The sequence below is a fragment of the Halichoeres trimaculatus genome, unplaced genomic scaffold (assembly GCF_033239565.1).
Source record: "Halichoeres trimaculatus isolate MK-OKI-2021-1 unplaced genomic scaffold, fHalTri1.1 fHalTri1_scaffold_7, whole genome shotgun sequence".
Taxonomy (NCBI): Eukaryota; Metazoa; Chordata; class Actinopteri; order Labriformes; family Labridae; genus Halichoeres; species Halichoeres trimaculatus.
The window spans coordinates 6,813,553-7,053,043 of NW_027437185.1; the positions used below are offsets into that span (position 1 = coordinate 6,813,553).

Below are 239,491 nucleotides of genomic sequence, written 5' to 3' on the forward strand. Positions count from 1 at the left end.
TCTTTGTCATCTCCGTATCAGTCTGCTCCATCTTTGTCTGCTCCATCTTTGTCTGCTCCATCTTTGTCTTCTGCATATCAGTCTGCTCCATCTTTGTCTTCTACATATTAGTCTGCTCCATCTTTGTCTTCTACATCTTTGTCTGCTCCATCTTTGTCTGCTCCATCTTTGTCTTCTACGTCTTTGTCTGCTTCATCTTTGTCTGCTCCATCTTTATGTGCTCTGTCTGTGTCTGCTTTATCTTTGTCTTCTCCATCTTTTTCTACTCCATATTAGTCTGCTTCATCCTTGTCTGCTCCATCTTTATCTGCTCTGTCATTGTGTGCACCATCTATGTCTAATCAATATGAGTCTGCACCGTCTTTGTCAGCTCCATTTTTGTCTCCTCAATAAGATTCTGCTCCATCTTTATCTGCTCCATATTAGTCAGCTCCAGCTTTGTCTGCTCCATCTTTGTCTGCTTCATCTATGTCTGCTCCATATAAGTCTGCTCCATCTTTGTCTGCTTCATCTATGTCTGCTCCATATAAGTCTGCTCCATCTTTGTCTGCTTCATCTATGTCTGCTCCATATAAGTCTGCTCCATCTTTGTCTGCTTCATCTATGTCTGCTCCATATAAGTCTGCTCCATCTTTGTTTCCTTAATCTTTGTCTGCTCCATCTTTGTCTTCTACATCTTTGTCTTCTACATCTTTGTCTGCTCCATATAAGTCTGCTTCACTTAAGTCTGCTCCATCTTTGTCCTTTACATCTTTGTTTTTTACATCTTTGTCTGCTTCATCTTTTTCTACTCCATATTAGTCTACTCCATCTTTATCTGCTCCATATTAGTCTGCTCCATGTAAGTCTGCTCCATATTTGTGTTCTACATCTTTGTCGGCTTCATCTTTGTCTGCTCCATCTTTATGTGCACTGTCTGTGTCTGCTTTATCTTTATCTTCTCCATCTTTTTCTACTCCATATTAGTCTGCTTCATCCTTGTCTGCTCCATCTTTATCTGCTCTGTCATTGTGTGCACCATCTATGTCTAATCAATATGAGTCTGCACCGTCTTTGTCAGCTCCATTTTTGTCTCCTCAATAAGATTCTGCTCCATCTTTATCTGCTCCATATTAGTCAGCTCCAGCTTTGTCTGCTCCATCTTTGTCTGCTCCATCATTGTCTGCCCCATCATTGTCTGCCCCATCTTTGTCTGCTCCATATTAGTCCTTTACATCATCCAGACATCTATGTCTACTCCATCTTTTTCTGCTCCATCTTTGTCATCTCTATCACAGTCTTCTCCATATTAGTCTGGTCTATCAGTGTCTGCACCATATTTTTCTGCTCCATCTTTATCTGTTCTATCAGTGTCTGCTCCATATTAGTCTGCTCCATCTTTGCCTGCTCCATCTTTATCTGCTCCATATAAGTCTGCTCCATCTTTGTCTGCTTCATCTTTGTCTGCTTCATCTTTGTCTGCTCTATCTTTGTCTGCTCCATCTTTGTCTGCTCCATCTTTGTCTGCTTCATCTTTTTCTGCTCCATATTTGTCTACTCCATATTTGGTTGCTTCATCTGGATTTAAGGATGTATAGATGAACAATAGGGAGTTTTTTGCATGTATATACTATTTGACATACAGGTGCATAAATGGATAATTGGATGGATGGGTTCATGGATAGTTGACTGCATGAACTGCTGCAAAGATGCTTGGCTGCATGAAAGTATTGAAGCACGACAAGATGATTGTGTTGATGAGTGCATGGATACGTGGAAAGAACAAATTTGTTGGTTTATGTAAATATGAGTTAAGGATTAGTGTGTGCATGATAAGATGAATTTAATTTCTCTCTGCATTGAAACATATTGTGACAGTGCATGGATGCATGCATAGATGATCAAATAGATAGTTACACTGATTGATTTAATTGATGCATGGATTGTTGATAAGATGAATATAAACTGACTGCATGCATATATTGGCCATACAGATTATAAATGGATTGATGGGTGGATGGATGGATGGATGGATGGATGGATGGATGGATGGATGGATGGATGGATGGATGGATGGATGGATGGATGGATGGATGGATGGATAAATAGATTGAACCGACTATAAGATTGCTGTGCATATGGATGGATAATAAGATTGATGAATCCAAGGATGTGTTGATGCTTAAGTGCATGGATGGGTAAAAGTATTAGTGCAATCCTTGTTTAAGTGATCATCAAGAATTTGAGTTGACTGCATCCATAGATGGGCCATACAGATGATGGATAGATGGTTGGATGTTTGGATGGATGGATGGATGGATGGATGGATGGATGGATGGATGGATGGATGGATGGATGGATGGATGGATGGATGGATGGATGGATGGATGGACAGATGGATGGATGGATGAATTGATGTATGAACAGTCTATAAGATAGCTGTGAACATAAAAAAATGATTTGATAGATGAGTTCAAGGATGCGTTTATTCATATGTGCATGCAAGGCTAAAAGTGTGGATGCAATCCTTGGTATATTGATCCTTTAGAATTTAATGGTTGACTGCATGCACCAATTGGCAATTTTAGATTATGAATGGATGGATGGATTGATAAATGGATAGATGGATTGGTGGATGGATGGATGGATGGATAGATGGATGGATGGATAGATGCTTGTATGAACAGACATTAAGATTGCATTTTGCATGGATGGATGATTTGATTGATGAGAATACTGGTTTGTTCATGCACAAGTGCATGGATGGGAAATAAAGTGGATGCAATCCTTGTTAGATTGATATTGCCATTTAATGGTTGACTGCATGCATATATTGGCCACACATATTTTGGAAAGATTGATAGATGGATGGATGGATGGATGGATGAATGGATAAATACACAGTCTAAGATTGCTGTGTGCATGGATGGATGATTTAATAGAGGAGTTCAAGGATGTGTTAATGCATAACAGCATGGATGTGAAATAGCTTTTTTGCAATCACTTATTTTTTTTGACCTTTGAGATTTAAGGTTTGACTGCATGGATAAATTGGCCATACAGATTATGGATGGATGGATGGATGGATGGATGGATGGATGGATGGATGGATGGATGGATGGATGGATGGATGGATGGATGGATGGATGGAAGGATGAATGGATAGATGATTTGATGGATGGATGGATGAACCTCAAAAAGATTGCTGTGTGCATGGATTGATGATTTGATGGATGAGTTCACGAATGCATTGATGCATAACTGCATGGATGGGTCATAGCGTGGATGCAATCTTTTTTTAATTGATCGTTGCTTAATTAATGACATTACCTCCATGTTTGTTTTTTCCCCACTGTTCTTCCATGTATACTCTCCCTTTTCTAGTCTTATTTTTTCACTAACTCCTGTTTTTCCTTCAGAAACCTCTCCCCTCATTCGTGTTTCTTCTCCTTTAATTTTTGTCTTAGATCTCTTTGTCTTTCACATTTTACATCTGTCACTGTTTAGAGAAGTTTTTGTGTTTTTCCTTCAATGTCCTCTCCAGATTTGTCTGAAATGCCTTCTCTTCTCTATTAAATCATCTCTTTCTTTCAGAGGTTCATTTTCCTCTCTATCCCTCAACTTATTTCCTCAGTCTTTCCCATCTCCCTCCTTTCTTTTTCCTTCACATCTTCTTTTAAAATGATGTCATTGCACCTCTTCTCTCACCCAGTTACCTGCTTTTCTCACATGATTATCATCTTTGACGTATTTCCTGATTTTCTCTATTTTTCTTTCCTTCGATCTTCATTTCCCAATTTTCTTCCCCGGCCTTTCGACCCTATTTCTTTTGCCTGTCTTTCTCTTTCAGCACATTATTCTGCCCATGCACCGTCACTCCTCCATTGTCCTTATTCTGTTTATTTTCTTTTCATTATCCTCCCTTTACCACTTCCAGTTCTTATTTCCCCTGCTCTGCCTTTACAGCTACCCCAAGCTCTTTTTAAATTATCTCCCTCATCCCCCTTTCTCTCCACATTTTATTATTCTTTGCACATTTTTTTGTCGTTAATGACAAGAGGGAGGCCTCCTTCCATCAAACTTCCTCTCTCGGTCTCTCCTTACTATCCTTCCTTTGTTCATGCTATACAGTTCACATCATCATCCTCCTGCCTTTATCCTCCAAACTCTTACTTTTTTGTCTCACTGTTTTCCTCTTTCAATAATCTATTTTGTCACCCCCTCTGTCTTTTTGATTTCATGATCTTTCCCCATAAAGTCCCAAACCTTTCTTTCTTAAAATTTTAGCTTCACTTCTACACTGCTTTATTTCCTTAACTTAAGCTCATCTTCAGATCTGTTTAACCCCACACATCTTCACCTCTATCTGTATTTCTATACTTCCTTCCAGAATATATCCATAACATCTATATATTCATCAATCCCTCCATCTGCTCGTATCATTCATCAAAACATCCACAATTCACTCCATCTGCTTCAACCATCTTTTTTCTTCGTGGATCCTCTGCGCCCTACCTTCGCTCTCTGTCAGCTCCACTTTCTCTTTGTCTGTAGTGTTTCTTTTCCTTTCATTAGCTCCTTGTTCCCTTTTCTCCTACCCTTTTTTTGTCACTTCTTCCTGTTCTTGATTTTCTTTCCTCTCCACATATTTTCCCTGTGATCCAACTCTTCCCCCTCACCCGCTTGCCCTAAACTTCTCTACTTTTCCTTGGCTCTCTGTGTAACCTCTTTATCTTTGCCCTGCAATCTGTCACTTCCTTATCGCTTCTCCTCTCTCTAATTTAATTTCTGTCCCCTCTATCATTCTTTTTTCCTTACCACCTTTACTCCTTGGCTGCCTTCCTCACCTCATTTTTCTCCTCTTCTTCTCTGTCTTCTCCATTTATCATCAAAACCTTTATGTTCTCATCTCCCCTCCTCCTCCTTTTCACCCTGTTTTTTTTTTTTTTTTTTTTTTTTTTTCTTTTTTGTACCTCACTTTCTCACAAATCTACCAAACTTCTTGTCCTTTATTTTGGCTTCTCAGACATTTTTTTCCCACTTTTGCTCACCTCTAATTTCTCTCTTTCTGTAAATCTGTAACTCTACAGATTTCTATTACTTACTCTTTCTCTTGTTAACACATCCCTCCTGTCCCTGTCTGTCTTTCTCACTTTCTCTGTTCTTTTCTTTACACCTTTTTGTCTATTTCAAAGACATAGAGGGAAGCCTCACACCTCTCAGACCTACTCTCCTTCCCTTCTGTCCACCCTTCCTCTCTTTCATATTAAAGTCTCCTTCTTTAACCTTTTTTTCCACCCTTCTTTACCTATTACCTCTCATCTCGAACTTTTTCTTACTTGTCTTTACCTGCTCATGTACCTCTCTACCCTCATCTTTCCCTCCATTCCTAATACATCCTTTCTGTTAGATATGTGAAGCCTTCTCTCATCCATCTTTATTCTCTTTCCAATATTCCTTTCCACTATTTTCCACAATTCCACCTGCGGCTGTATTCATCCATGTGCCTTTACCTTACTTTATTTCTGTCATTTTCTATGGTGCAGTTTTTCCTCTACCTTACAAAATCCTATTCTCTTTTCTTCTCCTCTGCCCTTTATTTATTTATTCATTTATTTTCATTCCCTTGTATCAACCTTCACACCGTCCTTTTTTGTTCGTACCTTCTGTCCTCTGTTTGTCTTCTGTCATTGTTTGCTATATTCCTAAACGCTCTCTTTTTAATTTATCCCTTCCTTTGCATCACCTTCTTTTCTTTAATTCTTCCTTCCTGTATTTGTTTCTCGTCTTCAGTGGTTTGTTACTCTCTTCCTTCTTTTTTTTCTTTTGTTACTTCCCTCTGTCCTGAAAAGTTTCTTCCTTCCTTTGTTTCATTCTGCCTCCATTCCTTTAATCATTGCTTCCTTTTCTATTTCCTATGTTGTTCTACCCTTTCTTCTTTTTACATTCCTTCATTTCTGTCCTTCCTCTTAAATTCCTTTTTTTCTATTTGTGTTCATCCCTTTGTATCTTACTCCATGACTTCTTTTCTTGTTGATTACTTCCTATATTACTTCCTTTACAACAGTGTTCTTATCCTTTTTTTCTTCTCGCTGTCTTTTCTTCTTTTCTTTTTCTGTTCTTTTTTCTTTCCTTCTGTTTGTTTGTGTTTCCTGCTTTTTCCTTGTTCCCTCCTCACTTCCTTTTTTCTTTCTTCTGTCACCGTCCCTTTCATTGGTTCCTCCTCACTTCCTTTCTCTGTTTCTATCCCTAAACTGTGTACCTCATGTCCTCTTTTGTTTGTTCCTTCCTCCACGGTTCCTCCCTTCCTTTGTAACTTCTTCTTTATTACTGTATACCTTCTTTTCTTCTGACTTCATTTATGTCTCTGTCCTTTCCTTTTTACTTTCTATGTTTTATTACTTCCTTTTTTTTCATATTTTTCTTCTTGCCTTTACTTTTTTTATTCATTTCTTCCTTGAATGTTCCCTTTCTTCCTGCCCTTTGTTTTACCCTTGTCCTCCTGCTCTCTAACATCCTTTCTCCACTACCACGTTAATCTTCTGTCTTTGACCTGCTCATTCCTCCTTGCCAACCATTTTCTTCTGTCACACTCTCCATTCCTCCTTACCTTTTATCATACTCAATCTTCAAACTTTTATTACTTCCAGTCTTAGTCCTGTATTTCATCCACTTTCATATTCACCATCCCAACTTTGTTTTTCATTTTAAAGTATTTCCTGTGCTTCCCTCCTTTTTGCTTTTTCTTCTTTCATCTCATTTTTTTTCACGGAGTTTAAAAAAAGTAGAGTGAGAAATTATTTTGACATGATGTAGCCTTCACCCCTCATCAACTTTATGTCTTTTCCTCATTTTACTTTTATATCTTCACACTTCTCCTCCACCTTCCCTCTTACTCTTATCTCTTAAACTTCTTTCTGAACTCTTGTCCTCTAATTGACTCCTCATCTCCATGTTCCTGCTTTTCCGATCCTTATCTCCTCTTTCATCTTATCACCCCCACCATCACCTATCCACCTATGCCTCATTTTACCTATCATTGAGTCTTCTGCCTCAGAAAAGTACCCCCTTGTCCTCCTTTACATAATTCCAAATCTTTTATCATTCATTTCTTTATACTTTTTTTCTCTTCCACTTTCCCTTTCTTCACTGCTCTTACCCACCTGCCTCAGCAATTCACTCCTTCTCCACCGTTGAATTCTGGCACGTCCCTCTCTTTATCTAACTTTTCACCTATTGTTCATGTTCATCGGCTCATTTTAGCCTTCCTCTTCACCAATGTGTTGACTTTCTTTCTTTTAGATCCCTCTCAGTCCTCCATTTATTGTCCTCATCCTCTTTTACATTTTTTCAATTGTTTACACACAAATACTGGTTCTTGAGACATTATGAGGGTGATATTAAAGGGTGATAGATGGGCTTTTCTGTTTAGGAGCAACGGAAGCCAACATTGGAAACAGAGCCAAAGCCAGAGGAGTGAGAGTAAGAGGAGAGGACGGGGAGGATGAGGATGAGGATGAGGATGAGGATGAGGACAAGGAAACCAAAGGACCATTGTCTCTGCTGAAATCAGGGCAACTTTGGTGGACCGCATGGGGATGTGATGATGTGGATGAGGTGCTGTGGCCAAACAGAAACAGAAGAGAGGAGGCAGCATAGTTTCACTGCAACTGTATACATTAAATAATTCTGTTGTGTTCAGTTTAGACAACTGAGTGTCCAACTTTGTGTTGGTTGGGATGTGCACTGTGTACATTATTTTTGTGGGGAATAATAAAATATTTGTTACCATCTATTTGTGTGTTCTGAGAAGAAAAACAATGTTCCAAATATTTTACTACACACATATATGAACTGTCTTTGGAGCAGTCTGCCACTGAACTGTTTGTTCAGCATCAGACTGCTCCAAAAACAGACACCCTCGGAAAACTGAGGGTGAGGTCACAGTGGCAATTTGTACTGCGCTTACAGTTTTCTCAACTGTTTACACACAAATACTTGAGACACAATGACTGCAACATATAACCCATGCACTGATCCCATGAAACAATTTTGCTTAACAACAAGCGTTGCACCCAAACACTTTTTTCAAACGAGTGAGCTTTTCTATTTTGGAGCAATGGATGCCAACACTGGAAACAGAGACAGAGCCAAAGGAGTGAGAGTAAGAGGAAGATGGGGAAAGCCAAGGGCCATAATTTGTGATGAGATCTGAGCCACGTTTGTTGACCATGTGATCGATCATGGCCGTACAATGAGGAGGGGTGGGCAAAGGGCGTAGCCATATCTGAGCAGGTACATTGTAGCATCCATCATCCAGACTTTCTGAAATGAGTATACAAAAGAAATCTGCTCTCACTAGAAAATGCAGTTCTGCATATCAATACAGTGCTCATTACACAGTAGAACAGTATTGTCTGTGGTCTGTTCTGTTGGACTGTAAAAATAAAGTATGATTATTTGGAAAATGTATTCCTACTTTTTATTATCACTAATCTGCCTTCACTAGAAGATTAATGCAGTTTTCCAGCTTGGCAGATAGTTAAACAGTTCATCAAAGTCATCCAATAAGAACCCAGGAAATGAGGTAAGGTTTGGAGCATTTATCAAGGTTGAATTTTTTGTTCCATTTTATTTCAGTTCGTTTCATTTCACTTGAGTTCATTTGGGTTCATTTAAATTCATTGTGAAACTGTAAAAACAGAAAAAGAAATACAGTGGTAACAATTCTGGATTCTAATTGCTGTGAATGCAGTAATGCATTCACAGCATATGTTCTTCTGTGTCAAAAAAATTTCTTCTTCTTCTTCTTCTTCTTCTTCTTCCGCCCGCTTTTTTGGACCGCTAAAACTTCTACAAACTTCAACCGATTTTCACCGTTCAAACTTCAAAACGTGTGTTTCAGTGGGGACAAGGGGGCTATGACTCTTCAGAAACTTTTCACAAATACTTTCCGAGATATTCAACAATTTACGAAATTTCGGTCCCATAGATATGAATGCGGAATTTTCAAAATTTTCTCCCTTCAGGACATTTTTTCAGCCTGCTTCAGACCCTCTCATTCAGTCATACATTCAGCTACAAACTCCATTCAAACTTCAAAATATTCAGCTATCTTTTGGCTTCATTCAGTGGCTTTCAAATGCTTCCTAGCATTCATAGTTTCTTCACAATGACCCTTCAAAGGTCATGATGCATTTCAGCTCTTTGAGCAGTTTAACATTGGTGTGTATTGGACGGAATGTTTCAGCTTAGACTGGGAGATTCAAACGACAGAGTGGGGAGAGGGGGAAACGAAACCTGGAAAACCTCCTGCTCTAATTCATTTATCCATTTAACTGATACATCCACTAATTTCCTTTCATCCAAGAGTTCATGTGAGGTTAATTTAGCATTCTGCATTAGCAGTTGAGTGCCAGCTTTTCATGAATCATTTCAACCATTTTTAGACATAACTTCAGTCATTCATGTTCAGTATTCTGCTTCAGCAGTTCAGCACTAGCTTTTTACGACTTCATTCAAATGATTTCAGACAACTTTAGTCATTCTTGTTCAGAATTCTGCTTTAGCAGTTCAGCGCAAGCATTTTAGACTTCATTCAGCCATTTTCAGACAAACCTTCAGTCATTCATGTTCAGCATTCTGCATTAGCAGTTGAGCGCAAGCTTTTAAAGACTTCATTCAACCATTTTCAGACATATCTTCGGTCATTCAGATTCAGCGTTTGTTGCATTAGCAGTTCAGCGCAAGCTGCTTCAGCATTCTGCATTCACAGCGCAATTTCTTCAGAAATTGCTTTTCTAGTTCATACACACTCCCCTTTACATCAACATGTCTTCCTTAATATAATACACATTAACACTATGTTTAGAAAAGTCTCACGCAGTAAATAGGCATACATCAGATAATTTGAGCAAGAACAGATAAACAAACAAATCTCTACTCTGGATGAGGCATAAACTACAACAAGTGTCAAAAAACTGTTTAGTAAAACATTTTACTCACTGACAGATATCTTTCCAGATTGTCAAAAGACAGAGGAGCAAACAGTTAAAAGGGCAGCAGCAAACTTTTCTCTGCGTCTCTCCCTCAGTTCACAATGAGCTGTTCATACCATGCCGGGCAGCTGATGCTCTTAAAGGGACAGCGCACAACCAGTCTATTAGAGCAACACTGTGCAAGTGCAGCCTGGACTCCTTTAGAACATAGCATGGAGCGCTTTGCTGTTTAAATATCTAGTAGAAGAGAGAGTTGGCCAAATCTTAGCTCGAACCACCCGAACTCCCTCACACAGCAGCACAATTACACAGTATTTACAGCAGTTTACCATTTGTATTGCAGAGCTGAAAGATTACCAAAACAGAGTAGTTTTGTCTCCTATACAAGAAAACTGAAATCAATAACATGGTCATATGCCCCATGGTCTTTTTTGTTGTTGTTTTTTAATTAATTAATTTACTGTTGTTTAGTATGTAGATCACTGTTTGTGCAACTTCGTGTTGGTGGGGATGTGCACTGTGTACACTGATTTTATGGGGAGGTAAAAAAGGATATATATATATATATATATATATATATATATATATATATATATATATATATATATATATATATATTAGGAACAGTAAATTTGTGTGTTCTGAGTATTTAAAACAATATTCAAAAATATGTTACAAAAAACTCATGTATGCACTGTCTGCAGTGAGGACTGGACATAAAACAAGGTTTAAGTCATCACGATGAAGTGTTTTCTATTTATCATAGTGTTTTACATTGAGCACATTAGTGTTCAATTTTTTATTTATTTATTTTTTTTACTGTCTCTTTATAAAGTGTTTTGTGTGTGTCACTTGAAAACAAAGTACCATTATGAGAAGAAGTAGTATTGTTTGGAAAGTAAAGTATCATTCTGCAGGAGAATTGAGGGGTTTCCCCCATTGTGTGTGAATGTTTCGATTTGTGCATTAAGTTCTGAGGGTATGACACATGCTCTGAGAAAATGTGTAAACAATTAAGAAACAAAAGAGAACAGCTTGAGGACATGAAGACTCTCAAAATCATTCACAAATGTTGTTAGTACAAACAAGCCTCTGCCAAAGAAACACTAACAAATGAGCGACTGTTCATCATTATGTTCAAACACCATTTGCTCAAGTTACACCAATACACTAAGTAGCTAATTCTAAAGACTCCGAGAAAAACATCCTCCTTCCACCATAGAAACAAACGTTTAAACACTCAGCTGAAGCCCCACTGGCTCTGGCTGCTTCCTGAAGTATAATTAAACAGTTTAAAGTACCAGCACAAGAGCAACAGTTTAAAGCAAATCAAGCCACCGACATCCTCTGGAAACACTTCAGATCAGTTTCACCCACAAGCTTAATGTCAGCTGAGTCCAGCAGCTGGAGGATAAGTGGTCTGCACTCATAAAGCACCTTTCTAATCCTCAAGCAATCAAAGAGGTTTGAAACAACTGTAACATGCTGTCCAATTGGAAACACCAATACTGAGGCAGAGTCTGCCAAGCAAACTGGGGAACAGCCTCTCTGAGCTGCTGATGTCCCTTCAGCTGTGACTCCCTCTGTTTCGGGGACTAATAGCAGCTTAGCTTTGCTAACCCAGTATCTTGTTCAAGGATGCTTTGATGATCTGGGACTCTAAACTCTGTGTCGTAGTCAGTTGGCTCAGGTACGAAGAATCAGTTCCAGATTTTAAAGACTTAATAAGGCATTCCCATTTTTTTTAATGCTTTTCGGTTCCAACAGTGAAAACATTTTTTAAGATTTAACATCTGTAAGGCAACAAAAGCAGTTTCGGGAATTGCTGTGTCAGCTTAAAATTACATCACATATGGCGCAACGTGTCAACAAAGTCTTAGGAAGAGGATTATGGAAAACTAAAAAAGATAAATTAATACATTTTTTAAAAGTTTGCTAAAAATGACACTGGCACTGCAGGGGAGGAAGCCCATCTGCCATGATAATTACTTTGAAGGTGAATTTGAGGGATGCTCTGTCTTGGATGAGTCAGAGTCCTGAGAATCACTCTGCTTCAGGAGATGATGCAGAGCTAAATAAAAAAAAAAAAAAAAAAAAAAAGGACTAAATGCACTAATCAACATGTATTCTTCCCCTACAGATTTTTCTTTCTTCTATATAAAAAGTAAAATATTATACTATATAGAACTACTTTGTAATAAGGGAAGGCTGTGTATCTTGTGTTGAGATACAAAGAGAAGAAATAAAAACTTGGATTGAAACAAAGCAGCAGGCAGCCAAGAGAGGAAAAGATGAAGATGTTGAAGGCACATGAAAACCAGAGAAGAAGAAGAAGTGACAGGAGAAAAGTTGAGAACCGGCTGCTGTCTGTCTCAGAAGCAGCAGATGACAGAGGACGCAGTGAGAGCCGACAGGTTCACAACACCTGACAGGTGAACATCTGCTTCTTTTCATTGGGGACGATGTAAATCATACAGCCATCTTCTCCCATGCACGGCCTACTCTTGTCTTCTCCCCATCCCCCTCCTCCCCTCTTCTCCTCCTCCTCCAGCAGGATATTCCCCTGTCGTCTTTTGTTTTCTTCCTTGTCTCCTCGTTTGTTGCCTCTCAGTTATTATCTCCTCGAAGTTACTGTAATTTCTGTAATGAGCTGTTTTCCATCCGCTGCCCTCCTCCTTCAATTCTTCCCATGTTCATTTTGTTTTGCCCTCTTTGTCATAGAGGTTAAGTGTGTGTGTGTGTGTGTGTGTGTGTGTGTGTGTGTGTGTGTGTGTGTGTGTGTGTGTGTGTGTGTGTGTGTGTGTGTGTGACCTCTGTGATTAAAGACAGTGTCATTCTAGTCACAGTGTGTCACCACAGCCTGCTGTCACCTGTCTGCCTCTAATTGATGCTGTCAGCGTGTGTGTGTGTGAGTGTGTGTGTGTGTGTGTGTGCGAGCATGTGTTCACGAGCTTGCTCTGTGTGTGTGAGAGGAGGAAAGGGTAAGTCATTTGCACTTTTGCATTTGAGTTTGTCTGTTTATGCCATGGACATGTGCTGCTCACAGTGTGTGCCAATCACACTGTGTGTTTGTGTGTTTGTGTGTGTGGTGGTGGTGGTGGTGGTGGGGTGGGGGGGTTGGGGGGGTGGGGGGGTTGTGAGTGATAGAGAGCAGCAGAGTCAGTAACCAGGACTGTGTGCAAACCTGATTTATTTTGTGACTGAATGTGATGACCTGAAATGGATGGTGAGTTTAGCTACAAGAAGAAGAGAGGAAGCCCACTGAAGTTTTTCAGAAAATAAAATCTGGGCTAATGATTTGACCTGTTTCTTTATTTCGCTGTTCTGTCAATGGATATGATGGATAGTGAGAGCTGGTATGGAGTGAGGTTGCTCCAGGGTTACAGGACAAACTTATTTAAACACCAGTGACAGGAGGTGCCCACCAGTGATATTCTGGCTCTTGCTGCTCATCTGTTGTCAGGGTTTGGGTCGAGGACTTGAAGCACTAGTTAGAAGGTGACTCATTGGTACAGGTAGTTATGAGGTTGGTTTCTTCACTGATCATGTTCTGGAAGCACAAGTATTTATGTGTTTAGGAAAAAAAAAAGCATGATAAAAAAAAGAATGAAAACAGCATCTCAATATCAGCTGAAACATGAAATCAAGGTGTACATGTTTGAAAGAGACCCTTTCTCCTATTTGTACAAAACACAAGAAAAAAGTTTTTATTTTTATTTTTTTAGTATAAATCCACAAAGTCACTTTACAAATTCTTCTGCAATTACATTTCAAAATTATTCTAGCAGAAAGTTTCTTAAAGTAAATCATACCCCCCCCTTTCTGTTCAAGAACATTTTGAGGAAGTTAGGTGAAAAGAAATAATGTCTCACTTTTTACACAATTTATGCTGTTTGATTCTACCGAGTCTGTGAACTATACCTCATATAACATTTTAAAAACGTTTTCCCCAGCATTGCTAGCTGTCCTTATTGATTGATCTTGTAAAATGCAACAGCAACCGGAGCAGAGGTAGCTCAGTCCAAAGGGGACTTGGTTTTGTAAACAGATGGTCACTGATTCAAGTCTCAGCATGGACCAAGTCTGAGAACTGGGTTGATAGCTTGTGGGGTGTTAGCATAACACCCTGAGCACTCTTCTTTGCCATGTTGGCAGTGTTTCCTTGCACCTTTTGTTAGGAATGTAAGGCTAGATAGATCCTCTTCTTTCTTTTCTTCTTTTTTTGGGGTTTATTTTGTTTTCTCATTTACTTTGGACTGGTTTTCATGATGGAAATAAAATGGGTTAAGCTGTGTTGGCATAACTGTGTTTTCTGATGGACTTGAATGCATCATGCTTGAGGTGCGCCAGGAGTGGACGTCTGTCTCCTTTTTGTAAGACGCCATTAGCCATCAGGTGAAAGGGGCTGCAGCTGGGAGGTTTTTGGAGACGCCGACGGACAGACGCCCGAGGATGCAACACGGCTGCAAACTGCGATAAAACTAGCATTTTTCCTTTTGTTTAACCCCCCACCAAAATACAAAGAAGAAAGAAGCCGACTGGGTTCGCCGCTCACAGCTACAACTGAGTCCTCCATTCGACTTGACGCCGACCGGAGCCCTCCTCGCCAGATGCCCGGCCGAAGGACGTGTGGGTGAGCTTATTCCGCTTTGGTTGTTTCTGCGTGAAAACCAGTCTATTCTTTCTCCAGCTGTCTCAGATCACTTGTACACTTCAGGTTAGGGTTAGCTATATGTTTTTCCCTGTTATGTTCTGGACCTGGGTGGGCTAATCTGTAACACTTTCCTTTGGGGAATTTTACCTCGGGTGACAGATTTGATGGTGAAATATTGTAACAAGAAATTTAGTTTGATAAACTTTTTTTTCTCTATTATATTTTATCCTCTACATCCATGTTAACTTGAAAATTCACAGACAGCAAAACTTTGGTTTTGTCTGAATTCTGTTATACTCTCTTGGGATCAAACCATTGCGTTAACTCCAAAACCTGCTGAAAATTCTCCACTAAACAAAAGTAAGAGGAAGCATCTGCAGAAAGATTAAACTTATCTGTGTTGCATTTCACTGAAAGGTCATTTCATCAGAGAATGAACAGTTTTGGGCCTAATGTGGACCCTGAGGAATCCAAAGTATAACGTCCCTAACGTTGTAATGACTTGTGTGGACATATTCTAACAAACTGCTTCCTATCTGAGATGCTGCACTAAAGGAAACTGACAAAGATGCTCATTGACGAAAGCATCCATTGAGGATAATATATGCAGGATAGCAATTCCTTAACTCCTGCTGAGAAAAGAAGGAAACTTTAAGAAGTGTCAAGTGAGAAATAATTCATCATCATCATCGTTTGTGAGGATGATGGAAGCTAACTCAAAGTGATGTAGCAGAGAAATAAATAAAAGTCCTGACAATGATCAGACACAATCAAAGACACGCTCCCCAGCTCTCAAACATGTGTCACATACATCCCTCTTCCATTCTCTTTATTCCCTGTATGACTATTTCATCATCCCAAGCTGCATTTTTCATCAAAACCAAAATTCATCATTATATTCCAGTGGTGCATGAGTCACATGACTCTTTCATCTGAGCGATGTCTGTCAGTAGCTGTGTTAACATGGAGCATGACACAGTGATAATGAACAGTTTAAACACCTTAATTAAAGAAAGATCTTCCATAAACATGTCAGTTTGAATTAACAGACCAAAACTAGATTAAATTTTATTAAGTTGCAGAAATGTGGTAAAACCTTTCTGAGAGCAATCAAAATATTAATCATCCTATGCAAACCCTTTTTCTGGTTGTCTTCTAGTTGTGTTCTTTTTTGTGCACGCCCAACTTCTTGTTGTACACACATGAGGATATAGGCTTCAAAATCAAACTAGACACAGCCAGGCAGTTTGTTTTTAGAAACACACAACTGCATCCCTGCTTCATGCAGTTTATTATGGTATTTCTTAACATGTGTATAGTGTAGAGTTGTATGTTCAGATCCTTACGCGTCTCACACTTTCAGCCTTTGTCCAGCTGTCTTTAGCTACATTTACTGTATGTGGAAATGGAAAAGTAGAGTGATGTGGGGAGGCACAACATCTGTTCTATACGTCACACTGCTAATTTAATTTGTAGGTGCATATCAACACAAAATCAAGTCAAACCACATGTCCTGTTAACACCTGAACAAATATCTTAAATCAAAATGATTCCTGTTGAAATGAAGAAAAAACTTTACATGTAAAAGTGACAAAGGAAAAGCTATTTTTCATTAGTAATGAATAGATTTACTCCAACAACTTTAAAATGTGTCCTGTTAAGAGTTTATACCATCTCTTAAGTACCTTTACATGGTTTATAGTCCTGTGTTTCTCACACTGGTGTTTTGGATAAACCATATTGTAATCTCTGTCTTTTTAAGATTCCCACCTCCACAAACCTCCTTCACTCTGATTGGCCGGCCCTCTGCAGGCATGTTGGGGGCAACGTTTGGGGCAGACCTTGGTGTTTGGCAGCTTCAACATGTCATAAACCAGCAAGGAAATCCTTAGATGATGACCTCATCATTTCAGTAAGTCTCCTAAAGATCCCATGCTATGTTTTAGAACACAGCGTTACGATCAGTTGTCAGACGGATTTAGGGATTTCTACAACATATGAAAATCTTTTTTGAAAACCTTCAATCACAATGAACATCCCGCATCATTACTTAATATCCATGTTTTAAAGCCAGTAAAAGCAGAATACTACCTCTTTAAGCATTTCAAAAGTTATCTGGAGGTTTCTTTCAAAGTCATTTATTGACGTGAACAAAAAACAAGACAGAACAAAACCAGAAAAAAAAAGAGAAAGAAAGAAATAAATGAAAAAAAAAAGAAGAAAAGAAATCATAGATTATCACTCATAGATTATGATGCTGAAGTAAATGTATGATTACTGGATTTTAAATCAATGAAATATGTTACATCGACACTTGTCCAAAATGCACATCACACTTGCAGGAGCATAGACTGTTAAAAAAAATGGACGCCATTTTGCTCAACTTGAAGTGAGGTCACCTCCTTGCTGGCCGCAGTATAGGTAAAAAAAAATCCATCTCTCCAGTCATTCCAGATGAGCTGTGGTCAAACTTGAAAAAATTAATACACTTCGTAGAAATGTTTCTCACATCTGATTGTTGCGGTGACTTGAAGATATCATTTGGATGACTTGTATTCAAGTCCTTTTTTTCTGAAAAGTTTTGTCTTCAGTAGTTATAAGAGGCTAAAAACAAGGTTTTATGTCACGTTTAATGATAATTGAAAGCTGCTGTTCTTGTGTTTTTTCTTCAGGGATTGTGAAATATATCAGGGGGTAGAGTCAAGAAGTGATTAGACTCTCGAAAAAAACACTGGCTGCACAACTGCTGCCAATGTCTGCGCCTGTGATGGGGATATTTTGGCTTCAAAACTGTACAATGGTAAATGGCGGAACCACACTGTCCACTCTGTATACAGTCTATTTGCAGGAGACACTAACATTACTGAAAAGCTTGTTCAGTGACAGGCACCTTTACTTGCAATGTTTAACTTTGAAAGAGAACAGGGTTTTTCTTCTTATAATATTCATATTCATGTACTGTATTGGTGCTGTTATTCTGTAAGTACCCCTTGTGGGAAAAATTAAAGGTATTATCTTATTTTGTCTAGTAATCGAGCCATGTCCCAATCTGGATTCTGCATAAACAACACAATTTTTTTTACACCTTAACCTAAAACTGTCTCCAGCATTCCTCTGTATTCTGCTGGTACTGATCATTCACCATGACATCTTTTTGGACGACTCCTCTTTCATTGTTACATTATCTTTTCATCATGTTCTTAATGGCAAGACTTTTTTTTTACTTTTAAATCTTTTTCATCTGAGAATATCTGTCACTGATGACTCATCTCTAAGAGGGCAGTTTAGAGCCATTCTAGGAAAACCTTTGTATCGCCTCTCGTTTCATCAAAGACACAGTTATTAAGTCCTGTTTTTGTCCATTTCATCATTTGATGCCTGTCATTAACACTCTTAACTGTGTTTTAATGTATTCACATCGCTTCCTGACAGCAGCTCACTGTAGTCCATTCTCTCTGTAGTTCCGTGGCCGAGCTGCTGTCAGCCGTCATTAAGTCTTCATTTTGATCACTGTCTCTTTATGCATTTCACTTCTTACATAGACACTTATGTAACAATTCAATGTGTGCGTGGGCACCCGTGTGTGTGTGTGTGTGTGTATGTGTGTGTGTGTGTGTGTGTGTGTGTGTGTGTGTGTGTGTTCACACAGCTGTAATGGACTTGTCTTACTTTTAAAACCTCTATGGAAATCTTTCCTCATGTAAACCCTGTATATATTTCAATTTTTTTGAAAACTTTTTTTTTTCTTTATTGGTCACAAATGGGTATATTTCTTCATTACATTCATTCCGGTTGCTAGGCGCTACCCAAGTAGCTGCCTGTTGCAGCAGCTCTCTCGTCTTTGTCCGTTTCTTGTAATTTCTTCGTCTCTTTTTCGTCATCTTTGTATTTGGAGTGGATCATTACTTTGTTTGGTTCATTGTCGGTCATGGACACCAAACTTTTTGTGGCTTCAGCGATATTTTTTACTACTTTTCTCCTGTGTTTGTCTGGAGATCCTACATGTAACCATGGCTGCATTGTTTACATACGAAATTAGCTGTTAGCAGCCTGTAGCATGTCAACGCTAACTAGTGTAAGGCTTGATGATTTCCCTCGAGCTGAGGAGGAGGAGGTGAGGACGACGTGCTGGTTCTCGGATGTGAGCTGGGAGGTGACGACGTGGACCTGTCCTTCCATCCATCGTTGTTGGGAACGTGGGATCTCACTCCGGGGGATGGACGAGCTAGCTGTGCTAACCCAGCGGCATCGTGCTGTTCATGGACGTGGCTGACGGAGCTGACATCGGATGCCGCGACACATCGGAGGAGCTTCGCCTGCTGTGAGCAGACAGGATCCAGGAGACAGAGACTGAACAGACTGCTGGGGAGGCTCAGTCCTGGACCCTGTGGAGGTGGAGGCTGGCTGGGCTGGAGAGTGGTAGACGAGTGGTGGACGGGATGTCGTCATCTAATTTCTTATGGACATTTTTGCACTTTCTATACTCTTTCTTACTTTTGTTTTCTTAAATGCTGCGGTGACTCCTGAATTTCCCCTCGGGGATAAATAAAGTATTTTCTATTCTATTCTATTCTATTCTATTCTATTCTATTCTATTCTATTTATAGCCAGTCATCCACCCACCTGTGAGATAACATGTCAGTTTTTGGTATGGATTTGTTGAGTATAGGCAAATATGCTGTTAGCTTTTACTAAACATGGGCAGTCAGTTTTCTACAGGAGAGTTAAGACAGGTACAAGATCAGTACCATCAAAAGTACCTTTGCTAGAAATAGAGGGGTGTTTGTGGAAACCCCAGTCTATAGGATACATGGGACAGCAGTGTCTGCAATGTTTCTACAAATCTAGTGCTATTATAATCATTGTTTACTTTTGTGCCTCACTGATTGTGAGTCAAAATTGTTGCTTTCATTAATACTGTAACAATGAACAGACATTGTTCAGCCTGGGAAAATAATGTGTGGCTTGTCAGGTAGTAGCTGAAGCATGATGAATCAAACACAACACTGAACTAACACTGAAGATCATGGGAGCTATAATGATACCAACATTTCGAAAAAGGCATTTACATAAAATGCAGCTTTTGTTTCCCCAGCAGTTGGAATTCATTTAATTCTGATCTTGTAAAAACTTTACAACAATTTGAGGATTTACCAAATAACTTTCTCAGACAATTTTATTGAACAACTTTTGAGCTCTGGACTACAAAAGACTACCTTTTATTACGCATTTGCTGTGGCTTGTAAATTTTTTGTCTGAACTCTTCTGTGTTTTTTGCTACTCTAAAGGTCTTTGCACACTGGGTCTGTTTTATCCTTCCGCTAATTAATGCACCTTGCAAATGAAATTTGACCTCATGTTATGTCATTATTTTTTTAGGAACAGGTTCTATTTTCTTTAGTTTATTTGCATCCGTCTAGCTCATTTCCTGTGTAGTTTGACCATTCAGAGATGCTGTAGGCTACTTGCAAAAACACATTCTCAGATTTTCTGGCACATTTTCTCTACACATTTCAGGCAATGTTTAGATGCTGAATGAAGACATGTGAATATATGTGCCACGTTGTGTGTGCACGCACCCACATACCTCAAACATACTGACGGCAGCTGCTCACAATAAACTGCCTGATGATTCCATTTTCTCATATTGCAATTTTTTTTAAGTTAATACGCAAACAAACAAATCTTATTCATTATGCAAGGTGTCTGTGCAAGATATATATATATATATATATATATATATATATATATATATATATATATATATTTTTTTTTTTTTTTTCCCTTGGGGTACCAATCCAAAAATTAACAAAAAAAAACAAACAAACTTAGTTTGTAGACCTTGAATGTGACGCATGTTGGTAGGACTCCCAGGCTTTTCTTTATGTTTCAGTCCACTGTCTCTCTGTTTGGGGACAGCAGACCCACTAATAGGGCAGCATTACTAGCAGATTAAGACCGGCTCATGCACAGTCCAACCAGTGCAGACCACCTCTTACCACAATCCAAACTGCACCCTTCCACTCATCTACTCTCTGAATGTCTGTCTTTATGGGTTCATTGATTTTGACTATTTTTGTTGAAAGGACACAATTGTCTTAATTTACATTCCCTTGAGTCTCCCATTTTGGTCCCAAAGCTGGGCTGTGAGCGGGGGAGATACAAATCTAGTGGGTATTTTTCAAGCGTACTTACTATAATTGATGTGAACACTCGATTATATATGAGTACACTTGTGGGTATTAAATGATTGCTCTCTTTAGGAATAAGAGAGCTGATTGCCTCTCCCTGTGAAAGCTGCATTTCTGAGTTTTAGAAGGTACCCAGTTATAGACCCTCTCTGACATGGTGTCTCTGTGCAGATTTGACTTACCTGCCTCCTGTCTTAAAATAACCCTGTTCATTTTTTCAAGTGTCATTTCCTCTCAGAATGTCATTTTGGATTTCTGTAAGTGCTGTTGGAGAGAGTTGAAGATGAGTCTTTGGCACTGAGTCATTTACTGAGCATACAGGTTTGATAGATTGACGCAGGGCATTGACATAAAAACTATTTCCATGCCCCTGATTATAGATTTCTTGTATAAATAGGATTTTGCGAAGTTTTTTTTTTTTTTTTAAAGCTTATAGTGTTTCTATTTTGCAGCTAATGCCTCCTCAAATCTTCTGTTTGGGGGCAACAAGTTTATTTCGAGGCCCCTGTCCAACTGAGCAAATAGATACATTCACTCACCGGCCACTTTATTAGGCACACCTGTCCAATCACATTGCAGCAACTCAATGCATTTAGGCATGTAGACATGGTCAAGGCAATCTGCTGCAGTTCAAACTGAGCATCAGAATGGAGAAGAAAAGTGATTTAAGGGACTTTGAATGTGGCATGGTTGTTGGTGCCAGACGGGCTGGTCTGAAAATTTCAGAAACTACTGATCTACTGAGATTTTAACCCACAAGCATCTCTAGGGTTTACAGAGAATGGTCCCAAAAAGAGAAAATATCCAGTGAGCAGCAGTTCTGTGGGACAAAATGTCTTGTTGATGCCAGAGGTCAGAGGAGAATGGACAGACTGGTTGGAGCTGATAGAAAGACAACAGTAACTCAAATAACCACTGGTTACAACCGAGGTCTGCAGAAGAGCGTCTCTGAACACACAACACGTCCAACCTTGAGGCAGATGGGCTACAGCAGCAGAAGACCACACCGGGTGACCCTCCTGTCAGCTAAGAACAGGAAACTGAGGCTACAATTCACACAGCAACACCAAAACTGGACAATAGAAGATTGGAAAAACGGTGCCTGGTCTGATGAGTCTGGATTTTTGCTCCACATTCAGATGGTAGGGTCAGAATTTGGCGTCAACAACATGAAAGCATGGATCCATCCTGCCTTGTATCAACGGTTCAGGCTGCTGCTGCTGGTGTAATGGTGAGGGGGATATTTTCTTGGCTCACTTTGGGCCCCTTAGTGAGTATTGTTGCTGACCATGTCCATCCCTTTATGAGCACAGTGTACCCATCTTCTGATGGCTACTTCCAGCAGGATAACGCTCCATGTCATAAAGCTGGAATCATCTCAGACTGCTTTCCTCAACATGACAATAAGTTCCCTGTACTCAAATGTCCTCCACAGTCCCCAGATCTCAATCCAATAGAGCACCTTTGAGATGTGGTGGAACAGGAGATTCTCATCATGAATGTTCAGCCGACAAATCTGCAGCAACTGTGTGATGCTATCATGTCAATATGGACCAAACTCTCTGAAGAATGTTTCCAGTACCTCGTTTAACCTATACCACCAAGGATTAAGGCAGTTCTGAAGGTAAAAGGGGGTACATACTGGCAAGGTGTACAATATGTATATGTGTGTGTGAAAATTATATATATATATATATATATATATATATATATATATATATATATATATATATATATATATATATATATATATATATATATATATATATATATATATATATATAACGTGGCTAAAGAAAAACATTAAAAAACAACTAAAATCCCCATCATTTTGTGCTTACATCTTGACAGCTTTAACACTTTCTCTACTTCAAAGCTAAAATGATGGCTATTCCCCCGCTGTGGAGTCAAAGGAAAAAGTGCACAAACAATTAAATATAAGACGACAAGTAAGGTCCCATTAGGTATGTGAGGATGCAAGAACAGGCAAGCAGTCAAAGAATTATCTTTGATGAATTATGCATGCTGTACACACTTAAAATGCACACGCACACACACACACACACACACACACACACACACACACACACACACACACACACACACACACACACACACACACACACAGCCTCTGTACCAGTCTCCAGGGTGCAGACACTGAAAGGCTAGTGGATGAAAGACACCGAGGGGCAGTGTGGCTCCAAATGAACAGAAATCTCCTCTCCTGGGACTCCTTGTTTCTGTCCAGCCCTCCTGCTCTTGACACATTGTTGCTTTCAGTCATTTCCTCATTCTGAAATGAATGAAAGTATCAGAGAGAGGGGGGTTATACAATCAAATGGCCTCATCTCACCCATGCACTCTAGACGGTTTCCCTTCAGAACTGTAAAATGATAAAGTGCTTGTTAACTCATTTTTGTGTTACCTCTAACCTGATTTTAGGATTTGAAATAAAATTTGATGCTGTTTTGCTTTAGACCTTGTCTTGCTGTCTGTCTGTCTGTGTGTGTCAGCCCTGTGATTGGCTGGCGACCAGTCCAGGGTGTACCCCGCCTCTCGCCCAATGACAGCTGGGATAGGCTCCAGCCACCCACGACCCTGAACAGGATAAGCGGCTCAGAAAATGAATAAATTATTGTTATTATTATTTTTAGTAGTAGTATTGTTAGTAGGAATAGTAGAAGTAGAAGTAGTGATTTTCCTGATAGAGGGACAGAACAAATTAATCAAAAGAGTAACACATTTGGCTTTGTACAAAGTGAAAATGATGTTCAGTTATTTTATTGCCCAATTATCCATGAAGCCATCCCTCCGTTCCTGCTGCAGCGCTCATTTCTCTCCACTGGCTTTTATTTCTTCCCTGTGATGCATAAACAACGAGTCTTTGAGACTGTTATACAGTCGCCTTTGGAGAGGCGACTCATTTGATTGCATACATTTCCTCCTTCTCTCTCTGTTCTTAATTGGATTTCTTCCTCTCATTTTAGATTGCGACGTGTTTGATCTAACCCCTTCCCCTTCCTCCTCTCCTATTTCACCATCAGACTTTGAATCAGGGGAGCAGAGGGGGGGGGGGGGGGGGGGGGGAGAGTTAAGGACAGTGGTTGGTGTATAAAGGACGGTCTCTGGGGCGGCTTCATTTTCAAAGGTGCTCTCAAAAGAATCTGTTAATTGACTCACCAGTGCATTTCAAGTTAAAATAGCAGGGCTGTCCAGGTATTTACTGCATATTCAAATGTAAACATAGAATGCCTTAAAATGCAGTTAGTGTGTGAAATATTTTTTTGATTTTATTAATGGTTTTATGCCAAAACTACTACCATGGATTTTTTTTCTGACAAGTTTTGCCCATTGAACTCAAATGTCAAAAGAAAAGTGTAGTTAATGGTACCGACAGTCAGCAAAGATTTTATGGAAGATTGATGTGACAAAAGTTAGCACAACAGTTCCCTACAAACAGGTTTCCAACCAGGAAAACCGGTTTTTACTATGGAATGATACCTGGAGTGAATTCTATTTTTTTTTTTTTTTCTGTTTTATGTGGTTTCGTTGAACCAACCCCCCTGCGAGCAGAATGATTTTCCCTTACTGAATCTGTAGAAAAGAGTAGATTATGCTGTCAGTAGAAGCATATTCATTTGCCTTGTACAGGGGAAATCCACGACTTTAAGAAAGAGGAGAAAATTACTCCTTTTACTGGATACACGCAGAAAGCAGCAACATAACTTGTAAAACAACAAAAGATGGAAATGTTTATTCATCAGAAGCTCAGTGTTACTTGAATGCAGCTTCAATGAATAAAAACTTAACACAACCGTGTGAGCTGACCCAAATGAGGCGTGCAGAGGCAAGGGAAATACAATAATTAAACTCTATTGTCTAGGGACAGCACAAACAAACAATCCACAAAGTCTCTGTGAGATCACTGTGAAAGAGGTGATTCAATGTGCAGCTTGAATCAGCAACTCATGAAAACAGAGAGGATCTCAAAGTACAACTGAGTTTCTCTTTTTCTGAAGCGCCATGATTAAGCACGGACGAGCTTAGCCAGAGCAAACCTGAGGAGAGCCATAATATCCACTACAGAGGACTACAGGAGGAAGGTCACACAAAAAACAACGCATGTGGCAAGGGTTACACCAGCTTACCAACTACAAGGGCAGCTCTATCCTGTATCCACAAGAGCTGGCGCCTCTATGGCAGAGAAGCTAAACAGTTTCTTTGCCCAACCCCAAGAAACCATCCGTTAGCAGTCCCAGTGACTACAGGATTGCACTAACGTCTGTTGTCATGAAATGCTTTGAGAGACTGGTGGCAGATCACACACGGCCACAGCCTGCCTCCTTCTTTCAATCCTTATAAGTTCATAGATCAACTGAAGACACCATTGCTGCAGCTCTCTGTGTGGACCCCTGTTCCACCTTTAACTCTCAGGGAAATATGACAGGATGCTGTCCATTGATTTCAGTTCAGCATACAATACCATCACACATACTAATCCATAAACTGCTGAACCTGGAAGGAGAAAGAAGGAAGATACAGAGTACAGACAGAATATCCTGTCACTGAACAAAGGCCAAACCAAAGAACTGTTTATGGACTTCAGAGGGCATGAAGCAGAGCCAGCTCCCCTTCACATTATTGGGGTCAGGGTGGAGAAGGTCTCCATCTTCAAACACCTGGGGGTACAGATTTCAGAAGATTTAGGCCCCGTTTACATGACGCCGAAAACGGTCGATTTCGCAAACATTTCGTTGCGTTTTGGCCCTCCGTTTAGACGAGACCACGTTGCGTTTTCAGTGAAAACGCAAACTTTTGAAAACGCTCCCCAGAGTGGAAAGATCTGAATCCACTCCTCCATCCAGTTTCGTGTAAACACAGAGCGGAGCACAGGGTGAAACGCTGACATCACCGCATGCGCACTCGCAGTTTCAGGTGAAGGCGCCGCGCTCAGCCACATTTCCAGTTGAGCCAGTAGGTGGCGGTAATACGCGTTATGGTTGGATTGCCGACCGTCTCACACAACAAAACGGCAGAAAAAGAAGGAACAGAAGAGGAGACTTGTCCTCCTGGAGTCGTATGAACGCGGATCGTTTTCACGCCGTCCTCATGTAAACCCGGGTGGCTTTTGAAAACCCAAAGGAAGAATCATTGCGGGAGTCTCCGTGTAAACAGGGCCTTAAACTGGTCAGTCAACACCACAGGCCTAGTGAAGAAGACTCAGCAGCAGTCACTTTTTGAGACTGCTGTGCAGGGACAGCCTCAATCAACAGCTGTTGGTTGTATTCTGTCACTCTACCATTGAGAGTGTATTGACACAATGCATCTCCCTCTGATACTGAGGCTGCTTGGCAGCAGACAAAAAAGCCCTGCAGAGGGTGATAGAGATGGCTGAGCATACTTTTGGGCACACTTTGCCCACCCTGGAGGACCTCTCTTCCTTGCAGGAGATACAGAAGTCCCAGAACCAGGACAAACAGACCCAAAAATAGCTTCTACCCCAGACTTATCAACCTGGAAGACTGAACCTGCCACTGCTACTTTTTTTTTTTTTTTATTAACATAGAAATTTGATTTTCTACTAATTATTCTGAATGGAATGTCTGTATTGGTGTTATTTTTTTTTTCAGTACTTTACATATGTGTGAGCCACAGTTGGGTTTTGGTTCTACTTACAGTAACACAAAACTCCTGGTAGTGATCAAGCAAGTTCTCAAACAAACCAGATTTGTAATATTGAAAAACTGTAGGCCTACTTGGTACACATCATCCACCCCCGATCCATGCCTATATCAGACAGGGAACTGCTGAAACTACCTAACCACTCTGGACATGGCTGACTCAGACCCTTTAACATCATTCTAAAAATCTTATTAAGAACTGTTTTTTTTCAACTGCGCAATATCTCTAAGTTGAGACAAATGATCTCACGGAAGGAACTAGAGACTATTATCCATGCTTTTGTGTCTTCACGGTTAGACTACTGTAACGGTCTGTTCACCTGTCTCAGTAAGAAAGAGCTGAGCCGTTTACAGTATGTTCAAAACTCGGCTGCGAGGCTTCTGACACACACTAACAGGAGAGCCCACATCACTCCTATCTTAAAGTCCCTCCACTGGCTTCCGGTCTCCTAGAGAATAAACTTTAAAGTACTTGTTCTAACCTTCAGAGCCCTGCATGGACAGGCTCCCGAATATATCAGTGCTCTGATCCAGCCCTACAGCTCTGCCCGTAATCTGAGGTCTTCAGGTCAGAACCTACTGATGGTTCCTCCAACCTGCTTCAAAACCAGAGGAGACAGATCCTTCAAAGCAGTGGCGGCCCGTCTCTGGAATGAACTCCCTTTGTCCCTGCGTTCCCTGGACTCTGTAGAGACTTTTAAAAAGCATTTAAAGACTTTCTTTTTTAAGCAGGCTTTCAGAGCCAGTAATATTGATGTTAATTTGTATTGTATTAAAATCAAACGGTTTTTAATGTGAAGCACTTTGTGACGCTTGTCTGTGAAAAGTGCTATACAAATAAAAGTTACTTACATATGGCGTCCAGCATTAGAGGACAGTCCGATCTGTTTTTATCTCGCATAATAACTTAATAATGATGGTTACAACAACACATTTAAGCCAGAGCTCTGCTCATAACCCAATAAATATAATCACAAATTGAGTTCATCATGTGTTGAGATTAGGGTCAAACTCAGAGTAATTTACCTTCACTAGTTTACTTATTTTGCAGACAAACTGCACTTATCTCATTCGTTCCAACTTTTCTCATAGGTTTACCATCACTTTATCAAGGCCATCTCTGTTCTGGATGATATCTTTAACACACACACACACACACACACACACACACACACACACACACACACACACACACACACACACACACTATCAAAGAAGATGGCAAAAAAAAAAATAAGATGAATGCAAATCCAAGCTACAGTGAAAAAAAAATTGCATTCATTAACTCAAAGTTTCAGAATGAGCCATTATACAAACACAATCTTGAATCGCTTTCCTGCCACATACACACATACACACTGAAATAAGTGTTGTTTAAGGGAGCTTACCTCTATGAGTGTTGGTGATTAATTATAAAACATAAACATAATAAAACCCTGAATCCTGCTGGTGCTGATCTGTGCTGTAGCCAGAGGATCATGGAGGAGTGTGTGAGAGGGTGTGCATGTGTGTGCAATGCCATAACCCTGTCAGTTTTGACTCCAGGGCCTTGACACAATAATAAGCTCATCCTCCTCTCAGAAGCTCTCAGTATTTTTATTATTACTGTTATTATTCACTGGTCAAAATGTATGGAAATACAGCAGGTTTCTGAGAGGTAACGGGGTATCGAAGGGAAGGGAGTGGAGAAAAAGCACATATGCAGTGTGTTTTCATTAAACTGCTCTGTCAGTCATTGTTTCATGAGAGGATGAAGAGGCAGATAGAATAAGAAAGGAGTTTTTCTTTTTTTTTATTTTAACACGAGGCAGCTTGTCTCTATCAGTGATGTGAACAACACTAAAAGGGAAAAAATTACTCTGCAAAGCAAATTCGTTTTGCGCTAGCCGCAGGCTGCACCTGATAGAGCATCATGTAACTTTCCTTTGGCAGTAATTTCTGTATCAGGGAAAGTGGTGATGGCAGTGTGATTGTTGATAGTTTCAGCAGCTTTTTCAGCTTTTATCTGCTTTAATTCGCCTCCAATTGTGGAGCTACTGATGTCTTTTTACTGCAGGATTATGCATTCATGCTTCTCTGCACACATGGCAGCATCCCCTTTGTTAATGACTGTCTGTGCTCATGCTTCTCTGCTTCTGTGAGTGTATTTTTGCACCAGCGTTTGTGAAAGAGCTTGACTTGCTATTAGACATGCAGTGAACTCGCTTACAGTCTTTGCTTTAGTATGAAAAATGAATGTGGCTCTGACAAGCATATGCAGATGAGGACGGTTTTGGAGTGAATGTGTGTGTTCAAACCCTCGTTTTGGGAAGAAGAGCACACTGTATTTGCATGAAGGCTTAAATAAATGTGTGGATCTCCTTGTGCTTTCTTGATTTTCTGTGTGTGTGTGTGTGTGTCCGCGCATGCCTGGATGTGTGTTTACACAACAGACTGTTTGTCAGCCACACGACTAGCTCATTAATTAGGAATGATCTGTTAACCAATGGGGACAGACAGGAGAAAAGTCAAAAGCCAAAAGTTCAAAAAGGTAATTCTTCAATTAAAATATTCATTAAGAGTAGCCTGTTTACTCAGTCATCCTTGACGAATGACTTATTGCTTCTGGTAAGGCTGTGTCTTGTGTAAAGACACACACGCACACACACACACACACTGAGTCACCGTGACTCAACACAAAGGAAATCTGCTTTTTGACAAAGCAATCTGTCAAAACAGAGATATTCTTTAATGTGCAGCTAAAGTGTGTGTGTCAGATTGTAAAGCTTCTTGAAGAAGGTAAATAAATGACTTCATACAGTTGCCACAGCTTCACATATCCTCTGTGTTTTATGAGGCACTCTGTTACTGTCATCTGTTTGGGTGAAATCACTTCACTTGTGCGTCGGTGCTCTCCAAACACAGGTAATGGCCTATCTGTTCCTCTGTTTACCTCTCACAAGTCTGAGTCCTTGGAAATGAGATTGCGAGGAGTGAAACGTCAGTCGGCTGACAATGCTCGCTTGTGTTTGAATGCATATTTGATAAAATGGAAACAACATCCTTCAATGTAAAATCTGCTCTTGATGTATACGTGAGGCCAAACAATGTGCCTGTCACAAGAGCAATTTGTCTTCTCTCAAGGATGGAGGACACAAAGGATAAATAATACAACGAAGGAAGAAAGACCTTGAATATTCTGTATATTTGTTGGCATTTGAACCATAAAAATATTGTTTTCCTACAGATAAGTATTTATCTAAGATTTGAGGGAGTTTTCCTCATTGTTACCTAAAACCTCTGAGGAAATTATTTGTAAAATTAAACAATGTATGCAATTTGTCATAAGGCATTGCAGAGAGTAAGTAGGCATCCATCCAAGTACTTGAAAGCTTGTTCAATAACTGATTATATCCTAGCTAAGACTACTTTTTAGGGCAGTGGAGTTTCAACACTGACCTTATTTCGCCTGATTTGGGATTTGAAAAAGAAAAAAAAATCTGAGTTTAATGTCTTGTGACGTCCTTTTTTCATAGTTGCTTCTGGAATTAACCTGCAGTGAAACAGTAGTTAAAACCAACTGGTAGTTTTCTTCTGCTGATGTTGTTGTTTATTTTGTATCTTTTTTTTTTTCTATTTTGTGAACACAGACATTGCATTTCCCTTTTCCATAACTGCATATTCAAATATTGTTAACATCATAAGTGGAGATGGGGCAAATGATATGTGATTCTTGCTGCTATAAACTTGCTTATCATTGCTAGGCGCTGCCCAAGTAGCTGCCTGTTGCAGCAGCTCTCTCGTCTTTGTCCGTTTCTTGTAATTTTTTTGTCTCTTTTTCGTCATCTTTGTATTTGGAGTGGATCATTACTTTGTATGGTTGATTGTTGGTCATGGACACCAAACTTTTTGAGGCTTCGGCAATATTTTTTTACTACTTTTCACCTGTGTTTGTCTGGAGATCCTACATGTAACCATGGCTGCATTGTTTACATGTGAAATAAGCTGCTAGCAGCCTGTAGCATGTCAATGCTAACTAGTGTAGGGCTTGATGATTTCCCTCAAGGTGAGGAGGAGGTGAGGACGATGTGCTGGTTCTCGGGTGTGAGCTGGGAGGTGATGACGTGGACCTGTCCTTCCATCCATCGTTGTTGGGAACGTGGGATCTAGCTCCGGGGGATGGACGAGCTAGCCGTGCTAACCCAGCGGCATCGTGCTGTTCATGGATGTGGCTGACATCGGATGCCGGCCCCACATTGGAGGAGCTTCGCCTACTGTGAGCAGACAGGATCCAGGAGACTGACTGAACAGACTGCTGGGGAGGCTCAGTCCTGGACCCTGTGGAGGTGGAGACTGGCTGGGCTGGAGAGTGGTGGACGGAATGTTGTCATCTAATTTCTTATGGACCTTTTTGCACTTTCAAAACACTTTCTTACTTTTGTTTTCTTGATTGCTGCGGTGACTCCTGAATTTCCCCTTGGGGATAAATAAAGTATTTTCTATTCTATTCTATTCTATAAACAATCCATTCTTTAAGAGTTCCCCCTTCGGTATTCAATTGCTGAATGATGAAGACTGTGTCAACATTGGTTTGTTAATAAACTAAGAACACTATCAGCTGATCACACGACCAAACAAAAAAGACAAAAAATGAGAGAAACTTTGAGCTATCTTGAGAGATTCAGCAAAATGACACACAGAAAGCAGTATATTAGAATATGTTGAAAACAACAACGACAACTCACAAAGAAATAATCAAGACCAAAACCTTAACATTAGTCACACTACAGTACAGGGAGGTTAGAAAATACATTAGATCAAAGCTGAAATGAAGGTACACATAGTTTAGTGATAATTTAACAACAAGAAAGCTCCATAATCGAGCAGCAGACTGAGTCCTGTATAACACACGTAGAGACAAAACACTGTCTAAGAAGTTACTCTTCCTACAATCATTATGAGTCACTGCAGCCATCTGTTTTTAAAGATATAAGAACAGTGATAATTAAACACAGGCACAAGTGTTTTCCTTCAGGGTGAAAATGTACCAATGAACACTTTTCATCTAGACGCAGATAGAACATCAAATGAGAAGAAGTGGGGCTTCATCTGTTTCTGCTTTGCATATTGTACCTTTGTGATGACTCAGGAAACTGCAGAAGAATGAGTTGAAATAAGTCCAACTCTAACCAGGCAATTTGTCATGGATGGCTGAGTAGATGGGTTAAACTTAATTAATATTTTAATGGGAAATTTACCTTTTGTGTGCTCCACTTTCAAGATGGATGAGTTCTGCAAATTCAGAGCTCTGCAGAAGTAAAAGTCTTGACTTGGAAAAATCTTGAAGCTTTTATTACTTTACACATTCAGTGTCTGCTCATTATTCTGGCATTTGCCTCTTCTTTCCCAATGCTAGTGGTTTACTTACACACTACATACTCAAAGAAGAGGGCAAGACAAAAAGGAGGGTAAACTGAAAAGGCAAATTAAACATGGATAAAAATCCAGGTTTCTCATATATAAAGACTCTGTGAGTTGTGTTTTGAACATGACAGGCAACGGTGCTTCAGCTAAATGAACTTTGAGTGCAGCTACTTGCAACCTCTGCCACTACTTGCAACCTCCTGCGCAGCCGTGAAACATCTCAAGATACTCTGCGCAACAGTCCCCCTTCACGCAGGAGGGTAGTGTGGCTGAGTGGTCTAAGGCGCTGGATTTAGGCTCCAGTCTCTCAGGAGGCGTGGGTTCAAATCCCACCACTGCCATGAGGCCTTCTCCTTGGGAGATGACCTGTCCAAAAAATTTGCCCTCTTCAAAAGGTCAGCACTTGGACCGTTTCAGGCTTCTCTCCAGCAGCGCAACCTTTTGGCTCCTCAGTGTCTGGCAGGACAGCAGAGGGAGAGAGAGTCAGGGACAGGGCACACCATGCTAGGGCTGAACAAATTGTGACTTTGGGACTTTCTCTGGCTTTTGGAATCGACCCAATGCAAGGAAAACAGCCGCTCCAGCAGGACGGTTCCCGTTTCCATGGCACATCAACACAACCAGGGGCCAAGTGCGGTGGGGAACGCAAAAAGCCCAGGACCTGTCTCAGAAGCATGACCAAACGGTGCTCTACTGCTTGAGTGGGCAAGATCATTTCAGGAAGCCTCGTGACTCAGCACAAAGTATTTGCTGACTCAAAGCGCAGCATTTCTTTCTGTCCATCCAGCCCACGTCCAGTGTCTCAAGTTTCTTCACACCAGGCCTTCTTGTCTGGTAGAGCAGCAAAGCAAAGTAAAATCAAGTCTCCTGGAGAATGCGGGCATCGATCCCGCTACCTCTCGCATGCTAAGCGAGCGCTCTACCATTTGAGCTAATTCCCCACAGTGCATGTGCTGTCCAGGCAGTGTGGCAAAATGCCAGTGAGCTTCAAGCTTCCTTGTGTTGTGGTGAAGAGAAAAGAAGAGAGGAGAAGAGAAGAAAAAAAAATAAAACCCACCCGGGTTGCTCTGAATTTGCCAGGCTCTCGTTGACGAGGTGGCCGAGTGGTTAAGGCGATGGACTGCTAATCCATTGTGCTCTGCACGCGTGAGTTCGAATCCCATCCTCGTCGCGCAGACTTTATGCTGGCGTGTCAACAGAACAGCTGGGTGCTTGATGCCCGCTGGCTTTTCTGGAGCCCATCCGCACCACCTGTGGAATCTTCCACTCATGCGCTGTTGTAGGAGTACTGTCTTCTGCCAAACAACCGGCCAGCCTCTTCTTTGCAAGTTAACAGGAGCTGAAGCAGGTCAGAAATGGGGGCCGCTGTGTTCCTTGAGCTCTACCGCACCAGTCTGTTTGTAGGCCTCTTTTGATCTTCCCCTTCCCAGTGAAAAAAAGAAAATCACACAGCAGCAGCAAGGCGGGTGGCCCAGAGCCTCTAGAGAGCAGAGCAGAGTGGCGCAGCGGAAGCGTGCTGGGCCCATAACCCAGAGGTCGATGGATCGAAACCATCCTCTGCTATCTGAGTGGGCAGCCTCCACTTTGGCTCCGGGCCGTGTCCTTTGAGTCAGACCCCGTCAATTGTGTTTTGCACATGACAGGCAACGGTGCTTCAGCTGAATGAACTTTGATTGCAGCTACTTGCAATCTCTGCCGCTACTTGCAACCTCCTGCTCAGCAGTGAAACATCTCAAGATACTCTGCGCAACAGTCCCCCTGCACGCAGGAGGGTAGTGTGGCCGAGTGGTCTAAGGCGCTGGATTTAGGCTCCAGTCTCTCAGGAGGCGTGGGTTCAAATCCCACCACTGCCATTTGACCGCCCTAACTGTCTCCACAGGGCACTGGCTTTGCCAGTGTACACTCTTGGCCCGAGAACTGCGGTGCCTCCTGATATCACCTACAGTAAGAGAGAGCAGATTCATTGGACAAGAGCTAATCGAAGCCAAGTCCCTTGATCCCAGAGTCAAGGACACTGGGGTGATTGGTGTACACTGCAGCCATGCCGATGGTCCCCAGTCAGAGTGTGTCACAAAAGCTCTGGAACCTCGGGAAATGTGCCACAAGCTAGTTGAACAACTTGCGGTGAACTTTTTCCCCTGGCTCATGCAAGTACAAGTCAAAACTGAGCTGATGAAAAGCTTAAGCCAATAAGCTTTTTGCTCCATGATTTGCCTGGGCAAAATCAATGTTTGACCCCCCCCGTGTTGACCCAAGCTCCAAGTTCCCGCTCACTGATGAAACTTCCCAAGACAGCCTGCCCCACACTCCTCCCAGGCCTAGTTTGGCGGCGCAAGGTAGTGTGGCCGAGTGGTCTAAGGCGCTGGATTAAGGCTCCAGTCTCTCAGGAGGCGTGGGTTCAAATCCCACCACTGCCATGAGGCCTTCTCCTTGGGAGATGACCTGTCCAAAAATTTGCCCTCTTCAAAAGGTCAGCACTTGGACCGTTTCAGGCTTCTCTCCAGCAGCGCAACCTTTTGGCTCCTCAGTGTCTGGCAGGACAGCAGAGGGAGAGAGAGTCAGGGACAGGGCACACCATGCTAGGGCTGATCAAATTGTGACTGCTGCCACCTTTTTGGGACTTTCTCTGGCCTCTGGAATCGACCCAATGCAGGGAAAACAGCCGCTCCAGCAGGACGGATTCCCGTTTCCATGGCACATCAACACAACCAGGGGCCAAGTGCGGTGGGGAACGCGAAAAGCCCAGGACCTGTCTCAGAAGCATGACCAAACGGTGCTCTACTGCTTGAGTGGGCAAGATCATTTCAGGAAGCCTCGTGACTCAGCACAAAGTATTTGCTGACTCAAAGCGCAGCATTTCTTTCTGTCCATCCAGCCCACGTCCAGTGTCTCAAGTTTCTTCACACCAGGCCTTCTTGTCTGGTAGGGCAGCAAAGCAAAGCAAAGCAAAGTAAAATCAAGTCTCCTGGAGAATGCGGGCATCGATCCCGCTACCTCTCGCATGCTAAGCGAGCGCTCTACCATTTGAGCTAATTCCCCACAGTGCATGTGCTGTCCAGGCAGTGTGGCAAAATGCCAGTGAGCTTCAAGCTTCCTTGTGTTGTGGTGAAGAGAAAAGAAGAGAGGAGAAGAGAAAAGAAAAAATAAAAGCCACGTGCGTTGCTCTGAATTTGCAGGGCCCTCGTTGACGAGGTGGCCGAGTGGTTAAGGCGATGGACTGCTAATCCATTGTGCTCTGCACGCGTGGGTTCGAATCCCATCCTCGTCGCGCTGACTTTATGCTGGCGTGTCAACAGAAGAGCTGGGTGCTTGATGCCCGCTGGCTTTTCTGGAGCCCATCCGCACCACCTGTGGAATCTTCCACTCGTGCGCTGTTGTAGGAGCACTGTCTTCTGCCAAACAACCGGCCAGCCTCTTCTTTGCAAGTTAACAGGAGCTAAGGCAGGTCAGAAATGGGGGCCGCTGTGTTCCTTGAGCTCTACCGCACCAGTCTGTTTGTAGGCCTCTTTTGATCTTCCCCTTCTCAGTGAAAAAAAGAAAATCACACAGCAGCAGCAAGGCGGGTGGCCCAGAGCCTCTAGAGAGCAGAGCAGAGTGGCGCAGCGGAAGCGTGCTGGGCCCATAACCCAGAGGTCGATGGATCGAAACCATCCTCTGCTATCTGAGTGGGCAGCCTCCACTTTGGCTCCGTGCCGTGTCCTTTGAGTCAGACCCCGTCAATTGTGATTTGCACATGACAGGCAACGGTGCTGCAGCTGAATGAACTTTGATTGCAGCTACTTGCAACCTCTGCCGCTACTTGCAACCTCCTGCTCAGCAGTGAAACATCTCAAGATACTCTGCGCAACAGCCCCCCTGCACGCAGGAGGGTAGTGTGGCCGAGTGGTCTAAGGCGCTGGATTTAGGCTCCAGTCTCTCAGGAGGCGTGGGTTCAAATCCCACCACTGCCATTTGACCGCCCTAACTGTCTCACTCTTGGCCCGAGAACTGCGGTGCCTCCTGATATCACCTACAGTAAGAGAGAGCAGATTCATTGGACAAGAGCTAATCGAAGCCAAGTCCCTTGATCCCAGAGTCAAGGACACTGGGGTGATTGGTGTACACTGCAGCCATGCCGATGGTCCCCAGTCAGAGTGTGTCACAAAAGCTCTGGAACCTCGGGAAATGTGCCACAAGCTAGTTGAACAACTTGCGGTGAACTTTTTCCCCTGGCTCATGCAAGTACAAGTCAAAACTGAGCTGATGAAAAGCTTAAGCCAATAAGCTTTTTGCTCCATGATTTGCCTGGGCAAAATCAATGTTTGACCCCCCCGTGTTGACCCAAGCTCCAAGTTCCCGCTCACTGATGAAACTTCCCAAGACAGCCTGCCCCACACTCCTCCCAGGCCTAGTTTGGCGGCGCAAGGTAGTGTGGCCGAGTGGTCTAAGGCGCTGGATTAAGGCTCCAGTCTCTCAGGAGGCGTGGGTTCAAATCCCACCACTGCCATGAGGCCTTCTCCTTGGGAGATGACCTGTCCAAAAATTTGCCCTCTTCAAAAGGTCAGCACTTGGACCGTTTCAGGCTTCTCTCCAGCAGCGCAACCTTTTGGCTCCTCAGTGTCTGGCAGGACAGCAGAGGGAGAGAGAGTCAGGGACAGGGCACACCATGCTAGGGCTGATCAAATTGTGACTGCTGCCACCTTTTTGGGACTTTCTCTGGCCTCTGGAATCGACCCAATGCAGGGAAAACAGCCGCTCCAGCAGGACGGATTCCCGTTTCCATGGCACATCAACACAACCAGGGGCCAAGTGCGGTGGGGAACGCGAAAAGCCCAGGACCTGTCTCAGAAGCATGACCAAACGGTGCTCTACTGCTTGAGTGGGCAAGATCATTTCAGGAAGCCTCGTGACTCAGCACAAAGTATTTGCTGACTCAAAGCGCAGCATTTCTTTCTGTCCATCCAGCCCACGTCCAGTGTCTCAGGTTTCTTCACACCAGGCCTTCTTGTCTGGTAGGGCAGCAAAGCAAAGCAAAGCAAAGTAAAATCAAGTCTCCTGGAGAATGCGGGCATCGATCCCGCTACCTCTCGCATGCTAAGCGAGCGCTCTACCATTTGAGCTAATTCCCCACAGTGCATGTGCTGTCCAGGCAGTGTGGCAAAATGCCAGTGAGCTTCAAGCTTCCTTGTGTTGTGGTGAAGAGAAAAGAAGAGAGGAGAAGAGAAAAGAAAAAATAGGTGGCCGAGTGGTTAAGGCGATGGACTGCTAATCCATTGTGCTCTGCACGCGTGAGTTCGAATCCCATCCTCGTCGCGCAGACTTTATGCTGGCGTGTCAACAGAACAGCTGGGTGCTTGATGCCCGCTGGCTTTTCTGGAGCCCATCCGCACCACCTGTGGAATCTTCCACTCATGCGCTGTTGTAGGAGTACTGTCTTCTGCCAAACAACCGGCCAGCCTCTTCTTTGCAAGTTAACAGGAGCTGAAGCAGGTCAGAAATGGGGGCCGCTGTGTTCCTTGAGCTCTACCGCACCAGTCTGTTTGTAGGCCTCTTTTGATCTTCCCCTTCCCAGTGAAAAAAAGAAAATCACACAGCAGCAGCAAGGCGGGTGGCCCAGAGCCTCTAGAGAGCAGAGCAGAGTGGCGCAGCGGAAGCGTGCTGGGCCCATAACCCAGAGGTCGATGGATCGAAACCATCCTCTGCTATCTGAGTGGGCAGCCTCCACTTTGGCTCCGGGCCGTGTCCTTTGAGTCAGACCCCGTCAATTGTGTTTTGCACATGACAGGCAACGGTGCTTCAGCTGAATGAACTTTGATTGCAGCTACTTGCAATCTCTGCCGCTACTTGCAACCTCCTGCTCAGCAGTGAAACATCTCAAGATACTCTGCGCAACAGTCCCCCTGCACGCAGGAGGGTAGTGTGGCCGAGTGGTCTAAGGCGCTGGATTTAGGCTCCAGTCTCTCAGGAGGCGTGGGTTCAAATCCCACCACTGCCATTTGACCGCCCTAACTGTCTCCACAGGGCACTGGCTTTGCCAGTGTACACTCTTGGCCCGAGAACTGCGGTGCCTCCTGATATCACCTACAGTAAGAGAGAGCAGATTCATTGGACAAGAGCTAATCGAAGCCAAGTCCCTTGATCCCAGAGTCAAGGACACTGGGGTGATTGGTGTACACTGCAGCCATGCCGATGGTCCCCAGTCAGAGTGTGTCACAAAAGCTCTGGAACCTCGGGAAATGTGCCACAAGCTAGTTGAACAACTTGCGGTGAACTTTTTCCCCTGGCTCATGCAAGTACAAGTCAAAACTGAGCTGATGAAAAGCTTAAGCCAATAAGCTTTTTGCTCCATGATTTGCCTGGGCAAAATCAATGTTTGACCCCCCCCGTGTTGACCCAAGCTCCAAGTTCCCGCTCACTGATGAAACTTCCCAAGACAGCCTGCCCCACACTCCTCCCAGGCCTAGTTTGGCGGCGCAAGGTAGTGTGGCCGAGTGGTCTAAGGCGCTGGATTAAGGCTCCAGTCTCTCAGGAGGCGTGGGTTCAAATCCCACCACTGCCATGAGGCCTTCTCCTTGGGAGATGACCTGTCCAAAAATTTGCCCTCTTCAAAAGGTCAGCACTTGGACCGTTTCAGGCTTCTCTCCAGCAGCGCAACCTTTTGGCTCCTCAGTGTCTGGCAGGACAGCAGAGGGAGAGAGAGTCAGGGACAGGGCACACCATGCTAGGGCTGATCAAATTGTGACTGCTGCCACCTTTTTGGGACTTTCTCTGGCCTCTGGAATCGACCCAATGCAGGGAAAACAGCCGCTCCAGCAGGACGGATTCCCGTTTCCATGGCACATCAACACAACCAGGGGCCAAGTGCGGTGGGGAACGCGAAAAGCCCAGGACCTGTCTCAGAAGCATGACCAAACGGTGCTCTACTGCTTGAGTGGGCAAGATCATTTCAGGAAGCCTCGTGACTCAGCACAAAGTATTTGCTGACTCAAAGCGCAGCATTTCTTTCTGTCCATCCAGCCCACGTCCAGTGTCTCAAGTTTCTTCACACCAGGCCTTCTTGTCTGGTAGGGCAGCAAAGCAAAGCAAAGCAAAGTAAAATCAAGTCTCCTGGAGAATGCGGGCATCGATCCCGCTACCTCTCGCATGCTAAGCGAGCGCTCTACCATTTGAGCTAATTCCCCACAGTGCATGTGCTGTCCAGGCAGTGTGGCAAAATGCCAGTGAGCTTCAAGCTTCCTTGTGTTGTGGTGAAGAGAAAAGAAGAGAGGAGAAGAGAAAAGAAAAAATAAAAGCCACGTGCGTTGCTCTGAATTTGCAGGGCCCTCGTTGACGAGGTGGCCGAGTGGTTAAGGCGATGGACTGCTAATCCATTGTGCTCTGCATGCGTGGGTTCGAATCCCATCCTCGTCGCGCTGACTTTATGCTGGCGTGTCAACAGAAGAGCTGGGTGCTTGATGCCCGCTGGCTTTTCTGGAGCCCATCCGCACCACCTGTGGAATCTTCCACTCGTGCGCTGTTGTAGGAGCACTGTCTTCTGCCAAACAACCGGCCAGCCTCTTCTTTGCAAGTTAACAGGAGCTAAGGCAGGTCAGAAATGGGGGCCGCTGTGTTCCTTGAGCTCTACCGCACCAGTCTGTTTGTAGGCCTCTTTTGATCTTCCCCTTCTCAGTGAAAAAAAGAAAATCACACAGCAGCAGCAAGGCGGGTGGCCCAGAGCCTCTAGAGAGCAGAGCAGAGTGGCGCAGCGGAAGCGTGCTGGGCCCATAACCCAGAGGTCGATGGATCGAAACCATCCTCTGCTATCTGAGTGGGCAGCCTCCACTTTGGCTCCGTGCCGTGTCCTTTGAGTCAGACCCCGTCAATTGTGATTTGCACATGACAGGCAACGGTGCTGCAGCTGAATGAACTTTGATTGCAGCTACTTGCAACCTCTGCCGCTACTTGCAACCTCCTGCTCAGCAGTGAAACATCTCAAGATACTCTGCGCAACAGCCCCCCTGCACGCAGGAGGGTAGTGTGGCCGAGTGGTCTAAGGCGCTGGATTTAGGCTCCAGTCTCTCAGGAGGCGTGGGTTCAAATCCCACCACTGCCATTTGACCGCCCTAACTGTCTCACTCTTGGCCCGAGAACTGCGGTGCCTCCTGATATCACCTACAGTAAGAGAGAGCAGATTCATTGGACAAGAGCTAATCGAAGCCAAGTCCCTTGATCCCAGAGTCAAGGACACTGGGGTGATTGGTGTACACTGCAGCCATGCCGATGGTCCCCAGTCAGAGTGTGTCACAAAAGCTCTGGAACCTCGGGAAATGTGCCACAAGCTAGTTGAACAACTTGCGGTGAACTTTTTCCCCTGGCTCATGCAAGTACAAGTCAAAACTGAGCTGATGAAAAGCTTAAGCCAATACGCTTTTTGCTCCATGATTTGCCTGGGCAAAATCAATGTTTGACCCCCCCGTGTTGACCCAAGCTCCAAGTTCCCGCTCACTGATGAAACTTCCCAAGACAGCCTGCCCCACACTCCTCCCAGGCCTAGTTTGGCGGCGCAAGGTAGTGTGGCCGAGTGGTCTAAGGCGCTGGATTAAGGCTCCAGTCTCTCAGGAGGCGTGGGTTCAAATCCCACCACTGCCATGAGGCCTTCTCCTTGGGAGATGACCTGTCCAAAAATTTGCCCTCTTCAAAAGGTCAGCACTTGGACCGTTTCAGGCTTCTCTCCAGCAGCGCAACCTTTTGGCTCCTCAGTGTCTGGCAGGACAGCAGAGGGAGAGAGAGTCAGGGACAGGGCACACCATGCTAGGGCTGATCAAATTGTGACTGCTGCCACCTTTTGGGACTTTCTCTGGCCTCTGGAATCGACCCAATGCAGGGAAAACAGCCGCTCCAGCAGGACGGATTCCCGTTTCCATGGCACATCAACACAACCAGGGGCCAAGTGCGGTGGGGAACGCGAAAAGCCCAGGACCTGTCTCAGAAGCATGACCAAACGGTGCTCTACTGCTTGAGTGGGCAAGATCATTTCAGGAAGCCTCGTGACTCAGCACAAAGTATTTGCTGACTCAAAGCGCAGCATTTCTTTCTGTCCATCCAGCCCACGTCCAGTGTCTCAGGTTTCTTCACACCAGGCCTTCTTGTCTGGTAGGGCAGCAAAGCAAAGCAAAGCAAAGTAAAATCAAGTCTCCTGGAGAATGCGGGCATCGATCCCGCTACCTCTCGCATGCTAAGCGAGCGCTCTACCATTTGAGCTAATTCCCCACAGTGCATGTGCTGTCCAGGCAGTGTGGCAAAATGCCAGTGAGCTTCAAGCTTCCTTGTGTTGTGGTGAAGAGAAAAGAAGAGAGGAGAAGAGAAAAGAAAAAATAGGTGGCCGAGTGGTTAAGGCGATGGACTGCTAATCCATTGTGCTCTGCACGCGTGAGTTCGAATCCCATCCTCGTCGCGCAGACTTTATGCTGGCGTGTCAACAGAACAGCTGGGTGCTTGATGCCCGCTGGCTTTTCTGGAGCCCATCCGCACCACCTGTGGAATCTTCCACTCATGCGCTGTTGTAGGAGTACTGTCTTCTGCCAAACAACCGGCCAGCCTCTTCTTTGCAAGTTAACAGGAGCTGAAGCAGGTCAGAAATGGGGGCCGCTGTGTTCCTTGAGCTCTACCGCACCAGTCTGTTTGTAGGCCTCTTTTGATCTTCCCCTTCCCAGTGAAAAAAAGAAAATCACACAGCAGCAGCAAGGCGGGTGGCCCAGAGCCTCTAGAGAGCAGAGCAGAGTGGCGCAGCGGAAGCGTGCTGGGCCCATAACCCAGAGGTCGATGGATCGAAACCATCCTCTGCTATCTGAGTGGGCAGCCTCCACTTTGGCTCCGGGCCGTGTCCTTTGAGTCAGACCCCGTCAATTGTGTTTTGCACATGACAGGCAACGGTGCTTCAGCTGAATGAACTTTGATTGCAGCTACTTGCAATCTCTGCCGCTACTTGCAACCTCCTGCTCAGCAGTGAAACATCTCAAGATACTCTGCGCAACAGTCCCCCTGCACGCAGGAGGGTAGTGTGGCCGAGTGGTCTAAGGCGCTGGATTTAGGCTCCAGTCTCTCAGGAGGCGTGGGTTCAAATCCCACCACTGCCATTTGACCGCCCTAACTGTCTCCACAGGGCACTGGCTTTGCCAGTGTACACTCTTGGCCCGAGAACTGCGGTGCCTCCTGATATCACCTACAGTAAGAGAGAGCAGATTCATTGGACAAGAGCTAATCGAAGCCAAGTCCCTTGATCCCAGAGTCAAGGACACTGGGGTGATTGGTGTACACTGCAGCCATGCCGATGGTCCCCAGTCAGAGTGTGTCACAAAAGCTCTGGAACCTCGGGAAATGTGCCACAAGCTAGTTGAACAACTTGCGGTGAACTTTTTCCCCTGGCTCATGCAAGTACAAGTCAAAACTGAGCTGATGAAAAGCTTAAGCCAATAAGCTTTTTGCTCCATGATTTGCCTGGGCAAAATCAATGTTTGACCCCCCCCGTGTTGACCCAAGCTCCAAGTTCCCGCTCACTGATGAAACTTCCCAAGACAGCCTGCCCCACACTCCTCCCAGGCCTAGTTTGGCGGCGCAAGGTAGTGTGGCCGAGTGGTCTAAGGCGCTGGATTAAGGCTCCAGTCTCTCAGGAGGCGTGGGTTCAAATCCCACCACTGCCATGAGGCCTTCTCCTTGGGAGATGACCTGTCCAAAAATTTGCCCTCTTCAAAAGGTCAGCACTTGGACCGTTTCAGGCTTCTCTCCAGCAGCGCAACCTTTTGGCTCCTCAGTGTCTGGCAGGACAGCAGAGGGAGAGAGAGTCAGGGACAGGGCACACCATGCTAGGGCTGATCAAATTGTGACTGCTGCCACCTTTTTGGGACTTTCTCTGGCCTCTGGAATCGACCCAATGCAGGGAAAACAGCCGCTCCAGCAGGACGGATTCCCGTTTCCATGGCACATCAACACAACCAGGGGCCAAGTGCGGTGGGGAACGCGAAAAGCCCAGGACCTGTCTCAGAAGCATGACCAAACGGTGCTCTACTGCTTGAGTGGGCAAGATCATTTCAGGAAGCCTCGTGACTCAGCACAAAGTATTTGCTGACTCAAAGCGCAGCATTTCTTTCTGTCCATCCAGCCCACGTCCAGTGTCTCAAGTTTCTTCACACCAGGCCTTCTTGTCTGGTAGGGCAGCAAAGCAAAGCAAAGCAAAGTAAAATCAAGTCTCCTGGAGAATGCGGGCATCGATCCCGCTACCTCTCGCATGCTAAGCGAGCGCTCTACCATTTGAGCTAATTCCCCACAGTGCATGTGCTGTCCAGGCAGTGTGGCAAAATGCCAGTGAGCTTCAAGCTTCCTTGTGTTGTGGTGAAGAGAAAAGAAGAGAGGAGAAGAGAAAAGAAAAAATAAAAGCCACGTGCGTTGCTCTGAATTTGCAGGGCCCTCGTTGACGAGGTGGCCGAGTGGTTAAGGCGATGGACTGCTAATCCATTGTGCTCTGCACGCGTGGGTTCGAATCCCATCCTCGTCGCGCTGACTTTATGCTGGCGTGTCAACAGAAGAGCTGGGTGCTTGATGCCCGCTGGCTTTTCTGGAGCCCATCCGCACCACCTGTGGAATCTTCCACTCGTGCGCTGTTGTAGGAGCACTGTCTTCTGCCAAACAACCGGCCAGCCTCTTCTTTGCAAGTTAACAGGAGCTAAGGCAGGTCAGAAATGGGGGCCGCTGTGTTCCTTGAGCTCTACCGCACCAGTCTGTTTGTAGGCCTCTTTTGATCTTCCCCTTCTCAGTGAAAAAAAGAAAATCACACAGCAGCAGCAAGGCGGGTGGCCCAGAGCCTCTAGAGAGCAGAGCAGAGTGGCGCAGCGGAAGCGTGCTGGGCCCATAACCCAGAGGTCGATGGATCGAAACCATCCTCTGCTATCTGAGTGGGCAGCCTCCACTTTGGCTCCGTGCCGTGTCCTTTGAGTCAGACCCCGTCAATTGTGTTTTGCACATGACAGGCAACGGTGCTGCAGCTGAATGAACTTTGATTGCAGCTACTTGCAACCTCTGCCGCTACTTGCAACCTCCTGCTCAGCAGTGAAACATCTCAAGATACTCTGCGCAACAGCCCCCCTGCACGCAGGAGGGTAGTGTGGCCGAGTGGTCTAAGGCGCTGGATTTAGGCTCCAGTCTCTCAGGAGGCGTGGGTTCAAATCCCACCACTGCCATTTGACCGCCCTAACTGTCTCACTCTTGGCCCGAGAACTGCGGTGCCTCCTGATATCACCTACAGTAAGAGAGAGCAGATTCATTGGACAAGAGCTAATCGAAGCCAAGTCCCTTGATCCCAGAGTCAAGGACACTGGGGTGATTGGTGTACACTGCAGCCATGCCAATGGTCCCCAGTCAGAGTGTGTCACAAAAGCTCTGGAACCTCGGGAAATGTGCCACAAGCTAGTTGAACAACTTGCGGTGAACTTTTTCCCCTGGCTCATGCAAGTACAAGTCAAAACTGAGCTGATGAAAAGCTTAAGCCAATACGCTTTTTGCTCCATGATTTGCCTGGGCAAAATCAATGTTTGACCCCCCCGTGTTGACCCAAGCTCCAAGTTCCCGCTCACTGATGAAACTTCCCAAGACAGCCTGCCCCACACTCCTCCCAGGCCTAGTTTGGCGGCGCAAGGTAGTGTGGCCGAGTGGTCTAAGGCGCTGGATTAAGGCTCCAGTCTCTCAGGAGGCGTGGGTTCAAATCCCACCACTGCCATGAGGCCTTCTCCTTGGGAGATGACCTGTCCAAAAATTTGCCCTCTTCAAAAGGTCAGCACTTGGACCGTTTCAGGCTTCTCTCCAGCAGCGCAACCTTTTGGCTCCTCAGTGTCTGGCAGGACAGCAGAGGGAGAGAGAGTCAGGGACAGGGCACACCATGCTAGGGCTGATCAAATTGTGACTGCTGCCACCTTTTGGGACTTTCTCTGGCCTCTGGAATCGACCCAATGCAGGGAAAACAGCCGCTCCAGCAGGACGGATTCCCGTTTCCATGGCACATCAACACAACCAGGGGCCAAGTGCGGTGGGGAACGCGAAAAGCCCAGGACCTGTCTCAGAAGCATGACCAAACGGTGCTCTACTGCTTGAGTGGGCAAGATCATTTCAGGAAGCCTCGTGACTCAGCACAAAGTATTTGCTGACTCAAAGCGCAGCATTTCTTTCTGTCCATCCAGCCCACGTCCAGTGTCTCAGGTTTCTTCACACCAGGCCTTCTTGTCTGGTAGGGCAGCAAAGCAAAGCAAAGCAAAGTAAAATCAAGTCTCCTGGAGAATGCGGGCATCGATCCCGCTACCTCTCGCATGCTAAGCGAGCGCTCTACCATTTGAGCTAATTCCCCACAGTGCATGTGCTGTCCAGGCAGTGTGGCAAAATGCCAGTGAGCTTCAAGCTTCCTTGTGTTGTGGTGAAGAGAAAAGAAGAGAGGAGAAGAGAAAAGAAAAAATAGGTGGCCGAGTGGTTAAGGCGATGGACTGCTAATCCATTGTGCTCTGCACGCGTGAGTTCGAATCCCATCCTCGTCGCGCAGACTTTATGCTGGCGTGTCAACAGAACAGCTGGGTGCTTGATGCCCGCTGGCTTTTCTGGAGCCCATCCGCACCACCTGTGGAATCTTCCACTCATGCGCTGTTGTAGGAGTACTGTCTTCTGCCAAACAACCGGCCAGCCTCTTCTTTGCAAGTTAACAGGAGCTGAAGCAGGTCAGAAATGGGGGCCGCTGTGTTCCTTGAGCTCTACCGCACCAGTCTGTTTGTAGGCCTCTTTTGATCTTCCCCTTCCCAGTGAAAAAAAGAAAATCACACAGCAGCAGCAAGGCGGGTGGCCCAGAGCCTCTAGAGAGCAGAGCAGAGTGGCGCAGCGGAAGCGTGCTGGGCCCATAACCCAGAGGTCGATGGATCGAAACCATCCTCTGCTATCTGAGTGGGCAGCCTCCACTTTGGCTCCGGGCCGTGTCCTTTGAGTCAGACCCCGTCAATTGTGTTTTGCACATGACAGGCAACGGTGCTTCAGCTGAATGAACTTTGATTGCAGCTACTTGCAATCTCTGCCGCTACTTGCAACCTCCTGCTCAGCAGTGAAACATCTCAAGATACTCTGCGCAACAGTCCCCCTGCACGCAGGAGGGTAGTGTGGCCGAGTGGTCTAAGGCGCTGGATTTAGGCTCCAGTCTCTCAGGAGGCGTGGGTTCAAATCCCACCACTGCCATTTGACCGCCCTAACTGTCTCCACAGGGCACTGGCTTTGCCAGTGTACACTCTTGGCCCGAGAACTGCGGTGCCTCCTGATATCACCTACAGTAAGAGAGAGCAGATTCATTGGACAAGAGCTAATCGAAGCCAAGTCCCTTGATCCCAGAGTCAAGGACACTGGGGTGATTGGTGTACACTGCAGCCATGCCGATGGTCCCCAGTCAGAGTGTGTCACAAAAGCTCTGGAACCTCGGGAAATGTGCCACAAGCTAGTTGAACAACTTGCGGTGAACTTTTTCCCCTGGCTCATGCAAGTACAAGTCAAAACTGAGCTGATGAAAAGCTTAAGCCAATAAGCTTTTTGCTCCATGATTTGCCTGGGCAAAATCAATGTTTGACCCCCCCCGTGTTGACCCAAGCTCCAAGTTCCCGCTCACTGATGAAACTTCCCAAGACAGCCTGCCCCACACTCCTCCCAGGCCTAGTTTGGCGGCGCAAGGTAGTGTGGCCGAGTGGTCTAAGGCGCTGGATTAAGGCTCCAGTCTCTCAGGAGGCGTGGGTTCAAATCCCACCACTGCCATGAGGCCTTCTCCTTGGGAGATGACCTGTCCAAAAATTTGCCCTCTTCAAAAGGTCAGCACTTGGACCGTTTCAGGCTTCTCTCCAGCAGCGCAACCTTTTGGCTCCTCAGTGTCTGGCAGGACAGCAGAGGGAGAGAGAGTCAGGGACAGGGCACACCATGCTAGGGCTGATCAAATTGTGACTGCTGCCACCTTTTTGGGACTTTCTCTGGCCTCTGGAATCGACCCAATGCAGGGAAAACAGCCGCTCCAGCAGGACGGATTCCCGTTTCCATGGCACATCAACACAACCAGGGGCCAAGTGCGGTGGGGAACGCGAAAAGCCCAGGACCTGTCTCAGAAGCATGACCAAACGGTGCTCTACTGCTTGAGTGGGCAAGATCATTTCAGGAAGCCTCGTGACTCAGCACAAAGTATTTGCTGACTCAAAGCGCAGCATTTCTTTCTGTCCATCCAGCCCACGTCCAGTGTCTCAAGTTTCTTCACACCAGGCCTTCTTGTCTGGTAGGGCAGCAAAGCAAAGCAAAGCAAAGTAAAATCAAGTCTCCTGGAGAATGCGGGCATCGATCCCGCTACCTCTCGCATGCTAAGCGAGCGCTCTACCATTTGAGCTAATTCCCCACAGTGCATGTGCTGTCCAGGCAGTGTGGCAAAATGCCAGTGAGCTTCAAGCTTCCTTGTGTTGTGGTGAAGAGAAAAGAAGAGAGGAGAAGAGAAAAGAAAAAATAAAAGCCACGTGCGTTGCTCTGAATTTGCAGGGCCCTCGTTGACGAGGTGGCCGAGTGGTTAAGGCGATGGACTGCTAATCCATTGTGCTCTGCACGCGTGGGTTCGAATCCCATCCTCGTCGCGCTGACTTTATGCTGGCGTGTCAACAGAAGAGCTGGGTGCTTGATGCCCGCTGGCTTTTCTGGAGCCCATCCGCACCACCTGTGGAATCTTCCACTCTTGCGCTGTTGTAGGAGCACTGTCTTCTGCCAAACAACCGGCCAGCCTCTTCTTTGCAAGTTAACAGGAGCTAAGGCAGGTCAGAAATGGGGGCCGCTGTGTTCCTTGAGCTCTACCGCACCAGTCTGTTTGTAGGCCTCTTTTGATCTTCCCCTTCTCAGTGAAAAAAAGAAAATCACACAGCAGCAGCAAGGCGGGTGGCCCAGAGCCTCTAGAGAGCAGAGCAGAGTGGCGCAGCGGAAGCGTGCTGGGCCCATAACCCAGAGGTCGATGGATCGAAACCATCCTCTGCTATCTGAGTGGGCAGCCTCCACTTTGGCTCCGTGCCGTGTCCTTTGAGTCAGACCCCGTCAATTGTGTTTTGCACATGACAGGCAACGGTGCTGCTGCTGAATGAACTTTGATTGCAGCTACTTGCAACCTCTGCCGCTACTTGCAACCTCCTGCTCAGCAGTGAAACATCTCAAGATACTCTGCGCAACAGTCCTCCTGCACGCAGGAGGGTAGTGTGGCCGAGTGGTCTAAGGCGCTGGATTTAGGCTCCAGTCTCTCAGGAGGCGTGGGTTCAAATCCCACCACTGCCATTTGACCGCCCTAACTGTCTCCACAGGGCACTGGCTTTGCCAGTGTACACTCTTGGCCCGAGAACTGCGGTGCCTCCTGATATCACCTACAGTAAGAGAGTGCAGATTCATTGGACAAGAGCTAATCGAAGCCAAGTCCCTTGATCCCAGAGTCAAGGACACTGGGGTGATTGGTGTACACTGCAGCCATGCCGATGGTCCCCAGTCAGAGTGTGTCATAAAAGCTCTGGAACCTCGGGAAATGTGCCACAAGCTAGTTGAACAACTTGCGGTGAACTTTTTCCCCTGGCTCATGCAAGTACAAGTCAAAACTGAGCTGATGAAAAGCTTAAGCCAATACGCTTTTTGCTCCATGATTTGCCTGGGCAAAATCAATGTTTGACCCCCCCGTGTTGACCCAAGCTCCAAGTTCCCGCTCACTGATGAAACTTCCCAAGACAGCCTGCCCCACACTCCTCCCAGGCCTAGTTTGGCGGCGCAAGGTAGTGTGGCCGAGTGGTCTAAGGCGCTGGATTAAGGCTCCAGTCTCTCAGGAGGCGTGGGTTCAAATCCCACCACTGCCATGAGGCCTTCTCCTTGGGAGATGACCTGTCCAAAAATTTGCCCTCTTCAAAAGGTCAGCACTTGGACCGTTTCAGGCTTCTCTCCAGCAGCGCAACCTTTTGGCTCCTCAGTGTCTGGCAGGACAGCAGAGGGAGAGAGAGTCAGGGACAGGGCACACCATGCTAGGGCTGATCAAATTGTGACTGCTGCCACCTTTTTGGGACTTTCTCTGGCCTCTGGAATCGACCCAATGCAGGGAAAACAGCCGCTCCAGCAGGACGGATTCCCGTTTCCATGGCACATCAACACAACCAGGGGCCAAGTGCGGTGGGGAACGCGAAAAGCCCAGGACCTGTCTCAGAAGCATGACCAAATGGTGCTCTACTGCTTGAGTGGGCAAGATCATTTCAGGAAGCCTCGTGACTCAGCACAAAGTATTTGCTGACTCAAAGCGCAGCATTTCTTTCTGTCCATCCAGCCCACATCCAGTGTCTCAAGTTTCTTCACACCAGGCCTTCTTGTCTGGTAGGGCAGCAAAGCAAAGCAAAGCAAAGTAAAATCAAGTCTCCTGGAGAATGCGGGCATCGATCCCGCTACCTCTCGCATGCTAAGCGAGCGCTCTACCATTTGAGCTAATTCCCCACAGTGCATGTGCTGTCCAGGCAGTGTGGCAAAATGCCAGTGAGCTTCAAGCTTCCTTGTGTTGTGGTGAAGAGAAAAGAAGAGAGGAGAAGAGAAAAGAAAAAATAAAAGCCACGTGGGTTGCTCTGAATTTGCAGGGCCCTCGTTGACGAGGTGGCCGAGTGGTTAAGGCGATGGACTGCTAATCCATTGTGCTCTGCACGCGTGGGTTCGAATCCCATCCTCGTCGCGCAGACTTTATGCTGGCGTGTCAACAGAAGAGCTGGGTGCTTGATGCCCGCTGGCTTTTCTGGAGCCCATCCGCACCACCTGTGGAATCTTCCACTCTTGCGCTGTTGTAGGAGCACTGTCTTCTGCCAAACAACCGGCCAGCCTCTTCTTTGCAAGTTAACAGGAGCTAAGGCAGGTCAGAAATGGGGGCCGCTGTGTTCCTTGAGCTCTACCGCACCAGTCTGTTTGTAGGCCTCTTTTGATCTTCCCCTTCTCAGTGAAAAAAAGAAAATCACACAGCAGCAGCAAGGCGGGTGGCCCAGAGCCTCTAGAGAGCAGAGCAGAGTGGCGCAGCGGAAGCGTGCTGGGCCCATAACCCAGAGGTCGATGGATCGAAACCATCCTCTGCTATCTGAGTGGGCAGCCTCCACTTGGGCTCCGTGCCGTGTCCTTTGAGTCAGACCCCGTCAATTGTGTTTTGCACATGACAGGCAACGGTGCTTCAGCTGAATGAACTTTGATTGCAGCTACTTGCAACCTCTGCCGCTACTTGCAACCTCTGCCGCTACTTGCAACCTCCTGCTCAGCAGTGAAACATCTCAAGATACTCTGCGCAACAGTCCCCCTGCACGCAGGAGGGTAGTGTGGCCGAGTGGTCTAAGGCGCTGGATTTAGGCTCCAGTCTCTCAGGAGGCGTGGGTTCAAATCCCACCACTGCCATTTGACCGCCCTAACTGTCTCCACAGGGCACTGGCTTTGCCAGTGTACACTCTTGGCCCGAGAACTGCGGTGCCTCCTGATATCACCTACAGTAAGAGAGAGCAGATTCATTGGACAAGAGCTAATCGAAGCCAAGTCCCTTGATCCCAGAGTCAAGGACACTGGGGTGATTGGTGTACACTGCAGCCATGCCGATGGTCCCCAGTCAGAGTGTGTCACAAAAGCTCTGGAACCTCGGGAAATGTGCCACAAGCTAGTTGAACAACTTGCGGTGAACTTTTTCCCCTGGCTCATGCAAGTACAAGTCAAAACTGAGCTGATGAAAAGCTTAAGCCAATAAGCTTTTTGCTCCATGATTTGCCTGGGCAAAATCAATGTTTGACCCCCCCCGTGTTGACCCAAGCTCCAAGTTCCCGCTCACTGATGAAACTTCCCAAGACAGCCTGCCCCACACTCCTCCCAGGCCTAGTTTGGCGGCGCAAGGTAGTGTGGCCGAGTGGTCTAAGGCGCTGGATTAAGGCTCCAGTCTCTCAGGAGGCGTGGGTTCAAATCCCACCACTGCCATGAGGCCTTCTCCTTGGGAGATGACCTGTCCAAAAATTTGCCCTCTTCAAAAGGTCAGCACTTGGACCGTTTCAGGCTTCTCTCCAGCAGCGCAACCTTTTGGCTCCTCAGTGTCTGGCAGGACAGCAGAGGGAGAGAGAGTCAGGGACAGGGCACACCATGCTAGGGCTGATCAAATTGTGACTGCTGCCACCTTTTTGGGACTTTCTCTGGCCTCTGGAATCGACCCAATGCAGGGAAAACAGCCGCTCCAGCAGGACGGATTCCCGTTTCCATGGCACATCAACACAACCAGGGGCCAAGTGCGGTGGGGAACGCGAAAAGCCCAGGACCTGTCTCAGAAGCATGACCAAACGGTGCTCTACTGCTTGAGTGGGCAAGATCATTTCAGGAAGCCTCGTGACTCAGCACAAAGTATTTGCTGACTCAAAGCGCAGCATTTCTTTCTGTCCATCCAGCCCACGTCCAGTGTCTCAAGTTTCTTCACACCAGGCCTTCTTGTCTGGTAGGGCAGCAAAGCAAAGCAAAGCAAAGTAAAATCAAGTCTCCTGGAGAATGCGGGCATCGATCCCGCTACCTCTCGCATGCTAAGCGAGCGCTCTACCATTTGAGCTAATTCCCCACAGTGCATGTGCTGTCCAGGCAGTGTGGCAAAATGCCAGTGAGCTTCAAGCTTCCTTGTGTTGTGGTGAAGAGAAAAGAAGAGAGGAGAAGAGAAAAGAAAAAATAAAAGCCACGTGCGTTGCTCTGAATTTGCAGGGCCCTCGTTGACGAGGTGGCCGAGTGGTTAAGGCGATGGACTGCTAATCCATTGTGCTCTGCACGCGTGGGTTCGAATCCCATCCTCGTCGCGCTGACTTTATGCTGGCGTGTCAACAGAAGAGCTGGGTGCTTGATGCCCGCTGGCTTTTCTGGAGCCCATCCGCACCACCTGTGGAATCTTCCACTCGTGCGCTGTTGTAGGAGCACTGTCTTCTGCCAAACAACCGGCCAGCCTCTTCTTTGCAAGTTAACAGGAGCTAAGGCAGGTCAGAAATGGGGGCCGCTGTGTTCCTTGAGCTCTACCGCACCAGTCTGTTTGTAGGCCTCTTTTGATCTTCCCCTTCTCAGTGAAAAAAAGAAAATCACACAGCAGCAGCAAGGCGGGTGGCCCAGAGCCTCTAGAGAGCAGAGCAGAGTGGCGCAGCGGAAGCGTGCTGGGCCCATAACCCAGAGGTCGATGGATCGAAACCATCCTCTGCTATCTGAGTGGGCAGCCTCCACTTTGGCTCCGTGCCGTGTCCTTTGAGTCAGACCCCGTCAATTGTGTTTTGCACATGACAGGCAACGGTGCTGCAGCTGAATGAACTTTGATTGCAGCTACTTGCAACCTCTGCCGCTACTTGCAACCTCCTGCTCAGCAGTGAAACATCTCAAGATACTCTGCGCAACAGCCCCCCTGCACGCAGGAGGGTAGTGTGGCCGAGTGGTCTAAGGCGCTGGATTTAGGCTCCAGTCTCTCAGGAGGCGTGGGTTCAAATCCCACCACTGCCATTTGACCGCCCTAACTGTCTCACTCTTGGCCCGAGAACTGCGGTGCCTCCTGATATCACCTACAGTAAGAGAGAGCAGATTCATTGGACAAGAGCTAATCGAAGCCAAGTCCCTTGATCCCAGAGTCAAGGACACTGGGGTGATTGGTGTACACTGCAGCCATGCCAATGGTCCCCAGTCAGAGTGTGTCACAAAAGCTCTGGAACCTCGGGAAATGTGCCACAAGCTAGTTGAACAACTTGCGGTGAACTTTTTCCCCTGGCTCATGCAAGTACAAGTCAAAACTGAGCTGATGAAAAGCTTAAGCCAATACGCTTTTTGCTCCATGATTTGCCTGGGCAAAATCAATGTTTGACCCCCCCGTGTTGACCCAAGCTCCAAGTTCCCGCTCACTGATGAAACTTCCCAAGACAGCCTGCCCCACACTCCTCCCAGGCCTAGTTTGGTGGCGCAAGGTAGTGTGGCCGAGTGGTCTAAGGCGCTGGATTAAGGCTCCAGTCTCTCAGGAGGCGTGGGTTCAAATCCCACCACTGCCATGAGGCCTTCTCCTTGGGAGATGACCTGTCCAAAAATTTGCCCTCTTCAAAAGGTCAGCACTTGGACCGTTTCAGGCTTCTCTCCAGCAGCGCAACCTTTTGGCTCCTCAGTGTCTGGCAGGACAGCAGAGGGAGAGAGAGTCAGGGACAGGGCACACCATGCTAGGGCTGATCAAATTGTGACTGCTGCCACCTTTTGGGACTTTCTCTGGCCTCTGGAATCGACCCAATGCAGGGAAAACAGCCGCTCCAGCAGGACGGATTCCCGTTTCCATGGCACATCAACACAACCAGGGGCCAAGTGCGGTGGGGAACGCGAAAAGCCCAGGACCTGTCTCAGAAGCATGACCAAACGGTGCTCTACTGCTTGAGTGGGCAAGATCATTTCAGGAAGCCTCGTGACTCAGCACAAAGTATTTGCTGACTCAAAGCGCAGCATTTCTTTCTGTCCATCCAGCCCACGTCCAGTGTCTCAGGTTTCTTCACACCAGGCCTTCTTGTCTGGTAGGGCAGCAAAGCAAAGCAAAGCAAAGTAAAATCAAGTCTCCTGGAGAATGCGGGCATCGATCCCGCTACCTCTCGCATGCTAAGCGAGCGCTCTACCATTTGAGCTAATTCCCCACAGTGCATGTGCTGTCCAGGCAGTGTGGCAAAATGCCAGTGAGCTTCAAGCTTCCTTGTGTTGTGGTGAAGAGAAAAGAAGAGAGGAGAAGAGAAAAGAAAAAATAGGTGGCCGAGTGGTTAAGGCGATGGACTGCTAATCCATTGTGCTCTGCACGCGTGAGTTCGAATCCCATCCTCGTCGCGCAGACTTTATGCTGGCGTGTCAACAGAACAGCTGGGTGCTTGATGCCCGCTGGCTTTTCTGGAGCCCATCCGCACCACCTGTGGAATCTTCCACTCATGCGCTGTTGTAGGAGTACTGTCTTCTGCCAAACAACCGGCCAGCCTCTTCTTTGCAAGTTAACAGGAGCTGAAGCAGGTCAGAAATGGGGGCCGCTGTGTTCCTTGAGCTCTACCGCACCAGTCTGTTTGTAGGCCTCTTTTGATCTTCCCCTTCCCAGTGAAAAAAAGAAAATCACACAGCAGCAGCAAGGCGGGTGGCCCAGAGCCTCTAGAGAGCAGAGCAGAGTGGCGCAGCGGAAGCGTGCTGGGCCCATAACCCAGAGGTCGATGGATCGAAACCATCCTCTGCTATCTGAGTGGGCAGCCTCCACTTTGGCTCCGGGCCGTGTCCTTTGAGTCAGACCCCGTCAATTGTGTTTTGCACATGACAGGCAACGGTGCTTCAGCTGAATGAACTTTGATTGCAGCTACTTGCAATCTCTGCCGCTACTTGCAACCTCCTGCTCAGCAGTGAAACATCTCAAGATACTCTGCGCAACAGTCCCCCTGCACGCAGGAGGGTAGTGTGGCCGAGTGGTCTAAGGCGCTGGATTTAGGCTCCAGTCTCTCAGGAGGCGTGGGTTCAAATCCCACCACTGCCATTTGACCGCCCTAACTGTCTCCACAGGGCACTGGCTTTGCCAGTGTACACTCTTGGCCCGAGAACTGCGGTGCCTCCTGATATCACCTACAGTAAGAGAGAGCAGATTCATTGGACAAGAGCTAATCGAAGCCAAGTCCCTTGATCCCAGAGTCAAGGACACTGGGGTGATTGGTGTACACTGCAGCCATGCCGATGGTCCCCAGTCAGAGTGTGTCACAAAAGCTCTGGAACCTCGGGAAATGTGCCACAAGCTAGTTGAACAACTTGCGGTGAACTTTTTCCCCTGGCTCATGCAAGTACAAGTCAAAACTGAGCTGATGAAAAGCTTAAGCCAATAAGCTTTTTGCTCCATGATTTGCCTGGGCAAAATCAATGTTTGACCCCCCCCGTGTTGACCCAAGCTCCAAGTTCCCGCTCACTGATGAAACTTCCCAAGACAGCCTGCCCCACACTCCTCCCAGGCCTAGTTTGGCGGCGCAAGGTAGTGTGGCCGAGTGGTCTAAGGCGCTGGATTAAGGCTCCAGTCTCTCAGGAGGCGTGGGTTCAAATCCCACCACTGCCATGAGGCCTTCTCCTTGGGAGATGACCTGTCCAAAAATTTGCCCTCTTCAAAAGGTCAGCACTTGGACCGTTTCAGGCTTCTCTCCAGCAGCGCAACCTTTTGGCTCCTCAGTGTCTGGCAGGACAGCAGAGGGAGAGAGAGTCAGGGACAGGGCACACCATGCTAGGGCTGATCAAATTGTGACTGCTGCCACCTTTTTGGGACTTTCTCTGGCCTCTGGAATCGACCCAATGCAGGGAAAACAGCCGCTCCAGCAGGACGGATTCCCGTTTCCATGGCACATCAACACAACCAGGGGCCAAGTGCGGTGGGGAACGCGAAAAGCCCAGGACCTGTCTCAGAAGCATGACCAAACGGTGCTCTACTGCTTGAGTGGGCAAGATCATTTCAGGAAGCCTCGTGACTCAGCACAAAGTATTTGCTGACTCAAAGCGCAGCATTTCTTTCTGTCCATCCAGCCCACGTCCAGTGTCTCAAGTTTCTTCACACCAGGCCTTCTTGTCTGGTAGGGCAGCAAAGCAAAGCAAAGCAAAGTAAAATCAAGTCTCCTGGAGAATGCGGGCATCGATCCCGCTACCTCTCGCATGCTAAGCGAGCGCTCTACCATTTGAGCTAATTCCCCACAGTGCATGTGCTGTCCAGGCAGTGTGGCAAAATGCCAGTGAGCTTCAAGCTTCCTTGTGTTGTGGTGAAGAGAAAAGAAGAGAGGAGAAGAGAAAAGAAAAAATAAAAGCCACGTGCGTTGCTCTGAATTTGCAGGGCCCTCGTTGACGAGGTGGCCGAGTGGTTAAGGCGATGGACTGCTAATCCATTGTGCTCTGCACGCGTGGGTTCGAATCCCATCCTCGTCGCGCTGACTTTATGCTGGCGTGTCAACAGAAGAGCTGGGTGCTTGATGCCCGCTGGCTTTTCTGGAGCCCATCCGCACCACCTGTGGAATCTTCCACTCTTGCGCTGTTGTAGGAGCACTGTCTTCTGCCAAACAACCGGCCAGCCTCTTCTTTGCAAGTTAACAGGAGCTAAGGCAGGTCAGAAATGGGGGCCGCTGTGTTCCTTGAGCTCTACCGCACCAGTCTGTTTGTAGGCCTCTTTTGATCTTCCCCTTCTCAGTGAAAAAAAGAAAATCACACAGCAGCAGCAAGGCGGGTGGCCCAGAGCCTCTAGAGAGCAGAGCAGAGTGGCGCAGCGGAAGCGTGCTGGGCCCATAACCCAGAGGTCGATGGATCGAAACCATCCTCTGCTATCTGAGTGGGCAGCCTCCACTTTGGCTCCGTGCCGTGTCCTTTGAGTCAGACCCCGTCAATTGTGTTTTGCACATGACAGGCAACGGTGCTGCTGCTGAATGAACTTTGATTGCAGCTACTTGCAACCTCTGCCGCTACTTGCAACCTCCTGCTCAGCAGTGAAACATCTCAAGATACTCTGCGCAACAGTCCTCCTGCACGCAGGAGGGTAGTGTGGCCGAGTGGTCTAAGGCGCTGGATTTAGGCTCCAGTCTCTCAGGAGGCGTGGGTTCAAATCCCACCACTGCCATTTGACCGCCCTAACTGTCTCCACAGGGCACTGGCTTTGCCAGTGTACACTCTTGGCCCGAGAACTGCGGTGCCTCCTGATATCACCTACAGTAAGAGAGTGCAGATTCATTGGACAAGAGCTAATCGAAGCCAAGTCCCTTGATCCCAGAGTCAAGGACACTGGGGTGATTGGTGTACACTGCAGCCATGCCGATGGTCCCCAGTCAGAGTGTGTCATAAAAGCTCTGGAACCTCGGGAAATGTGCCACAAGCTAGTTGAACAACTTGCGGTGAACTTTTTCCCCTGGCTCATGCAAGTACAAGTCAAAACTGAGCTGATGAAAAGCTTAAGCCAATACGCTTTTTGCTCCATGATTTGCCTGGGCAAAATCAATGTTTGACCCCCCCGTGTTGACCCAAGCTCCAAGTTCCCGCTCACTGATGAAACTTCCCAAGACAGCCTGCCCCACACTCCTCCCAGGCCTAGTTTGGCGGCGCAAGGTAGTGTGGCCGAGTGGTCTAAGGCGCTGGATTAAGGCTCCAGTCTCTCAGGAGGCGTGGGTTCAAATCCCACCACTGCCATGAGGCCTTCTCCTTGGGAGATGACCTGTCCAAAAATTTGCCCTCTTCAAAAGGTCAGCACTTGGACCGTTTCAGGCTTCTCTCCAGCAGCGCAACCTTTTGGCTCCTCAGTGTCTGGCAGGACAGCAGAGGGAGAGAGAGTCAGGGACAGGGCACACCATGCTAGGGCTGATCAAATTGTGACTGCTGCCACCTTTTTGGGACTTTCTCTGGCCTCTGGAATCGACCCAATGCAGGGAAAACAGCCGCTCCAGCAGGACGGATTCCCGTTTCCATGGCACATCAACACAACCAGGGGCCAAGTGCGGTGGGGAACGCGAAAAGCCCAGGACCTGTCTCAGAAGCATGACCAAATGGTGCTCTACTGCTTGAGTGGGCAAGATCATTTCAGGAAGCCTCGTGACTCAGCACAAAGTATTTGCTGACTCAAAGCGCAGCATTTCTTTCTGTCCATCCAGCCCACATCCAGTGTCTCAAGTTTCTTCACACCAGGCCTTCTTGTCTGGTAGGGCAGCAAAGCAAAGCAAAGCAAAGTAAAATCAAGTCTCCTGGAGAATGCGGGCATCGATCCCGCTACCTCTCGCATGCTAAGCGAGCGCTCTACCATTTGAGCTAATTCCCCACAGTGCATGTGCTGTCCAGGCAGTGTGGCAAAATGCCAGTGAGCTTCAAGCTTCCTTGTGTTGTGGTGAAGAGAAAAGAAGAGAGGAGAAGAGAAAAGAAAAAATAAAAGCCACGTGGGTTGCTCTGAATTTGCAGGGCCCTCGTTGACGAGGTGGCCGAGTGGTTAAGGCGATGGACTGCTAATCCATTGTGCTCTGCACGCGTGGGTTCGAATCCCATCCTCGTCGCGCAGACTTTATGCTGGCGTGTCAACAGAAGAGCTGGGTGCTTGATGCCCGCTGGCTTTTCTGGAGCCCATCCGCACCACCTGTGGAATCTTCCACTCGTGCGCTGTTGTAGGAGCACTGTCTTCTGCCAAACAACCGGCCAGCCTCTTCTTTGCAAGTTAACAGGAGCTAAGGCAGGTCAGAAATGGGGGCCGCTGTGTTCCTTGAGCTCTACCGCACCAGTCTGTTTGTAGGCCTCTTTTGATCTTCCCCTTCTCAGTGAAAAAAAGAAAATCACACAGCAGCAGCAAGGCGGGTGGCCCAGAGCCTCTAGAGAGCAGAGCAGAGTGGCGCAGCGGAAGCGTGCTGGGCCCATAACCCAGAGGTCGATGGATCGAAACCATCCTCTGCTATCTGAGTGGGCAGCCTCCACTTTGGCTCCGTGCCGTGTCCTTTGAGTCAGACCCCGTCAATTGTGTTTTGCACATGACAGGCAACGGTGCTGCTGCTGAATGAACTTTGATTGCAGCTACTTGCAACCTCTGCCGCTACTTGCAACCTCCTGCTCAGCAGTGAAACATCTCAAGATACTCTGCGCAACAGTCCTCCTGCACGCAGGAGGGTAGTGTGGCCGAGTGGTCTAAGGCGCTGGATTTAGGCTCCAGTCTCTCAGGAGGCGTGGGTTCAAATCCCACCACTGCCATTTGACCGCCCTAACTGTCTCCACAGGGCACTGGCTTTGCCAGTGTACACTCTTGGCCCGAGAACTGCGGTGCCTCCTGATATCACCTACAGTAAGAGAGAGCAGATTCATTGGACAAGAGCTAATCGAAGCCAAGTCCCTTGATCCCAGAGTCAAGGACACTGGGGTGATTGGTGTACACTGCAGCCATGCCGATGGTCCCCAGTCAGAGTGTGTCACAAAAGCTCTGGAACCTCGGGAAATGTGCCACAAGCTAGTTGAACAACTTGCGGTGAACTTTTTCCCCTGGCTCATGCAAGTACAAGTCAAAACTGAGCTGATGAAAAGCTTAAGCCAATACGCTTTTTGCTCCATGATTTGCCTGGGCAAAATCAATGTTTGACCCCCCCGTGTTGACCCAAGCTCCAAGTTCCCGCTCACTGATGAAACTTCCCAAGACAGCCTGCCCCACACTCCTCCCAGGCCTAGTTTGGCGGCGCAAGGTAGTGTGGCCGAGTGGTCTAAGGCGCTGGATTAAGGCTCCAGTCTCTCAGGAGGCGTGCAGTTCAAATCCCACCACTGCCATGAGGCCTTCTCCTTGGGAGATGACCTGTCCAAAAATTTGCCCTCTTCAAAAGGTCAGCACTTGGACCGTTTCAGGCTTCTCTCCAGCAGCGCAACCTTTTGGCTCCTCAGTGTCTGGCAGGACAGCAGAGGGAGAGAGAGTCAGGGACAGGGCACACCATGCTAGGGCTGATCAAATTGTGACTGCTGCCACCTTTTTGGGACTTTCTCTGGCCTCTGGAATCGACCCAATGCAGGGAAAACAGCCGCTCCAGCAGGACGGATTCCCGTTTCCATGGCACATCAACACAACCAGGGGCCAAGTGCGGTGGGGAACGCGAAAAGCCCAGGACCTGTCTCAGAAGCATGACCAAACGGTGCTCTACTGCTTGAGTGGGCAAGATCATTTCAGGAAGCCTCGTGACTCAGCACAAAGTATTTGCTGACTCAAAGCGCAGCATTTCTTTCTGTCCATCCAGCCCACGTCCAGTGTCTCAAGTTTCTTCACACCAGGCCTTCTTGTCTGGTAGGGCAGCAAAGCAAAGCAAAGCAAAGTAAAATCAAGTCTCCTGGAGAATGCGGGCATCGATCCCGCTACCTCTCGCATGCTAAGCGAGCGCTCTACCATTTGAGCTAATTCCCCACAGTGCATGTGCTGTCCAGGCAGTGTGGCAAAATGCCAGTGAGCTTCAAGCTTCCTTGTGTTGTGGTGAAGAGAAAAGAAGAGAGGAGAAGAGAAAAGAAAAAATAAAAGCCACGTGCGTTGCTCTGAATTTGCAGGGCCCTCGTTGACGAGGTGGCCGAGTGGTTAAGGCGATGGACTGCTAATCCATTGTGCTCTGCACGCGTGGGTTCGAATCCCATCCTCGTCGCGCTGACTTTATGCTGGCGTGTCAACAGAAGAGCTGGGTGCTTGATGCCCGCTGGCTTTTCTGGAGCCCATCCGCACCACCTGTGGAATCTTCCACTCGTGCGCTGTTGTAGGAGCACTGTCTTCTGCCAAACAACCGGCCAGCCTCTTCTTTGCAAGTTAACAGGAGCTAAGGCAGGTCAGAAATGGGGGCCGCTGTGTTCCTTGAGCTCTACCGCACCAGTCTGTTTGTAGGCCTCTTTTGATCTTCCCCTTCTCAGTGAAAAAAAGAAAATCACACAGCAGCAGCAAGGCGGGTGGCCCAGAGCCTCTAGAGAGCAGAGCAGAGTGGCGCAGCGGAAGCGTGCTGGGCCCATAACCCAGAGGTCGATGGATCGAAACCATCCTCTGCTATCTGAGTGGGCAGCCTCCACTTTGGCTCCGTGCCGTGTCCTTTGAGTCAGACCCCGTCAATTGTGATTTGCACATGACAGGCAACGGTGCTGCAGCTGAATGAACTTTGATTGCAGCTACTTGCAACCTCTGCCGCTACTTGCAACCTCCTGCTCAGCAGTGAAACATCTCAAGATACTCTGCGCAACAGCCCCCCTGCACGCAGGAGGGTAGTGTGGCCGAGTGGTCTAAGGCGCTGGATTTAGGCTCCAGTCTCTCAGGAGGCGTGGGTTCAAATCCCACCACTGCCATTTGACCGCCCTAACTGTCTCACTCTTGGCCCGAGAACTGCGGTGCCTCCTGATATCACCTACAGTAAGAGAGAGCAGATTCATTGGACAAGAGCTAATCGAAGCCAAGTCCCTTGATCCCAGAGTCAAGGACACTGGGGTGATTGGTGTACACTGCAGCCATGCCGATGGTCCCCAGTCAGAGTGTGTCACAAAAGCTCTGGAACCTCGGGAAATGTGCCACAAGCTAGTTGAACAACTTGCGGTGAACTTTTTCCCCTGGCTCATGCAAGTACAAGTCAAAACTGAGCTGATGAAAAGCTTAAGCCAATACGCTTTTTGCTCCATGATTTGCCTGGGCAAAATCAATGTTTGACCCCCCCGTGTTGACCCAAGCTCCAAGTTCCCGCTCACTGATGAAACTTCCCAAGACAGCCTGCCCCACACTCCTCCCAGGCCTAGTTTGGCGGCGCAAGGTAGTGTGGCCGAGTGGTCTAAGGCGCTGGATTAAGGCTCCAGTCTCTCAGGAGGTGTGGGTTCAAATCCCACCACTGCCATGAGGCCTTCTCCTTGGGAGATGACCTGTCCAAAAATTTGCCCTCTTCAAAAGGTCAGCACTTGGACCGTTTCAGGCTTCTCTCCAGCAGCGCAACCTTTTGGCTCCTCAGTGTCTGGCAGGACAGCAGAGGGAGAGAGAGTCAGGGACAGGGCACACCATGCTAGGGCTGATCAAATTGTGACTGCTGCCACCTTTTTGGGACTTTCTCTGGCCTCTGGAATCGACCCAATGCAGGGAAAACAGCCGCTCCAGCAGGACGGTTCCCGTTTCCATGGCACATCAACACAACCAGGGGCCAAGTGCGGTGGGGAACGCGAAAAGCCCAGGACCTGTCTCAGAAGCATGACCAAATGGTGCTCTACTGCTTGAGTGGGCAAGATCATTTCAGGAAGCCTCGTGACTCAGCACAAAGTATTTGCTGACTCAAAGCGCAGCATTTCTTTCTGTCCATCCAGCCCACGTCCAGTGTCTCAAGTTTCTTCACACCAGGCTTTCTTGTCTGGTAGGGCAGCAAAGCAAAGCAAAGCAAAGTAAAATCAAGTCTCCTGGAGAATGCGGGCATCGATCCCGCTACCTCTCGCATGCTAAGCGAGCGCTCTACCATTTGAGCTAATTCCCCACAGTGCATGTGCTGTCCAGGCAGTGTGGCAAAATGCCAGTGAGCTTCAAGCTTCCTTGTGTTGTGGTGAAGAGAAAAGAAGAGAGGAGAAGAGAAAAGAAAAAATAAAAGCCACGTGGGTTGCTCTGAATTTGCAGGGCCCTCGTTGACGAGGTGGCCGAGTGGTTAAGGCGATGGACTGCTAATCCATTGTGCTCTGCACGCGTGGGTTCGAATCCCATCCTCGTCGCGCAGACTTTATGCTGGCGTGTCAACAGAAGAGCTGGGTGCTTGATGCCCGCTGGCTTTTCTGGAGCCCATCCGCACCACCTGTGGAATCTTCCACTCGTGCGCTGTTGTAGGAGCACTGTCTTCTGCCAAACAACCGGCCAGCCTCTTCTTTGCAAGTTAACAGGAGCTAAGGCAGGTCAGAAATGGGGGCCGCTGTGTTCCTTGAGCTCTACCGCACCAGTCTGTTTGTAGGCCTCTTTTGATCTTCCCCTTCTCAGTGAAAAAAAGAAAATCACACAGCAGCAGCAAGGCGGGTGGCCCAGAGCCTCTAGAGAGCAGAGCAGAGTGGCGCAGCGGAAGCGTGCTGGGCCCATAACCCAGAGGTCGATGGATCGAAACCATCCTCTGCTATCTGAGTGGGCAGCCTCCACTTTGGCTCCGTGCCGTGTCCTTTGAGTCAGACCCCGTCAATTGTGTTTTGCACATGACAGGCAACGGTGCTTCAGCTGAATGAACTTTGATTGCAGCTACTTGCAACCTCTGCCGCTACTTGCAACCTCCTGCTCAGCAGTGAAACATCTCAAGATACTCTGCGCAACAGTCCCCCTGCACGCAGGAGGGTAGTGTGGCCGAGTGGTCTAAGGCGCTGGATTTAGGCTCCAGTCTCTCAGGAGGCGTGGGTTCAAATCCCACCACTGCCATTTGACCGCCCTAACTGTCTCCACAGGGCACTGGCTTTGCCAGTGTACACTCTTGGCCCGAGAACTGCGGTGCCTCCTGATATCACCTACAGTAAGAGAGAGCAGATTCATTGGACAAGAGCTAATCGAAGCCAAGTCCCTTGATCCCAGAGTCAAGGACACTGGGGTGATTGGTGTACACTGCAGCCATGCCGATGGTCCCCAGTCAGAGTGTGTCACAAAAGCTCTGGAACCTCGGGAAATGTGCCACAAGCTAGTTGAACAACTTGCGGTGAACTTTTTCCCCTGGCTCATGCAAGTACAAGTCAAAACTGAGCTGATGAAAAGCTTAAGCCAATACGCTTTTTGCTCCATGATTTGCCTGGGCAAAATCAATGTTTGACCCCCCCGTGTTGACCCAAGCTCCAAGTTCCCGCTCACTGATGAAACTTCCCAAGACAGCCTGCCCCACACTCCTCCCAGGCCTAGTTTGGCGGCGCAAGGTAGTGTGGCCGAGTGGTCTAAGGCGCTGGATTAAGGCTCCAGTCTCTCAGGAGGCGTGGGTTCAAATCCCACCACTGCCATGAGGCCTTCTCCTTGGGAGATGACCTGTCCAAAAATTTGCCCTCTTCAAAAGGTCAGCACTTGGACCGTTTCAGGCTTCTCTCCAGCAGCGCAACCTTTTGGCTCCTCAGTGTCTGGCAGGACAGCAGAGGGAGAGAGAGTCAGGGACAGGGCACACCATGCTAGGGCTGATCAAATTGTGACTGCTGCCACCTTTTGGGACTTTCTCTGGCCTCTGGAATCGACCCAATGCAGGGAAAACAGCCGCTCCAGCAGGACGGATTCCCGTTTCCATGGCACATCAACACAACCAGGGGCCAAGTGCGGTGGGGAACGCGAAAAGCCCAGGACCTGTCTCAGAAGCATGACCAAACGGTGCTCTACTGCTTGAGTGGGCAAGATCATTTCAGGAAGCCTCGTGACTCAGCACAAAGTATTTGCTGACTCAAAGCGCAGCATTTCTTTCTGTCCATCCAGCCCACGTCCAGTGTCTCAGGTTTCTTCACACCAGGCCTTCTTGTCTGGTAGGGCAGCAAAGCAAAGCAAAGCAAAGTAAAATCAAGTCTCCTGGAGAATGCGGGCATCGATCCCGCTACCTCTCGCATGCTAAGCGAGCGCTCTACCATTTGAGCTAATTCCCCACAGTGCATGTGCTGTCCAGGCAGTGTGGCAAAATGCCAGTGAGCTTCAAGCTTCCTTGTGTTGTGGTGAAGAGAAAAGAAGAGAGGAGAAGAGAAAAGAAAAAATAAAAGCCACGTGCGTTGCTCTGAATTTGCAGGGCCCTCGTTGACGAGGTGGCCGAGTGGTTAAGGCGATGGACTGCTAATCCATTGTGCTCTGCACGCGTGGGTTCGAATCCCATCCTCGTCGCGCAGACTTTATGCTGGCGTGTCAACAGAAGAGCTGGGTGCTTGATGCCCGCTGGCTTTTCTGGAGCCCATCCGCACCACCTGTGGAATCTTCCACTCGTGCGCTGTTGTAGGAGCACTGTCTTCTGCCAAACAACCGGCCAGCCTCTTCTTTGCAAGTTAACAGGAGCTAAGGCAGGTCAGAAATGGGGGCCGCTGTGTTCCTTGAGCTCTACCGCACCAGTCTGTTTGTAGGCCTCTTTTGATCTTCCCCTTCTCAGTGAAAAAAAGAAAATCACACAGCAGCAGCAAGGCGGGTGGCCCAGAGCCTCTAGAGAGCAGAGCAGAGTGGCGCAGCGGAAGCGTGCTGGGCCCATAACCCAGAGGTCGATGGATCGAAACCATCCTCTGCTATCTGAGTGGGCAGCCTCCACTTTGGCTCCGTGCCGTGTCCTTTGAGTCAGACCCCGTCAATTGTGTTTTGCACATGACAGGCAACGGTGCTGCTGCTGAATGAACTTTGATTGCAGCTACTTGCAACCTCTGCCGCTACTTGCAACCTCCTGCTCAGCAGTGAAACATCTCAAGATACTCTGCGCAACAGTCCTCCTGCACGCAGGAGGGTAGTGTGGCCGAGTGGTCTAAGGCGCTGGATTTAGGCTCCAGTCTCTCAGGAGGCGTGGGTTCAAATCCCACCACTGCCATTTGACCGCCCTAACTGTCTCCACAGGGCACTGGCTTTGCCAGTGTACACTCTTGGCCCGAGAACTGCGGTGCCTCCTGATATCACCTACAGTAAGAGAGAGCAGATTCATTGGACAAGAGCTAATCGAAGCCAAGTCCCTTGATCCCAGAGTCAAGGACACTGGGGTGATTGGTGTACACTGCAGCCATGCCGATGGTCCCCAGTCAGAGTGTGTCACAAAAGCTCTGGAACCTCGGGAAATGTGCCACAAGCTAGTTGAACAACTTGCGGTGAACTTTTTCCCCTGGCTCATGCAAGTACAAGTCAAAACTGAGCTGATGAAAAGCTTAAGCCAATACGCTTTTTGCTCCATGATTTGCCTGGGCAAAATCAATGTTTGACCCCCCCGTGTTGACCCAAGCTCCAAGTTCCCGCTCACTGATGAAACTTCCCAAGACAGCCTGCCCCACACTCCTCCCAGGCCTAGTTTGGCGGCGCAAGGTAGTGTGGCCGAGTGGTCTAAGGCGCTGGATTAAGGCTCCAGTCTCTCAGGAGGCGTGCAGTTCAAATCCCACCACTGCCATGAGGCCTTCTCCTTGGGAGATGACCTGTCCAAAAATTTGCCCTCTTCAAAAGGTCAGCACTTGGACCGTTTCAGGCTTCTCTCCAGCAGCGCAACCTTTTGGCTCCTCAGTGTCTGGCAGGACAGCAGAGGGAGAGAGAGTCAGGGACAGGGCACACCATGCTAGGGCTGATCAAATTGTGACTGCTGCCACCTTTTTGGGACTTTCTCTGGCCTCTGGAATCGACCCAATGCAGGGAAAACAGCCGCTCCAGCAGGACGGATTCCCGTTTCCATGGCACATCAACACAACCAGGGGCCAAGTGCGGTGGGGAACGCGAAAAGCCCAGGACCTGTCTCAGAAGCATGACCAAACGGTGCTCTACTGCTTGAGTGGGCAAGATCATTTCAGGAAGCCTCGTGACTCAGCACAAAGTATTTGCTGACTCAAAGCGCAGCATTTCTTTCTGTCCATCCAGCCCACGTCCAGTGTCTCAAGTTTCTTCACACCAGGCCTTCTTGTCTGGTAGGGCAGCAAAGCAAAGCAAAGCAAAGTAAAATCAAGTCTCCTGGAGAATGCGGGCATCGATCCCGCTACCTCTCGCATGCTAAGCGAGCGCTCTACCATTTGAGCTAATTCCCCACAGTGCATGTGCTGTCCAGGCAGTGTGGCAAAATGCCAGTGAGCTTCAAGCTTCCTTGTGTTGTGGTGAAGAGAAAAGAAGAGAGGAGAAGAGAAAAGAAAAAATAAAAGCCACGTGGGTTGCTCTGAATTTGCAGGGCCCTCGTTGACGAGGTGGCCGAGTGGTTAAGGCGATGGACTGCTAATCCATTGTGCTCTGCACGCGTGGGTTCGAATCCCATCCTCGTCGCGCAGACTTTATGCTGGCGTGTCAACAGAAGAGCTGGGTGCTTGATGCCCGCTGGCTTTTCTGGAGCCCATCCGCACCACCTGTGGAATCTTCCACTCGTGCGCTGTTGTAGGAGCACTGTCTTCTGCCAAACAACCGGCCAGCCTCTTCTTTGCAAGTTAACAGGAGCTAAGGCAGGTCAGAAATGGGGGCCGCTGTGTTCCTTGAGCTCTACCGCACCAGTCTGTTTGTAGGCCTCTTTTGATCTTCCCCTTCTCAGTGAAAAAAAGAAAATCACACAGCAGCAGCAAGGCGGGTGGCCCAGAGCCTCTAGAGAGCAGAGCAGAGTGGCGCAGCGGAAGCGTGCTGGGCCCATAACCCAGAGGTCGATGGATCGAAACCATCCTCTGCTATCTGAGTGGGCAGCCTCCACTTTGGCTCCGTGCCGTGTCCTTTGAGTCAGACCCCGTCAATTGTGTTTTGCACATGACAGGCAACGGTGCTTCAGCTGAATGAACTTTGATTGCAGCTACTTGCAACCTCTGCCGCTACTTGCAACCTCCTGCTCAGCAGTGAAACATCTCAAGATACTCTGCGCAACAGTCCCCCTGCACGCAGGAGGGTAGTGTGGCCGAGTGGTCTAAGGCGCTGGATTTAGGCTCCAGTCTCTCAGGAGGCGTGGGTTCAAATCCCACCACTGCCATTTGACCGCCCTAACTGTCTCCACAGGGCACTGGCTTTGCCAGTGTACACTCTTGGCCCGAGAACTGCGGTGCCTCCTGATATCACCTACAGTAAGAGAGAGCAGATTCATTGGACAAGAGCTAATCGAAGCCAAGTCCCTTGATCCCAGAGTCAAGGACACTGGGGTGATTGGTGTACACTGCAGCCATGCCGATGGTCCCCAGTCAGAGTGTGTCACAAAAGCTCTGGAACCTCGGGAAATGTGCCACAAGCTAGTTGAACAACTTGCGGTGAACTTTTTCCCCTGGCTCATGCAAGTACAAGTCAAAACTGAGCTGATGAAAAGCTTAAGCCAATACGCTTTTTGCTCCATGATTTGCCTGGGCAAAATCAATGTTTGACCCCCCCGTGTTGACCCAAGCTCCAAGTTCCCGCTCACTGATGAAACTTCCCAAGACAGCCTGCCCCACACTCCTCCCAGGCCTAGTTTGGCGGCGCAAGGTAGTGTGGCCGAGTGGTCTAAGGCGCTGGATTAAGGCTCCAGTCTCTCAGGAGGCGTGGGTTCAAATCCCACCACTGCCATGAGGCCTTCTCCTTGGGAGATGACCTGTCCAAAAATTTGCCCTCTTCAAAAGGTCAGCACTTGGACCGTTTCAGGCTTCTCTCCAGCAGCGCAACCTTTTGGCTCCTCAGTGTCTGGCAGGACAGCAGAGGGAGAGAGAGTCAGGGACAGGGCACACCATGCTAGGGCTGATCAAATTGTGACTGCTGCCACCTTTTTGGGACTTTCTCTGGCCTCTGGAATCGACCCAATGCAGGGAAAACAGCCGCTCCAGCAGGACGGATTCCCGTTTCCATGGCACATCAACACAACCAGGGGCCAAGTGCGGTGGGGAACGCGAAAAGCCCAGGACCTGTCTCAGAAGCATGACCAAACGGTGCTCTACTGCTTGAGTGGGCAAGATCATTTCAGGAAGCCTCGTGACTCAGCACAAAGTATTTGCTGACTCAAAGCGCAGCATTTCTTTCTGTCCATCCAGCCCACGTCCAGTGTCTCAAGTTTCTTCACACCAGGCCTTCTTGTCTGGTAGGGCAGCAAAGCAAAGCAAAGCAAAGTAAAATCAAGTCTCCTGGAGAATGCGGGCATCGATCCCGCTACCTCTCGCATGCTAAGCGAGCGCTCTACCATTTGAGCTAATTCCCCACAGTGCATGTGCTGTCCAGGCAGTGTGGCAAAATGCCAGTGAGCTTCAAGCTTCCTTGTGTTGTGGTGAAGAGAAAAGAAGAGAGGAGAAGAGAAAAGAAAAAATAAAAGCCACGTGCGTTGCTCTGAATTTGCAGGGCCCTCGTTGACGAGGTGGCCGAGTGGTTAAGGCGATGGACTGCTAATCCATTGTGCTCTGCACGCGTGGGTTCGAATCCCATCCTCGTCGCGCTGACTTTATGCTGGCGTGTCAACAGAAGAGCTGGGTGCTTGATGCCCGCTGGCTTTTCTGGAGCCCATCCGCACCACCTGTGGAATCTTCCACTCTTGCGCTGTTGTAGGAGCACTGTCTTCTGCCAAACAACCGGCCAGCCTCTACTTTGCAAGTTAACAGGAGCTAAGGCAGGTCAGAAATGGGGGCCGCTGTGTTCCTTGAGCTCTACCGCACCAGTCTGTTTGTAGGCCTCTTTTGATCTTCCCCTTCTCAGTGAAAAAAAGAAAATCACACAGCAGCAGCAAGGCGGGTGGCCCAGAGCCTCTAGAGAGCAGAGCAGAGTGGCGCAGCGGAAGCGTGCTGGGCCCATAACCCAGAGGTCGATGGATCGAAACCATCCTCTGCTATCTGAGTGGGCAGCCTCCACTTTGGCTCCGTGCCGTGTCCTTTGAGTCAGACCCCGTCAATTGTGTTTTGCACATGACAGGCAACGGTGCTGCTGCTGAATGAACTTTGATTGCAGCTACTTGCAACCTCTGCCGCTACTTGCAACCTCCTGCTCAGCAGTGAAACATCTCAAGATACTCTGCGCAACAGTCCTCCTGCACGCAGGAGGGTAGTGTGGCCGAGTGGTCTAAGGCGCTGGATTTAGGCTCCAGTCTCTCAGGAGGCGTGGGTTCAAATCCCACCACTGCCATTTGACCGCCCTAACTGTCTCCACAGGGCACTGGCTTTGCCAGTGTACACTCTTGGCCCGAGAACTGCGGTGCCTCCTGATATCACCTACAGTAAGAGAGAGCAGATTCATTGGACAAGAGCTAATCGAAGCCAAGTCCCTTGATCCCAGAGTCAAGGACACTGGGGTGATTGGTGTACACTGCAGCCATGCCGATGGTCCCCAGTCAGAGTGTGTCACAAAAGCTCTGGAACCTCGGGAAATGTGCCACAAGCTAGTTGAACAACTTGCGGTGAACTTTTTCCCCTGGCTCATGCAAGTACAAGTCAAAACTGAGCTGATGAAAAGCTTAAGCCAATAAGCTTTTTGCTCCATGATTTGCCTGGGCAAAATCAATGTTTGACCCCCCCGTGTTGACCCAAGCTCCAAGTTCCCGCTCACTGATGAAACTTCCCAAGACAGCCTGCCCCACACTCCTCCCAGGCCTAGTTTGGCGGCGCAAGGTAGTGTGGCCGAGTGGTCTAAGGCGCTGGATTAAGGCTCCAGTCTCTCAGGAGGCGTGGGTTCAAATCCCACCACTGCCATGAGGCCTTCTCCTTGGGAGATGACCTGTCCAAAAATATGCCCTCTTCAAAAGGTCAGCACTTGGACCGTTTCAGGCTTCTCTCCAGCAGCGCAACCTTTTGGCTCCTCAGTGTCTGGCAGGACAGCAGAGGGAGAGAGAGTCAGGGACAGGGCACACCATGCTAGGGCTGATCAAATTGTGACTGCTGCCACCTTTTTGGGACTTTCTCTGGCCTCTGGAATCGACCCAATGCAGGGAAAACAGCCGCTCCAGCAGGACGGATTCCCGTTTCCATGGCACATCAACACAACCAGGGGCCAAGTGCGGTGGGGAACGCGAAAAGCCCAGGACCTGTCTCAGAAGCATGACCAAACAGTGCTCTACTGCTTGAGTGGGCAAGATCATTTCAGGAAGCCTCGTGACTCAGCACAAAGTATTTGCTGACTCAAAGCGCAGCATTTCTTTCTGTCCATCCAGCCCACGTCCAGTGTCTCAAGTTTCTTCACACCAGGCCTTCTTGTCTGGTAGGGCAGCAAAGCAAAGCAAAGCAAAGTAAAATCAAGTCTCCTGGAGAATGCGGGCATCGATCCCGCTACCTCTCGCATGCTAAGCGAGCGCTCTACCATTTGAGCTAATTCCCCACAGTGCATGTGCTGTCCAGGCAGTGTGGCAAAATGCCAGTGAGCTTCAAGCTTCCTTGTGTTGTGGTGAAGAGAAAAGAAGAGAGGAGAAGAGAAAAGAAAAAATAAAAGCCACGTGGGTTGCTCTGAATTTGCAGGGCCCTCGTTGACGAGGTGGCCGAGTGGTTAAGGCGATGGACTGCTAATCCATTGTGCTCTGCACGCGTGGGTTCGAATCCCATCCTCGTCGCGCAGACTTTATGCTGGCGTGTCAACAGAAGAGCTGGGTGCTTGATGCCCGCTGGCTTTTCTGGAGCCCATCCGCACCACCTGTGGAATCTTCCACTCGTGCGCTGTTGTAGGAGCACTGTCTTCTGCCAAACAACCGGCCAGCCTCTTCTTTGCAAGTTAACAGGAGCTAAGGCAGGTCAGAAATGGGGGCCGCTGTGTTCCTTGAGCTCTACCGCACCAGTCTGTTTGTAGGCCTCTTTTGATCTTCCCCTTCTCAGTGAAAAAAAGAAAATCACACAGCAGCAGCAAGGCGGGTGGCCCAGAGCCTCTAGAGAGCAGAGCAGAGTGGCGCAGCGGAAGCGTGCTGGGCCCATAACCCAGAGGTCGATGGATCGAAACCATCCTCTGCTATCTGAGTGGGCAGCCTCCACTTTGGCTCCGTGCCGTGTCCTTTGAGTCAGACCCCGTCAATTGTGTTTTGCACATGACAGGCAACGGTGCTGCTGCTGAATGAACTTTGATTGCAGCTACTTGCAACCTCTGCCGCTACTTGCAACCTCCTGCTCAGCAGTGAAACATCTCAAGATACTCTGCGCAACAGTCCTCCTGCACGCAGGAGGGTAGTGTGGCCGAGTGGTCTAAGGCGCTGGATTTAGGCTCCAGTCTCTCAGGAGGCGTGGGTTCAAATCCCACCACTGCCATTTGACCGCCCTAACTGTCTCCACAGGGCACTGGCTTTGCCAGTGTACACTCTTGGCCCGAGAACTGCGGTGCCTCCTGATATCACCTACAGTAAGAGAGAGCAGATTCATTGGACAAGAGCTAATCGAAGCCAAGTCCCTTGATCCCAGAGTCAAGGACACTGGGGTGATTGGTGTACACTGCAGCCATGCCGATGGTCCCCAGTCAGAGTGTGTCACAAAAGCTCTGGAACCTCGGGAAATGTGCCACAAGCTAGTTGAACAACTTGCGGTGAACTTTTTCCCCTGGCTCATGCAAGTACAAGTCAAAACTGAGCTGATGAAAAGCTTAAGCCAATACGCTTTTTGCTCCATGATTTGCCTGGGCAAAATCAATGTTTGACCCCCCCGTGTTGACCCAAGCTCCAAGTTCCCGCTCACTGATGAAACTTCCCAAGACAGCCTGCCCCACACTCCTCCCAGGCCTAGTTTGGCGGCGCAAGGTAGTGTGGCCGAGTGGTCTAAGGCGCTGGATTAAGGCTCCAGTCTCTCAGGAGGCGTGCAGTTCAAATCCCACCACTGCCATGAGGCCTTCTCCTTGGGAGATGACCTGTCCAAAAATTTGCCCTCTTCAAAAGGTCAGCACTTGGACCGTTTCAGGCTTCTCTCCAGCAGCGCAACCTTTTGGCTCCTCAGTGTCTGGCAGGACAGCAGAGGGAGAGAGAGTCAGGGACAGGGCACACCATGCTAGGGCTGATCAAATTGTGACTGCTGCCACCTTTTTGGGACTTTCTCTGGCCTCTGGAATCGACCCAATGCAGGGAAAACAGCCGCTCCAGCAGGACGGATTCCCGTTTCCATGGCACATCAACACAACCAGGGGCCAAGTGCGGTGGGGAACGCGAAAAGCCCAGGACCTGTCTCAGAAGCATGACCAAACGGTGCTCTACTGCTTGAGTGGGCAAGATCATTTCAGGAAGCCTCGTGACTCAGCACAAAGTATTTGCTGACTCAAAGCGCAGCATTTCTTTCTGTCCATCCAGCCCACGTCCAGTGTCTCAAGTTTCTTCACACCAGGCCTTCTTGTCTGGTAGGGCAGCAAAGCAAAGCAAAGCAAAGTAAAATCAAGTCTCCTGGAGAATGCGGGCATCGATCCCGCTACCTCTCGCATGCTAAGCGAGCGCTCTACCATTTGAGCTAATTCCCCACAGTGCATGTGCTGTCCAGGCAGTGTGGCAAAATGCCAGTGAGCTTCAAGCTTCCTTGTGTTGTGGTGAAGAGAAAAGAAGAGAGGAGAAGAGAAAAGAAAAAATAAAAGCCACGTGGGTTGCTCTGAATTTGCAGGGCCCTCGTTGACGAGGTGGCCGAGTGGTTAAGGCGATGGACTGCTAATCCATTGTGCTCTGCACGCGTGGGTTCGAATCCCATCCTCGTCGCGCAGACTTTATGCTGGCGTGTCAACAGAAGAGCTGGGTGCTTGATGCCCGCTGGCTTTTCTGGAGCCCATCCGCACCACCTGTGGAATCTTCCACTCGTGCGCTGTTGTAGGAGCACTGTCTTCTGCCAAACAACCGGCCAGCCTCTTCTTTGCAAGTTAACAGGAGCTAAGGCAGGTCAGAAATGGGGGCCGCTGTGTTCCTTGAGCTCTACCGCACCAGTCTGTTTGTAGGCCTCTTTTGATCTTCCCCTTCTCAGTGAAAAAAAGAAAATCACACAGCAGCAGCAAGGCGGGTGGCCCAGAGCCTCTAGAGAGCAGAGCAGAGTGGCGCAGCGGAAGCGTGCTGGGCCCATAACCCAGAGGTCCGATGGATCGAAACCATCCTCTGCTATCTGAGTGGGCAGCCTCCACTTTGGCTCCGTGCCGTGTCCTTTGAGTCAGACCCCGTCAATTGTGTTTTGCACATGACAGGCAACGGTGCTGCTGCTGAATGAACTTTGATTGCAGCTACTTGCAACCTCTGCCGCTACTTGCAACCTCCTGCTCAGCAGTGAAACATCTCAAGATACTCTGTGCAACAGTCCCCCTGCACGCAGGAGGGTAGTGTGGCCGAGTGGTCTAAGGCGCTGGATTTAGGCTCCAGTCTCTCAGGAGGCGTGGGTTCAAATCCCACCACTGCCATTTGACCGCCCTAACTGTCTCCACAGGGCACTGGCTTTGCCAGTGTACACTCTTGGCCCGAGAACTGCGGTGCCTCCTGATATCACCTACAGTAAGAGAGAGCAGATTCATTGGACAAGAGCTAATCGAAGCCAAGTCCCTTGATCCCAGAGTCAAGGACACTGGGGTGATTGGTGTACACTGCAGCCATGCCGATGGTCCCCAGTCAGAGTGTGTCACAAAAGCTCTGGAACCTCGGGAAATGTGCCACAAGCTAGTTGAACAACTTGCGGTGAACTTTTTCCCCTGGCTCATGCAAGTACAAGTCAAAACTGAGCTGATGAAAAGCTTAAGCCAATAAGCTTTTTGCTCCATGATTTGCCTGGGCAAAATCAATGTTTGACCCCCCCGTGTTGACCCAAGCTCCAAGTTCCCGCTCACTGATGAAACTTCCCAAGACAGCCTGCCCCACACTCCTCCCAGGCCTAGTTTGGCGGCGCAAGGTAGTGTGGCCGAGTGGTCTAAGGCGCTGGATTAAGGCTCCAGTCTCTCAGGAGGCGTGGGTTCAAATCCCACCACTGCCATGAGGCCTTCTCCTTGGGAGATGACCTGTCCAAAAATTTGCCCTCTTCAAAAGGTCAGCACTTGGACCGTTTCAGGCTTCTCTCCAGCAGCGCAACCTTTTGGCTCCTCAGTGTCTGGCAGGACAGCAGAGGGAGAGAGAGTCAGGGACAGGGCACACCATGCTAGGGCTGATCAAATTGTGACTGCTGCCACCTTTTTGGGACTTTCTCTGGCCTCTGGAATCGACCCAATGCAGGGAAAACAGCCGCTCCAGCAGGACGGATTCCCGTTTCCATGGCACATCAACACAACCAGGGGCCAAGTGCGGTGGGGAACGCGAAAAGCCCAGGACCTGTCTCAGAAGCATGACCAAACGGTGCTCTACTGCTTGAGTGGGCAAGATCATTTCAGGAAGCCTCGTGACTCAGCACAAAGTATTTGCTGACTCAAAGCGCAGCATTTCTTTCTGTCCATCCAGCCCACGTCCAGTGTCTCAAGTTTCTTCACACCAGGCCTTCTTGTCTGGTAGGGCAGCAAAGCAAAGCAAAGCAAAGTAAAATCAAGTCTCCTGGAGAATGCGGGCATCGATCCCGCTACCTCTCGCATGCTAAGCGAGCGCTCTACCATTTGAGCTAATTCCCCACAGTGCATGTGCTGTCCAGGCAGTGTGGCAAAATGCCAGTGAGCTTCAAGCTTCCTTGTGTTGTGGTGAAGAGAAAAGAAGAGAGGAGAAGAGAAAAGAAAAAATAAAAGCCACGTGCGTTGCTCTGAATTTGCAGGGCCCTCGTTGACGAGGTGGCCGAGTGGTTAAGGCGATGGACTGCTAATCCATTGTGCTCTGCACGCGTGGGTTCGAATCCCATCCTCGTCGCGCTGACTTTATGCTGGCGTGTCAACAGAAGAGCTGGGTGCTTGATGCCCGCTGGCTTTTCTGGAGCCCATCCGCACCACCTGTGGAATCTTCCACTCTTGCGCTGTTGTAGGAGCACTGTCTTCTGCCAAACAACCGGCCAGCCTCTACTTTGCAAGTTAACAGGAGCTAAGGCAGGTCAGAAATGGGGGCCGCTGTGTTCCTTGAGCTCTACCGCACCAGTCTGTTTGTAGGCCTCTTTTGATCTTCCCCTTCTCAGTGAAAAAAAGAAAATCACACAGCAGCAGCAAGGCGGGTGGCCCAGAGCCTCTAGAGAGCAGAGCAGAGTGGCGCAGCGGAAGCGTGCTGGGCCCATAACCCAGAGGTCGATGGATCGAAACCATCCTCTGCTATCTGAGTGGGCAGCCTCCACTTTGGCTCCGTGCCGTGTCCTTTGAGTCAGACCCCGTCAATTGTGTTTTGCACATGACAGGCAACGGTGCTGCTGCTGAATGAACTTTGATTGCAGCTACTTGCAACCTCTGCCGCTACTTGCAACCTCCTGCTCAGCAGTGAAACATCTCAAGATACTCTGCGCAACAGTCCTCCTGCACGCAGGAGGGTAGTGTGGCCGAGTGGTCTAAGGCGCTGGATTTAGGCTCCAGTCTCTCAGGAGGCGTGGGTTCAAATCCCACCACTGCCATTTGACCGCCCTAACTGTCTCCACAGGGCACTGGCTTTGCCAGTGTACACTCTTGGCCCGAGAACTGCGGTGCCTCCTGATATCACCTACAGTAAGAGAGAGCAGATTCATTGGACAAGAGCTAATCGAAGCCAAGTCCCTTGATCCCAGAGTCAAGGACACTGGGGTGATTGGTGTACACTGCAGCCATGCCGATGGTCCCCAGTCAGAGTGTGTCACAAAAGCTCTGGAACCTCGGGAAATGTGCCACAAGCTAGTTGAACAACTTGCGGTGAACTTTTTCCCCTGGCTCATGCAAGTACAAGTCAAAACTGAGCTGATGAAAAGCTTAAGCCAATAAGCTTTTTGCTCCATGATTTGCCTGGGCAAAATCAATGTTTGACCCCCCCGTGTTGACCCAAGCTCCAAGTTCCCGCTCACTGATGAAACTTCCCAAGACAGCCTGCCCCACACTCCTCCCAGGCCTAGTTTGGCGGCGCAAGGTAGTGTGGCCGAGTGGTCTAAGGCGCTGGATTAAGGCTCCAGTCTCTCAGGAGGCGTGGGTTCAAATCCCACCACTGCCATGAGGCCTTCTCCTTGGGAGATGACCTGTCCAAAAATTTGCCCTCTTCAAAAGGTCAGCACTTGGACCGTTTCAGGCTTCTCTCCAGCAGCGCAACCTTTTGGCTCCTCAGTGTCTGGCAGGACAGCAGAGGGAGAGAGAGTCAGGGACAGGGCACACCATGCTAGGGCTGATCAAATTGTGACTGCTGCCACCTTTTTGGGACTTTCTCTGGCCTCTGGAATCGACCCAATGCAGGGAAAACAGCCGCTCCAGCAGGACGGATTCCCGTTTCCATGGCACATCAACACAACCAGGGGCCAAGTGCGGTGGGGAACGCGAAAAGCCCAGGACCTGTCTCAGAAGCATGACCAAACAGTGCTCTACTGCTTGAGTGGGCAAGATCATTTCAGGAAGCCTCGTGACTCAGCACAAAGTATTTGCTGACTCAAAGCGCAGCATTTCTTTCTGTCCATCCAGCCCACGTCCAGTGTCTCAAGTTTCTTCACACCAGGCCTTCTTGTCTGGTAGGGCAGCAAAGCAAAGCAAAGCAAAGTAAAATCAAGTCTCCTGGAGAATGCGGGCATCGATCCCGCTACCTCTCGCATGCTAAGCGAGCGCTCTACCATTTGAGCTAATTCCCCACAGTGCATGTGCTGTCCAGGCAGTGTGGCAAAATGCCAGTGAGCTTCAAGCTTCCTTGTGTTGTGGTGAAGAGAAAAGAAGAGAGGAGAAGAGAAAAGAAAAAATAAAAGCCACGTGGGTTGCTCTGAATTTGCAGGGCCCTCGTTGACGAGGTGGCCGAGTGGTTAAGGCGATGGACTGCTAATCCATTGTGCTCTGCACGCGTGGGTTCGAATCCCATCCTCGTCGCGCAGACTTTATGCTGGCGTGTCAACAGAAGAGCTGGGTGCTTGATGCCCGCTGGCTTTTCTGGAGCCCATCCGCACCACCTGTGGAATCTTCCACTCGTGCGCTGTTGTAGGAGCACTGTCTTCTGCCAAACAACCGGCCAGCCTCTTCTTTGCAAGTTAACAGGAGCTAAGGCAGGTCAGAAATGGGGGCCGCTGTGTTCCTTGAGCTCTACCGCACCAGTCTGTTTGTAGGCCTCTTTTGATCTTCCCCTTCTCAGTGAAAAAAAGAAAATCACACAGCAGCAGCAAGGCGGGTGGCCCAGAGCCTCTAGAGAGCAGAGCAGAGTGGCGCAGCGGAAGCGTGCTGGGCCCATAACCCAGAGGTCGATGGATCGAAACCATCCTCTGCTATCTGAGTGGGCAGCCTCCACTTTGGCTCCGTGCCGTGTCCTTTGAGTCAGACCCCGTCAATTGTGTTTTGCACATGACAGGCAACGGTGCTGCTGCTGAATGAACTTTGATTGCAGCTACTTGCAACCTCTGCCGCTACTTGCAACCTCCTGCTCAGCAGTGAAACATCTCAAGATACTCTGCGCAACAGTCCTCCTGCACGCAGGAGGGTAGTGTGGCCGAGTGGTCTAAGGCGCTGGATTTAGGCTCCAGTCTCTCAGGAGGCGTGGGTTCAAATCCCACCACTGCCATTTGACCGCCCTAACTGTCTCCACAGGGCACTGGCTTTGCCAGTGTACACTCTTGGCCCGAGAACTGCGGTGCCTCCTGATATCACCTACAGTAAGAGAGAGCAGATTCATTGGACAAGAGCTAATCGAAGCCAAGTCCCTTGATCCCAGAGTCAAGGACACTGGGGTGATTGGTGTACACTGCAGCCATGCCGATGGTCCCCAGTCAGAGTGTGTCACAAAAGCTCTGGAACCTCGGGAAATGTGCCACAAGCTAGTTGAACAACTTGCGGTGAACTTTTTCCCCTGGCTCATGCAAGTACAAGTCAAAACTGAGCTGATGAAAAGCTTAAGCCAATACGCTTTTTGCTCCATGATTTGCCTGGGCAAAATCAATGTTTGACCCCCCCGTGTTGACCCAAGCTCCAAGTTCCCGCTCACTGATGAAACTTCCCAAGACAGCCTGCCCCACACTCCTCCCAGGCCTAGTTTGGCGGCGCAAGGTAGTGTGGCCGAGTGGTCTAAGGCGCTGGATTAAGGCTCCAGTCTCTCAGGAGGCGTGCAGTTCAAATCCCACCACTGCCATGAGGCCTTCTCCTTGGGAGATGACCTGTCCAAAAATTTGCCCTCTTCAAAAGGTCAGCACTTGGACCGTTTCAGGCTTCTCTCCAGCAGCGCAACCTTTTGGCTCCTCAGTGTCTGGCAGGACAGCAGAGGGAGAGAGAGTCAGGGACAGGGCACACCATGCTAGGGCTGATCAAATTGTGACTGCTGCCACCTTTTTGGGACTTTCTCTGGCCTCTGGAATCGACCCAATGCAGGGAAAACAGCCGCTCCAGCAGGACGGATTCCCGTTTCCATGGCACATCAACACAACCAGGGGCCAAGTGCGGTGGGGAACGCGAAAAGCCCAGGACCTGTCTCAGAAGCATGACCAAACGGTGCTCTACTGCTTGAGTGGGCAAGATCATTTCAGGAAGCCTCGTGACTCAGCACAAAGTATTTGCTGACTCAAAGCGCAGCATTTCTTTCTGTCCATCCAGCCCACGTCCAGTGTCTCAAGTTTCTTCACACCAGGCCTTCTTGTCTGGTAGGGCAGCAAAGCAAAGCAAAGCAAAGTAAAATCAAGTCTCCTGGAGAATGCGGGCATCGATCCCGCTACCTCTCGCATGCTAAGCGAGCGCTCTACCATTTGAGCTAATTCCCCACAGTGCATGTGCTGTCCAGGCAGTGTGGCAAAATGCCAGTGAGCTTCAAGCTTCCTTGTGTTGTGGTGAAGAGAAAAGAAGAGAGGAGAAGAGAAAAGAAAAAATAAAAGCCACGTGGGTTGCTCTGAATTTGCAGGGCCCTCGTTGACGAGGTGGCCGAGTGGTTAAGGTGATGGACTGCTAATCCATTGTGCTCTGCACGCGTGGGTTCGAATCCCATCCTCGTCGTGCAGACTTTATGCTGGCGTGTCAACAGAAGAGCTGGGTGCTTGATGCCCGCTGGCTTTTCTGGAGCCCATCCGCACCACCTGTGGAATCTTCCACTCTTGCGCTGTTGTAGGAGCACTGTCTTCTGCCAAACAACCGGCCAGCCTCTACTTTGCAAGTTAACAGGAGCTAAGGCAGGTCAGAAATGGGGGCCGCTGTGTTCCTTGAGCTCTACCGCACCAGTCTGTTTGTAGGCCTCTTTTGATCTTCCCCTTCTCAGTGAAAAAAAGAAAATCACACAGCAGCAGCAAGGCGGGTGGCCCAGAGCCTCTAGAGAGCAGAGCAGAGTGGCGCAGCGGAAGCGTGCTGGGCCCATAACCCAGAGGTCGATGGATCGAAACCATCCTCTGCTATCTGAGTGGGCAGCCTCCACTTTGGCTCCGTGCCGTGTCCTTTGAGTCAGACCCCGTCAATTGTGTTTTGCACATGACAGGCAACGGTGCTGCAGCTGAATGAACTTTGATTGCAGCTACTTGCAACCTCTGCCGCTACTTGCAACCTCCTGCTCAGCAGTGAAACATCTCAAGATACTCTGCGCAACAGTCCCCCTGCACGCAGGAGGGTAGTGTGGCCGAGTGGTCTAAGGCGCTGGATTTAGGCTCCAGTCTCTCAGGAGGCGTGGGTTCAAATCCCACCACTGCCATTTGACCGCCCTAACTGTCTCCACAGGGCACTGGCTTTGCCAGTGTACACTCTTGGCCCGAGAACTGCGGTGCCTCCTGATATCACCTACAGTAAGAGAGAGCAGATTCATTGGACAAGAGCTAATCGAAGCCAAGTCCCTTGATCCCAGAGTCAAGGACACTGGGGTGATTGGTGTACACTGCAGCCATGCCGATGGTCCCCAGTCAGAGTGTGTCACAAAAGCTCTGGAACCTCGGGAAATGTGCCACAAGCTAGTTGAACAACTTGCGGTGAACTTTTTCCCCTGGCTCATGCAAGTACAAGTCAAAACTGAGCTGATGAAAAGCTTAAGCCAATAAGCTTTTTGCTCCATGATTTGCCTGGGCAAAATCAATGTTTGACCCCCCCGTGTTGACCCAAGCTCCAAGTTCCCGCTCACTGATGAAACTTCCCAAGACAGCCTGCCCCACACTCCTCCCAGGCCTAGTTTGGCGGCGCAAGGTAGTGTGGCCGAGTGGTCTAAGGCGCTGGATTAAGGCTCCAGTCTCTCAGGAGGCGTGGGTTCAAATCCCACCACTGCCATGAGGCCTTCTCCTTGGGAGATGACCTGTCCAAAAATTTGCCCTCTTCAAAAGGTCAGCACTTGGACCGTTTCAGGCTTCTCTCCAGCAGCGCAACCTTTTGGCTCCTCAGTGTCTGGCAGGACAGCAGAGGGAGAGAGAGTCAGGGACAGGGCACACCATGCTAGGGCTGATCAAATTGTGACTGCTGCCACCTTTTTGGGACTTTCTCTGGCCTCTGGAATCGACCCAATGCAGGGAAAACAGCCGCTCCAGCAGGACGGATTCCCGTTTCCATGGCACATCAACACAACCAGGGGCCAAGTGCGGTGGGGAACGCGAAAAGCCCAGGACCTGTCTCAGAAGCATGACCAAACGGTGCTCTACTGCTTGAGTGGGCAAGATCATTTCAGGAAGCCTCGTGACTCAGCACAAAGTATTTGCTGACTCAAAGCGCAGCATTTCTTTCTGTCCATCCAGCCCACGTCCAGTGTCTCAAGTTTCTTCACACCAGGCCTTCTTGTCTGGTAGGGCAGCAAAGCAAAGCAAAGCAAAGTAAAATCAAGTCTCCTGGAGAATGCGGGCATCGATCCCGCTACCTCTCGCATGCTAAGCGAGCGCTCTACCATTTGAGCTAATTCCCCACAGTGCATGTGCTGTCCAGGCAGTGTGGCAAAATGCCAGTGAGCTTCAAGCTTCCTTGTGTTGTGGTGAAGAGAAAAGAAGAGAGGAGAAGAGAAAAGAAAAAATAAAAGCCACGTGGGTTGCTCTGAATTTGCAGGGCCCTCGTTGACGAGGTGGCCGAGTGGTTAAGGCGATGGACTGCTAATCCATTGTGCTCTGCACGCGTGGGTTCGAATCCCATCCTCGTCGCGCAGACTTTATGCTGGCGTGTCAACAGAAGAGCTGGGTGCTTGATGCCCGCTGGCTTTTCTGGAGCCCATCCGCACCACCTGTGGAATCTTCCACTCTTGCGCTGTTGTAGGAGCACTGTCTTCTGCCAAACAACCGACCAGCCTCTACTTTGCAAGTTAACAGGAGCTAAGGCAGGTCAGAAATGGGGGCCGCTGTGTTCCTTGAGCTCTACCGCACCAGTCTGTTTGTAGGCCTCTTTTGATCTTCCCCTTCTCAGTGAAAAAAAGAAAATCACACAGCAGCAGCAAGGCGGGTGGCCCAGAGCCTCTAGAGAGCAGAGCAGAGTGGCGCAGCGGAAGCGTGCTGGGCCCATAACCCAGAGGTCGATGGATCGAAACCATCCTCTGCTATCTGAGTGGGCAGCCTCCACTTTGGCTCCGTGCCGTGTCCTTTGAGTCAGACCCCGTCAATTGTGTTTTGCACATGACAGGCAACGGTGCTGCAGCTGAATGAACTTTGATTGCAGCTACTTGCAACCTCTGCCGCTACTTGCAACCTCCTGCTCAGCAGTGAAACATCTCAAGATACTCTGCGCAACAGTCCCCCTGCACGCAGGAGGGTAGTGTGGCCGAGTGGTCTAAGGCGCTGGATTTAGGCTCCAGTCTCTCAGGAGGCGTGGGTTCAAATCCCACCACTGCCATTTGACCGCCCTAACTGTCTCCACAGGGCACTGGCTTTGCCAGTGTACACTCTTGGCCCGAGAACTGCGGTGCCTCCTGATATCACCTACAGTAAGAGAGAGCAGATTCATTGGACAAGAGCTAATCGAAGCCAAGTCCCTTGATCCCAGAGTCAAGGACACTGGGGTGATTGGTGTACACTGCAGCCATGCCGATGGTCCCCAGTCAGAGTGTGTCACAAAAGCTCTGGAACCTCGGGAAATGTGCCACAAGCTAGTTGAACAACTTGCGGTGAACTTTTTCCCCTGGCTCATGCAAGTACAAGTCAAAACTGAGCTGATGAAAAGCTTAAGCCAATAAGCTTTTTGCTCCATTATTTGCCTGGGCAAAATCAATGTTTGACCCCCCCCGTGTTGACCCAAGCTCCAAGTTCCCGCTCACTGATGAAACTTCCCAAGACAGCCTGCCCCACACTCCTCCCAGGCCTAGTTTGGCGGCGCAAGGTAGTGTGGCCGAGTGGTCTAAGGCGCTGGATTAAGGCTCCAGTCTCTCAGGAGGCGTGGGTTCAAATCCCACCACTGCCATGAGGCCTTCTCCTTGGGAGATGACCTGTCCAAAAATTTGCCCTCTTCAAAAGGTCAGCACTTGGACCGTTTCAGGCTTCTCTCCAGCAGCGCAACCTTTTGGCTCCTCAGTGTCTGGCAGGACAGCAGAGGGAGAGAGAGTCAGGGACAGGGCACACCATGCTAGGGCTGATCAAATTGTGACTGCTGCCACCTTTTTGGGACTTTCTCTGGCCTCTGGAATCGACCCAATGCAGGGAAAACAGCCGCTCCAGCAGGACGGATACCCGTTTCCATGGCACATCAACACAACCAGGGGCCAAGTGCGGTGGGGAACGCGAAAAGCCCAGGACCTGTCTCAGAAGCATGACCAAACGGTGCTCTACTGCTTGAGTGGGCAAGATCATTTCAGGAAGCCTCGTGACTCAGCACAAAGTATTTGCTGACTCAAAGCGCAGCATTTCTTTCTGTCCATCCAGCCCACGTCCAGTGTCTCAAGTTTCTTCACACCAGGCCTTCTTGTCTGGTAGGGCAGCAAAGCAAAGCAAAGCAAAGTAAAATCAAGTCTCCTGGAGAATGCGGGCATCGATCCCGCTACCTCTCGCATGCTAAGCGAGCGCTCTACCATTTGAGCTAATTCCCCACAGTGCATGTGCTGTCCAGGCAGTGTGGCAAAATGCCAGTGAGCTTCAAGCTTCCTTGTGTTGTGGTGAAGAGAAAAGAAGAGAGGAGAAGAGAAAAGAAAAAATAAAAGCCACGTGCGTTGCTCTGAATTTGCAGGGCCCTCGTTGACGAGGTGGCCGAGTGGTTAAGGCGATGGACTGCTAATCCATTGTGCTCTGCACGCGTGGGTTCGAATCCCATCCTCGTCGCGCTGACTTTATGCTGGCGTGTCAACAGAAGAGCTGGGTGCTTGATGCCCGCTGGCTTTTCTGGAGCCCATCCGCACCACCTGTGGAATCTTCCACTCGTGCGCTGTTGTAGGAGCACTGTCTTCTGCCAAACAACCGACCAGCCTCTACTTTGCAAGTTAACAGGAGCTAAGGCAGGTCAGAAATGGGGGCCGCTGTGTTCCTTGAGCTCTACCGCACCAGTCTGTTTGTAGGCCTCTTTTGATCTTCCCCTTCTCAGTGAAAAAAAGAAAATCACACAGCAGCAGCAAGGCGGGTGGCCCAGAGCCTCTAGAGAGCAGAGCAGAGTGGCGCAGCGGAAGCGTGCTGGGCCCATAACCCAGAGGTCGATGGATCGAAACCATCCTCTGCTATCTGAGTGGGCAGCCTCCACTTTGGCTCCGTGCCGTGTCCTTTGAGTCAGACCCCGTCAATTGTGTTTTGCACATGACAGGCAACGGTGCTGCAGCTGAATGAACTTTGATTGCAGCTACTTGCAACCTCTGCCGCTACTTGCAACCTCCTGCTCAGCAGTGAAACATCTCAAGATACTCTGCGCAACAGTCCCCCTGCACGCAGGAGGGTAGTGTGGCCGAGTGGTCTAAGGCGCTGGATTTAGGCTCCAGTCTCTCAGGAGGCGTGGGTTCAAATCCCACCACTGCCATTTGACCGCCCTAACTGTCTCCACAGGGCACTGGCTTTGCCAGTGTACACTCTTGGCCCGAGAACTGCGGTGCCTCCTGATATCACCTACAGTAAGAGAGAGCAGATTCATTGGACAAGAGCTAATCGAAGCCAAGTCCCTTGATCCCAGAGTCAAGGACACTGGGGTGATTGGTGTACACTGCAGCCATGCCGATGGTCCCCAGTCAGAGTGTGTCACAAAAGCTCTGGAACCTCGGGAAATGTGCCACAAGCTAGTTGAACAACTTGCGGTGAACTTTTTCCCCTGGCTCATGCAAGTACAAGTCAAAACTGAGCTGATGAAAAGCTTAAGCCAATAAGCTTTTTGCTCCATGATTTGCCTGGGCAAAATCAATGTTTGACCCCCCCCGTGTTGACCCAAGCTCCAAGTTCCCGCTCACTGATGAAACTTCCCAAGACAGCCTGCCCCACACTCCTCCCAGGCCTAGTTTGGCGGCGCAAGGTAGTGTGGCCGAGTGGTCTAAGGCGCTGGATTAAGGCTCCAGTCTCTCAGGAGGCGTGGGTTCAAATCCCACCACTGCCATGAGGCCTTCTCCTTGGGAGATGACCTGTCCAAAAATTTGCCCTCTTCAAAAGGTCAGCACTTGGACCGTTTCAGGCTTCTCTCCAGCAGCGCAACCTTTTGGCTCCTCAGTGTCTGGCAGGACAGCAGAGGGAGAGAGAGTCAGGGACAGGGCACACCATGCTAGGGCTGATCAAATTGTGACTGCTGCCACCTTTTTGGGACTTTCTCTGGCCTCTGGAATCGACCCAATGCAGGGAAAACAGCCGCTCCAGCAGGACGGATTCCCGTTTCCATGGCACATCAACACAACCAGGGGCCAAGTGCGGTGGGGAACGCGAAAAGCCCAGGACCTGTCTCAGAAGCATGACCAAACGGTGCTCTACTGCTTGAGTGGGCAAGATCATTTCAGGAAGCCTCGTGACTCAGCACAAAGTATTTGCTGACTCAAAGCGCAGCATTTCTTTCTGTCCATCCAGCCCACGTCCAGTGTCTCAAGTTTCTTCACACCAGGCCTTCTTGTCTGGTAGGGCAGCAAAGCAAAGCAAAGCAAAGTAAAATCAAGTCTCCTGGAGAATGCGGGCATCGATCCCGCTACCTCTCGCATGCTAAGCGAGCGCTCTACCATTTGAGCTAATTCCCCACAGTGCATGTGCTGTCCAGGCAGTGTGGCAAAATGCCAGTGAGCTTCAAGCTTCCTTGTGTTGTGGTGAAGAGAAAAGAAGAGAGGAGAAGAGAAAAGAAAAAATAAAAGCCACGTGGGTTGCTCTGAATTTGCAGGGCCCTCGTTGACGAGGTGGCCGAGTGGTTAAGGCGATGGACTGCTAATCCATTGTGCTCTGCACGCGTGGGTTCGAATCCCATCCTCGTCGCGCAGACTTTATGCTGGCGTGTCAACAGAAGAGCTGGGTGCTTGATGCCCGCTGGCTTTTCTGGAGCCCATCCGCACCACCTGTGGAATCTTCCACTCTTGCGCTGTTGTAGGAGCACTGTCTTCTGCCAAACAACCGACCAGCCTCTACTTTGCAAGTTAACAGGAGCTAAGGCAGGTCAGAAATGGGGGCCGCTGTGTTCCTTGAGCTCTACCGCACCAGTCTGTTTGTAGGCCTCTTTTGATCTTCCCCTTCTCAGTGAAAAAAAGAAAATCACACAGCAGCAGCAAGGCGGGTGGCCCAGAGCCTCTAGAGAGCAGAGCAGAGTGGCGCAGCGGAAGCGTGCTGGGCCCATAACCCAGAGGTCGATGGATCGAAACCATCCTCTGCTATCTGAGTGGGCAGCCTCCACTTTGGCTCCGTGCCGTGTCCTTTGAGTCAGACCCCGTCAATTGTGTTTTGCACATGACAGGCAACGGTGCTGCAGCTGAATGAACTTTGATTGCAGCTACTTGCAACCTCTGCCGCTACTTGCAACCTCCTGCTCAGCAGTGAAACATCTCAAGATACTCTGCGCAACAGTCCCCCTGCACGCAGGAGGGTAGTGTGGCCGAGTGGTCTAAGGCGCTGGATTTAGGCTCCAGTCTCTCAGGAGGCGTGGGTTCAAATCCCACCACTGCCATTTGACCGCCCTAACTGTCTCCACAGGGCACTGGCTTTGCCAGTGTACACTCTTGGCCCGAGAACTGCGGTGCCTCCTGATATCACCTACAGTAAGAGAGAGCAGATTCATTGGACAAGAGCTAATCGAAGCCAAGTCCCTTGATCCCAGAGTCAAGGACACTGGGGTGATTGGTGTACACTGCAGCCATGCCGATGGTCCCCAGTCAGAGTGTGTCACAAAAGCTCTGGAACCTCGGGAAATGTGCCACAAGCTAGTTGAACAACTTGCGGTGAACTTTTTCCCCTGGCTCATGCAAGTACAAGTCAAAACTGAGCTGATGAAAAGCTTAAGCCAATAAGCTTTTTGCTCCATGATTTGCCTGGGCAAAATCAATGTTTGACCCCCCCGTGTTGACCCAAGCTCCAAGTTCCCGCTCACTGATGAAACTTCCCAAGACAGCCTGCCCCACACTCCTCCCAGGCCTAGTTTGGCGGCGCAAGGTAGTGTGGCCGAGTGGTCTAAGGCGCTGGATTAAGGCTCCAGTCTCTCAGGAGGCGTGGGTTCAAATCCCACCACTGCCATGAGGCCTTCTCCTTGGGAGATGACCTGTCCAAAAATTTGCCCTCTTCAAAAGGTCAGCACTTGGACCGTTTCAGGCTTCTCTCCAGCAGCGCAACCTTTTGGCTCCTCAGTGTCTGGCAGGACAGCAGAGGGAGAGAGAGTCAGGGACAGGGCACACCATGCTAGGGCTGATCAAATTGTGACTGCTGCCACCTTTTTGGGACTTTCTCTGGCCTCTGGAATCGACCCAATGCAGGGAAAACAGCCGCTCCAGCAGGACGGATACCCGTTTCCATGGCACATCAACACAACCAGGGGCCAAGTGCGGTGGGGAACGCGAAAAGCCCAGGACCTGTCTCAGAAGCATGACCAAACGGTGCTCTACTGCTTGAGTGGGCAAGATCATTTCAGGAAGCCTCGTGACTCAGCACAAAGTATTTGCTGACTCAAAGCGCAGCATTTCTTTCTGTCCATCCAGCCCACGTCCAGTGTCTCAAGTTTCTTCACACCAGGCCTTCTTGTCTGGTAGGGCAGCAAAGCAAAGCAAAGCAAAGTAAAATCAAGTCTCCTGGAGAATGCGGGCATCGATCCCGCTACCTCTCGCATGCTAAGCGAGCGCTCTACCATTTGAGCTAATTCCCCACAGTGCATGTGCTGTCCAGGCAGTGTGGCAAAATGCCAGTGAGCTTCAAGCTTCCTTGTGTTGTGGTGAAGAGAAAAGAAGAGAGGAGAAGAGAAAAGAAAAAATAAAAGCCACGTGCGTTGCTCTGAATTTGCAGGGCCCTCGTTGACGAGGTGGCCGAGTGGTTAAGGCGATGGACTGCTAATCCATTGTGCTCTGCACGCGTGGGTTCGAATCCCATCCTCGTCGCGCTGACTTTATGCTGGCGTGTCAACAGAAGAGCTGGGTGCTTGATGCCCGCTGGCTTTTCTGGAGCCCATCCGCACCACCTGTGGAATCTTCCACTCGTGCGCTGTTGTAGGAGCACTGTCTTCTGCCAAACAACCGACCAGCCTCTACTTTGCAAGTTAACAGGAGCTAAGGCAGGTCAGAAATGGGGGCCGCTGTGTTCCTTGAGCTCTACCGCACCAGTCTGTTTGTAGGCCTCTTTTGATCTTCCCCTTCTCAGTGAAAAAAAGAAAATCACACAGCAGCAGCAAGGCGGGTGGCCCAGAGCGTCTAGAGAGCAGAGCAGAGTGGCGCAGCGGAAGCGTGCTGGGCCCATAACCCAGAGGTCGATGGATCGAAACCATCCTCTGCTATCTGAGTGGGCAGCCTCCACTTTGGCTCCGTGCCGTGTCCTTTGAGTCAGACCCCGTCAATTGTGTTTTGCACATGACAGGCAACGGTGCTGCTGCTGAATGAACTTTGATTGCAGCTACTTGCAACCTCTGCCGCTACTTGCAACCTCCTGCTCAGCAGTGAAACATCTCAAGATACTCTGCGCAACAGTCCCCCTGTAGTGTGGGTAGTGTGGCCGAGTGGTCTAAGGCGCTGGATTTAGGCTCCAGTCTCTCAGGAGGCGTGGGTTCAAATCCCACCACTGCCATTTGACCGCCCTAACTGTCTCCACAGGGCACTGGCTTTGCCAGTGTACACTCTTGGCCCGAGAACTGCGGTGCCTCCTGATATCACCTACAGTAAGAGAGAGCAGATTCATTGGACAAGAGCTAATCGAAGCCAAGTCCCTTGATCCCAGAGTCAAGGACACTGGGGTGATTGGTGTACACTGCAGCCATGCCGATGGTCCCCAGTCAGAGTGTGTCACAAAAGCTCTGGAACCTCGGGAAATGTGCCACAAGCTAGTTGAACAACTTGCGGTGAACTTTTTCCCCTGGCTCATGCAAGTACAAGTCAAAACTGAGCTGATGAAAAGCTTAAGCCAATAAGCTTTTTGCTCCATGATTTGCCTGGGCAAAATCAATGTTTGACCCCCCCGTGTTGACCCAAGCTCCAAGTTCCCGCTCACTGATGAAACTTCCCAAGACAGCCTGCCCCACACTCCTCCCAGGCCTAGTTTGGCGGCGCAAGGTAGTGTGGCCGAGTGGTCTAAGGCGCTGGATTAAGGCTCCAGTCTCTCAGGAGGCGTGGGTTCAAATCCCACCACTGCCATGAGGCCTTCTCCTTGGGAGATGACCTGTCCAAAAATTTGCCCTCTTCAAAAGGTCAGCACTTGGACCGTTTCAGGCTTCTCTCCAGCAGCGCCACCTTTTGGCTCCTCAGTGTCTGGCAGGACAGCAGAGGGAGAGAGAGTCAGGGACAGGGCACACCATGCTAGGGCTGATCAAATTGTGACTGCTGCCACCTTTTTGGGACTTTCTCTGGCCTCTGGAATCGACCCAATGCAGGGAAAACAGCCGCTCCAGCAGGACGGATTCCCGTTTCCATGGCACATCAACACAACCAGGGGCCAAGTGCGGTGGGGAACGCGAAAAGCCCAGGACCTGTCTCAGAAGCATGACCAAACGGTGCTCTACTGCTTGAGTGGGCAAGATCATTTCAGGAAGCCTCGTGACTCAGCACAAAGTATTTGCTGACTCAAAGCGCAGCATTTCTTTCTGTCCATCCAGCCCACGTCCAGTGTCTCAAGTTTCTTCACACCAGGCCTTCTTGTCTGGTAGGGCAGCAAAGCAAAGCAAAGCAAAGTAAAATCAAGTCTCCTGGAGAATGCGGGCATCGATCTCGCTACCTCTCGCATGCTAAGCGAGCGCTCTACCATTTGAGCTAATTCCCCACAGTGCACGTGCTGTCCAGGCAGTGTGGCAAAATGCCAGTGAGCTTCAAGCTTCCTTGTGTTGTGGTGAAGAGAAAAGAAGAGAGGAGAAGAGAAAAGAAAAAATAAAAGCCACCTGCGTTGCTCTGAATTTGCAGGGCCCTCGTTGACGAGGTGGCCGAGTGGTTAAGGCGATGGACTGCTAATCCATTGTGCTCTGCACGCGTGGGTTCGAATCCCATCCTCGTCGCGCAGACTTTATGCTGGCGTGTCAACAGAAGAGCTGGGTGCTTGATGCCCGCTGGCTTTTCTGGAGCCCATCCGCACCACCTGTGGAATCTTCCACTCTTGCGCTGTTGTAGGAGCACTGTCTTCTGCCAAACAACCGGCCAGCCTCTTCTTTGCAAGTTAACAGGAGCTAAGGCAGGTCAGAAATGGGGGCCGCTGTGTTCCTTGAGCTCTACCGCACCAGTCTGTTTGTAGGCCTCTTTTGATCTTCCCCTTCTCAGTGAAAAAAAGAAAATCACACAGCAGCAGCAAGGCGGGTGGCCCAGAGCCTCTAGAGAGCAGAGCAGAGTGGCGCAGCGGAAGCGTGCTGGGCCCATAACCCAGAGGTCGATGGATCGAAACCATCCTCTGCTATCTGAGTGGGCAGCCTCCACTTTGGCTCCGTGCCGTGTCCTTTGAGTCAGACCCCGTCAATTGTGTTTTGCACATGACAGGCAACGGTGCTGCAGCTGAATGAACTTTGATTGCAGCTACTTGCAACCTCTGCCGCTACTTGCAACCTCCTGCTCAGCAGTGAAACATCTCAAGATACTCTGCGCAACAGTCCCCCTGCACGCAGGAGGGTAGTGTGGCCGAGTGGTCTAAGGCGCTGGATTTAGGCTCCAGTCTCTCAGGAGGCGTGGGTTCAAATCCCACCACTGCCATTTGACCGCCCTAACTGTCTCCACAGGGCACTGGCTTTGCCAGTGTACACTCTTGGCCCGAGAACTGCGGTGCCTCCTGATATCACCTACAGTAAGAGAGAGCAGATTCATTGGACAAGAGCTAATCGAAGCCAAGTCCCTTGATCCCAGAGTCAAGGACACTGGGGTGATTGGTGTACACTGCAGCCATGCCGATGGTCCCCAGTCAGAGTGTGTCACAAAAGCTCTGGAACCTCGGGAAATGTGCCACAAGCTAGTTGAACAACTTGCGGTGAACTTTTTCCCCTGGCTCATGCAAGTACAAGTCAAAACTGAGCTGATGAAAAGCTTAAGCCAATAAGCTTTTTGCTCCATGATTTGCCTGGGCAAAATCAATGTTTGACCCCCCCGTGTTGACCCAAGCTCCAAGTTCCCGCTCACTGATGAAACTTCCCAAGACAGCCTGCCCCACACTCCTCCCAGGCCTAGTTTGGCGGCGCAAGGTAGTGTGGCCGAGTGGTCTAAGGCGCTGGATTAAGGCTCCAGTCTCTCAGGAGGCGTGGGTTCAAATCCCACCACTGCCATGAGGCCTTCTCCTTGGGAGATGACCTGTCCAAAAATTTGCCCTCTTCAAAAGGTCAGCACTTGGACCGTTTCAGGCTTCTCTCCAGCAGCGCCACCTTTTGGCTCCTCAGTGTCTGGCAGGACAGCAGAGGGAGAGAGAGTCAGGGACAGGGCACACCATGCTAGGGCTGAACAAATTGTGACTGCTGCCACCTTTTTGGGACTTTCTCTGGCCTCTGGAATCGACCCAATGCAGGGAAAACAGCCGCTCCAGCAGGACGGATTCCCGTTTCCATGGCACATCAACACAACCAGGGGCCAAGTGCGGTGGGGAACGCAAAAAGCCCAGGACCTGTCTCAGAAGCATGACCAAACGGTGCTCTACTGCTTGAGTGGGCAAGATCATTTCAGGAAGCCTCGTGACTCAGCACAAAGTATTTGCTGACTCAAAGCGCAGCATTTCTTTCTGTCCATCCAGCCCACGTCCAGTGTCTCAAGTTTCTTCACACCAGGCCTTCTTGTCTGGTAGGGCAGCAAAGCAAAGCAAAGCAAAGTAAAATCAAGTCTCCTGGAGAATGCGGGCATCGATCCCGCTACCTCTCGCATGCTAAGCGAGCGCTCTACCATTTGAGCTAATTCCCCACAGTGCATGTGCTGTCCAGGCAGTGTGGCAAAATGCCAGTGAGCTTCAAGCTTCCTTGTGTTGTGGTGAAGAGAAAAGAAGAGAGGAGAAGAGAAAAGAAAAAATAAAAGCCACGTGCGTTGCTCTGAATTTGCAGGGCCCTCGTTGACGAGGTGGCCGAGTGGTTAAGGCGATGGACTGCTAATCCATTGTGCTCTGCACGCGTGGGTTCGAATCCCATCCTCGTCGCGCAGACTTTATGCTGGCGTGTCAACAGATGAGCTGGGTGCTAGATTCCCGCTGGCTTTTCTGGAGCCCATCCGCACCACCTGTGGAATCTTCCACTCTTGCGCTGTTGTAGGAGCACTGTCTTCTGCCAAACAACCGGCCAGCCTCTTCTTTGCAAGTTAACAGGAGCTAAGGCAGGTCAGAAATGGGGGCCGCTGTGTTCCTTGAGCTCTACCGCACCAGTCTGTTTGTAGGCCTCTTTTGATCTTCCCCTTCTCAGTGAAAAAAAGAAAATCACACAGCAGCAGCAAGGCGGGTGGCCCAGAGCCTCTAGAGAGCAGAGCAGAGTGGCGCAGCGGAAGCGTGCTGGGCCCATAACCCAGAGGTCGATGGATCGAAACCATCCTCTGCTATCTGAATGGGCAGCCTCCACTTTGGCTCCGTGCCGTATCCTTTGAGTCAGACCCCGTCAATTGTGTTTTGCACATGACAGGCAACGGTGCTTCAGCTGAATGAACTTTGATTGCAGCTACTTGCAACCTCTGCCGCTACTTGCAACCTCCTGCTCAGTAGTGAAACATCTCAAGATACTCTGCGCAACAGTCCCCCTGCACGCAGGAGGGTAGTGTGGCCGAGTGGTCTAAGGCGCTGGATTTAGGCTCCAGTCTCTCAGGAGGCGTGGCTTCAAATCCCACCACTGCCATTTGACCGCCCTAACTGTCTCCACAGGGCACTGGCTTTGCCAGTGTACACTCTTGGCCCGAGAACTGCGGTGCCTCCTGATATCACCTACAGTAAGAGAGAGCAGATTCATTGGACAAGAGCTAATCGAAGCCAAGTCCCTTGATCCCAGAGTCAAGGACACTGGGGTGATTGGTGTACACTGCAGCCATGCCGATGGTCCCCAGTCAGAGTGTGTCACAAAAGCTCTGGAACCTCGGGAAATGTGCCACAAGCTAGTTGAACAACTTGCGGTGAACTTTTTCCCCTGGCTCATGCAAGTACAAGTCAAAACTGAGCTGATGAAAAGCTTAAGCCAATAAGCTTTTTGCTCCATGATTTGCCTGGGCAAAATCAATGTTTGACCCCCCCGTGTTGACCCAAGCTCCAAGTTCCCGCTCACTGATGAAACTTCCCAAGACAGCCTGCCCCACACTCCTCCCAGGCCTAGTTTGGCGGCGCAAGGTAGTGTGGCCGAGTGGTCTAAGGCGCTGGATTAAGGCTCCAGTCTCTCAGGAGGCGTGGGTTCAAATCCCACCACTGCCATGAGGCCTTCTCCTTGGGAGATGACCTGTCCAAAAATTTGCCCTCTTCAAAAGGTCAGCACTTGGACCGTTTCAGGCTTCTCTCCAGCAGCGCAACCTTTTGGCTCCTCAGTGTCTGGCAGGACAGCAGAGGGAGAGAGAGTCAGGGACAGGGCACACCATGCTAGGGCTGATCAAATTGTGACTGCTGCCACCTTTTTGGGACTTTCTCTGGCCTCTGGAATCGACCCAATGCAGGGAAAACAGCCGCTCCAGCAGGACGGATTCCCGTTTCCATGGCACATCAACACAACCAGGGGCCAAGTGCGGTGGGGAACGCGAAAAGCCCAGGACCTGTCTCAGAAGCATGACCAAACGGTGCTCTACTGCTTGAGTGGGCAAGATCATTTCAGGAAGCCTCGTGACTCAGCACAAAGTATTTGCTGACTCAAAGCGCAGCATTTCTTTCTGTCCATCCAGCCCACGTCCAGTGTCTCAAGTTTCTTCACACCAGGCCTTCTTGTCTGGTAGGGCAGCAAAGCAAAGTAAAATCAAGTCTCCTGGAGAATGCGGGCATCGATCCCGCTACCTCTCGCATGCTAAGCGAGCGCTCTACCATTTGAGCTAATTCCCCACAGTGCATGTGCTGTCCAGGCAGTGTGGCAAAATGCCAGTGAGCTTCAAGCTTCCTTGTGTTGTGGTGAAGAGAAAAGAAGAGAGGAGAAGAGAAAAGAAAAAATAAAAGCCACGTGCGTTGCTCTGAATTTGCAGGGCCCTCGTTGACGAGGTGGCCGAGTGGTTAAGGCGATGGACTGCTAATCCATTGTGCTCTGCACGCGTGGGTTCGAATCCCATCCTCGTCGCGCAGACTTTATGCTGGCGTGTCAACAGAAGAGCTGGGTGCTTGATGCCCGCTGGCTTTTCTGGAGCCCATCCGCACCACCTGTGGAATCTTCCACTCTTGCGCTGTTGTAGGAGCACTGTCTTCTGCCAAACAACCGGCCAGCCTCTACTTTGCAAGTTAACAGGAGCTAAGGCAGGTCAGAAATGGGGGCCGCTGTGTTCCTTGAGCTCTACCGCACCAGTCTGTTTGTAGGCCTCTTTTGATCTTCCCCTTCTCAGTGAAAAAAAGAAAATCACACAGCAGCAGCAAGGCGGGTGGCCCAGAGCCTCTAGAGAGCAGAGCAGAGTGGCGCAGCGGAAGCGTGCTGGGCCCATAACCCAGAGGTCGATGGATCGAAACCATCCTCTGCTATCTGAGTGGGCAGCCTCCACTTTGGCTCCGTGCCGTGTCCTTTGAGTCAGACCCCGTCAATTGTGTTTTGCACATGACAGGCAACGGTGCTGCAGCTGAATGAACTTTGATTGCAGCTACTTGCAACCTCTGCCGCTACTTGCAACCTCCTGCTCAGCAGTGAAACATCTCAAGATACTCTGCGCAACAGTCCCCCTGCACGCAGGAGGGTAGTGTGGCGGAGTGGTCTAAGGCGCTGGATTTAGGCTCCAGTCTCTCAGGAGGCGTGGGTTCAAATCCCACCACTGCCATTTGACCGCCCTAACTGTCTCCACAGGGCACTGGCTTTGCCAGTGTACACTCTTGGCCCGAGAACTGCGGTGCCTCCTGATATCACCTACAGTAAGAGAGAGCAGATTCATTGGACAAGAGCTAATCGAAGCCAAGTCCCTTGATCCCAGAGTCAAGGACACTGGGGTGATTGGTGTACACTGCAGCCATGCCGATGGTCCCCAGTCAGAGTGTGTCACAAAAGCTCTGGAACCTCGGGAAATGTGCCACAAGCTAGTTGAACAACTTGCGGTGAACTTTTTCCCCTGGCTCATGCAGGTACAAGTCAAAACTGAGCTGATGAAAAGCTTAAGCCAATAAGCTTTTTGCTCCATGATTTGCCTGGGCAAAATCAATGTTTGACCCCCCCGTGTTGACCCAAGCTCCAAGTTCCCGCTCACTGATGAAACTTCCCAAGACAGCCTGCCCCACACTCCTCCCAGGCCTAGTTTGGCGGCGCAAGGTAGTGTGGCCGAGTGGTCTAAGGCGCTGGATTAAGGCTCCAGTCTCTCAGGAGGCGTGGGTTCAAATCCCACCACTGCCATGAGGCCTTCTCCTTGGGAGATGACCTGTCCAAAAATTTGCCCTCTTCAAAAGGTCAGCACTTGGACCGTTTCAGGCTTCTCTCCAGCAGCGCAACCTTTTGGCTCCTCAGTGTCTGGCAGGACAGCAGAGGGAGAGAGAGTCAGGGACAGGGCACACCATGCTAGGGCTGATCAAATTGTGACTGCTGCCACCTTTTTGGGACTTTCTCTGGCCTCTGGAATCGACCCAATGCAGGGAAAACAGCCGCTCCAGCAGGACGGATTCCCGTTTCCATGGCACATCAACACAACCAGGGGCCAAGTGCGGTGGGGAACGCGAAAAGCCCAGGACCTGTCTCAGAAGCATGACCAAACGGTGCTCTACTGCTTGAGTGGGCAAGATCATTTCAGGAAGCCTCGTGACTCAGCACAAAGTATTTGCTGACTCAAAGCGCAGCATTTCTTTCTGTCCATCCAGCCCACGTCCAGTGTCTCAAGTTTCTTCACACCAGGCCTTCTTGTCTGGTAGGGCAGCAAAGCAAAGCAAAGCAAAGTAAAATCAAGTCTCCTGGAGAATGCGGGCATCGATCCCGCTACCTCTCGCATGCTAAGCGAGCGCTCTACCATTTGAGCTAATTCCCCACAGTGCATGTGCTGTCCAGGCAGTGTGGCAAAATGCCAGTGAGCTTCAAGCTTCCTTGTGTTGTGGTGAAGAGAAAAGAAGAGAGGAGAAGAGAAAAGAAAAAATAAAAGCCACGTGCGTTGCTCTGAATTTGCAGGGCCCTCGTTGACGAGGTGGCCGAGTGGTTAAGGCGATGGACTGCTAATCCATTGTGCTCTGCACGCGTGGGTTCGAATCCCATCCTCGTCGCGCAGACTTTATGCTGGCGTGTCAACAGAAGAGCTGGGTGCTTGATGCCCGCTGGCTTTTCTGGAGCCCATCCGCACCACCTGTGGAATCTTCCACTCTTGCGCTGTTGTAGGAGCACTGTCTTCTGCCAAACAACCGGCCAGCCTCTACTTTGCAAGTTAACAGGAGCTAAGGCAGGTCAGAAATGGGGGCCGCTGTGTTCCTTGAGCTCTACCGCACCAGTCTGTTTGTAGGCCTCTTTTGATCTTCCCCTTCTCAGTGAAAAAAAGAAAATCACACAGCAGCAGCAAGGCGGGTGGCCCAGAGCCTCTAGAGAGCAGAGCAGAGTGGCGCAGCGGAAGCGTGCTGGGCCCATAACCCAGAGGTCGATGGATCGAAACCATCCTCTGCTATCTGAGTGGGCAGCCTCCACTTTGGCTCCGTGCCGTGTCCTTTGAGTCAGACCCCGTCAATTGTGTTTTGCACATGACAGGCAACGGTGCTGCAGCTGAATGAACTTTGATTGCAGCTACTTGCAACCTCTGCCGCTACTTGCAACCTCCTGCTCAGCAGTGAAACATCTCAAGATACTCTGCGCAACAGTCCCCCTGCACGCAGGAGGGTAGTGTGGCGGAGTGGTCTAAGGCGCTGGATTTAGGCTCCAGTCTCTCAGGAGGCGTGGGTTCAAATCCCACCACTGCCATTTGACCGCCCTAACTGTCTCCACAGGGCACTGGCTTTGCCAGTGTACACTCTTGGCCCGAGAACTGCGGTGCCTCCTGATATCACCTACAGTAAGAGAGAGCAGATTCATTGGACAAGAGCTAATCGAAGCCAAGTCCCTTGATCCCAGAGTCAAGGACACTGGGGTGATTGGTGTACACTGCAGCCATGCCGATGGTCCCCAGTCAGAGTGTGTCACAAAAGCTCTGGAACCTCGGGAAATGTGCCACAAGCTAGTTGAACAACTTGCGGTGAACTTTTTCCCCTGGCTCATGCAAGTACAAGTCAAAACTGAGCTGATGAAAAGCTTAAGCCAATAAGCTTTTTGCTCCATGATTTGCCTGGGCAAAATCAATGTTTGACCCCCCCGTGTTGACCCAAGCTCCAAGTTCCCGCTCACTGATGAAACTTCCCAAGACAGCCTGCCCCACACTCCTCCCAGGCCTACTTTGGCGGCGCAAGGTAGTGTGGCCGAGTGGTCTAAGGCGCTGGATTAAGGCTCCAGTCTCTCAGGAGGCGTGGGTTCAAATCCCACCACTGCCATGAGGCCTTCTCCTTGGGAGATGACCTGTCCAAAAATTTGCCCTCTTCAAAAGGTCAGCACTTGGACCGTTTCAGGCTTCTCTCCAGCAGCGCAACCTTTTGGCTCCTCAGTGTCTGGCAGGACAGCAGAGGGAGAGAGAGTCAGGGACAGGGCACACCATGCTAGGGCTGATCAAATTGTGACTGCTGCCACCTTTTTGGGACTTTCTCTGGCCTCTGGAATCGACCCAATGCAGGGAAAACAGCCGCTCCAGCAGGACGGATTCCCGTTTCCATGGCACATCAACACAACCAGGGGCCAAGTGCGGTGGGGAACGCGAAAAGCCCAGGACCTGTCTCAGAAGCATGACCAAACGGTGCTCTACTGCTTGAGTGGGCAAGATCATTTCAGGAAGCCTCGTGACTCAGCACAAAGTATTTGCTGACTCAAAGAGCAGCATTTCTTTCTGTCCATCCAGCCCACGTCCAGTGTCTCAAGTTTCTTCACACCAGGCCTTCTTGTCTGGTAGGGCAGCAAAGCAAAGTAAAATCAAGTCTCCTGGAGAATGCGGGCATCGATCCCGCTACCTCTCGCATGCTAAGCGAGCGCTCTACCATTTGAGCTAATTCCCCACAGTGCATGTGCTGTCCAGGCAGTGTGGCAAAATGCCAGTGAGCTTCAAGCTTCCTTGTGTTGTGGTGAAGAGAAAAGAAGAGAGGAGAAGAGAAAAGAAAAAATAAAAGCCACGTGCGTTGCTCTGAATTTGCAGGGCCCTCGTTGACGAGGTGGCCGAGTGGTTAAGGCGATGGACTGCTAATCCATTGTGCTCTGCACGCGTGGGTTCGAATCCCATCCTCGTCGCGCAGACTTTATGCTGGCGTGTCAACAGAAGAGCTGGGTGCTTGATGCCCGCTGGCTTTTCTGGAGCCCATCCGCACCACCTGTGGAATCTTCCACTCTTGCGCTGTTGTAGGAGCACTGTCTTCTGCCAAACAACCGGCCAGCCTCTACTTTGCAAGTTAACAGGAGCTAAGGCAGGTCAGAAATGGGGGCCGCTGTGTTCCTTGAGCTCTACCGCACCAGTCTGTTTGTAGGCCTCTTTTGATCTTCCCCTTCTCAGTGAAAAAAAGAAAATCACACAGCAGCAGCAAGGCGGGTGGCCCAGAGCCTCTAGAGAGCAGAGCAGAGTGGCGCAGCGGAAGCGTGCTGGGCCCATAACCCAGAGGTCGATGGATCGAAACCATCCTCTGCTATCTGAGTGGGCAGCCTCCACTTTGGCTCCGTGCCGTGTCCTTTGAGTCAGACCCCGTCAATTGTGTTTTGCACATGACAGGCAACGGTGCTGCAGCTGAATGAACTTTGATTGCAGCTACTTGCAACCTCTGCCGCTACTTGCAACCTCCTGCTCAGCAGTGAAACATCTCAAGATACTCTGCGCAACAGTCCCCCTGCACGCAGGAGGGTAGTGTGGCCGAGTGGTCTAAGGCGCTGGATTTAGGCTCCAGTCTCTCAGGAGGCGTGGGTTCAAATCCCACCACTGCCATTTGACCGCCCTAACTGTCTCCACAGGGCACTGGCTTTGCCAGTGTACACTCTTGGCCCGAGAACTGCGGTGCCTCCTGATATCACCTACAGTAAGAGAGAGCAGATTCATTGGACAAGAGCTAATCGAAGCCAAGTCCCTTGATCCCAGAGTCAAGGACACTGGGGTGATTGGTGTACACTGCAGCCATGCCGATGGTCCCCAGTCAGAGTGTGTCACAAAAGCTCTGGAACCTCGGGAAATGTGCCACAAGCTAGTTGAACAACTTGCGGTGAACTTTTTCCCCTGGCTCATGCAAGTACAAGTCAAAACTGAGCTGATGAAAAGCTTAAGCCAATACGCTTTTTGCTCCATGATTTGCCTGGGCAAAATCAATGTTTGACCCCCCCGTGTTGACCCAAGCTCCAAGTTCCCGCTCACTGATGAAACTTCCCAAGACAGCCTGCCCCACACTCCTCCCAGGCCTAGTTTGGCGGCGCAAGGTAGTGTGGCCGAGTGGTCTAAGGCGCTGGATTAAGGCTCCAGTCTCTCAGGAGGCGTGGGTTCAAATCCCACCACTGCCATGAGGCCTTCTCCTTGGGAGATGACCTGTCCAAAAATTTGCCCTCTTCAAAAGGTCAGCACTTGGACCGTTTCAGGCTTCTCTCCAGCAGCGCCACCTTTTGGCTCCTCAGTGTCTGGCAGGACAGCAGAGGGAGAGAGAGTCAGGGACAGGGCACACCATGCTAGGGCTGAACAAATTGTGACTGCTGCCACCTTTTTGGGACTTTCTCTGGCCTCTGGAATCGACCCAATGCAGGGAAAACAGCCGCTCCAGCAGGACGGATTCCCGTTTCCATGGCACATCAACACAACCAGGGGCCAAGTGCGGTGGGGAACGCAAAAAGCCCAGGACCTGTCTCAGAAGCATGACCAAACGGTGCTCTACTGCTTGAGTGGGCAAGATCATTTCAGGAAGCCTCGTGACTCAGCACAAAGTATTTGCTGACTCAAAGCGCAGCATTTCTTTCTGTCCATCCAGCCCACGTCCAGTGTCTCAAGTTTCTTCACACCAGGCCTTCTTGTCTGGTAGGGCAGCAAAGCAAAGCAAAGCAAAGTAAAATCAAGTCTCCTGGAGAATGCGGGCATCGATCCCGCTACCTCTCGCATGCTAAGCGAGCGCTCTACCATTTGAGCTAATTCCCCACAGTGCATGTGCTGTCCAGGCAGTGTGGCAAAATGCCAGTGAGCTTCAAGCTTCCTTGTGTTGTGGTGAAGAGAAAAGAAGAGAGGAGAAGAGAAAAGAAAAAATAAAAGCCACGTGCGTTGCTCTGAATTTGCAGGGCCCTCGTTGACGAGGTGGCCGAGTGGTTAAGGCGATGGACTGCTAATCCATTGTGCTCTGCACGCGTGGGTTCGAATCCCATCCTCGTCGCGCAGACTTTATGCTGGCGTGTCAACAGAAGAGCTGGGTGCTTGATGCCCGCTGGCTTTTCTGGAGCCCATCCGCACCACCTGTGGAATCTTCCACTCTTGCGCTGTTGTAGGAGCACTGTCTTCTGCCAAACAACCGGCCAGCCTCTACTTTGCAAGTTAACAGGAGCTAAGGCAGGTCAGAAATGGGGGCCGCTGTGTTCCTTGAGCTCTACCGCACCAGTCTGTTTGTAGGCCTCTTTTGATCTTCCCCTTCTCAGTGAAAAAAAGAAAATCACACAGCAGCAGCAAGGCGGGTGGCCCAGAGCCTCTAGAGAGCAGAGCAGAGTGGCGCAGCGGAAGCGTGCTGGGCCCATAACCCAGAGGTCGATGGATCGAAACCATCCTCTGCTATCTGAGTGGGCAGCCTCCACTTTGGCTCCGTGCCGTGTCCTTTGAGTCAGACCCCGTCAATTGTGTTTTGCACATGACAGGCAACGGTGCTGCAGCTGAATGAACTTTGATTGCAGCTACTTGCAACCTCTGCCGCTACTTGCAACCTCCTGCTCAGCAGTGAAACATCTCAAGATACTCTGCGCAACAGTCCCCCTGCACGCAGGAGGGTAGTGTGGCCGAGTGGTCTAAGGCGCTGGATTTAGGCTCCAGTCTCTCAGGAGGCGTGGGTTCAAATCCCACCACTGCCATTTGACCGCCCTAACTGTCTCCACAGGGCACTGGCTTTGCCAGTGTACACTCTTGGCCCGAGAACTGCGGTGCCTCCTGATATCACCTACAGTAAGAGAGAGAAGATTCATTGGACAAGAGCTAATCGAAGCCAAGTCCCTTGATCCCAGAGTCAAGGACACTGGGGTGATTGGTGTACACTGCAGCCATGCCGATGGTCCCCAGTCAGAGTGTGTCACAAAAGCTCTGGAACCTCGGGAAATGTGCCACAAGCTAGTTGAACAACTTGCGGTGAACTTTTTCCCCTGGCTCATGCAAGTACAAGTCAAAACTGAGCTGATGAAAAGCTTAAGCCAATACGCTTTTTGCTCCATGATTTGCCTGGGCAAAATCAATGTTTGACCCCCCCGTGTTGACCCAAGCTCCAAGTTCCCGCTCACTGATGAAACTTCCCAAGACAGCCTGCCCCACACTCCTCCCAGGCCTAGTTTGGCGGCGCAAGGTAGTGTGGCCGAGTGGTCTAAGGCGCTGGATTAAGGCTCCAGTCTCTCAGGAGGCGTGGGTTCAAATCCCACCACTGCCATGAGGCCTTCTCCTTGGGAGATGACCTGTCCAAAAATTTGCCCTCTTCAAAAGGTCAGCACTTGGACCGTTTCAGGCTTCTCTCCAGCAGCGCCACCTTTTGGCTCCTCAGTGTCTGGCAGGACAGCAGAGGGAGAGAGAGTCAGGGACAGGGCACACCATGCTAGGGCTGAACAAATTGTGACTGCTGCCACCTTTTTGGGACTTTCTCTGGCCTCTGGAATCGACCCAATGCAGGGAAAACAGCCGCTCCAGCAGGACGGATTCCCGTTTCCATGGCACATCAACACAACCAGGGGCCAAGTGCGGTGGGGAACGCAAAAAGCCCAGGACCTGTCTCAGAAGCATGACCAAACGGTGCTCTACTGCTTGAGTGGGCAAGATCATTTCAGGAAGCCTCGTGACTCAGCACAAAGTATTTGCTGACTCAAAGCGCAGCATTTCTTTCTGTCCATCCAGCCCACGTCCAGTGTCTCAAGTTTCTTCACACCAGGCCTTCTTGTCTGGTAGGGCAGCAAAGCAAAGCAAAGCAAAGTAAAATCAAGTCTCCTGGAGAATGCGGGCATCGATCCCGCTACCTCTCGCATGCTAAGCGAGCGCTCTACCATTTGAGCTAATTCCCCACAGTGCATGTGCTGTCCAGGCAGTGTGGCAAAATGCCAGTGAGCTTCAAGCTTCCTTGTGTTGTGGTGAAGAGAAAAGAAGAGAGGAGAAGAGAAAAGAAAAAATAAAAGCCACGTGCGTTGCTCTGAATTTGCAGGGCCCTCGTTGACGAGGTGGCCGAGTGGTTAAGGCGATGGACTGCTAATCCATTGTGCTCTGCACGCGTGGGTTCGAATCCCATCCTCGTCGCGCAGACTTTATGCTGGCGTGTCAACAGATGAGCTGGGTGCTAGATTCCCGCTGGCTTTTCTGGAGCCCATCCGCACCACCTGTGGAATCTTCCACTCTTGCGCTGTTGTAGGAGCACTGTCTTCTGCCAAACAACCGGCCAGCCTCTTCTTTGCAAGTTAACAGGAGCTAAGGCAGGTCAGAAATGGGGGCCGCTGTGTTCCTTGAGCTCTACCGCACCAGTCTGTTTGTAGGCCTCTTTTGATCTTCCCCTTCTCAGTGAAAAAAAGAAAATCACACAGCAGCAGCAAGGCGGGTGGCCCAGAGCCTCTAGAGAGCAGAGCAGAGTGGCGCAGCGGAAGCGTGCTGGGCCCATAACCCAGAGGTCGATGGATCGAAACCATCCTCTGCTATCTGAATGGGCAGCCTCCACTTTGGCTCCGTGCCGTATCCTTTGAGTCAGACCCCGTCAATTGTGTTTTGCACATGACAGGCAACGGTGCTTCAGCTGAATGAACTTTGATTGCAGCTACTTGCAACCTCTGCCGCTACTTGCAACCTCCTGCTCAGTAGTGAAACATCTCAAGATACTCTGCGCAACAGTCCCCCTGCACGCAGGAGGGTAGTGTGGCCGAGTGGTCTAAGGCGCTGGATTTAGGCTCCAGTCTCTCAGGAGGCGTGGCTTCAAATCCCACCACTGCCATTTGACCGCCCTAACTGTCTCCACAGGGCACTGGCTTTGCCAGTGTACACTCTTGGCCCGAGAACTGCGGTGCCTCCTGATATCACCTACAGTAAGAGAGAGCAGATTCATTGGACAAGAGCTAATCGAAGCCAAGTCCCTTGATCCCAGAGTCAAGGACACTGGGGTGATTGGTGTACACTGCAGCCATGCCGATGGTCCCCAGTCAGAGTGTGTCACAAAAGCTCTGGAACCTCGGGAAATGTGCCACAAGCTAGTTGAACAACTTGCGGTGAACTTTTTCCCCTGGCTCATGCAAGTACAAGTCAAAACTGAGCTGATGAAAAGCTTAAGCCAATAAGCTTTTTGCTCCATGATTTGCCTGGGCAAAATCAATGTTTGACCCCCCCGTGTTGACCCAAGCTCCAAGTTCCCGCTCACTGATGAAACTTCCCAAGACAGCCTGCCCCACACTCCTCCCAGGCCTACTTTGGCGGCGCAAGGTAGTGTGGCCGAGTGGTCTAAGGCGCTGGATTAAGGCTCCAGTCTCTCAGGAGGCGTGGGTTCAAATCCCACCACTGCCATGAGGCCTTCTCCTTGGGAGATGACCTGTCCAAAAATTTGCCCTCTTCAAAAGGTCAGCACTTGGACCGTTTCAGGCTTCTCTCCAGCAGCGCAACCTTTTGGCTCCTCAGTGTCTGGCAGGACAGCAGAGGGAGAGAGAGTCAGGGACAGGGCACACCATGCTAGGGCTGATCAAATTGTGACTGCTGCCACCTTTTTGGGACTTTCTCTGGCCTCTGGAATCGACCCAATGCAGGGAAAACAGCCGCTCCAGCAGGACGGATTCCCGTTTCCATGGCACATCAACACAACCAGGGGCCAAGTGCGGTGGGGAACGCGAAAAGCCCAGGACCTGTCTCAGAAGCATGACCAAACGGTGCTCTACTGCTTGAGTGGGCAAGATCATTTCAGGAAGCCTCGTGACTCAGCACAAAGTATTTGCTGACTCAAAGCGCAGCATTTCTTTCTGTCCATCCAGCCCACGTCCAGTGTCTCAAGTTTCTTCACACCAGGCCTTCTTGTCTGGTAGGGCAGCAAAGCAAAGTAAAATCAAGTCTCCTGGAGAATGCGGGCATCGATCCCGCTACCTCTCGCATGCTAAGCGAGCGCTCTACCATTTGAGCTAATTCCCCACAGTGCATGTGCTGTCCAGGCAGTGTGGCAAAATGCCAGTGAGCTTCAAGCTTCCTTGTGTTGTGGTGAAGAGAAAAGAAGAGAGGAGAAGAGAAAAGAAAAAATAAAAGCCACGTGGGTTGCTCTGAATTTGCAGGGCCCTCGTTGACGAGGTGGCCGAGTGGTTAAGGCGATGGACTGCTAATCCATTGTGCTCTGCACGCGTGGGTTCGAATCCCATCCTCGTCGTGCAGACTTTATGCTGGCGTGTCAACAGAAGAGCTGGGTGCTTGATGCCCGCTGGCTTTTCTGGAGCCCATCCGCACCACCTGTGGAATCTTCCACTCTTGCGCTGTTGTAGGAGCACTGTCTTCTGCCAAACAACCGGCCAGCCTCTACTTTGCAAGTTAACAGGAGCTAAGGCAGGTCAGAAATGGGGGCCGCTGTGTTCCTTGAGCTCTACCGCACCAGTCTGTTTGTAGGCCTCTTTTGATCTTCCCCTTCTCAGTGAAAAAAAGAAAATCACACAGCAGCAGCAAGGCGGGTGGCCCAGAGCCTCTAGAGAGCAGAGCAGAGTGGCGCAGCGGAAGCGTGCTGGGCCCATAACCCAGAGGTCGATGGATCGAAACCATCCTCTGCTATCTGAGTGGGCAGCCTCCACTTTGGCTCCGTGCCGTGTCCTTTGAGTCAGACCCCATCAATTGTGTTTTGCACATGACAGGCAACGGTGCTGCAGCTGAATGAACTTTGATTGCAGCTACTTGCAACCTCTGCCGCTACTTGCAACCTCCTGCTCAGCAGTGAAACATCTCAAGATACTCTGCGCAACAGTCCCCCTGCACGCAGGAGGGTAGTGTGGCCGAGTGGTCTAAGGCGCTGGATTTAGGCTCCAGTCTCTCAGGAGGCGTGGGTTCAAATCCCACCACTGCCATTTGACCGCCCTAACTGTCTCCACAGGGCACTGGCTTTGCCAGTGTACACTCTTGGCCCGAGAACTGCGGTGCCTCCTGATATCACCTACAGTAAGAGAGAGCAGATTCATTGGACAAGAGCTAATCGAAGCCAAGTCCCTTGATCCCAGAGTCAAGGACACTGGGGTGATTGGTGTACACTGCAGCCATGCCGATGGTCCCCAGTCAGAGTGTGTCACAAAAGCTCTGGAACCTCGGGAAATGTGCCACAAGCTAGTTGAACAACTTGCGGTGAACTTTTTCCCCTGGCTCATGCAAGTACAAGTCAAAACTGAGCTGATGAAAAGCTTAAGCCAATAAGCTTTTTGCTCCATGATTTGCCTGGGCAAAATCAATGTTTGACCCCCCCGTGTTGACCCAAGCTCCAAGTTCCCGCTCACTGATGAAACTTCCCAAGACAGCCTGCCCCACACTCCTCCCAGGCCTAGTTTGGCGGCGCAAGGTAGTGTGGCCGAGTGGTCTAAGGCGCTGGATTAAGGCTCCAGTCTCTCAGGAGGCGTGGGTTCAAATCCCACCACTGCCATGAGGCCTTCTCCTTGGGAGATGACCTGTACAAAAATTTGCCCTCTTCAAAAGGTCAGCACTTGGACCGTTTCAGGCTTCTCTCCAGCAGCGCAACCTTTTGGCTCCTCAGTGTCTGGCAGGACAGCAGAGGGAGAGAGAGTCAGGGACAGGGCACACCATGCTAAGGCTGATCAAATTGTGACTGCTGCCACCTTTTTGGGACTTTCTCTGGCCTCTGGAATCGACCCAATGCAGGGAAAACAGCCGCTCCAGCAGGACGGATTCCCGTTTCCATGGCACATCAACACAACCAGGGGCCAAGTGCGGTGGGGAACGCGAAAAGCCCAGGACCTGTCTCAGAAGCATGACCAAACGGTGCTCTACTGCTTGAGTGGGCAAGATCATTTCAGGAAGCCTCGTGACTCAGCACAAAGTATTTGCTGACTCAAAGCGCAGCATTTCTTTCTGTCCATCCAGCCCACGTCCAGTGTCTCAAGTTTCTTCACACCAGGCCTTCTTGTCTGGTAGGGCAGCAAAGCAAAGCAAAGCAAAGTAAAATCAAGTCTCCTGGAGAATGCGGGCATCGATCCCGCTACCTCTCGCATGCTAAGCGAGCGCTCTACCATTTGAGCTAATTCCCCACAGTGCATGTGCTGTCCAGGCAGTGTGGCAAAATGCCAGTGAGCTTCAAGCTTCCTTGTGTTGTGGTGAAGAGAAAAGAAGAGAGGAGAAGAGAAAAGAAAAAATAAAAGCCACGTGCGTTGCTCTGAATTTGCAGGGCCCTCGTTGACGAGGTGGCCGAGTGGTTAAGGCGATGGACTGCTAATCCATTGTGCTCTGCACGCGTGGGTTCGAATCCCATCCTCGTCGCGCAGACTTTATGCTGGCGTGTCAACAGAAGAGCTGGGTGCTTGATGCCCGCTGGCTTTTCTGGAGCCCATCCGCACCACCTGTGGAATCTTCCACTCTTGCGCTGTTGTAGGAGCACTGTCTTCTGCCAAACAACCGGCCAGCCTCTACTTTGCAAGTTAACAGGAGCTAAGGCAGGTCAGAAATGGGGGCCGCTGTGTTCCTTGAGCTCTACCGCACCAGTCTGTTTGTAGGCCTCTTTTGATCTTCCCCTTCTCAGTGAAAAAAAGAAAATCACACAGCAGCAGCAAGGCGGGTGGCCCAGAGCCTCTAGAGAGCAGAGCAGAGTGGCGCAGCGGAAGCGTGCTGGGCCCATAACCCAGAGGTCGATGGATCGAAACCATCCTCTGCTATCTGAGTGGGCAGCCTCCACTTTGGCTCCGTGCCGTGTCCTTTGAGTCAGACCCCGTCAATTGTGTTTTGCACATGACAGGCAAAGGTGCTGCAGCTGAATGAACTTTGATTGCAGCTACTTGCAACCTCTGCCGCTACTTGCAACCTCCTGCTCAGCAGTGAAACATCTCAAGATACTCTGCGCAACAGTCCCCCTGCACGCAGGAGGGTAGTGTGGCCGAGTGGTCTAAGGCGCTGGATTTAGGCTCCAGTCTCTCAGGAGGCGTGGGTTCAAATCCCACCACTGCCATTTGACCGCCCTAACTGTCTCCACAGGGCACTGGCTTTGCCAGTGTACACTCTTGGCCCGAGAACTGCGGTGCCTCCTGATATCACCTACAGTAAGAGAGAGCAGATTCATTGGACAAGAGCTAATCGAAGCCAAGTCCCTTGATCCCAGAGTCAAGGACACTGGGGTGATTGGTGTACACTGCAGCCATGCCGATGGTCCCCAGTCAGAGTGTGTCACAAAAGCTCTGGAACCTCGGGAAATGTGCCACAAGCTAGTTGAACAACTTGCGGTGAACTTTTTCCCCTGGCTCATGCAAGTACAAGTCAAAACTGAGCTGATGAAAAGCTTAAGCCAATAAGCTTTTTGCTCCATGATTTGCCTGGGCAAAATCAATGTTTGACCCCCCCCGTGTTGACCCAAGCTCCAAGTTCCCGCTCACTGATGAAACTTCCCAAGACAGCCTGCCCCACACTCCTCCCAGGCCTAGTTTGGCGGCGCAAGGTAGTGTGGCCGAGTGGTCTAAGGCGCTGGATTAAGGCTCCAGTCTCTCAGGAGGCGTGGGTTCAAATCCCACCACTGCCATGAGGCCTTCTCCTTGGGAGATGACCTGTACAAAAATTTGCCCTCTTCAAAAGGTCAGCACTTGGACCGTTTCAGGCTTCTCTCCAGCAGCGCAACCTTTTGGCTCCTCAGTGTCTGGCAGGACAGCAGAGGGAGAGAGAGTCAGGGACAGGGCACACCATGCTAGGGCTGATCAAATTGTGACTGCTGCCACCTTTTTGGGACTTTCTCTGGCCTCTGGAATCGACCCAATGCAGGGAAAACAGCCGCTCCAGCAGGACGGATTCCCGTTTCCATGGCACATCAACACAACCAGGGGCCAAGTGCGGTGGGGAACGCGAAAAGCCCAGGACCTGTCTCAGAAGCATGACCAAACGGTGCTCTACTGCTTGAGTGGGCAAGATCATTTCAGGAAGCCTCGTGACTCAGCACAAAGTATTTGCTGACTCAAAGCGCAGCATTTCTTTCTGTCCATCCAGCCCACGTCCAGTGTCTCAAGTTTCTTCACACCAGGCCTTCTTGTCTGGTAGGGCAGCAAAGCAAAGCAAAGCAAAGTAAAATCAAGTCTCCTGGAGAATGCGGGCATCGATCCCGCTACCTCTCGCATGCTAAGCGAGCGCTCTACCATTTGAGCTAATTCCCCACAGTGCATGTGCTGTCCAGGCAGTGTGGCAAAATGCCAGTGAGCTTCAAGCTTCCTTGTGTTGTGGTGAAGAGAAAAGAAGAGAGGAGAAGAGAAAAGAAAAAATAAAAGCCACGTGGGTTGCTCTGAATTTGCAGGGCCCTCGTTGACGAGGTGGCCGAGTGGTTAAGGCGATGGACTGCTAATCCATTGTGCTCTGCACGCGTGGGTTCGAATCCCATCCTCGTCGCGCAGACTTTATGCTGGCGTGTCAACAGAAGAGCTGGGTGCTTGATGCCCGCTGGCTTTTCTGGAGCCCATCCGCACCACCTGTGGAATCTTCCACTCTTGCGCTGTTGTAGGAGCACTGTCTTCTGCCAAACAACCGACCAGCCTCTACTTTGCAAGTTAACAGGAGCTAAGGCAGGTCAGAAATGGGGGCCGCTGTGTTCCTTGAGCTCTACCGCACCAGTCTGTTTGTAGGCCTCTTTTGATCTTCCCCTTCTCAGTGAAAAAAAGAAAATCACACAGCAGCAGCAAGGCGGGTGGCCCAGAGCCTCTAGAGAGCAGAGCAGAGTGGCGCAGCGGAAGCGTGCTGGGCCCATAACCCAGAGGTCGATGGATCGAAACCATCCTCTGCTATCTGAGTGGGCAGCCTCCACTTTGGCTCCGTGCCGTGTCCTTTGAGTCAGACCCCGTCAATTGTGTTTTGCACATGACAGGCAACGGTGCTGCAGCTGAATGAACTTTGATTGCAGCTACTTGCAACCTCTGCCGCTACTTGCAACCTCCTGCTCAGCAGTGAAACATCTCAAGATACTCTGCGCAACAGTCCCCCTGCACGCAGGAGGGTAGTGTGGCCGAGTGGTCTAAGGCGCTGGATTTAGGCTCCAGTCTCTCAGGAGGCGTGGGTTCAAATCCCACCACTGCCATTTGACCGCCCTAACTGTCTCCACAGGGCACTGGCTTTGCCAGTGTACACTCTTGGCCCGAGAACTGCGGTGCCTCCTGATATCACCTACAGTAAGAGAGAGCAGATTCATTGGACAAGAGCTAATCGAAGCCAAGTCCCTTGATCCCAGAGTCAAGGACACTGGGGTGATTGGTGTACACTGCAGCCATGCCGATGGTCCCCAGTCAGAGTGTGTCACAAAAGCTCTGGAACCTCGGGAAATGTGCCACAAGCTAGTTGAACAACTTGCGGTGAACTTTTTCCCCTGGCTCATGCAAGTACAAGTCAAAACTGAGCTGATGAAAAGCTTAAGCCAATAAGCTTTTTGCTCCATGATTTGCCTGGGCAAAATCAATGTTTGACCCCCCCCGTGTTGACCCAAGCTCCAAGTTCCCGCTCACTGATGAAACTTCCCAAGACAGCCTGCCCCACACTCCTCCCAGGCCTAGTTTGGCGGCGCAAGGTAGTGTGGCCGAGTGGTCTAAGGCGCTGGATTAAGGCTCCAGTCTCTCAGGAGGCGTGGGTTCAAATCCCACCACTGCCATGAGGCCTTCTCCTTGGGAGATGACCTGTCCAAAAATTTGCCCTCTTCAAAAGGTCAGCACTTGGACCGTTTCAGGCTTCTCTCCAGCAGCGCAACCTTTTGGCTCCTCAGTGTCTGGCAGGACAGCAGAGGGAGAGAGAGTCAGGGACAGGGCACACCATGCTAGGGCTGATCAAATTGTGACTGCTGCCACCTTTTTGGGACTTTCTCTGGCCTCTGGAATCGACCCAATGCAGGGAAAACAGCCGCTCCAGCAGGACGGATTCCCGTTTCCATGGCACATCAACACAACCAGGGGCCAAGTGCGGTGGGGAACGCGAAAAGCCCAGGACCTGTCTCAGAAGCATGACCAAACGGTGCTCTACTGCTTGAGTGGGCAAGATCATTTCAGGAAGCCTCGTGACTCAGCACAAAGTATTTGCTGACTCAAAGCGCAGCATTTCTTTCTGTCCATCCAGCCCACGTCCAGTGTCTCAAGTTTCTTCACACCAGGCCTTCTTGTCTGGTAGGGCAGCAAAGCAAAGCAAAGCAAAGTAAAATCAAGTCTCCTGGAGAATGCGGGCATCGATCCCGCTACCTCTCGCATGCTAAGCGAGCGCTCTACCATTTGAGCTAATTCCCCACAGTGCATGTGCTGTCCAGGCAGTGTGGCAAAATGCCAGTGAGCTTCAAGCTTCCTTGTGTTGTGGTGAAGAGAAAAGAAGAGAGGAGAAGAGAAAAGAAAAAATAAAAGCCACGTGGGTTGCTCTGAATTTGCAGGGCCCTCGTTGACGAGGTGGCCGAGTGGTTAAGGCGATGGACTGCTAATCCATTGTGCTCTGCACGCGTGGGTTCGAATCCCATCCTCGTCGCGCAGACTTTATGCTGGCGTGTCAACAGAAGAGCTGGGTGCTTGATGCCCGCTGGCTTTTCTGGAGCCCATCCGCACCACCTGTGGAATCTTCCACTCTTGCGCTGTTGTAGGAGCACTGTCTTCTGCCAAACAACCGACCAGCCTCTACTTTGCAAGTTAACAGGAGCTAAGGCAGGTCAGAAATGGGGGCCGCTGTGTTCCTTGAGCTCTACCGCACCAGTCTGTTTGTAGGCCTCTTTTGATCTTCCCCTTCTCAGTGAAAAAAAGAAAATCACACAGCAGCAGCAAGGCGGGTGGCCCAGAGCCTCTAGAGAGCAGAGCAGAGTGGCGCAGCGGAAGCGTGCTGGGCCCATAACCCAGAGGTCGATGGATCGAAACCATCCTCTGCTATCTGAGTGGGCAGCCTCCACTTTGGCTCCGTGCCGTGTCCTTTGAGTCAGACCCCGTCAATTGTGTTTTGCACATGACAGGCAACGGTGCTGCAGCTGAATGAACTTTGATTGCAGCTACTTGCAACCTCTGCCGCTACTTGCAACCTCCTGCTCAGCAGTGAAACATCTCAAGATACTCTGCGCAACAGTCCCCCTGCACGCAGGAGGGTAGTGTGGCCGAGTGGTCTAAGGCGCTGGATTTAGGCTCCAGTCTCTCAGGAGGCGTGGGTTCAAATCCCACCACTGCCATTTGACCGCCCTAACTGTCTCCACAGGGCACTGGCTTTGCCAGTGTACACTCTTGGCCCGAGAACTGCGGTGCCTCCTGATATCACCTACAGTAAGAGAGAGCAGATTCATTGGACAAGAGCTAATCGAAGCCAAGTCCCTTGATCCCAGAGTCAAGGACACTGGGGTGATTGGTGTACACTGCAGCCATGCCGATGGTCCCCAGTCAGAGTGTGTCACAAAAGCTCTGGAACCTCGGGAAATGTGCCACAAGCTAGTTGAACAACTTGCGGTGAACTTTTTCCCCTGGCTCATGCAAGTACAAGTCAAAACTGAGCTGATGAAAAGCTTAAGCCAATAAGCTTTTTGCTCCATGATTTGCCTGGGCAAAATCAATGTTTGACCCCCCCCGTGTTGACCCAAGCTCCAAGTTCCCGCTCACTGATGAAACTTCCCAAGACAGCCTGCCCCACACTCCTCCCAGGCCTAGTTTGGCGGCGCAAGGTAGTGTGGCCGAGTGGTCTAAGGCGCTGGATTAAGGCTCCAGTCTCTCAGGAGGCGTGGGTTCAAATCCCACCACTGCCATGAGGCCTTCTCCTTGGGAGATGACCTGTCCAAAAATTTGCCCTCTTCAAAAGGTCAGCACTTGGACCGTTTCAGGCTTCTCTCCAGCAGCGCAACCTTTTGGCTCCTCAGTGTCTGGCAGGACAGCAGAGGGAGAGAGAGTCAGGGACAGGGCACACCATGCTAGGGCTGATCAAATTGTGACTGCTGCCACCTTTTTGGGACTTTCTCTGGCCTCTGGAATCGACCCAATGCAGGGAAAACAGCTGCTCCAGCAGGACGGATACCCGTTTCCATGGCACATCAACACAACCAGGGGCCAAGTGCGGTGGGGAACGCGAAAAGCCCAGGACCTGTCTCAGAAGCATGACCAAACGGTGCTCTACTGCTTGAGTGGGCAAGATCATTTCAGGAAGCCTCGTGACTCAGCACAAAGTATTTGCTGACTCAAAGCGCAGCATTTCTTTCTGTCCATCCAGCCCACGTCCAGTGTCTCAAGTTTCTTCACACCAGGCCTTCTTGTCTGGTAGGGCAGCAAAGCAAAGCAAAGCAAAGTAAAATCAAGTCTCCTGGAGAATGCGGGCATCGATCCCGCTACCTCTCGCATGCTAAGCGAGCGCTCTACCATTTGAGCTAATTCCCCACAGTGCATGTGCTGTCCAGGCAGTGTGGCAAAATGCCAGTGAGCTTCAAGCTTCCTTGTGTTGTGGTGAAGAGAAAAGAAGAGAGGAGAAGAGAAAAGAAAAAATAAAAGCCACGTGCGTTGCTCTGAATTTGCAGGGCCCTCGTTGACGAGGTGGCCGAGTGGTTAAGGCGATGGACTGCTAATCCATTGTGCTCTGCACGCGTGGGTTCGAATCCCATCCTCGTCGCGCTGACTTTATGCTGGCGTGTCAACAGAAGAGCTGGGTGCTTGATGCCCGCTGGCTTTTCTGGAGCCCATCCGCACCACCTGTGGAATCTTCCACTCGTGCGCTGTTGTAGGAGCACTGTCTTCTGCCAAACAACCGACCAGCCTCTACTTTGCAAGTTAACAGGAGCTAAGGCAGGTCAGAAATGGGGGCCGCTGTGTTCCTTGAGCTCTACCGCACCAGTCTGTTTGTAGGCCTCTTTTGATCTTCCCCTTCTCAGTGAAAAAAAGAAAATCACACAGCAGCAGCAAGGCGGGTGGCCCAGAGCCTCTAGAGAGCAGAGCAGAGTGGCGCAGCGGAAGCGTGCTGGGCCCATAACCCAGAGGTCGATGGATCGAAACCATCCTCTGCTATCTGAGTGGGCAGCCTCCACTTTGGCTCCGTGCCGTGTCCTTTGAGTCAGACCCCGTCAATTGTGTTTTGCACATGACAGGCAACGGTGCTGCAGCTGAATGAACTTTGATTGCAGCTACTTGCAACCTCTGCCGCTACTTGCAACCATCTCAGCAGTGAAACATCTCAAGATACTCTGCGCAACAGTCCCCCTGCACGCAGGAGGGTAGTGTGGCCGAGTGGTCTAAGGCGCTGGATTTAGGCTCCAGTCTCTCAGGAGGCGTGGGTTCAAATCCCACCACTGCCATTTGACCGCCCTAACTGTCTCCACAGGGCACTGGCTTTGCCAGTGTACACTCTTGGCCCGAGAACTGCGGTGCCTCCTGATATCACCTACAGTAAGAGAGAGCAGATTCATTGGACAAGAGCTAATCGAAGCCAAGTCCCTTGATCCCAGAGTCAAGGACACTGGGGTGATTGGTGTACACTGCAGCCATGCCGATGGTCCCCAGTCAGAGTGTGTCACAAAAGCTCTGGAACCTCGGGAAATGTGCCACAAGCTAGTTGAACAACTTGCGGTGAACTTTTTCCCCTGGCTCATGCAAGTACAAGTCAAAACTGAGCTGATGAAAAGCTTAAGCCAATAAGCTTTTTGCTCCATGATTTGCCTGGGCAAAATCAATGTTTGACCCCCCCGTGTTGACCCAAGCTCCAAGTTCCCGCTCACTGATGAAACTTCCCAAGACAGCCTGCCCCACACTCCTCCCAGGCCTAGTTTGGCGGCGCAAGGTAGTGTGGCCGAGTGGTCTAAGGCGCTGGATTAAGGCTCCAGTCTCTCAGGAGGCGTGGGTTCAAATCCCACCACTGCCATGAGGCCTTCTCCTTGGGAGATGACCTGTCCAAAAATTTGCCCTCTTCAAAAGGTCAGCACTTGGACCGTTTCAGGCTTCTCTCCAGCAGCGCCACCTTTTGGCTCCTCAGTGTCTGGCAGGACAGCAGAGGGAGAGAGAGTCAGGGACAGGGCACACCATGCTAGGGCTGAACAAATTGTGACTGCTGCCACCTTTTTGGGACTTTCTCTGGCCTCTGGAATCGACCCAATGCAGGGAAAACAGCCGCTCCAGCAGGACGGATTCCCGTTTCCATGGCACATCAACACAACCAGGGGCCAAGTGCGGTGGGGAACGCAAAAAGCCCAGGACCTGTCTCAGAAGCATGACCAAACGGTGCTCTACTGCTTGAGTGGGCAAGATCATTTCAGGAAGCCTCGTGACTCAGCACAAAGTATTTGCTGACTCAAAGCGCAGCATTTCTTTCTGTCCATCCAGCCCACGTCCAGTGTCTCAAGTTTCTTCACACCAGGCCTTCTTGTCTGGTAGGGCAGCAAAGCAAAGCAAAGCAAAGTAAAATCAAGTCTCCTGGAGAATGCGGGCATCGATCCCGCTACCTCTCGCATGCTAAGCGAGCGCTCTACCATTTGAGCTAATTCCCCACAGTGCATGTGCTGTCCAGGCAGTGTGGCAAAATGCCAGTGAGCTTCAAGCTTCCTTGTGTTGTGGTGAAGAGAAAAGAAGAGAGGAGAAGAGAAAAGAAAAAATAAAAGCCACGTGCGTTGCTCTGAATTTGCAGGGCCCTCGTTGACGAGGTGGCCGAGTGGTTAAGGCGATGGACTGCTAATCCATTGTGCTCTGCACGCGTGGGTTCGAATCCCATCCTCGTCGCGCAGACTTTATGCTGGCGTGTCAACAGATGAGCTGGGTGCTAGATTCCCGCTGGCTTTTCTGGAGCCCATCCGCACCACCTGTGGAATCTTCCACTCTTGCGCTGTTGTAGGAGCACTGTCTTCTGCCAAACAACCGGCCAGCCTCTTCTTTGCAAGTTAACAGGAGCTAAGGCAGGTCAGAAATGGGGGCCGCTGTGTTCCTTGAGCTCTACCGCACCAGTCTGTTTGTAGGCCTCTTTTGATCTTCCCCTTCTCAGTGAAAAAAAGAAAATCACACAGCAGCAGCAAGGCGGGTGGCCCAGAGCCTCTAGAGAGCAGAGCAGAGTGGCGCAGCGGAAGCGTGCTGGGCCCATAACCCAGAGGTCGATGGATCGAAACCATCCTCTGCTATCTGAATGGGCAGCCTCCACTTTGGCTCCGTGCCGTATCCTTTGAGTCAGACCCCGTCAATTGTGTTTTGCACATGACAGGCAACGGTGCTTCAGCTGAATGAACTTTGATTGCAGCTACTTGCAACCTCTGCCGCTACTTGCAACCTCCTGCTCAGTAGTGAAACATCTCAAGATACTCTGCGCAACAGTCCCCCTGCACGCAGGAGGGTAGTGTGGCCGAGTGGTCTAAGGCGCTGGATTTAGGCTCCAGTCTCTCAGGAGGCGTGGCTTCAAATCCCACCACTGCCATTTGACCGCCCTAACTGTCTCCACAGGGCACTGGCTTTGCCAGTGTACACTCTTGGCCCGAGAACTGCGGTGCCTCCTGATATCACCTACAGTAAGAGAGAGCAGATTCATTGGACAAGAGCTAATCGAAGCCAAGTCCCTTGATCCCAGAGTCAAGGACACTGGGGTGATTGGTGTACACTGCAGCCATGCCGATGGTCCCCAGTCAGAGTGTGTCACAAAAGCTCTGGAACCTCGGGAAATGTGCCACAAGCTAGTTGAACAACTTGCGGTGAACTTTTTCCCCTGGCTCATGCAAGTACAAGTCAAAACTGAGCTGATGAAAAGCTTAAGCCAATAAGCTTTTTGCTCCATGATTTGCCTGGGCAAAATCAATGTTTGACCCCCCCGTGTTGACCCAAGCTCCAAGTTCCCGCTCACTGATGAAACTTCCCAAGACAGCCTGCCCCACACTCCTCCCAGGCCTACTTTGGCGGCGCAAGGTAGTGTGGCCGAGTGGTCTAAGGCGCTGGATTAAGGCTCCAGTCTCTCAGGAGGCGTGGGTTCAAATCCCACCACTGCCATGAGGCCTTCTCCTTGGGAGATGACCTGTCCAAAAATTTGCCCTCTTCAAAAGGTCAGCACTTGGACCGTTTCAGGCTTCTCTCCAGCAGCGCAACCTTTTGGCTCCTCAGTGTCTGGCAGGACAGCAGAGGGAGAGAGAGTCAGGGACAGGGCACACCATGCTAGGGCTGATCAAATTGTGACTGCTGCCACCTTTTTGGGACTTTCTCTGGCCTCTGGAATCGACCCAATGCAGGGAAAACAGCCGCTCCAGCAGGACGGATTCCCGTTTCCATGGCACATCAACACAACCAGGGGCCAAGTGCGGTGGGGAACGCGAAAAGCCCAGGACCTGTCTCAGAAGCATGACCAAACGGTGCTCTACTGCTTGAGTGGGCAAGATCATTTCAGGAAGCCTCGTGACTCAGCACAAAGTATTTGCTGACTCAAAGCGCAGCATTTCTTTCTGTCCATCCAGCCCACGTCCAGTGTCTCAAGTTTCTTCACACCAGGCCTTCTTGTCTGGTAGGGCAGCAAAGCAAAGTAAAATCAAGTCTCCTGGAGAATGCGGGCATCGATCCCGCTACCTCTCGCATGCTAAGCGAGCGCTCTACCATTTGAGCTAATTCCCCACAGTGCATGTGCTGTCCAGGCAGTGTGGCAAAATGCCAGTGAGCTTCAAGCTTCCTTGTGTTGTGGTGAAGAGAAAAGAAGAGAGGAGAAGAGAAAAGAAAAAATAAAAGCCACGTGCGTTGCTCTGAATTTGCAGGGCCCTCGTTGACGAGGTGGCCGAGTGGTTAAGGCGATGGACTGCTAATCCATTGTGCTCTGCACGCGTGGGTTCGAATCCCATCCTCGTCGCGCAGACTTTATGCTGGCGTGTCAACAGAAGAGCTGGGTGCTTGATGCCCGCTGGCTTTTCTGGAGCCCATCCGCACCACCTGTGGAATCTTCCACTCTTGCGCTGTTGTAGGAGCACTGTCTTCTGCCAAACAACCGGCCAGCCTCTACTTTGCAAGTTAACAGGAGCTAAGGCAGGTCAGAAATGGGGGCCGCTGTGTTCCTTGAGCTCTACCGCACCAGTCTGTTTGTAGGCCTCTTTTGATCTTCCCCTTCTCAGTGAAAAAAAGAAAATCACACAGCAGCAGCAAGGCGGGTGGCCCAGAGCCTCTAGAGAGCAGAGCAGAGTGGCGCAGCGGAAGCGTGCTGGGCCCATAACCCAGAGGTCGATGGATCGAAACCATCCTCTGCTATCTGAGTGGGCAGCCTCCACTTTGGCTCCGTGCCGTGTCCTTTGAGTCAGACCCCGTCAATTGTGTTTTGCACATGACAGGCAACGGTGCTGCAGCTGAATGAACTTTGATTGCAGCTACTTGCAACCTCTGCCGCTACTTGCAACCTCCTGCTCAGCAGTGAAACATCTCAAGATACTCTGCGCAACAGTCCCCCTGCACGCAGGAGGGTAGTGTGGCCGAGTGGTCTAAGGCGCTGGATTTAGGCTCCAGTCTCTCAGGAGGCGTGGGTTCAAATCCCACCACTGCCATTTGACCGCCCTAACTGTCTCCACAGGGCACTGGCTTTGCCAGTGTACACTCTTGGCCCGAGAACTGCGGTGCCTCCTGATATCACCTACAGTAAGAGAGAGCAGATTCATTGGACAAGAGCTAATCGAAGCCAAGTCCCTTGATCCCAGAGTCAAGGACACTGGGGTGATTGGTGTACACTGCAGCCATGCCGATTGTCCCCAGTCAGAGTGTGTCACAAAAGCTCTGGAACCTCGGGAAATGTGCCACAAGCTAGTTGAACAACTTGCGGTGAACTTTTTCCCCTGGCTCATGCAGGTACAAGTCAAAACTGAGCTGATGAAAAGCTTAAGCCAATAAGCTTTTTGCTCCATGATTTGCCTGGGCAAAATCAATGTTTGACCCCCCCGTGTTGACCCAAGCTCCAAGTTCCCGCTCACTGATGAAACTTCCCAAGACAGCCTGCCCCACACTCCTCCCAGGCCTACTTTGGCGGCGCAAGGTAGTGTGGCCGAGTGGTCTAAGGCGCTGGATTAAGGCTCCAGTCTCTCAGGAGGCGTGGGTTCAAATCCCACCACTGCCATGAGGCCTTCTCCTTGGGAGATGACCTGTCCAAAAATTTGCCCTCTTCAAAAGGTCAGCACTTGGACCGTTTCAGGCTTCTCTCCAGCAGCGCAACCTTTTGGCTCCTCAGTGTCTGGCAGGACAGCAGAGGGAGAGAGAGTCAGGGACAGGGCACACCATGCTAGGGCTGATCAAATTGTGACTGCTGCCACCTTTTTGGGACTTTCTCTGGCCTCTGGAATCGACCCAATGCAGGGAAAACAGCCGCTCCAGCAGGACGGATTCCCGTTTCCATGGCACATCAACACAACCAGGGGCCAAGTGCGGTGGGGAACGCGAAAAGCCCAGGACCTGTCTCAGAAGCATGACCAAACGGTGCTCTACTGCTTGAGTGGGCAAGATCATTTCAGGAAGCCTCGTGACTCAGCACAAAGTATTTGCTGACTCAAAGCGCAGCATTTCTTTCTGTCCATCCAGCCCACGTCCAGTGTCTCAAGTTTCTTCACACCAGGCCTTCTTGTCTGGTAGGGCAGCAAAGCAAAGCAAAGCAAAGTAAAATCAAGTCTCCTGGAGAATGCGGGCATCGATCCCGCTACCTCTCGCATGCTAAGCGAGCGCTCTACCATTTGAGCTAATTCCCCACAGTGCATGTGCTGTCCAGGCAGTGTGGCAAAATGCCAGTGAGCTTCAAGCTTCCTTGTGTTGTGGTGAAGAGAAAAGAAGAGAGGAGAAGAGAAAAGAAAAAATAAAAGCCACGTGCGTTGCTCTGAATTTGCAGGGCCCTCGTTGACGAGGTGGCCGAGTGGTTAAGGCGATGGACTGCTAATCCATTGTGCTCTGCACGCGTGGGTTCGAATCCCATCCTCGTCGCGCAGACTTTATGCTGGCGTGTCAACAGAAGAGCTGGGTGCTTGATGCCCGCTGGCTTTTCTGGAGCCCATCCGCACCACCTGTGGAATCTTCCACTCTTGCGCTGTTGTAGGAGCACTGTCTTCTGCCAAACAACCGGCCAGCCTCTACTTTGCAAGTTAACAGGAGCTAAGGCAGGTCAGAAATGGGGGCCGCTGTGTTCCTTGAGCTCTACCGCACCAGTCTGTTTGTAGGCCTCTTTTGATCTTCCCCTTCTCAGTGAAAAAAAGAAAATCACACAGCAGCAGCAAGGCGGGTGGCCCAGAGCCTCTAGAGAGCAGAGCAGAGTGGCGCAGCGGAAGCGTGCTGGGCCCATAACCCAGAGGTCGATGGATCGAAACCATCCTCTGCTATCTGAGTGGGCAGCCTCCACTTTGGCTCCGTGCCGTGTCCTTTGAGTCAGACCCCGTCAATTGTGTTTTGCACATGACAGGCAACGGTGCTGCAGCTGAATGAACTTTGATTGCAGCTACTTGCAACCTCTGCCGCTACTTGCAACCTCCTGCTCAGCAGTGAAACATCTCAAGATACTCTGCGCAACAGTCCCCCTGCACGCAGGAGGGTAGTGTGGCCGAGTGGTCTAAGGCGCTGGATTTAGGCTCCAGTCTCTCAGGAGGCGTGGGTTCAAATCCCACCACTGCCATTTGACCGCCCTAACTGTCTCCACAGGGCACTGGCTTTGCCAGTGTACACTCTTGGCCCGAGAACTGCGGTGCCTCCTGATATCACCTACAGTAAGAGAGAGCAGATTCATTGGACAAGAGCTAATCGAAGCCAAGTCCCTTGATCCCAGAGTCAAGGACACTGGGGTGATTGGTGTACACTGCAGCCATGCCGATGGTCCCCAGTCAGAGTGTGTCACAAAAGCTCTGGAACCTCGGGAAATGTGCCACAAGCTAGTTGAACAACTTGCGGTGAACTTTTTCCCCTGGCTCATGCAGGTACAAGTCAAAACTGAGCTGATGAAAAGCTTAAGCCAATAAGCTTTTTGCTCCATGATTTGCCTGGGCAAAATCAATGTTTGACCCCCCCGTGTTGACCCAAGCTCCAAGTTCCCGCTCACTGATGAAACTTCCCAAGACAGCCTGCCCCACACTCCTCCCAGGCCTACTTTGGCGGCGCAAGGTAGTGTGGCCGAGTGGTCTAAGGCGCTGGATTAAGGCTCCAGTCTCTCAGGAGGCGTGGGTTCAAATCCCACCACTGCCATGAGGCCTTCTCCTTGGGAGATGACCTGTCCAAAAATTTGCCCTCTTCAAAAGGTCAGCACTTGGACCGTTTCAGGCTTCTCTCCAGCAGCGCAACCTTTTGGCTCCTCAGTGTCTGGCAGGACAGCAGAGGGAGAGAGAGTCAGGGACAGGGCACACCATGCTAGGGCTGATCAAATTGTGACTGCTGCCACCTTTTTGGGACTTTCTCTGGCCTCTGGAATCGACCCAATGCAGGGAAAACAGCCGCTCCAGCAGGACGGATTCCCGTTTCCATGGCACATCAACACAACCAGGGGCCAAGTGCGGTGGGGAACGCGAAAAGCCCAGGACCTGTCTCAGAAGCATGACCAAACGGTGCTCTACTGCTTGAGTGGGCAAGATCATTTCAGGAAGCCTCGTGACTCAGCACAAAGTATTTGCTGACTCAAAGCGCAGCATTTCTTTCTGTCCATCCAGCCCACGTCCAGTGTCTCAAGTTTCTTCACACCAGGCCTTCTTGTCTGGTAGGGCAGCAAAGCAAAGTAAAATCAAGTCTCCTGGAGAATGCGGGCATCGATCCCGCTACCTCTCGCATGCTAAGCGAGCGCTCTACCATTTGAGCTAATTCCCCACAGTGCATGTGCTGTCCAGGCAGTGTGGCAAAATGCCAGTGAGCTTCAAGCTTCCTTGTGTTGTGGTGAAGAGAAAAGAAGAGAGGAGAAGAGAAAAGAAAAAATAAAAGCCACGTGCGTTGCTCTGAATTTGCAGGGCCCTCGTTGACGAGGTGGCCGAGTGGTTAAGGCGATGGACTGCTAATCCATTGTGCTCTGCACGCGTGGGTTCGAATCCCATCCTCGTCGCGCAGACTTTATGCTGGCGTGTCAACAGAAGAGCTGGGTGCTTGATGCCCGCTGGCTTTTCTGGAGCCCATCCGCACCACCTGTGGAATCTTCCACTCTTGCGCTGTTGTAGGAGCACTGTCTTCTGCCAAACAACCGGCCAGCCTCTACTTTGCAAGTTAACAGGAGCTAAGGCAGGTCAGAAATGGGGGCCGCTGTGTTCCTTGAGCTCTACCGCACCAGTCTGTTTGTAGGCCTCTTTTGATCTTCCCCTTCTCAGTGAAAAAAAGAAAATCACACAGCAGCAGCAAGGCGGGTGGCCCAGAGCCTCTAGAGAGCAGAGCAGAGTGGCGCAGCGGAAGCGTGCTGGGCCCATAACCCAGAGGTCGATGGATCGAAACCATCCTCTGCTATCTGAGTGGGCAGCCTCCACTTTGGCTCCGTGCCGTGTCCTTTGAGTCAGACCCCGTCAATTGTGTTTTGCACATGACAGGCAACGGTGCTGCAGCTGAATGAACTTTGATTGCAGCTACTTGCAACCTCTGCCGCTACTTGCAACCTCCTGCTCAGCAGTGAAACATCTCAAGATACTCTGCGCAACAGTCCCCCTGCACGCAGGAGGGTAGTGTGGCCGAGTGGTCTAAGGCGCTGGATTTAGGCTCCAGTCTCTCAGGAGGCGTGGGTTCAAATCCCACCACTGCCATTTGACCGCCCTAACTGTCTCCACAGGGCACTGGCTTTGCCAGTGTACACTCTTGGCCCGAGAACTGCGGTGCCTCCTGATATCACCTACAGTAAGAGAGAGCAGATTCATTGGACAAGAGCTAATCGAAGCCAAGTCCCTTGATCCCAGAGTCAAGGACACTGGGGTGATTGGTGTACACTGCAGCCATGCCGATTGTCCCCAGTCAGAGTGTGTCACAAAAGCTCTGGAACCTCGGGAAATGTGCCACAAGCTAGTTGAACAACTTGCGGTGAACTTTTTCCCCTGGCTCATGCAGGTACAAGTCAAAACTGAGCTGATGAAAAGCTTAAGCCAATAAGCTTTTTGCTCCATGATTTGCCTGGGCAAAATCAATGTTTGACCCCCCCGTGTTGACCCAAGCTCCAAGTTCCCGCTCACTGATGAAACTTCCCAAGACAGCCTGCCCCACACTCCTCCCAGGCCTAGTTTGGCGGCGCAAGGTAGTGTGGCCGAGTGGTCTAAGGCGCTGGATTAAGGCTCCAGTCTCTCAGGAGGCGTGGGTTCAAATCCCACCACTGCCATGAGGCCTTCTCCTTGGGAGATGACCTGTCCAAAAATTTGCCCTCTTCAAAAGGTCAGCACTTGGACCGTTTCAGGCTTCTCTCCAGCAGCGCAACCTTTTGGCTCCTCAGTGTCTGGCAGGACAGCAGAGGGAGAGAGAGTCAGGGACAGGGCACACCATGCTAGGGCTGATCAAATTGTGACTGCTGCCACCTTTTTGGGACTTTCTCTGGCCTCTGGAATCGACCCAATGCAGGGAAAACAGCCGCTCCAGCAGGACGGATTCCCGTTTCCATGGCACATCAACACAACCAGGGGCCAAGTGCGGTGGGGAACGCGAAAAGCCCAGGACCTGTCTCAGAAGCATGACCAAACGGTGCTCTACTGCTTGAGTGGGCAAGATCATTTCAGGAAGCCTCGTGACTCAGCACAAAGTATTTGCTGACTCAAAGCGCAGCATTTCTTTCTGTCCATCCAGCCCACGTCCAGTGTCTCAAGTTTCTTCACACCAGGCCTTCTTGTCTGGTAGGGCAGCAAAGCAAAGCAAAGCAAAGTAAAATCAAGTCTCCTGGAGAATGCGGGCATCGATCCCGCTACCTCTCGCATGCTAAGCGAGCGCTCTACCATTTGAGCTAATTCCCCACAGTGCATGTGCTGTCCAGGCAGTGTGGCAAAATGCCAGTGAGCTTCAAGCTTCCTTGTGTTGTGGTGAAGAGAAAAGAAGAGAGGAGAAGAGAAAAGAAAAAATAAAAGCCACGTGCGTTGCTCTGAATTTGCAGGGCCCTCGTTGACGAGGTGGCCGAGTGGTTAAGGCGATGGACTGCTAATCCATTGTGCTCTGCACGCGTGGGTTCGAATCCCATCCTCGTCGCGCAGACTTTATGCTGGCGTGTCAACAGAAGAGCTGGGTGCTTGATGCCCGCTGGCTTTTCTGGAGCCCATCCGCACCACCTGTGGAATCTTCCACTCTTGCGCTGTTGTAGGAGCACTGTCTTCTGCCAAACAACCGGCCAGCCTCTACTTTGCAAGTTAACAGGAGCTAAGGCAGGTCAGAAATGGGGGCCGCTGTGTTCCTTGAGCTCTACCGCACCAGTCTGTTTGTAGGCCTCTTTTGATCTTCCCCTTCTCAGTGAAAAAAAGAAAATCACACAGCAGCAGCAAGGCGGGTGGCCCAGAGCCTCTAGAGAGCAGAGCAGAGTGGCGCAGCGGAAGCGTGCTGGGCCCATAACCCAGAGGTCGATGGATCGAAACCATCCTCTGCTATCTGAGTGGGCAGCCTCCACTTTGGCTCCGTGCCGTGTCCTTTGAGTCAGACCCCGTCAATTGTGTTTTGCACATGACAGGCAACGGTGCTGCAGCTGAATGAACTTTGATTGCAGCTACTTGCAACCTCTGCCGCTACTTGCAACCTCCTGCTCAGCAGTGAAACATCTCAAGATACTCTGCGCAACAGTCCCCCTGCACGCAGGAGGGTAGTGTGGCCGAGTGGTCTAAGGCGCTGGATTTAGGCTCCAGTCTCTCAGGAGGCGTGGGTTCAAATCCCACCACTGCCATTTGACCGCCCTAACTGTCTCCACAGGGCACTGGCTTTGCCAGTGTACACTCTTGGCCCGAGAACTGCGGTGCCTCCTGATATCACCTACAGTAAGAGAGAGCAGATTCATTGGACAAGAGCTAATCGAAGCCAAGTCCCTTGATCCCAGAGTCAAGGACACTGGGGTGATTGGTGTACACTGCAGCCATGCCGATGGTCCCCAGTCAGAGTGTGTCACAAAAGCTCTGGAACCTCGGGAAATGTGCCACAAGCTAGTTGAACAACTTGCGGTGAACTTTTTCCCCTGGCTCATGCAAGTACAAGTCAAAACTGAGCTGATGAAAAGCTTAAGCCAATACGCTTTTTGCTCCATGATTTGCCTGGGCAAAATCAATGTTTGACCCCCCCGTGTTGACCCAAGCTCCAAGTTCCCGCTCACTGATGAAACTTCCCAAGACAGCCTGCCCCACACTCCTCCCAGGCCTACTTTGGCGGCGCAAGGTAGTGTGGCCGAGTGGTCTAAGGCGCTGGATTAAGGCTCCAGTCTCTCAGGAGGCGTGGGTTCAAATCCCACCACTGCCATGAGGCCTTCTCCTTGGGAGATGACCTGTCCAAAAATTTGCCCTCTTCAAAAGGTCAGCACTTGGACCGTTTCAGGCTTCTCTCCAGCAGCGCCACCTTTTGGCTCCTCAGTGTCTGGCAGGACAGCAGAGGGAGAGAGAGTCAGGGACAGGGCACACCATGCTAGGGCTGAACAAATTGTGACTGCTGCCACCTTTTTGGGACTTTCTCTGGCCTCTGGAATCGACCCAATGCAGGGAAAACAGCCGCTCCAGCAGGACGGATTCCCGTTTCCATGGCACATCAACACAACCAGGGGCCAAGTGCGGTGGGGAACGCAAAAAGCCCAGGACCTGTCTCAGAAGCATGACCAAACGGTGCTCTACTGCTTGAGTGGGCAAGATCATTTCAGGAAGCCTCGTGACTCAGCACAAAGTATTTGCTGACTCAAAGCGCAGCATTTCTTTCTGTCCATCCAGCCCACGTCCAGTGTCTCAAGTTTCTTCACACCAGGCCTTCTTGTCTGGTAGGGCAGCAAAGCAAAGCAAAGCAAAGTAAAATCAAGTCTCCTGGAGAATGCGGGCATCGATCCCGCTACCTCTCGCATGCTAAGCGAGCGCTCTACCATTTGAGCTAATTCCCCACAGTGCATGTGCTGTCCAGGCAGTGTGGCAAAATGCCAGTGAGCTTCAAGCTTCCTTGTGTTGTGGTGAAGAGAAAAGAAGAGAGGAGAAGAGAAAAGAAAAAATAAAAGCCACGTGCGTTGCTCTGAATTTGCAGGGCCCTCGTTGACGAGGTGGCCGAGTGGTTAAGGCGATGGACTGCTAATCCATTGTGCTCTGCACGCGTGGGTTCGAATCCCATCCTCGTCGCGCAGACTTTATGCTGGCGTGTCAACAGAAGAGCTGGGTGCTTGATGCCCGCTGGCTTTTCTGGAGCCCATCCGCACCACCTGTGGAATCTTCCACTCTTGCGCTGTTGTAGGAGCACTGTCTTCTGCCAAACAACCGGCCAGCCTCTACTTTGCAAGTTAACAGGAGCTAAGGCAGGTCAGAAATGGGGGCCGCTGTGTTCCTTGAGCTCTACCGCACCAGTCTGTTTGTAGGCCTCTTTTGATCTTCCCCTTCTCAGTGAAAAAAAGAAAATCACACAGCAGCAGCAAGGCGGGTGGCCCAGAGCCTCTAGAGAGCAGAGCAGAGTGGCGCAGCGGAAGCGTGCTGGGCCCATAACCCAGAGGTCGATGGATCGAAACCATCCTCTGCTATCTGAGTGGGCAGCCTCCACTTTGGCTCCGTGCCGTGTCCTTTGAGTCAGACCCCGTCAATTGTGTTTTGCACATGACAGGCAACGGTGCTGCAGCTGAATGAACTTTGATTGCAGCTACTTGCAACCTCTGCCGCTACTTGCAACCTCCTGCTCAGCAGTGAAACATCTCAAGATACTCTGCGCAACAGTCCCCCTGCACGCAGGAGGGTAGTGTGGCCGAGTGGTCTAAGGCGCTGGATTTAGGCTCCAGTCTCTCAGGAGGCGTGGGTTCAAATCCCACCACTGCCATTTGACCGCCCTAACTGTCTCCACAGGGCACTGGCTTTGCCAGTGTACACTCTTGGCCCGAGAACTGCGGTGCCTCCTGATATCACCTACAGTAAGAGAGAGCAGATTCATTGGACAAGAGCTAATCGAAGCCAAGTCCCTTGATCCCAGAGTCAAGGACACTGGGGTGATTGGTGTACACTGCAGCCATGCCGATTGTCCCCAGTCAGAGTGTGTCACAAAAGCTCTGGAACCTCGGGAAATGTGCCACAAGCTAGTTGAACAACTTGCGGTGAACTTTTTCCCCTGGCTCATGCAGGTACAAGTCAAAACTGAGCTGATGAAAAGCTTAAGCCAATAAGCTTTTTGCTCCATGATTTGCCTGGGCAAAATCAATGTTTGACCCCCCCGTGTTGACCCAAGCTCCAAGTTCCCGCTCACTGATGAAACTTCCCAAGACAGCCTGCCCCACACTCCTCCCAGGCCTAGTTTGGCGGCGCAAGGTAGTGTGGCCGAGTGGTCTAAGGCGCTGGATTAAGGCTCCAGTCTCTCAGGAGGCGTGGGTTCAAATCCCACCACTGCCATGAGGCCTTCTCCTTGGGAGATGACCTGTCCAAAAATTTGCCCTCTTCAAAAGGTCAGCACTTGGACCGTTTCAGGCTTCTCTCCAGCAGCGCAACCTTTTGGCTCCTCAGTGTCTGGCAGGACAGCAGAGGGAGAGAGAGTCAGGGACAGGGCACACCATGCTAAGGCTGATCAAATTGTGACTGCTGCCACCTTTTTGGGACTTTCTCTGGCCTCTGGAATCGACCCAATGCAGGGAAAACAGCCGCTCCAGCAGGACGGATTCCCGTTTCCATGGCACATCAACACAACCAGGGGCCAAGTGCGGTGGGGAACGCGAAAAGCCCAGGACCTGTCTCAGAAGCATGACCAAACGGTGCTCTACTGCTTGAGTGGGCAAGATCATTTCAGGAAGCCTCGTGACTCAGCACAAAGTATTTGCTGACTCAAAGCGCAGCATTTCTTTCTGTCCATCCAGCCCACGTCCAGTGTCTCAAGTTTCTTCACACCAGGCCTTCTTGTCTGGTAGGGCAGCAAAGCAAAGCAAAGCAAAGTAAAATCAAGTCTCCTGGAGAATGCGGGCATCGATCCCGCTACCTCTCGCATGCTAAGCGAGCGCTCTACCATTTGAGCTAATTCCCCACAGTGCATGTGCTGTCCAGGCAGTGTGGCAAAATGCCAGTGAGCTTCAAGCTTCCTTGTGTTGTGGTGAAGAGAAAAGAAGAGAGGAGAAGAGAAAAGAAAAAATAAAAGCCACGTGCGTTGCTCTGAATTTGCAGGGCCCTCGTTGACGAGGTGGCCGAGTGGTTAAGGCGATGGACTGCTAATCCATTGTGCTCTGCACGCGTGGGTTCGAATCCCATCCTCGTCGCGCAGACTTTATGCTGGCGTGTCAACAGAAGAGCTGGGTGCTTGATGCCCGCTGGCTTTTCTGGAGCCCATCCGCACCACCTGTGGAATCTTCCACTCTTGCGCTGTTGTAGGAGCACTGTCTTCTGCCAAACAACCGGCCAGCCTCTACTTTGCAAGTTAACAGGAGCTAAGGCAGGTCAGAAATGGGGGCCGCTGTGTTCCTTGAGCTCTACCGCACCAGTCTGTTTGTAGGCCTCTTTTGATCTTCCCCTTCTCAGTGAAAAAAAGAAAATCACACAGCAGCAGCAAGGCGGGTGGCCCAGAGCCTCTAGAGAGCAGAGCAGAGTGGCGCAGCGGAAGCGTGCTGGGCCCATAACCCAGAGGTCGATGGATCGAAACCATCCTCTGCTATCTGAGTGGGCAGCCTCCACTTTGGCTCCGTGCCGTGTCCTTTGAGTCAGACCCCGTCAATTGTGTTTTGCACATGACAGGCAACGGTGCTGCAGCTGAATGAACTTTGATTGCAGCTACTTGCAACCTCTGCCGCTACTTGCAACCTCCTGCTCAGCAGTGAAACATCTCAAGATACTCTGCGCAACAGTCCCCCTGCACGCAGGAGGGTAGTGTGGCCGAGTGGTCTAAGGCGCTGGATTTAGGCTCCAGTCTCTCAGGAGGCGTGGGTTCAAATCCCACCACTGCCATTTGACCGCCCTAACTGTCTCCACAGGGCACTGGCTTTGCCAGTGTACACTCTTGGCCCGAGAACTGCGGTGCCTCCTGATATCACCTACAGTAAGAGAGAGCAGATTCATTGGACAAGAGCTAATCGAAGCCAAGTCCCTTGATCCCAGAGTCAAGGACACTGGGGTGATTGGTGTACACTGCAGCCATGCCGATTGTCCCCAGTCAGAGTGTGTCACAAAAGCTCTGGAACCTCGGGAAATGTGCCACAAGCTAGTTGAACAACTTGCGGTGAACTTTTTCCCCTGGCTCATGCAGGTACAAGTCAAAACTGAGCTGATGAAAAGCTTAAGCCAATAAGCTTTTTGCTCCATGATTTGCCTGGGCAAAATCAATGTTTGACCCCCCCGTGTTGACCCAAGCTCCAAGTTCCCGCTCACTGATGAAACTTCCCAAGACAGCCTGCCCCACACTCCTCCCAGGCCTAGTTTGGCGGCGCAAGGTAGTGTGGCCGAGTGGTCTAAGGCGCTGGATTAAGGCTCCAGTCTCTCAGGAGGCGTGGGTTCAAATCCCACCACTGCCATGAGGCCTTCTCCTTGGGAGATGACCTGTCCAAAAATTTGCCCTCTTCAAAAGGTCAGCACTTGGACCGTTTCAGGCTTCTCTCCAGCAGCGCAACCTTTTGGCTCCTCAGTGTCTGGCAGGACAGCAGAGGGAGAGAGAGTCAGGGACAGGGCACACCATGCTAAGGCTGATCAAATTGTGACTGCTGCCACCTTTTTGGGACTTTCTCTGGCCTCTGGAATCGACCCAATGCAGGGAAAACAGCCGCTCCAGCAGGACGGATTCCCGTTTCCATGGCACATCAACACAACCAGGGGCCAAGTGCGGTGGGGAACGCGAAAAGCCCAGGACCTGTCTCAGAAGCATGACCAAACGGTGCTCTACTGCTTGAGTGGGCAAGATCATTTCAGGAAGCCTCGTGACTCAGCACAAAGTATTTGCTGACTCAAAGCGCAGCATTTCTTTCTGTCCATCCAGCCCACGTCCAGTGTCTCAAGTTTCTTCACACCAGGCCTTCTTGTCTGGTAGGGCAGCAAAGCAAAGCAAAGCAAAGTAAAATCAAGTCTCCTGGAGAATGCGGGCATCGATCCCGCTACCTCTCGCATGCTAAGCGAGCGCTCTACCATTTGAGCTAATTCCCCACAGTGCATGTGCTGTCCAGGCAGTGTGGCAAAATGCCAGTGAGCTTCAAGCTTCCTTGTGTTGTGGTGAAGAGAAAAGAAGAGAGGAGAAGAGAAAAGAAAAAATAAAAGCCACGTGCGTTGCTCTGAATTTGCAGGGCCCTCGTTGACGAGGTGGCCGAGTGGTTAAGGCGATGGACTGCTAATCCATTGTGCTCTGCACGCGTGGGTTCGAATCCCATCCTCGTCGCGCAGACTTTATGCTGGCGTGTCAACAGATGAGCTGGGTGCTAGATTCCCGCTGGCTTTTCTGGAGCCCATCCGCACCACCTGTGGAATCTTCCACTCTTGCGCTGTTGTAGGAGCACTGTCTTCTGCCAAACAACCGGCCAGCCTCTTCTTTGCAAGTTAACAGGAGCTAAGGCAGGTCAGAAATGGGGGCCGCTGTGTTCCTTGAGCTCTACCGCACCAGTCTGTTTGTAGGCCTCTTTTGATCTTCCCCTTCTCAGTGAAAAAAAGAAAATCACACAGCAGCAGCAAGGCGGGTGGCCCAGAGCCTCTAGAGAGCAGAGCAGAGTGGCGCAGCGGAAGCGTGCTGGGCCCATAACCCAGAGGTCGATGGATCGAAACCATCCTCTGCTATCTGAATGGGCAGCCTCCACTTTGGCTCCGTGCCGTATCCTTTGAGTCAGACCCCGTCAATTGTGTTTTGCACATGACAGGCAACGGTGCTTCAGCTGAATGAACTTTGATTGCAGCTACTTGCAACCTCTGCCGCTACTTGCAACCTCCTGCTCAGTAGTGAAACATCTCAAGATACTCTGCGCAACAGTCCCCCTGCACGCAGGAGGGTAGTGTGGCCGAGTGGTCTAAGGCGCTGGATTTAGGCTCCAGTCTCTCAGGAGGCGTGGGTTCAAATCCCACCACTGCCATTTGACCGCCCTAACTGTCTCCACAGGGCACTGGCTTTGCCAGTGTACACTCTTGGCCCGAGAACTGCGGTGCCTCCTGATATCACCTACAGTAAGAGAGAGCAGATTCATTGGACAAGAGCTAATCGAAGCCAAGTCCCTTGATCCCAGAGTCAAGGACACTGGGGTGATTGGTGTACACTGCAGCCATGCCGATGGTCCCCAGTCAGAGTGTGTCACAAAAGCTCTGGAACCTCGGGAAATGTGCCACAAGCTAGTTGAACAACTTGCGGTGAACTTTTTCCCCTGGCTCATGCAAGTACAAGTCAAAACTGAGCTGATGAAAAGCTTAAGCCAATAAGCTTTTTGCTCCATGATTTGCCTGGGCAAAATCAATGTTTGACCCCCCCGTGTTGACCCAAGCTCCAAGTTCCCGCTCACTGATGAAACTTCCCAAGACAGCCTGCCCCACACTCCTCCCAGGCCTACTTTGGCGGCGCAAGGTAGTGTGGCCGAGTGGTCTAAGGCGCTGGATTAAGGCTCCAGTCTCTCAGGAGGCGTGGGTTCAAATCCCACCACTGCCATGAGGCCTTCTCCTTGGGAGATGACCTGTCCAAAAATTTGCCCTCTTCAAAAGGTCAGCACTTGGACCGTTTCAGGCTTCTCTCCAGCAGCGCAACCTTTTGGCTCCTCAGTGTCTGGCAGGACAGCAGAGGGAGAGAGAGTCAGGGACAGGGCACACCATGCTAGGGCTGATCAAATTGTGACTGCTGCCACCTTTTTGGGACTTTCTCTGGCCTCTGGAATCGACCCAATGCAGGGAAAACAGCCGCTCCAGCAGGACGGATTCCCGTTTCCATGGCACATCAACACAACCAGGGGCCAAGTGCGGTGGGGAACGCGAAAAGCCCAGGACCTGTCTCAGAAGCATGACCAAACGGTGCTCTACTGCTTGAGTGGGCAAGATCATTTCAGGAAGCCTCGTGACTCAGCACAAAGTATTTGCTGACTCAAAGCGCAGCATTTCTTTCTGTCCATCCAGCCCACGTCCAGTGTCTCAAGTTTCTTCACACCAGGCCTTCTTGTCTGGTAGGGCAGCAAAGCAAAGTAAAATCAAGTCTCCTGGAGAATGCGGGCATCGATCCCGCTACCTCTCGCATGCTAAGCGAGCGCTCTACCATTTGAGCTAATTCCCCACAGTGCATGTGCTGTCCAGGCAGTGTGGCAAAATGCCAGTGAGCTTCAAGCTTCCTTGTGTTGTGGTGAAGAGAAAAGAAGAGAGGAGAAGAGAAAAGAAAAAATAAAAGCCACGTGCGTTGCTCTGAATTTGCAGGGCCCTCGTTGACGAGGTGGCCGAGTGGTTAAGGCGATGGACTGCTAATCCATTGTGCTCTGCACGCGTGGGTTCGAATCCCATCCTCGTCGCGCAGACTTTATGCTGGCGTGTCAACAGAAGAGCTGGGTGCTTGATGCCCGCTGGCTTTTCTGGAGCCCATCCGCACCACCTGTGGAATCTTCCACTCTTGCGCTGTTGTAGGAGCACTGTCTTCTGCCAAACAACCGGCCAGCCTCTACTTTGCAAGTTAACAGGAGCTAAGGCAGGTCAGAAATGGGGGCCGCTGTGTTCCTTGAGCTCTACCGCACCAGTCTGTTTGTAGGCCTCTTTTGATCTTCCCCTTCTCAGTGAAAAAAAGAAAATCACACAGCAGCAGCAAGGCGGGTGGCCCAGAGCCTCTAGAGAGCAGAGCAGAGTGGCGCAGCGGAAGCGTGCTGGGCCCATAACCCAGAGGTCGATGGATCGAAACCATCCTCTGCTATCTGAGTGGGCAGCCTCCACTTTGGCTCCGTGCCGTGTCCTTTGAGTCAGACCCCGTCAATTGTGTTTTGCACATGACAGGCAACGGTGCTGCAGCTGAATGAACTTTGATTGCAGCTACTTGCAACCTCTGCCGCTACTTGCAACCTCCTGCTCAGCAGTGAAACATCTCAAGATACTCTGCGCAACAGTCCCCCTGCACGCAGGAGGGTAGTGTGGCCGAGTGGTCTAAGGCGCTGGATTTAGGCTCCAGTCTCTCAGGAGGCGTGGGTTCAAATCCCACCACTGCCATTTGACCGCCCTAACTGTCTCCACAGGGCACTGGCTTTGCCAGTGTACACTCTTGGCCCGAGAACTGCGGTGCCTCCTGATATCACCTACAGTAAGAGAGAGCAGATTCATTGGACAAGAGCTAATCGAAGCCAAGTCCCTTGATCCCAGAGTCAAGGACACTGGGGTGATTGGTGTACACTGCAGCCATGCCGATTGTCCCCAGTCAGAGTGTGTCACAAAAGCTCTGGAACCTCGGGAAATGTGCCACAAGCTAGTTGAACAACTTGCGGTGAACTTTTTCCCCTGGCTCATGCAGGTACAAGTCAAAACTGAGCTGATGAAAAGCTTAAGCCAATAAGCTTTTTGCTCCATGATTTGCCTGGGCAAAATCAATGTTTGACCCCCCCGTGTTGACCCAAGCTCCAAGTTCCCGCTCACTGATGAAACTTCCCAAGACAGCCTGCCCCACACTCCTCCCAGGCCTAGTTTGGCGGCGCAAGGTAGTGTGGCCGAGTGGTCTAAGGCGCTGGATTAAGGCTCCAGTCTCTCAGGAGGCGTGGGTTCAAATCCCACCACTGCCATGAGGCCTTCTCCTTGGGAGATGACCTGTCCAAAAATTTGCCCTCTTCAAAAGGTCAGCACTTGGACCGTTTCAGGCTTCTCTCCAGCAGCGCAACCTTTTGGCTCCTCAGTGTCTGGCAGGACAGCAGAGGGAGAGAGAGTCAGGGACAGGGCACACCATGCTAAGGCTGATCAAATTGTGACTGCTGCCACCTTTTTGGGACTTTCTCTGGCCTCTGGAATCGACCCAATGCAGGGAAAACAGCCGCTCCAGCAGGACGGATTCCCGTTTCCATGGCACATCAACACAACCAGGGGCCAAGTGCGGTGGGGAACGCGAAAAGCCCAGGACCTGTCTCAGAAGCATGACCAAACGGTGCTCTACTGCTTGAGTGGGCAAGATCATTTCAGGAAGCCTCGTGACTCAGCACAAAGTATTTGCTGACTCAAAGCGCAGCATTTCTTTCTGTCCATCCAGCCCACGTCCAGTGTCTCAAGTTTCTTCACACCAGGCCTTCTTGTCTGGTAGGGCAGCAAAGCAAAGCAAAGCAAAGTAAAATCAAGTCTCCTGGAGAATGCGGGCATCGATCCCGCTACCTCTCGCATGCTAAGCGAGCGCTCTACCATTTGAGCTAATTCCCCACAGTGCATGTGCTGTCCAGGCAGTGTGGCAAAATGCCAGTGAGCTTCAAGCTTCCTTGTGTTGTGGTGAAGAGAAAAGAAGAGAGGAGAAGAGAAAAGAAAAAATAAAAGCCACGTGCGTTGCTCTGAATTTGCAGGGCCCTCGTTGACGAGGTGGCCGAGTGGTTAAGGCGATGGACTGCTAATCCATTGTGCTCTGCACGCGTGGGTTCGAATCCCATCCTCGTCGCGCAGACTTTATGCTGGCGTGTCAACAGAAGAGCTGGGTGCTTGATGCCCGCTGGCTTTTCTGGAGCCCATCCGCACCACCTGTGGAATCTTCCACTCTTGCGCTGTTGTAGGAGCACTGTCTTCTGCCAAACAACCGGCCAGCCTCTACTTTGCAAGTTAACAGGAGCTAAGGCAGGTCAGAAATGGGGGCCGCTGTGTTCCTTGAGCTCTACCGCACCAGTCTGTTTGTAGGCCTCTTTTGATCTTCCCCTTCTCAGTGAAAAAAAGAAAATCACACAGCAGCAGCAAGGCGGGTGGCCCAGAGCCTCTAGAGAGCAGAGCAGAGTGGCGCAGCGGAAGCGTGCTGGGCCCATAACCCAGAGGTCGATGGATCGAAACCATCCTCTGCTATCTGAGTGGGCAGCCTCCACTTTGGCTCCGTGCCGTGTCCTTTGAGTCAGACCCCGTCAATTGTGTTTTGCACATGACAGGCAACGGTGCTGCAGCTGAATGAACTTTGATTGCAGCTACTTGCAACCTCTGCCGCTACTTGCAACCTCCTGCTCAGCAGTGAAACATCTCAAGATACTCTGCGCAACAGTCCCCCTGCACGCAGGAGGGTAGTGTGGCCGAGTGGTCTAAGGCGCTGGATTTAGGCTCCAGTCTCTCAGGAGGCGTGGGTTCAAATCCCACCACTGCCATTTGACCGCCCTAACTGTCTCCACAGGGCACTGGCTTTGCCAGTGTACACTCTTGGCCCGAGAACTGCGGTGCCTCCTGATATCACCTACAGTAAGAGAGAGCAGATTCATTGGACAAGAGCTAATCGAAGCCAAGTCCCTTGATCCCAGAGTCAAGGACACTGGGGTGATTGGTGTACACTGCAGCCATGCCGATGGTCCCCAGTCAGAGTGTGTCACAAAAGCTCTGGAACCTCGGGAAATGTGCCACAAGCTAGTTGAACAACTTGCGGTGAACTTTTTCCCCTGGCTCATGCAAGTACAAGTCAAAACTGAGCTGATGAAAAGCTTAAGCCAATACGCTTTTTGCTCCATGATTTGCCTGGGCAAAATCAATGTTTGACCCCCCTGTGTTGACCCAAGCTCCAAGTTCCCGCTCACTGATGAAACTTCCCAAGACAGCCTGCCCCACACTCCTCCCAGGCCTAGTTTGGCGGCGCAAGGTAGTGTGGCCGAGTGGTCTAAGGCGCTGGATTAAGGCTCCAGTCTCTCAGGAGGCGTGGGTTCAAATCCCACCACTGCCATGAGGCCTTCTCCTTGGGAGATGACCTGTCCAAAAATTTGCCCTCTTCAAAAGGTCAGCACTTGGACCGTTTCAGGCTTCTCTCCAGCAGCGCAACCTTTTGGCTCCTCAGTGTCTGGCAGGACAGCAGAGGGAGAGAGAGTCAGGGACAGGGCACACCATGCTAGGGCTGATCAAATTGTGACTGCTGCCACCTTTTTGGGACTTTCTCTGGCCTCTGGAATCGACCCAATGCAGGGAAAACAGCCGCTCCAGCAGGACGGATTCCCGTTTCCATGGCACATCAACACAACCAGGGGCCAAGTGCGGTGGGGAACGCGAAAAGCCCAGGACCTGTCTCAGAAGCATGACCAAACGGTGCTCTACTGCTTGAGTGGGCAAGATCATTTCAGGAAGCCTCGTGACTCAGCACAAAGTATTTGCTGACTCAAAGCGCAGCATTTCTTTCTGTCCATCCAGCCCACGTCCAGTGTCTCAAGTTTCTTCACACCAGGCCTTCTTGTCTGGTAGGGCAGCAAAGCAAAGCAAAGCAAAGTAAAATCAAGTCTCCTGGAGAATGCGGGCATCGATCCCGCTACCTCTCGCATGCTAAGCGAGCGCTCTACCATTTGAGCTAATTCCCCACAGTGCATGTGCTGTCCAGGCAGTGTGGCAAAATGCCAGTGAGCTTCAAGCTTCCTTGTGTTGTGGTGAAGAGAAAAGAAGAGAGGAGAAGAGAAAAGAAAAAATAAAAGCCACGTGCGTTGCTCTGAATTTGCAGGGCCCTCGTTGACGAGGTGGCCGAGTGGTTAAGGCGATGGACTGCTAATCCATTGTGCTCTGCACGCGTGGGTTCGAATCCCATCCTCGTCGTGCAGACTTTATGCTGGCGTGTCAACAGAAGAGCTGGGTGCTTGATGCCCGCTGGCTTTTCTGGAGCCCATCCGCACCACCTGTGGAATCTTCCACTCTTGCGCTGTTGTAGGAGCACTGTCTTCTGCCAAACAACCGGCCAGCCTCTACTTTGCAAGTTAACAGGAGCTAAGGCAGGTCAGAAATGGGGGCCGCTGTGTTCCTTGAGCTCTACCGCACCAGTCTGTTTGTAGGCCTCTTTTGATCTTCCCCTTCTCAGTGAAAAAAAGAAAATCACACAGCAGCAGAAAGGCGGGTGGCCCAGAGCCTCTAGAGAGCAGAGCAGAGTGGCGCAGCGGAAGCGTGCTGGGCCCATAACCCAGAGGTCGATGGATCGAAACCATCCTCTGCTATCTGAGTGGGCAGCCTCCACTTTGGCTCCGTGCCGTGTCCTTTGAGTCAGACCCCGTCAATTGTGTTTTGCACATGACAGGCAACGGTGCTGCAGCTGAATGAACTTTGATTGCAGCTACTTGCAACCTCTGCCGCTACTTGCAACCTCCTGCTCAGCAGTGAAACATCTCAAGATACTCTGCGCAACAGTCCCCCTGCACGCAGGAGGGTAGTGTGGCCGAGTGGTCTAAGGCGCTGGATTTAGGCTCCAGTCTCTCAGGAGGCGTGGGTTCAAATCCCACCACTGCCATTTGACCGCCCTAACTGTCTCCACAGGGCACTGGCTTTGCCAGTGTACACTCTTGGCCCGAGAACTGCGGTGCCTCCTGATATCACCTACAGTAAGAGAGAGCAGATTCATTGGACAAGAGCTAATCGAAGCCAAGTCCCTTGATCCCAGAGTCAAGGACACTTGGGTGATTGGTGTACACTGCAGCCATGCCGATTGTCCCCAGTCAGAGTGTGTCACAAAAGCTCTGGAACCTCGGGAAATGTGCCACAAGCTAGTTGAACAACTTGCGGTGAACTTTTTCCCCTGGCTCATGCAGGTACAAGTCAAAACTGAGCTGATGAAAAGCTTAAGCCAATAAGCTTTTTGCTCCATGATTTGCCTGGGCAAAATCAATGTTTGACCCCCCCGTGTTGACCCAAGCTCCAAGTTCCCGCTCACTGATGAAACTTCCCAAGACAGCCTGCCCCACACTCCTCCCAGGCCTAGTTTGGCGGCGCAAGGTAGTGTGGCCGAGTGGTCTAAGGCGCTGGATTAAGGCTCCAGTCTCTCAGGAGGCGTGGGTTCAAATCCCACCACTGCCATGAGGCCTTCTCCTTGGGAGATGACCTGTCCAAAAATTTGCCCTCTTCAAAAGGTCAGCACTTGGACCGTTTCAGGCTTCTCTCCAGCAGCGCAACCTTTTGGCTCCTCAGTGTCTGGCAGGACAGCAGAGGGAGAGAGAGTCAGGGACAGGGCACACCATGCTAGGGCTGATCAAATTGTGACTGCTGCCACCTTTTTGGGACTTTCTCTGGCCTCTGGAATCGACCCAATGCAGGGAAAACAGCCGCTCCAGCAGGACGGATTCCCGTTTCCATGGCACATCAACACAACCAGGGGCCAAGTGCGGTGGGGAACGCGAAAAGCCCAGGACCTGTCTCAGAAGCATGACCAAACGGTGCTCTACTGCTTGAGTGGGCAAGATCATTTCAGGAAGCCTCGTGACTCAGCACAAAGTATTTGCTGACTCAAAGCGCAGCATTTCTTTCTGTCCATCCAGCCCACGTCCAGTGTCTCAAGTTTCTTCACACCAGGCCTTCTTGTCTGGTAGGGCAGCAAAGCAAAGCAAAGCAAAGTAAAATCAAGTCTCCTGGAGAATGCGGGCATCGATCCCGCTACCTCTCGCATGCTAAGCGAGCGCTCTACCATTTGAGCTAATTCCCCACAGTGCATGTGCTGTCCAGGCAGTGTGGCAAAATGCCAGTGAGCTTCAAGCTTCCTTGTGTTGTGGTGAAGAGAAAAGAAGAGAGGAGAAGAGAAAAGAAAAAATAAAAGCCACGTGCGTTGCTCTGAATTTGCAGGGCCCTCGTTGACGAGGTGGCCGAGTGGTTAAGGCGATGGACTGCTAATCCATTGTGCTCTGCACGCGTGGGTTCGAATCCCATCCTCGTCGCGCAGACTTTATGCTGGCGTGTCAACAGAAGAGCTGGGTGCTTGATGCCCGCTGGCTTTTCTGGAGCCCATCCGCACCACCTGTGGAATCTTCCACTCGTGCGCTGTTGTAGGAGCACTGTCTTCTGCCAAACAACCGGCCAGCCTCTACTTTGCAAGTTAACAGGAGCTAAGGCAGGTCAGAAATGGGGGCCGCTGTGTTCCTTGAGCTCTACCGCACCAGTCTGTTTGTAGGCCTCTTTTGATCTTCCCCTTCTCAGTGAAAAAAAGAAAATCACACAGCAGCAGCAAGGCGGGTGGCCCAGAGCCTCTAGAGAGCAGAGCAGAGTGGCGCAGCGGAAGCGTGCTGGGCCCATAACCCAGAGGTCGATGGATCGAAACCATCCTCTGCTATCTGAGTGGGCAGCCTCCACTTTGGCTCCGTGCCGTGTCCTTTGAGTCAGACCCCGTCAATTGTGTTTTGCACATGACAGGCAACGGTGCTGCAGCTGAATGAACTTTGATTGCAGCTACTTGCAACCTCTGCCGCTACTTGCAACCTCCTGCTCAGCAGTGAAACATCTCAAGATACTCTGCGCAACAGTCCCCCTGCACGCAGGAGGGTAGTGTGGCCGAGTGGTCTAAGGCGCTGGATTTAGGCTCCAGTCTCTCAGGAGGCGTGGGTTCAAATCCCACCACTGCCATTTGACCGCCCTAACTGTCTCCGCAGGGCACTGGCTTTGCCAGTGTACACTCTTGGCCCGAGAACTGCGGTGCCTCCTGATATCACCTACAGTAAGAGAGAGCAGATTCATTGGACAAGAGCTAATCGAAGCCAAGTCCCTTGATCCCAGAGTCAAGGACACTGGGGTGATTGGTGTACACTGCAGCCATGCCGATGGTCCCCAGTCAGAGTGTGTCACAAAAGCTCTGGAACCTCGGGAAATGTGCCACAAGCTAGTTGAACAACTTGCGGTGAACTTTTTCCCCTGGCTCATGCAAGTACAAGTCAAAACTGAGCTGATGAAAAGCTTAAGCCAATAAGCTTTTTGCTCCATGATTTGCCTGGGCAAAATCAATGTTTGACCCCCCCCGTGTTGACCCAAGCTCCAAGTTCCCGCTCACTGATGAAACTTCCCAAGACAGCCTGCCCCACACTCCTCCCAGGCCTAGTTTGGCGGCGCAAGGTAGTGTGGCCGAGTGGTCTAAGGCGCTGGATTAAGGCTCCAGTCTCTCAGGAGGCGTGGGTTCAAATCCCACCACTGCCATGAGGCCTTCTCCTTGGGAGATGACCTGTCCAAAAATTTGCCCTCTTCAAAAGGTCAGCACTTGGACCGTTTCAGGCTTCTCTCCAGCAGCGCCACCTTTTGGCTCCTCAGTGTCTGGCAGGACAGCAGAGGGAGAGAGAGTCAGGGACAGGGCACACCATGCTAGGGCTGATCAAATTGTGACTGCTGCCACCTTTTTGGGACTTTCTCTGGCCTCTGGAATCGACCCAATGCAGGGAAAACAGCCGCTCCAGCAGGACGGATTCCCGTTTCCATGGCACATCAACACAACCAGGGGCCAAGTGCGGTGGGGAACGCGAAAAGCCCAGGACCTGTCTCAGAAGCATGACCAAACGGTGCTCTACTGCTTGAGTGGGCAAGATCATTTCAGGAAGCCTCGTGACTCAGCACAAAGTATTTGCTGACTCAAAGCGCAGCATTTCTTTCTGTCCATCCAGCCCACGTCCAGTGTCTCAAGTTTCTTCACACCAGGCCTTCTTGTCTGGTAGGGCAGCAAAGCAAAGTAAAATCAAGTCTCCTGGAGAATGCGGGCATCGATCCCGCTACCTCTCGCATGCTAAGCGAGCGCTCTACCATTTGAGCTAATTCCCCACAGTGCATGTGCTGTCCAGGCAGTGTGGCAAAATGCCAGTGAGCTTCAAGCTTCCTTGTGTTGTGGTGAAGAGAAAAGAAGAGAGGAGAAGAGAAAAGAAAAAATAAAAGCCACGTGCGTTGCTCTGAATTTGCAGGGCCCTCGTTGACGAGGTGGCCGAGTGGTTAAGGCGATGGACTGCTAATCCATTGTGCTCTGCACGCGTGGGTTCGAATCCCATCCTCGTCGCGCAGACTTTATGCTGGCGTGTCAACAGAAGAGCTGGGTGCTTGATGCCCGCTGGCTTTTCTGGAGCCCATCCGCACCACCTGTGGAATCTTCCACTCGTGCGCTGTTGTAGGAGCACTGTCTTCTGCCAAACAACCGGCCAGCCTCTACTTTGCAAGTTAACAGGAGCTAAGGCAGGTCAGAAATGGGGGCCGCTGTGTTCCTTGAGCTCTACCGCACCAGTCTGTTTGTAGGCCTCTTTTGATCTTCCCCTTCTCAGTGAAAAAAAGAAAATCACACAGCAGCAGCAAGGCGGGTGGCCCAGAGCCTCTAGAGAGCAGAGCAGAGTGGCGCAGCGGAAGCGTGCTGGGCCCATAACCCAGAGGTCGATGGATCGAAACCATCCTCTGCTATCTGAGTGGGCAGCCTCCACTTTGGCTCCGTGCCGTGTCCTTTGAGTCAGACCCCGTCAATTGTGTTTTGCACATGACAGGCAACGGTGCTGCAGCTGAATGAACTTTGATTGCAGCTACTTGCAACCTCTGCCGCTACTTGCAACCTCCTGCTCAGCAGTGAAACATCTCAAGATACTCTGCGCAACAGTCCCCCTGCACGCAGGAGGGTAGTGTGGCCGAGTGGTCTAAGGCGCTGGATTTAGGCTCCAGTCTCTCAGGAGGCGTGGGTTCAAATCCCACCACTGCCATTTGACCGCCCTAACTGTCTCCGCAGGGCACTGGCTTTGCCAGTGTACACTCTTGGCCCGAGAACTGCGGTGCCTCCTGATATCACCTACAGTAAGAGAGAGCAGATTCATTGGACAAGAGCTAATCGAAGCCAAGTCCCTTGATCCCAGAGTCAAGGACACTGGGGTGATTGGTGTACACTGCAGCCATGCCGATGGTCCCCAGTCAGAGTGTGTCACAAAAGCTCTGGAACCTCGGGAAATGTGCCACAAGCTAGTTGAACAACTTGCGGTGAACTTTTTCCCCTGGCTCATGCAAGTACAAGTCAAAACTGAGCTGATGAAAAGCTTAAGCCAATAAGCTTTTTGCTCCATGATTTGCCTGGGCAAAATCAATGTTTGACCCCCCCCGTGTTGACCCAAGCTCCAAGTTCCCGCTCACTGATGAAACTTCCCAAGACAGCCTGCCCCACACTCCTCCCAGGCCTAGTTTGGCGGCGCAAGGTAGTGTGGCCGAGTGGTCTAAGGCGCTGGATTAAGGCTCCAGTCTCTCAGGAGGCGTGGGTTCAAATCCCACCACTGCCATGAGGCCTTCTCCTTGGGAGATGACCTGTCCAAAAATTTGCCCTCTTCAAAAGGTCAGCACTTGGACCGTTTCAGGCTTCTCTCCAGCAGCGCAACCTTTTGGCTCCTCAGTGTCTGGCAGGACAGCAGAGGGAGAGAGAGTCAGGGACAGGGCACACCATGCTAGGGCTGATCAAATTGTGACTGCTGCCACCTTTTTGGGACTTTCTCTGGCCTCTGGAATCGACCCAATGCAGGGAAAACAGCCGCTCCAGCAGGACGGATTCCCGTTTCCATGGCACATCAACACAACCAGGGGCCAAGTGCGGTGGGGAACGCGAAAAGCCCAGGACCTGTCTCAGAAGCATGACCAAACGGTGCTCTACTGCTTGAGTGGGCAAGATCATTTCAGGAAGCCTCGTGACTCAGCACAAAGTATTTGCTGACTCAAAGCGCAGCATTTCTTTCTGTCCATCCAGCCCACGTCCAGTGTCTCAAGTTTCTTCACACCAGGCCTTCTTGTCTGGTAGGGCAGCAAAGCAAAGCAAAGCAAAGTAAAATCAAGTCTCCTGGAGAATGCGGGCATCGATCCCGCTACCTCTCGCATGCTAAGCGAGCGCTCTACCATTTGAGCTAATTCCCCACAGTGCATGTGCTGTCCAGGCAGTGTGGCAAAATGCCAGTGAGCTTCAAGCTTCCTTGTGTTGTGGTGAAGAGAAAAGAAGAGAGGAGAAGAGAAAAGAAAAAATAAAAGCCACGTGCGTTGCTCTGAATTTGCAGGGCCCTCGTTGACGAGGTGGCCGAGTGGTTAAGGCGATGGACTGCTAATCCATTGTGCTCTGCACGCGTGGGTTCGAATCCTATCCTCGTCGCGCAGACTTTATGCTGGCGTGTCAACAGATGAGCTGGGTGCTTGAAGCCCGCTGGCTTTTCTGGAGCCCATCCGCACCACCTGTGGAATCTTCCACTCTTGCGCTGTTGTAGGAGCACTGTCTTCTGCCAAACAACCGGCCAGCCTCTTCTTTGCAAGTTAACAGGAGCTAAGGCAGGTCAGAAATGGGGGCCGCTGTGTTCCTTGAGCTCTACCGCACCAGTCTGTTTGTAGGCCTCTTTTGATCTTCCCCTTCTCAGTGAAAAAAAGAAAATCACACAGCAGCAGCAAGGCGGGTGGCCCAGAGCCTCTAGAGAGCAGAGCAGAGTGGCGCAGCGGAAGCGTGCTGGGCCCATAACCCAGAGGTCGATGGATCGAAACCATCCTCTGCTATCTGAGTGGGCAGCCTCCACTTTGGCTCCGTGCCGTGTCCTTTGAGTCAGACCCCGTCAATTGTGTTTTGCACATGACAGGCAACGGTGCTGCAGCTGAATGAACTTTGATTGCAGCTACTTGCAACCTCTGCCGCTACTTGCAACCATCTCAGCAGTGAAACATCTCAAGATACTCTGCGCAACAGTCCCCCTGCACGCAGGAGGGTAGTGTGGCCGAGTGGTCTAAGGCGCTGGATTTAGGCTCCAGTCTCTCAGGAGGCGTGGGTTCAAATCCCACCACTGCCATTTGACCGCCCTAACTGTCTCCACAGGGCACTGGCTTTGCCAGTGTACACTCTTGGCCCGAGAACTGCGGTGCCTCCTGATATCACCTACAGTAAGAGAGAGCAGATTCATTGGACAAGAGCTAATCGAAGCCAAGTCCCTTGATCCCAGAGTCAAGGACACTGGGGTGATTGGTGTACACTGCAGCCATGCCGATGGTCCCCAGTCAGAGTGTGTCACAAAAGCTCTGGAACCTCGGGAAATGTGCCACAAGCTAGTTGAACAACTTGCGGTGAACTTTTTCCCCTGGCTCATGCAAGTACAAGTCAAAACTGAGCTGATGAAAAGCTTAAGCCAATAAGCTTTTTGCTCCATGATTTGCCTGGGCAAAATCAATGTTTGACCCCCCCGTGTTGACCCAAGGTGCAAGTTCCCGCTCACTGATGAAACTTCCCAAGACAGCCTGCCCCACACTCCTCCCAGGCCTAGTTTGGCGGCGCAAGGTAGTGTGGCCGAGTGGTCTAAGGCGCTGGATTAAGGCTCCAGTCTCTCAGGAGGCGTGGGTTCAAATCCCACCACTGCCATGAGGCCTTCTCCTTGGGAGATGACCTGTCCAAAAATTTGCCCTCTTCAAAAGGTCAGCACTTGGACCGTTTCAGGCTTCTCTCCAGCAGCGCCACCTTTTGGCTCCTCAGTGTCTGGCAGGACAGCAGAGGGAGAGAGAGTCAGGGACAGGGCACACCATGCTAGGGCTGAACAAATTGTGACTGCTGCCACCTTTTTGGGACTTTCTCTGGCCTCTGGAATCGACCCAATGCAGGGAAAACAGCCGCTCCAGCAGGACGGATTCCCGTTTCCATGGCACATCAACACAACCAGGGGCCAAGTGCGGTGGGGAACGCAAAAAGCCCAGGACCTGTCTCAGAAGCATGACCAAACGGTGCTCTACTGCTTGAGTGGGCAAGATCATTTCAGGAAGCCTCGTGACTCAGCACAAAGTATTTGCTGACTCAAAGCGCAGCATTTCTTTCTGTCCATCCAGCCCACGTCCAGTGTCTCAAGTTTCTTCACACCAGGCCTTCTTGTCTGGTAGGGCAGCAAAGCAAAGCAAAGCAAAGTAAAATCAAGTCTCCTGGAGAATGCGGGCATCGATCCCGCTACCTCTCGCATGCTAAGCGAGCGCTCTACCATTTGAGCTAATTCCCCACAGTGCATGTGCTGTCCAGGCAGTGTGGCAAAATGCCAGTGAGCTTCAAGCTTCCTTGTGTTGTGGTGAAGAGAAAAGAAGAGAGGAGAAGAGAAAAGAAAAAATAAAAGCCACGTGCGTTGCTCTGAATTTGCAGGGCCCTCGTTGACGAGGTGGCCGAGTGGTTAAGGCGATGGACTGCTAATCCATTGTGCTCTGCACGCGTGGGTTCGAATCCCATCCTCGTCGCGCAGACTTTATGCTGGCGTTTCAACAGATGAGCTGGGTGCTAGATTCCCGCTGGCTTTTCTGGAGCCCATCCGCACCACCTGTGGAATCTTCCACTCTTGCGCTGTTGTAGGAGCACTGTCTTCTGCCAAACAACCGGCCAGCCTCTTCTTTGCAAGTTAACAGGAGCTAAGGCAGGTCAGAAATGGGGGCCGCTGTGTTCCTTGAGCTCTACCGCACCAGTCTGTTTGTAGGCCTCTTTTGATCTTCCCCTTCTCAGTGAAAAAAAGAAAATCACACAGCAGCAGCAAGGCGGGTGGCCCAGAGCCTCTAGAGAGCAGAGCAGAGTGGCGCAGCGGAAGCGTGCTGGGCCCATAACCCAGAGGTCGATGGATCGAAACCATCCTCTGCTATCTGAATGGGCAGCCTCCACTTTGGCTCCGTGCCGTATCCTTTGAGTCAGACCCCGTCAATTGTGTTTTGCACATGACAGGCAACGGTGCTTCAGCTGAATGAACTTTGATTGCAGCTACTTGCAACCTCTGCCGCTACTTGCAACCTCCTGCTCAGTAGTGAAACATCTCAAGATACTCTGCGCAACAGTCCCCCTGCACGCAGGAGGGTAGTGTGGCCGAGTGGTCTAAGGCGCTGGATTTAGGCTCCAGTCTCTCAGGAGGCGTGGGTTCAAATCCCACCACTGCCATTTGACCGCCCTAACTGTCTCCACAGGGCACTGGCTTTGCCAGTGTACACTCTTGGCCCGAGAACTGCGGTGCCTCCTGATATCACCTACAGTAAGAGAGAGCAGATTCATTGGACAAGAGCTAATCGAAGCCAAGTCCCTTGATCCCAGAGTCAAGGACACTGGGGTGATTGGTGTACACTGCAGCCATGCCGATGGTCCCCAGTCAGAGTGTGTCACAAAAGCTCTGGAACCTCGGGAAATGTGCCACAAGCTAGTTGAACAACTTGCGGTGAACTTTTTCCCCTGGCTCATGCAAGTACAAGTCAAAACTGAGCTGATGAAAAGCTTAAGCCAATAAGCTTTTTGCTCCATGATTTGCCTGGGCAAAATCAATGTTTGACCCCCCCGTGTTGACCCAAGCTCCAAGTTCCCGCTCACTGATGAAACTTCCCAAGACAGCCTGCCCCACACTCCTCCCAGGCCTAGTTTGGCGGCGCAAGGTAGTGTGGCCGAGTGGTCTAAGGCGCTGGATTAAGGCTCCAGTCTCTCAGGAGGCGTGGGTTCAAATCCCACCACTGCCATGAGGCCTTCTCCTTGGGAGATGACCTGTCCAAAAATTTGCCCTCTTCAAAAGGTCAGCACTTGGACCGTTTCAGGCTTCTCTCCAGCAGCGCCACCTTTTGGCTCCTCAGTGTCTGGCAGGACAGCAGAGGGAGAGAGAGTCAGGGACAGGGCACACCATGCTAGGGCTGATCAAATTGTGACTGCTGCCACCTTTTTGGGACTTTCTCTGGCCTCTGGAATCGACCCAATGCAGGGAAAACAGCCGCTCCAGCAGGACGGATTCCCGTTTCCATGGCACATCAACACAACCAGGGGCCAAGTGCGGTGGGGAACGCGAAAAGCCCAGGACCTGTCTCAGAAGCATGACCAAACGGTGCTCTACTGCTTGAGTGGGCAAGATCATTTCAGGAAGCCTCGTGACTCAGCACAAAGTATTTGCTGACTCAAAGCGCAGCATTTCTTTCTGTCCATCCAGCCCACGTCCAGTGTCTCAAGTTTCTTCACACCAGGCCTTCTTGTCTGGTAGGGCAGCAAAGCAAAGTAAAATCAAGTCTCCTGGAGAATGCGGGCATCGATCCCGCTACCTCTCGCATGCTAAGCAAGCGCTCTACCATTTGAGCTAATTCCCCACAGTGCATGTGCTGTCCAGGCAGTGTGGCAAAATGCCAGTGAGCTTCAAGCTTCCTTGTGTTGTGGTGAAGAGAAAAGAAGAGAGGAGAAGAGAAAAGAAAAAATAAAAGCCACGTGCGTTGCTCTGAATTTGCAGGGCCCTCGTTGACGAGGTGGCCGAGTGGTTAAGGCGATGGACTGCTAATCCATTGTGCTCTGCACGCGTGGGTTCGAATCCCATCCTCGTCGCGCAGACTTTATGCTGGCGTGTCAACAGAAGAGCTGGGTGCTTGATGCCCGCTGGCTTTTCTGGAGCCCATCCGCACCACCTGTGGAATCTTCCACTCTTGCGCTGTTGTAGGAGCACTGTCTTCTGCCAAACAACCGGCCAGCCTCTACTTTGCAAGTTAACAGGAGCTAAGGCAGGTCAGAAATGGGGGCCGCTGTGTTCCTTGAGCTCTACCGCACCAGTCTGTTTGTAGGCCTCTTTTGATCTTCCCCTTCTCAGTGAAAAAAAGAAAATCACACAGCAGCAGCAAGGCGGGTGGCCCAGAGCCTCTAGAGAGCAGAGCAGAGTGGCGCAGCGGAAGCGTGCTGGGCCCATAACCCAGAGGTCGATGGATCGAAACCATCCTCTGCTATCTGAGTGGGCAGCCTCCACTTTGGCTCCGTGCCGTGTCCTTTGAGTCAGACCCCGTCAATTGTGTTTTGCACATGACAGGCAACGGTGCTGCAGCTGAATGAACTTTGATTGCAGCTACTTGCAACCTCTGCCGCTACTTGCAACCTCCTGCTCAGCAGTGAAACATCTCAAGATACTCTGCGCAACAGTCCCCCTGCACGCAGGAGGGTAGTGTGGCCGAGTGGTCTAAGGCGCTGGATTTAGGCTCCAGTCTCTCAGGAGGCGTGGGTTCAAATCCCACCACTGCCATTTGACCGCCCTAACTGTCTCCACAGGGCACTGGCTTTGCCAGTGTACACTCTTGGCCCGAGAACTGCGGTGCCTCCTGATATCACCTACAGTAAGAGAGAGCAGATTCATTGGACAAGAGCTAATCGAAGCCAAGTCCCTTGATCCCAGAGTCAAGGACACTGGGGTGATTGGTGTACACTGCAGCCATGCCGATGGTCCCCAGTCAGAGTGTGTCACAAAAGCTCTGGAACCTCGGGAAATGTGCCACAAGCTAGTTGAACAACTTGCGGTGAACTTTTTCCCCTGGCTCATGCAAGTACAAGTCAAAACTGAGCTGATGAAAAGCTTAAGCCAATAAGCTTTTTGCTCCATGATTTGCCTGAGCAAAATCAATGTTTGACCCCCCCGTGTTGACCCAAGCTCCAAGTTCCCGCTCACTGATGAAACTTCCCAAGACAGCCTGCCCCACACTCCTCCCAGGCCTAGTTTGGCGGCGCAAGGTAGTGTGGCCGAGTGGTCTAAGGCGCTGGATTAAGGCTCCAGTCTCTCAGGAGGCGTGGGTTCAAATCCCACCACTGCCATGAGGCCTTCTCCTTGGGAGATGACCTGTCCAAAAATTTGCCCTCTTCAAAAGGTCAGCACTTGGACCGTTTCAGGCTTCTCTCCAGCAGCGCCACCTTTTGGCTCCTCAGTGTCTGGCAGGACAGCAGAGGGAGAGAGAGTCAGGGACAGGGCACACCATGCTAGGGCTGATCAAATTGTGACTGCTGCCACCTTTTTGGGACTTTCTCTGGCCTCTGGAATCGACCCAATGCAGGGAAAACAGCCGCTCCAGCAGGACGGATTCCCGTTTCCATGGCACATCAACACAACCAGGGGCCAAGTGCGGTGGGGAACGCGAAAAGCCCAGGACCTGTCTCAGAAGCATGACCAAACGGTGCTCTACTGCTTGAGTGGGCAAGATCATTTCAGGAAGCCTCGTGACTCAGCACAAAGTATTTGCTGACTCAAAGCGCAGCATTTCTTTCTGTCCATCCAGCCCACGTCCAGTGTCTCAAGTTTCTTCACACCAGGCCTTCTTGTCTGGTAGGGCAGCAAAGCAAAGTAAAATCAAGTCTCCTGGAGAATGCGGGCATCGATCCCGCTACCTCTCGCATGCTAAGCGAGCGCTCTACCATTTGAGCTAATTCCCCACAGTGCATGTGCTGTCCAGGCAGTGTGGCAAAATGCCAGTGAGCTTCAAGCTTCCTTGTGTTGTGGTGAAGAGAAAAGAAGAGAGGAGAAGAGAAAAGAAAAAATAAAAGCCACGTGCGTTGCTCTGAATTTGCAGGGCCCTCGTTGACGAGGTGGCCGAGTGGTTAAGGCGATGGACTGCTAATCCATTGTGCTCTGCACGCGTGGGTTCGAATCCCATCCTCGTCGCGCAGACTTTATGCTGGCGTGTCAACAGAAGAGCTGGGTGCTTGATGCCCGCTGGCTTTTCTGGAGCCCATCCGCACCACCTGTGGAATCTTCCACTCGTGCGCTGTTGTAGGAGCACTGTCTTCTGCCAAACAACCGGCCAGCCTCTACTTTGCAAGTTAACAGGAGCTAAGGCAGGTCAGAAATGGGGGCCGCTGTGTTCCTTGAGCTCTACCGCACCAGTCTGTTTGTAGGCCTCTTTTGATCTTCCCCTTCTCAGTGAAAAAAAGAAAATCACACAGCAGCAGCAAGGCGGGTGGCCCAGAGCCTCTAGAGAGCAGAGCAGAGTGGCGCAGCGGAAGCGTGCTGGGCCCATAACCCAGAGGTCGATGGATCGAAACCATCCTCTGCTATCTGAGTGGGCAGCCTCCACTTTGGCTCCGTGCCGTGTCCTTTGAGTCAGACCCCGTCAATTGTGTTTTGCACATGACAGGCAACGGTGCTGCAGCTGAATGAACTTTGATTGCAGCTACTTGCAACCTCTGCCGCTACTTGCAACCTCCTGCTCAGCAGTGAAACATCTCAAGATACTCTGCGCAACAGTCCCCCTGCACGCAGGAGGGTAGTGTGGCCGAGTGGTCTAAGGCGCTGGATTTAGGCTCCAGTCTCTCAGGAGGCGTGGGTTCAAATCCCACCACTGCCATTTGACCGCCCTAACTGTCTCCGCAGGGCACTGGCTTTGCCAGTGTACACTCTTGGCCCGAGAACTGCGGTGCCTCCTGATATCACCTACAGTAAGAGAGAGCAGATTCATTGGACAAGAGCTAATCGAAGCCAAGTCCCTTGATCCCAGAGTCAAGGACACTGGGGTGATTGGTGTACACTGCAGCCATGCCGATGGTCCCCAGTCAGAGTGTGTCACAAAAGCTCTGGAACCTCGGGAAATGTGCCACAAGCTAGTTGAACAACTTGCGGTGAACTTTTTCCCCTGGCTCATGCAAGTACAAGTCAAAACTGAGCTGATGAAAAGCTTAAGCCAATAAGCTTTTTGCTCCATGATTTGCCTGGGCAAAATCAATGTTTGACCCCCCCCGTGTTGACCCAAGCTCCAAGTTCCCGCTCACTGATGAAACTTCCCAAGACAGCCTGCCCCACACTCCTCCCAGGCCTAGTTTGGCGGCGCAAGGTAGTGTGGCCGAGTGGTCTAAGGCGCTGGATTAAGGCTCCAGTCTCTCAGGAGGCGTGGGTTCAAATCCCACCACTGCCATGAGGCCTTCTCCTTGGGAGATGACCTGTCCAAAAATTTGCCCTCTTCAAAAGGTCAGCACTTGGACCGTTTCAGGCTTCTCTCCAGCAGCGCAACCTTTTGGCTCCTCAGTGTCTGGCAGGACAGCAGAGGGAGAGAGAGTCAGGGACAGGGCACACCATGCTAGGGCTGATCAAATTGTGACTGCTGCCACCTTTTTGGGACTTTCTCTGGCCTCTGGAATCGACCCAATGCAGGGAAAACAGCCGCTCCAGCAGGACGGATTCCCGTTTCCATGGCACATCAACACAACCAGGGGCCAAGTGCGGTGGGGAACGCGAAAAGCCCAGGACCTGTCTCAGAAGCATGACCAAACGGTGCTCTACTGCTTGAGTGGGCAAGATCATTTCAGGAAGCCTCGTGACTCAGCACAAAGTATTTGCTGACTCAAAGCGCAGCATTTCTTTCTGTCCATCCAGCCCACGTCCAGTGTCTCAAGTTTCTTCACACCAGGCCTTCTTGTCTGGTAGGGCAGCAAAGCAAAGCAAAGCAAAGTAAAATCAAGTCTCCTGGAGAATGCGGGCATCGATCCCGCTACCTCTCGCATGCTAAGCGAGCGCTCTACCATTTGAGCTAATTCCCCACAGTGCATGTGCTGTCCAGGCAGTGTGGCAAAATGCCAGTGAGCTTCAAGCTTCCTTGTGTTGTGGTGAAGAGAAAAGAAGAGAGGAGAAGAGAAAAGAAAAAATAAAAGCCACGTGCGTTGCTCTGAATTTGCAGGGCCCTCGTTGACGAGGTGGCCGAGTGGTTAAGGCGATGGACTGCTAATCCATTGTGCTCTGCACGCGTGGGTTCGAATCCCATCCTCGTCGCGCAGACTTTATGCTGGCGTGTCAACAGATGAGCTGGGTGCTTGAAGCCCGCTGGCTTTTCTGGAGCCCATCCGCACCACCTGTGGAATCTTCCACTCTTGCGCTGTTGTAGGAGCACTGTCTTCTGCCAAACAACCGGCCAGCCTCTTCTTTGCAAGTTAACAGGAGCTAAGGCAGGTCAGAAATGGGGGCCGCTGTGTTCCTTGAGCTCTACCGCACCAGTCTGTTTGTAGGCCTCTTTTGATCTTCCCCTTCTCAGTGAAAAAAAGAAAATCACACAGCAGCAGCAAGGCGGGTGGCCCAGAGCCTCTAGAGAGCAGAGCAGAGTGGCGCAGCGGAAGCGTGCTGGGCCCATAACCCAGAGGTCGATGGATCGAAACCATCCTCTGCTATCTGAGTGGGCAGCCTCCACTTTGGCTCCGTGCCGTGTCCTTTGAGTCAGACCCCGTCAATTGTGTTTTGCACATGACAGGCAACGGTGCTGCAGCTGAATGAACTTTGATTGCAGCTACTTGCAACCTCTGCCGCTACTTGCAACCATCTCAGCAGTGAAACATCTCAAGATACTCTGCGCAACAGTCCCCCTGCACGCAGGAGGGTAGTGTGGCCGAGTGGTCTAAGGCGCTGGATTTAGGCTCCAGTCTCTCAGGAGGCGTGGGTTCAAATCCCACCACTGCCATTTGACCGCCCTAACTGTCTCCACAGGGCACTGGCTTTGCCAGTGTACACTCTTGGCCCGAGAACTGCGGTGCCTCCTGATATCACCTACAGTAAGAGAGAGCAGATTCATTGGACAAGAGCTAATCGAAGCCAAGTCCCTTGATCCCAGAGTCAAGGACACTGGGGTGATTGGTGTACACTGCAGCCATGCCGATGGTCCCCAGTCAGAGTGTGTCACAAAAGCTCTGGAACCTCGGGAAATGTGCCACAAGCTAGTTGAACAACTTGCGGTGAACTTTTTCCCCTGGCTCATGCAAGTACAAGTCAAAACTGAGCTGATGAAAAGCTTAAGCCAATAAGCTTTTTGCTCCATGATTTGCCTGGGCAAAATCAATGTTTGACCCCCCCGTGTTGACCCAAGCTCCAAGTTCCCGCTCACTGATGAAACTTCCCAAGACAGCCTGCCCCACACTCCTCCCAGGCCTAGTTTGGCGGCGCAAGGTAGTGTGGCCGAGTGGTCTAAGGCGCTGGATTAAGGCTCCAGTCTCTCAGGAGGCGTGGGTTCAAATCCCACCACTGCCATGAGGCCTTCTCCTTGGGAGATGACCTGTCCAAAAATTTGCCCTCTTCAAAAGGTCAGCACTTGGACCGTTTCAGGCTTCTCTCCAGCAGCGCCACCTTTTGGCTCCTCAGTGTCTGGCAGGACAGCAGAGGGAGAGAGAGTCAGGGACAGGGCACACCATGCTAGGGCTGAACAAATTGTGACTGCTGCCACCTTTTTGGGACTTTCTCTGGCCTCTGGAATCGACCCAATGCAGGGAAAACAGCCGCTCCAGCAGGACGGATTCCCGTTTCCATGGCACATCAACACAACCAGGGGCCAAGTGCGGTGGGGAACGCGAAAAGCCCAGGACCTGTCTCAGAAGCATGACCAAACGGTGCTCTACTGCTTGAGTGGGCAAGATCATTTCAGGAAGCCTCGTGACTCAGCACAAAGTATTTGCTGACTCAAAGCGCAGCATTTCTTTCTGTCCATCCAGCCCACGTCCAGTGTCTCAAGTTTCTTCACACCAGGCCTTCTTGTCTGGTAGGGCAGCAAAGCAAAGCAAAGCAAAGTAAAATCAAGTCTCCTGGAGAATGCGGGCATCGATCCCGCTACCTCTCGCATGCTAAGCGAGCGCTCTACCATTTGAGCTAATTCCCCACAGTGCATGTGCTGTCCAGGCAGTGTGGCAAAATGCCAGTGAGCTTCAAGCTTCCTTGTGTTGTGGTGAAGAGAAAAGAAGAGAGGAGAAGAGAAAAGAAAAAATAAAAGCCACGTGCGTTGCTCTGAATTTGCAGGGCCCTCGTTGACGAGGTGGCCGAGTGGTTAAGGCGATGGACTGCTAATCCATTGTGCTCTGCACGCGTGGGTTCGAATCCCATCCTCGTCGCGCAGACTTTATGCTGGCGTTTCAACAGATGAGCTGGGTGCTAGATTCCCGCTGGCTTTTCTGGAGCCCATCCGCACCACCTGTGGAATCTTCCACTCTTGCGCTGTTGTAGGAGCACTGTCTTCTGCCAAACAACCGGCCAGCCTCTTCTTTGCAAGTTAACAGGAGCTAAGGCAGGTCAGAAATGGGGGCCGCTGTGTTCCTTGAGCTCTACCGCACCAGTCTGTTTGTAGGCCTCTTTTGATCTTCCCCTTCTCAGTGAAAAAAAGAAAATCACACAGCAGCAGCAAGGCGGGTGGCCCAGAGCCTCTAGAGAGCAGAGCAGAGTGGCGCAGCGGAAGCGTGCTGGGCCCATAACCCAGAGGTCGATGGATCGAAACCATCCTCTGCTATCTGAATGGGCAGCCTCCACTATGGCTCCGTGCCGTATCCTTTGAGTCAGACCCCGTCAATTGTGTTTTGCACATGACAGGCAACGGTGCTTCAGCTGAATGAACTTTGATTGCAGCTACTTGCAACCTCTGCCGCTACTTGCAACCTCCTGCTCAGTAGTGAAACATCTCAAGATACTCTGCGCAACAGTCCCCCTGCACGCAGGAGGGTAGTGTGGCCGAGTGGTCTAAGGCGCTGGATTTAGGCTCCAGTCTCTCAGGAGGCGTGGGTTCAAATCCCACCACTGCCATTTGACCGCCCTAACTGTCTCCACAGGGCACTGGCTTTGCCAGTGTACACTCTTGGCCCGAGAACTGCGGTGCCTCCTGATATCACCTACAGTAAGAGAGAGCAGATTCATTGGACAAGAGCTAATCGAAGCCAAGTCCCTTGATCCCAGAGTCAAGGACACTGGGGTGATTGGTGTACACTGCAGCCATGCCGATGGTCCCCAGTCAGAGTGTGTCACAAAAGCTCTGGAACCTCGGGAAATGTGCCACAAGCTAGTTGAACAACTTGCGGTGAACTTTTTCCCCTGGCTCATGCAAGTACAAGTCAAAACTGAGCTGATGAAAAGCTTAAGCCAATAAGCTTTTTGCTCCATGATTTGCCTGGGCAAAATCAATGTTTGACCCCCCCGTGTTGACCCAAGCTCCAAGTTCCCGCTCACTGATGAAACTTCCCAAGACAGCCTGCCCCACACTCCTCCCAGGCCTAGTTTGGCGGCGCAAGGTAGTGTGGCCGAGTGGTCTAAGGCGCTGGATTAAGGCTCCAGTCTCTCAGGAGGCGTCGGTTCAAATCCCACCACTGCCATGAGGCCTTCTCCTTGGGAGATGACCTGTCCAAAAATTTGCCCTCTTCAAAAGGTCAGCACTTGGACCGTTTCAGGCTTCTCTCCAGCAGCGCCACCTTTTGGCTCCTCAGTGTCTGGCAGGACAGCAGAGGGAGAGAGAGTCAGGGACAGGGCACACCATGCTAGGGCTGATCAAATTGTGACTGCTGCCACCTTTTTGGGACTTTCTCTGGCCTCTGGAATCGACCCAATGCAGGGAAAACAGCCGCTCCAGCAGGACGGATTCCCGTTTCCATGGCACATCAACACAACCAGGGGCCAAGTGCGGTGGGGAACGCGAAAAGCCCAGGACCTGTCTCAGAAGCATGACCAAACGGTGCTCTACTGCTTGAGTGGGCAAGATCATTTCAGGAAGCCTCGTGACTCAGCACAAAGTATTTGCTGACTCAAAGCGCAGCATTTCTTTCTGTCCATCCAGCCCACGTCCAGTGTCTCAAGTTTCTTCACACCAGGCCTTCTTGTCTGGTAGGGCAGCAAAGCAAAGTAAAATCAAGTCTCCTGGAGAATGCGGGCATCGATCCCGCTACCTCTCGCATGCTAAGCAAGCGCTCTACCATTTGAGCTAATTCCCCACAGTGCATGTGCTGTCCAGGCAGTGTGGCAAAATGCCAGTGAGCTTCAAGCTTCCTTGTGTTGTGGTGAAGAGAAAAGAAGAGAGGAGAAGAGAAAAGAAAAAATAAAAGCCACGTGCGTTGCTCTGAATTTGCAGGGCCCTCGTTGACGAGGTGGCCGAGTGGTTAAGGCGATGGACTGCTAATCCATTGTGCTCTGCACGCGTGGGTTCGAATCCCATCCTCGTCGCGCAGACTTTATGCTGGCGTGTCAACAGAAGAGCTGGGTGCTTGATGCCCGCTGGCTTTTCTGGAGCCCATCCGCACCACCTGTGGAATCTTCCACTCTTGCGCTGTTGTAGGAGCACTGTCTTCTGCCAAACAACCGGCCAGCCTCTACTTTGCAAGTTAACAGGAGCTAAGGCAGGTCAGAAATGGGGGCCGCTGTGTTCCTTGAGCTCTACCGCACCAGTCTGTTTGTAGGCCTCTTTTGATCTTCCCCTTCTCAGTGAAAAAAAGAAAATCACACAGCAGCAGCAAGGCGGGTGGCCCAGAGCCTCTAGAGAGCAGAGCAGAGTGGCGCAGCGGAAGCGTGCTGGGCCCATAACCCAGAGGTCGATGGATCGAAACCATCCTCTGCTATCTGAGTGGGCAGCCTCCACTTTGGCTCCGTGCCGTGTCCTTTGAGTCAGACCCCGTCAATTGTGTTTTGCACATGACAGGCAACGGTGCTTCAGCTGAATGAACTTTGATTGCAGCTACTTGCAACCTCTGCCGCTACTTGCAACCTCCTGCTCAGCAGTGAAACATCTCAAGATACTCTGCGCAACAGTCCCCCTGCACGCAGGAGGGTAGTGTGGCCGAGTGGTCTAAGGCGCTGGATTTAGGCTCCAGTCTCTCAGGAGGCGTGGGTTCAAATCCCACCACTGCCATTTGACCGCCCTAACTGTCTCCACAGGGCACTGGCTTTGCCAGTGTACACTCTTGGCCCGAGAACTGCGGTGCCTCCTGATATCACCTACAGTAAGAGAGAGCAGATTCATTGGACAAGAGCTAATCGAAGCCAAGTCCCTTGATCCCAGAGTCAAGGACACTGGGGTGATTGGTGTACACTGCAGCCATGCCGATGGTCCCCAGTCAGAGTGTGTCACAAAAGCTCTGGAACCTCGGGAAATGTGCCACAAGCTAGTTGAACAACTTACGGTGAACTTTTTCCCCTGGCTCATGCAAGTACAAGTCAAAACTGAGCTGATGAAAAGCTTAAGCCAATAAGCTTTTTGCTCCATGATTTGCCTGGGCAAAATCAATGTTTGACCCCCCCGTGTTGACCCAAGCTCCAAGTTCCCGCTCACTGATGAAACTTCCCAAGACAGCCTGCCCCACACTCCTCCCAGGCCTAGTTTGGCGGCGCAAGGTAGTGTGGCCGAGTGGTCTAAGGCGCTGGATTAAGGCTCCAGTCTCTCAGGAGGCGTGGGTTCAAATCCCACCACTGCCATGAGGCCTTCTCCTTGGGAGATGACCTGTCCAAAAATTTGCCCTCTTCAAAAGGTCAGCACTTGGACCGTTTCAGGCTTCTCTCCAGCAGCGCCACCTTTTGGCTCCTCAGTGTCTGGCAGGACAGCAGAGGGAGAGAGAGTCAGGGACAGGGCACACCATGCTAGGGCTGATCAAATTGTGACTGCTGCCACCTTTTTGGGACTTTCTCTGGCCTCTGGAATCGACCCAATGCAGGGAAAACAGCCGCTCCAGCAGGACGGATTCCCGTTTCCATGGCACATCAACACAACCAGGGGCCAAGTGCGGTGGGGAACGCGAAAAGCCCAGGACCTGTCTCAGAAGCATGACCAAACGGTGCTCTACTGCTTGAGTGGGCAAGATCATTTCAGGAAGCCTCGTGACTCAGCACAAAGTATTTGCTGACTCAAAGCGCAGCATTTCTTTCTGTCCATCCAGCCCACGTCCAGTGTCTCAAGTTTCTTCACACCAGGCCTTCTTGTCTGGTAGGGCAGCAAAGCAAAGTAAAATCAAGTCTCCTGGAGAATGCGGGCATCGATCCCGCTACCTCTCGCATGCTAAGCGAGCGCTCTACCATTTGAGCTAATTCCCCACAGTGCATGTGCTGTCCAGGCAGTGTGGCAAAATGCCAGTGAGCTTCAAGCTTCCTTGTGTTGTGGTGAAGAGAAAAGAAGAGAGGAGAAGAGAAAAGAAAAAATAAAAGCCACGTGCGTTGCTCTGAATTTGCAGGGCCCTCGTTGACGAGGTGGCCGAGTGGTTAAGGCGATGGACTGCTAATCCATTGTGCTCTGCACGCGTGGGTTCGAATCCCATCCTCGTCGTGCAGACTTTATGCTGGCGTGTCAACAGAAGAGCTGGGTGCTTGATGCCCGCTGGCTTTTCTGGAGCCCATCCGCACCACCTGTGGAATCTTCCACTCGTGCGCTGTTGTAGGAGCACTGTCTTCTGCCAAACAACCGGCCAGCCTCTACTTTGCAAGTTAACAGGAGCTAAGGCAGGTCAGAAATGGGGGCCGCTGTGTTCCTTGAGCTCTACCGCACCAGTCTGTTTGTAGGCCTCTTTTGATCTTCCCCTTCTCAGTGAAAAAAAGAAAATCACACAGCAGCAGCAAGGCGGGTGGCCCAGAGCCTCTAGAGAGCAGAGCAGAGTGGCGCAGCGGAAGCGTGCTGGGCCCATAACCCAGAGGTCGATGGATCGAAACCATCCTCTGCTATCTGAGTGGGCAGCCTCCACTTTGGCTCCGTGCCGTGTCCTTTGAGTCAGACCCCGTCAATTGTGTTTTGCACATGACAGGCAACGGTGCTTCAGCTGAATGAACTTTGATTGCAGCTACTTGCAACCTCTGCCGCTACTTGCAACCTCCTGCTCAGCAGTGAAACATCTCAAGATACTCTGCGCAACAGTCCCCCTGCACGCAGGAGGGTAGTGTGGCCGAGTGGTCTAAGGCGCTGGATTTAGGCTCCAGTCTCTCAGGAGGCGTGGGTTCAAATCCCACCACTGCCATTTGACCGCCCTAACTGTCTCCACAGGGCACTGGCTTTGCCAGTGTACACTCTTGGCCCGAGAACTGCGGTGCCTCCTGATATCACCTACAGTAAGAGAGAGCAGATTCATTGGACAAGAGCTAATCGAAGCCAAGTCCCTTGATCCCAGAGTCAAGGACACTGGGGTGATTGGTGTACACTGCAGCCATGCCGATGGTCCCCAGTCAGAGTGTGTCACAAAAGCTCTGGAACCTCGGGAAATGTGCCACAAGCTAGTTGAACAACTTGCGGTGAACTTTTTCCCCTGGCTCATGCAAGTACAAGTCAAAACTGAGCTGATGAAAAGCTTAAGCCAATAAGCTTTTTGCTCCATGATTTGCCTGGGCAAAATCAATGTTTGACCCCCCCGTGTTGACCCAAGCTCCAAGTTCCCGCTCACTGATGAAACTTCCCAAGACAGCCTGCCCCACACTCCTCCCAGGCCTAGTTTGGCGGCGCAAGGTAGTGTGGCCGAGTGGTCTAAGGCGCTGGATTAAGGCTCCAGTCTCTCAGGAGGCGTGGGTTCAAATCCCACCACTGCCATGAGGCCTTCTCCTTGGGAGATGACCTGTCCAAAAATTTGCCCTCTTCAAAAGGTCAGCACTTGGACCGTTTCAGGCTTCTCTCCAGCAGCGCCACCTTTTGGCTCCTCAGTGTCTGGCAGGACAGCAGAGGGAGAGAGAGTCAGGGACAGGGCACACCATGCTAGGGCTGATCAAATTGTGACTGCTGCCACCTTTTTGGGACTTTCTCTGGCCTCTGGAATCGACCCAATGCAGGGAAAACAGCCGCTCCAGCAGGACGGATTCCCGTTTCCATGGCACATCAACACAACCAGGGGCCAAGTGCGGTGGGGAACGCGAAAAGCCCAGGACCTGTCTCAGAAGCATGACCAAACGGTGCTCTACTGCTTGAGTGGGCAAGATCATTTCAGGAAGCCTCGTGACTCAGCACAAAGTATTTGCTGACTCAAAGCGCAGCATTTCTTTCTGTCCATCCAGCCCACGTCCAGTGTCTCAAGTTTCTTCACACCAGGCCTTCTTGTCTGGTAGGGCAGCAAAGCAAAGCAAAGCAAAGTAAAATCAAGTCTCCTGGAGAATGCGGGCATCGATCCCGCTACCTCTCGCATGCTAAGCGAGCGCTCTACCATTTGAGCTAATTCCCCACAGTGCATGTGCTGTCCAGGCAGTGTGGCAAAATGCCAGTGAGCTTCAAGCTTCCTTGTGTTGTGGTGAAGAGAAAAGAAGAGAGGAGAAGAGAAAAGAAAAAATAAAAGCCACGTGCGTTGCTCTGAATTTGCAGGGCCCTCGTTGACGAGGTGGCCGAGTGGTTAAGGCGATGGACTGCTAATCCATTGTGCTCTGCACGCGTGGGTTTGAATCCCATCCTCGTCGCGCAGACTTTATGCTGGCGTGTCAACAGAAGAGCTGGGTGCTTGATGCCCGCTGGCTTTTCTGGAGCCCATCCGCACCACCTGTGGAATCTTCCACTCTTGCGCTGTTGTAGGAGCACTGTCTTCTGCCAAACAACCGGCCAGCCTCTACTTTGCAAGTTAACAGGAGCTAAGGCAGGTCAGAAATGGGGGCCGCTGTGTTCCTTGAGCTCTACCGCACCAGTCTGTTTGTAGGCCTCTTTTGATCTTCCCCTTCTCAGTGAAAAAAAGAAAATCACACAGCAGCAGAAAGGCGGGTGGCCCAGAGCCTCTAGAGAGCAGAGCAGAGTGGCGCAGCGGAAGCGTGCTGGGCCCATAACCCAGAGGTCGATGGATCGAAACCATCCTCTGCTATCTGAGTGGGCAGCCTCCACTTTGGCTCCGTGCCGTGTCCTTTGAGTCAGACCCCGTCAATTGTGTTTTGCACATGACAGGCAACGGTGCTGCAGCTGAATGAACTTTGATTGCAGCTACTTGCAACCTCTGCCGCTACTTGCAACCTCCTGCTCAGCAGTGAAACATCTCAAGATACTCTGCGCAACAGTCCCCCTGCACGCAGGAGGGTAGTGTGGCCGAGTGGTCTAAGGCGCTGGATTTAGGCTCCAGTCTCTCAGGAGGCGTGGGTTCAAATCCCACCACTGCCATTTGACCGCCCTAACTGTCTCCACAGGGCACTGGCTTTGCCAGTGTACACTCTTGGCCCGAGAACTGCGGTGCCTCCTGATATCACCTACAGTAAGAGAGAGCAGATTCATTGGACAAGAGCTAATCGAAGCCAAGTCCCTTGATCCCAGAGTCAAGGACACTGGGGTGATTGGTGTACACTGCAGCCATGCCGATTGTCCCCAGTCAGAGTGTGTCACAAAAGCTCTGGAACCTCGGGAAATGTGCCACAAGCTAGTTGAACAACTTGCGGTGAACTTTTTCCCCTGGCTCATGCAGGTACAAGTCAAAACTGAGCTGATGAAAAGCTTAAGCCAATAAGCTTTTTGCTCCATGATTTGCCTGGGCAAAATCAATGTTTGACCCCCCCGTGTTGACCCAAGCTCCAAGTTCCCGCTCACTGATGAAACTTCCCAAGACAGCCTGCCCCACACTCCTCCCAGGCCTAGTTTGGCGGCGCAAGGTAGTGTGGCCGAGTGGTCTAAGGCGCTGGATTAAGGCTCCAGTCTCTCAGGAGGCGTCGGTTCAAATCCCACCACTGCCATGAGGCCTTCTCCTTGGGAGATGACCTGTCCAAAAATTTGCCCTCTTCAAAAGGTCAGCACTTGGACCGTTTCAGGCTTCTCTCCAGCAGCGCCACCTTTTGGCTCCTCAGTGTCTGGCAGGACAGCAGAGGGAGAGAGAGTCAGGGACAGGGCACACCATGCTAGGGCTGATCAAATTGTGACTGCTGCCACCTTTTTGGGACTTTCTCTGGCCTCTGGAATCGACCCAATGCAGGGAAAACAGCCGCTCCAGCAGGACGGATTCCCGTTTCCATGGCACATCAACACAACCAGGGGCCAAGTGCGGTGGGGAACGCGAAAAGCCCAGGACCTGTCTCAGAAGCATGACCAAACGGTGCTCTACTGCTTGAGTGGGCAAGATCATTTCAGGAAGCCTCGTGACTCAGCACAAAGTATTTGCTGACTCAAAGCGCAGCATTTCTTTCTGTCCATCCAGCCCACGTCCAGTGTCTCAAGTTTCTTCACACCAGGCCTTCTTGTCTGGTAGGGCAGCAAAGCAAAGTAAAATCAAGTCTCCTGGAGAATGCGGGCATCGATCCCGCTACCTCTCGCAAGCTAAGCGAGCGCTCTACCATTTGAGCTAATTCCCCACAGTGCATGTGCTGTCCAGGCAGTGTGGCAAAATGCCAGTGAGCTTCAAGCTTCCTTGTGTTGTGGTGAAGAGAAAAGAAGAGAGGAGAAGAGAAAAGAAAAAATAAAAGCCACGTGCGTTGCTCTGAATTTGCAGGGCCCTCGTTGACGAGGTGGCCGAGTGGTTAAGGCGATGGACTGCTAATCCATTGTGCTCTGCACGCGTGGGTTCGAATCCCATCCTCGTCGTGCAGACTTTATGCTGGCGTGTCAACAGAAGAGCTGGGTGCTTGATGCCCGCTGGCTTTTCTGGAGCCCATCCGCACCACCTGTGGAATCTTCCACTCGTGCGCTGTTGTAGGAGCACTGTCTTCTGCCAAACAACCGGCCAGCCTCTACTTTGCAAGTTAAAAGGAGCTAAGGCAGGTCAGAAATGGGGGCCGCTGTGTTCCTTGAGCTCTACCGCACCAGTCTGTTTGTAGCCCTCTTTTGATCTTCCCCTTCTCAGTGAAAAAAAGAAAATCACACAGCAGCAGCAAGGCGGGTGGCCCAGAGCCTCTAGAGAGCAGAGCAGAGTGGCGCAGCGGAAGCGTGCTGGGCCCATAACCCAGAGGTCGATGGATCGAAACCATCCTCTGCTATCTGAGTGGGCAGCCTCCACTTTGGCTCCGTGCCGTGTCCTTTGAGTCAGACCCCGTCAATTGTGTTTTGCACATGACAGGCAACGGTGCTTCAGCTGAATGAACTTTGATTGCAGCTACTTGCAACCTCTGCCGCTACTTGCAACCTCCTGCTCAGCAGTGAAACATCTCAAGATACTCTGCGCAACAGTCCCCCTGCACGCAGGAGGGTAGTGTGGCCGAGTGGTCTAAGGCGCTGGATTTAGGCTCCAGTCTCTCAGGAGGCGTGGGTTCAAATCCCACCACTGCCATTTGACCGCCCTAACTGTCTCCACAGGGCACTGGCTTTGCCAGTGTACACTCTTGGCCCGAGAACTGCGGTGCCTCCTGATATCACCTACAGTAAGAGAGAGCAGATTCATTGGACAAGAGCTAATCGAAGCCAAGTCCCTTGATCCCAGAGTCAAGGACACTGGGGTGATTGGTGTACACTGCAGCCATGCCGATGGTCCCCAGTCAGAGTGTGTCACAAAAGCTCTGGAACCTCGGGAAATGTGCCACAAGCTAGTTGAACAACTTGCGGTGAACTTTTTCCCCTGGCTCATGCAAGTACAAGTCAAAACTGAGCTGATGAAAAGCTTAAGCCAATAAGCTTTTTGCTCCATGATTTGCCTGGGCAAAATCAATGTTTGACCCCCCCGTGTTGACCCAAGCTCCAAGTTCCCGCTCACTGATGAAACTTCCCAAGACAGCCTGCCCCACACTCCTCCCAGGCCTAGTTTGGCGGCGCAAGGTAGTGTGGCCGAGTGGTCTAAGGCGCTGGATTAAGGCTCCAGTCTCTCAGGAGGCGTGGGTTCAAATCCCACCACTGCCATGAGGCCTTCTCCTTGGGAGATGACCTGTCCAAAAATTTGCCCTCTTCAAAAGGTCAGCACTTGGACCGTTTCAGGCTTCTCTCCAGCAGCGCAACCTTTTGGCTCCTCAGTGTCTGGCAGGACAGCAGAGGGAGAGAGAGTCAGGGACAGGGCACACCATGCTAGGGCTGAACAAATTGTGACTTTGGGACTTTTTCTGGCTTTTGGAATCGACCCAATGCAAGGAAAACAGCCGCTCCAGCAGGACGGTTCCCGTTTCCATGGCACATCAACACAACCAGGGGCCAAGTGCGGTGGGGAACGCAAAAAGCCCAGGACCTGTCTCAGAAGCATGACCAAACGGTGCTCTACTGCTTGAGTGGGCAAGATCATTTCAGGAAGCCTCGTGACTCAGCACAAAGTATTTGCTGACTCAAAGCGCAGCATTTCTTTCTGTCCATCCAGCCCACGTCCAGTGTCTCAAGTTTCTTCACACCAGGCCTTCTTGTCTGGTAGAGCAGCAAAGCAAAGTAAAATCAAGTCTCCTGGAGAATGCGGGCATCGATCCCGCTACCTCTCGCATGCTAAGCGAGCGCTCTACCATTTGAGCTAATTCCCCACAGTGCATGTGCTGTCCAGGCAGTGTGGCAAAATGCCAGTGAGCTTAAAGCTTCCTTGTGTTGTGGTGAAGAGAAAAGAAGAGAGGAGAAGAGAAGAAAAAAAAATAAAACCCACCTGGGTTGCTCTGAATTTGCCAGGCTCTCGTTGACGAGGTGGCCGAGTGGTTAAGGCGATGGACTGCTAATCCATTGTGCTCTGCACGCGTGGGTTCGAATCCCATCCTCGTCGCACAGACTTTATGCTGGCGTGTCAACAGAACCGCTGGGTGCTTGATGCCCGCTGGCTTTTCTGGAGCCCATCCGCACCACCTGTGGAATCTTCCACTCATGCGCTGTTGTAGGAGCACTGTCTTTTGCCAAACAACCGGCCAGCCTCTTCTTTGCAAGTTAACAGGAGCTGAAGCAGGTCAGAAATGGGGGCCGCTGTGTTCCTTGCACTCTACCGCACCAGTCTGTTTGTAGGCCTCTTTTGATCTTCCCCTTCCCAGTGAAAAAGAGAAAATCACACAGCAGCACCAAGGCGGGTGGCCCAGAGCCTCTAGAGAGCAGAGCAGAGTGGCGCAGCGGAAGCGTGCTGGGCCCATAACCCAGAGGTCGATGGATCGAAACCATCCTCTGCTATCTGAGTGGGCAGCCTCCACTTTGGCTCCGGGCCGTGTCCTTTGAGTCAGACCCCGTCAATTGTGTTTTGCACATGACAGGCCATACGGTGCTTCAGCTGAATGAACTTTGAGTGCAGCTACTTGCAACCTCTGCGGCTACTTGCAACCTCCTGCTCAGCAGTGAAACATCTCAAGATACTCTGCGCAACAGTCCCCCTTCACGCAGGAGGGTAGTGTGGCCGAGTGGTCTAAGGCGCTGGATTTAGGCTCCAGTCTCTCAGGAGGCGTGGGTTCAAATCCCACCACTGCCATTTGACCGCCGTAACTGTCTCCACAGGGCACTGGCTTTGCCAGTGTACACTCTTGGCCCGAGAACTGCGGTGCCTCCTGATATCACCTACAGTAAGAGAGAGCAGATTCATTGGACCAGAGCTAATCAAAGCCAAGTCCCTTGATCCCAGAGTCAAGGACACTGGGGTGATAGGCGTACACTGCAGCCATGCCGTTGGTCCCCAGTCAGAGTGTGTCAGAAAAGCTCTGGAACCTCGGGAAATGTGCCACAAGCTAGTTGAACACCTTTGAACTTGAGGTGAACTTTTTCCCCTGGCTCATGCAAGTACAAGTCAAAACTGAGCTGATGAAAAGCTTAAGCCAATAAGCTTTTTGCTCCATGATTTGCCTGGGCAAAATCAATGTTTGACCCCCCCGTGTTGACCCAAGGTGCAAGTTCCCGCTCACTGACGAAACTTCCCAAGACAGCCTGCCCCACACTCCTCCCAGGCCTAGTTTGGCAGCGCAAGGTAGTGTGGCCGAGTGGTCTAAGGCGCTGGATTAAGGCTCCAGTCTCTCAGGAGGCGTGGGTTCAAATCCCACCACTGCCATGAGGCCTTCTCCTTGGGAGATGACCTGTCCAAAAAATTTGCCCTCTTCAAAAGGTCAGCACTTGGACCGTTTCAGGCTTCTCTCCAGCAGCGCAACCTTTTGGCTCCTCAGTGTCTGGCAGGACAGCAGAGGGAGAGAGAGTCAGGGACAGGGCACACCATGCTAGGGCTGAACAAATTGTGACTTTGGGACTTTCTCTGGCTTTTGGAATCGACCCAATGCAAGGAAAACAGCCGCTCCAGCAGGACGGTTCCCGTTTCCATGGCACATCAACACAACCAGGGGCCAAGTGCGGTGGGGAACGCAAAAAGCCCAGGACCTGTCTCAGAAGCATGACCAAACGGTGCTCTACTGCTTGAGTGGGCAAGATCATTTCAGGAAGCCTCGTGACTCAGCACAAAGTATTTGCTGACTCAAAGCGCAGCATTTCTTTCTGTCCATCCAGCCCACGTCCAGTGTCTCAAGTTTCTTCACACCAGGCCTTCTTGTCTGGTAGAGCAGCAAAGCAAAGTAAAATCAAGTCTCCTGGAGAATGCGGGCATCGATCCCGCTACCTCTCGCATGCTAAGCGAGCGCTCTACCATTTGAGCTAATTCCCCACAGTGCACGTGCTGTCCAGGCAGTGTGGCAAAATGCCAGTGAGCTTAAAGCTTCCTTGTGTTGTGGTGAAGAGAAAAGAAGAGAGGAGAAGAGAAGAAAAAAAAATAAAACCCACCTGGGTTGCTCTGAATTTGCCAGGCTCTCGTTGACGAGGTGGCCGAGTGGTTAAGGCGATGGACTGCTAATCCATTGTGCTCTGCACGCGTGGGTTCGAATCCCATCCTCGTCGCGCAGACTTTATGCTGGCGTGTCAACAGAACCGCTGGGTGCTTGATGCCCGCTGGCTTTTCTGGAGCCCATCCGCACCACCTGTGGAATCTTCCACTCATGCGCTGTTGTAGGAGCACTGTCTTTTGCCAAACAACCGGCCAGCCTCTTCTTTGCAAGTTAACAGGAGCTGAAGCAGGTCAGAAATGGGGGCCGCTGTGTTCCTTGCACTCTACCGCACCAGTCTGTTTGTAGGCCTCTTTTGATCTTCCCCTTCCCAGTGAAAAAGAGAAAATCACACAGCAGCACCAAGGCGGGTGGCCCAGAGCCTCTAGAGAGCAGAGCAGAGTGGCGCAGCGGAAGCGTGCTGGGCCCATAACCCAGAGGTCGATGGATCGAAACCATCCTCTGCTATCTGAGTGGGCAGCCTCCACTTTGGCTCCGGGCCGTGTCCTTTGAGTCAGACCCCGTCAATTGTGTTTTGCACATGACAGGCCATACGGTGCTTCAGCTGAATGAACTTTGAGTGCAGCTACTTGCAACCTCTGCGGCTACTTGCAACCTCCTGCTCAGCAGTGAAACATCTCAAGATACTCTGCGCAACAGTCCCCCTTCACGCAGGAGGGTAGTGTGGCCGAGTGGTCTAAGGCGCTGGATTTAGGCTCCAGTCTCTCAGGAGGCGTGGGTTCAAATCCCACCACTGCCATTTGACCGCCCTAACTGTCTCCACAGGGCACTGGCTTTGCCAGTGTACACTCTTGGCCCGAGAACTGCGGTGCCTCCTGATATCACCTACAGTAAGAGAGAGCAGATTCATTGGACCAGAGCTAATCAAAGCCAAGTCCCTTGATCCCAGAGTCAAGGACACTGGGGTGATAGGCGTACACTGCAGCCATGCCGTTGGTCCCCAGTCAGAGTGTGTCAGAAAAGCTCTGGAACCTCGGGAAATGTGCCACAAGCTAGTTGAACACCTTTGAACTTGAGGTGAACTTTTTCCCCTGGCTCATGCAAGTACAAGTCAAAACTGAGCTGATGAAAAGCTTAAGCCAATAAGCTTTTTGCTCCATGATTTGCCTGGGCAAAATCAATGTTTGACCCCCCCGTGTTGACCCAAGGTGCAAGTTCCCGCTCACTGACGAAACTTCCCAAGACAGCCTGCCCCACACTCCTCCCAGGCCTAGTTTGGCAGCGCAAGGTAGTGTGGCCGAGTGGTCTAAGGCGCTGGATTAAGGCTCCAGTCTCTCAGGAGGCGTGGGTTCAAATCCCACCACTGCCATGAGGCCTTCTCCTTGGGAGATGACCTGTCCAAAAAATTTGCCCTCTTCAAAAGGTCAGCACTTGGACCGTTTCAGGCTTCTCTCCAGCAGCGCAACCTTTTGGCTCCTCAGTGTCTGGCAGGACAGCAGAGGGAGAGAGAGTCAGGGACAGGGCACACCATGCTAGGGCTGAACAAATTGTGACTTTGGGACTTTCTCTGGCTTTTGGAATCGACCCAATGCAAGGAAAACAGCCGCTCCAGCAGGACGGTTCCCGTTTCCATGGCACATCAACACAACCAGGGGCCAAGTGCGGTGGGGAACGCAAAAAGCCCAGGACCTGTCTCAGAAGCATGACCAAACGGTGCTCTACTGCTTGAGTGGGCAAGATCATTTCAGGAAGCCTCGTGACTCAGCACAAAGTATTTGCTGACTCAAAGCGCAGCATTTCTTTCTGTCCATCCAGCCCACGTCCAGTGTCTCAAGTTTCTTCACACCAGGCCTTCTTGTCTGGTAGAGCAGCAAAGCAAAGTAAAATCAAGTCTCCTGGAGAATGCGGGCATCGATCCCGCTACCTCTCGCATGCTAAGCGAGCGCTCTACCATTTGAGCTAATTCCCCACAGTGCACGTGCTGTCCAGGCAGTGTGGCAAAATGCCAGTGAGCTTAAAGCTTCCTTGTGTTGTGGTGAAGAGAAAAGAAGAGAGGAGAAGAGAAGAAAAAAAAATAAAACCCACCTGGGTTGCTCTGAATTTGCCAGGCTCTCGTTGACGAGGTGGCCGAGTGGTTAAGGCGATGGACTGCTAATCCATTGTGCTCTGCACGCGTGGGTTCGAATCCCATCCTCGTCGCGCAGACTTTATGCTGGCGTGTCAACAGAACCGCTGGGTGCTTGATGCCCGCTGGCTTTTCTGGAGCCCATCCGCACCACCTGTGGAATCTTCCACTCATGCGCTGTTGTAGGAGCACTGTCTTTTGCCAAACAACCGGCCAGCCTCTTCTTTGCAAGTTAACAGGAGCTGAAGCAGGTCAGAAATGGGGGCCGCTGTGTTCCTTGCACTCTACCGCACCAGTCTGTTTGTAGGCCTCTTTTGATCTTCCCCTTCCCAGTGAAAAAGAGAAAATCACACAGCAGCACCAAGGCGGGTGGCCCAGAGCCTCTAGAGAGCAGAGCAGAGTGGCGCAGCGGAAGCGTGCTGGGCCCATAACCCAGAGGTCGATGGATCGAAACCATCCTCTGCTATCTGAGTGGGCAGCCTCCACTTTGGCTCCGGGCCGTGTCCTTTGAGTCAGACCCCGTCAATTGTGTTTTGCACATGACAGGCCATACGGTGCTTCAGCTGAATGAACTTTGAGTGCAGCTACTTGCAACCTCTGCGGCTACTTGCAACCTCCTGCTCAGCAGTGAAACATCTCAAGATACTCTGCGCAACAGTCCCCCTTCACGCAGGAGGGTAGTGTGGCCGAGTGGTCTAAGGCGCTGGATTTAGGCTCCAGTCTCTCAGGAGGCGTGGGTTCAAATCCCACCACTGCCATTTGACCGCCGTAACTGTCTCCACAGGGCACTGGCTTTGCCAGTGTACACTCTTGGCCCGAGAACTGCGGTGCCTCCTGATATCACCTACAGTAAGAGAGAGCAGATTCATTGGACCAGAGCTAATCAAAGCCAAGTCCCTTGATCCCAGAGTCAAGGACACTGGGGTGATAGGCGTACACTGCAGCCATGCCGTTGGTCCCCAGTCAGAGTGTGTCAGAAAAGCTCTGGAACCTCGGGAAATGTGCCACAAGCTAGTTGAACACCTTTGAACTTGAGGTGAACTTTTTCCCCTGGCTCATGCAAGTACAAGTCAAAACTGAGCTGATGAAAAGCTTAAGCCAATAAGCTTTTTGCTCCATGATTTGCCTGGGCAAAATCAATGTTTGACCCCCCCGTGTTGACCCAAGGTGCAAGTTCCCGCTCACTGACGAAACTTCCCAAGACAGCCTGCCCCACACTCCTCCCAGGCCTAGTTTGGCAGCGCAAGGTAGTGTGGCCGAGTGGTCTAAGGCGCTGGATTAAGGCTCCAGTCTCTCAGGAGGCGTGGGTTCAAATCCCACCACTGCCATGAGGCCTTCTCCTTGGGAGATGACCTGTCCAAAAAATTTGCCCTCTTCAAAAGGTCAGCACTTGGACCGTTTCAGGCTTCTCTCCAGCAGCGCAACCTTTTGGCTCCTCAGTGTCTGGCAGGACAGCAGAGGGAGAGAGAGTCAGGGACAGGGCACACCATGCTAGGGCTGAACAAATTGTGACTTTGGGACTTTCTCTGGCTTTTGGAATCGACCCAATGCAAGGAAAACAGCCGCTCCAGCAGGACGGTTCCCGTTTCCATGGCACATCAACACAACCAGGGGCCAAGTGCGGTGGGGAACGCAAAAAGCCCAGGACCTGTCTCAGAAGCATGACCAAACGGTGCTCTACTGCTTGAGTGGGCAAGATCATTTCAGGAAGCCTCGTGACTCAGCACAAAGTATTTGCTGACTCAAAGCGCAGCATTTCTTTCTGTCCATCCAGCCCACGTCCAGTGTCTCAAGTTTCTTCACACCAGGCCTTCTTGTCTGGTAGAGCAGCAAAGCAAAGTAAAATCAAGTCTCCTGGAGAATGCGGGCATCGATCCCGCTACCTCTCGCATGCTAAGCGAGCGCTCTACCATTTGAGCTAATTCCCCACAGTGCACGTGCTGTCCAGGCAGTGTGGCAAAATGCCAGTGAGCTTAAAGCTTCCTTGTGTTGTGGTGAAGAGAAAAGAAGAGAGGAGAAGAGAAGAAAAAAAAATAAAACCCACCTGGGTTGCTCTGAATTTGCCAGGCTCTCGTTGACGAGGTGGCCGAGTGGTTAAGGCGATGGACTGCTAATCCATTGTGCTCTGCACGCGTGGGTTCGAATCCCATCCTCGTCGCGCAGACTTTATGCTGGCGTGTCAACAGAACCGCTGGGTGCTTGATGCCCGCTGGCTTTTCTGGAGCCCATCCGCACCACCTGTGGAATCTTCCACTCATGCGCTGTTGTAGGAGCACTGTCTTTTGCCAAACAACCGGCCAGCCTCTTCTTTGCAAGTTAACAGGAGCTGAAGCAGGTCAGAAATGGGGGCCGCTGTGTTCCTTGCACTCTACCGCACCAGTCTGTTTGTAGGCCTCTTTTGATCTTCCCCTTCCCAGTGAAAAAGAGAAAATCACACAGCAGCACCAAGGCGGGTGGCCCAGAGCCTCTAGAGAGCAGAGCAGAGTGGCGCAGCGGAAGCGTGCTGGGCCCATAACCCAGAGGTCGATGGATCGAAACCATCCTCTGCTATCTGAGTGGGCAGCCTCCACTTTGGCTCCGGGCCGTGTCCTTTGAGTCAGACCCCGTCAATTGTGTTTTGCACATGACAGGCCATACGGTGCTTCAGCTGAATGAACTTTGAGTGCAGCTACTTGCAACCTCTGCGGCTACTTGCAACCTCCTGCTCAGCAGTGAAACATCTCAAGATACTCTGCGCAACAGTCCCCCTTCACGCAGGAGGGTAGTGTGGCCGAGTGGTCTAAGGCGCTGGATTTAGGCTCCAGTCTCTCAGGAGGCGTGGGTTCAAATCCCACCACTGCCATTTGACCGCCGTAACTGTCTCCACAGGGCACTGGCTTTGCCAGTGTACACTCTTGGCCCGAGAACTGCGGTGCCTCCTGATATCACCTACAGTAAGAGAGAGCAGATTCATTGGACCAGAGCTAATCAAAGCCAAGTCCCTTGATCCCAGAGTCAAGGACACTGGGGTGATAGGCGTACACTGCAGCCATGCCGTTGGTCCCCAGTCAGAGTGTGTCAGAAAAGCTCTGGAACCTCGGGAAATGTGCCACAAGCTAGTTGAACACCTTTGAACTTGAGGTGAACTTTTTCCCCTGGCTCATGCAAGTACAAGTCAAAACTGAGCTGATGAAAAGCTTAAGCCAATAAGCTTTTTGCTCCATGATTTGCCTGGGCAAAATCAATGTTTGACCCCCCCGTGTTGACCCAAGGTGCAAGTTCCCGCTCACTGACGAAACTTCCCAAGACAGCCTGCCCCACACTCCTCCCAGGCCTAGTTTGGCAGCGCAAGGTAGTGTGGCCGAGTGGTCTAAGGCGCTGGATTAAGGCTCCAGTCTCTCAGGAGGCATGGGTTCAAATCCCACCACTGCCATGAGGCCTTCTCCTTGGGAGATGACCTGTCCAAAAAATTTGCCCTCTTCAAAAGGTCAGCACTTGGACCGTTTCAGGCTTCTCTCCAGCAGCGCAACCTTTTGGCTCCTCAGTGTCTGGCAGGACAGCAGAGGGAGAGAGAGTCAGGGACAGGGCACACCATGCTAGGGCTGAACAAATTGTGACTTTGGGACTTTCTCTGGCTTTTGGAATCGACCCAATGCAAGGAAAACAGCCGCTCCAGCAGGACGGTTCCCGTTTCCATGGCACATCAACACAACCAGGGGCCAAGTGCGGTGGGGAACGCAAAAAGCCCAGGACCTGTCTCAGAAGCATGACCAAACGGTGCTCTACTGCTTGAGTGGGCAAGATCATTTCAGGAAGCCTCGTGACTCAGCACAAAGTATTTGCTGACTCAAAGCGCAGCATTTCTTTCTGTCCATCCAGCCCACGTCCAGTGTCTCAAGTTTCTTCACACCAGGCCTTCTTGTCTGGTAGAGCAGCAAAGCAAAGTAAAATCAAGTCTCCTGGAGAATGCGGGCATCGATCCCGCTACCTCTCGCATGCTAAGCGAGCGCTCTACCATTTGAGCTAATTCCCCACAGTGCACGTGCTGTCCAGGCAGTGTGGCAAAATGCCAGTGAGCTTAAAGCTTCCTTGTGTTGTGGTGAAGAGAAAAGAAGAGAGGAGAAGAGAAGAAAAAAAAATAAAACCCACCTGGGTTGCTCTGAATTTGCCAGGCTCTCGTTGACGAGGTGGCCGAGTGGTTAAGGCGATGGACTGCTAATCCATTGTGCTCTGCACGCGTGGGTTCGAATCCCATCCTCGTCGCGCAGACTTTATGCTGGCGTGTCAACAGAACCGCTGGGTGCTTGATGCCCGCTGGCTTTTCTGGAGCCCATCCGCACCACCTGTGGAATCTTCCACTCATGCGCTGTTGTAGGAGCACTGTCTTTTGCCAAACAACCGGCCAGCCTCTTCTTTGCAAGTTAACAGGAGCTGAAGCAGGTCAGAAATGGGGGCCGCTGTGTTCCTTGCACTCTACCGCACCAGTCTGTTTGTAGGCCTCTTTTGATCTTCCCCTTCCCAGTGAAAAAGAGAAAATCACACAGCAGCACCAAGGCGGGTGGCCCAGAGCCTCTAGAGAGCAGAGCAGAGTGGCGCAGCGGAAGCGTGCTGGGCCCATAACCCAGAGGTCGATGGATCGAAACCATCCTCTGCTATCTGAGTGGGCAGCCTCCACTTTGGCTCCGGGCCGTGTCCTTTGAGTCAGACCCCGTCAATTGTGTTTTGCACATGACAGGCCATACGGTGCTTCAGCTGAATGAACTTTGAGTGCAGCTACTTGCAACCTCTGCGGCTACTTGCAACCTCCTGCTCAGCAGTGAAACATCTCAAGATACTCTGCGCAACAGTCCCCCTTCACGCAGGAGGGTAGTGTGGCCGAGTGGTCTAAGGCGCTGGATTTAGGCTCCAGTCTCTCAGGAGGCGTGGGTTCAAATCCCACCACTGCCATTTGACCGCCCTAACTGTCTCCACAGGGCACTGGCTTTGCCAGTGTACACTCTTGGCCCGAGAACTGCGGTGCCTCCTGATATCACCTACAGTAAGAGAGAGCAGATTCATTGGACCAGAGCTAATCAAAGCCAAGTCCCTTGATCCCAGAGTCAAGGACACTGGGGTGATAGGCGTACACTGCAGCCATGCCGTTGGTCCCCAGTCAGAGTGTGTCAGAAAAGCTCTGGAACCTCGGGAAATGTGCCACAAGCTAGTTGAACACCTTTGAACTTGAGGTGAACTTTTTCCCCTGGCTCATGCAAGTACAAGTCAAAACTGAGCTGATGAAAAGCTTAAGCCAATAAGCTTTTTGCTCCATGATTTGCCTGGGCAAAATCAATGTTTGACCCCCCCGTGTTGACCCAAGGTGCAAGTTCCCGCTCACTGACGAAACTTCCCAAGACAGCCTGCCCCACACTCCTCCCAGGCCTAGTTTGGCAGCGCAAGGTAGTGTGGCCGAGTGGTCTAAGGCGCTGGATTAAGGCTCCAGTCTCTCAGGAGGCATGGGTTCAAATCCCACCACTGCCATGAGGCCTTCTCCTTGGGAGATGACCTGTCCAAAAAATTTGCCCTCTTCAAAAGGTCAGCACTTGGACCGTTTCAGGCTTCTCTCCAGCAGCGCAACCTTTTGGCTCCTCAGTGTCTGGCAGGACAGCAGAGGGAGAGAGAGTCAGGGACAGGGCACACCATGCTAGGGCTGAACAAATTGTGACTTTGGGACTTTCTCTGGCTTTTGGAATCGACCCAATGCAAGGAAAACAGCCGCTCCAGCAGGACGGTTCCCGTTTCCATGGCACATCAACACAACCAGGGGCCAAGTGCGGTGGGGAACGCAAAAAGCCCAGGACCTGTCTCAGAAGCATGACCAAACGGTGCTCTACTGCTTGAGTGGGCAAGATCATTTCAGGAAGCCTCGTGACTCAGCACAAAGTATTTGCTGACTCAAAGCGCAGCATTTCTTTCTGTCCATCCAGCCCACGTCCAGTGTCTCAAGTTTCTTCACACCAGGCCTTCTTGTCTGGTAGAGCAGCAAAGCAAAGTAAAATCAAGTCTCCTGGAGAATGCGGGCATCGATCCCGCTACCTCTCGCATGCTAAGCGAGCGCTCTACCATTTGAGCTAATTCCCCACAGTGCACGTGCTGTCCAGGCAGTGTGGCAAAATGCCAGTGAGCTTAAAGCTTCCTTGTGTTGTGGTGAAGAGAAAAGAAGAGAGGAGAAGAGAAGAAAAAAAAATAAAACCCACCTGGGTTGCTCTGAATTTGCCAGGCTCTCGTTGACGAGGTGGCCGAGTGGTTAAGGCGATGGACTGCTAATCCATTGTGCTCTGCACGCGTGGGTTCGAATCCCATCCTCGTCGCGCAGACTTTATGCTGGCGTGTCAACAGAACCGCTGGGTGCTTGATGCCCGCTGGCTTTTCTGGAGCCCATCCGCACCACCTGTGGAATCTTCCACTCATGCGCTGTTGTAGGAGCACTGTCTTTTGCCAAACAACCGGCCAGCCTCTTCTTTGCAAGTTAACAGGAGCTGAAGCAGGTCAGAAATGGGGGCCGCTGTGTTCCTTGCACTCTACCGCACCAGTCTGTTTGTAGGCCTCTTTTGATCTTCCCCTTCCCAGTGAAAAAGAGAAAATCACACAGCAGCACCAAGGCGGGTGGCCCAGAGCCTCTAGAGAGCAGAGCAGAGTGGCGCAGCGGAAGCGTGCTGGGCCCATAACCCAGAGGTCGATGGATCGAAACCATCCTCTGCTATCTGAGTGGGCAGCCTCCACTTTGGCTCCGGGCCGTGTCCTTTGAGTCAGACCCCGTCAATTGTGTTTTGCACATGACAGGCCATACGGTGCTTCAGCTGAATGAACTTTGAGTGCAGCTACTTGCAACCTCTGCGGCTACTTGCAACCTCCTGCTCAGCAGTGAAACATCTCAAGATACTCTGCGCAACAGTCCCCCTTCACGCAGGAGGGTAGTGTGGCCGAGTGGTCTAAGGCGCTGGATTTAGGCTCCAGTCTCTCAGGAGGCGTGGGTTCAAATCCCACCACTGCCATTTGACCGCCGTAACTGTCTCCACAGGGCACTGGCTTTGCCAGTGTACACTCTTGGCCCGAGAACTGCGGTGCCTCCTGATATCACCTACAGTAAGAGAGAGCAGATTCATTGGACCAGAGCTAATCAAAGCCAAGTCCCTTGATCCCAGAGTCAAGGACACTGGGGTGATAGGCGTACACTGCAGCCATGCCGTTGGTCCCCAGTCAGAGTGTGTCAGAAAAGCTCTGGAACCTCGGGAAATGTGCCACAAGCTAGTTGAACACCTTTGAACTTGAGGTGAACTTTTTCCCCTGGCTCATGCAAGTACAAGTCAAAACTGAGCTGATGAAAAGCTTAAGCCAATAAGCTTTTTGCTCCATGATTTGCCTGGGCAAAATCAATGTTTGACCCCCCCGTGTTGACCCAAGGTGCAAGTTCCCGCTCACTGACGAAACTTCCCAAGACAGCCTGCCCCACACTCCTCCCAGGCCTAGTTTGGCAGCGCAAGGTAGTGTGGCCGAGTGGTCTAAGGCGCTGGATTAAGGCTCCAGTCTCTCAGGAGGCGTGGGTTCAAATCCCACCACTGCCATGAGGCCTTCTCCTTGGGAGATGACCTGTCCAAAAAATTTGCCCTCTTCAAAAGGTCAGCACTTGGACCGTTTCAGGCTTCTCTCCAGCAGCGCAACCTTTTGGCTCCTCAGTGTCTGGCAGGACAGCAGAGGGAGAGAGAGTCAGGGACAGGGCACACCATGCTAGGGCTGAACAAATTGTGACTTTGGGACTTTCTCTGGCTTTTGGAATCGACCCAATGCAAGGAAAACAGCCGCTCCAGCAGGACGGTTCCCGTTTCCATGGCACATCAACACAACCAGGGGCCAAGTGCGGTGGGGAACGCAAAAAGCCCAGGACCTGTCTCAGAAGCATGACCAAACGGTGCTCTACTGCTTGAGTGGGCAAGATCATTTCAGGAAGCCTCGTGACTCAGCACAAAGTATTTGCTGACTCAAAGCGCAGCATTTCTTTCTGTCCATCCAGCCCACGTCCAGTGTCTCAAGTTTCTTCACACCAGGCCTTCTTGTCTGGTAGAGCAGCAAAGCAAAGTAAAATCAAGTCTCCTGGAGAATGCGGGCATCGATCCCGCTACCTCTCGCATGCTAAGCGAGCGCTCTACCATTTGAGCTAATTCCCCACAGTGCACGTGCTGTCCAGGCAGTGTGGCAAAATGCCAGTGAGCTTAAAGCTTCCTTGTGTTGTGGTGAAGAGAAAAGAAGAGAGGAGAAGAGAAGAAAAAAAAATAAAACCCACCTGGGTTGCTCTGAATTTGCCAGGCTCTCGTTGACGAGGTGGCCGAGTGGTTAAGGCGATGGACTGCTAATCCATTGTGCTCTGCACGCGTGGGTTCGAATCCCATCCTCGTCGCGCAGACTTTATGCTGGCGTGTCAACAGAACCGCTGGGTGCTTGATGCCCGCTGGCTTTTCTGGAGCCCATCCGCACCACCTGTGGAATCTTCCACTCATGCGCTGTTGTAGGAGCACTGTCTTTTGCCAAACAACCGGCCAGCCTCTTCTTTGCAAGTTAACAGGAGCTGAAGCAGGTCAGAAATGGGGGCCGCTGTGTTCCTTGCACTCTACCGCACCAGTCTGTTTGTAGGCCTCTTTTGATCTTCCCCTTCCCAGTGAAAAAGAGAAAATCACACAGCAGCACCAAGGCGGGTGGCCCAGAGCCTCTAGAGAGCAGAGCAGAGTGGCGCAGCGGAAGCGTGCTGGGCCCATAACCCAGAGGTCGATGGATCGAAACCATCCTCTGCTATCTGAGTGGGCAGCCTCCACTTTGGCTCCGGGCCGTGTCCTTTGAGTCAGACCCCGTCAATTGTGTTTTGCACATGACAGGCCATACGGTGCTTCAGCTGAATGAACTTTGAGTGCAGCTACTTGCAACCTCTGCGGCTACTTGCAACCTCCTGCTCAGCAGTGAAACATCTCAAGATACTCTGCGCAACAGTCCCCCTTCACGCAGGAGGGTAGTGTGGCCGAGTGGTCTAAGGCGCTGGATTTAGGCTCCAGTCTCTCAGGAGGCGTGGGTTCAAATCCCACCACTGCCATTTGACCGCCGTAACTGTCTCCACAGGGCACTGGCTTTGCCAGTGTACACTCTTGGCCCGAGAACTGCGGTGCCTCCTGATATCACCTACAGTAAGAGAGAGCAGATTCATTGGACCAGAGCTAATCAAAGCCAAGTCCCTTGATCCCAGAGTCAAGGACACTGGGGTGATAGGCGTACACTGCAGCCATGCCGTTGGTCCCCAGTCAGAGTGTGTCAGAAAAGCTCTGGAACCTCGGGAAATGTGCCACAAGCTAGTTGAACACCTTTGAACTTGAGGTGAACTTTTTCCCCTGGCTCATGCAAGTACAAGTCAAAACTGAGCTGATGAAAAGCTTAAGCCAATAAGCTTTTTGCTCCATGATTTGCCTGGGCAAAATCAATGTTTGACCCCCCCGTGTTGACCCAAGGTGCAAGTTCCCGCTCACTGACGAAACTTCCCAAGACAGCCTGCCCCACACTCCTCCCAGGCCTAGTTTGGCAGCGCAAGGTAGTGTGGCCGAGTGGTCTAAGGCGCTGGATTAAGGCTCCAGTCTCTCAGGAGGCGTGGGTTCAAATCCCACCACTGCCATGAGGCCTTCTCCTTGGGAGATGACCTGTCCAAAAAATTTGCCCTCTTCAAAAGGTCAGCACTTGGACCGTTTCAGGCTTCTCTCCAGCAGCGCAACCTTTTGGCTCCTCAGTGTCTGGCAGGACAGCAGAGGGAGAGAGAGTCAGGGACAGGGCACACCATGCTAGGGCTGAACAAATTGTGACTTTGGGACTTTCTCTGGCTTTTGGAATCGACCCAATGCAAGGAAAACAGCCGCTCCAGCAGGACGGTTCCCGTTTCCATGGCACATCAACACAACCAGGGGCCAAGTGCGGTGGGGAACGCAAAAAGCCCAGGACCTGTCTCAGAAGCATGACCAAACGGTGCTCTACTGCTTGAGTGGGCAAGATCATTTCAGGAAGCCTCGTGACTCAGCACAAAGTATTTGCTGACTCAAAGCGCAGCATTTCTTTCTGTCCATCCAGCCCACGTCCAGTGTCTCAAGTTTCTTCACACCAGGCCTTCTTGTCTGGTAGAGCAGCAAAGCAAAGTAAAATCAAGTCTCCTGGAGAATGCGGGCATCGATCCCGCTACCTCTCGCATGCTAAGCGAGCGCTCTACCATTTGAGCTAATTCCCCACAGTGCACGTGCTGTCCAGGCAGTGTGGCAAAATGCCAGTGAGCTTAAAGCTTCCTTGTGTTGTGGTGAAGAGAAAAGAAGAGAGGAGAAGAGAAAAGAAAAAATAAAACCCACCTGGGTTGCTCTGAATTTGCCAGGCTCTCGTTGACGAGGTGGCCGAGTGGTTAAGGCGATGGACTGCTAATCCATTGTGCTCTGCACGCGTGGGTTCGAATCCCATCCTCGTCGCGCAGACTTTATGCTGGCGTGTCAACAGAACCGCTGGGTGCTTGATGCCCGCTGGCTTTTCTGGAGCCCATCCGCACCACCTGTGGAATCTTCCACTCATGCCCTGTTGTAGGAGTACTGTCTTCTGCCAAAAACCGGCCAGCCTCTTCTTTGCAAGTTAACAGGAGCTGAAGCAGGTCAGAAATGGGGGCCGCTGTGTTCCTTGAGCTCTACCGCACCAGTCTGTTTGTAGGCCTCTTTTGATCTTCCCCTTCCCAGTGAAAAAAAGAAAATCACACAGCAGCACCAAGGCGGGTGGCCCAGAGCCTCTAGAGAGCAGAGCAGAGTGGTGCAGCGGAAGCGTGCTGGGCCCATAACCCAGAGGTCGATGGATCGAAACCATCCTCTGCTATCTGAGTGGGCAGCCTCCACTTTGGCTCCGGGCTGTGTCCTTTGAGTCAGACCCCGTCAATTGTGTTTTGCACATGACAGGCCATACGGTGCTTCAGCTGAATGAACTTTGAGTGCAGCTACTTGCAACCTCTGCGGCTACTTGCAACCTCCTGCTCAGCAGTGAAACATCTCAAGATACTCTGCGCAACAGTCCCCCTTCACGCAGGAGGGTAGTGTGGCCGAGTGGTCTAAGGCGCTGGATTTAGGCTCCAGTCTCTCAGGAGGCGTGGGTTCAAATCCCACCACTTTCATGAGGCCTTCTCCTTGGGAGATGACCTGTCCAAAAAATTTGCCCTCTTCAAAAGGACAGCACTTGGACCGTTTCAGGCTTCTCTCCAGCAGCGCAACCTTTTGGCTCCTCAGTGTCTGGCAGGACAGCAGAGGGAGAGAGAGTCAGGGACAGGGCACACCATGCTAGGGCTGAACAAATTGTGACTTTGGGACTTTCTCTGGCTTTTGGAATCGACCCAATGCAAGGAAAACAGCCGCTGCAGCAGGACGGTTCCCGTTTCCATGGCACATCAACACAACCAGGGGCCAAGTGCGGTGGGGAACGCAAAAAGCCCAGGACCTGTCTCAGAAGCATGACCAAATGGTGCTCTACTGCTTGAGTGGGCAAGATTATTTCAGGAAGCCTCGTGACTCAGCACAAAGTATTTGCTGACTCAAAGCGCAGCATTTCTTTCTGTCCATCCAGCCCACGTCCAGTGTCTCAAGTTTCTTCACACCAGGCCTTCTTGTCTGGTAGGGCAGCAAAGCAAAGTAAAATCAAGTCTCCTGGAGAAAGCGGGCATCGATCCCGCTACCTCTCGCATGCTAAGCGAGCGCTCTACCATTTGAGCTAATTCCCCACAGTGCACGTGCTGTCCAGGCAGTGTGGCAAAATGCCAGTGAGCTTAAAGCTTCCTTGTGTTGTGGGGAAGAGAAAAGAAGAGAGGAGAAGAGAAAAGAAAAAATAAAACCCACCTGGGTTGCTCTGAATTTGCCAGGCTCTCATTGACGAGGTGGCCGAGTGGTTAAGGCGATGGACTGCTAATCCATTGTGCTCTGCACGCGTGGGTTCGAATCCCATCCTCGTCGCGCAGACTTTATGCTGGCGTGTCAACAGAACAGCTGGGTGCTTGATGCCCGCTGGCTTTTCTGGAGCCCATCCGCACCACCTGTGGAATCTTCCACTCATGCGCTGTTGTAGGAGTACTGTCTTCTGCCAAAAACCGGCCAGCCTCTTCTTTGCAAGTTAACAGGAGCTGAAGCAGGTCAGAAATGGGGGCCGCTGTGTTCCTTGAGCTCTACCGCACCAGTCTGTTTGTAGGCCTCTTTTGATCTTCCCCTTCCCAGTGAAAAAAAAGAAAATCACACAGCAGCAGCAAGGCGGGTGGCCCAGAGCCTCTAGAGAGCAGAGCAGAGTGGCGCAGCGGAAGCGTGCTGGGCCCATAACCCAGAGGTCGATGGATCGAAACCATCCTCTGCTATCTGAGTGGGCAGCCTCCACTTTGGCTCCGTGCCGTGTCCTTTGAGTCAGACCCCGTCAATTGTGTTTTGCACATGACAGGCAACGGTGCTTCTGCTGAATGAACTTTGATTGCAGCTACTTGCAACCTCTGCCGCTACTTGCAACCTCCTGCTCAGCAGTGAAACATCTCAAGATACTCTGCGCAACAGTCCTCCTGCACGCAGGAGGGTAGTGTGGCCGAGTGGTCTAAGGCGCTGGATTTAGGCTCCAGTCTCTCAGGAGGCGTGGGTTCAAATCCCACCACTTTCATGAGGCCTTCTCCTTGGGAGATGACCTGTCCAAAAAATTTGCCCTCTTCAAAAGGTCAGCACTTGGACCGTTTCAGGCTTCTCTCCAGCAGCGCAACCTTTTGGCTCCTCAGTGTCTGGCAGGACAGCAGAGGGAGAGAGAGTCAGGGACAGGGCACACCATGCTAGGGCTGGACAAATTGTGACTGCTGCCACCTTTTTGGGACTTTCTCTGGCTTTTGGAATCGACCCAATGCAAGGAAAACAGCCGCTCCAGCAGGACGGTTCCCGTTTCCATGGCACATCAACACAACCAGGGGCCAAGTGCGGTGGGGAACGCAAAAAGCCCAGGACCTGTCTCAGAAGCATGACCAAACGGTGCTCTACTGCTTGAGTGGGCAAGATTATTTCAGGAAGCCTCGTGACTCAGCACAAAGTATTTGCTGACTCAAAGCGCAGCATTTCTTTCTGTCCATCCAGCCCACGTCCAGTGTCTCAAGTTTCTTCACACCAGGCCTTCTTGTCTGGTAGGGCAGCAAAGCAAAGTAAAATCAAGTCTCCTGGAGAAAGCGGGCATCGATCCCGCTACCTCTCGCATGCTAAGCGAGCGCTCTACCATTTGAGCTAATTCCCCACAGTGCATGTGCTGTCCAGGCAGTGTGGCAAAATGCCAGTGAGCTTAAAGCTTCCTTGTGTTGTGGTGAAGAGAAAAGAAGAGAGGAGAAGAGAAAAGAAAAAATAAAACCCACGTGGGTTGCACGTGGGTTTGGCTGAATTGTGGGCACTGCAAGTCTTGGGAAACTGCAAGGTCAGAGGTCCCTGATCTCCTGGACTTTTAATCGGAATGAAGCATCTTTAATTGAATATTGAGGCCTGGCACATGCGCTGCACGAATGGTAAAATTACCCCTGACGCAAAACCATGTGATGCAACAAAGTTATCTATTCATGAGAGGAACAGAGGAACGCTCTTTAAAAATTATATTAGCCATTGCCTTCGTATTGCAAAACTACAATCTGTCCCTCGACCTTTTTTTTTTGTTTTGTTTTTTTTACCCAGAGGACTCCATGCCATGATGATCGTCTAGAGCTCCAATAATGCTGTAGAATGCATATCTGAGGAAAAACACTGCAGCTCGTTTGGCCATGCACCTGTGAACCACTAATGATGAAAAATTCCGAAACCTACAGGAGGAGTGGCATCTGTATTGAAATTTAAGGTAATAGCAGTCCAAGGTGATGATATTTGTGGTATAATTATAGAAAAAGAAATGTCGTTCCAACTGTCACACAGTATTGACCAGAATCTGAGATATTATCCACACCATTCATCCAGAATGACAAAAGAGTTCACCGTCTAAAGTAATGGCGAAGAATTCAACAGTTTTTTTATTATTGTTATTATTATTATTATTATTATTATTATTATTATTATTATTATTATTATTATTATTATTATTATAAGTAGTAGTATTTCTTTCATCAATTAATTAATTTCTTTATTTTTATTTATTTTTTGAGGGGGGACCAATTGTTTCCTCAACATTAATGGGACCACAAGTTTGTTAAAAATGTCCTTTAGTGCACTGATGTAGCAATCTGGGTTTACACTGAGGGAAATCTACCAACTGAAAATCTTTCAACAGATGGAGAATGAAAGGTAATTTGCAGTTATTCAGTCAGATCCAAAACAGAGCTACACCAAAAGGGTTAAAGAACCATGGACTACGACAGCCTGATGGCTGCTTTCGCAGAAAAGGATTTATGATATTCAAAAACAGAGTTCCACCATTAGACATTGCCAAGTCAGACATAGTACTACATACATCTCCAGTTCAAATCTTGGTTGAGGATATACCTCACAGATAACGACTCTGAAGACTCTGGAGACTCTGAATGCTGCATTAAACTCCGGCATAGTAAGAGATTTTGATAGTCTTGGATCACTTTCTTTCAACACTACTGAAACTTCCCACAGTCAACAAGGCGTTTGATTGACAATTCAAAAGACACAGGAGGATTTTAACCAGATTGATATCATTACCTGCTGGGATTTGATTCCACAGGTGAGAGGACAGCTGCTGCTGAGAAGAAAAGCACTCTCCAGCCGGCCAGGACTGCAGTTCCCAGGGGCCTTTGTTTCGTTGAGATGATTGGCGGCAACACAGTTACTATGGTGACTGGAAATGGCTTGGTACAGGATCTGAAGACCGGCAGAGCGATTTTCCGAAGTTTGAAACAAGCATCCACCTCGGTGAGGGATGTTTGGCTACTAACCAGAGATGATATGACGGATCTTGTTCCTGAAGAGCAGTGTGGACTGTAGCCTAGCTCTCTTAGTGGGCACGCTAAGCTAGCTTGGCCTTGCCAGCCGGGGACAGGGAACAGGCAATTTCTTTTTTCCCAAACCTTTCTTTGGACACAAAGGAGGAGCAGTGGGAGGAATAGAGCACTGATCTTTCCAAGGATATTAGACATGAAGATGTGAAAGAGCTCCTCATGACTGACTCCGGGAGAAGCAGTGATATTCCAACCTACATAGCTTCCAGAGTTTTAGGCACGGACCATCCTTTGACACATGGCTGTTTTACTTGCCAGTCGAGATAGAGAGCTACGGCGAATACTGCAGCTTGATTCAGGCCTTTCTTATGCACTCATCTCCAGAGTTGAGGTCCAGATGAAACATCACAGCTGAAGAGATGGTAAGGAAGTAGTACGGCCAACTCGAGAAAAAAAAAAAAAAAAACATCCTACCTTAGTACACAAGACAGCAGCAGCTGGGTAGCAAAAAGGTAGCAGGGATAACAGAGAGTGAAGATGTGGTTTTAAATACACCGTCTTGTTGTTAGACACACGCTGTGATTGGTTGAGAGGGGTTAGTGATTAAACATCAGCCTGTCAGCTGATCACAGCTGGGTGTATGACTTACGTGTCCTGCATGAACTTACACTAACTCCATGAGTTTCTAATGTATTTGGTGGATTATTCATTGGTCATAGTTTGAGTGATGTTCGAAAGAGGTGGCCAAAGATGTTTGTAATTCAACAAGACAAAGCATTGGTGAGCAAACTGTAAAAACATTATGGGTGGACAAAGAGCCCAACTTATGTGGAAATTCCTCACATTTGAGTGAAACTAAAGTACAAAATTGTATTAAATTAAAAAAAAAAGAAAGACTCAAGCTTTAACTATATTCTCTTTTGAAATGTACACTCCACATATGTAATTTGGCAAATGATAAGGAAAAGGCTGTAAACCATTGCACAGAGCAAACAGACCATCTAGACTAGAGGTGGAATTTGAACCAAGAACAGGTAGTATATTTTCCTTAGCAGGTTGTAAATCTTAATTGCATTTACTGACATAACAATGCAAGATGTTTCTACTGAGTACTAAAAATGATGTTATTAATTGTAAAGTGTGGGGTAAAGAGAAAAGCAAAGCAAAAATAAAAAAAAGCAAAAAAAAAAAAAAAAACGGCCTTCACACATTATGTGAGATTGCCCTCAGCTTGACTTGTACACAATCAGTGTTTTACTAAAAATGCTCTTACATGAAAAACCTGTGGCTGTACACTGTTTATGCTACACAGTGGCTGCTGTGTGCTTGGTGCCCATCATTTCCCTGATGTCTCAATCACTTTGCTTATTATTTTTGCGAACAGAGTAGACAACTATCTGGAGGTGTTAGTTTATTAATTGAAGGTGGCTGAGCTGTCAGTTTATTGGGTCCTTAATTATTACAAGTTTCAAACCTCTAATTGTGTGCAGCAGTTAGATTATTATCTAAGTAAATTTACCCACCACTATTTATTTATACATAAAGCACAATCCTGAAAGCACACAAATGTAGGCCTGGAAAAAAAAACACACGTGCAGTATTTTAAAAACATTCTAGGTTCTAAATTATAAGTTCTAAATGCAGGCACAAGTCTGGATTCTAGTATTCTTAACACTATGGCAGAGTGCTAAACTTTTATATATGATTCATAAAAAGCTGTGAGAAAGCATGAGTGTTGATTATCAATGCTGACAATTTTAGTTTTTTTTTTAGTTATGGCTTCAGGATCTTGGAGCGCTGTGTTGTGTCAGTTAAACAGCTTTTCCTTACCTTGCCTGAGGTGAGCTCGAAGCCATGGTTTTATTGAAATCAGGAATCCAGGTGAATACTTCAGTAAATGCTTGCAGCACTATTGATTTCCCCTCACCAATGTCTGACTGACCTAGGGCCTCATTTATAAAGCTTGCTTAGGGCTTGAAACGGGCATACCCCATTTCCCACTCAAAGGTTTTGATCCATAAAAATAAACATAGCAGGAGAATGTGCACACTGGTATATAAAATTTGATTCTTGTGCATTAATATTTTGAAGACAGGAGAAATTGGTGACACAGACAGCAAAGTGGTGAATTGAAGCCTGCGGATACATTCTGCTGTCTCTTCCACATTTTATGTCAGTAGATATGAAATTCTTCTGACAGATCCACATCATCATTATCATTGAAACCAACGGTTTTATTTGGGCTATTATTGTGCATGTAGTGAGCTGTTGCCAATAAGTCACTTTGATTATGACAACATATAAACCTAAAATAATAGTTATAATAGTAATAATAATAATATTCAAGTCCACCACACAAACATTTCTTCACCACTGTCTTGTCTTTAGTATCTCAGACAGACCTCAAGGGACTTGTAAGAATACATAGCTTAGGTATGTGTACTGTATTAACAATATGATACAGACATGCTTTACCAATTTTGTTGTACATTTTAATCTCATACCTGCTCAAGGTCTCCAAATAAAGAATTTGAATTCTAGGACATTACACAATTGTACTGCATGACTAATCAAATGAGTACATGAAGAAGAGAAGATTTGTAAATGAACACTGTGTTTCAACTGGTCAATATTAAAATGTTTGTGTTTGCTGCAATTGACATTGTGCAACAGTTTACTGCGTCTATAGAAGTAAATTTTGTTTTTCAGCAGGGGGATGGAGGGTCTGGAGGAGCTTGACAATCAAAATCATGCTCGTAAACTACTGTGGCTGAGAGTGGTGCACTCTTTGGATGAGAAATCAGCATGGATATAAGGAGAAGAAGCGAGACGCTGCAAGTCAGAAAAGTTCAGGCAGCTCACGCTCAAACTAATGACGTGTCGCTGCAGTTCAGAGAGAAAGAGCGGCGCCATTGTGAGAAAAGATGGCAGAGATCATGGAGAGGATCAAAAGATGGAGCCCTTGAGATGAACAAGATAAAAAAAGTATGCTTTGTCTTTTTTTGGATCAAAAACAAGAAGAGAGACATAAAAGAAGAGAGTCCACTTTTCTTAGGTAGTTTTGGTGTTTACATAGTCATAGAAAATTTGGGTCTTGAAAGATCTTTCAAGGTGCGCTAAAAATGGCTGGCAGAAGATGAGGTAATCTTGCTTTAATTTTCATAACCTATTAATTTGCAGTGTAAAAGATTCATCTGATTAACGCATTAAAGTGACAGCCTTATATTGTATCCTTTTTTTCCAGTATTTTTTTCTAAATGCCCACCAGAATTATTCTCAAAATATACCCTGGACTCTCGCTTTAGGAAATATCATTGTGTGTGTGTGTGTGTGTGTGTGTGTGTGTGTGTGTGTGTGTGTGTGTGTGTGTGTGTGTTTGTGTGTGTGAGAGAGAGAGAGTGTGTGTGTGTCGGGGACTTGACTTTATTGAGCCATAACAGTTAAAAAGTTCAGGCAACCAAAACTGCTTGTGTTGTTGTATTTAGAGTTATTATTATTATTTTTATTTTTTTTTTTTTTAGTCATCTCAAAACCTTTGGACCTGTATATCTACAATTTTCATTAAAACAAAACTTGTTCAAATCTTTTTTGTATTGTTTTCTTTTTTAACACAAGTTAAAGCATGTAAAGCATACAAAAATGACTCATTTTGAGAGATTTTGAAAGTTCAATATATACCAAAAAGGGTCTAAAAAAATCACAAAAAGGCATTTTCAGACATATTCATTGCTAAAAAAAAAGGTGGGAGGCATGATGACTGATAGTATCATAAAAGGGTAAATCTGATTTTTTTTTTTAAGGTCCCATGTTGTGCAAAAATCACTTGATTAAGTCTTTTAGTTAAATTTTTGGGTCTTTGGCTTTCCTCCCTGCTCACAAAATGGGATATTTAATGACAAAACCTGTACTTAGTAGTGCTTGTGAACGTAAAATCCTGACCAAGAACGAGCCGTTTGTGGGATTTGTCGACGTCAGCGATTCCCTTTTTTGACCAATCAGGAGCAAGTCTGACTTGATTGGTCCACTAGAGCAAATACCCCACACCCCCTCAGAATGCCAAAGTTGAAGAGCCACCACTGCTCTGATTTTTGGCTGTAAACAGCCATATAGTTCCATGCACAAGCTTCCCATCTCGGAAGAAGACAAGGCTAAGTGGCTAGAGTTCATTGATCAAGGAAATGTGCGAGCTACACTCAGTAAAACTGCGCATGTGTGTGCTAGTCACTTCACGGCCGATTGCTTTTCCAACTTTGGACAGTACAACAGAGGGCTAGCGAATAGACTGGTCCTGAATCCAGGCACATTCCCAACCATTCACCAACAAACCTCAGACCCTGGAAATGTGATTATTTTAAATGCTGTGTACTGTGGAGCAGATGTAAGAGCTTTTCCTCAGTGTCCCCCCTGTCTCCGTGTTAGCTTCAGGATGCTAACTTTAGCTGCGGTTAGCCTGTTGTTTTAGCCTGTAATGTAACGGCAAACAATCTTTGCTGTTTTCTAAACATTGTGCTCTCGGAGCTCGTGGCACCGTATCAGTGACGCTTAAGAGTGGGGCGGTATCAGCGGTGGCTCATTTACATATGAAGGCCACGCCCACTAAATCAGAGCGTTCTGAACAGAGGGGCTATGAGAGCCTGGAAACAATGCTGCTGTGCTTGAATTATTGGCTTTTTGGACCAAAACATGTTCAGTGTTTCCCACAGGATTTTAAGAGACTGTGGTGGCAGAGTCGCTGACCCTCGGCGGTTTTAATGTGTGTGTACGATTTTAAGCGCGATGTATCGCCCTTACAGTAAGTGCAGTTTGGGACCATGGACATGAACGTAAGCTGATAAATAAGAACTTACAAAGGCATATCAGAAATATTTTAAATTTGATTCAGAAACAAAACCAAAAACTCACTTACTCACAATATTTTGAAAAATTTACTGAACAGCATTTCAACAACAGGTTATTTACACTATTTCCATGATCTGTAATCCATTATCAGGCTACTGAGACTGTAGCCTACCGTTCTTCTTCTTCTCTCTGCTCCCTTATTTGGATTTAGGACTGTTGTGTTTTCATTATTCATTTTTTTTTTCTACAGTGACTGCAGAAAATAGTCTAAATAAATAAAGATGCCTAAATTTGCTGAGGCCCACTTCATCACAAAATCAATGCAAGATCATTTTCTGACTGATATTTCCTGATATTGCTGTGTATCTGGCTTTGAGATAAATTCAGCTTCTTCCATGCTCTCTCCGTATGTTGTGTTCACCATCTTACGCTGATGTCACTATAAAATCCCACAGCGCACATGGCTACTTAATATGCACGTACTGATTTGCATTGACCATATATGGTTATGTTCGGGCGTGCTGAAGGCGGGAAACGAGGTGTGTTCACGTCACCGAGTTTACGCTGTTCTCGGCGCGGTGTGGTTTATCACAGGGAATAGCGTGCAGCCGTGTGTACACAGAGTTTGATAGATCTGAGAAGAGTGTATATATTTTGGTCGTATGCACGTTTTGCCTTTAGCGTGACCAGTGCGCGCGCACTCTTGTTCTTGCTTGTTTACGTGCGGTAGGAAATTACAGCTGTGCAATGATCTGACCGAGTGACGGATCGTGTTTTTTTCTCCATATGAGACTGTGGCGGGGCCAAATGAGACTGTGGCGGGCCGCCACAGTCTCATTAATTAATGGGAGACACTGATGTTACTATTTTTTTTTAAATGAGGACATCAATGATCCATATTAAACTGCAGAAAAGGAGCATAATATGGGACCTTTAAGAGGAGTGTACCCAGTGATCCAATATAATGGATCATACCTCATGTCCATAGTCTTGTGCTCGAGGATGAAGTGTGCAGTGCTGAAGCACACCTCTCCGAAGCGTGCTAAAGCAGGGGAAAGAAGTGAACAGTGCTCAAGCACATCATGCATGTGGTCACACTGACCAAACAACCTGGACTTAAGCATGGTATAGCTTGCCAGTGTGACCGCTCCCTCAGAAATTCTCATCAAGAGCACTTAAAGCTCAACCAGGTGTGGAAGAGAAAAAAAAAACCACAATGCTGCAGTAACATTGAAAACCAAACCATTTCATGAATGTTTCTGTTTTATCACTTTAGTTTTATCTTTTTCTCTTCTGATTGTTCCTGTAGCTCTGCAGACTTCTCCATGCAGACACAGATTTGACATCTCTGACATTTCTTTTAATCATCCTGCTGCCTTGAATAGTTATAAATAACTTAAGAGACAGAAAAAGGAATAAGGTTACAAGGTTATATACCTCCATCCCTGCACAGAGCTGTAGAGCTCCATGCACCCACACATGGATGCCTCTGATCCTTGTCTCGCTGTCTTTACCTCCTCCCCTTTAACCCTCCTCTCTTTTTATCCAGATCCACTGGGTGCTGAACTATCTATTGCTCTCATGTGAAGTAAGAGAATAGAACGTAGTGTCTGCACATATGTGTGTGAGTTAGGGGAGATGGAGTTCGTCTCTTAATTAAGATGTACCCTGCTGCATGATTGACATTCTGGGAGAATATAACGGTGTATGATCTCTTTTTTTCATCATTCATATGTTTGCCCACAGCTGTTATCCTTCATGCCAGAGCAGGTAAGAGACAGATAGAAACAGAACAAAGAACGGCAGAGACTGAATGAAAATTTGTGCAGAGAGAAATGGGACAAAGGAGACTGATAAACCTTTTATCGGTTTTGTGATAACTGCCGCACAAATCTCTGTGAAATGAATTAAGTGTTGTTAGCTATTCAATAGAACACATGTTTATGGCTGAAAAAGGATTAAATATGTCTTAACCTTTGACAAAGTGGCGCACTACAAGTGTTGTTCAAAAGAAATACTGTTTAAGTATCAATTCATGTACCTTGTTCTGAAGTCAGACTGAGTTTTCGCCATGGTGATTTTATGTCACAGTTGGAGAAGCACACATGTTTAGTTTGCATGAAAACAATCTGTAAACAAATCTTTGATTAATATTATTGCAAATATGATGTTAGCAGCAAACTACTGGTGACCAAGTTCAACAGTTCAACTTTTTGACTAAGTTCAATGTCTTTTGTGATTAGTAGTTCACAGCGCCGTGCTCTTTTCTATTTTTTCCCTTCATTAGTTGTAAATTAGGGTTGTTTGCGTCAATATGATAACTTTAGTAATTTTTTTTTTTTTTTTTATGTTTCAACAACATACTATTTTTTCCAGACCCTGGTGCCACTGCAATGACTTCTTGCTTCTCGCTGCTGTTGTAAATAGAGCATTTTACATCAGAAATCCCCAACTTACAAATTGAAAACAATTGTGAAATTTGTGCTGAACAGAACTAGAATCTCACCAGGGCGGGTATATATTATAAGTAACTAATTATTTATGATTAGCTTGGAAAAGTTAATCCTACTCCTATAAATAAACAGTATGAAATTTTAAAAAGGCACAAATTATTTTTAAGCTTCCATAGTGTTTTAATATATATATATATATATATATATATATATATATATATATATATATATATATATATATATATATATATATACACATATTAGTGCTGTCAATAGATTAAAAAAAATAACTAATTAATCGCACTATTTTCTGTAGTTAACTGAGATTAATCTAGATTAATCGAGAAATGTCTTATATGAGCTACCAGTATTAACAACAAAAATGTGTTCCATCTTCATATAAGTTAAATTTCAAAGGTGCATTAGTCAATTAAAAAAGAAAAAGGAAAGATACTGCTGAAAATACAGAATGTTTAACAATTTAAAGATAATTTGGCTCAGTCTTTCTGTACCCTCACACACACTCTCTCTCTCTCCCTTTACTTCACACACCCACCCTCTCTCCCACACACCCTCTCTCCCACACACACACACACTCACACATACCCTCTCTCCCACACACACACACACACACACACACACACACACACACACACACGCACACGCACACCCACCTACAGAAGTTCACAGAAGTCCAGTGGTCACCTGTGAGCGAGATGCCCGCAGCTTCCTCAAGCATGTTCCTCTACCGCTCTCTCTCATCCTCATACAGAGTGTGTATTCTTGTCATGATGGTTCCTCTCGACGGTGTATTATATGACACATCTCCTGATGCCGCTCGAATAACCTCTCTCAGTCCCTCGTCTTGCAATATGTTAACTGGGCGGCAGTTTTTCGCTATCCACATAACCAGGGAGTCCGTCACCTTCTCACTCACAGACGTAGTGATCCGCCCACGAGCACCACACTCCTGCAGCGTTGACTGACGAGGCCCCGTGGACGTAACTTCGGCAGGGTGTTTTGCTTTGAGATGATACGCCAATGATGTACTACTTCTGCGGTAGTTAAATTCGCCTTTGTAGAGTGCACAAATCACCTTAGACTTTTCCAACGAACCATCAGGCAACTTTTTAAAAGTGAAACTTCCGCCTAAAAGTCCATCGTTGTCCATCTTGCTCAAAACAGAAAGCTAGCTCTGTTTAGTTTGGCTGCACTGCACACGTCATCAGAGGTTACAGGTCAGCCGTGACAGGAGACAATAAAACTGCGTTATTTTTTTTTAACGTGTATATGTTTTAAATTAATCTCCAAAGGTAAAGCAATAATTTTGACAGCATTAATATATATATATATATATATATATATATATATATATATATATATATATATATATATATATATATATATATATATATATATATATATGGTTATTCCTCATCAATAAATCAAGAATACAGAGATGTTTTATTAAAACAACGTGAAAAAAAAAGTTTTAGGCAATATTGATAATCGCCACCATTTATGATTTTAGAGAAAAAAACAAAAAGACAGACAGAATGAATGAATTGTACAAACAAACAAAAAAAGAGAAAGCATTAAATTATTTTAATAATTGACATGAAAAGTCATGTTAGCATTGTCAGACAAACGTCAAATGTGCTTGTTTAAATTTCAGTCCAGGTTGGATCAGCCCTTCTGATAACATAAAAAAAATAAAACTTGGATTATGGAGCAATAAATTGGAGCCAGGTTGATTAGTTTATTAGTTCAAGGTCACAGTAATCCATCAAGCTGCATGTGTGAAGCATAATCTGTCAGACAAGCTGCTGCCTCAGGCGCAGAATAAGGAAACTTCCAGATAACTTCAGTTTGATAATGAATTGGTTTAATTATGATTGATAGACTCAGCATGGCATACTGAGTGCTTAATTGCTATATGTTACTGCTAAAACTGCGAATCATCCAACTACATGCATTTTTTTTTCTTTTAAGGTGAAAGTCTTCTCCACTATTTACAGCACAAATACACATGGGCTTTTCACTCCTGGCAGAAAAAGCTGCATGGGAAATGTTTTGTTCACATGCACAATTCCTCTTTTCATGGGTAAACTCATTCTGAACATCTCAGAATTACATCTTCTGCTTCTGAATTATACTGTTCAAAACAATTTTACTGGCTGACCTTAACTGTGACCAACATGTTTTTGTTTCCCAAGAGAAATATGCTGAGAAGGTACTGCAACTGTAATATGTTTTTGATCAGGATGGGGTATTGTGCTTTCCTTTATATCAAATGTGGAATTTGGTAACTTCTAAATTTTCACATGCATTCATATAAAGAAATCCCTAAATCTGTCTATAAATCAATCAAAATGCTCAGTTTTAAAGATAGCATAAGCTCTTTTAGAGACTGAAATGATGAAATTAGCACAGAAGGATTTCCTGACTGGATCAAGAAAAGTTGGAGGAGTGGGCCTGAAACACTGAGGTCTACCAACAGCTTTGCCCCTGACAAATTTTCGTTGGCTGGCCAATATGAAGGGAAAGAATTGTGGAGCAGAGAGCCTTGTTAATAATAACAATATTAATATGAATAATAACAACAACAATAACAATAATAATAATAATAATAATAATAATAATAATAATAATAATAATAATAATAATAATAAAAATGATAATATTAATAATAATAATAATAAAAATGAGAAGAAGAAAATGGAAAAGAGGAAAAAGAAGAAGAAAGAGAAGAAGAAAGTGGATCACCCACAACCTTGAGACATGGCAGGCTGAAAGGGTCCATTTCAGGAGTGCCACTGAGGTCAGAGCAGAAGGCGGCAATTGCTCATGGTATGTGTCTGTGGCTCATTTTGAGTGTCTAATCACAACAGATGTGCATTCACATAAAATTCACGCCCAATGTGGGGCTCGAACCCACGACCCTGAGATTAAGAGTCTCATGCTCTACCGACTGAGCTAACCGGGCTACACCTCATGCATGTTTCACACTTTTTTCTGCCAAAAAGCAGTCCCAGTAGCTTCTGAGGTGAACGCCTTGTGGCAGATACTGAGCAACTTTGTGCCATACAGCAAGAGCATGTGCTAGTAAACAAGCTCAGTGCTTACACCTGAGTGCAGCGGACACAATTCAGAGGCATACAGGGTCTGTTTTAGGAATGCAGTTGTGGACACAGCACACAGTGGCTATGGCTCAGCGTAGGTTCAAGGAACCCCATGAGTCCATGGCATAAAGCTCATTTTGAGTGTCTGATCACAACAGATGTGCATTCACATAAAGTTCACGCCCAATGTGGGGCTCGAACCCACGACCCTGAGATTAAGAGTCTCATGCTCTACCGACTGAGCTAACCGGGCTACACCTAATGCATTATTCACACTCTTTTTAGCAAAAAAAAATCCCAGTAGCTTCCTAGGTGAACGCCTTGTGGGAGATATCGAGCACCTTTGTGCCATACAACAAGAGCATGTGCTAGTAAACAAGCTAAGTGCTTACACCTGAGTGCAGCGGACACAATTCAGAGGCGTACGGAGTCTGTTTTAGGAATGCAGTTGTGGACACAGCACACAGTGGTTATGGCTCAGCGTAGGTTCAAGGAATCCCATGAGTCCATGGCATAAAGCTTTGATGCACAGTGCAGGGCTAGAACCCACAACCTTGAGACATGGCAGGCTGAAAGGGTCCATTTCAGGAGTGCCACTGAGGTCAGAGCAGAAGGCGGCAATTGCTCATGGTATGTGTCTGTGGCTCATTTTGAGTGTCTAATCACAACAGATGTGCATTCACATAAAGTTCACGCCCAATGTGGGGCTCGAACCCACGACCCTGAGATTAAGAGTCTCATGCTCTACCGACTGAGCTAAGCGGGCTACACCTCATGCATTTTTCACACTCTTTATTGCCAAATAACAGTCCCAGTAGCTTCCAATAACGCCTTGTGGCAGATACTGAGCAACTTTGTGCCATACAGCAAGAGCATGTGCTAGTAAACAAGCTCAGTGCTTACACCTGAGTGCAGCGGACACAATTCAGAGGCGTACGGAGTCTGTTTTAGGAATGCAGTTGTGGACACAGCACACAGTGGTTATGGCTCAGCGTAGGTTCAAGGAATCCCATGAGTCCATGGCATAAAGCTTTGATGCACAGTGCAGGGCTAGAACCCACAACCTTGAGACATGGCAGGCTGAAAGGGTCCATTTCAGGAGTGCCACTGAGGTCAGAGCAGAAGGCGGCAATTGCTCATGGTATGTGTCTGTGGCTCATTTTGAGTGTCTAATCACAACAGATGTGCATTCACATAAAGTTCACGCCCAACGTGGGGCTCGAACCCACGACGCTGAGATTAAGAGTCTCATGCTCTACCGACTGAGCTAAGCGGGCTACACCTCATGCATTTTTCACACTCTTTATTGCCAAATAACAGTCCCAGTAGCTTCCAATAACGCCTTGTGGCAGATACTGAGCAACTTTGTGCCATACAGCAAGAGCATGTGCTAGTAAACAAGCTCAGTGCTTACACCTGAGTGCAGCGGACACAATTCAGAGGCAGACGTGGTCTTTTTTAGGAATGCAGTTGTGGACACAGCACACAGTGGCTATGGCTCAGCGTTGGTTCAAGGAACCCCATGAGTCCATAGCATAAAGCTTTGACGCACAGTGCAGGGCTAGAACCCACAACCTTGAGAAATGGCTGGCTGAAAGGGTCCATTTCAGGAGTGCCACTGAGGTCAGAGCAGAAGGTGGCAATTGACAGACACATAATCTGTGGCTCATTTTGAGTGTCTAACCACAACAGATGTGCATTCACATGAAGTTCACGCCCAATGTGGGGCTCGAACCCACGCTCTGAGATTAAGAGTCTCATGCTCTACTGACTGAGCTAACCGGGCTACACCTCATGCATTTTTCACACTTTTTTCTGCCAAAAAAAAGTCCCAGTAGCTTCCAATAACGCCTTGTGGCAGATACTGAGCAACTTTGTGCCATACAACAAGAGCATGTTCTAGTAAGCTCAGTGCTTACACCTGAGTGCAGCGGACACAATTCAGAGGCAGACATGGTCTTTTTTAGGAATGCAGTTGTGGACACAGCACACAGTGGCTATGGCTCAGCGTAGGTTCAAGGAACCCCATGAGTTCATGGCATAAAGGTTTGACGCACAGTGCAGGGCTAGAACCCACAATCTTGAGACATGGCAGGCTGAAAGGGTCCATTTCAGGAGTGCCACTGAGGTCAGAGCAGAAGGCGGCAATTGCTCATGGTATGTGCCTGTGGCTCATTTTGAGTGTCTAATCACAACAGATGTGCATTCACATAAAGTTCACGCCCAATGTGGGGCTCGAACCCACGACCCTGAGATTAAGAGTCTCATGCTCTACCGACTGAGCTAACCGGGCTACACCTAATGCATTATTCACACTCTTTTTAGCAAAAAAAAATCCCAGTAGCTTCCTAGGTGAACGCCTTGTGGGAGATATCGAGCACCTTTGTGCCATACAGCAAGAGCATGTGCTAGTAAACAAGCTCAGTGCTTACACCTGAGTGCAGCGGACACAATTCAGAGGCGTACGGAGTCTGTTTTAGGAATGCAGTTGTGGACACAGCACACAGTGGTTATGGCTCAGCGTAGGTTCAAGGAATCCCATGAGTCCATGGCATAAAGCTTTGATGCACAGTGCAGGGCTAGAACCCACAACCTTGAGACATGGCAGGCTGAAAGGGTCCATTTCAGGAGTGCCACTGAGGTCAGAGCAGAAGGCGGCAATTGCTCATGGTATGTGTCTGTGGCTCATTTTGAGTGTCTAATCACAACAGATGTGCATTCACATAAAGTTCACGCCCAATGTGGGGCTCGAACCCACGACCCTGAGATTAAGAGTCTCATGCTCTACCGACTGAGCTAAGCGGGCTACACCTCATGCATTTTTCACACTCTTTATTGCCAAATAACAGTCCCAGTAGCTTCCAATAACGCCTTGTGGCAGATACTGAGCAACTTTGTGCCATACAGCAAGAGCATGTGCTAGTAAACAAGCTCAGTGCTTACACCTGAGTGCAGCGGACACAATTCAGAGGCAGACGTGGTCTTTTTTAGGAATGCAGTTGTGGACACAGCACACAGTGGCTATGGCTCAGCGTTGGTTCAAGGAACCCCATGGGTCCATGGCATAAAGCTTTGACGCACAGTGCAGGGCTAGAACCCACAACCTTGAGACATGGCAGGCTGAAAGGGTCCATTTCAGGAGTGCCACTGAGGTCAGAGCAGAAGGCGGCAATTGCTCATGGTATGTGCCTGTGGCTCATTTTGAGTGTCTAATCACAACAGATGTGCATTCACATAAAGTTCACGCCCAATGTGGGGCTCGAACCCACGACCCTGAGATTAAGAGTCTCATGCTCTACCGACTGAGCTAACCGGGCTACACCTAATGCATTATTCACACTCTTTTTAGCAAAAAAAAATCCCAGTAGCTTCCTAGGTGAACGCCTTGTGGGAGATACTGAGCACGTTTGTGCCATACAACAAGAGCATGTGCTAGTAAACAAGCTAAGTGCTTACACCTGAGTGCAGCGGACACAATTCAGAGGCGTACGGAGTCTGTTTTAGGAATGCAGTTGTGGACACAGCACACAGTGGCTATGGCTCAGCGTAGGTTCAAGGAATCCCATGAGTCCATGGCATAAAGCTTTGATGCACAGTGCAGGGCTAGAACCCACAACCTTGAGACATGGCAGGCTGAAAGGGTCCATTTCAGGAGTGCCACTGAGGTCAGAGCAGAAGGCGGCAATTGCTTATGGTATGTGTCTGTGGCTCATTTTGAGTGTCTAATCACAACAGATGTGCATTCACATAAAGTTCACGCCCAATGTGGGGCTCGAACCCACGACCCTGAGATTAAGAGTCTCATGCTCTACCGACTGAGCTAACCGGGCTACACCTAATGGATTTTTCACACTCTTTTTGCCAAGAAACAGTCCCATTAGCTTCCTAGGTGAACGCCTTGTGGCAGATACTGAGCACGTTTGTGCCATACAACAAGAGCATGTGCTAGTAAACAAGCTAAGTGCTTACACCTGAGTGCAGCGGACACAATTCAGAGGCGTACGGAGTCTGTTTTAGGAATGCAGTTGTGGACACAGCACACAGTGGCTATGGCTCAGCGAAGGTTCAAGGAACCCCATGAGTCCATGGCATAAAGCTTTGACACACAGTGCAGGGCTAGAACCCACAACCTTGAGACATGGCAGGCTGAAAGGGTCCATTTTAGGAGTGCCACTGAGGTCAGAGCAGAAGGTGGATATTGACAGACACATAGTCTGTGGCTCATTTTGAGTGTCTAATCACAACAGATGTGCATTCACATAAAGTTCTCGCCCAATGTGGGGCTCGAACCCACGACCCTGAGATTAAGAGTCTCATGCTCTACCGACTGAGCTAAGCGGGCTACACCTCATGCAATTTTCACACTTTTTTCTGCCAAAAAAAAGTCCCAGTAGCTTCCAATAATGCCTTGTGGCAGATACTGAGCAACTTTGTGCCATACAACAAGAGCATGTTCTAGTAAGCTCAGTGCTTACACCTGAGTGCAGCGGACACAATTCAGAGGCGTACGGAGTCTGTTTTAGGAATGCAATTGTGGACACAGCACACAGTGGCTATGGCTCAGCGTAGGTTCAAGGAACCCCATGAGTCCATGGCATAAAGCTTTGATGCACAGTGCAGGGCTAGAACCCACAACCTTGAGACATGGCAGGCTGAAAGGGTCCATTTCAGGAGTGCCACTGAGGTCAGAGCAGAAGGCGGCAATTGCTCATGGTTTGTGTCTGTGGCTCATTTTGAGTGTCTAATCACAACAGATGTGCATTCACATAAAGTTCACGCCCAATGTGGGGCTCGAACCCACGACCCTGAGATTAAGAGTCTCATGCTCTACCGACTGAGCTAACCGGGCTACACCTCATGCATTTTTCACACTTTTTTCTGCCAAAAAACAGTCCCAGTAGCTTCTGAGGTGAACGCCTTGTGGCAGATACTGAGCAACTTTGTGCCATACAACAAGAGCATGTGCTAGTAAACAAGCTCAGTGCTTACACCTGAGTGCAGCGGACACAATTCAGAGGCAGATGTGGTCTTTTTTAGGAATGCAGTTGTGGACACAGCACACAGTGGCTATGGCTCAGTGTAGGTTCAAGGAACACCATGAGTCCATGGCATAAAGCTTTGACGCACAGTGCAGGGCTAGAATCCACAACCTTAAACATGGCAGGCTGAAAGAGTCCATTTCAGGAGTGCCACTGAGGTCAGAGCAGAAGGCGGCAATTGCTTATGGTATGTGTCTGTGGCTCATTTTGAGTGTCTAATCACAACAGATGTGCATTCACATAAAGTTCACGCCCAATGTGGGGCTCGAACCCACGACCCTGAGATTAAGAGTCTCATGCTCTACCGACTGAGCTAACCGGGCTACACCTCATGCATTTTTCACACTTTTTTTGGCAAAAAACAGTCTCAGTAGCTTCCAAGGTGAACGCCTTGTGGCAGATACTGAGCAACTTTGTGCCATACAGTTAGAGCATGCGCTAGTAAACAAGATCAGTGCTTACACCTGAGTGCAGGGGACACAATTAAGAGGCATACAGAGTCTGTTTTAGGAATGCAGTTGTGGACACAGCACACAGTGGCTATGGCTCAGCGTAGGTTTAAGGAACCCCATGAGTCCATGGCATTAGGCTTTGACGCACAGTGCAGGGCTAGAACCCACAACCTTGAGACATGGCAGGCTGAAAGGGTCCATTTCAGGAGTGCCACTGAGGTCAGAGCAGAAGGCGGCAATTGCTCATGGTATGTGCCTGTGGCTCATTTTGAGTGTCTAATCACAACAGATGTGCATTCACATAAAGTTCACGCCCAATGTGGGGCTCGAACCCACGACCCTGAGATTAAGAGTCTCATGCTCTACCGACTGAGCTAACCGGGCTACACCTAATGCATTATTCACACTCTTTTTGGCAAAAAACAGTCTCAGTAGCTTCCAAGGTGAACGCCTTGTGGCAGATACTGAGCAACTTTGTGCCATACAGTTAGAGCATGCGCTAGTAAACAAGATCAGTGCTTACACCTGAGTGCAGCGGACACAATTCAGAGGCATACAGAGTCTGTTTTAGGAATGCAGTTGTGGACACAGCACACAGTGGCTATGGCTCAGCGTAGGTTTAAGGAACCCCATGAGTCCATGGCATTAGGCTTTGACGCACAGTGCAGGGCTAGAACCCACAACCTTGAGACATGGCAGGCTGAAAGGGTCCATTTCTGGAGTGCCACTGAGGTCAGAGCAGAAGGTGGCAATTGACAGACACATAGTCTGTGGCTCATTTTGAGTGTCTAATCACAACAGATGTGCATTCACATAAAGTTCACGCCCAATGTGGGGCTCGAACCCACGACCCTGAGATTAAGAGTCTCATGCTCTACCGACTGAGCTAACCGGGCCACAACTCATATATTTTTCACACAATTTTTTCTGCCAAAAAAATGTCCCAGTAGCTTCCAATAACGCCTTGTGGCAGATACTGAGCAACTTTGTGCCATACAGTTAGAGCATGTGCTAGTAAACAAGATCAGTGCTTACACCTGAGTGCAGCGGACACAATTCAGAGGCGTACGGAGTCTGTTTTAGGAATGCAGTTGTGGACACAGCACACAGTGGCTATGGCTCAGCGTAGGTTCAAGGAACCCCATGAGTCCATGGCATAAAGCTTTGATGCACAGTGCAGGGCTAGAACCCACAACCTTGAGACATGGCAGGCTGAAAGGGTCCATTTCTGGAGTGCCACTGAGGTCAGAGCAGAAGGCGCGATTGACAGACTCATAGTCTGTGGCTTATTTTGAGTGTCTAATCACAACAGATGTGCATTCACATAAAGTTCACGCCCAATGTGGGGCTCGAACGCACGACCCTGAGATTAAGAGTCTCATGCTCTACCGACTGAGCTAACCAGGCTACACCTTACGCATTTTTCAAACTCCTTTTGCCAAAAAACAGTCCCAGTAGCTTCCAATAACACCTTGTGGCAGATACTGAGCACCTTTGTGCCATACAACAAGAGCATGTGCTAGTAAACAAGATCAGTGCTAACACCTGAGTGCAGGGGACACAATTCAGAGGTGTACAAGGTCTGTTTCAGGAATGCAGTTGTGGACACAGCACACAGTGGCTATGGCTCAGCGTAGGTTCAAGGAACCCCATGAGTCCATGGCATAAAGCTTTGACGCACAGTGCAGGGCTAGAACCCACAACCTTGAGACATGGCAGGCTGAAAGGGTCCATTTCTGGAGTGCCACTGAGGTCAGAGCAGAAGGTTGCAATTGACAGACACATAGTCTGTGGCTCATTTTGAGTGTCTAATCACAACAGATGTGCATTCACATAAAGTTCACGCCCAATGTGGGGCTCGAACCCACGACCCTGAGATTAAGAGTCTCATGCTCTACCGACTGAGCTAACCAGGTTACACCTAACGAATTTTTCAAACTCCTTTTGCCAAAAAACAGTCCCAGTAGCTTCCAATAACACCTTGTGGCAGATACTGAGCACCTTTGTGCCATACAGCAAGAGCATGTGCTAGTAAACAAGCTCAGTGCTAACACCTGAGTGCAGGGGACACAATTCAGAGGTGTACGTGGTCTTTTTTAGGAATGCAGTTGTGGACACAGCACACAGTGGCTATGGCTCAGCGTAGGTTCAAGGAACCCCATGAGTCCATGGCATAAAGCTTTGATGCACAGTGCAGGGCTAGAACCCACAAGCTTGAGACATGGCAGGCTGAAAGGGTCCATTTCAGGAGCGCCACTGAGGTCAGAGCAGAAGGCGGCAATTGCTTATGGTATGTGTCTGTGGCTCATTTTGAGTGTCTAATCACAACAGATGTGCATTCACATAAAGTTCACGCCCAATGTGGGGCTCGAACCCACGACCCTGAGATTAAGAGTCTCATGCTCTACCGACTGAGCTAACCGGGCTACACCTCATGCATTTTTCACACTTTTTTCTGCCAAAAAAATGTCCCAGTAGCTTCCAATAACGCCTTGTGGCAGATACCGAGCACCTTTGTGCAATACAGCAAGAGCATGTGCTAGTAAACAAGCTCAGTGCTTACACCTGAGTGCAGCGGACACAATTCAGAGGTGTACGGAGTCTGTTTTAGGAATGCAGTTGTGGACACAGCACACAGTAGCTATGGCTCAGCGTAGGTTCAAGGAACCCCATGAGTCCATGGCATAAAGCTTTGACGCACAGTGCAGGGCTAGAACCCACAACCTTGAGACATGGCAGGCTGAAAGGGTCCATTTTAGGAGTGCCACTGAGGTCAGAGCAGAAGGTGGCAATTGACAGACACATAGTGTGTGGCTTATTTTGAGTGTCTAATCACAACAGATGTGCATTCACATAAAGTTCACGCCCAATGTGGGGCTCGAACCCACGACCCTGAGATTAAGAGTCTCATGCTCTACCGACTGAGCTAACCAGGCTACACCTAACGCATTTTTCACACTCTTTTTGGCAAAAAACAGTCCCATTAGAGCTTCCAAGGTAAACGCCTTGTGGCAGATACTGAGCACCTTTGTGCAATACAACAAAAGCATGTGCTAGTAAACAAGCTCAGTGCTTACACCTTAGTGCAGCGGACACAATTCAGAGGCGTACAGGGTCTGCTTAGGAATGCAGTTGTGGACACAGCACACAGTGGCTATGGCTCAGCGAAGGTTCAAGGAACCCCATGAGTCCATGGCATAAAGCTTTGACGCACAGTGCAGGGCTAGAACCCACAACCTTGATACATGGCAGGCTGAAAGGGTCCATTTCTGGAGTGCCACTGAGGTCAGAGCAGAAGGCGCGATTGACAGACTCATAGTCTGTGGCTTATTTTGAGTGTCTAATCACAACAGATGTGCATTCACATAAAGTTCACGCCCAATGTGGGGCTCGAACGCACGACCCTGAGATTAAGAGTCTCATGCTCTACCGACTGAGCTAACCAGGCTACACCTAACGCATTTTTCACACTCTTTTTGGCAAAAAACAGTCCCAGTAGCTTCCAATAACACCTTGTGGCAGATACTGAGCACCTTTGTGCCATACAACAAGAGCATGTGCTAGTAAACAAGCTCAGTGCTAACACCTGAGTGCAGGGGACACAATTCAGAGGTGTACAAGGTCTGTTTTAGGAATGCAGTTGTGGACACAGCACACAGTGGCTATGGCTCAGCGTAGGTTCAAGGAACCCCATGAGTCCATGGCATAAAGCTTTGACGCACAGTGCAGGGCTAGAACCCACAACCTTGAGACATGGCAGGCTGAAAGGGTCCATTTCTGGAGCGCCACTGAGGTCAGAGCAGAAGGCGGCAATTGCTTATGGTATGTGTCTGTGGCTCATTTTGAGTGTCTAATCACAACAGATGTGCATTCACATAAAGTTCACGCCCAATGTGGGGCTCGAACCCACGACCCTGAGATTAAGAGTCTCATGCTCTACCGACTGAGCTAACCAGGCTACACCTAATACATGTTTCACACTTTTTTCTGCAAAAAAAACAGTCCAAGTAGCTTCTGAGGTGAACGCCTTGTGGCAGATACTGAGCAACTTTGTGCCATACAGCAAGACCATTTGCTAGTAAACAAGCTCAGTGCTTACACCTGAGTGCAGCGGACACAATTCAGAGGCAGATGTGGTCTTTTTTAGGAATGCAGTTGTGGACACAGCACACAGTGGCTATGGCTCAGCGTAGGTTCAAGGAACCCCATGAGTCCATGGCATAAAGCTTTGACACACAGTGCAGGGCTAGAATCCACAACCTTAAACATGGCAAGCTGAAAGGGACCATTTCAGGAGTGCCACTGAGGTCAGAGCAGAAGGCAGCAATTGCTCATGGTATGTGTCTGTGGCTCCTTTTGAGTGTCTAATCACAACAGATGTGCATTCACATAAAGTTCACACCCAATGTGGGGCTCGAACCCACGACCCTGAGATTAAGAGTCTCATGCTCTACCGACTGAGCTAACCGGGCTACACCTCATGCATTTTTCACACTCTTTTTGGCAAAAAACAGTCCCAGTAGCTTCCGAGATGATCGCCTTGTGGGAGGTATGGAGCACCTTTGTGCCATACAACAAGAGCACGTTCTAGTAAGCTCAGTTCTTACACCTGAGTGCAGCGGACACAATTCAGAGGCGTACGGAGTCTGTTTTAGGAATGCAGTTGTGGACACAGCACACAGTGACAATGGCTCAGCGTAGGTTCAAGGAATCCCATGAGTCCATGGCATAAAGCTCATTTTGAGTGTCTGATCACAACAGATGTGCATTCACATGAAGTTCATGCCCAATGTGGGGCTCGAACCTACGACCTCTGAGATTAAGAGTCTCATGCTCTACCGACTGAGCTAACCGGGCTACACCTCATGCATTTTTTACACTCTTTTTGCCAAGAAACAGTCCCAGTAGCTTCTGAGGTGAACGCCTTGTGGCAGATACTGAGCAACTTTGTGCCATACAGCAAGAGCATGTGCTAGTAAACAAGCTCAGTGCTTACACCTGAGTGCAGCGGACACAATTCAGAGGTGTACGGAGTCTGTTTTAGGAATGCAGTTGTGGACACAGCACACAGTAGCTATGGCTCAGCGTAGGTTCAAGGAACCCCATGAGTCCATGGCATAAAGCTTTGACGCACAGTGCAGGGCTAGAACCCACAACCTTGAGACATGGCAGGCTGAAAGGGTCCATTTTAGGAGTGCCACTGAGGTCAGAGCAGAAGGTGGCAATTGACAGACACATAGTGTGTGGCTTATTTTGAGTGTCTAATCACAACAGATGTGCATTCACATAAAGTTCACGCCCAATGTGGGGCTCGAACCCACGACCCTGAGATTAAGAGTCTCATGCTCTACCGACTGAGCTAACCGGGCTACACCACATGCATTTTTCACACTTTTTTCTGCCAAAAAAAAAGTCCCAGAAGCTTCCAATAACGCCTTGTGGCAGATACTGAGCACCTTTGTGCAATACAACAAGAGCATGTGCTAGTAAACAAGCTCAGTGCTTACACCTGAGTGCAGCGGACACAATTCAGAGGCGTACAGGGTCTGCTTAGGAATGCAGTTGTGGACACAGCACACAGTGGCTATGGCTCAGCGTAGGTTCAAGGAACCCCATGAGTCCATGGCATCAAGCTTTGACGCACAGTGCAGGGCTAGAACCCACAACCTTGAGACATGGCAGGCTGAAAGGGTACATTTTAGGAGTGCCACTGAGGTCAGAGCAGAAGGCAGCAATTGCTCATGGTATGTGTCTGTGGCTCCTTTTGAGTGTCTAATCACAACAGATGTGCATTCACATAAAGTTCACGCCCAATGTGGGGCTCGAACCTACGACCCTTAGATTAAGAGTCTCATGCTCTACCGACTGAGCTAACCGGGCTACACCTCATGCATTTTTCACACTCTTTTTGGCAAAAAACAGTCCCATTAGAGCTTCCAAGGTAAACGCCTTGTGGCAGATACTGAGCAACTTTGTGCCATACAGCAAGAGCATGTGCTAGTAAACAAGCTCAGTGCTTACACCTGAGTGCAGCGGACACAATTCAGAGGCAGATGGGGTCTTTATGAGGAATGCAGTTGTGAACACAGCACACAGTGGCTATGGCTCAGCGTAGGTTCAAGGAACCCCATGAGTCCATGGCATAAAGCTTTGACGCACAGTGCAGGGCTAGAACCCACAACCTTGAGACATGGCAGGCTGAAAGGGTCCATTTTAGGAGTGCCACTGAGGTCAGAGCAGAAGGCGCGATTGACACACTCATAGTCTGTGGCTCCTTTTGAGTGTCTAATCACAACAGATGTGCATTCACATAAAGTTCAAGCTCCAACGTGGGGCTCGAACCTAGGACTCTGAGATTAAGAGTCTCATGCTCTACCGACTGAGCTAACCGGGCTACACCTCATGTATTATTCACACTTTTTTCTGCCAAAAAAAAGTCCCAGTAGCTTCCAATAACGCCTTGTGGCAGATACTGAGCAACTTTGTGCAATACAACAAGAGCATGTGCTAGTTAACAAGCTCAGTGCTAACACCTGAGTGCAGGGGACACAATTCAGAGGCGTACGGAGTCTGTTTTAGGAATGCAGTTGTGGACACAGCACACAGTGGCTATGGCTCAGCGTAGGTTCAAGGAACCCCATGAGTCCATGGCATAAAGCTTTGACGCACAGTGCAGGGCTAGAACCCACAACCTTGAGACATGGCAGGCTGAAAGGGTCCATTTTAGGAGTGCCACTGAGGTCAAAGCAGAAGGCGGCAATTGACAGACACATAGTCTGTGGCTCATTTTGAGTGTCTAATCACAACAGATGTGCATTCACATAAAGTTCACGCCCAATGTGGGGCTCGAACCCACGACCCTGAGATTAAGAGTCTCATGCTCTACCGACTGAGCTAACCGGGCGCATGCATTTTTCACACTTTTTTTTTGCCAAAAAAATGTCCCAGTAGCTTCCAATAACGCCTTGTGGCAGATACTGAGCACCTTTGTGCAATACAACAAGAGCATGTGCTAGTTAACAAGCTCAATGCTTACACCTGAGTGCAGGGGACACAATTCAGAGGTGTACGGGGTCTGTTTTAGGAATGCAGTTGTGGACACAGCACACAGTGGCTATGGCTCAGCGTAGGTTCAAGGAACCCCATGAGTCCATGGCATAAAGCTTTGACGCACAGTGCAGGGCTAGAACCCACAAGCTTGAGACATGGCAAGCTGAAAGGGTCCATTTCAGGAGCGCCACTGAGGTCAGAGCAGAAGGCGGCAATTGCTTATGGTATGTGTCTGTGGCTCATTTTGAGTGTCTAATCACAACAGATGTGCATTCACATAAAGTTCACGCCCAATGTGGGGCTCGAACCCACGACCCTGAGATTAAGAGTCTCATGCTCTACCGACTGAGCTAACCGGGCTACACCTCATGCATTTTTCACACTTTTTTCTGCCAAAAACAGTCCCAGTAGCTTCCAATAACGCCTTGTGGCAGATACCGAGCACCTTTGTGCAATACAGCAAAGAGCATGTGCTAGTAAACAAGCTCAGTGCTTACACCTGAGTGCAGCGGACACAATTCAGAGGTGTACGGAGTCTGTTTTAGGAATGCAGTTGTGGACACAGCACACAGTGGCTATGGCTCAGCGTAGGTTCAAGGAACCCCATGAGTCCATGGCATAAAGCTTTGACGCACAGTGCAGGGCTAGAACCCACAACCTTGAGACATGGCAGGCTGAAAGGGTCCATTTTAGGAGTGCCACTGAGGTCAGAGCAGAAGGTGGCAATTGACAGACACATAGTCTGTGGCTTATTTTGAGTGTCTAATCACAACAGATGTGCATTCACATAAAGTTCACGCCCAATGTGGGGCTCGAACCCACGACCCTGAGATTAAGAGTCTCATGCTCTACCGACTGAGCTAACCAGGCTACACCTAATGCATTTTTCAAACTCCTTTTGCCAAAAAACAGTCCCAGTAGCTTCCAATAACACCTTGTGGCAGATACTGAGCACCTTTGTGCCATACAACAAGAGCATGTGCTAGTAAACAAGCTCAGTGCTAACACCTGAGTGCAGGGGACACAATTCAGAGGTGTACAAGGTCTGTTTTAGGAATGCAGTTGTGGACACAGCACACAGTGGCTATGGCTCAGCGTAGGTTCAAGGAACCCCATGAGTCCATGGCATAAAGCTTTGACGCACAGTGCAGGGCTAGAACCCACAACCTTGAGACATGGCAGGCTGAAAGGGTCCATTTCTGGAGTGCCACTGAGGTCAGAGCAGAAGGTGGCAATTGACAGACACATAGTCTGTGGCTCATTTTGAGTGTCTAATCACAACAGATGTGCATTCACATAAAGTTCACGCCCAATGTGGGGCTCGAACCCACGACCCTGAGATTAAGAGTCTCATGCTCTACCGACTGAGCTAACCAGGCTACACCTAACGAATTTTTCAAACTCCTTTTGCCAAAAAACAGTCCCAGTAGCTTCCAATAACACCTTGTGGCAGATACTGAGCACCTTTGTGCCATACAGCAAGAGCATGTGCTAGTAAACAAGCTCAGTGTTAACACCTGAGTGCAGGGGACACAATTCAGAGGTGTACGGGGTCTGTTTTAGGAATGCAGTTGTGGACACAGCACACAGTGGCTATGGCTCAGCGTAGGTTCAAGGAACCCCATGAGTCCATGGCATAAAGCTTTGACGCACAGTGCAGGGCTAGAACACACAAGCTTGAGACATGGCAGGCTGAAAGGGTCCATTTCAGGAGCGCCACTGAGGTCAGAGCAGAAGGCGGCAATTGCTTATGGTATGTGTCTGTGGCTCATTTTGAGTGTCTAATCACAACAGATGTGCATTCACATAAAGTTCACGCCCAATGTGGGGCTCGAACCCACGACCCTGAGATTAAGAGTCTCATGCTCTACCGACTGAGCTAACCGGGCTACACCTAATACATGTTTCACACTTTTTTCTGCAAAAAAACAGTCCCAGTAGCTTCTGAGGTGAACGCCTTGTGGCAGATACTGAGCAACTTTGTGCCATACAGCAAGACCATTTGCTAGTAAACAAGCTCAGTGCTTACACCTGAGTGCAGCGGACACAATTCAGAGGCAGATGTGGTCTTTTTTAGGAATGCAGTTGTGGACACAGCACACAGTGGCTATGGCTCAGCGTAGGTTCAAGGAACCCCATGAGTCCATGGCATAAAGCTTTGACACACAGTGCAGGGCTAGAATCCACAACCTTAAACATGGCAAGCTGAAAGGGTCCATTTCAGGAGTGCCACTGAGGTCAGAGCAGAAGGCAGCAATTGCTCATGGTATGTGTCTGTGGCTCATTTTGAGTGTCTAATCACAACAGATGTGCATTCACATAAAGTTCACACCCAATGTGGGGCTCGAACCCACGACCCTGAGATTAAGAGTCTCATGCTCTACCGACTGAGCTAACCGGGCTACACCTCATGCATTTTTCACACTTTTTTCTGCCAAAAAAATGTCCCAGTAGCTTCCAATAACGCCTTGTGGCAGATACCGAGCACCTTTGTGCAATAAGGCAAGAGCATGTGCTAGTAAACAAGCTCAGTGCTTACACCTGAGTGCAGCGGACACAATTCAGAGGTGTACGGAGTCTGTTTTAGGAATGCAGTTGTGGACACAGCACACAGTGGCTATGGCTCAGCGTAGGTTCAAGGAACCCCATGAGTCCATGGCATAAAGCTTTGACGCACAGTGCAGGGCTAGAACCCACAACCTTGAGACATGGCAGGCTGAAAGGGTCCATTTTAGGAGTGCCACTGAGGTCAGAGCAGAAGGTGGCAATTGACAGACACATAGTCTGTGGCTCATTTTGAGTGTCTAATCACAACAGATGTGCATTCACATAAAGTTCACGCCCAATGTGGGGCTCGAACCCACGACCCTGGGATTAAGAGTCTCATGCTCTACCGACTGAGCTAACCGGGCTACACCACATGCATTTTTCACACTCTTCTTGGCAAAAAACAGTCCCATTAGAGCTTCCAAGGTAAACGCCTTGTGGCAGATACTGAGCACCTTTGTGCAATACAACAAGAGCATGTGCTAGTAAACAAGCTCAGTGCTTACACCTGAGTGCAGCGGACACAATTCAGAGGCGTACAGGGTCTGCTTAGGAATGCAGTTGTGGACACAGCACACAGTGGCTATGGCTCAGCGAAGGTTCAAGGAACCCCATGAGTCCATGGCATAAAGCTTTGACGCACAGTGCAGGGCTAGAACCCACAACCTTGAGACATGGCAGGCTGAAAGGGTCCATTTCAGGAGTGCCACTGAGGTCAGAGCAGAAGGCAGCAATCGCTCATGGTATGTGTCTGTGGCTCCTTTTGAGTGTCTAATCACAAAAGATGTGCATTCACATAAAGTTCACGCCCAATGTGAGGCTCGAACCCACGACCCTGAGATTAAGAGTCTCATGCTCTACCGACTGAGCTAACCGGGCTACACCACATGCATTTTTCACACTTTTTTCTGCCAAAAAAAAGTCCCAGAAGCTTCCAATAACGCCTTGTGGCAGATACTGAGCACCTTTGTGCAATACAACAAGAGCATGTGCTAGTAAACAAGCTCAGTGCTTACACCTGAGTGCAGCGGACACAATTCAGAGGTGTACGGAGTCTGTTTTAGGAATGCAGTTGTGGACACAGCACACAGTGGCTATGGCTCAGCGTAGGTTCAAGGAACCCCATGAGTCCATGGCATAAAGCTTTGACGCACAGTGCAGGGCTAGAACCCACAACCTTGAGACATGGCAGGCTGAAAGGGTCACTTTCAGGAGTGCCACTGAGGTCAGAGCAGAAGGCGGCAATTGCTTATGGTATGTGTCTGTGGCTCATTTTGAGTGTCTAATCACAAAAGATGTGCATTCACATAAAGTTCACGCCCAATGTGGGGCTCGAACCCACGACCCTGAGATTAAGAGTCTCATGCTCTACCGACTGAGCTAACCGGGCTACACCTCATGCATTTTTCACACTCTTTTTGCCAAAAAACAGTCCCAGTAGCTTCTGAGGTGAACGCCTTGTGGCAGATACTGAGCAACTTTGTGCCATACAGCAAGAGCATGTGCTAGTAAACAAGCTCAGTGCTTACACCTGAGTGCAGCGGACACAATTCAGAGGCAGATGTGGTCTTTTTTAGGAATGCAGTTGTGGACACAGCACACAGTGGCTATGGCTCAGCGTAGGTTCAAGGAACCCCATGAGTCCATGGCATAAAGCTTTGACACACAGTGCAGGGCTAGAATCCACAACCTTAAACATGGCAAGCTGAAAGGGACCATTTCAGGAGTGCCACTGAGGTCAGAGCAGAAGGCAGCAATTGCTCATGGTATGTGTCTGTGGCTCCTTTTGAGTGTCTAATCACAAAAGATGTGCATTCACATAAAGTTCACGCCCAATGTGGGGCTCGAACCCACGACCCTGAGATTAAGAGTCTCATGCTCTACCGACTGAGCTAACCGGGCTACACCACATGCATTTTTCACACTTTTTTCTGCCAATAAAAAGTCCCCGAAGCTTCCAATAAAGCCTTGTGGCAGATACTGAGCACCTTTGTGCAATACAACGAGAGCATGTGCTAGTAAACAAGCTCAGTGCTTACACCTGAGTGCAGCGGACACAATTCAGAGGCGTACAGGGTCTGCTTAGGAATGCAGTTGTGGACACAGCACACAGTGGCTATGGCTCAGCGAAGGTTCAAGGAACCCCATGAGTCCATGGCATAAAGCTTTGACGCACAGTGCAGGGCTAGAACCCACAACCTTGAGACATGGCATGCTGAAAGGGTCCATTTCAGGAGTGCCACTGAGGTCAGAGCAGAAGGCAGCAATTGCTCATGGTATGTGTCTGTGGCTCCTTTTGAGTGTCTAATCACAACAGATGTGCATTCACATAAAGTTCACACCCAATGTGGGGCTCGAACCCACGACCCTGAGATTAAGAGTCTCATGCTCTACCGACTGAGCTAACCGGGCTACACCTCATGCATTTTTCACACTCTTTTTGGCAAAAAACAGTCCCAGTAGCTTCCGAGGTGATCACCTTGTGGGAGGTATGGAGCACCTTTGTGCCATACAACAAGAGCACGTTCTAGTAAGCTCAGTTCTTACACCTGAGTGCAGCGGACACAATTCAGAGGTGTACGGGATCTGTTTTAGGAATGCAGTTGTGGACACAGCACACAGTGACTATGGCTCAGCGTAGGTTCAAGGAATCCCATGAGTCCATGGCATAAAGCTCATTTTGAGTGTCTGATCACAACAGATGTGCATTCACATGAAGTTCACGCCCAATGTGGGGCTCGAACCTACGACCTCTGAGATTAAGAGTCTCATGCTCTACCGACTGAGCTAACCGGGCTACACCTCATGCATTTTTTACACTCTTTTTGCCAAGAAACAGTCCCAGTAGCTTCTGAGGTGAACGCCTTGTGGCAGATACTGAGCAACTTTGTGCCATACAGCAAGAGCATGTGCTAGTAAACAAGCTCAGTGCTTACACCTGAGTGCAGCGGACACAATTCAGAGGCAGATGGGGTCTTTTTTAGGAATGCATTTGTGGATACAGCACACAGTGGCTATGGCTCAGCGTAGGTTCAAGGAACCCCATGAGTCCATGGCATCAAGCTTTGACGCACAGTGCAGGGCTAGAACCCACAACCTTGAGACATGGCAGGCTGAAAGGGTCCATTTTAGGAGTGCCACTGAGGTCAGAGCAGAAGGTGGCATTTGACAGACACATAGTCTGTGGCTCATTTTAAGTGTCCAATCACAACAGATGTGCATTCACATAAAGTTCACGCCCAATGTGGGGCTCGAACCCACGACCCTGAGATTAAGAGTCTCATGCTCTACCGACTGAGCTAACCGGGCTACACCACATGCATTTTTCACACTTTTTTCTGCCAAAAAAAAAGTCCCAGAAGCTTCCAATAACGCCTTGTGGCAGATACTGAGCACCTTTGTGCAATACAACAAGAGCATGTGCTAGTAAACAAGCTCAGTGCTTACACCTGAGTGCAGCGGACACAATTCAGAGGCGTACAGGGTCTGCTTAGGAATGCAGTTGTGGACACAGCACACAGTGGCTATGGCTCAGCGTAGGTTCAAGGAACCCCATGAGTCCATGGCATCAAGCTTTGACGCACAGTGCAGGGCTAGAACCCACAACCTTGAGACATGGCAGGCTGAAAGGGTCCATTTTAGGAGTGCCACTGAGGTCAGAGCAGAAGGCAGCAATTGCTCATGGTATGTGTCTGTGGCTCCTTTTGAGTGTCTAATCACAACAGATGTGCATTCACATAAAGTTCACGCCCAATGTGGGGCTCGAACCTACGACCCTTAGATTAAGAGTCTCATGCTCTACCGATTTAGCTAACCGGGCTACACCTCATGCATTTTTCACACTCTTTTTGGCAAAAAACAGTCCCATTAGAGCTTCCAAGGTAAACGCCTTGTGGCAGATACTGAGCAACTTTGTGCCATACAGCAAGAGCATGTGCTAGTAAACAAGCTCAGTGCTTACACCTGAGTGCAGCGGACACAATTCAGAGGCAGATGGGGTCTTTTTTAGGAATGCAGTTGTGAACACAGCACACAGTGGCTATGGCTCAGCGTAGGTTCAAGGAACCCCCATGAGTCCATGGCATAAAGCTTTGACGCACAGTGCAGGGCTAGAACCCACAACCTTGAGACATGGCAGGCTGAAAGGGTCCATTTTAGGAGTGCCACTGAGGTCAGAGCAGAAGGCGGCAATTGACAGACACATAGTCTGTGGCTCATTTTGAGTGTCTAATCACAACAGATGTGCATTCACATAAAGTTCACGCCCAATGTGGGGCTCGAACCCACGACCTCTGAGATTAAGAGTCTCATGCTCTACCGACTGAGCTAACCGGGCTACACCTCATGCATTTTTCACACTCTTTTTGCCAAGAAACAGTCCCATTAGCTTCCTAGGTGAACGCCATGTGGCAGATACTGAGCAACTTTGTGCCATACAGCAAGAGCATGTTCTAGTAAGCTCAGTGCTTACACCTGAGTGCAGCGGACACAATTCAGAGGTGTACGGAGTCTGTTTTAGGAATGCAGTTGTGGACACAGCACACAGTGGCTATGGCTCAGCGTAGGTTCAAGGAACCCCATGAGTCCATGGCATAAAGCTTTGACGCACAGTGCAGGGCTAGAACCCACAACCTTGAGACATGGCAGGCTGAAAGGGTCCATTTTAGGAGTGCCACTGAGGTCAGAGCAGAAGGCGGCAATTGACAGACACATAGTCTGTGGCTCATTTTGAGTGTCTAATCACAACAGATGTGCATTCACATAAAGTTCACGCCCAATGTGGGGCTCGAACCCACGACCCTGAGATTAAGAGTCTCATGCTCTACCGACTGAGCTAACCAGGCTACACCTCATACATTTTTCACACTTTTTTCTGCCAAAAAACAGTCCCAGTAGTCAGAAAACTCAGGTGGAATGACCAACTTGTGACTCTTCCTGGTCAGAGTGGAAACTGGCCACCTCAGGACATGGTGGCGCTTTCCAGTGCCTTCTGCTATGAAAGACAAATCAGATTTTCCCAACTCAGTCACAAAAGTGATGACAAATGCAAAAGCAACATCTCTAAGATACACCAACAGTAATTAGTTCAGCAAAAACAAATAAATATAATTTTCCACATACCTGCTTCATCTTCTTCTCGTGCACGACGCCACAAGGGGGTGATGTCAAGTGGCTGTCGCTCTGCCAGTCTACCAGCTGCCGCCACGGAATGACGGAAGGACTTCTTTCTAGGCATGTGGACTAAATTATCAAAAAAAAAACGACAAAGAAAATGAATGAATATGAGTATTTAAAACATACATTGAAACATATTTTTTGGCAAATTCATCTATGAATACACAACATCAACATAACATACCTGACAAACGCACCAAATCCAACTGTCGAAAATGTGCCAAGGTATGACTTTCTGCTGACGGCAACTGTAAAGTAGAAAAATGCAGAATTTTACAAACTATTGTAAGTCACGGGCATATTACTCGATACAAAATTAAACAGTTCTCATGAATCAATCAATATAAATATAAATATATTCCCCAAATTACATTTACTGCGTCATCTAAGAACTGTGCCACAGCTCCTATTAACAAACCATCAACTCTGCTTTATAGAAATAGAGAAATAGAAAATACTTTATTTATCCCTGAGGGGAAATTCAGGAGTCACCGCAGCATTATAATGCTATATTATATATAGCATTATATAAATTATATATATGATATAATATTATATTATATTTATAATTATAAATGCAATACTAAAATAAAATTGTGTGTTCTATATCACATGACACAAGTCATCTCAAAGCTAAAACTTCTTCCTCTCCTAGTAAATACTGGATCCATGAATCCACCTGACTTAAGCCCATAATTCTTGTAAAACAATGCCTCAATTGTTGCCATTTAAATGACAAGCTGGACTGTCTCCTCAAGCACAAGACACTTGACAAGGGTCCAACTTCAGCTTTGCAGGCTACAGTCTCATGGCTACAGTTGCAAATGCGCAGTGTAATACAAAATACCTTGCCTTGGAAAAAACAAACGCAACTCACATGTGAAACTGCATTTTTAACACTGTTTTGACTGAGTTTGTCTGATTCTGGGATGGCTCGGCTGAAATTGGAGCCATGTTTTTCTGAAGCCAGCCAATGCTTGATATAGTGTCACTGACTGACAGCAGTACAGCCAGACCAGAGCTCCTCTCAAATGATTTTGACTTCTTGGACTAACTACATGTGTTTCCCATTCTTGTTTGATTTAAAGGTTCCTGATTTTCTTTTCTTTTCTCACCCATCTCTTTGTGTGCCATTAATTGATTACACTATTGTACCTTATCCCATTTGCATATAGATAAAATGTCTGGATTATTTGGTTTCATTCTTTTCTACACTGTAAAACATACAAATGTTTTTGCTTTCTTTTTCATCATACACTTAATCACTTTCTCATGGTAGGCTGTCATTCATGGGCTTTCCTTCATACACAACATGTCCCTGCTCCAGGCTGAGGAGATGTTCATTACTTGCCATTGTTTACAACCTAGGTTACACTACTAAATTTTGCCTATATTTTGAACAGAATAACATCAACTCTTTATTAACTTATGCTAATAAATATCACTACACCTTCATTAAAAATTCTATAATTTAAGTACTGTATAAGCCACAGACATCTCCAGTGGGTTCAATTTTGACAATCACCGCTGTGAGCTGAAAGACAACTCCAATACACTGGGTGGCGCTGTCGCTAGAAAATACCGCCATGACACTGCTGCCTGCAGAGACGCAGCTGGATACTATTGAAACTCAGGAAATGGGGCGTGTTTTACAGTAGCGCTGCATTCAGCCATTGAACAGGACAAACGGTTTGTGAGCACCAACGACGACATGTGTTGGATCCAAAAGGTTTTAAACTAAGCCTCTTTCAAACACCACCGACAGTACCATAAAAATTACACAAATTAGCTCATGATTGACAAAACCTCTGCATCCTTATTACAGTAAAAACGTAGCAACAATATGTACAAAAAACACAGTTTACTCCTTCCCACACGGAGTTTACTCCTTCCCCCACCATCCCCCACAAACATGGACGACCGGAGACCTCTGTAAACAAATACAACCTATTAACTCAAACACCTACTGAAATCCTCAGATGGGGCCATATTTTACTTGACCAAAAACACAAATAATCTCCCAACGGAAAAATCTGTGTCAGTCTGCATTCACGTGTTATTTAGAGAATTTTCACCGCGTTACTTTCACACAAAAACACCGCTAAATAAGGCTCTAGTTCTCATCATATCGTTACACAAAGCTACCTCCACTGCAGAGCCACAACTGGCTATGTGCCAGATATAAACAAACGCACATAGTCTGTCAGGACGCAAACACAGATTATAAGAGCGGGCACGACCAGCCTTTCACTTTTAATAAAGCTTTAATGCAGACCGATACCAGATTATTTTCGCCAGGAGTCAGTTTATTTGTGTTTTTGGTCATGTAAAATGTGGCCCCGTGTGAGTGCAGGGGAAACCGGCAGAGGAGGGAGAGGGGGTGCGTGCGCCCTGGGCTTCTGCTTATATCATCGCACACCCCCCTTCACAAACAGCCATACTAACTCACAAACATCGACTTAAATGCTCCATACATACGAAGTAAGTCACACAAAGGTACGAAAATACGTCAGGAAAACATTAAACCTCTATCATCACTTTTAAACTACCTTACTTGAAAACAAAGGTATTACAATATAGCTCGTTAAAGCACTCTGATTACTTACTGTGTCCAAAGCGTCGGCCAAAGAATGAAGACTCGTGCAGGAAAAAGAATAAAGAAAGGTGAAAGAAAGAAAAATGGAAAAAGAACAGAGAAGGAAAAACTTGAAGAAATCACTAAATCGCTCAGATGGGATCGCTAACTCGCCGTAGCGTGTTCGCTCGCTCTGAGTTTACCACACAAAATGGCACCTGGTATTGTGTTACGGAGAGTTTTATAACCTCTCCAGTCAACCGACCAATTACAATACAGTATAGAGCCGTGCCCATGATGAGACTACAGGCGTGAATTAAAACGGTGAGGCCCACTGAAGTAAAGACAACTTCAAAAACACATGATAATTGTTTGTAATAATTTGGTTGCAACTTACTATACACTTAGCAGTACACAATAACATGTTTCACTGGCAAGTAACGAAAATAAAAATCCAAAACAAAAAAACAGCTGAGCGTCTGTGTTTGTGTTTCTTTCTGCGTGCGTCCGTGTGTGTATTTACAAAAAACAGCAAACAACAATATTTTCTTGTTCCTGTAAAAATAAATAGCAAAACAACACATATTTATATAAAGTCCATACTCCTCTTCTCTGCAGTAATTTCCAGATAACATTTTGAAAATCATACATTCATAATATGTCTGACACTTCTTCATCACAAGAATTTGGTGGCGCAGTGGTAATGTTATAGCGCTGACAATGTTTTCCTCACGCAGTTAAACCAGGTTCGAATCCAGCCTGTGACCACTCTAAATGTTATCTTTCAATTTCTCTCTGTGAACTTCACTACCTATCTTTCTCTCCTTTATCTTCTTCAAACATAAAAAACTGAATTAACATCTTTTAGTTCGTTTTAAAGAAACAACGATTTCATTTCAACGGAATCCACTGCCATTACGGTATGATCACCCTTGCGGATTTCTTAGGTGGAGGTAATGTTTGTTGTGCTTCCGCACTTCCAGTAATTTCACAATAATAGCGGAAGCGACTTCACGATGTCACCGCTCAGTGCCGCTATGCAGAAGCAACAAAAACCGACAACCTTACCTTAGTTTTCATTCATTTCCAAGTGAAATAAGTATTTGCAAGAAATGGGTTACAGCTATTCGCCGGGATGAAGGGAAAAAATTTACGATCAAACAATATAGCACATTCGTCTGTAGCCACTACTTCTGCGAGTATGACTACACTGAAGTAACTGCTAGCAGGCTAGCTACACCCAACAATGCTGGGACACCATTAACCATTTGTAGACGGCTTAAAACGGAAGCTGTGCCCTCAAGTTTTGAGTTAAATGGCTAGGGTGGAGCGTCAAAGCAAGAGTCGATTAATTCCAGAGCGTCGACTCGCTTGGTTCATGACATTGACCTAGCCTTTGCTCTTTGTGAGGACAAAGTATAGGACAAGGCTTTTCGGCCTGCGAGACTGACAGACCACGATTAAGACTTGGCTCCTCAGGCAGGTAAGTTATGCGTTAATATTCTGTACTTTTGAGTGTATGGATTAGAAAGCATTCATCTAAGAATAGCAAGTGAAGGCAAATAATTACATATAAAAAGCCATCTCAGTCATGATTTTTCTCTCATCTCTTACAGGTACACTGGATTCTGCAACTTCACGCATCCAACAACTGGAACCTGTACTTGATGAACTCACTAATAAATTAGGAAAGATGAAATTATCACTCAATGTGTTATCTTTATTTTCATCAGTATTTACAGTGTCGTTCTCACTGAAGTAAAGATGCACATTGTCAGCTCATTGATTTTTACCATAATATTCATTTTAACACTTGTCTAATAGGGATGTTAGCTGTGCGTCAGCTTGACTTCTGAACAACATAAACGACAGTCCATTAATGACACAAGAAATTCCATTAATTAACCCTGGAGAGGCTCACATGTCAAGTACAAACTATTTCAGGTGACTACCCGTTGAAGCTCATAAACAAAATGCCAACAGTGATCAAAGCAGTAATCATACCAAAGGGTGGATCGTTTGAAGAAACGAGAGTACAACACGTTTTCATATATTTCACACTGTTTTGTTAAGTACTTAATTTTGATACCTTCAGTGAGATTCTACAATTTCAATAGAAATGAAAATAAAGACAACACATTGAAAAATAAGCTGAGTCCAAACCTTCGGCGTGAACTGTTCATGAATTTAATAAAATACTATGAACATTCAGATACTCAGAGTAATGATCTTTATCATTTATGATGTAAATGGTACATTGTACATTTATTCTGGTTCATATATATATATATATATATATATATATATATATATATATATATATATATATATATATATATATATATATATATATATGTATAAATATATATATATATATATATATATATATATATATATATATATATATATATATATATATATATATTGTATATAAAGTATATGACTTTAGACAGTCATTTGAGATATAACAATTTTATTATTTGTACTAATTTGTCAATTACAGTATAACCTTTAATAAAAATCATTTCACAATAAAACAGAACATGTCTTTTGGAATTCATTATTTACAAATCTAGTATGCTCCCAAATATACACCTGAAAGATGTAGAAAATCAATGGTTTCTGCTTTTTAGTTACCATTTACCTTTCTGCTGAAGAAACACATCCATATATGCAGCAAAAAGTACGTCTCCACCTTGTCTTTCATGTCCTTTATCATTTCATCATCTCTCCACACTCTTTACACTGTTAAATCCTCCTCTGTGTCTGTTATAAGACCACACCAAAACAGTCTAGTTACTGCAGTTTGACCCTGAACCTGCCAGTGAAATTTATCATTTGCCATTTGCAGGCATTCACCCATTTGACAAGTCCTGCCTCGGACATGTTAGAGATGTCCAGGCATTTGATTTCATAAAGGCCACAACAAGGAAGTGCATGTGCGTCATATACTCTTGTATCATGGCTGGCCTCAAGGTGAGGAGCATCTAGGTGTATAACAAAGCCACAAGATATTACACTGACATCAAAACATTTTGAATATTGCTCCAGCACTTGTGGCTCACAATCAAGGCCCCCTTTTCATAGCAAGAGTTGGACATACTCCCTTAAGTATACGCATTGCCAAAGCCTGACCAAAAGACTCCCCTCACACCTGGCTAACCTCATAGAACTTAATGGCTGTCAGTCTAGGCTTGCGTAGAACCCTCCATAGTGGGCACTCAGACTGCTCTTGTGTCTGCTCCTCCCTCTCAGCTACTATGTCAGGGGTGACAGTTAAGCTGTACAAATGGAGGAAATGTTGGGAATTAAGCTCAAATCTTAGGAAAGCACTGGGAAATGTTGAGCCTTCTAATGGCAGTGTAGGAAATGTAGATGCATCTGGGTGTTGTATATGACTTGTGGGTGTAGTTACAACACAAGGACACTGGTATGATATGGGTGAACCTCTTGGCACAGGTCCAAACCTGGAGTCAACCATGGAGAGTTTAAAGAAGCCATCCAGTACTGACAATATCAGTGGTTGAGCTCTAAGTCTTTTCAGTCCTTCACCAAAAGACAATAATGATAAGTCCATGAGAGGTCCTGAAACAGATTGAGAAGAAGAGAAGTTTATGTTTTAAATTCACTGTCTTTCCACACATCTCTTGTAGCTTATTTTGGTTTTCAATTCAGATGTAACTCATTCTGGGGAACTGCTCAATGCAATGTATAATTAGCTACATTAATATTTTAGTAAGTGTCAAGATACAATAATGTACACAATTATGCAATAACCAACAGCATGATAGTAACATCATCTATGGATGCTTGAAAGAGTGAAGATTTCCATACACTCCTTGCAGATGGCTTTGGTCTCCTCACAACCAAATCCTGAACTGGCTCTGCATGGATCCCCTGGAAATGATATTAACATGATAGTAAAAGTATCTTGCTTTATTGTAAGGGTTCAACATTCAGTTTGGAAGCCATACCATGGCCCAAAGATATAGTAGCCCTATTTTTACATGCTTCTGAAATTGTTTTATAAGACAGTTATTGATTTTTTTGCTGAGTTTCGTTATACATCACGTCAGGTTAGTTGCTGCATTTACTTTCCTGCTATGGTATTTAAATGTCCACATATTTATCTTTATTTTTACCTGGCCTCTATGTGCCCTCTATTTTTCCATCTTCCTGATGTCATGTTATTAGCCATCAGCTGTCATAAATATACTTACATTTAAATTCTATGACCTGTTTCTTACCGTCTAATGTCCTTGTTACTGTACATAAATCACAGTGCTCTCCAGTAATGTTCTTCCACACTTGTAAAATGACTTAAACTGTTTTCACCTCACCAGTTCACTATTTTCCTTTTTTTGTTACTGTAGTTCATATGACCATCCTATGTTTGGCCTCACTGTTGGTTTAGTTGTACCCACAGTACTGCATTTTTCTGTTAAAGCACTTTGTAAATCCCTGTTTTTAAAAGTGCCATATAATAAAAAATATTATTATTATAAATACAAGCAAAAAGCCTTTTTGTTCAACATTCACACATAACTATAACAGCTATTTCATATCTGTCATAAGGATTTACACAATGTTCCCCAAAGTCACCTTTGTCCTTGTCCTATGCCACCTTTGCAGAGAGCTCATCCAAGCCAACGTGGGTGGTACAGCTCTCACCTGCAGGAAAAGAAAAAACGGTGCACACTAAAATTTAGAATGTACTTGTAACAACTATGAGAGCCAGTGTCAATCCAGTCAACCTGCCTATGTAAACATAGTCTGTGACCTCAGCCCTAACCTGCAACATGCTGTAATGGGCAGTCTGAAAGAGAAGGTTGACAAGATGGTTGCACAGAACTTTGCCTGCTATACAGCTGCATGATGCAACTTCATCAGGTTCTCCTTCACTCAACTTCAACTTTACTTCAACTGAATCAGCTAGGAAAACAATCTAAAGTAAAGACAAAACATAATAAGAGGGAAAATCTGTAACTGCACTGAAATTCTGTGAGAACCAGACAAAAATCTGCAACCGCAGGAAAGAAATTAACTTCCTTCACCATAAGCAGCATTGTTAATTTAATATTTTTGACATGCAGATCCAGACTGGGGATCACAGAATTTAGACACAGTTATCACATTGAAATTTGCCTGATGCATGCACGTCACATTGGTGCAGCAATTTATTCCACGTAGCTTTTCACTAATTTCATGTAAACATAATCTTAAAAACAGTGTAGTGGACTTCACTTAATGTTGTCCTCAATTCAGTGTTATGCCTCAGCTTCCAAAGATAACCTTTAAATAATGGGACTCTTCTCGCTTCTTCATCGACGTGAAACACCTAGCCCTAACAGCAATTTTTCTCTCAAGGATTTTGGATACTGAAAGACAAAACAATTATTAATTCATCAAACACAACCACATATGTATACATAATGTAACTACACTTGTGTCATGCGTTGTTCATTCGGGAAAAAGGGACAGTCTTGGCTAGCTACTACCTAAGGCGAACTATTGCTAACTCTGGCTAACGTTGTTCATTACAGAATGCATCATAAATTTAAAAAGTCACATCATCCGTGTTGAATGAAGACGGATAAACCATGCAGTCAAGAGTAACGTTTAGTACTCACTCTCGACTGCACACGTTATATCGTTATCATTATTACATCGGAGCTATTGTCAAGCTAGTTAGCTACTTAGCTTCATAGTTGTAGCTGTACTTCTCAAAAAATAAACTGTATCCTTTGTCCAGTTTGGAACGGGCTGTAGGAAAGTATCTTTCTGTCAATCGATAACCATCTTCAAACTTCACTCTTGGTAGGTTTAAGAGAGATTCTGTAAACATAAACTTCTGGAATACCGGCCCGTGGCGGCCACAGTAACTCGCCATCATACCGGAAGCTGTGAAGCACAACAATCCCCGCAAGCCGAAGTACCGCGTATCAGATCACGTGTCTTCCCTACCAGAACACAGTGTCAATTGGATGTTGGATGTTTAGTTTGATTAATACCACACCTCAACTGCTCACAACACCACTGTTCTACTAAACATTAGCGCCATCCTGTGTTCATATCAAAGACTAACCCTGAAAAGTATTAGGGTCTATGCTTACTGTTTTATCCTGTTACTGATACTGTTTTACACCAAAATCCTTCTATATTCTTCTCAATATATTAAACTATGTAATTCAGTGGATAACATCATCCCTGCTTATTTATCTGAATCATTCATTTAGTAATTTTGTGTCTTTCTTAAAAAAAAAATTGACCTGCAACTATTTACTTCTTCATGAACTGTTATGAATTTAATCAACATAATACACACTCACACACACTGCAAGAATTATAAAAAAAAAAACCAACCACACAACCACCTTCTGTAAGGATTCTCAGTTTTGGCTTCTCTGAGTCTCTGAGGCAATCACCTCAGGGCAGGGTCAGGTGTGTGTGTGTGTGTGTGTGTGTGTGTGTGTGTGTGTGTGTGTGTGTGTGTGTGTGTGTGTGTGTATGTGTGTGTGTGTGTGTGTGTGTGTGTATGTGTGTGCTTGATTGCTCCTGATTTAGAGCAGCTGGGGTAAGCTTTCATAGGTGCAGTGGCTCCAGCTTCTGGCGCTGGCTCATTATCCTCACCTTCAGAGGTAGTGAGCAGTTGCCCTTGAGTCTCAGAGTTTCAGCACTTACCAGTGTGTTTTCAGTGTTTTCCATTGAACTGTAGAGAGTGTCCCTTAGAGAGTATCTGGTACAGATACTCTCTAAGGGACACTCTTTTGAAATAAAATGTTAGAAACGCCAAAATTCAAGATGGCGGCCATTTTTTCAGATGGACGCCATTTCTATCAGACGATTCTTATTTCAAAAGTTCAAATGGTGATGCAAGCATGAAATTTGGTACAGATACTCTCTAAGAGACACTCTTTTGAAACAAAACGTTAGACACGACACAATTTCAAGATGGCGGCCATTTTCATAGATGGACGCCATTTCTATCAGACTATTCATATATCAAAAGTTCTAATGGTGATGCAAGCATGAAATTTGGTACAGACACTCTCTAAGGGACACTCTTTTGAAACAAAACGTTAGACACGACACAATTTCAAGATGGCTGCCATTTTCATAGATGGACGCCATTTCTATCAGACGATTCTTATATCAAAAGTTCTAATGATGATGCAAGCATGAAATTTGGTACAGATACTCTCTAAGGGACACTCTTTTGAAACAAAACGTTAGACACAACAAAATGTCAAGATGGCGGCCATTTTTAAAGATGGCTGCTATTTTTATTATATGCTCCTTTTTTCAATGGTTCTAATGGTGATGCAAGCTTAAAAGATGGCACAAATACTCCTTCTGAGCCACTCATTTGAACAAGGAATGTTCAAAATGGTAGTCATTTTTCAGGATAACCACCACCGTACTAGAAAACTGGTGTTAAGAGTGCTCGTGAGGTCCCTTTACAAGGAACCATTTACAGCCACTCGAAACTTCAAAACTGTAAGCCAAGAGTGTTTATTTGACTGTGTTTTGTCTAACTCCTTACCCTTGACCTGTCCGAATTGGTTTAACCTGCCAGAACTGCCCCCTAACGGCATAGCTCACAGAGTTCATCAGAGTACACAAGCTCCCTTACCGTAACAAGGTAACAGTCACAAGGGAGGCTTTGTTTTTTTTGTTTTTTTGCTTTTTATGCTTTCATATATATATATATACTAGTGCTGGGCAAGTTAACGCGTTATTTTTACGCTAACCCGTCAATCTATTAACACCGTTGAATATTTTATCGTGCATTAGTGCATGTTGCTCACATGCTTTTATTTTGTAAATGTCTGTTGCTGACCGCGGTGGAACCGGAAGTGAAATTGGCGGAAAAACATGATGAGTAACCAAAATGTATATGTGTATCAGTCTGCGCGCATGGCGTGCCAGATATAAACAAACGCAGGTAGTCTGCCAGGACGAAGAGACACGATGAGAATTAGAGCCTTATTTAGCGGTGTAAGTAATGCGCTGAAAATTCTCTAAATAAAGCGTGAATGCAGACCGATATCAGCGTTTTTTGGTGGGAGTCAGTTTATTTGTGTTTTTCGTCAAGTAAATTATGGCCCCGTCTGAGTGTAGAGGAAACTATACTATATATATATATATATATATATATATATTTTTTAGAGCAAGAGAGAGAGGGGAACAGAGAGACACAGAAAGAAAGAAAAGATAACTACACAAAGACTGAGCCATACCAAAGACTCAAGCTGGCTGCTTACTCTTCTATTCACACTTGCAGCTGCACAGTGCTGTGCAGGTGAACCCCAACCTGAAACATTTGCACCTTCCAACTTAAGCTGTTTGTTTAAAAAAAAAAAAATCCCTACAAAATAAGTGCCTGTATTTTAATTCTCTTACCTCTGTAGCATAAAACATATATAATTTTTTCAGGTTATTATTATTTTTCTTCTTAAAATTATTATAATAGTAATATTAATTATTATTAATAATTAATGTCTTTTAATGTATTCTTTTTAGCATTCATGTAATTATTGTTTTTACCATTAAATTATTAGTATTGTCATTATTATTGATGTGTTTGAAAACAGAGCTTTTAAAACAAAATGGTGGCCATCTTGAAAAATGTCGGCAATTTTCAATTTTTGTATGTCTAGCATAGTTTTTGTGTCCCTTAAAGAGTAGTTGTGCCGAATTTTACATTTGCATCACTGTTTGAGTTTGAGTTGGAATAATGAGCGTTCAACTGAAATGGCAGCCATCTTGAATAAAATGGCCCCCATCATGAAAAATGGTCACCAATTTGTATTTTGGGGTGTCTAAATTGATTTTTCATGAGTGTTAGAGAGTGTATGTGCAAAAACTCATGCTCGCATCACCAATAGAAATATATTAAAATAACAAGTGTTCAACAAAATGGTGGCCATCTTTAAAAATGTCAGCCACCTTGAATTTTGGCATGTCTAACATTTTGTTTCAAAAATGTGTCTCTTAGAGAGTATCTGTACCAAATTTCATGCTTGCATCACCATTAGAACTTTTGATATAAGAATAGTCTGATAGAAATGGCGTCCATCTGAAAAAATGGCCGCCATCTTGAATTTGGCGTTTCTAACATTTTATTTCAAAAGAGTGTCCCTTAGAGAGTATCTGTACCACATTTCATGCTTGCATCACCATTTGAACTTTTGAAATAAGAATCGTCTGATAGAGATGGCGTCCATCTATAAAAATGGCCGCCATCTTGAATTTTGGCATGTCTAACATTTCGTTTCAAAAGAGTGTCCCTTAGAGAGTGTCTGTACCAAATTTCATGCTTGCATCACCATTTGAACTTTTGAAATAAGAATCGTCTGATAGAAATGGCGTCCATCTGAAAAAATGGCCGCCATCTTGAATTTTGCGTGTCTAACGTTTTATTTCAAAAGAGTGTCCCTTAGAGAGTATCTGTACCAAATTTCATGCTTGCATCATCATGTGAACGATTTTTTCACTTATCTGCTCCACTACATGGCACATACTTACATTAAAACATAAAGAGCTACAGCTGCATCCATCTGGGCCATAGTCCTTAGATTGTTGCTTCCTCTTTTGGTGAACTGAAACTAGTCCTATATGCCCGCAGCTTCCCTCATCAAAAAAGGATAGGGCGCAGTGTATCAAAGCGGAGAGAGACATTCTCCCCCAGGAGTCTGATTCTCTGCTGAAACAAAACAAGATCCCTGCTTTGGCTTTATAATCAAGCTATGACTTTTTTTGGACTGCTGTAAGCATGTAAAGGTACTGATTAAAAAAAGGCACATGACATTTTAGCAAGTCAGAAAAAAAATATAAATAAATAACTTAATCAATTAAAAAAAGAAAAACGTGACCAAACAGTAAACTTCTGTGACCTGGTTTGTTTCATCCCACTAACATTGGAAATACTTCACCACTAAGATTGTGTATCCTCTAGCTGCCTAAGTATGCAATCACTGTCGCAGCTGGAAGCTTGTACTCCAAATATAACAGCTAACCCTTAAAAATATTCAAGGCTGTGCCACTCCCTTAATATTTGTTTATTTCCCTCTCTGGACTTCCCATGAGAAAGTTAACCCTGTTATTTCATTGATGTTACTGTTTTATTTGACATTTTTTTTTATTTCTTCACAGCATGCACAACATGTTTAACCCCTTTGGTGCTCTGAACCAGGCTGCTTTGAGTTCTTCCTCTCAGGGTGCATATTTTTACACAGTCAGAATCACATAAACATCCCAGCGTGTGAACCTTTAAAGCTCAGATCTGAATCGAAGCAGGGGGTGTACTGTGTACTGAATCTGGATCTGCACTGGAGGGATCTCTGTAAGGGCTGCTGGGAAATTCTTTCAAAGTTTTGTAACATTAAAAACATACTACAAATATTTTAGCACGAGGCAGTTGGTAGCAACATGCAGAGTTTTCACCCAGTTCTGACCTGCAGCCGTAGTTTGGAGGATTCAAATCAAAGCCCTACCTTACCTTTAACCCTGCTGAGAAGCTTTTCAATCGGACGATTGGACAAGTTAAAGCATGAAAAGCAGGGTTTCATCTTTCATCAACAACATCAGTATGCTACATTAAAAAAAATCTGGTGTCAAAGTTTAGGGCCCAATATACCTTTGTCGGGGGGCTTTCTTATTTGAATGATATAACTGTCTTATTATTATTATTGTTGTTGTTGTTATTGTTATAAATAATAATAATAATAATAATAATAATAATAATAATAATAATAATAATCTTCATTATTATTTGCTATACAATGCTTCGTTCTTTAGCATGCCTGGCTCTCTGTCAAAGCACTTAATAAATCGTTTTTGCGGGTGCAGTTGAGATAAAGTCATCATGCTGATGTTAATGCTACTTTAGAAGGAGGTGATACACTGATAGGGGGTTCAAAAAGTCCCTTACAAAAGAGAAAAAAGTTATAATTGCACATTTTATGCATCATGATATATCATAAACAAAAATACTGGTTTTTTTTCTTAATAGAGAACAGCAAATGTTTGATCTGTTTTCTACATTTCTTTGTTGAAGACCCCCAAGGTGACTCAGGCTTGACTGACATGACTACACAGACCAATATGACACATTATGATGCTGGAAGGAAGAGAAACGAGGGTTGACCAAGTGGTTGTGGTCGTCCTGGGGGGTATTCCACGAAGCTGGCTTAGCTCAAAGCCTGGCTTATTTGGGTTAGCCGCGCTAACTTTAGCGAGAGTTGGGTTCCACAAACGAGGCTTAGGGCTAGCGTGGCTTGGTAACCATGGTAAATTAGCCAGTGCGACTAGCCTGGTCTCGGGCAGGCTAAACGTCAGGCTTACCTTAGCTGCGTCTCAGAGAAGGTCCGACCGGCTTCTAAAAGACGCCTTGTGAACTGCAGGTGTAACATTAAATTAATCTATATCTGTAATAGATGATGTTCTTGTTCAGAAACATAAACTGAGACCTTTTGGTAACTTTTCTGACACCTGCTAAAAACCAAAAAGTCAGAAGGATCGTGAGGCTCCGCTTTCACGGTCCGTATTCATACTGAAAATCAAGATCAAGTGAGCTTTTGTCCTTCAGCTCCACGGGAGGTTTCCGTCCTCCCTGAGCTCGCTTTAGGACACCTGCGTGATCCTTTGACAGGTGAACTGCCCCAGTTATACTAGACTGGAATAACCGTGAGTCAAGACATGTCAGATACTAGACTGTCTGTCCACATGGTAGGAAAGTTGGTGGCTGAGAGGTTAGAGAGTAGGGCACAGACGCACGGTGAGGCATGTTTTATTTGCGGCGTGGGTTCGATCCCACTTGTGGTAAGTATCTGAAATAACTGATTTTCTTTCTTCTGTCACCCTGAAAGTACAGTCAACATATAACAGAATAAAGGCACAAATTGTCTTATGATATAAAAGGTGACAACAGCCACAATTTTCCATAGAAATACCCTCCTTTACCGGCGGTCCGTTCTGATCATGATGATAATGTAAAGGTGATTCCACATGGTGAGATAACTTTGTGTCTTCCTCCTTATTTAAATATAGGGCACTGTATCACTGACACATCTCATCTGACAGCTGAATCATCTCTAATAAAAAAAAAAAGATATCTCATCTACATGTCTTTTTCTGCTGTTTTAGTCAGTGTTTGATGAAACATCACCCCATGAAGTATATAGGCCTATATATATGAACAGCTTTAATTTAATCAAGACCAATCTCCTCTGGGCCACAGCAGTGTGAGGAGCTTCAGAGTGAGAAGAAAAAGGGTAATCAAACTCAGCAGAAACAGTCAGTGTTGATTTGACACATGAGCATGATATTCTTGAACCAGCAGCATCTCTGGCTTTATTAATTGCCACCGTGTCACCCTTTTATGTGATTTTCACTTTGTAGTCATCATACGACTCCATGAGGGGTATTTTCTCCGCTGAGGGAAACGTCTCCGCTCTCGGTTTTGACATGATTTGGTCATTTCGACAATCGACACGTCGGGGCTTTTTATCTACCGCGGACGCGCGCTTAGCCGCAGCTTGGATCAGCCTGGCTTGAATAAGCGTCTCTGAAAATCAGCTGAGCCTCGTTAGTGGAACGACTTGCAGCTAAGATTAAAGTGGCCGCTTATTCAAGCCACGCTTACCGGCGATAGCCCAGCCTTCTTTAGCCAGCTTCGTGGAATACCCCCCTGGACATGTCACAAGGACAAGGGTGTTGTCCTACTTTGTTTTCTGTTAAGGGGTTGGGAGGCAGATGTGCCCAAGACTTTGTTACTGTCAACACACAACCCAGTATAAAAAAAACAAAAACAAAATTGATGTCCTGGGATGACTGGTCCTGTAACCTAAATCTGCATATTCCTCCTAATAATCAAAACCCAACACTCGAATTGCACTGAACAACAACAAAATATCACAGTCATCTTTTATTTATTTATTTTTTATTTTGTTCATTTACTTTTTATTTCAATTTCATCTATTTATTGTATTTGTTTACATTTTTTTTAGCTATTCATTTTATTTACTTTATGTTTTTTGGAAATTCCATCAATTTTCTGTGGTTACATTTCAGTAATACACTCTTTGTTGTGAGAAGTCCGGAGGGAAATAAAACAAAAGAGGACCCAAATGCAGATTAAAATAAAACTTTAATTTAACTGAACTCAAAAATCAAACTTAACCAAAAACTCGAGGAAAACAAACAAAACCAAAAAACACAAAGATACTCACTAGGGGCACGGGAGACACATGAGGCATGAAGGCACAGTGACAGGCGACAGCAGACAGCAAACAATGAACCCACACGAAGCACATGGAACACAGAGACTATATAGACAGAGTAATTAACCACAGGTGCAGAACAAGACACAGGTGAAACACATGAGGGGCAATCAACCACAAGAGAAACACAAGGAGAACCAAACCAAACACAGAGAAACTCAAGGCAGAGACTAAATACACTAAAGACACTGAAACACTAGAAATAATCACAAAAAGACATACAAATGACAAGAACCAAATCAAAACCACAAGAAGCACGAACTAAAGACAACAACAAGAGACAAAGACAACAATCCACGAGAACTACTAAGATTAACACAGGTGACACAGAAACACAGGACAAGAACAGAATTACAAGGAAACACAAGAGGGCAGAAACACAAGAAAACCCAGAAACACAGAAACCAAAAACCCAAACCATGACACTCTTTCCTCTTGATAATGGGGTCTCAAACTCACCGCCCATGGCCAGACGCTTGATATTAATTTAAAAAGAAAGTTGGCCCACAGTGCTCATGACCCAGTCCACTGGATCCACGGACTAGGGGAAAAATGTCTGCTTTCCAAGTTGACCCTGAATGCAACATAAACACTACATGAAACCAAGGGGCAACGTTCATGAAGCTGATACAAAAGTACCAAAGGTTGCTATTCATCAATCCACTTGAGGCTGAGAAAGACCAGAAACAACATAAATACCAAAAAAAAAAAAAAAAAAAACCCAGACTTCTACAGCATTAAAAAACCTGGTTCAAAAGGCCTGAAATGCTATTTTGGCTATCTGCACACATTGTATAGGGACTTTCTTCTAACTTAGCAGTTTAGAACATACAAGAATCACAAGTTTGTCCAATCGGAGGCACAGCCAAGCTCATGTGACTGACGGCCCTTAGGCTGTTAGAAAAGGAAGCTCAAAGCCTGCGTTACATCCACTATGGCCCCCACCAATGATCGGCTTCATTAGTCTGCATCACAAACAGACAGGGTGACATGGTGGGAGCTACATCCATATTATGAACAGTGTGTGCATAAAACCAAGTGGGAAAAAAATAGCACACTTTCAACATCCCAAAGACGTTGTTAAAGCAAAATGTCTCTTTTTAGGGCCAAAAGAAAGGCCAAACTGAGGGTTTCAACTGTCACCTCCCTCAGAGCAAATGTGGCCCAGCTGTCGGGAGAACAAGTGCTCTTAAGTGTCTGGCAGCAAGCATTCGGCAAGAAAAGCCAAATATGACTGTAACATAGTTCATGTTGAGAAGTATGCACAGGTATTTTGAATTTGAGACCCAAGCTCTGTAACCCATTCATCCACAGGTTTATGCCTTGAAACCCATTAAATATAACTCATGCTCACAGAGAAATATAATTTGAGGTCTAAATGAATTTTAATAACACAACACCCTTCATATAAAGAGGGGGTATTGTGCTTTATTCAGTTTTCACACTGTCCCTCTGGTGCCCCTGTGGTATCTTTACATGATTAACTGATCAAAAAAATCCCTGATTTTCTCACACTGGCATTTTTAAACATAGTGAAGCAGCATTTAATTGTGCTCATTTTTTTTCTCTTACTCAAATTTTCTTTACCTTTTTTATTTTTATTAATTTGTTTTATTGTTATTTTCAACTTTTTTTTTCTTCAAAGGGATGGTCATCTGACATGTAATACATTCAAAACATGGATAAAAAAGCATCATCCAAAGAAAACAAAATATTCAAGTAAAAAAAAGGGAATTCATTAATTAAAAGTGTGGAAAAAAAGCGAGTTTGATATGCTAATGTGTCACTTTTAATGAAGTTTCCATTTAACAGCTCATTTCATACCCAAGAAAACACAATGTGCTCAGCAAACACATCATGTAGCTGCATGTGTGAATCAAATAAAAAATCACTTTACTTAAATACGGATTTTATATATAAATGTACAGGCTTGCTCTCGCATGCACAGACACATACCTACTTTAATTAAAAAAAAAAAAAAAAAAAGACTCTATATAACACATTAAGAGGGTCAGACAGATCCTGGAAGCTCAGGTATAAACTGATACATGAAAGTTTTTTATTCGACCTGTTTCTAAAGTGTTCAGTGTCCAGGCCTCTCTGGGGTCCTCAGGCAGGCTGTTCCATCGATATAAATGCTGAAAGCAGCCTCCCCTGCTTTGGCGTTTGTTAGTGGGGTGGTCAAAAGAGCACTGCCTGTGGACCTGGGAGTGCTTGCTGGTGTGTAGCTGATTAGCATATCTTTTATATACTGAGGATAGAGCTTTGTACACAGGTAAGAATTTTAACATCCATCCTAGCTTGGACTGGGGGAGCTCTAACTTTTGCTGAGAACTCATGCTGGTGCATTTTGGTTCAAGTGGATGGTTGATTCAGAGAGGCCGGTTTCAAAGCTTTTCAGGCCAAAATCCCCCAAAATATGTAACACAGACACTTTGACCATATGTGGTGGGGGAAAAAAACGTATATGAATCATTTTATTGTTCAGAGGGTCAATAAAAAGTGCCAGTTACAGGCTAAATTTACAGATCCTAACGTCATCAAACATGACAAACTGCATTTTGTTGCCATCACCATCTTTGACAACAAGACAGAGGATCAGCATTGGTCATGACAAAAGTATAACCTCCTTTTTACCATCTTTACCAAGAGTGTGACTGTTAGTTTGGTGCTACAGCATTTACAGTGAATTATTCAGTGCAATGTTTGCTGACCTTTGTTATCTAGGCTATCACAGATAAGCAAACAAAGCTAAGCTCCACGAGCTAACGTTAATTTAACTAGAGCTCTTTGGACAACAGCTAGCAATATACGATCACCAAAGAACAGAAACTAGAACAAAACAGGCCAATGAACTCCCAACAAACAAAGAGACATGATGAACAATGCAGCTAGGAGCTAACATTTAGCTAACTTTAGCTAATGCTAAAGAGAATCCCAAACAGTCTGTCGGACTGCAGTGGTGGTTTTAGTGTTGAAGAAAACTTCATATTTCTTTATAGCAAAGCCACAATTCGCTGCCTTAAATATGATGTCAGCTTATCTTAAAGCAGATGGAGACATCCTTCTTCATTTGATTCACACAGAGCTGATGTTGTGGTCTACTGCAAAACTTTATCAAGAGAAGACACTCTTCACAGTGAACATGTGGCATACTAAAAGGTAAAAAAAAAAAAAAAAATCGCCCAGCCTCTCAGGATACTTTTTGTCAGAGTTGCATGTACCTCATGAACACAGTTTATTTAAAATCTCATTTAAAATTTAAAATCTCAGAAAAACCTTTTACAACCAAACAAAAACGGACTTTCTGAATTGTATTTCAATAGATGTATGGGCAGAGAATGTCCAAGTGCATTGGAAGGCACTGTGATTGTCTTATCACATTTGTGGGTGGGACTTAGCCATTGGTCAATTGGTTTCGACCAATCAGGATGAAGCATCTTTCACAGACAGAAGATCAGTTAGAAAGACAGAAAATATATGGGAAACAGCATACAGTTGCTGTTAGCAAGGTCTTATATACATTTAACGCATATGTTTGTTTATACTTAAACAATAATGGATGGTATATGTAGGTCTACTTAGTGAAAGTTTTTCACTTTAGAATGATTTTACCCTGTGATGAGTTAGTTTATATCTTGGTAAAATCAGGCTAAGGCTTTTCTTTTTTTCTTTTCTTTTATTTTGGCACACCTGAGAGCTAAAGCTTGGATTTTGAATCACAGGAAAGACGTCCAGTCCTGCTAGTTTTGTTTGCTGGTAGAAGTGTTTTTGAACAGGAAATGTTGACAGTCAAGGGAGTCTATACTATGTGGGAATCAAACGTCAGGTTTTTAATTTTAATAACACTACCACTTTATGAGGAAATCCACAGAGACATGTGACACAGTCTACATGACACATGAACTCTCAACACGATACGCTGTGAAAGGGAACAAAGCAGAATGTGTTTTAAAGAATAATGAAAAAGAGGTGAGAGTGTGTCCATACATTTCATCAAGAAAAGCCCTGCTCCTCATATCCTGTCCCAGAGGAGCACTGAGTGACAGTGAAGTTCATCTGTCGAGCTGGAGGTGTTTTATTACTCCCTTTAGATTTCACATGACGGGGTCTTGAAGAGACTGCTGGGATTACAGTAGAGGCAGCAGCAGAACATCAAGTGTGATCAAAAATATATGTATTGTCACTGCAAACCCAGACTCCTGTGTGTGTAATTAAGTGATTATCCTTTAAAAAAATAAATAAAAATAAATAAAAATGACAGAATGGTTCATATTCTGTATTTTCCCATTTCTCCCCTTCTCTACTTGTCTATTTGTTCATGCTCTCCTCATTTGTTGGGAATTATAGCAGAATACAAACACATATCCTGGCAAAAGCATTCTGTTTTCTTGTTTTCTCGAATCTTTCTACTATAACGCTCCTCTCCCTTTGTTTCCTCTCCTCAGTCCTCCACTTTAATCGCAGTTGTTGCAGTGATAACGTGTGCAGCGTTGCATCAATTTCTGCTGCTCTCATCCCCCTGTGCCTCCGCTGTCTCTGTCTGCTGTTCTTAAAGTTATAGTGCCACCCAGTGTTTATAGGAAAAAAAGAAAGATCTTGTTTAAATCAAAAGGTTGATGAGGTTTTACAGGAGCAGACAAAACATAGTTTCCACATCAATGTTATTTTTTGTCAATACTCAAACAGGCATTACCTACTAATTACCTTAAGTTATTCATAGCATCTTTAACCATGTGCCTTTAAGCTCTAAGAGAACTCATTTGGTTTTAATGCAACATCTTGACAGCAGTCATTACATTATATCCTCTCGGTCTGAGAATATTTATTTTATTTTCATAAAATGCAATCATGACAGACTTACTTTGACTGCAGTGTGACAATCATATGTGTTACAATCCCGTCCAAGGGGCCAGGGAGGTAAAATAAAAGGCTGATAAAAATGTCTTCCCTCCCCAGTCCCCAAACTAAAAGCAAAGCAAAAATAATAAGTTGTCGGGGATTTATTACTAGAAGTATGATTAACACACTGAGTCAAAACAAAATAATACCTCAGAGTGGACCACAACCACAAAGGAAAAAAAAACTAAACAAACAAAAAAAAATATCTACCTTTTTTTATTAAACCTACGTAACTTGAACCAAAAGAAACAGAAAAAAGGCAAAAACCTTCAAAATCTGAATCATCAGACACTGGATGAGGACTGCAGCTGTCAGTTGGCTGACGCACAGCAAGTGGGTCAAAAGAAGATGTTGCAGAGCTGGCCAATCAGCTAACTTCTGTGCTACACCTGCTGAGCTCAGAAAAAAAATAATAATAAAAAAAGATCTTAATGTTGACAGAGTATTCTCCTCTCCTCTCAGACACAAACCCATATCCCACACAGCAGACCACTCATTTCCATATCAACACTACTAAGCAGTAACCCGCAGTGTAAAAACTATGAAGCCCATGCTAGAGAGATCAAAACTGCAATTCTTTGAAATTCGACTTGTGACTGGTTGCAAAACCACTGGAAACACATACACACTGATTAGGAAATGCAGATTTTACAGCAAAACACGTCTGCAGCCCAGTTCAAAGACGCATCGGGTCTGATTGGCTCATGTCTTTTTCAGCACACACTGCGGGTCGATTTGTATCTATCTATCTATCTATCTATCTATCTATCTATCTATCTATCTATCTATCTATCTATCTATCTATCTATCTATCTATCTATCTATCCATCTATCTATCTATCTATCTATCTATCTATCTATCTATCTATCTATCTATCTATCTATCCATCTATCCATCTATCTATCTATCTATCTATCTATCTATTTTATTTTAAAAAAAAATTATGAAACAAGCTGGTTTTGTTCATATCACAGCAAATGACAGGCAGGCCTCCAATAGCTGTCCGCAAAAAGGCAAAGGGTCTGCCGCTCTTACTCATACTGACTTGTCTAACTTGAACAGAGCTAGAATGAGTTATGTCACTGGAACTATCAAAGTCTATGAATTCTGAAAAAATAGAGAAAAAAAAAAGAAAGAAAAACGCAATTTAAGTCCAACTATGACCAGAAGCATAAATAGCTGGGATGATAATAATAATAATAATAATAATAATAATAATAATAATAATAATAATAATAATAATAATAATAATAATAATAATAAAGATTATTATTATTAGTAGTAGTAGTAGTAGTAGTAGAAGTAGTAGTAGTAGTATTATCTGCATTATAACTTTTGTGCACCATATTTATTTTTATTTTTTTCATAATTTAAAATTAATTTTTTCAATTATTTTTCCACTTGGGTACATTTTGACTCTGTTGCTCCCACAGATGTAATATTTCATGTTTTCTTTCAGCAGGACAAAAGCCAAGTTCTCATTGGTTAGTTTTTCAAACTTTCTTATTAAATCTTCACTGAGAAACTATGCATCAGTTTTGATGATGAAGATGATCTTAAAGTGGATGGGGCGCCTGCCTCCACATGGACAAAAACTTCATCTCATCTTAACTCATCTAGAAAACATTGGACACAAAAGTTTATTTGGAAGGCAGCATGAAGCACCACATAAAGACTGTGTCTCCTTCCTTCTTTCAGGGTAAAGTTATACAAAACTGCATGAATGCATGTTGCTCTTTACTCTTTTACAGCAGGTCATCAGGAGCAGAGAGGTATAAATGGATCACTGATGTTCCTGCTTACATCCCTTCATGAAGCTGCTTTTGTTATAATAAAAGGTTTCACAGTTTGATTATCACTGTTTTATGTCTTTAGTTTTGTCATGTTTTATCAACTTATTTATGCTTGAAATGACAATAAAAATTGAATTTCTAGCTCAGCAATTCAATATTACAGCTTCACCTTGAATTCGATGCTGAGCCTGAGACAGCCATATTTGCAAACTAAAGATACTTGCTGACTAAAAATGTCTCATGTCAAGTCTGGCCCTGTTCTTTTTTTGTTTTTCTTTGATTTGTGGCACAAAGAGTCTTGTTTTGAACGGCCTTTATAGCATTTATCCTTTAGTTTAACAGCCGTGGTCTGAAGGGGATGTCTGGACAAACAACAGTGCTGCTTTTGTTTGTGATCAGTGATGTTAAATGTCAGACTGTCTTATTGATCCTCTGCCATTTATTGTTTATCCCGTTCTGCTGCTTGTTTATCCTGCATATGTCATCTGCTTCATTTGTAAAGTAAAAGTCTGTAATGTTAATTGGTGTTCAGAGAATAAAAACTTTTTATCAACATTAAGGCTACAGAAATTAGGCAACCATACACAATGTTGGTCTGAGCTGGGGTTGAATTTCTTCATGGATGAATTTATTTTGCTTTTTTTTCCTCAAGAATATTCTTAATGTTTTTAACATAAATGCAGGTATACAAAATGCGTAGGGGGGGTACATGAAAAACTATTTGTCTGAGATCCATTCCACAATATTTGTAACTTTACTAAATGGGCAGGTGCACCTAGCGTCAAAAGATAGAAGCAGCCATGATGATATTAACGATGAGTAGGACCTTGAACATTTTTTGCATGAAACTTACGAGAAGATAATAAATTGGGAGAATAACAGTAAAGTGAATTAGAAAAGGAGGGTGTTTGTTTAAAAAGACCAGAGATACTGCAGTGTTGTAGGAATGGTCACTTTACTCAAATGAACTTTTCACCACAACCTGCAAATATTGAATCTTTTCAAGGACTAAGTAGGACAAGATATCTCGGAGCAACTGACTGTAGGGGCGTGGGGCAGCACCCCTCCACCTTAAGCCAGGAAAGCTTCACTCAGCTCAGCACATAGCAGGACTGTCACACAGCTGGAGTCAAGAGACTGAGGAGTTGTCTCCCTCATTCATGTTGGGCTGTTAAACCTCAAACCTGTTGACTCCTGGCCTGGCTTTGCTCATTACGTTTGTTTGTTAATGCACTGAAGCTGAAAATTATCTGATTTTGATGCATTGTCTTTTATTATGAAAGTCACTGGCTGTTTTTTGGGTAGTTATCATGCACAACTTCCTGTCCTGCTTGATGTGCCCTAAGGTGAATTGATGAGCCCCAACTAAAAAGGACTATTGCATATCTGCTGCAACCTGCCGGACAGTGGTAAAACTGATCTAGTTGACACACTGACTTGAATGGAAACCTACCTGATCCTGTGCTGTGACAAAGCAGATGCACATCTATAGTTTGGCTGTAAGAATTAGGGACAGAGAAAAGAGAGCTGAATGGTTTTGTTAGATAGGACTTCAGCAGGAAAGAGACCGAGCAGATTAAAATGTTTTCTGAACTGAGTCTTTACTCTCAAAGGCTGTTCCTGGATTGTGGAACAGTCACCCCCTGCACATTAGAGAGGCCCCTTCACTGTCCACTTTTAAAAACCGTCCTAAAACCCATTTTTATTCCTTGACTTTTAACCTCGGCTAGACTTAGTTTCTTTGCCTGGTCTTATTCCCTTTTATTTTCTTTTATTCCCTTTTATTTGTTTTTATTTGCAATTAGTTGTTTTTACTATGTTTTCTTTTATGTGTCTGCTTTTCCTTATCTGTTTTTATCATTTTATTTTGATCTACCTGTACAGTACTTTGTTTACAGCTGTGGTTGTTTTTAAAAGTGCTCTATAATTAAAGTATGGTATGGTAAAGAATCGAAGAATGCAAACGCACACACACAAACATACACACATGTATGCATGAATATATATAGACACCCATGTGAATTGACATTTTGTTTGGTCAAGACACCCTCTGACATTATAAGTACAAGAAAGTAGTCATGGCAGTAGATCTTTGGTCTCAGTCTGCAAACTAAAAAGCTGACAAATGTGATGTTTGTATTTCAATTTACATTAAGAGGAGAGACATCCTCAAACTTCAATAGCTCTGTTGTTTTATAACAGCCAGCAGTAATCAGGGCCAACATTCCCATTATGCTGTTTTCCAGCTGCTTGCTCTGTTTGCTGCTTAAAAATCAAATCATGGCACAAAACGCCTGACCATGAGCTCGAGCACCAAACAACACATGTCCACTGACGCCATCACAACTGTAACAAACATCAGGTGTCCCACGGTGGGCTTGAACAGTGAATTGATTCAGCCTGTCTTTTTCAATCAGAGTAATCTAAACTCTCTCTGCAAAGAAAACAATTAGGACAAATGAGATTGCAATTAAGACAATTACGACTAACGATTAACACTAATGATTGCTAGCAGAGGTCTCCAGAACAAAGCTAACGCTGCAGCAGCTGCAGAGGAGGAGAGAGCAGAGGATAAAACAGAACTGAGAGGAAGAAGCCATCAGGGTGCTGGAAGTACAATAACTTCACTGTAGCAGTCTTTGTCACTGATACACACAGCACATGGTGATATAAGTATAAACCACACTGAAACACAGTACAAATGTAGAGCAGGATGTTAACTGGAACTCTTGATGATGTCAAGCAGCTGTTCAACAAGCCAATACTATGGACCTCTCCATGTGGTTCATTCTGATGCTGCTTTAACTACAGCATGTCTTTATCTACTGATGCAACATGCCTTGTGCTTTGCTGTAGTAAAATACAGAAAGCTTGTTGCCACATACGTATGTAAAAATGATTATTTTTAACAAAATTTCAGTAGTCTGTGTTGTGTAATTTCTGGAAGTGAATCGCTGCATGGGTTCAGAGCAAGACAAATCACATCAGACATCTCTGGTTGAGTCAGGACCTCTCCCATCAGTGAGGGAAACTATCAGTATGAAATATGATATAAATGAAAAATTGAAATAAATGTTCTTTCCTGAGACATTCCTCCCCCTACATGGGATGCCACAGGCTGAGGCGGGGAGGGCACACCTTCGATCTGTTGCATGTGCATGCAAAGTTGAGGCAGGCAGAGCATCAGCAAAGAGCCCAGGTTAGAGAACAGAGGGAGCATCGGAAAATTCAGACAGAGTAAGGAAGTAGCTGAAATGCTGGGATTGTATGTGTGTTTGTTTGTTTTTTATATGTTTATTTATTTATTTATTTATTTATTTATTTATTTATTTATTTATTTATTTAATTATTTGTTTATTTTATATATTTATGTTTTTTCTTTGTTTTATCTCTAATGAAATAACACTCAGAAGAGTGAGTGTTGTGTACTGGATAAAGTTTGGCTGCCTCGACACTAACCTACTGTAGACTGGAGGGGGTCAGTGTGCTGTTCACCAGCTACAAACATCTACTGGATCTACGCCTGCCTCTTACTCTGTAAGTCACTGTACTAAATCAGTCAAGACAAATGCAGGCCCAGCACTTTAAAGACTCTAAAAGTTTATTGGTGCTTTTATAAGACGTAAGCTGTTGTTATTATGATATTCAACTGAATTGTCAAAAATGTGTCTTGTTCATCACTGGGAGAAATACAATGGGATCATTTATGTTTGTCTTATATTCTTAGACCGGAGGTTGCCACTTGGTATGATGACATATATGACGTTGAAGCTCCTGTAAGGAAGGTTTCTGACACTTGTGCCACCCCTATGAACAAAGTACTTCTTCTGGCTGAGTTTGTCTTCTATGGACAGCAACTGGACTAATTCTGAACTTTATATGAGCAAAAGTGTAAGTTGAGTTACGTCCTAAAAATTCATCCTCATACAGTGTGTGCTGATTGAAAATTGAGCTGTTGAGAATAAAAATGGGCTTGTGTGTGTGTGTGTGTGTGTGTGTGTGTGTGTGTGTGTGTGTGTGTGTGTGTGTTTACAGTTTTTCTCAAACAGACTCAAAGAACTGCAGCTGTATTTTTTTTTTTAAGCACAACTGCTGGGCCTTATATTTTTAGACTGGAGGTTGATGTTTGAAACCCTGGTTCTTGTTTTATTCCTATCTTTATCTAAAAAGTAAAAAACAACAAGAATTACCATGATGATAATAATAATAATAATAATAATAATAAAAAATTCTTGGGTTTTAATATTTTCGGTACAGTCTAAATTTATCAATTTATAGCAAGATTAATATTTTCAAACCTTTTAAAGTGGTGATTTCACCTCCTGTTCCTTTAAGTAAAGGATCTGAATGCCTCCTCCACCAGTAAAAACAGTGTTCAAACAGAACTCGATCCAAAAGTAAGAAGTGAATATAGGTTGTTTTCAAAAGTAGCTCACATCAGTGCTTGTTGTTTTCTGTATATATATTAATATATGTATGTATGTTGGAGTGTGGGTGGCTGTGTTTGAGAATAGCTTCTTTAACACTGCAACAGACGATAAGGAGAAGATGGAAGCAGAAACGTACCCACAGCCTGGCATCCTAAAATTATTGTTCTGCTCTTCGAGGTGACACATTGGACAATGATTC

At 48.7% G+C, this 239,491-nt stretch overlaps 359 non-coding genes across 359 annotated transcripts; 253 read left to right on the forward strand and 106 right to left on the reverse strand.

Annotated features, from left to right (window-relative positions):
• Positions 1-32,165: 32,165 nt before the first annotated feature.
• trnal-uag (transfer RNA leucine (anticodon UAG)) lies at positions 32,166-32,247 on the forward strand. The gene has a single exon. It is a non-coding gene; the product is annotated as a tRNA-Leu (tRNA).
• Positions 32,248-32,774: 527 nt separating this feature from the next.
• On the reverse strand, positions 32,775-32,847 carry trnaa-agc (transfer RNA alanine (anticodon AGC)). Its single transcript has one exon. It is a non-coding gene; the product is annotated as a tRNA-Ala (tRNA).
• Positions 32,848-32,995: 148 nt separating this feature from the next.
• trnas-gcu (transfer RNA serine (anticodon GCU)) lies at positions 32,996-33,077 on the forward strand. The gene has a single exon. It is a non-coding gene; the product is annotated as a tRNA-Ser (tRNA).
• Positions 33,078-33,677: 600 nt separating this feature from the next.
• On the forward strand, positions 33,678-33,759 carry trnal-uag (transfer RNA leucine (anticodon UAG)). Its single transcript has one exon. It is a non-coding gene; the product is annotated as a tRNA-Leu (tRNA).
• A 482-nt stretch (positions 33,760-34,241) lies between these two features.
• trnal-aag (transfer RNA leucine (anticodon AAG)) lies at positions 34,242-34,323 on the forward strand. The gene has a single exon. It is a non-coding gene; the product is annotated as a tRNA-Leu (tRNA).
• Positions 34,324-34,872: 549 nt separating this feature from the next.
• On the reverse strand, positions 34,873-34,945 carry trnaa-agc (transfer RNA alanine (anticodon AGC)). The gene has a single exon. It is a non-coding gene; the product is annotated as a tRNA-Ala (tRNA).
• Positions 34,946-35,092: 147 nt separating this feature from the next.
• On the forward strand, positions 35,093-35,174 carry trnas-gcu (transfer RNA serine (anticodon GCU)). Its single transcript has one exon. It is a non-coding gene; the product is annotated as a tRNA-Ser (tRNA).
• Positions 35,175-35,774: 600 nt separating this feature from the next.
• On the forward strand, positions 35,775-35,856 carry trnal-uag (transfer RNA leucine (anticodon UAG)). Its single transcript has one exon. It is a non-coding gene; the product is annotated as a tRNA-Leu (tRNA).
• A 454-nt stretch (positions 35,857-36,310) lies between these two features.
• On the forward strand, positions 36,311-36,392 carry trnal-aag (transfer RNA leucine (anticodon AAG)). Its single transcript has one exon. It is a non-coding gene; the product is annotated as a tRNA-Leu (tRNA).
• Positions 36,393-36,941: 549 nt separating this feature from the next.
• trnaa-agc (transfer RNA alanine (anticodon AGC)) lies at positions 36,942-37,014 on the reverse strand. Its single transcript has one exon. It is a non-coding gene; the product is annotated as a tRNA-Ala (tRNA).
• Positions 37,015-37,798: 784 nt separating this feature from the next.
• Positions 37,799-37,880, forward strand: trnal-uag (transfer RNA leucine (anticodon UAG)). The gene has a single exon. It is a non-coding gene; the product is annotated as a tRNA-Leu (tRNA).
• Positions 37,881-38,362: 482 nt separating this feature from the next.
• trnal-aag (transfer RNA leucine (anticodon AAG)) lies at positions 38,363-38,444 on the forward strand. Its single transcript has one exon. It is a non-coding gene; the product is annotated as a tRNA-Leu (tRNA).
• Positions 38,445-38,993: 549 nt separating this feature from the next.
• On the reverse strand, positions 38,994-39,066 carry trnaa-agc (transfer RNA alanine (anticodon AGC)). Its single transcript has one exon. It is a non-coding gene; the product is annotated as a tRNA-Ala (tRNA).
• A 147-nt stretch (positions 39,067-39,213) lies between these two features.
• On the forward strand, positions 39,214-39,295 carry trnas-gcu (transfer RNA serine (anticodon GCU)). The gene has a single exon. It is a non-coding gene; the product is annotated as a tRNA-Ser (tRNA).
• A 600-nt stretch (positions 39,296-39,895) lies between these two features.
• trnal-uag (transfer RNA leucine (anticodon UAG)) lies at positions 39,896-39,977 on the forward strand. The gene has a single exon. It is a non-coding gene; the product is annotated as a tRNA-Leu (tRNA).
• A 454-nt stretch (positions 39,978-40,431) lies between these two features.
• On the forward strand, positions 40,432-40,513 carry trnal-aag (transfer RNA leucine (anticodon AAG)). The gene has a single exon. It is a non-coding gene; the product is annotated as a tRNA-Leu (tRNA).
• A 548-nt stretch (positions 40,514-41,061) lies between these two features.
• trnaa-agc (transfer RNA alanine (anticodon AGC)) lies at positions 41,062-41,134 on the reverse strand. Its single transcript has one exon. It is a non-coding gene; the product is annotated as a tRNA-Ala (tRNA).
• Positions 41,135-41,918: 784 nt separating this feature from the next.
• On the forward strand, positions 41,919-42,000 carry trnal-uag (transfer RNA leucine (anticodon UAG)). Its single transcript has one exon. It is a non-coding gene; the product is annotated as a tRNA-Leu (tRNA).
• A 482-nt stretch (positions 42,001-42,482) lies between these two features.
• Positions 42,483-42,564, forward strand: trnal-aag (transfer RNA leucine (anticodon AAG)). Its single transcript has one exon. It is a non-coding gene; the product is annotated as a tRNA-Leu (tRNA).
• A 549-nt stretch (positions 42,565-43,113) lies between these two features.
• trnaa-agc (transfer RNA alanine (anticodon AGC)) lies at positions 43,114-43,186 on the reverse strand. The gene has a single exon. It is a non-coding gene; the product is annotated as a tRNA-Ala (tRNA).
• A 147-nt stretch (positions 43,187-43,333) lies between these two features.
• trnas-gcu (transfer RNA serine (anticodon GCU)) lies at positions 43,334-43,415 on the forward strand. Its single transcript has one exon. It is a non-coding gene; the product is annotated as a tRNA-Ser (tRNA).
• Positions 43,416-44,015: 600 nt separating this feature from the next.
• trnal-uag (transfer RNA leucine (anticodon UAG)) lies at positions 44,016-44,097 on the forward strand. The gene has a single exon. It is a non-coding gene; the product is annotated as a tRNA-Leu (tRNA).
• A 454-nt stretch (positions 44,098-44,551) lies between these two features.
• On the forward strand, positions 44,552-44,633 carry trnal-aag (transfer RNA leucine (anticodon AAG)). Its single transcript has one exon. It is a non-coding gene; the product is annotated as a tRNA-Leu (tRNA).
• A 548-nt stretch (positions 44,634-45,181) lies between these two features.
• Positions 45,182-45,254, reverse strand: trnaa-agc (transfer RNA alanine (anticodon AGC)). Its single transcript has one exon. It is a non-coding gene; the product is annotated as a tRNA-Ala (tRNA).
• A 784-nt stretch (positions 45,255-46,038) lies between these two features.
• On the forward strand, positions 46,039-46,120 carry trnal-uag (transfer RNA leucine (anticodon UAG)). Its single transcript has one exon. It is a non-coding gene; the product is annotated as a tRNA-Leu (tRNA).
• Positions 46,121-46,602: 482 nt separating this feature from the next.
• Positions 46,603-46,684, forward strand: trnal-aag (transfer RNA leucine (anticodon AAG)). Its single transcript has one exon. It is a non-coding gene; the product is annotated as a tRNA-Leu (tRNA).
• Positions 46,685-47,233: 549 nt separating this feature from the next.
• On the reverse strand, positions 47,234-47,306 carry trnaa-agc (transfer RNA alanine (anticodon AGC)). Its single transcript has one exon. It is a non-coding gene; the product is annotated as a tRNA-Ala (tRNA).
• Positions 47,307-47,453: 147 nt separating this feature from the next.
• Positions 47,454-47,535, forward strand: trnas-gcu (transfer RNA serine (anticodon GCU)). Its single transcript has one exon. It is a non-coding gene; the product is annotated as a tRNA-Ser (tRNA).
• A 600-nt stretch (positions 47,536-48,135) lies between these two features.
• On the forward strand, positions 48,136-48,217 carry trnal-uag (transfer RNA leucine (anticodon UAG)). The gene has a single exon. It is a non-coding gene; the product is annotated as a tRNA-Leu (tRNA).
• Positions 48,218-48,698: 481 nt separating this feature from the next.
• trnal-aag (transfer RNA leucine (anticodon AAG)) lies at positions 48,699-48,780 on the forward strand. The gene has a single exon. It is a non-coding gene; the product is annotated as a tRNA-Leu (tRNA).
• A 549-nt stretch (positions 48,781-49,329) lies between these two features.
• Positions 49,330-49,402, reverse strand: trnaa-agc (transfer RNA alanine (anticodon AGC)). Its single transcript has one exon. It is a non-coding gene; the product is annotated as a tRNA-Ala (tRNA).
• Positions 49,403-49,549: 147 nt separating this feature from the next.
• Positions 49,550-49,631, forward strand: trnas-gcu (transfer RNA serine (anticodon GCU)). Its single transcript has one exon. It is a non-coding gene; the product is annotated as a tRNA-Ser (tRNA).
• Positions 49,632-50,250: 619 nt separating this feature from the next.
• trnal-uag (transfer RNA leucine (anticodon UAG)) lies at positions 50,251-50,332 on the forward strand. The gene has a single exon. It is a non-coding gene; the product is annotated as a tRNA-Leu (tRNA).
• A 482-nt stretch (positions 50,333-50,814) lies between these two features.
• trnal-aag (transfer RNA leucine (anticodon AAG)) lies at positions 50,815-50,896 on the forward strand. The gene has a single exon. It is a non-coding gene; the product is annotated as a tRNA-Leu (tRNA).
• Positions 50,897-51,445: 549 nt separating this feature from the next.
• Positions 51,446-51,518, reverse strand: trnaa-agc (transfer RNA alanine (anticodon AGC)). The gene has a single exon. It is a non-coding gene; the product is annotated as a tRNA-Ala (tRNA).
• A 147-nt stretch (positions 51,519-51,665) lies between these two features.
• On the forward strand, positions 51,666-51,747 carry trnas-gcu (transfer RNA serine (anticodon GCU)). The gene has a single exon. It is a non-coding gene; the product is annotated as a tRNA-Ser (tRNA).
• Positions 51,748-52,347: 600 nt separating this feature from the next.
• Positions 52,348-52,429, forward strand: trnal-uag (transfer RNA leucine (anticodon UAG)). The gene has a single exon. It is a non-coding gene; the product is annotated as a tRNA-Leu (tRNA).
• A 454-nt stretch (positions 52,430-52,883) lies between these two features.
• On the forward strand, positions 52,884-52,965 carry trnal-aag (transfer RNA leucine (anticodon AAG)). Its single transcript has one exon. It is a non-coding gene; the product is annotated as a tRNA-Leu (tRNA).
• Positions 52,966-53,513: 548 nt separating this feature from the next.
• Positions 53,514-53,586, reverse strand: trnaa-agc (transfer RNA alanine (anticodon AGC)). Its single transcript has one exon. It is a non-coding gene; the product is annotated as a tRNA-Ala (tRNA).
• A 784-nt stretch (positions 53,587-54,370) lies between these two features.
• On the forward strand, positions 54,371-54,452 carry trnal-uag (transfer RNA leucine (anticodon UAG)). The gene has a single exon. It is a non-coding gene; the product is annotated as a tRNA-Leu (tRNA).
• Positions 54,453-54,934: 482 nt separating this feature from the next.
• On the forward strand, positions 54,935-55,016 carry trnal-aag (transfer RNA leucine (anticodon AAG)). Its single transcript has one exon. It is a non-coding gene; the product is annotated as a tRNA-Leu (tRNA).
• Positions 55,017-55,565: 549 nt separating this feature from the next.
• On the reverse strand, positions 55,566-55,638 carry trnaa-agc (transfer RNA alanine (anticodon AGC)). The gene has a single exon. It is a non-coding gene; the product is annotated as a tRNA-Ala (tRNA).
• A 147-nt stretch (positions 55,639-55,785) lies between these two features.
• trnas-gcu (transfer RNA serine (anticodon GCU)) lies at positions 55,786-55,867 on the forward strand. The gene has a single exon. It is a non-coding gene; the product is annotated as a tRNA-Ser (tRNA).
• Positions 55,868-56,467: 600 nt separating this feature from the next.
• trnal-uag (transfer RNA leucine (anticodon UAG)) lies at positions 56,468-56,549 on the forward strand. The gene has a single exon. It is a non-coding gene; the product is annotated as a tRNA-Leu (tRNA).
• A 481-nt stretch (positions 56,550-57,030) lies between these two features.
• trnal-aag (transfer RNA leucine (anticodon AAG)) lies at positions 57,031-57,112 on the forward strand. Its single transcript has one exon. It is a non-coding gene; the product is annotated as a tRNA-Leu (tRNA).
• A 549-nt stretch (positions 57,113-57,661) lies between these two features.
• Positions 57,662-57,734, reverse strand: trnaa-agc (transfer RNA alanine (anticodon AGC)). The gene has a single exon. It is a non-coding gene; the product is annotated as a tRNA-Ala (tRNA).
• Positions 57,735-57,881: 147 nt separating this feature from the next.
• On the forward strand, positions 57,882-57,963 carry trnas-gcu (transfer RNA serine (anticodon GCU)). The gene has a single exon. It is a non-coding gene; the product is annotated as a tRNA-Ser (tRNA).
• Positions 57,964-58,563: 600 nt separating this feature from the next.
• On the forward strand, positions 58,564-58,645 carry trnal-uag (transfer RNA leucine (anticodon UAG)). The gene has a single exon. It is a non-coding gene; the product is annotated as a tRNA-Leu (tRNA).
• Positions 58,646-59,126: 481 nt separating this feature from the next.
• On the forward strand, positions 59,127-59,209 carry trnal-aag (transfer RNA leucine (anticodon AAG)). Its single transcript has one exon. It is a non-coding gene; the product is annotated as a tRNA-Leu (tRNA).
• A 549-nt stretch (positions 59,210-59,758) lies between these two features.
• Positions 59,759-59,831, reverse strand: trnaa-agc (transfer RNA alanine (anticodon AGC)). Its single transcript has one exon. It is a non-coding gene; the product is annotated as a tRNA-Ala (tRNA).
• A 147-nt stretch (positions 59,832-59,978) lies between these two features.
• Positions 59,979-60,060, forward strand: trnas-gcu (transfer RNA serine (anticodon GCU)). The gene has a single exon. It is a non-coding gene; the product is annotated as a tRNA-Ser (tRNA).
• Positions 60,061-60,660: 600 nt separating this feature from the next.
• trnal-uag (transfer RNA leucine (anticodon UAG)) lies at positions 60,661-60,742 on the forward strand. The gene has a single exon. It is a non-coding gene; the product is annotated as a tRNA-Leu (tRNA).
• A 454-nt stretch (positions 60,743-61,196) lies between these two features.
• trnal-aag (transfer RNA leucine (anticodon AAG)) lies at positions 61,197-61,278 on the forward strand. The gene has a single exon. It is a non-coding gene; the product is annotated as a tRNA-Leu (tRNA).
• Positions 61,279-61,826: 548 nt separating this feature from the next.
• On the reverse strand, positions 61,827-61,899 carry trnaa-agc (transfer RNA alanine (anticodon AGC)). The gene has a single exon. It is a non-coding gene; the product is annotated as a tRNA-Ala (tRNA).
• Positions 61,900-62,046: 147 nt separating this feature from the next.
• trnas-gcu (transfer RNA serine (anticodon GCU)) lies at positions 62,047-62,128 on the forward strand. The gene has a single exon. It is a non-coding gene; the product is annotated as a tRNA-Ser (tRNA).
• A 600-nt stretch (positions 62,129-62,728) lies between these two features.
• On the forward strand, positions 62,729-62,810 carry trnal-uag (transfer RNA leucine (anticodon UAG)). The gene has a single exon. It is a non-coding gene; the product is annotated as a tRNA-Leu (tRNA).
• A 481-nt stretch (positions 62,811-63,291) lies between these two features.
• trnal-aag (transfer RNA leucine (anticodon AAG)) lies at positions 63,292-63,373 on the forward strand. Its single transcript has one exon. It is a non-coding gene; the product is annotated as a tRNA-Leu (tRNA).
• A 548-nt stretch (positions 63,374-63,921) lies between these two features.
• trnaa-agc (transfer RNA alanine (anticodon AGC)) lies at positions 63,922-63,994 on the reverse strand. The gene has a single exon. It is a non-coding gene; the product is annotated as a tRNA-Ala (tRNA).
• A 147-nt stretch (positions 63,995-64,141) lies between these two features.
• trnas-gcu (transfer RNA serine (anticodon GCU)) lies at positions 64,142-64,223 on the forward strand. Its single transcript has one exon. It is a non-coding gene; the product is annotated as a tRNA-Ser (tRNA).
• Positions 64,224-64,823: 600 nt separating this feature from the next.
• On the forward strand, positions 64,824-64,905 carry trnal-uag (transfer RNA leucine (anticodon UAG)). The gene has a single exon. It is a non-coding gene; the product is annotated as a tRNA-Leu (tRNA).
• Positions 64,906-65,386: 481 nt separating this feature from the next.
• On the forward strand, positions 65,387-65,469 carry trnal-aag (transfer RNA leucine (anticodon AAG)). Its single transcript has one exon. It is a non-coding gene; the product is annotated as a tRNA-Leu (tRNA).
• A 549-nt stretch (positions 65,470-66,018) lies between these two features.
• On the reverse strand, positions 66,019-66,091 carry trnaa-agc (transfer RNA alanine (anticodon AGC)). Its single transcript has one exon. It is a non-coding gene; the product is annotated as a tRNA-Ala (tRNA).
• Positions 66,092-66,238: 147 nt separating this feature from the next.
• trnas-gcu (transfer RNA serine (anticodon GCU)) lies at positions 66,239-66,320 on the forward strand. Its single transcript has one exon. It is a non-coding gene; the product is annotated as a tRNA-Ser (tRNA).
• A 600-nt stretch (positions 66,321-66,920) lies between these two features.
• trnal-uag (transfer RNA leucine (anticodon UAG)) lies at positions 66,921-67,002 on the forward strand. Its single transcript has one exon. It is a non-coding gene; the product is annotated as a tRNA-Leu (tRNA).
• A 481-nt stretch (positions 67,003-67,483) lies between these two features.
• On the forward strand, positions 67,484-67,565 carry trnal-aag (transfer RNA leucine (anticodon AAG)). Its single transcript has one exon. It is a non-coding gene; the product is annotated as a tRNA-Leu (tRNA).
• Positions 67,566-68,114: 549 nt separating this feature from the next.
• trnaa-agc (transfer RNA alanine (anticodon AGC)) lies at positions 68,115-68,187 on the reverse strand. Its single transcript has one exon. It is a non-coding gene; the product is annotated as a tRNA-Ala (tRNA).
• A 147-nt stretch (positions 68,188-68,334) lies between these two features.
• trnas-gcu (transfer RNA serine (anticodon GCU)) lies at positions 68,335-68,416 on the forward strand. Its single transcript has one exon. It is a non-coding gene; the product is annotated as a tRNA-Ser (tRNA).
• Positions 68,417-69,016: 600 nt separating this feature from the next.
• trnal-uag (transfer RNA leucine (anticodon UAG)) lies at positions 69,017-69,098 on the forward strand. Its single transcript has one exon. It is a non-coding gene; the product is annotated as a tRNA-Leu (tRNA).
• A 481-nt stretch (positions 69,099-69,579) lies between these two features.
• On the forward strand, positions 69,580-69,661 carry trnal-aag (transfer RNA leucine (anticodon AAG)). The gene has a single exon. It is a non-coding gene; the product is annotated as a tRNA-Leu (tRNA).
• A 549-nt stretch (positions 69,662-70,210) lies between these two features.
• trnaa-agc (transfer RNA alanine (anticodon AGC)) lies at positions 70,211-70,283 on the reverse strand. Its single transcript has one exon. It is a non-coding gene; the product is annotated as a tRNA-Ala (tRNA).
• A 147-nt stretch (positions 70,284-70,430) lies between these two features.
• trnas-gcu (transfer RNA serine (anticodon GCU)) lies at positions 70,431-70,512 on the forward strand. The gene has a single exon. It is a non-coding gene; the product is annotated as a tRNA-Ser (tRNA).
• A 600-nt stretch (positions 70,513-71,112) lies between these two features.
• On the forward strand, positions 71,113-71,194 carry trnal-uag (transfer RNA leucine (anticodon UAG)). Its single transcript has one exon. It is a non-coding gene; the product is annotated as a tRNA-Leu (tRNA).
• A 481-nt stretch (positions 71,195-71,675) lies between these two features.
• trnal-aag (transfer RNA leucine (anticodon AAG)) lies at positions 71,676-71,758 on the forward strand. Its single transcript has one exon. It is a non-coding gene; the product is annotated as a tRNA-Leu (tRNA).
• A 549-nt stretch (positions 71,759-72,307) lies between these two features.
• trnaa-agc (transfer RNA alanine (anticodon AGC)) lies at positions 72,308-72,380 on the reverse strand. Its single transcript has one exon. It is a non-coding gene; the product is annotated as a tRNA-Ala (tRNA).
• Positions 72,381-72,527: 147 nt separating this feature from the next.
• On the forward strand, positions 72,528-72,609 carry trnas-gcu (transfer RNA serine (anticodon GCU)). The gene has a single exon. It is a non-coding gene; the product is annotated as a tRNA-Ser (tRNA).
• A 601-nt stretch (positions 72,610-73,210) lies between these two features.
• Positions 73,211-73,292, forward strand: trnal-uag (transfer RNA leucine (anticodon UAG)). The gene has a single exon. It is a non-coding gene; the product is annotated as a tRNA-Leu (tRNA).
• Positions 73,293-73,773: 481 nt separating this feature from the next.
• On the forward strand, positions 73,774-73,855 carry trnal-aag (transfer RNA leucine (anticodon AAG)). The gene has a single exon. It is a non-coding gene; the product is annotated as a tRNA-Leu (tRNA).
• A 549-nt stretch (positions 73,856-74,404) lies between these two features.
• trnaa-agc (transfer RNA alanine (anticodon AGC)) lies at positions 74,405-74,477 on the reverse strand. Its single transcript has one exon. It is a non-coding gene; the product is annotated as a tRNA-Ala (tRNA).
• Positions 74,478-74,624: 147 nt separating this feature from the next.
• On the forward strand, positions 74,625-74,706 carry trnas-gcu (transfer RNA serine (anticodon GCU)). The gene has a single exon. It is a non-coding gene; the product is annotated as a tRNA-Ser (tRNA).
• A 600-nt stretch (positions 74,707-75,306) lies between these two features.
• On the forward strand, positions 75,307-75,388 carry trnal-uag (transfer RNA leucine (anticodon UAG)). The gene has a single exon. It is a non-coding gene; the product is annotated as a tRNA-Leu (tRNA).
• Positions 75,389-75,869: 481 nt separating this feature from the next.
• Positions 75,870-75,951, forward strand: trnal-aag (transfer RNA leucine (anticodon AAG)). Its single transcript has one exon. It is a non-coding gene; the product is annotated as a tRNA-Leu (tRNA).
• A 549-nt stretch (positions 75,952-76,500) lies between these two features.
• On the reverse strand, positions 76,501-76,573 carry trnaa-agc (transfer RNA alanine (anticodon AGC)). Its single transcript has one exon. It is a non-coding gene; the product is annotated as a tRNA-Ala (tRNA).
• Positions 76,574-76,720: 147 nt separating this feature from the next.
• On the forward strand, positions 76,721-76,802 carry trnas-gcu (transfer RNA serine (anticodon GCU)). Its single transcript has one exon. It is a non-coding gene; the product is annotated as a tRNA-Ser (tRNA).
• A 600-nt stretch (positions 76,803-77,402) lies between these two features.
• On the forward strand, positions 77,403-77,484 carry trnal-uag (transfer RNA leucine (anticodon UAG)). Its single transcript has one exon. It is a non-coding gene; the product is annotated as a tRNA-Leu (tRNA).
• Positions 77,485-77,965: 481 nt separating this feature from the next.
• trnal-aag (transfer RNA leucine (anticodon AAG)) lies at positions 77,966-78,048 on the forward strand. The gene has a single exon. It is a non-coding gene; the product is annotated as a tRNA-Leu (tRNA).
• Positions 78,049-78,597: 549 nt separating this feature from the next.
• trnaa-agc (transfer RNA alanine (anticodon AGC)) lies at positions 78,598-78,670 on the reverse strand. Its single transcript has one exon. It is a non-coding gene; the product is annotated as a tRNA-Ala (tRNA).
• A 147-nt stretch (positions 78,671-78,817) lies between these two features.
• trnas-gcu (transfer RNA serine (anticodon GCU)) lies at positions 78,818-78,899 on the forward strand. The gene has a single exon. It is a non-coding gene; the product is annotated as a tRNA-Ser (tRNA).
• A 600-nt stretch (positions 78,900-79,499) lies between these two features.
• On the forward strand, positions 79,500-79,581 carry trnal-uag (transfer RNA leucine (anticodon UAG)). The gene has a single exon. It is a non-coding gene; the product is annotated as a tRNA-Leu (tRNA).
• A 481-nt stretch (positions 79,582-80,062) lies between these two features.
• On the forward strand, positions 80,063-80,144 carry trnal-aag (transfer RNA leucine (anticodon AAG)). The gene has a single exon. It is a non-coding gene; the product is annotated as a tRNA-Leu (tRNA).
• A 549-nt stretch (positions 80,145-80,693) lies between these two features.
• On the reverse strand, positions 80,694-80,766 carry trnaa-agc (transfer RNA alanine (anticodon AGC)). The gene has a single exon. It is a non-coding gene; the product is annotated as a tRNA-Ala (tRNA).
• A 147-nt stretch (positions 80,767-80,913) lies between these two features.
• On the forward strand, positions 80,914-80,995 carry trnas-gcu (transfer RNA serine (anticodon GCU)). Its single transcript has one exon. It is a non-coding gene; the product is annotated as a tRNA-Ser (tRNA).
• Positions 80,996-81,595: 600 nt separating this feature from the next.
• Positions 81,596-81,677, forward strand: trnal-uag (transfer RNA leucine (anticodon UAG)). Its single transcript has one exon. It is a non-coding gene; the product is annotated as a tRNA-Leu (tRNA).
• A 482-nt stretch (positions 81,678-82,159) lies between these two features.
• Positions 82,160-82,241, forward strand: trnal-aag (transfer RNA leucine (anticodon AAG)). The gene has a single exon. It is a non-coding gene; the product is annotated as a tRNA-Leu (tRNA).
• A 549-nt stretch (positions 82,242-82,790) lies between these two features.
• On the reverse strand, positions 82,791-82,863 carry trnaa-agc (transfer RNA alanine (anticodon AGC)). The gene has a single exon. It is a non-coding gene; the product is annotated as a tRNA-Ala (tRNA).
• Positions 82,864-83,010: 147 nt separating this feature from the next.
• On the forward strand, positions 83,011-83,092 carry trnas-gcu (transfer RNA serine (anticodon GCU)). Its single transcript has one exon. It is a non-coding gene; the product is annotated as a tRNA-Ser (tRNA).
• A 600-nt stretch (positions 83,093-83,692) lies between these two features.
• Positions 83,693-83,774, forward strand: trnal-uag (transfer RNA leucine (anticodon UAG)). The gene has a single exon. It is a non-coding gene; the product is annotated as a tRNA-Leu (tRNA).
• A 482-nt stretch (positions 83,775-84,256) lies between these two features.
• trnal-aag (transfer RNA leucine (anticodon AAG)) lies at positions 84,257-84,338 on the forward strand. Its single transcript has one exon. It is a non-coding gene; the product is annotated as a tRNA-Leu (tRNA).
• A 549-nt stretch (positions 84,339-84,887) lies between these two features.
• On the reverse strand, positions 84,888-84,960 carry trnaa-agc (transfer RNA alanine (anticodon AGC)). The gene has a single exon. It is a non-coding gene; the product is annotated as a tRNA-Ala (tRNA).
• A 147-nt stretch (positions 84,961-85,107) lies between these two features.
• On the forward strand, positions 85,108-85,189 carry trnas-gcu (transfer RNA serine (anticodon GCU)). The gene has a single exon. It is a non-coding gene; the product is annotated as a tRNA-Ser (tRNA).
• A 320-nt stretch (positions 85,190-85,509) lies between these two features.
• On the forward strand, positions 85,510-85,581 carry trnam-cau (transfer RNA methionine (anticodon CAU)). The gene has a single exon. It is a non-coding gene; the product is annotated as a tRNA-Met (tRNA).
• Positions 85,582-85,789: 208 nt separating this feature from the next.
• On the forward strand, positions 85,790-85,871 carry trnal-uag (transfer RNA leucine (anticodon UAG)). Its single transcript has one exon. It is a non-coding gene; the product is annotated as a tRNA-Leu (tRNA).
• Positions 85,872-86,352: 481 nt separating this feature from the next.
• On the forward strand, positions 86,353-86,434 carry trnal-aag (transfer RNA leucine (anticodon AAG)). Its single transcript has one exon. It is a non-coding gene; the product is annotated as a tRNA-Leu (tRNA).
• A 549-nt stretch (positions 86,435-86,983) lies between these two features.
• Positions 86,984-87,056, reverse strand: trnaa-agc (transfer RNA alanine (anticodon AGC)). The gene has a single exon. It is a non-coding gene; the product is annotated as a tRNA-Ala (tRNA).
• Positions 87,057-87,203: 147 nt separating this feature from the next.
• trnas-gcu (transfer RNA serine (anticodon GCU)) lies at positions 87,204-87,285 on the forward strand. The gene has a single exon. It is a non-coding gene; the product is annotated as a tRNA-Ser (tRNA).
• A 320-nt stretch (positions 87,286-87,605) lies between these two features.
• trnam-cau (transfer RNA methionine (anticodon CAU)) lies at positions 87,606-87,677 on the forward strand. The gene has a single exon. It is a non-coding gene; the product is annotated as a tRNA-Met (tRNA).
• A 205-nt stretch (positions 87,678-87,882) lies between these two features.
• Positions 87,883-87,964, forward strand: trnal-uag (transfer RNA leucine (anticodon UAG)). Its single transcript has one exon. It is a non-coding gene; the product is annotated as a tRNA-Leu (tRNA).
• Positions 87,965-88,445: 481 nt separating this feature from the next.
• trnal-aag (transfer RNA leucine (anticodon AAG)) lies at positions 88,446-88,527 on the forward strand. Its single transcript has one exon. It is a non-coding gene; the product is annotated as a tRNA-Leu (tRNA).
• A 769-nt stretch (positions 88,528-89,296) lies between these two features.
• On the forward strand, positions 89,297-89,378 carry trnas-gcu (transfer RNA serine (anticodon GCU)). The gene has a single exon. It is a non-coding gene; the product is annotated as a tRNA-Ser (tRNA).
• A 320-nt stretch (positions 89,379-89,698) lies between these two features.
• On the forward strand, positions 89,699-89,770 carry trnam-cau (transfer RNA methionine (anticodon CAU)). The gene has a single exon. It is a non-coding gene; the product is annotated as a tRNA-Met (tRNA).
• Positions 89,771-89,978: 208 nt separating this feature from the next.
• On the forward strand, positions 89,979-90,060 carry trnal-uag (transfer RNA leucine (anticodon UAG)). Its single transcript has one exon. It is a non-coding gene; the product is annotated as a tRNA-Leu (tRNA).
• Positions 90,061-90,541: 481 nt separating this feature from the next.
• Positions 90,542-90,623, forward strand: trnal-aag (transfer RNA leucine (anticodon AAG)). Its single transcript has one exon. It is a non-coding gene; the product is annotated as a tRNA-Leu (tRNA).
• Positions 90,624-91,172: 549 nt separating this feature from the next.
• trnaa-agc (transfer RNA alanine (anticodon AGC)) lies at positions 91,173-91,245 on the reverse strand. The gene has a single exon. It is a non-coding gene; the product is annotated as a tRNA-Ala (tRNA).
• A 147-nt stretch (positions 91,246-91,392) lies between these two features.
• Positions 91,393-91,474, forward strand: trnas-gcu (transfer RNA serine (anticodon GCU)). The gene has a single exon. It is a non-coding gene; the product is annotated as a tRNA-Ser (tRNA).
• A 320-nt stretch (positions 91,475-91,794) lies between these two features.
• trnam-cau (transfer RNA methionine (anticodon CAU)) lies at positions 91,795-91,866 on the forward strand. The gene has a single exon. It is a non-coding gene; the product is annotated as a tRNA-Met (tRNA).
• Positions 91,867-92,074: 208 nt separating this feature from the next.
• On the forward strand, positions 92,075-92,156 carry trnal-uag (transfer RNA leucine (anticodon UAG)). Its single transcript has one exon. It is a non-coding gene; the product is annotated as a tRNA-Leu (tRNA).
• A 481-nt stretch (positions 92,157-92,637) lies between these two features.
• On the forward strand, positions 92,638-92,719 carry trnal-aag (transfer RNA leucine (anticodon AAG)). Its single transcript has one exon. It is a non-coding gene; the product is annotated as a tRNA-Leu (tRNA).
• Positions 92,720-93,258: 539 nt separating this feature from the next.
• trnaa-agc (transfer RNA alanine (anticodon AGC)) lies at positions 93,259-93,331 on the reverse strand. The gene has a single exon. It is a non-coding gene; the product is annotated as a tRNA-Ala (tRNA).
• Positions 93,332-93,478: 147 nt separating this feature from the next.
• Positions 93,479-93,560, forward strand: trnas-gcu (transfer RNA serine (anticodon GCU)). The gene has a single exon. It is a non-coding gene; the product is annotated as a tRNA-Ser (tRNA).
• Positions 93,561-93,880: 320 nt separating this feature from the next.
• trnam-cau (transfer RNA methionine (anticodon CAU)) lies at positions 93,881-93,952 on the forward strand. Its single transcript has one exon. It is a non-coding gene; the product is annotated as a tRNA-Met (tRNA).
• Positions 93,953-94,160: 208 nt separating this feature from the next.
• trnal-uag (transfer RNA leucine (anticodon UAG)) lies at positions 94,161-94,242 on the forward strand. Its single transcript has one exon. It is a non-coding gene; the product is annotated as a tRNA-Leu (tRNA).
• A 481-nt stretch (positions 94,243-94,723) lies between these two features.
• Positions 94,724-94,805, forward strand: trnal-aag (transfer RNA leucine (anticodon AAG)). The gene has a single exon. It is a non-coding gene; the product is annotated as a tRNA-Leu (tRNA).
• Positions 94,806-95,354: 549 nt separating this feature from the next.
• Positions 95,355-95,427, reverse strand: trnaa-agc (transfer RNA alanine (anticodon AGC)). Its single transcript has one exon. It is a non-coding gene; the product is annotated as a tRNA-Ala (tRNA).
• A 147-nt stretch (positions 95,428-95,574) lies between these two features.
• On the forward strand, positions 95,575-95,656 carry trnas-gcu (transfer RNA serine (anticodon GCU)). The gene has a single exon. It is a non-coding gene; the product is annotated as a tRNA-Ser (tRNA).
• Positions 95,657-95,976: 320 nt separating this feature from the next.
• trnam-cau (transfer RNA methionine (anticodon CAU)) lies at positions 95,977-96,048 on the forward strand. The gene has a single exon. It is a non-coding gene; the product is annotated as a tRNA-Met (tRNA).
• Positions 96,049-96,256: 208 nt separating this feature from the next.
• Positions 96,257-96,338, forward strand: trnal-uag (transfer RNA leucine (anticodon UAG)). Its single transcript has one exon. It is a non-coding gene; the product is annotated as a tRNA-Leu (tRNA).
• A 481-nt stretch (positions 96,339-96,819) lies between these two features.
• trnal-aag (transfer RNA leucine (anticodon AAG)) lies at positions 96,820-96,901 on the forward strand. Its single transcript has one exon. It is a non-coding gene; the product is annotated as a tRNA-Leu (tRNA).
• A 539-nt stretch (positions 96,902-97,440) lies between these two features.
• Positions 97,441-97,513, reverse strand: trnaa-agc (transfer RNA alanine (anticodon AGC)). The gene has a single exon. It is a non-coding gene; the product is annotated as a tRNA-Ala (tRNA).
• Positions 97,514-97,660: 147 nt separating this feature from the next.
• trnas-gcu (transfer RNA serine (anticodon GCU)) lies at positions 97,661-97,742 on the forward strand. Its single transcript has one exon. It is a non-coding gene; the product is annotated as a tRNA-Ser (tRNA).
• A 320-nt stretch (positions 97,743-98,062) lies between these two features.
• trnam-cau (transfer RNA methionine (anticodon CAU)) lies at positions 98,063-98,134 on the forward strand. Its single transcript has one exon. It is a non-coding gene; the product is annotated as a tRNA-Met (tRNA).
• Positions 98,135-98,342: 208 nt separating this feature from the next.
• On the forward strand, positions 98,343-98,424 carry trnal-uag (transfer RNA leucine (anticodon UAG)). The gene has a single exon. It is a non-coding gene; the product is annotated as a tRNA-Leu (tRNA).
• Positions 98,425-98,905: 481 nt separating this feature from the next.
• Positions 98,906-98,987, forward strand: trnal-aag (transfer RNA leucine (anticodon AAG)). The gene has a single exon. It is a non-coding gene; the product is annotated as a tRNA-Leu (tRNA).
• A 549-nt stretch (positions 98,988-99,536) lies between these two features.
• Positions 99,537-99,609, reverse strand: trnaa-agc (transfer RNA alanine (anticodon AGC)). Its single transcript has one exon. It is a non-coding gene; the product is annotated as a tRNA-Ala (tRNA).
• Positions 99,610-99,756: 147 nt separating this feature from the next.
• trnas-gcu (transfer RNA serine (anticodon GCU)) lies at positions 99,757-99,838 on the forward strand. The gene has a single exon. It is a non-coding gene; the product is annotated as a tRNA-Ser (tRNA).
• Positions 99,839-100,158: 320 nt separating this feature from the next.
• Positions 100,159-100,230, forward strand: trnam-cau (transfer RNA methionine (anticodon CAU)). Its single transcript has one exon. It is a non-coding gene; the product is annotated as a tRNA-Met (tRNA).
• Positions 100,231-100,438: 208 nt separating this feature from the next.
• trnal-uag (transfer RNA leucine (anticodon UAG)) lies at positions 100,439-100,520 on the forward strand. Its single transcript has one exon. It is a non-coding gene; the product is annotated as a tRNA-Leu (tRNA).
• Positions 100,521-101,001: 481 nt separating this feature from the next.
• Positions 101,002-101,083, forward strand: trnal-aag (transfer RNA leucine (anticodon AAG)). Its single transcript has one exon. It is a non-coding gene; the product is annotated as a tRNA-Leu (tRNA).
• A 549-nt stretch (positions 101,084-101,632) lies between these two features.
• Positions 101,633-101,705, reverse strand: trnaa-agc (transfer RNA alanine (anticodon AGC)). The gene has a single exon. It is a non-coding gene; the product is annotated as a tRNA-Ala (tRNA).
• A 147-nt stretch (positions 101,706-101,852) lies between these two features.
• trnas-gcu (transfer RNA serine (anticodon GCU)) lies at positions 101,853-101,934 on the forward strand. The gene has a single exon. It is a non-coding gene; the product is annotated as a tRNA-Ser (tRNA).
• Positions 101,935-102,254: 320 nt separating this feature from the next.
• Positions 102,255-102,326, forward strand: trnam-cau (transfer RNA methionine (anticodon CAU)). Its single transcript has one exon. It is a non-coding gene; the product is annotated as a tRNA-Met (tRNA).
• Positions 102,327-102,534: 208 nt separating this feature from the next.
• trnal-uag (transfer RNA leucine (anticodon UAG)) lies at positions 102,535-102,616 on the forward strand. The gene has a single exon. It is a non-coding gene; the product is annotated as a tRNA-Leu (tRNA).
• A 481-nt stretch (positions 102,617-103,097) lies between these two features.
• On the forward strand, positions 103,098-103,179 carry trnal-aag (transfer RNA leucine (anticodon AAG)). The gene has a single exon. It is a non-coding gene; the product is annotated as a tRNA-Leu (tRNA).
• Positions 103,180-103,718: 539 nt separating this feature from the next.
• Positions 103,719-103,791, reverse strand: trnaa-agc (transfer RNA alanine (anticodon AGC)). Its single transcript has one exon. It is a non-coding gene; the product is annotated as a tRNA-Ala (tRNA).
• Positions 103,792-103,938: 147 nt separating this feature from the next.
• Positions 103,939-104,020, forward strand: trnas-gcu (transfer RNA serine (anticodon GCU)). Its single transcript has one exon. It is a non-coding gene; the product is annotated as a tRNA-Ser (tRNA).
• A 320-nt stretch (positions 104,021-104,340) lies between these two features.
• Positions 104,341-104,412, forward strand: trnam-cau (transfer RNA methionine (anticodon CAU)). Its single transcript has one exon. It is a non-coding gene; the product is annotated as a tRNA-Met (tRNA).
• Positions 104,413-104,620: 208 nt separating this feature from the next.
• Positions 104,621-104,702, forward strand: trnal-uag (transfer RNA leucine (anticodon UAG)). Its single transcript has one exon. It is a non-coding gene; the product is annotated as a tRNA-Leu (tRNA).
• Positions 104,703-105,183: 481 nt separating this feature from the next.
• On the forward strand, positions 105,184-105,265 carry trnal-aag (transfer RNA leucine (anticodon AAG)). Its single transcript has one exon. It is a non-coding gene; the product is annotated as a tRNA-Leu (tRNA).
• A 549-nt stretch (positions 105,266-105,814) lies between these two features.
• Positions 105,815-105,887, reverse strand: trnaa-agc (transfer RNA alanine (anticodon AGC)). The gene has a single exon. It is a non-coding gene; the product is annotated as a tRNA-Ala (tRNA).
• A 147-nt stretch (positions 105,888-106,034) lies between these two features.
• On the forward strand, positions 106,035-106,116 carry trnas-gcu (transfer RNA serine (anticodon GCU)). Its single transcript has one exon. It is a non-coding gene; the product is annotated as a tRNA-Ser (tRNA).
• A 320-nt stretch (positions 106,117-106,436) lies between these two features.
• Positions 106,437-106,508, forward strand: trnam-cau (transfer RNA methionine (anticodon CAU)). The gene has a single exon. It is a non-coding gene; the product is annotated as a tRNA-Met (tRNA).
• A 208-nt stretch (positions 106,509-106,716) lies between these two features.
• Positions 106,717-106,798, forward strand: trnal-uag (transfer RNA leucine (anticodon UAG)). Its single transcript has one exon. It is a non-coding gene; the product is annotated as a tRNA-Leu (tRNA).
• A 482-nt stretch (positions 106,799-107,280) lies between these two features.
• Positions 107,281-107,362, forward strand: trnal-aag (transfer RNA leucine (anticodon AAG)). The gene has a single exon. It is a non-coding gene; the product is annotated as a tRNA-Leu (tRNA).
• A 549-nt stretch (positions 107,363-107,911) lies between these two features.
• On the reverse strand, positions 107,912-107,984 carry trnaa-agc (transfer RNA alanine (anticodon AGC)). Its single transcript has one exon. It is a non-coding gene; the product is annotated as a tRNA-Ala (tRNA).
• Positions 107,985-108,131: 147 nt separating this feature from the next.
• trnas-gcu (transfer RNA serine (anticodon GCU)) lies at positions 108,132-108,213 on the forward strand. Its single transcript has one exon. It is a non-coding gene; the product is annotated as a tRNA-Ser (tRNA).
• A 320-nt stretch (positions 108,214-108,533) lies between these two features.
• Positions 108,534-108,605, forward strand: trnam-cau (transfer RNA methionine (anticodon CAU)). The gene has a single exon. It is a non-coding gene; the product is annotated as a tRNA-Met (tRNA).
• Positions 108,606-108,813: 208 nt separating this feature from the next.
• On the forward strand, positions 108,814-108,895 carry trnal-uag (transfer RNA leucine (anticodon UAG)). Its single transcript has one exon. It is a non-coding gene; the product is annotated as a tRNA-Leu (tRNA).
• A 482-nt stretch (positions 108,896-109,377) lies between these two features.
• On the forward strand, positions 109,378-109,459 carry trnal-aag (transfer RNA leucine (anticodon AAG)). Its single transcript has one exon. It is a non-coding gene; the product is annotated as a tRNA-Leu (tRNA).
• Positions 109,460-110,008: 549 nt separating this feature from the next.
• trnaa-agc (transfer RNA alanine (anticodon AGC)) lies at positions 110,009-110,081 on the reverse strand. Its single transcript has one exon. It is a non-coding gene; the product is annotated as a tRNA-Ala (tRNA).
• Positions 110,082-110,228: 147 nt separating this feature from the next.
• On the forward strand, positions 110,229-110,310 carry trnas-gcu (transfer RNA serine (anticodon GCU)). Its single transcript has one exon. It is a non-coding gene; the product is annotated as a tRNA-Ser (tRNA).
• A 320-nt stretch (positions 110,311-110,630) lies between these two features.
• Positions 110,631-110,702, forward strand: trnam-cau (transfer RNA methionine (anticodon CAU)). Its single transcript has one exon. It is a non-coding gene; the product is annotated as a tRNA-Met (tRNA).
• A 208-nt stretch (positions 110,703-110,910) lies between these two features.
• Positions 110,911-110,992, forward strand: trnal-uag (transfer RNA leucine (anticodon UAG)). Its single transcript has one exon. It is a non-coding gene; the product is annotated as a tRNA-Leu (tRNA).
• A 482-nt stretch (positions 110,993-111,474) lies between these two features.
• trnal-aag (transfer RNA leucine (anticodon AAG)) lies at positions 111,475-111,556 on the forward strand. The gene has a single exon. It is a non-coding gene; the product is annotated as a tRNA-Leu (tRNA).
• Positions 111,557-112,105: 549 nt separating this feature from the next.
• Positions 112,106-112,178, reverse strand: trnaa-agc (transfer RNA alanine (anticodon AGC)). Its single transcript has one exon. It is a non-coding gene; the product is annotated as a tRNA-Ala (tRNA).
• Positions 112,179-112,325: 147 nt separating this feature from the next.
• Positions 112,326-112,407, forward strand: trnas-gcu (transfer RNA serine (anticodon GCU)). Its single transcript has one exon. It is a non-coding gene; the product is annotated as a tRNA-Ser (tRNA).
• A 320-nt stretch (positions 112,408-112,727) lies between these two features.
• trnam-cau (transfer RNA methionine (anticodon CAU)) lies at positions 112,728-112,799 on the forward strand. The gene has a single exon. It is a non-coding gene; the product is annotated as a tRNA-Met (tRNA).
• A 205-nt stretch (positions 112,800-113,004) lies between these two features.
• On the forward strand, positions 113,005-113,086 carry trnal-uag (transfer RNA leucine (anticodon UAG)). Its single transcript has one exon. It is a non-coding gene; the product is annotated as a tRNA-Leu (tRNA).
• Positions 113,087-113,567: 481 nt separating this feature from the next.
• On the forward strand, positions 113,568-113,649 carry trnal-aag (transfer RNA leucine (anticodon AAG)). The gene has a single exon. It is a non-coding gene; the product is annotated as a tRNA-Leu (tRNA).
• Positions 113,650-114,198: 549 nt separating this feature from the next.
• Positions 114,199-114,271, reverse strand: trnaa-agc (transfer RNA alanine (anticodon AGC)). Its single transcript has one exon. It is a non-coding gene; the product is annotated as a tRNA-Ala (tRNA).
• A 147-nt stretch (positions 114,272-114,418) lies between these two features.
• trnas-gcu (transfer RNA serine (anticodon GCU)) lies at positions 114,419-114,500 on the forward strand. Its single transcript has one exon. It is a non-coding gene; the product is annotated as a tRNA-Ser (tRNA).
• A 320-nt stretch (positions 114,501-114,820) lies between these two features.
• Positions 114,821-114,892, forward strand: trnam-cau (transfer RNA methionine (anticodon CAU)). Its single transcript has one exon. It is a non-coding gene; the product is annotated as a tRNA-Met (tRNA).
• A 208-nt stretch (positions 114,893-115,100) lies between these two features.
• trnal-uag (transfer RNA leucine (anticodon UAG)) lies at positions 115,101-115,182 on the forward strand. Its single transcript has one exon. It is a non-coding gene; the product is annotated as a tRNA-Leu (tRNA).
• A 481-nt stretch (positions 115,183-115,663) lies between these two features.
• On the forward strand, positions 115,664-115,745 carry trnal-aag (transfer RNA leucine (anticodon AAG)). Its single transcript has one exon. It is a non-coding gene; the product is annotated as a tRNA-Leu (tRNA).
• Positions 115,746-116,284: 539 nt separating this feature from the next.
• trnaa-agc (transfer RNA alanine (anticodon AGC)) lies at positions 116,285-116,357 on the reverse strand. Its single transcript has one exon. It is a non-coding gene; the product is annotated as a tRNA-Ala (tRNA).
• A 147-nt stretch (positions 116,358-116,504) lies between these two features.
• On the forward strand, positions 116,505-116,586 carry trnas-gcu (transfer RNA serine (anticodon GCU)). The gene has a single exon. It is a non-coding gene; the product is annotated as a tRNA-Ser (tRNA).
• A 320-nt stretch (positions 116,587-116,906) lies between these two features.
• trnam-cau (transfer RNA methionine (anticodon CAU)) lies at positions 116,907-116,978 on the forward strand. The gene has a single exon. It is a non-coding gene; the product is annotated as a tRNA-Met (tRNA).
• Positions 116,979-117,186: 208 nt separating this feature from the next.
• On the forward strand, positions 117,187-117,268 carry trnal-uag (transfer RNA leucine (anticodon UAG)). The gene has a single exon. It is a non-coding gene; the product is annotated as a tRNA-Leu (tRNA).
• A 481-nt stretch (positions 117,269-117,749) lies between these two features.
• Positions 117,750-117,831, forward strand: trnal-aag (transfer RNA leucine (anticodon AAG)). The gene has a single exon. It is a non-coding gene; the product is annotated as a tRNA-Leu (tRNA).
• Positions 117,832-118,380: 549 nt separating this feature from the next.
• Positions 118,381-118,453, reverse strand: trnaa-agc (transfer RNA alanine (anticodon AGC)). The gene has a single exon. It is a non-coding gene; the product is annotated as a tRNA-Ala (tRNA).
• Positions 118,454-118,600: 147 nt separating this feature from the next.
• trnas-gcu (transfer RNA serine (anticodon GCU)) lies at positions 118,601-118,682 on the forward strand. The gene has a single exon. It is a non-coding gene; the product is annotated as a tRNA-Ser (tRNA).
• Positions 118,683-119,002: 320 nt separating this feature from the next.
• trnam-cau (transfer RNA methionine (anticodon CAU)) lies at positions 119,003-119,074 on the forward strand. The gene has a single exon. It is a non-coding gene; the product is annotated as a tRNA-Met (tRNA).
• A 208-nt stretch (positions 119,075-119,282) lies between these two features.
• Positions 119,283-119,364, forward strand: trnal-uag (transfer RNA leucine (anticodon UAG)). Its single transcript has one exon. It is a non-coding gene; the product is annotated as a tRNA-Leu (tRNA).
• A 481-nt stretch (positions 119,365-119,845) lies between these two features.
• trnal-aag (transfer RNA leucine (anticodon AAG)) lies at positions 119,846-119,927 on the forward strand. The gene has a single exon. It is a non-coding gene; the product is annotated as a tRNA-Leu (tRNA).
• Positions 119,928-120,466: 539 nt separating this feature from the next.
• trnaa-agc (transfer RNA alanine (anticodon AGC)) lies at positions 120,467-120,539 on the reverse strand. Its single transcript has one exon. It is a non-coding gene; the product is annotated as a tRNA-Ala (tRNA).
• Positions 120,540-120,686: 147 nt separating this feature from the next.
• trnas-gcu (transfer RNA serine (anticodon GCU)) lies at positions 120,687-120,768 on the forward strand. The gene has a single exon. It is a non-coding gene; the product is annotated as a tRNA-Ser (tRNA).
• Positions 120,769-121,088: 320 nt separating this feature from the next.
• Positions 121,089-121,160, forward strand: trnam-cau (transfer RNA methionine (anticodon CAU)). The gene has a single exon. It is a non-coding gene; the product is annotated as a tRNA-Met (tRNA).
• Positions 121,161-121,368: 208 nt separating this feature from the next.
• trnal-uag (transfer RNA leucine (anticodon UAG)) lies at positions 121,369-121,450 on the forward strand. The gene has a single exon. It is a non-coding gene; the product is annotated as a tRNA-Leu (tRNA).
• A 481-nt stretch (positions 121,451-121,931) lies between these two features.
• trnal-aag (transfer RNA leucine (anticodon AAG)) lies at positions 121,932-122,013 on the forward strand. Its single transcript has one exon. It is a non-coding gene; the product is annotated as a tRNA-Leu (tRNA).
• A 549-nt stretch (positions 122,014-122,562) lies between these two features.
• trnaa-agc (transfer RNA alanine (anticodon AGC)) lies at positions 122,563-122,635 on the reverse strand. The gene has a single exon. It is a non-coding gene; the product is annotated as a tRNA-Ala (tRNA).
• Positions 122,636-122,782: 147 nt separating this feature from the next.
• Positions 122,783-122,864, forward strand: trnas-gcu (transfer RNA serine (anticodon GCU)). Its single transcript has one exon. It is a non-coding gene; the product is annotated as a tRNA-Ser (tRNA).
• Positions 122,865-123,184: 320 nt separating this feature from the next.
• On the forward strand, positions 123,185-123,256 carry trnam-cau (transfer RNA methionine (anticodon CAU)). Its single transcript has one exon. It is a non-coding gene; the product is annotated as a tRNA-Met (tRNA).
• A 208-nt stretch (positions 123,257-123,464) lies between these two features.
• On the forward strand, positions 123,465-123,546 carry trnal-uag (transfer RNA leucine (anticodon UAG)). The gene has a single exon. It is a non-coding gene; the product is annotated as a tRNA-Leu (tRNA).
• A 481-nt stretch (positions 123,547-124,027) lies between these two features.
• Positions 124,028-124,109, forward strand: trnal-aag (transfer RNA leucine (anticodon AAG)). The gene has a single exon. It is a non-coding gene; the product is annotated as a tRNA-Leu (tRNA).
• A 549-nt stretch (positions 124,110-124,658) lies between these two features.
• trnaa-agc (transfer RNA alanine (anticodon AGC)) lies at positions 124,659-124,731 on the reverse strand. The gene has a single exon. It is a non-coding gene; the product is annotated as a tRNA-Ala (tRNA).
• Positions 124,732-124,878: 147 nt separating this feature from the next.
• On the forward strand, positions 124,879-124,960 carry trnas-gcu (transfer RNA serine (anticodon GCU)). The gene has a single exon. It is a non-coding gene; the product is annotated as a tRNA-Ser (tRNA).
• Positions 124,961-125,280: 320 nt separating this feature from the next.
• trnam-cau (transfer RNA methionine (anticodon CAU)) lies at positions 125,281-125,352 on the forward strand. Its single transcript has one exon. It is a non-coding gene; the product is annotated as a tRNA-Met (tRNA).
• A 208-nt stretch (positions 125,353-125,560) lies between these two features.
• trnal-uag (transfer RNA leucine (anticodon UAG)) lies at positions 125,561-125,642 on the forward strand. The gene has a single exon. It is a non-coding gene; the product is annotated as a tRNA-Leu (tRNA).
• A 481-nt stretch (positions 125,643-126,123) lies between these two features.
• trnal-aag (transfer RNA leucine (anticodon AAG)) lies at positions 126,124-126,205 on the forward strand. The gene has a single exon. It is a non-coding gene; the product is annotated as a tRNA-Leu (tRNA).
• A 549-nt stretch (positions 126,206-126,754) lies between these two features.
• On the reverse strand, positions 126,755-126,827 carry trnaa-agc (transfer RNA alanine (anticodon AGC)). Its single transcript has one exon. It is a non-coding gene; the product is annotated as a tRNA-Ala (tRNA).
• A 147-nt stretch (positions 126,828-126,974) lies between these two features.
• Positions 126,975-127,056, forward strand: trnas-gcu (transfer RNA serine (anticodon GCU)). Its single transcript has one exon. It is a non-coding gene; the product is annotated as a tRNA-Ser (tRNA).
• A 320-nt stretch (positions 127,057-127,376) lies between these two features.
• trnam-cau (transfer RNA methionine (anticodon CAU)) lies at positions 127,377-127,448 on the forward strand. The gene has a single exon. It is a non-coding gene; the product is annotated as a tRNA-Met (tRNA).
• Positions 127,449-127,656: 208 nt separating this feature from the next.
• On the forward strand, positions 127,657-127,738 carry trnal-uag (transfer RNA leucine (anticodon UAG)). Its single transcript has one exon. It is a non-coding gene; the product is annotated as a tRNA-Leu (tRNA).
• A 481-nt stretch (positions 127,739-128,219) lies between these two features.
• Positions 128,220-128,301, forward strand: trnal-aag (transfer RNA leucine (anticodon AAG)). Its single transcript has one exon. It is a non-coding gene; the product is annotated as a tRNA-Leu (tRNA).
• A 549-nt stretch (positions 128,302-128,850) lies between these two features.
• Positions 128,851-128,923, reverse strand: trnaa-agc (transfer RNA alanine (anticodon AGC)). Its single transcript has one exon. It is a non-coding gene; the product is annotated as a tRNA-Ala (tRNA).
• Positions 128,924-129,070: 147 nt separating this feature from the next.
• On the forward strand, positions 129,071-129,152 carry trnas-gcu (transfer RNA serine (anticodon GCU)). The gene has a single exon. It is a non-coding gene; the product is annotated as a tRNA-Ser (tRNA).
• A 320-nt stretch (positions 129,153-129,472) lies between these two features.
• On the forward strand, positions 129,473-129,544 carry trnam-cau (transfer RNA methionine (anticodon CAU)). The gene has a single exon. It is a non-coding gene; the product is annotated as a tRNA-Met (tRNA).
• A 208-nt stretch (positions 129,545-129,752) lies between these two features.
• trnal-uag (transfer RNA leucine (anticodon UAG)) lies at positions 129,753-129,834 on the forward strand. The gene has a single exon. It is a non-coding gene; the product is annotated as a tRNA-Leu (tRNA).
• Positions 129,835-130,315: 481 nt separating this feature from the next.
• trnal-aag (transfer RNA leucine (anticodon AAG)) lies at positions 130,316-130,397 on the forward strand. Its single transcript has one exon. It is a non-coding gene; the product is annotated as a tRNA-Leu (tRNA).
• A 539-nt stretch (positions 130,398-130,936) lies between these two features.
• Positions 130,937-131,009, reverse strand: trnaa-agc (transfer RNA alanine (anticodon AGC)). Its single transcript has one exon. It is a non-coding gene; the product is annotated as a tRNA-Ala (tRNA).
• Positions 131,010-131,156: 147 nt separating this feature from the next.
• On the forward strand, positions 131,157-131,238 carry trnas-gcu (transfer RNA serine (anticodon GCU)). The gene has a single exon. It is a non-coding gene; the product is annotated as a tRNA-Ser (tRNA).
• Positions 131,239-131,558: 320 nt separating this feature from the next.
• On the forward strand, positions 131,559-131,630 carry trnam-cau (transfer RNA methionine (anticodon CAU)). The gene has a single exon. It is a non-coding gene; the product is annotated as a tRNA-Met (tRNA).
• Positions 131,631-131,838: 208 nt separating this feature from the next.
• Positions 131,839-131,920, forward strand: trnal-uag (transfer RNA leucine (anticodon UAG)). The gene has a single exon. It is a non-coding gene; the product is annotated as a tRNA-Leu (tRNA).
• Positions 131,921-132,401: 481 nt separating this feature from the next.
• Positions 132,402-132,483, forward strand: trnal-aag (transfer RNA leucine (anticodon AAG)). Its single transcript has one exon. It is a non-coding gene; the product is annotated as a tRNA-Leu (tRNA).
• Positions 132,484-133,032: 549 nt separating this feature from the next.
• Positions 133,033-133,105, reverse strand: trnaa-agc (transfer RNA alanine (anticodon AGC)). The gene has a single exon. It is a non-coding gene; the product is annotated as a tRNA-Ala (tRNA).
• A 147-nt stretch (positions 133,106-133,252) lies between these two features.
• Positions 133,253-133,334, forward strand: trnas-gcu (transfer RNA serine (anticodon GCU)). Its single transcript has one exon. It is a non-coding gene; the product is annotated as a tRNA-Ser (tRNA).
• Positions 133,335-133,654: 320 nt separating this feature from the next.
• trnam-cau (transfer RNA methionine (anticodon CAU)) lies at positions 133,655-133,726 on the forward strand. Its single transcript has one exon. It is a non-coding gene; the product is annotated as a tRNA-Met (tRNA).
• A 208-nt stretch (positions 133,727-133,934) lies between these two features.
• Positions 133,935-134,016, forward strand: trnal-uag (transfer RNA leucine (anticodon UAG)). Its single transcript has one exon. It is a non-coding gene; the product is annotated as a tRNA-Leu (tRNA).
• Positions 134,017-134,497: 481 nt separating this feature from the next.
• On the forward strand, positions 134,498-134,579 carry trnal-aag (transfer RNA leucine (anticodon AAG)). Its single transcript has one exon. It is a non-coding gene; the product is annotated as a tRNA-Leu (tRNA).
• Positions 134,580-135,128: 549 nt separating this feature from the next.
• On the reverse strand, positions 135,129-135,201 carry trnaa-agc (transfer RNA alanine (anticodon AGC)). Its single transcript has one exon. It is a non-coding gene; the product is annotated as a tRNA-Ala (tRNA).
• A 147-nt stretch (positions 135,202-135,348) lies between these two features.
• trnas-gcu (transfer RNA serine (anticodon GCU)) lies at positions 135,349-135,430 on the forward strand. The gene has a single exon. It is a non-coding gene; the product is annotated as a tRNA-Ser (tRNA).
• Positions 135,431-135,750: 320 nt separating this feature from the next.
• trnam-cau (transfer RNA methionine (anticodon CAU)) lies at positions 135,751-135,822 on the forward strand. The gene has a single exon. It is a non-coding gene; the product is annotated as a tRNA-Met (tRNA).
• Positions 135,823-136,030: 208 nt separating this feature from the next.
• trnal-uag (transfer RNA leucine (anticodon UAG)) lies at positions 136,031-136,112 on the forward strand. Its single transcript has one exon. It is a non-coding gene; the product is annotated as a tRNA-Leu (tRNA).
• Positions 136,113-136,593: 481 nt separating this feature from the next.
• Positions 136,594-136,675, forward strand: trnal-aag (transfer RNA leucine (anticodon AAG)). Its single transcript has one exon. It is a non-coding gene; the product is annotated as a tRNA-Leu (tRNA).
• Positions 136,676-137,224: 549 nt separating this feature from the next.
• trnaa-agc (transfer RNA alanine (anticodon AGC)) lies at positions 137,225-137,297 on the reverse strand. The gene has a single exon. It is a non-coding gene; the product is annotated as a tRNA-Ala (tRNA).
• A 147-nt stretch (positions 137,298-137,444) lies between these two features.
• On the forward strand, positions 137,445-137,526 carry trnas-gcu (transfer RNA serine (anticodon GCU)). The gene has a single exon. It is a non-coding gene; the product is annotated as a tRNA-Ser (tRNA).
• A 320-nt stretch (positions 137,527-137,846) lies between these two features.
• Positions 137,847-137,918, forward strand: trnam-cau (transfer RNA methionine (anticodon CAU)). The gene has a single exon. It is a non-coding gene; the product is annotated as a tRNA-Met (tRNA).
• Positions 137,919-138,126: 208 nt separating this feature from the next.
• On the forward strand, positions 138,127-138,208 carry trnal-uag (transfer RNA leucine (anticodon UAG)). Its single transcript has one exon. It is a non-coding gene; the product is annotated as a tRNA-Leu (tRNA).
• A 482-nt stretch (positions 138,209-138,690) lies between these two features.
• On the forward strand, positions 138,691-138,772 carry trnal-aag (transfer RNA leucine (anticodon AAG)). Its single transcript has one exon. It is a non-coding gene; the product is annotated as a tRNA-Leu (tRNA).
• A 539-nt stretch (positions 138,773-139,311) lies between these two features.
• Positions 139,312-139,384, reverse strand: trnaa-agc (transfer RNA alanine (anticodon AGC)). Its single transcript has one exon. It is a non-coding gene; the product is annotated as a tRNA-Ala (tRNA).
• A 147-nt stretch (positions 139,385-139,531) lies between these two features.
• Positions 139,532-139,613, forward strand: trnas-gcu (transfer RNA serine (anticodon GCU)). The gene has a single exon. It is a non-coding gene; the product is annotated as a tRNA-Ser (tRNA).
• Positions 139,614-139,933: 320 nt separating this feature from the next.
• Positions 139,934-140,005, forward strand: trnam-cau (transfer RNA methionine (anticodon CAU)). Its single transcript has one exon. It is a non-coding gene; the product is annotated as a tRNA-Met (tRNA).
• Positions 140,006-140,213: 208 nt separating this feature from the next.
• On the forward strand, positions 140,214-140,295 carry trnal-uag (transfer RNA leucine (anticodon UAG)). The gene has a single exon. It is a non-coding gene; the product is annotated as a tRNA-Leu (tRNA).
• Positions 140,296-140,777: 482 nt separating this feature from the next.
• trnal-aag (transfer RNA leucine (anticodon AAG)) lies at positions 140,778-140,859 on the forward strand. The gene has a single exon. It is a non-coding gene; the product is annotated as a tRNA-Leu (tRNA).
• A 549-nt stretch (positions 140,860-141,408) lies between these two features.
• trnaa-agc (transfer RNA alanine (anticodon AGC)) lies at positions 141,409-141,481 on the reverse strand. The gene has a single exon. It is a non-coding gene; the product is annotated as a tRNA-Ala (tRNA).
• A 147-nt stretch (positions 141,482-141,628) lies between these two features.
• On the forward strand, positions 141,629-141,710 carry trnas-gcu (transfer RNA serine (anticodon GCU)). Its single transcript has one exon. It is a non-coding gene; the product is annotated as a tRNA-Ser (tRNA).
• A 320-nt stretch (positions 141,711-142,030) lies between these two features.
• On the forward strand, positions 142,031-142,102 carry trnam-cau (transfer RNA methionine (anticodon CAU)). The gene has a single exon. It is a non-coding gene; the product is annotated as a tRNA-Met (tRNA).
• A 205-nt stretch (positions 142,103-142,307) lies between these two features.
• trnal-uag (transfer RNA leucine (anticodon UAG)) lies at positions 142,308-142,389 on the forward strand. The gene has a single exon. It is a non-coding gene; the product is annotated as a tRNA-Leu (tRNA).
• A 481-nt stretch (positions 142,390-142,870) lies between these two features.
• trnal-aag (transfer RNA leucine (anticodon AAG)) lies at positions 142,871-142,952 on the forward strand. The gene has a single exon. It is a non-coding gene; the product is annotated as a tRNA-Leu (tRNA).
• A 549-nt stretch (positions 142,953-143,501) lies between these two features.
• trnaa-agc (transfer RNA alanine (anticodon AGC)) lies at positions 143,502-143,574 on the reverse strand. The gene has a single exon. It is a non-coding gene; the product is annotated as a tRNA-Ala (tRNA).
• Positions 143,575-143,721: 147 nt separating this feature from the next.
• Positions 143,722-143,803, forward strand: trnas-gcu (transfer RNA serine (anticodon GCU)). Its single transcript has one exon. It is a non-coding gene; the product is annotated as a tRNA-Ser (tRNA).
• A 320-nt stretch (positions 143,804-144,123) lies between these two features.
• Positions 144,124-144,195, forward strand: trnam-cau (transfer RNA methionine (anticodon CAU)). The gene has a single exon. It is a non-coding gene; the product is annotated as a tRNA-Met (tRNA).
• Positions 144,196-144,403: 208 nt separating this feature from the next.
• trnal-uag (transfer RNA leucine (anticodon UAG)) lies at positions 144,404-144,485 on the forward strand. The gene has a single exon. It is a non-coding gene; the product is annotated as a tRNA-Leu (tRNA).
• A 481-nt stretch (positions 144,486-144,966) lies between these two features.
• trnal-aag (transfer RNA leucine (anticodon AAG)) lies at positions 144,967-145,048 on the forward strand. Its single transcript has one exon. It is a non-coding gene; the product is annotated as a tRNA-Leu (tRNA).
• Positions 145,049-145,807: 759 nt separating this feature from the next.
• On the forward strand, positions 145,808-145,889 carry trnas-gcu (transfer RNA serine (anticodon GCU)). The gene has a single exon. It is a non-coding gene; the product is annotated as a tRNA-Ser (tRNA).
• Positions 145,890-146,209: 320 nt separating this feature from the next.
• Positions 146,210-146,281, forward strand: trnam-cau (transfer RNA methionine (anticodon CAU)). The gene has a single exon. It is a non-coding gene; the product is annotated as a tRNA-Met (tRNA).
• A 208-nt stretch (positions 146,282-146,489) lies between these two features.
• Positions 146,490-146,571, forward strand: trnal-uag (transfer RNA leucine (anticodon UAG)). The gene has a single exon. It is a non-coding gene; the product is annotated as a tRNA-Leu (tRNA).
• Positions 146,572-147,052: 481 nt separating this feature from the next.
• trnal-aag (transfer RNA leucine (anticodon AAG)) lies at positions 147,053-147,134 on the forward strand. Its single transcript has one exon. It is a non-coding gene; the product is annotated as a tRNA-Leu (tRNA).
• Positions 147,135-147,673: 539 nt separating this feature from the next.
• On the reverse strand, positions 147,674-147,746 carry trnaa-agc (transfer RNA alanine (anticodon AGC)). Its single transcript has one exon. It is a non-coding gene; the product is annotated as a tRNA-Ala (tRNA).
• A 147-nt stretch (positions 147,747-147,893) lies between these two features.
• Positions 147,894-147,975, forward strand: trnas-gcu (transfer RNA serine (anticodon GCU)). The gene has a single exon. It is a non-coding gene; the product is annotated as a tRNA-Ser (tRNA).
• A 320-nt stretch (positions 147,976-148,295) lies between these two features.
• Positions 148,296-148,367, forward strand: trnam-cau (transfer RNA methionine (anticodon CAU)). The gene has a single exon. It is a non-coding gene; the product is annotated as a tRNA-Met (tRNA).
• A 208-nt stretch (positions 148,368-148,575) lies between these two features.
• On the forward strand, positions 148,576-148,657 carry trnal-uag (transfer RNA leucine (anticodon UAG)). Its single transcript has one exon. It is a non-coding gene; the product is annotated as a tRNA-Leu (tRNA).
• Positions 148,658-149,139: 482 nt separating this feature from the next.
• On the forward strand, positions 149,140-149,221 carry trnal-aag (transfer RNA leucine (anticodon AAG)). The gene has a single exon. It is a non-coding gene; the product is annotated as a tRNA-Leu (tRNA).
• Positions 149,222-149,770: 549 nt separating this feature from the next.
• On the reverse strand, positions 149,771-149,843 carry trnaa-agc (transfer RNA alanine (anticodon AGC)). The gene has a single exon. It is a non-coding gene; the product is annotated as a tRNA-Ala (tRNA).
• A 147-nt stretch (positions 149,844-149,990) lies between these two features.
• Positions 149,991-150,072, forward strand: trnas-gcu (transfer RNA serine (anticodon GCU)). The gene has a single exon. It is a non-coding gene; the product is annotated as a tRNA-Ser (tRNA).
• Positions 150,073-150,392: 320 nt separating this feature from the next.
• trnam-cau (transfer RNA methionine (anticodon CAU)) lies at positions 150,393-150,464 on the forward strand. The gene has a single exon. It is a non-coding gene; the product is annotated as a tRNA-Met (tRNA).
• A 205-nt stretch (positions 150,465-150,669) lies between these two features.
• On the forward strand, positions 150,670-150,751 carry trnal-uag (transfer RNA leucine (anticodon UAG)). Its single transcript has one exon. It is a non-coding gene; the product is annotated as a tRNA-Leu (tRNA).
• A 481-nt stretch (positions 150,752-151,232) lies between these two features.
• On the forward strand, positions 151,233-151,314 carry trnal-aag (transfer RNA leucine (anticodon AAG)). The gene has a single exon. It is a non-coding gene; the product is annotated as a tRNA-Leu (tRNA).
• Positions 151,315-151,863: 549 nt separating this feature from the next.
• On the reverse strand, positions 151,864-151,936 carry trnaa-agc (transfer RNA alanine (anticodon AGC)). The gene has a single exon. It is a non-coding gene; the product is annotated as a tRNA-Ala (tRNA).
• Positions 151,937-152,083: 147 nt separating this feature from the next.
• Positions 152,084-152,165, forward strand: trnas-gcu (transfer RNA serine (anticodon GCU)). Its single transcript has one exon. It is a non-coding gene; the product is annotated as a tRNA-Ser (tRNA).
• A 320-nt stretch (positions 152,166-152,485) lies between these two features.
• trnam-cau (transfer RNA methionine (anticodon CAU)) lies at positions 152,486-152,557 on the forward strand. The gene has a single exon. It is a non-coding gene; the product is annotated as a tRNA-Met (tRNA).
• Positions 152,558-152,765: 208 nt separating this feature from the next.
• trnal-uag (transfer RNA leucine (anticodon UAG)) lies at positions 152,766-152,847 on the forward strand. Its single transcript has one exon. It is a non-coding gene; the product is annotated as a tRNA-Leu (tRNA).
• A 481-nt stretch (positions 152,848-153,328) lies between these two features.
• trnal-aag (transfer RNA leucine (anticodon AAG)) lies at positions 153,329-153,410 on the forward strand. Its single transcript has one exon. It is a non-coding gene; the product is annotated as a tRNA-Leu (tRNA).
• A 759-nt stretch (positions 153,411-154,169) lies between these two features.
• trnas-gcu (transfer RNA serine (anticodon GCU)) lies at positions 154,170-154,251 on the forward strand. Its single transcript has one exon. It is a non-coding gene; the product is annotated as a tRNA-Ser (tRNA).
• A 320-nt stretch (positions 154,252-154,571) lies between these two features.
• On the forward strand, positions 154,572-154,643 carry trnam-cau (transfer RNA methionine (anticodon CAU)). Its single transcript has one exon. It is a non-coding gene; the product is annotated as a tRNA-Met (tRNA).
• Positions 154,644-154,851: 208 nt separating this feature from the next.
• Positions 154,852-154,933, forward strand: trnal-uag (transfer RNA leucine (anticodon UAG)). Its single transcript has one exon. It is a non-coding gene; the product is annotated as a tRNA-Leu (tRNA).
• Positions 154,934-155,414: 481 nt separating this feature from the next.
• Positions 155,415-155,496, forward strand: trnal-aag (transfer RNA leucine (anticodon AAG)). The gene has a single exon. It is a non-coding gene; the product is annotated as a tRNA-Leu (tRNA).
• A 539-nt stretch (positions 155,497-156,035) lies between these two features.
• Positions 156,036-156,108, reverse strand: trnaa-agc (transfer RNA alanine (anticodon AGC)). Its single transcript has one exon. It is a non-coding gene; the product is annotated as a tRNA-Ala (tRNA).
• A 147-nt stretch (positions 156,109-156,255) lies between these two features.
• On the forward strand, positions 156,256-156,337 carry trnas-gcu (transfer RNA serine (anticodon GCU)). The gene has a single exon. It is a non-coding gene; the product is annotated as a tRNA-Ser (tRNA).
• Positions 156,338-156,657: 320 nt separating this feature from the next.
• On the forward strand, positions 156,658-156,729 carry trnam-cau (transfer RNA methionine (anticodon CAU)). The gene has a single exon. It is a non-coding gene; the product is annotated as a tRNA-Met (tRNA).
• A 208-nt stretch (positions 156,730-156,937) lies between these two features.
• Positions 156,938-157,019, forward strand: trnal-uag (transfer RNA leucine (anticodon UAG)). Its single transcript has one exon. It is a non-coding gene; the product is annotated as a tRNA-Leu (tRNA).
• Positions 157,020-157,500: 481 nt separating this feature from the next.
• On the forward strand, positions 157,501-157,582 carry trnal-aag (transfer RNA leucine (anticodon AAG)). The gene has a single exon. It is a non-coding gene; the product is annotated as a tRNA-Leu (tRNA).
• Positions 157,583-158,131: 549 nt separating this feature from the next.
• On the reverse strand, positions 158,132-158,204 carry trnaa-agc (transfer RNA alanine (anticodon AGC)). The gene has a single exon. It is a non-coding gene; the product is annotated as a tRNA-Ala (tRNA).
• A 147-nt stretch (positions 158,205-158,351) lies between these two features.
• On the forward strand, positions 158,352-158,433 carry trnas-gcu (transfer RNA serine (anticodon GCU)). Its single transcript has one exon. It is a non-coding gene; the product is annotated as a tRNA-Ser (tRNA).
• A 320-nt stretch (positions 158,434-158,753) lies between these two features.
• On the forward strand, positions 158,754-158,825 carry trnam-cau (transfer RNA methionine (anticodon CAU)). The gene has a single exon. It is a non-coding gene; the product is annotated as a tRNA-Met (tRNA).
• Positions 158,826-159,033: 208 nt separating this feature from the next.
• On the forward strand, positions 159,034-159,115 carry trnal-uag (transfer RNA leucine (anticodon UAG)). The gene has a single exon. It is a non-coding gene; the product is annotated as a tRNA-Leu (tRNA).
• Positions 159,116-159,596: 481 nt separating this feature from the next.
• On the forward strand, positions 159,597-159,678 carry trnal-aag (transfer RNA leucine (anticodon AAG)). Its single transcript has one exon. It is a non-coding gene; the product is annotated as a tRNA-Leu (tRNA).
• A 759-nt stretch (positions 159,679-160,437) lies between these two features.
• On the forward strand, positions 160,438-160,519 carry trnas-gcu (transfer RNA serine (anticodon GCU)). The gene has a single exon. It is a non-coding gene; the product is annotated as a tRNA-Ser (tRNA).
• Positions 160,520-160,839: 320 nt separating this feature from the next.
• trnam-cau (transfer RNA methionine (anticodon CAU)) lies at positions 160,840-160,911 on the forward strand. Its single transcript has one exon. It is a non-coding gene; the product is annotated as a tRNA-Met (tRNA).
• Positions 160,912-161,119: 208 nt separating this feature from the next.
• On the forward strand, positions 161,120-161,201 carry trnal-uag (transfer RNA leucine (anticodon UAG)). Its single transcript has one exon. It is a non-coding gene; the product is annotated as a tRNA-Leu (tRNA).
• Positions 161,202-161,682: 481 nt separating this feature from the next.
• trnal-aag (transfer RNA leucine (anticodon AAG)) lies at positions 161,683-161,764 on the forward strand. The gene has a single exon. It is a non-coding gene; the product is annotated as a tRNA-Leu (tRNA).
• Positions 161,765-162,290: 526 nt separating this feature from the next.
• Positions 162,291-162,363, reverse strand: trnaa-agc (transfer RNA alanine (anticodon AGC)). Its single transcript has one exon. It is a non-coding gene; the product is annotated as a tRNA-Ala (tRNA).
• A 148-nt stretch (positions 162,364-162,511) lies between these two features.
• Positions 162,512-162,593, forward strand: trnas-gcu (transfer RNA serine (anticodon GCU)). The gene has a single exon. It is a non-coding gene; the product is annotated as a tRNA-Ser (tRNA).
• Positions 162,594-162,913: 320 nt separating this feature from the next.
• Positions 162,914-162,985, forward strand: trnam-cau (transfer RNA methionine (anticodon CAU)). Its single transcript has one exon. It is a non-coding gene; the product is annotated as a tRNA-Met (tRNA).
• Positions 162,986-163,195: 210 nt separating this feature from the next.
• trnal-uag (transfer RNA leucine (anticodon UAG)) lies at positions 163,196-163,277 on the forward strand. Its single transcript has one exon. It is a non-coding gene; the product is annotated as a tRNA-Leu (tRNA).
• Positions 163,278-163,765: 488 nt separating this feature from the next.
• trnal-aag (transfer RNA leucine (anticodon AAG)) lies at positions 163,766-163,847 on the forward strand. The gene has a single exon. It is a non-coding gene; the product is annotated as a tRNA-Leu (tRNA).
• Positions 163,848-164,374: 527 nt separating this feature from the next.
• On the reverse strand, positions 164,375-164,447 carry trnaa-agc (transfer RNA alanine (anticodon AGC)). The gene has a single exon. It is a non-coding gene; the product is annotated as a tRNA-Ala (tRNA).
• A 148-nt stretch (positions 164,448-164,595) lies between these two features.
• Positions 164,596-164,677, forward strand: trnas-gcu (transfer RNA serine (anticodon GCU)). The gene has a single exon. It is a non-coding gene; the product is annotated as a tRNA-Ser (tRNA).
• A 320-nt stretch (positions 164,678-164,997) lies between these two features.
• trnam-cau (transfer RNA methionine (anticodon CAU)) lies at positions 164,998-165,069 on the forward strand. The gene has a single exon. It is a non-coding gene; the product is annotated as a tRNA-Met (tRNA).
• A 210-nt stretch (positions 165,070-165,279) lies between these two features.
• Positions 165,280-165,361, forward strand: trnal-uag (transfer RNA leucine (anticodon UAG)). The gene has a single exon. It is a non-coding gene; the product is annotated as a tRNA-Leu (tRNA).
• A 488-nt stretch (positions 165,362-165,849) lies between these two features.
• Positions 165,850-165,931, forward strand: trnal-aag (transfer RNA leucine (anticodon AAG)). Its single transcript has one exon. It is a non-coding gene; the product is annotated as a tRNA-Leu (tRNA).
• A 527-nt stretch (positions 165,932-166,458) lies between these two features.
• On the reverse strand, positions 166,459-166,531 carry trnaa-agc (transfer RNA alanine (anticodon AGC)). Its single transcript has one exon. It is a non-coding gene; the product is annotated as a tRNA-Ala (tRNA).
• Positions 166,532-166,679: 148 nt separating this feature from the next.
• On the forward strand, positions 166,680-166,761 carry trnas-gcu (transfer RNA serine (anticodon GCU)). The gene has a single exon. It is a non-coding gene; the product is annotated as a tRNA-Ser (tRNA).
• A 320-nt stretch (positions 166,762-167,081) lies between these two features.
• On the forward strand, positions 167,082-167,153 carry trnam-cau (transfer RNA methionine (anticodon CAU)). Its single transcript has one exon. It is a non-coding gene; the product is annotated as a tRNA-Met (tRNA).
• A 210-nt stretch (positions 167,154-167,363) lies between these two features.
• trnal-uag (transfer RNA leucine (anticodon UAG)) lies at positions 167,364-167,445 on the forward strand. Its single transcript has one exon. It is a non-coding gene; the product is annotated as a tRNA-Leu (tRNA).
• A 488-nt stretch (positions 167,446-167,933) lies between these two features.
• On the forward strand, positions 167,934-168,015 carry trnal-aag (transfer RNA leucine (anticodon AAG)). The gene has a single exon. It is a non-coding gene; the product is annotated as a tRNA-Leu (tRNA).
• Positions 168,016-168,542: 527 nt separating this feature from the next.
• Positions 168,543-168,615, reverse strand: trnaa-agc (transfer RNA alanine (anticodon AGC)). The gene has a single exon. It is a non-coding gene; the product is annotated as a tRNA-Ala (tRNA).
• A 148-nt stretch (positions 168,616-168,763) lies between these two features.
• trnas-gcu (transfer RNA serine (anticodon GCU)) lies at positions 168,764-168,845 on the forward strand. The gene has a single exon. It is a non-coding gene; the product is annotated as a tRNA-Ser (tRNA).
• A 320-nt stretch (positions 168,846-169,165) lies between these two features.
• Positions 169,166-169,237, forward strand: trnam-cau (transfer RNA methionine (anticodon CAU)). Its single transcript has one exon. It is a non-coding gene; the product is annotated as a tRNA-Met (tRNA).
• A 210-nt stretch (positions 169,238-169,447) lies between these two features.
• trnal-uag (transfer RNA leucine (anticodon UAG)) lies at positions 169,448-169,529 on the forward strand. The gene has a single exon. It is a non-coding gene; the product is annotated as a tRNA-Leu (tRNA).
• Positions 169,530-170,017: 488 nt separating this feature from the next.
• trnal-aag (transfer RNA leucine (anticodon AAG)) lies at positions 170,018-170,099 on the forward strand. Its single transcript has one exon. It is a non-coding gene; the product is annotated as a tRNA-Leu (tRNA).
• Positions 170,100-170,626: 527 nt separating this feature from the next.
• On the reverse strand, positions 170,627-170,699 carry trnaa-agc (transfer RNA alanine (anticodon AGC)). The gene has a single exon. It is a non-coding gene; the product is annotated as a tRNA-Ala (tRNA).
• A 148-nt stretch (positions 170,700-170,847) lies between these two features.
• On the forward strand, positions 170,848-170,929 carry trnas-gcu (transfer RNA serine (anticodon GCU)). Its single transcript has one exon. It is a non-coding gene; the product is annotated as a tRNA-Ser (tRNA).
• Positions 170,930-171,249: 320 nt separating this feature from the next.
• trnam-cau (transfer RNA methionine (anticodon CAU)) lies at positions 171,250-171,321 on the forward strand. The gene has a single exon. It is a non-coding gene; the product is annotated as a tRNA-Met (tRNA).
• A 210-nt stretch (positions 171,322-171,531) lies between these two features.
• trnal-uag (transfer RNA leucine (anticodon UAG)) lies at positions 171,532-171,613 on the forward strand. Its single transcript has one exon. It is a non-coding gene; the product is annotated as a tRNA-Leu (tRNA).
• Positions 171,614-172,101: 488 nt separating this feature from the next.
• Positions 172,102-172,183, forward strand: trnal-aag (transfer RNA leucine (anticodon AAG)). The gene has a single exon. It is a non-coding gene; the product is annotated as a tRNA-Leu (tRNA).
• A 527-nt stretch (positions 172,184-172,710) lies between these two features.
• On the reverse strand, positions 172,711-172,783 carry trnaa-agc (transfer RNA alanine (anticodon AGC)). The gene has a single exon. It is a non-coding gene; the product is annotated as a tRNA-Ala (tRNA).
• Positions 172,784-172,931: 148 nt separating this feature from the next.
• Positions 172,932-173,013, forward strand: trnas-gcu (transfer RNA serine (anticodon GCU)). The gene has a single exon. It is a non-coding gene; the product is annotated as a tRNA-Ser (tRNA).
• A 320-nt stretch (positions 173,014-173,333) lies between these two features.
• trnam-cau (transfer RNA methionine (anticodon CAU)) lies at positions 173,334-173,405 on the forward strand. Its single transcript has one exon. It is a non-coding gene; the product is annotated as a tRNA-Met (tRNA).
• Positions 173,406-173,615: 210 nt separating this feature from the next.
• On the forward strand, positions 173,616-173,697 carry trnal-uag (transfer RNA leucine (anticodon UAG)). The gene has a single exon. It is a non-coding gene; the product is annotated as a tRNA-Leu (tRNA).
• A 488-nt stretch (positions 173,698-174,185) lies between these two features.
• On the forward strand, positions 174,186-174,267 carry trnal-aag (transfer RNA leucine (anticodon AAG)). Its single transcript has one exon. It is a non-coding gene; the product is annotated as a tRNA-Leu (tRNA).
• Positions 174,268-174,794: 527 nt separating this feature from the next.
• Positions 174,795-174,867, reverse strand: trnaa-agc (transfer RNA alanine (anticodon AGC)). The gene has a single exon. It is a non-coding gene; the product is annotated as a tRNA-Ala (tRNA).
• Positions 174,868-175,015: 148 nt separating this feature from the next.
• trnas-gcu (transfer RNA serine (anticodon GCU)) lies at positions 175,016-175,097 on the forward strand. The gene has a single exon. It is a non-coding gene; the product is annotated as a tRNA-Ser (tRNA).
• A 320-nt stretch (positions 175,098-175,417) lies between these two features.
• On the forward strand, positions 175,418-175,489 carry trnam-cau (transfer RNA methionine (anticodon CAU)). Its single transcript has one exon. It is a non-coding gene; the product is annotated as a tRNA-Met (tRNA).
• A 210-nt stretch (positions 175,490-175,699) lies between these two features.
• On the forward strand, positions 175,700-175,781 carry trnal-uag (transfer RNA leucine (anticodon UAG)). Its single transcript has one exon. It is a non-coding gene; the product is annotated as a tRNA-Leu (tRNA).
• A 488-nt stretch (positions 175,782-176,269) lies between these two features.
• trnal-aag (transfer RNA leucine (anticodon AAG)) lies at positions 176,270-176,351 on the forward strand. The gene has a single exon. It is a non-coding gene; the product is annotated as a tRNA-Leu (tRNA).
• Positions 176,352-176,878: 527 nt separating this feature from the next.
• trnaa-agc (transfer RNA alanine (anticodon AGC)) lies at positions 176,879-176,951 on the reverse strand. Its single transcript has one exon. It is a non-coding gene; the product is annotated as a tRNA-Ala (tRNA).
• A 147-nt stretch (positions 176,952-177,098) lies between these two features.
• Positions 177,099-177,180, forward strand: trnas-gcu (transfer RNA serine (anticodon GCU)). The gene has a single exon. It is a non-coding gene; the product is annotated as a tRNA-Ser (tRNA).
• A 601-nt stretch (positions 177,181-177,781) lies between these two features.
• On the forward strand, positions 177,782-177,863 carry trnal-uag (transfer RNA leucine (anticodon UAG)). Its single transcript has one exon. It is a non-coding gene; the product is annotated as a tRNA-Leu (tRNA).
• A 747-nt stretch (positions 177,864-178,610) lies between these two features.
• Positions 178,611-178,692, forward strand: trnas-gcu (transfer RNA serine (anticodon GCU)). The gene has a single exon. It is a non-coding gene; the product is annotated as a tRNA-Ser (tRNA).
• A 320-nt stretch (positions 178,693-179,012) lies between these two features.
• On the forward strand, positions 179,013-179,084 carry trnam-cau (transfer RNA methionine (anticodon CAU)). Its single transcript has one exon. It is a non-coding gene; the product is annotated as a tRNA-Met (tRNA).
• Positions 179,085-179,292: 208 nt separating this feature from the next.
• Positions 179,293-179,374, forward strand: trnal-uag (transfer RNA leucine (anticodon UAG)). The gene has a single exon. It is a non-coding gene; the product is annotated as a tRNA-Leu (tRNA).
• Positions 179,375-191,836: 12,462 nt separating this feature from the next.
• trnak-cuu (transfer RNA lysine (anticodon CUU)) lies at positions 191,837-191,909 on the reverse strand. Its single transcript has one exon. It is a non-coding gene; the product is annotated as a tRNA-Lys (tRNA).
• A 316-nt stretch (positions 191,910-192,225) lies between these two features.
• On the reverse strand, positions 192,226-192,298 carry trnak-cuu (transfer RNA lysine (anticodon CUU)). Its single transcript has one exon. It is a non-coding gene; the product is annotated as a tRNA-Lys (tRNA).
• Positions 192,299-192,738: 440 nt separating this feature from the next.
• trnak-cuu (transfer RNA lysine (anticodon CUU)) lies at positions 192,739-192,811 on the reverse strand. The gene has a single exon. It is a non-coding gene; the product is annotated as a tRNA-Lys (tRNA).
• Positions 192,812-193,249: 438 nt separating this feature from the next.
• trnak-cuu (transfer RNA lysine (anticodon CUU)) lies at positions 193,250-193,322 on the reverse strand. The gene has a single exon. It is a non-coding gene; the product is annotated as a tRNA-Lys (tRNA).
• Positions 193,323-193,759: 437 nt separating this feature from the next.
• On the reverse strand, positions 193,760-193,831 carry trnak-cuu (transfer RNA lysine (anticodon CUU)). The gene has a single exon. It is a non-coding gene; the product is annotated as a tRNA-Lys (tRNA).
• Positions 193,832-194,265: 434 nt separating this feature from the next.
• On the reverse strand, positions 194,266-194,338 carry trnak-cuu (transfer RNA lysine (anticodon CUU)). The gene has a single exon. It is a non-coding gene; the product is annotated as a tRNA-Lys (tRNA).
• Positions 194,339-194,778: 440 nt separating this feature from the next.
• Positions 194,779-194,851, reverse strand: trnak-cuu (transfer RNA lysine (anticodon CUU)). The gene has a single exon. It is a non-coding gene; the product is annotated as a tRNA-Lys (tRNA).
• Positions 194,852-195,289: 438 nt separating this feature from the next.
• trnak-cuu (transfer RNA lysine (anticodon CUU)) lies at positions 195,290-195,362 on the reverse strand. Its single transcript has one exon. It is a non-coding gene; the product is annotated as a tRNA-Lys (tRNA).
• A 440-nt stretch (positions 195,363-195,802) lies between these two features.
• trnak-cuu (transfer RNA lysine (anticodon CUU)) lies at positions 195,803-195,875 on the reverse strand. The gene has a single exon. It is a non-coding gene; the product is annotated as a tRNA-Lys (tRNA).
• Positions 195,876-196,314: 439 nt separating this feature from the next.
• Positions 196,315-196,387, reverse strand: trnak-cuu (transfer RNA lysine (anticodon CUU)). The gene has a single exon. It is a non-coding gene; the product is annotated as a tRNA-Lys (tRNA).
• A 434-nt stretch (positions 196,388-196,821) lies between these two features.
• Positions 196,822-196,894, reverse strand: trnak-cuu (transfer RNA lysine (anticodon CUU)). The gene has a single exon. It is a non-coding gene; the product is annotated as a tRNA-Lys (tRNA).
• A 440-nt stretch (positions 196,895-197,334) lies between these two features.
• On the reverse strand, positions 197,335-197,407 carry trnak-cuu (transfer RNA lysine (anticodon CUU)). The gene has a single exon. It is a non-coding gene; the product is annotated as a tRNA-Lys (tRNA).
• A 440-nt stretch (positions 197,408-197,847) lies between these two features.
• Positions 197,848-197,920, reverse strand: trnak-cuu (transfer RNA lysine (anticodon CUU)). Its single transcript has one exon. It is a non-coding gene; the product is annotated as a tRNA-Lys (tRNA).
• Positions 197,921-198,359: 439 nt separating this feature from the next.
• trnak-cuu (transfer RNA lysine (anticodon CUU)) lies at positions 198,360-198,432 on the reverse strand. Its single transcript has one exon. It is a non-coding gene; the product is annotated as a tRNA-Lys (tRNA).
• A 438-nt stretch (positions 198,433-198,870) lies between these two features.
• trnak-cuu (transfer RNA lysine (anticodon CUU)) lies at positions 198,871-198,943 on the reverse strand. The gene has a single exon. It is a non-coding gene; the product is annotated as a tRNA-Lys (tRNA).
• A 436-nt stretch (positions 198,944-199,379) lies between these two features.
• On the reverse strand, positions 199,380-199,452 carry trnak-cuu (transfer RNA lysine (anticodon CUU)). The gene has a single exon. It is a non-coding gene; the product is annotated as a tRNA-Lys (tRNA).
• A 437-nt stretch (positions 199,453-199,889) lies between these two features.
• Positions 199,890-199,962, reverse strand: trnak-cuu (transfer RNA lysine (anticodon CUU)). The gene has a single exon. It is a non-coding gene; the product is annotated as a tRNA-Lys (tRNA).
• Positions 199,963-200,399: 437 nt separating this feature from the next.
• On the reverse strand, positions 200,400-200,472 carry trnak-cuu (transfer RNA lysine (anticodon CUU)). Its single transcript has one exon. It is a non-coding gene; the product is annotated as a tRNA-Lys (tRNA).
• A 439-nt stretch (positions 200,473-200,911) lies between these two features.
• On the reverse strand, positions 200,912-200,984 carry trnak-cuu (transfer RNA lysine (anticodon CUU)). Its single transcript has one exon. It is a non-coding gene; the product is annotated as a tRNA-Lys (tRNA).
• A 437-nt stretch (positions 200,985-201,421) lies between these two features.
• trnak-cuu (transfer RNA lysine (anticodon CUU)) lies at positions 201,422-201,494 on the reverse strand. The gene has a single exon. It is a non-coding gene; the product is annotated as a tRNA-Lys (tRNA).
• Positions 201,495-201,935: 441 nt separating this feature from the next.
• trnak-cuu (transfer RNA lysine (anticodon CUU)) lies at positions 201,936-202,008 on the reverse strand. Its single transcript has one exon. It is a non-coding gene; the product is annotated as a tRNA-Lys (tRNA).
• A 311-nt stretch (positions 202,009-202,319) lies between these two features.
• On the reverse strand, positions 202,320-202,393 carry trnak-cuu (transfer RNA lysine (anticodon CUU)). The gene has a single exon. It is a non-coding gene; the product is annotated as a tRNA-Lys (tRNA).
• A 439-nt stretch (positions 202,394-202,832) lies between these two features.
• Positions 202,833-202,905, reverse strand: trnak-cuu (transfer RNA lysine (anticodon CUU)). The gene has a single exon. It is a non-coding gene; the product is annotated as a tRNA-Lys (tRNA).
• A 438-nt stretch (positions 202,906-203,343) lies between these two features.
• Positions 203,344-203,416, reverse strand: trnak-cuu (transfer RNA lysine (anticodon CUU)). Its single transcript has one exon. It is a non-coding gene; the product is annotated as a tRNA-Lys (tRNA).
• Positions 203,417-204,367: 951 nt separating this feature from the next.
• On the reverse strand, positions 204,368-204,440 carry trnak-cuu (transfer RNA lysine (anticodon CUU)). The gene has a single exon. It is a non-coding gene; the product is annotated as a tRNA-Lys (tRNA).
• Positions 204,441-204,873: 433 nt separating this feature from the next.
• Positions 204,874-204,946, reverse strand: trnak-cuu (transfer RNA lysine (anticodon CUU)). Its single transcript has one exon. It is a non-coding gene; the product is annotated as a tRNA-Lys (tRNA).
• A 437-nt stretch (positions 204,947-205,383) lies between these two features.
• trnak-cuu (transfer RNA lysine (anticodon CUU)) lies at positions 205,384-205,456 on the reverse strand. Its single transcript has one exon. It is a non-coding gene; the product is annotated as a tRNA-Lys (tRNA).
• A 436-nt stretch (positions 205,457-205,892) lies between these two features.
• Positions 205,893-205,965, reverse strand: trnak-cuu (transfer RNA lysine (anticodon CUU)). The gene has a single exon. It is a non-coding gene; the product is annotated as a tRNA-Lys (tRNA).
• Positions 205,966-206,402: 437 nt separating this feature from the next.
• On the reverse strand, positions 206,403-206,475 carry trnak-cuu (transfer RNA lysine (anticodon CUU)). The gene has a single exon. It is a non-coding gene; the product is annotated as a tRNA-Lys (tRNA).
• Positions 206,476-206,915: 440 nt separating this feature from the next.
• Positions 206,916-206,988, reverse strand: trnak-cuu (transfer RNA lysine (anticodon CUU)). Its single transcript has one exon. It is a non-coding gene; the product is annotated as a tRNA-Lys (tRNA).
• Positions 206,989-207,425: 437 nt separating this feature from the next.
• trnak-cuu (transfer RNA lysine (anticodon CUU)) lies at positions 207,426-207,498 on the reverse strand. The gene has a single exon. It is a non-coding gene; the product is annotated as a tRNA-Lys (tRNA).
• A 441-nt stretch (positions 207,499-207,939) lies between these two features.
• trnak-cuu (transfer RNA lysine (anticodon CUU)) lies at positions 207,940-208,012 on the reverse strand. Its single transcript has one exon. It is a non-coding gene; the product is annotated as a tRNA-Lys (tRNA).
• Positions 208,013-208,450: 438 nt separating this feature from the next.
• Positions 208,451-208,523, reverse strand: trnak-cuu (transfer RNA lysine (anticodon CUU)). Its single transcript has one exon. It is a non-coding gene; the product is annotated as a tRNA-Lys (tRNA).
• A 439-nt stretch (positions 208,524-208,962) lies between these two features.
• Positions 208,963-209,035, reverse strand: trnak-cuu (transfer RNA lysine (anticodon CUU)). Its single transcript has one exon. It is a non-coding gene; the product is annotated as a tRNA-Lys (tRNA).
• Positions 209,036-209,472: 437 nt separating this feature from the next.
• trnak-cuu (transfer RNA lysine (anticodon CUU)) lies at positions 209,473-209,545 on the reverse strand. Its single transcript has one exon. It is a non-coding gene; the product is annotated as a tRNA-Lys (tRNA).
• Positions 209,546-209,856: 311 nt separating this feature from the next.
• On the reverse strand, positions 209,857-209,930 carry trnak-cuu (transfer RNA lysine (anticodon CUU)). The gene has a single exon. It is a non-coding gene; the product is annotated as a tRNA-Lys (tRNA).
• Positions 209,931-210,369: 439 nt separating this feature from the next.
• On the reverse strand, positions 210,370-210,442 carry trnak-cuu (transfer RNA lysine (anticodon CUU)). Its single transcript has one exon. It is a non-coding gene; the product is annotated as a tRNA-Lys (tRNA).
• A 438-nt stretch (positions 210,443-210,880) lies between these two features.
• trnak-cuu (transfer RNA lysine (anticodon CUU)) lies at positions 210,881-210,953 on the reverse strand. Its single transcript has one exon. It is a non-coding gene; the product is annotated as a tRNA-Lys (tRNA).
• A 442-nt stretch (positions 210,954-211,395) lies between these two features.
• Positions 211,396-211,469, reverse strand: trnak-cuu (transfer RNA lysine (anticodon CUU)). The gene has a single exon. It is a non-coding gene; the product is annotated as a tRNA-Lys (tRNA).
• Positions 211,470-211,904: 435 nt separating this feature from the next.
• Positions 211,905-211,977, reverse strand: trnak-cuu (transfer RNA lysine (anticodon CUU)). Its single transcript has one exon. It is a non-coding gene; the product is annotated as a tRNA-Lys (tRNA).
• Between the last annotated feature and the right edge of the window lie 27,514 nt (positions 211,978-239,491).